The 243,069-nt window shown below is 42.7% G+C and overlaps 2 protein-coding genes across 2 annotated transcripts; one reads left to right on the forward strand and one right to left on the reverse strand.

Annotated features, from left to right (window-relative positions):
- Positions 1 to 7,102: 7,102 nt before the first annotated feature.
- LOC115473428 (cytochrome c oxidase assembly protein COX11, mitochondrial) lies at positions 7,103 to 15,639 on the reverse strand. The gene is made up of 4 exons (XM_030208370.1): positions 15,143 to 15,639; positions 13,210 to 13,365; positions 10,936 to 11,061; positions 7,103 to 8,019 (listed from the first exon to the last, which is right to left on the reverse strand). Exons 1-4 carry the CDS (start codon positions 15,365 to 15,367, stop codon positions 7,735 to 7,737), a joined length of 792 nt encoding a protein of 263 aa, XP_030064230.1. The 5' UTR covers positions 15,368 to 15,639; the 3' UTR covers positions 7,103 to 7,734.
- Positions 15,640 to 27,042: 11,403 nt separating this feature from the next.
- On the forward strand, positions 27,043 to 219,133 carry STXBP4 (syntaxin binding protein 4). The gene is given in 18 exon segments (XM_030206863.1): positions 27,043 to 27,155; positions 31,258 to 31,390; positions 45,606 to 45,664; positions 45,666 to 45,710; positions 46,800 to 46,900; positions 46,903 to 47,015; positions 49,130 to 49,208; positions 62,638 to 62,732; positions 68,277 to 68,373; positions 69,466 to 69,587; positions 75,754 to 75,837; positions 80,519 to 80,584; positions 109,612 to 109,788; positions 113,522 to 113,638; positions 132,805 to 132,854; positions 150,325 to 150,458; positions 188,967 to 189,024; positions 218,724 to 219,133. Coding segments are annotated over 18 exon segments (1,749 nt in total). The 3' UTR covers positions 218,830 to 219,133.
- The last annotated feature ends 23,936 nt before the right edge of the window (positions 219,134 to 243,069 follow it).

A 243,069-nucleotide genomic window follows, 5' to 3' on the forward strand; every position in this document is an offset into this window, starting at 1 on the left:
GGGAACTGAGTTCGATTCCCACTGCAGCTCCTTGTGACTCTGGGCAAGTCACTTAACCCTCCATCAGCCCTGGTACAAAATAAGTACCTGAATATATGTAAACCGCTTTGAATGTAGTTGCAAAAACCTCAGAAAGGCAGTATATCAAAGTCCCATTTTCCTTTAACGCATGCTACACAGAAATTCAAAGCATGCAAATACCTCATTATTATACAAATCAAATAACACAGCTTATGCTGAACTTTACAAACTAGGTTCTTCTTGGAAAAATAGCAGCAGAAATGATTAGTAGTAGTAGCTTTGGAGTTATGGCTTCTCCCACAGAGCACAGGATCTGCTAACACATGACCCGATACTCCCAGGGGCCATCTGAAAGATATTGGAGGTAAATTTAAGTGCCATGCTGATAACCCCACCACCACATGTCCAGAACAGCCCCCCGATCTACTTGGGGGGGGGGGAGGGCTCTAAATCACCTAAGCAGTCCCAAGTCGCCTCTACCTCCAAGGCTGGCAGGTTCCCCCCAATTGTACCTACCATACATGTACCTCATTCTACCACAATATCACTTTGTATTCATTCATACTATGTATTTGTTCAGACCAGCTAACACCGCTAACGGTTATACGTAAGCCACATTGAGGTGGGAAAATGTGGGATACAAATGTAACAAACGGTCACAGGGAATCCTCCGCTGAATTATGAATAACAACAACTCACAGCCAGCGGGTATAATAAGTCAAATGTGGAACATTAAATGAGAACCAAGGAGGAGGGGACCTCAGACCAGTACCACCTTTTTAATCAATAAAATGATCATTGTGTGGTGACAATTGCATAATCATTGATCCCCTGCCATCCTCCTCCCTTAACAGTGGGTCTTTACTCTATAACGGTGCTATACCATCAGTAAATATCTCACACCACAACTACTTAGCTTATTGCTGCTCCGATCATTTAATGTTCCACATTTGACTTATTATACCCGCTGGCTGTGAGTTGCTAGGATACAAATGTAACAAATAATAAAAGGTTGAAAGTGGACCGGTAGTAAATTTGTGGATACTGGGGTCAGGGAAAGAGCTGGTAGGTCCAGGGGATGCTGCCACCGTTTGAAAACCTCCAGTCTCTTTTAAGATGGCCCCTGTGAACATCAGGCCATGCAGGAACAATATTTTACCACAATTTAGTAACTAACTCCCTCAAACAGAACAAGTCAGTATTGGACGACAGCATCGTAAGCCTGTGTTCAACTACTTGGGGATTTTTCTCCTATTTTATAATCATCCGTCAAGCTCACTTAGACCCGTTATTGTAACAGCACTCCTTGGTCAACTGTCTAGAGTCATTAGTTCATTGCTATGAAAAGGATGTATAAGATCTGCACACACAAGATGGCATTTGTAACCTTTTTTTTTTTTTTTTTTTTTAAAGAGAAATTTAATTATGTTGGTTTTTAAAATATAATAAAAATCTGAATAATAAAACCTGACTGAAGATAATTTATTCACCCTGCTTTTAACCCGTATTTATTTATTTTTGTTACATTTGTACCCTGCACTTTCCCACTCATGGCAGGCTCAATGCGGCTTACATGGGGCAATGGAGGGTTAAGTGACTTGCCCAGAGTCACAAGGAGCTGCCTGTGCCTGAAGTGGGAATCCAACTTAGTTCCTCAGGACCAAAGTCCACCACCCTAACCACTAGGCCACTCCTCCACTGTTGCTACTATTTGAGATTCTACATGGAATGTTGCTATTCCACTAGCAACATTCCATGTAGAAGTCGGCCCTTGCAGATCACCAATGTGGCCGCGCAGGCTTCTGCTCCTGTGAGTCTGACGTCCTGTACGTACGTGCAGGACGTCAGACTCACAGAAACAGAAGCCTGCGCAGCCTTCTACATGGAATGTTGCTAGTGGAATAGCAACATTCCATGTAGAATCTCCAATAGTATCTATTTTATTTTTGTTACATTTGTACCCTGCGCTTTCCCACTCATGGCAGGCTCAATGCGGCAGGCAATGGAGGGTTAAGTGACTTGCCTAGAGTCACAAGAAGCTGCCTGTGCCGGGAATCGAACTCAGTTCCTCAGGACCAAAGTCCACCACCCTAACCACTAGGCCACTCCTCCACTGTTGCTACTATTTGAGATTCTACATGGAATGTTGCTATTCCACTAGCAACATTCCATGTAGAAGTCGGCGCTTGCAGATCACCAATGTGGCCGCGCAGGCTTCTGCTTCTGTGAGTCTGATGTCCTGCACGTACGTGCAGGACGTCAGACTCACAGAAACAGAAGCCTGCGCAGCCTTCTACATGGAATGTTGCTAGTGGAATAGCAACATTCCATGTAGAATCTCCAATAGTATCTATTTTATTTTTGTTACATTTGTACCCTGCGCTTTCCCACTCATGGCAGGCTCAATGCGGCTTACATGGGGCAATGGAGGGTTAAGTGACTTGCCCAGAGTCACACAAATGTGGCCGCATAGGCTTCTGCTTCTGTGAGTCTGACGTGCAGGACGTCAGACTCGCAGAAACAGAAGCCTGCGCAGCCTTCTACATGGAATGTTGCTAGTGGAATAGCAACATTCCATGTAGAATCTCCAATAGTATCTATTTTATTTTTGTTACATTTGTACCCTGCGCTTTCCCACTCATGGCAGGCTCAATGCGGCTTACATGGGGCAATGGAGGGTTAAGTGACTTGCCCAGAGTCACACCAATGTGGCCGCATAGGCTTCTGCTTCTGTGAGTCTGACGTCCTGCACGTACGTGCAGGACGTCAGACTCGCAGAAACAGAAGCCTGCGCAGCCTTCTACATGGAATGTTGCTAGTGGAATAGCAACATTCCATGTAGAATCTCCAATAGTTATCTTTTATTTTTGTTACATTTGTACCCCGCGCTTTCCCACTCATGGCAGGCTCAATGCAGCTTACATGGGGCAATGGAGGGTTATGTGACTTGCCCAGAGTCACAAGGAGCTGCCTGTGCCTGAACTCAGTTTCTCAGGACCAAAGTCCACCACCCTAACCACTCCTCCACAGATTTATATCTGCCCTCTGCCATATGAAGAAAGAAAAGGGCAGGATGCCCTGTTTACTACACTGAAAATAAAAGTTCCCAAAAGAAGCATTTCCTATAGAAGGAAGAGGTCAAAGGCATGGGGTCAGCCTGCAAGAGTAAAAGAAGAAAGGCTCAAAAGGATTGCAACAACAACATTTGGAACACTTTTCCAGCACCTGTTACAAGCAAGTCCTGAAAAGACAAAAGGGACTAACATGGAAGAGGGAGGGAGACCTTTGACAGCACCATAGGCAGGTACAAATGGGCAGACTGGGGGACATGGACCAAGTTGCCCTTTTCTGCTGATCTCTCTTGTTTCTAACAAAGGACTATTAGCGATACAATATTCAACTTCTTTTAAAAATGGAAGGATGTGGAAAAAAGGCAAAGAAAATAACAGTTTTAATAAGCAGCGTTAAAAAAAATTTATATAGTTTTCTTTACAATATGTACATTTACTGTATTTATACACCAATATCCCCCTTACACGCATACAAATCAGCCTGACAAGGTGCATCGGTGGATTGTATTCACATTCTGACTTCAGTAGTGCAGAGCCAGGTTTTCTGCTTGCAGATGATCTGAGTACTGGCTAAGGGCCTCTTTTAATCAAGCCGTGCTAGAGGTCCCTGGTGCGGCAATGCCGACAATGCTTGATAAAAGAGGCCCTAAATTTGTTCACAATAGTAATAAAATAAACCAAAGCAATTCTCTCTGTACAATCTTGATAATCTAAGTTTTCATTTGTAAAAATGATTTGTAGCAACTGAATGCATGAATATGGTAGCCATACATTCCAACAAATGATATATTAAAGATACCTTAATAAATTAAAAGATGAATGAAATTTCTGCGATTAGCAACGAAAACTGCAGAAGTACAATCTATAGGATTCATGACTCTAAAATTTAATGATTTTCTCTGTTTGTATTTTCTGAGATCACAAAAGCCTCATCTCTCCAACAAGTCCTACCCACTATCTGGATCTTATGACTTTTGTAATAAGGATCCAGTTTTACACAATGCTATTTTTTTTTTTTTTTAAAGTAAGGACTAGCCAAATCAATCTATTTCAGTTCATGCACAGTTCCAAGCCTATGGTCCTTTGCTCATCCTGATCTTTTTATGTAAGCAAGGGCTTCCCAAACCTATCTCTGTTTTCAGGATTTCCACAAATTTATTGATAAACTTTGATAATTCAACACTTACAATAGAATAAAAACATCATTCAGAATACAAAAATAAATACACATAAGATAAAGTTGCATAGATAGGATCACAATCAACCTGAAAACCCAGCTAGCTGTAGGGTTACCAGATCAGGGTTTGGGAAAGCTCGATCTACAGGTTGAAAGGTTCATATTCACTCACGTATGCATCCACAGAGTAAAGATGAAATGTATGTCTTCCAGCTCCCTTTGGTGCACCTTATGCCATTTCAATGGTATTTCAATGGGTAAAAACAAACCTTTAATTATTTGCCCTGGCAGGAAAAAAGGGGTGGCACATCAAGCTTTTTAAGAATTGGCTTGCAGGTCCATAGGAACAAACCTGACATGGAGTTTGAAAACTGGCCTCTATGGGGTAAATTTTCAGTAGACTAGCTGCCTAACTTCAAGAGTTAGGCGGCTGAATTGGCTCCTTTGAAGTGTACCCAGGCGAAGTGACTAAATTGCCAGGGGCATTTTTGGGGTCAGGGTAGAGAGGCAGGTGAAGCACCTAGCACCGATTTTCAACACTGTAGTTAGATTTAGTGCCTGTTCTGCAATGCTTTAGAAAAAAAAAATACAGGCGTAATTCTAGGTGGTCAAATTCTAGTTGCTTAGAAATAGAATCATCTTTAGTTACAACTCTGAAATGGTGCTCACAGACTCACTCAGAAATCAGCCTCGATGAGACACCAAAGAGCAGCAAATGTACATTTGCCTTTGACATTATGGGCTAATCTAATATAATAAAACGCACCGTGAACGTTCTGAAGACAACGTTCTGAAGTCACTCAAACAATTCCTGAAGGGTTCGTGGATTCGTGGTCTCTGCCCCGCCCTCGCGTCAAACGTCATGACGTCGAGGGCGGGGAAAAAAACGGATCGCAAGGGCAGAAAAAAAACCAAACAAACTGATCGCACCCATGCACGGTGCGTTTTAGTATATTAGATTTACCTCCGTGGTGGCGGTTCCGTCAGCGCAGCGTCAGGGAATGAGGCGGCGCTCCCGACGTCTCTAGCCTTCCCTTCGCTGTGTTCCGCCTTCTTCTGACGTCAATGATGACGTCAGAAGAAGGCGGAACAAAGCGAAGGGAAGGCTAGACGTCGGGAACGCCGCCTCCTTCCCTGACGCTGCGCTGCCGGAACCGCCACCACGAAGGTAAATTTAAAAAGAAAAACAAAATAAAAGGGATGTGGGGGGGGAGAGAAGAGGGTGGGCAGTAAAGTTAAACAATGGGAGCAGAAGGGCAGGGGAAAAACGACAGCATTGATGCAAAGGGGGGGGGGGGGAAGAAGAGGGCGGGCCAGGCTGGGACATGGGAGAGAGAGGAGCATGGATGCGAGGGGGGGGTCATGGAAGGAAGAGAGGGGAATTGCTGGAAAGGGAAGAATGGAGGGGGCAGGGGACAGAGGGGCATGGATGGGCATGGATTGGGAGGGCAGGGCTCAGGGAGAGAGGGGAATTGCTGGAAAGGGATGAATGGAGGGGGCAGGGGACAGAGGAGCATGGATGGACATGGATTGGGAGGGCAGGGCTCAGGGAGAGAGGGGAATTGCTGGATAGGGATGAATGGAGGGGACAGATGGGCATGGATGGATATGGATTGCAAGGCAGGCCTCAGGGAGAGAGGGGAATTGCTGAATAGGGATGAATGGAGGGGGCAGGTGACAGAGGAGCATGGATGGGCATGGATTGGGAGGGCAGGGCTCAGGGAGAGAGGGGAATTGCTGGATAGGGATGAATGGAGGGGACAGATGGGCATGGATGGATATGGATTGCAGGGCTCAGGGAGAGAGGGGAATTGCTGGATAGGGATGAATGGAGGGGACAGGTGACACAGGAGCATGGATGGGCATGGATTGAGAGGGCAGGGCTCAGGGAGAGAGGGGAATTGCTGGAAAAGGATGAATGGAGGGGGCAGGGGACAGATGGCCATGGATTGGGAGGGCAGGACTCACACTCTCTCTCTCATATACAATGTCTTTCTGACTCTCACTCTCACACACTGTATCACATTCACTCTCTATGTGCCACACAGTCACTCACACACTCGCTTGGTCTCATACACTCACTCTCACAGAGAATCTGTGTCTCACACACACTCTCTCTCTCGCACACACACACACTCTCTCTCTCACACTGTGTCTCACATACACACTTGCACACACTCATTCTCACACACACACTCTCACAAACACACTCACACCCAGACTCACTCTCTCTCACACACACACACTCACACTTTCACTCTGTCTCTCACACAGTCACTCTCACATACACTCTCCCAAACATACACACTCCGAGGAAAACCTTGCTAGCGCCCGTTTCATTTGTGTCAGAAACGGGCCTTTTTTACTAGTTCTATATATAGCGCCTGAAAATTCCATGTGGAAAAAAAGTACACCGAAATTTTATAGAATAGGCTTAAATTTCCGTGTGGTATACAGAATAACAACGAGCACCTCGTCATGCGACCAAATGTAGTGGCGGCCATTTACATGTTTTACTTGGCGCAAATCCCGACACCTTAATTAGGCACAGAGTGGGTATATTCTACAAACAATGCACACAGGGGGTCTTTTACTAAAGCTTAGCTTGAGTTATCTGTGGCAGGGCCCATAAGAATAAAATGGGCCTTGCTGCAGATAACGCAAGCTAAGCTTTTGTAAAAGACCCCCATAGACTTTAGAAAGCCCATGACCACGCCCCCCTTTTCAAATATGCAACTTAGAATTTAGACGCACCACATTACAGAATACGCTTAGCAAGCTGTGCACGTAAATCTTAATGCCTATTAGTGCTAATTGCTTGTTAACATCCAATTAACAGCACTGATTAGGTATTTAACCAATTAAGTTATGCACATTGTTACAGAATACGCTTCGATTTCCAATCGGAAATTAAGACGCTATGTATAGAATCCCGGGGTATAAGTGCAATACACACTTATATAAATCTAATAGCACTGTTTTCCCATCTAAAAACAAAACTCTGATGTGACATTCTTAAACACAAACAGTGACAGCAGAGAAAACCTGAACTCAACAATAGGAAAGGCTGAGTCAAGTACTAGAGTAACAAAGTACTAGCACTTTGCTGAAAACAGAAATAACAATCGAAGTTTAACAGTGCATCTTTAAATGCAACCAGATAGGTTACTACAAAGAGTGTAAAAGGAGGCTCCTGAATTTGTCCTAACTGTGGCATGTTAACTTAATTTCATGGTAAAATAACAGAATTCATGTTCCGTACCTTCAGCCTGGAATTGGAAACAGTTTGTAATGCAAAATTCACAGACCAGTGCTGAAAATTATGAACAAATACAAAAAATATCTCAAGAGAGGCAGAAGGGAATTTGAGTCCAAAAGCATTAAGGTGAGAGTCAGAATCCTAGATAACATCAGTTGTGTCTTCAACAGATTTTAAGCTGAATACTTGTTTTTATTGTATAATATTTATTGTGCTGTCTCTTCATTATAGCTAGGGGGCAGCTGGGTCACTGGGCTTTTGGACTTGTACAGTGCATATTTCAGAGCTATAATGTCTGATCTCCATTTTAATTGTAGCCTGGAAGTGGTAATTTGTGTCCCTTCCTTGGCCTCAAAGAACGTGTAGGAAAGTGTGATTAGGTCAACTTTTGCCATTGCTGGATCATCTGCAAACTCCGGGTCTATGAAGAAAAATACTGGCATATCTACTTCCTCATGGGGGTTGAGCCTCTGTTCTTCGAAACAGAAACACTAAAAGGGTTGTAAAAAGGAAAACAAAATATGATAAAACCAAAAAACACTTACATCTGCTTACAAAAACAATTCTACAAAAGCAAAACACTCCCAAAATGTTTAGAAGTCTAATGTTATATAGTGCATTCTTTCCCAGTACACTACAATATTGATTTAATACATAGAAATTGCCCATTCTTTTTTTAAGACAATGACTCTCGCCTCTGAATAGCTGGCATTAGTCTGATCCTTGCAATAAGTTTTCACATGGAATATCCGAATGATGAAAGCCTACCTAACAACTAAGCTGAAGGATGCCTTTGAGATTCTGGGTCCACTTGGTTGGGCTTTTTTCAATCTCATCACAAAGCACTCTGATACAAAGTACTGGTTTATAAATACATAAAATGCTTTCAGAAAGCACACACTATCCAAGTGACATGGTTATCTGGCAGGTAAGAAAAAGCAAGAATGGGTATCAGACTTGATATGCATCCAGACTGCCCTGAAACTCTTGTGTATGAAAGAAAAAATTCACAAAATAATTTTAGCCAGTCTAGGAATAATATCATACTTGTTTTTTTATGGTTAATCGTTATTCTTATTCTGATACTGGCAGGAGTTAGTGTACTTTGTTCAATACAAAATGTGGACTAGTTAAAAAAACGCGCTGAAAACTCATTTATTTCTTCAGGCTTTTGGTTCCTCTGATGTATAAATTATTTAAATACCATGTAGATTTTAATCAGCTGTATGTTTAAATTGTAGAGTTTTTTTTGTATAGTTTGTTGTGAAAAGAAATAATTTTTATTGCTGTGGTTTTTTTTAATGTTTTGTATGTGATTTGTTCCCCGCTTAGACTTTTAAAGATATAGCGGGTTATAAAGTTTTATCATTATTATTACTACTGTTATCTACGGAGTCCAGAAGTTTGGTAGTAATTCTGGACTCCAGACTAAATATGAAAGCACAAGTAACAAGATTAATAAAAGGGGTTTTTTTTCTCTGATCTAAACTTGGTTCACCCTATTAAGGGGCCCTTTTACTAAAGCTTAGTGTGTGTTAAATGCTAAGAAACCCATTTTATACCTATGGGCTTTTAGCAATTAGCACGAGCTACGCTTTAGTGAAAGGGCCCTAAATCATATTTGGACCCTGGACAACTGCAGTTAGCAGTCCAAGCGACTATACTAAGGGGCTCATTTTCAAAGCACTTAGCCTTACAAAGTTCCATAGTAACCTATGGAACTTTGTAAGGCTAAGTGCTTTGAAAATACGCCTCTGTCAATTAAATTACTGTAATATGCTACTGAGTTTTTCTGAAAAACAGAGATTTTAAGTTCTTCAAAATGTGTCATTTAAGTTGATTCTGAGAGGGAAATGAACAGATAGGTCTACACCATATTTGATTAGATTACACTGGATCAGAAGGCACAAATTATTTTAAAGATTTTATTTGGTTTATATCCAGAATAGTTTGATTAGATTACACTGGATCATAGGGCACAAATTATTTTTAAGATTTTATTTGGTTTATATCCAGAATAGTTGAGTAAATATGTTACATTACGGGGCCCATTTTCAAAATAGAAAAACATTCAAAAATCGGCAGATGGACTTTTATTTTTGCCAAAACGACCAAATCGATATTTTCAAAACCCATTTTTAACACAGTTTTCTCTGCAGTACGTCCAAATCACAAGGGGGTGCGCTGGGGGTAGGATTTGGGTGTTCCCAGAACTTGGATGCTTTTCTGCCAAAATGGAACAAGATAGAAAAGTCACTTTGGATATTAGAGGTGCCTTTTCTTACAAAGCTGTACAAACATGGAACTAACAACTATACAATCCTGTTACATATTTAGACAAAGTTTGAAAACTCATCTATTCAAAAAATTCCACATGTACTTCACTGCTTTTTTAAATTCTATAATCTGCTTTGAACCTTTTTAGGGAGTTTGAGCTTCTCTCTTATTAATTGCTTCTCAGTATGATGTGCTATGACATATATATATACTACTTGACATTTCTAAAGCGCTACTAGGGTTACGCAGCGCTGTACAATTTAACATAGAAGGACAGTCCCTGCTCAAAGGAGCTTACAATCTAAAGGAATACAAATAATATTTATTAATATTAATACATATATATATTAATTGCTTCTCAGTATGATGTGCTATGACACACACACACACACACACATATATATATATATATGTGTGTGTATGTGTCATAGCACATCATACTGAGAAGCAATTAATATATATAATAATATTAATATTAATATTATTTGTATTCCTCCGAGAAGCCAGATGCTTGATAAAGGTTCTTTAGAACTGAAACATTATCTTTCAATAGTTTAGTGGTTAGCGCAGTGGACTTTGATCCTGGGGAAGTGAGTTCAAATTCCCAGTGCAACTCCTTGTGATTCTAGGCAAGTCACTTAACCCTCCATTGCCCCAGGTATAAATAAGGACCTGTATATACTAAGAAAACCACTTTGAATGTAGTTGCAAAAACCACATTTCCTATTTCAGAACATTAACTGATTTCTCGCAGCATACTATGGTTTTTTTTAAACACAATAATTTTTAGATTATATGCAACACAGAAAAACCTCATACACAGTTTAGGGTTTTAATAAGATAGAAATGCTCTCTCTATACACAATTAATGGTTGCATTTTATCTATATTTTTCTTTTCTTAATTCACTACTGAAATATTGATATTTCTCTGCTAATTAAATGAATACATTGTGCTATAATCATCACCACCTGCACAGGAATGGTTGGGGACACAGAGCTTATCTTTTAAAGTGACTGATTTATCTCACAGATGCAGCACCTAGAAACCAGCTGTGACTGGCTGAGCTGCCTTTAACTTCTGTAAAGGAGAACTTTCAGGAGCTATGCTGAATGTACTTTGTTAAAATACCTGGATTTTATTAAAGTACTGTCCTGCTTCAAAAGGCACCACGTTGTAGGTTGAGATTCCAATTACTGGCTTGTCAGTAGAGTTTCTTGCTTTGTAGAAAGCTAATGCTGTTTCTCCAGGCACTACCTAAAAAAAAATTAGGTTTAATTCATCAACTTCTATTTCAAAAAAATCTCATAGGCACTGAAAGCTTTACAATTGGAAGAAAGCAATAGCGTTGAGTACGTTGTTTTTCTGGCTGAAGAGTTTTTCCTTTAAGAGGGAATGTCATATTTCTGTCCTGCTCTCCACACCTACAGGCATTTAAAAGCTTTTTATCAGCCATTATGCTCTGTAATTAGAAGCTGCAACAAGCTAAGTAAGGCCACTTTAAATAAAACTAGAACTTAATGCCCAGAGATTCCAGGTTGATAAGCCGGCAATGCAGAATGCTTCCATTCTGTCCACAGTTGTGACTGATAATGGGCTGAATTCAACTATGTAGCTCTCACATGCCTGCTTTTTAAAAAGGGGATGGTCATAAGAAACTGAGATTTGGGGAACTGCATTAATGTTAACAATGATCAATCTTTTACCACATCATTTTGACAGTACTGATAAACACTACCTGACTGCAACTCATAAGCTTAAAGTAATGGTCATACAGCAACATTCCATTAGACATATGAAAACAAGGACAAATCTTTAAAACAAATGCTGCCTCCAACATTAATCTTAGCAGTGGCGTAGCTACAGGTGGGCCTGGGTGGGCTATGGTCCACCCAATTTGGACTCAGGCCCACCCAAAATTGTGGCAGTCTTGCTGTGGAAATCCCCAAACCCCACCAGCTAAAGGTTTCCTCCTCCTCAGGCAACCAATGCTCTTCCAAATGGCAGCTGGCACCGCACACCGGCCCCTCCCCACATTTCACCCGTGCGGAAGCACTGAGCATATACAGACTCCTGGCAGCGGCGTCAGCTCGAGTCAAGTGCCTGCCAGCTGCTGTTTGGAAGAGCACTGGCTGCCCGAGGAGGAAAAAATCTTCAGCTGTGCAGTCTGGGGATCCCCACCAGCTAAGGTATTTAATATTTTGTGTTTGACGGTAGGGGGAGAGGCATAATGCAGAGAACAGAGCGGAAAGGGGCCAGGAGGGGCTGAATTCTGTGCCCATCCATTTTGGGCTCAGGCCCACCCAAAACTGACTGTCTGGCTACGCCCCTGAATCATAGTAAATGACTGGGGTGTTCTTCGTACTAATTCTTTAAGTGTACAAATCCCTTACAACGTGACTTATTATTCTGCATTACTTTACTGCTGGGGGAATTCTGCACAAAAAGTTTGAAAATTCTGCAAAGCTTATTTGTAGTGTTTTGCATAGAATTCCCCCATCAAAAGGCCTGAAATCCCTTCCTGCCTTTTCTCAGTTCCCTCTCTCACTCCAACTGCAGTTCTCTTTCCCTCTAAATCCCAACAAGACCCCTAATCCTGTCTGCCTTCAAATTCTTCACCCACATGAAACACCCCAACCACTCAATCTTTCTCCTCTCCTCCCCAGCTATCACTGTACCTCTCCACCCACCCTCCTCCATGGCACACCCTCAGGTTTGATCGTACACACAGCACTTACACACATTCAGTTTGCTACTCCCATCCCCACTGCACATTCACCCCTGTACTCTACTTCCAATCCCTTCATGGCACACTGACCTGTCCTCTGGTCCCTTCTCATTTTCAACCAAGGGCAGCAGCAGCAGCTCTGCTCACTCTCTCTTCCCCTCCCCTGCTAAGCTCTGGCAAGAGAAGCTGCACATCGAGTCACTTCCTCCTCCTAAGCCAGCTTAGACCCGACCGCTTATGTGACTGTGACTGCAGTTCACAAAAACAGTCAGGTCTAAGCCGGTTCAGGAGGAAGAAGTGACTCGATGTGCAGTTCTTCTTGCTACGGGAGCTCAGTGGAGCACAGGAAAAAGACAGAGTGAGCAGAGCCGCTGCTGCTCATACCTGCACTGAATTCCGCACAGCAAGTGCAGAATTCTGTGCATCCTGCGGGGGTGAGGAATTCTGCACAAATTCTGCATTGTGCAGAATTCCCCTATGAGTCTTCAAATTACAGACTAAAAGTAGCACTTCAGGATATATTCTAAATTAGGAGTGAAACGGAAGAGAGTATTAGTTTGCTGCCACGTGAATGTATACATTTTCATAGATTTGTTTTATGCATGATTTGAGTTTTATAAACTGCTCTGAGTGTATATGGGAAAGCAATTAGTGTATAAAATCAGTAAATAACTCACATATATTTCTGTTTGCTGAGGTCTAAAATTCCAGTGCAGGCTTGCATGCACATCTGCATTAAAGGTAACCTTAATTATTCGGTCTTTAACCGGCTGCATTGACTCGATGTTGTCCGAACTATGCCCAGCTACAGCTGCTCCACCTAATCCTGTAGCCTAGAATAAAGCACAGCAACCAGAAACAAGTAATTTAAACATTCCATGTCTGCAGATAACTACAGCTGTAACTGAAGTTACAATTTAATCTGCATTAATTGTATTGGGGAATACAGATGTACATGATTACATCTGGAGAAAGGGATAGAGGATCAGTATGTATATTTTAGAAGTAAAAAATAAATTCCAAACCATGTAAATCTAGAAGCTTGTTTACTAAAGTGCTGTTAGCGCACAAGCACCATGCTGTTACCACCCTGGCAAAGAACACAAAAAGGAAAATAAACCCTCCACAAACAGTCACCAGTCAAACCAAAAGAGCAGAAGGCACCAAGACAAAGGGCCAGAATGGCCAAAAACTTGATTTATTCATTGAATCTGAAAGGTATGTGCAAAGTAGTCTTCAAGTGTAATATACAGGATGTGCTTTACATCAAAGCCCAACACAGGCCGTGTTTCGGCAAAGTGTGCCTTCATCAGGGGTCCTGTGATTAGCACAATTTGATCTCCTATAATCCGGAGTCTCCTGAGAGCTAAACTCTTGGGCTTCAAATGCGCCACCCGAAAGCTTGTAAAAGGTAAAAGTGCCAGCAACAGTGAAACGGCATTCTCTATAATAAAAGGCACCTAACCTGTTATAGAATAATAGGGTCATTCCATGCCAAGTGGTCTAAACCTTCCCACCATCATGTATCCAATCTTGTTCAAATTTTATCTCTTGCGTGAGTCAGGTGTTAAACGAAGTTTCCCAAAATTTGAGGTCTCTAACTGCAATAGTTACAGATCTAGACCCCCTTTTCTGAAAGGTTGTCAGTCCATGAGCGTGCGACATTTACCAATATACCATTTTTGGGGTCTAATAAAATCCAAACACATTTATAAGAATGGCTAAAAATTTCAAATCTTGTACAGTTTTTGATGCTAATTCCGATGACATACATTTTAACATTATGGATGCAAAATCCAGTCAAACAAGTTGACTCAAAGTGTGCATCAAAATTGGTCGCGACTCAGGCGGTTACAGATGCTGGTTAGTTGCAAATCTGGCAGTATTATGTCCAGCACAAGCATAATGCTTGTTCAAAATTTCCAGTCCATATCTTTGTTTGCATGGAAGTTGTTGCGGTCTGAATATTGGTCCAAATATGTTCCGATGAGTCGCGACCAATTTTGATGCACACTTTGAGTCAACTTGTTTGACTGGATTTTGCATCCATAATGTTAAAATGTATGTCATCGGAATTAGCATTAAAAACTGTACATGATTTGACATTTTTAGCCATTCTTATAAAAGTGTTTGGCTTTTATTAGACCCCCAAAAATGGCATTTGGGTAAATGTCGCGCGCTCATGGACTGACAACCTCTCAGAAAAGGGGGTCTAGATCTGCAACTATTGCAGTTAAGAGACCTCAAATTTTGGGAAACTTCGTTTAACACCTGACTCGCGCAACAGATAAAATTTGAACAAAATTGGAGAACATGATGGTGGGAACTTTTTTTTTTAATTTTAGACCACTTGGCATGGAATGAACCAATAGTTCAAATCCAATTTGGTATGCTGAAGTTTAGGTATAACCACTTACATGAAGTCAATGGCTGGCTTAAGATGGTGTACCTATGTGTACATTGCAATGATAGTGGCACATCCATGACATGTTAATACTCCATCCACAAGGCTCACTTGTGATTGCACGCTGCGCACATAGGTGACAATGTATGGCCTCAATTTACACATGCAAATACAAGTACAAGTTTTGCATGAGCGTCCTCACTTGCCTGACAGTAGAGTCTGTAGAGGGGCACGGCCGCATAGGACAGGCCCACCATGCCCACGGCCGCCGCCGCCACGTAAGTCAGCACCGTCTTATTCCGCCGCCTCCATTCCTGCTCCTGGCTGCGACCGCTCCGGAAGCCCCGACAGGCTGCCAGCTGCCAAATGAAGCCCCCCGAACCCGGCCTCAGCAGCTTCCAAGCCTTGCAGCAGCCCGACCACCGCGCCATCCCTCCAATGAGGAGGAAGCTACCTAGCGTCCCTCCTCTAGCACCTCTCACCTTGGCAACACCCGGAAGAGGGCAGAGGGGAAAGGTCAAGTGACGACCACTACGATAGGCTGCCTTGTTGTGTTCTCAATCTGCCCTCCTTGCAGGCACCACCGCCGGCCTTTCAGTCAGCTCGCGCGAGAGAGGCGCGTGAAAGTTGCGCGTCGAGACAGGGGCTGTGGAACGTTCATAATTACCGCGAGATTCGGGGCTCGCTCCGCGCGCCACGCCGGCTGAGGTAAGTAAACACAGACAGGGCGGGGGAGGGGGACGGATTTGAACTCTGGCCTAGCTCTTTCTTTGACAGAACTGGAAAGAGGGCGGCAAATATCCGTCGTGCTACGTTAGCACCAGTAGTTCAGGGAAAGGGGGTGGAAGCGGAGAGAATTAGAGCAGCCGAATCCCGGGAGTTCGGTGTTTTCGCATTCGCTGCTGGTTCGGTTACCGTGTTATTGCCTCATTTTATAGGAAGTACCCAGAGACAGACTGGGAGAGAGGAAAAAAAAAATTAGCAAGGTGAGTCAGTCCTGCTTTTGCCCCGGTGCATGCAGGGACTCGTAGTTTAGGAAAGCGGCGTACGTTTCCGTGCATGAACTGGGGGGGGGGGGGGAGAACCGGCGCTGAACCAGCCTGTTCTAGAGTTAGGCTCTGCGGTAGGAGTTTGCTTAATTTTGCATTTGTGTTTGTATGTGATCCATTCTCACAATACGGATCTGCTAAGCAAAAACCTTCTCTCTCTCTCCCCCCCCCCCCCCCGAAGAGGATGTTAGCACAATAATAGCTTTTGCAGCACTTCTAAAATCACATAAATGTATGAATACTGCATGCATATTTTCTTTTGTGAGTATTCACGAATTTTCAAAACAAATATATCTGCCAGTTACTGGTATTACTCTCTAACAGGTGTGTGCATTTGGCACCTAACATTAATCACCAAATTTTAGCATTGCCCTTTTAGTATTTATGTGAATGCTTAATAAAATAGGCATGCATGTAAACCTGGATATGTTACATATTATGAACTCCAGAAAGAAGCTCTGTTTGGCACAATGCAATACTATGGGGAGTGTTAGTACATTTGAGAAACAGATCATACTCCATATACTCTGGAGTAGGTGTGAGGTTCATTCCTGTCATGGTATATCCCTAAAACTAATCCATTTGGACCCCTCCCCCCCCCCCCCCCCCCCCAGAGATTAATAGGGGTGGGGTTAAAGAGCCCTAACATGTATGAGAACAGCTCTAATATGTACGAGAAGAGACTGGAGTACTTGAATATGTATATGTTTACAGAAACCTCTTTCACAGATGTAGGAGCTGTAGAACTAGAGGACATGAATGGAGGTTGCAAAGATGTAGACTTAGGAGTACCGTCAGGAAATACTTTTTCACAGAGAGAGTAGGGTATGTCTGGACTCTGGAGCGCCCTTCCAGGAAAGGTGATAGTCAAAATGGTGAGTAAATTAAAAAATGTGTGAGGTAGACACAGGAGATGCCTAAATAGAAAGAGCATGGAAACACAACATGACTGTTTGAGGTGTTATCTTGAGCAAGAGTAGTGGGAACTGAGGCCAATGCCAGACCGACTTTTACAGTCTGTATCCCACAAATGACAAAAGGCAGGTGAAGTTCGGCAACTCCAGTGTTGTAGATCACTTTATTGTCATGTGCTGTGAGTGAGGGTGCTGTACAGCTCAGGGGGGAGGGGAAGTCGACTGATAAGCTGAATACTATCAGCAATACTTGATGATATGTGTGTTTATAACCAAGACTCCGTCATGTTTGGCTGCCTATATAGTTTTCATGGTGGAGACTTGACTGCCAGTGTTTAAGCGTGGGTGACTGGGGCCTGCGTAGAGTGGTGGACGCAGCACTGACCACCATGTTGGGTAGACTGGATGGACCATGTGGGTGTCTATCTGCTGTCATTTACTGTGTGCTTAGCATGTAACTGCGGGGGAGGGGGCATAAACATGGGCAGGCAATGGGCGAGCTTCTAAGTGGGTAACTTATAGAATATTGTTAGTTATGTTCTTTATACATGACACACTTAGGCATGCCATTGACCTATTGTAAGTAGTGCACCTAAATTTCGATGCAGCTGCATAGTGTTGCGCTAGTATTCCATAATGGTTAAGGTGTGCCCTGAAATGATAGAATTGGAGCTAAGCATGCCCTGTTGTGGCACCTACATCTTGACGCCAAGTTACAGAATTGCCCTGTAATATCTTTTCAACTGTGCCGGCAGTGTATCCACTGGGGGTACACTTATGAGAGAGCAGTTTTATGAATGTTTTTTGTTCTGTTGAAATGTGAAATTAAGATGGTGCTTCTTCAGCATGTACTGGTGACCCTGCAACCAGTTAGGCTGCTGGGATATTCACAATGGAACATGCATGCGATAAATTTGCAAATTCTAGTTGTTACAGATCTCCTGTAAACCAGATTGAACCAGAATAGATTTTGGGAAACCCTGTAGCCTTCAGTTTCTTTCTCAAATATATATCTGCAGTCGTCTAAAGCTATCTGCTGTGTTGAAGATAATGAACTATCAATTTTTCTGCTCTGTATTGTATTGCATCTGGAGCGTTTTGTGAGAGTAAATATTTATACTATCGGATTTATGACAATAATGAAAGGATTAATGGTGGAACAGGGGAAGGAATTTGAGTGGCTCAGGAATGTAAGTGATCATCAAGAATTTTTTGTGGGTAATAAATGAACGTGCTTGCAATGAAATATTAAGGTATCCGCTTTGCAGTTCTTTGCTTAACTTAATTGCCACTTAACATTCTTTTATACAAACGGTGTTTGGTTTCTCAAAACCTAAAACTAGACTAGTTTAACTAGTGGTTTAACTTTGCAAGTTTGTAATTGAGAGAAGAATTTTATAAAATTGGCAGTAGGCAAGTGTTAAAAACTATAGCCAGCAAAATTTGCACTTTAGCAGTCTGGTTAAAGGATTGCTGTAAGCATAGGAATGAGGTGGGGGTGATCGAGCATGTAACAAAAAAGGTGTTTATTTTTCTTCCTTTCTTTTAATCAGAGATTGTTAAGGGGGCATTATTGAAACTGCCTTCATAGATGCAAACTGCATTGGAACTTTTATCTGTAGGGGTTGCACCATTACCATATGGCCATCTAAACTTCAGGAAATCACTAAAAACCAACCTATTCAAAAAGGCATACCCCTACTGACACAACCTAAATGCCAGAACCCTGCTACACAATTAACTAAAGCTAGTAACGGACATAAGCAACTCTTCCTCTCTACGATTCCCAAATGTGTCTGTAACACATGAACCTTATTCTACCATAATACCACTTTTGTATTTGTTCTTTACCGCTTGGTGAACGCCTATGGTACTAAGCCACATTGAGCCTGCAAATAGGTGGGAAAATGTGGGATATCTCTCTATATAAAACGCACCTCCAACATTCTATGAAGCCTCCACAACTCCCAACGTTCTAAATGCATGGTGGTGAAACCCACATCTCCTGAATTGACATCACGTACTTCCGGGTTCGTCACAAGCAGAAGTGACCAACCACACGAGGTTTCTCGGCTTCAGAATGTTGGAGGTGCATTCTATTAAATAGGATTGGTCAGTTCCTTGAAGCACAGCCAGAGCTCAGCATCCTGCACAGTAACGCTCAGACACCAGAGAGAGAGAAGGGGGGCCTGAAACAAGAGAGAGGGAGGGAGGGAGGGGGGGGGCTGACACCAGAGAGGTGGGGAGAGTTATCTCTGTCACACACACACTCTCTCTCTCACAGTCAATGTCTTTCTCTCACTCTCACACACTCTGTCTCACACTGTATCACATTCACTCTCTATGTGTCACACAGTCACTCACACACTCTCTTGGTCTCATACACTGTCTCACAGAGTCTGTGTCTCACACACACTCTCTCTCTCTCTCGCACACACTGTATCTGTGTGAAACACACTCTTTCTCACACTGTGTCTCACATACGCACTTGCACACACTCTCATTCTCACACACACACTGTCTCTCTCACGGACACACTCGCATATTCACTCTCTCTCACACACAGTCACTCTCACATACACTCTCTCAAACATACACAATCCGAGAAAAACCTTGCTAGCGCCCGTTTCATTTGTGTCAGAAATGGGCCTTTTTTACTAGTAAATAAATAAAATAATCAAAGTGAAACTCCAGCTACTTTTACTTTGATTATTGCCCTTGAAAATATACCCAACAGAGATTTGTACCTCCTTTTGCTCCAGTTATTTTTTTCCAAACAGAACAATAGGCAGAGTTTGGAAAGTTTCAAAGTATACAGGTCAAACTGCATAACCTGTTGAATGACGTGCATACTTTTACCTGCACAGAAGGTGGGTATTTTTCAAATAGCCAATTTTCATGGCTACCTTGGAGGGACCGCACAGGGGGAGCAGCTCTTGATTGAGAACGTTGAACAGATAAGTGAACCAGTTACTTATAGTTGTTTTTCTGTGTTCCTATTGCAACGTTCAATGCACTGAAAATTTATCTATTAATGAAAAAACTCAAAAAATTTAAAGTGTTTTGGCTACTGCAAAAAAATTTTTACGCTGCTGTAGCCTCAGGGTTTTTTTGCCTATGATGAAGAGAGGACTTTCTGTCCGTTTAGCTTGTTGAGACTCATTGTTTAGTCCCCAAGCTCTTTGAGGCTTTTTCCCTGATTGTTATTTCATACTACGTGGATTTGTTTGCCTTTTTTGAATTTTGATTTGTATCCATACCACATATTAATTTTTAGTGAAACCACTGAAATGGCCATAAAAATTTCCCTGTAACCATTTTACAAAATTAAATGGTAAGTAAAGCCTGTACTGTGCCAGGAGGGGGGATAGAATGGAAGCAGTACATGTAAATCAATCTTGAAAACCTAACTGGGTTGTTGTCCTCCCCTGGTTTAAGCATTTTGGTGTTTGATATCTGCAAGTGGGAAGCAGGAGTTGAATTCCAGATTCTGTTTTCTGGGTGCTGCACAGATCGCCTTTGGGATAAGTTCAGTTGCTGTTGCCGACACATTGCAGATCGGGGGGGGTTCTTCCCCCTGTACCTGGAGACATCTCTTCAGGGGTATATATTCTTTAAAAGGTTAGCTATTTGAATTTCAGAATTTAATGGGTGAACATTTTTGCATCCTTAGGTTACATAACAGTGTAGCATTAAATCATAAAATTGAATTCCTTACTTGATTTTAGTCAATGAAATTCAGTTTTGTAAATATCTTGGACCTACTACTGGATTTCATCTTAAAGTATCATATGTTACACTATATAACTTGGAGCCAGATGTGTTTTAAAAGAGGTTTTTTTCTCATGTGTCTGTGGGGACAAGGAGGTCGAAGAAAACAGGAGTTGAAGTGAACCTATCTAGCCCCATTATATGAGGTAAGCTAGTAGGTGGAACTTGCCACAGTTTTAGTAAACCCAAAACAATAGCAAATGCTATTGAAAACAATAGCAAAAGATTATTAGAAATAAGGGACTGCCTATGCATGGTCCATCTAAAAAGTCAAAAACTGTTCCACTTAGATAGGCACCTATGGAACTTTGGAAGGCTAAGTGCTTTGAAAATATGCCTCAATGCTTTAAAAGGTGGAGGACAAAAGATTTGGGTTTTTTTTTTCTAACTTATTTGACAGCTTTTGAATTTATTTGAAAGCTTTCCATATCTAGATATAAATATCATGAAATAAACGTTGAATATTATCTCTAAAATAGCTCATAAATTATTGTAACTGGTTGCAAAAGCAGTTTTAAACTCAGTATTTTGTGGTCATTTTTCTACACTGTTCTATAATACAGGTGGCCAGACTGACTCTGGACTTCTGCATGAAGGTAACTCTGCCCTCATTATTCAATATTAGTCTTTTATATAGTAGTAATAAAAAATATCAAGTGCATTTTTATAATATACCACTGCAATCCACAAAAAAAGGAGCAAGTTCCCACATGCCATCTATTTTCTTTTGAACTAAGCACAGGAAAATAAAAGATTTTAAATGCTCCCAGGTTTCAACGTAATTCATGTTTAATGTGGAGGAGTGGCCTAGTGGTTAGGGTGGTGGACTCTGGTCCTGGGGAACTGAGTTCGATTCCCACTTCAGGCACAGGCAGCTCCTTGTGATTCTGGGCAAGTCACTTAACCCTCCATTGCCCCAGGTACAAATAAGTACCTGTATACAATATGTAAGCCGCATTGAGCCAGCCATGAGTGGGAAAGCGTGGGGTACAAATGTAACAAAACAAAAAAAAAAGAAACTCCAGACCGCTCAGAATACAGCAGCCAGACTAATATTTGGCAAATCGCAATTGGACAGTGCCAGGCCCCTCCGAGAAAAACTGCATTGGCTGCCAATCAAAGAACATATTACTTTCAAAATCTGCACCCTAGTCCACAAAATTATCTATGGCCAAGTCCCAGGATATATGACAGAACTTATAGACCTACCACTCAGAAACACAACCAGATCATCTCGAACATACCTAAATCTCCACTACCCAAACTGCAAAGGACTTAAATACAAAGTAACCTATGCATCCAGCTTCTCGTATATAAGCACACAATTATGGAACGCACTGCCAAAAGTTGTGAAGACAACCTGCGACCACCTAAGCTTCAGGAAATCATTAAAAACCTACCTGTTCAAAAAGGCATACCCCGCCGACCCAACATAAATGCCTGCACTCTGCAACACAACATAACCAAAGCTCGTAATGGACACTACCTAATCTTTCCTCTCCTACTCTGACTACTGCAATCTGCTTCTTGCTGGCCTCCCACTTAGTCACCTCTCCCCTCTCCAGTCGGTTCAAAACTCTGCTGCCCGTCTCATCTTCCGCCAGAGTCGCTTTACTCATACTACCCCTCTCCTCAAGACCCTTCACTGGCTCCCTATCCGTTTTCGCATCCTGTTCAAACTTCTTCTACTAACCTATAAATGTACTCACTCTGCTGCTCCCCAGTATCTCTCCACACTCGTCCTTCCCTACACCCCTTCCCGTGCACTCCGCTCCATGGATAAATCCTTCTTATCTGTTCCCTTCTCCACTCCTGCCAACTCCAGACTTCGCGCCTTCTGTCTCACTGCACCCTACGCCTGGAATAAACTTCCTGAGCTCCTACGTCTTGCCCCATCCTTGGCCACCTTTAAATCTAGACTGAAAGCCCACCTCTTTAACATTGCTTTTGACTTGTAACCACTTGTAACCACTCGCCTCCACCTACCCTCCTCTCTTCCTTCCTGTTCACATTAATTGATTTGATTTGCTTACTTTATTTCTTTTTTGTCTATTAGATTGTAAGCTCTTTGAGCAGGGACTGTCTTCTATGTTTGTGCAGCGCTGCGTACGCCTTGTAGCGCTATATAAATGCTAAATAGTAGTAGTAGTAGTAGTCCTTGATCCCCAATGTAACTGAAACACATGTTCCTTATTCAACCACAATACTACCTGTATTTGTTTCATTACCTGACTTGGCTAACGCCTCTTTGGTACTATGTAAGCCACATTGAGCCTGCAAATAGGTGGGAAAATGTGGGATACAAATGTAACAAATAAATAAATAAACTATGAATGTTGAGCACCTGATTCTCATAACATGTCTGTTTTTAGTGTCTCTCTTCACCAGGAGAAAAAAAAATCTCTACACAAATATAACACATTCTAGGGTGTCCCTGTAACCAGCCCCTCCAAATGACACACCAATTACGATTTATAAAATAAATTACTCTTCTACCTATGAAAACGTATTCCGTTATTATACTTCCTCTGTCTACATTTGTATGTTGCAGAAGCTGGCATGCTTGAAAATATAAGTAGGATCAAATAAAAATGCTGCCATCAATAAACAATTTGTTTGCTTTGTTTTGAGTGTACTTGAATGACGGCTGGGCAGAGGATTTGCTTTCCACTCCTGGCTATTTGTGCTGTAATGAATTTTTTCAAGATTGATACTGTAGCATTCTAAAAAGTCATCTCGAACATTCCTGAATCTGCATTTCCCCAGTTGTAAAGGCCTAAAATACAAACTAACGCATGCGTCTAACTTCTCCTACCTGAGTATACAGTTGTGGAGCGCATTGCCGCGCAGCTTAAAAACAACATATGAACTAACCAACTTTCGCAAATCCCTGAAGACCCACCTATTCAACAAGGCATACCAAATAAGAGCAGCAATTATAAAGTAACACATCATAACCTTACCTGTTATCTACAATGCTCTTGCTTATATCTACTAGTTTGAATTTCGATCACGTTATTTTCTATGATATCTCCATCTTACCTGTTATCATTAATGTTGTCTACTTATAGTTACTTATCTGAATTTCGATCGTACTACTCCTATGTAACACTAACTGTTATCTCCTAATCTACTAACAACGACACACTGTAAGCCACATTGAGCCTGCAAATAGGTGGGAAAATGTGGGATACAAATGCAATAAATAAATAAATAAATGTTTCCTTTAACAATATTTTCATCTTGCAACTCTTATTTCTTCTAGAAAAGCCCTATGAACTTCATTTCTTCTGGATCCTTGTCAAGGTCACCAACTTTCTAGCTGTTCAAGGTACATTGTCGAAAACTCCAATGGAAGTCATCTTGCCATGGCCACAACAACTCAAGTTGTGAAGTAACTTTTTTAAATCCTTTATTGCTAGATTTGTGGTAGATGGTGGTTTTATGTCTGCTGGTAGCTTTTAGAAGTTCACATTTGTCCTCCTAGAGAATTTACAAGACTCTTTATGCGTGTGAATAGACTGGCTGAAAATCCCCTCCCCTTTTGGCAAACAGTAACACCCTCACTCTATAATCTTTATTTATTTATTTATTTATTTATTTTTAACATTTGTATCCCACATTTTCCCACCTATTTGCAGGCTCAATGTGGCTTACATAGATCTGTAAATGATGAATACCAGTTCCGGAGAAGACAAATACATAGTTAAGGTAGAGGATACAGAGTGAATTTGGTTACAGGAAGGAAAGATTTTAAATTATAATAAGAATTGAAAGGTATTAGGTTAATTTCGTTCGTAAAAGATTAACTTGAACAATTAGGAACATTAAAACTACAAATCAAGATACTTTAGCAAAAAACAAGGCTTAATGAATACATTTGCATAGATACAATTGTTAATTGGCATTTAGGATGGATTATTATTGTATGCTTAAATAGGTTTTCAATAATTTACGCCTTGGGCACACATTTGCATGCGCAGGGTGTAGAATAGTAGCAGCTATGCATGTAAATGGTTGATTCAGTGTCACTTGGCACTGACACCCAACCAATAATTGGAGTTAATTGATACTAATTGACAGTAGTTTACAGTTACATGTATAACATCATTTAGGTGCTATTCTGTAATATTAGCGTCTAAATTCTACAGCACATAACTGCGAGAAGGGTGTGGGAGGTAAAGGGTCATGACAAACAGTTGTGTGCTAAACTTTCAGAATACTGTCTGTTACGTGCATAACTTTCCGCATTTAGGTGCGAGCATTACGCCTGCCATAGAGCTACTGCTTGCACCTAATGTTAAATGTATAAATGCGGCAGTTGTGCATGTAACTGAATTGCATGTGTAATTGCTGTTATAGAATTCTCACTTAGCATGTACAGAATTACCCCTTGAGAGTTGTCATTGCACAGTTCACATACTTTTCCATGTTTTTAAACCATATTTTTAAAACTTCACGTATTATTTTCCAGAAACTTTTTCCCTGTATGGAAAGACAGTGGGTACCCTGTCTGTGGCAGTTTTAAAAGTACACATGCCCTTTCCCTGTAGAAACTGAATATAAGATTTATACCTGAGAAAGGCAGGGACAAATCAAACTCTGCTATACATATAAAGTATTACATACCATGTAAAATGAGTATGTCTTGTTGGGCAGACTGGATGGACCATTCAGGTCTTTATCTGCCGTCATTTACTATGTTACTTGCAGGCTTTACAACTAGCTGGCAGATTTGTGAAGACAGGACAGCACTACACACCTCAGCTTATGAATAAAGAAGGCTTTTTTAAAATTCTTAAATTAACCTGGAGTGTAGGGATGGTCAATCAGTAGTGCAGCTGGGTCAAATGATCCCTGTCAAATATTTAAGGGGGAATTCTGTATAGGACACCCAAAGTTAGGTGCCGGGCTGATGCACATTAAGCTTGAATTCTGTACGAGTTTGGCACAGAACTCTCTTTATAGAATAGTAGCTTGAATCATTTTCGCGCTTAACTGTAGGCGTGAGCATTTAGGCCTGTCAGGTATGGAAAGGGAAGTACTCTATAATTTCGCTCCTAAATCCCAGAAAGGTCCATGCCCTTCCTCTGGCCACATCCCCTGTGGAGTTGAGTGAGAGATGAATTAGGTGTGCAGGTTATAGTGCACGTAACCACTAATTAGTGCCAATTATTGCTTGTTAAGGCTAATTATTATCACCAATTTGGAACAAATTATTTTCATGCATATCTGCAATCTGTTTCCAAAATTGCATGTCTAAATTTAGACAGCCTATACAGATTTTGGGGGTTACTGTGTTATAATGTGTGAGGGAAACCTGTGACATCTTGGTTGAAATGGTAACATAACTTTATTCTTATATTTCGCAAACACCTTGCAGTTTGTTGCAGATCACAATAAAAAAAAACAAAACTGGTCATAAACAGGAAATAGTCAATATAGATCATAAACCTCCCCAACCCACCCATCACCCTCCAGTGACACATTTCTGAAATGAATACGTTTTTAAAGGCCTCCTAAAATTCAAATACCCCCTGGCAGTCAACAACAACCTTAGGCCCCTGTTTACTAAGCTGCGTTATAGGTGCGTTAACGCTTTTAACGTGTGTTAACCATGTACGCACGTTAACCATGTGTACGCCTACAATATCCCTATAGGTGCCTACACAGTGCATGCATGCTAATTGTAGGTGCGTTAAAAATGCTAACACGCCTTAGTAAACAGGGCCCTTAGCTAGTTTTCTGCTGATTGCAATTAAATGGGTTTATTAATGAAACGTGTGGGTTAAAAACTCAGTGTATAATTAATAGTGCATCTCACTGCAAGTATTTATTTGCTTTTGTTTATTCATTTATTTATGTCTAGGGTATACGGAACATCTGTTTTCATTCCTAGTTCAGAGTAATTTTATAACAGGTCACCTAGGTTGGCTAATCAGGCACACATTAATTTATTTTAGCATTTATAATCCGCACAATCGTATATTCTTGGCCGATAATAACAGTACATACATAATTTAAACCAATAAGACAAACAATACATTAGAACAACACTTCAATGCAAATTATCCTACACACAGTTATTGCACCAAGATAATGTAGTTCAACATTGTATATGAAACTTCATCATAAATGTGATATCCACATATCTAAGCTCGTAATTAATCTCCTTGGTTGCTCCTCCTAAAATTTTAATTCTCGCCATAAGCCTGCTGGAATAACATTGTTTTCAGTCCTTTTTTTTAATCGGCTCCGTATTCTGCAACATTCTTAGTGTGATGGCAAGGTATTCTGTAATTTAGGACCAACTGTATAGAAAAGTGAGGATTGATATACCTCTAACTATATGAAAGGAGGACACGTCCAGCAATGCCATATTGGCAGATCTCAAAGCCCTTGGCAGATGATAAAAGAACATCCTTCGAAGAATGGAAAAAGGATATGAATGAAGAAAATAAGACACAACACATGCTAGATGCAAAGTATTGATAAAGAAGACCAAAAGAGAATATGAAAAAAACTTCACACAGAGACAAAAAAACTCAGAAGCATATTTTCAAAGCACTTAGACTTACAAAGTTACACTGTATCCTATAGAACTTTGTAAGTTTAAGTGTTTTGAAAATGAGCCCCATAGTAACACCTTTTTCAGGTACATCAAAGTAGAAAGCCTTTGAAGGAATCTGGGACCGTTAGATTGTGAAGTAACAAAAGGGGCACTAGGAGAGGACAAGGCCATAGCGGAGAGATTGAATGAATTCTTTGCTTCAGTCTTTACGGAAGAAGATGTAAGAGATCTACCTGTAATGGAAATGGTTTTCAAGGGTGATGATGTGGAGGAACTGAAAGAAATCTCGGTGAATCTGAAAGACCTACTGAGTCAGACAAGTTAAAGAGTGATAAATTACCTGGACCAGATGGTATACACCCCAGAGTACTGAAAGAACTCAAACATTGCTGATCTGCTGTTGGTGACCTGTAACCAGCCATTAAAGTCGTTCATAGTGTCTGAAGATTAGAGGGTGGCCAATGTTAACGCTGACTTTTAAAAAGGCTTCCGTGGTGATCCAAGAAATTACAGACTAGTAAGCCTGACATCAGTGCCGGGCAAGATAGTGGAAATGATTATAAAAAATAACATTACGGAACACATAATAAACAAACATGATTTTAACGAGAGGACATGAAATGAGATTGAAGGGGGGCAGACTCAAAAAAGATGTCAGGAAGTATTTTTTCACGGAGAGGGTGGTGGATGCTTGGAATGCCCTCCCGCGGGAGGTGGTGGAGATGAAAACGGTAACGGAATTCAAACATGCATGGGATATGCATAAAGGAATCCTGTGCAGCAGGAATGGATCCTCAGAAGCTTAGCTGAAATTGGGTGGCGGAGCAGGTGGGGGGAAGAGGGGTTGGTGGTTGGGAGGCCAGGATAGGGGAGGGCAGACTTATACGGTCTGTACCAGAGCCGGTGATGGGAGACGGGACTGGTAGTTGGGAGGCGGGAAATACTGCTGGGCAGACTTATACGGTCTGTGCCCTGAAAAAGACAGGTACAAATTCAAGATATGAGTTTATCTTGGGCAGACTAGATGGACCATGCAGGTCTTTTTCTGCCGTCATCTACTATGTTACTATGTTAATGGGACAGAGTTAGCATGGGTTCAGTCAAAGGAAGTCTTGCCTCATCAATTTGCTTCATTTCTTTGAAGGCGTGAATAAACATGTGGATAATGGTGAGCCGGTTGGTGTAGTATATCTAGATTTTGTCTTGTTGGGCAGACTGGATGGACCGTGCAGGTCTTTTTCTGCCGTCATCTACTACTACTATTTTCAGAAAGCTTTTGGCAAAGTTCCTCATGAGAGACTCCTGAGAAAATTAAAAATTCATGGGAGAGGAGGCAATGTCCTTCTCTGGGTTAGGAATTGATTATATGACAGAAAACAGAGGATAGGATTAAGGCCATTTTGCTCAGTGAAGGAGGATGAGCAGTGGAGTCCGCGGGGATCTGTACTGGGACCGGTACTATTCAACATATTTATAAATGATCTAGAAATCAGAATGATGAGTGAGGTGATTAAATTTGCAAATGACACAAAACTATTCAAAGTTGTCAAAAACACATGCGGATTGTGAAATATTTCGGGAAGACCTTAGGAAACTGGAAGACTGGTCATCCAAATTACAGAAATGTAATGTGGACAAGTGCAAAGTGATGTACATTGAGAAGAATAAACCGAATCATAGTTACCTGATGCTAGGGTCCATCTTAGGAGTCAGCACCCAAGAAATAGATCTAGGTGTCATTGTAGATGGTATGCTGACATTTTCTGCCCGGTGTGCAGCAGCGGCCAAAAAAGCAAACAATGCTAGAAATTATTAGGAAAGGGATGCAAAACCAAGAATATTATAATGCCTCTGTATTGCTCCATGGTACGACCTCACTTTGAGTATTGTGTTCAGTTCTGGTTGTCGTATCTAAGAAAAGATATAGTGGAATTAGAAAAGATTCAGTGACCAAAATGATAAGAGGGATGGAACTCCTCCCATTTGAGGAAAGGCTAAAGAGATTAGGACTCTTTAGATTGGAAAAGAGACGGCTGGGGGGGGAGGATATGATTGAGGTCTATATAAACCTGAGTACTGTAGAATGGGTAAAAATGAATCAGTTTTTCACTCTTTCAAAATTACAAAGCTCAGGGGACACTCAACGACATTACATTAAAATATATTTTTTAAAACAAATAGGAGGAAATATTTTTTTCACTCACAGGATAGTTAATCTGTGAAACTCGTTGCCAAAGAATGGGGTAACAGTGGTTAGCGTATCTGGGTTTAAAAAAGGTTTGGGCAAATTCCTGGAGGAAACGTCCATAGTCTTCCATTGTGATAGACATGGGGGAAGCCACTGCTTGCCCTGGGACTTGTAGTATGGAGTGTTGCCATGATTTGGGTTTCTGCCAGGTACTTGTGACTTGGCTTGTTCACTGTTTGGAAACAGGATACTGGACTAGATGGACCATTGGTCTGACCCAGTATGGCTATTCCTATATTCAGAATTTGTTTGACAGGTGACCAGTGTAATTTAAAGCCTGTTTTATAAAGATGCATAGGCCCATGAGTGCTGCATAATTTGCAGCAATAATTAACCTGCGTACATTAACACCAGCTTGGGAGCAGGTGTAAAGCGTGACTTTGCCTAAATCAAGCCTCCATCATGCCTACGCCCAAGGGGCCAGATTCTATATCGGGCATGGCGAGTAGTGCACATTAAATTGGGTACGTGGCCAATTTACGCATGCCAGTCAATTGAGTAATGAGCCAATTAGTCATGATAATTAGCAATAATTGGAATTCATGCATGTTTATATTTAGATGTATTCTAAAAAGAAGCGTGCATAAATTCCACCGTTCGTAGCTGAAAAGGAGGCATAGCCATGGGAGGAGTGTAGGCATGTTGGGGTTGTCAATTACATTTACGGGCGTTATAGAATTTGGGGGAACACGAATACATTTAGGGCTGGCATTTATACCAGGTTTTCGGTGGCGTAAATGGCTGCACCTAAATGTATGTGTTTTCTCCTGGCCTATGTGCTATTCTGTACTGTAGACGCTTTTAACAGACTAGCGCTGTGTGCGTTATTTTGACATGCCTACATTTACGATGCCTTACATAGAATCCAAATTTAAGGATTTCGGCGTCCCTGACCATATTATCGAAACAAAAGATGGATGTCCATCTTGTTTCGAAAATACAGGTTTCCCCACCCCTGGATGGGAACATTTTGCAAGGACGTCCGCATCAAAATTTGGACATCCCTTTCGAAAATGCCCCTTTGAGGCATGTTCTTGATTTCATGCATACCTTTACATGGGGTTATTTTTATAAGCGGTGTTTTACACAGTTACCTGTGAAAATGTTAGCGTATTCTTTAGAATATTTCACTCATGCACGTAAATTGGGTCTAAATTTGCTCTTAAGTGCCACTAATTATCAATATTTGGTGCCAGTTAGAACTAATTGGCACTAATTAGCAGTTACATGAGTTAGTGAGGTATGCCCCTATAGTTGGCCTAAATCCTATAGTGCGCAAGGTGGGACGGGGTGTGCCGACTACTTGAGTGCACACTTTATAGAATACTGACAGTTATATGCATTTCTGCCACATTTAGGTGTGAGCAGTTATGCCTGCCATAGAGCAGGCACGAAAGATAGGTGCATCTTTGCTGTTTTAAGATACCATTCTGTAATGGCTTTGGTGCGCAATTTGGTCGTTAGTGAATACTGGCTTAGCGCTCGCTTTTTGGGCACCAGAATTGTGACACTCCTTATAGAATTGCCCCAATACTGTAGATATAACTAAAAGCCTTTATAAAATGACCGCCTCATGACTGATAAGTAGCTCTTGGTACTCTTAGGATTACATAACCGTTGAAAAGAATTTTCTGTGCCCATTAAAGAACTCTTAATTAAGCCTCGCATCCCATTCTGCTACTCCAACAGTCTTATTTTTGTTGTTGTTGTTGCTGGCTGTACTACAGGCTGTTCCTTGACCTTTACTGTTGATTTTGTTTTATCTTAGTGACAGCACCTTTCAGATAATCGCTGTCACCAAGGAAACAGGCCTAGGCTTGAACATTGTGGGTGGAATTAACAGAACTGAAGGACCCTTGGTGTATATTCTGAAAGTCATCCCTGGAGGAGACTGCCACAGGGTAATAATTACGGGATACTGTTTCCCTTCTTCCTTTATTCCTGTAGAAAACAAAGCAAATTCACCCATTTGTCCAGATCTGAATCCCATAGTTTGGTAAATCCATGCAGGTTAGTGGGGTAAAAACAGAACTGGATCAGTCTGAGAAAACCTGGAGTGATTTGGAAGCCCTGTTTGAGGTCTGATCACGTGTGTCCTGGTTCCCCTTCATTCCAGGCAGGAGGAACAGGGTGCAAGCTCTGTTGCATATTGAGTGGGTGGGAGCAGAACACAGAACTTTAAAAGAATTTAATTCTTCTTGAATACCTTGAAAATCAGACTAAAAGATTTAACCTTAGGTTTCTTAATTTTCCCAAATCGTCGTTAATTTCTCCTTTGGAGATGGTTAAAAAATATTTGGTGGACATCCTGGGAATGGACAAGGACTCACTCCCTCCCATTACACGGGCTTATTACATCGGGAGTACTGGAGTGGTGGTAGGAAACCCCCCGTAATAGGGGAGGGAATGAATCTTACCTCATTCCTAGAAAGCTCATTAGAAATAGTTACTCAGAGGTTAACTCTGCTTGCCACTTTTGCGTTGGAGCCTGATAGGAATGCCGTACTACGGCTTTCATTGAGACACTTAGAAAATCTGTTTTTGGGCTCAAAGGTCCGTATCTTTCCAGATCTCTCACGGCCTACACAGATGAGATGAAGGGCCTTTTTGGAACTTCGCCCCAGGGTGGTGGCATTGGGAGCAAATTTTGTTTTGCGATTTCCTTGTTTTTGTAATGTGATGCTTGAGGGTAAACATTTTCAGTTTGTAGAACCAAAACAGTTGAAGGAGTTTATTGATGCAAGAGTTGATGTGAATATAGTAAACCTTCCCTGATTTAGCAGGCTGGGGTCTGAACCAGAGGAAGCATCTATTGATTATTAATTTTTGTATTTTTTTTCTTTTTTAGTTTCCTTAATCTTGGAATCAAATTTCTTTAACTTGTGGACAAATGGGCTGTAAAGATATATACTTATCATTTTTGTTTCCTAATGTTAAATAATGCCGATTGCATATTCACTTTATGTGGTGATATATTGGAAAATTTAAATAAATAAATAAAATTAAAAAAAAAAAAAAAGAATTTAATTCTTCTAACACACCTTGAGTCTCTTTCTTTAAAGATGAAGAGAATCCAAAAACAAGACTAACATGCTATAAATTTTGGGTCTGATATCCAAACTTGCTTATGTGACCAGTGGCAGCACTGAGTGCATAAATGGCTTTCTTTTAAAATAGAGAGCTGGGGATCACGTGACGTTATGCTCGGGGGAATACGCTACTTTCAGTCTCTCCGGGCCCACAAGCAACTCCCGCGACCTTTGCAGCGCACTAAATCTTTTCAAACCCTGGTGAGAACCGGACCAGTTTTACAGCAGTTGATTTGGTTTGGCGACGAGACTATGGCGGCGAGAGCAGCGCACAAGGGAAAAGCCCGAGAAAAAACGGTGGAGGACAAAATGGTGGCGCCTTCGAGCTCAGCTGCCCCTACAATTTCCTCAACGTGGATTGCGGAGATTACCTCAGAAATGACTGTAGTCCTGGAAGATCTGCTTGAGAGGCGATTAGCTCCTATAGATACTAAATTGGAGCGATTGCACGCCCAAATGGAAGAACTTTCAAAAGACTGTGTGGCCTTCCAGACTCGAACAGCAGCGGTGGAAGATAGGGTCACGGTAGTAGAGGAAGAACAGAGCGCACTACAGAAGAGAGTAGCGGATCTATAGGCCAAAGTGGAGGATCTAGAAAACGGGTCCCGCAGGAACAACTTGAGGCTGGTAGGTCTGCCAGAAGCGGTACCGGATAAAAACTTGCCTGGTTTTCTGGAACAGTGGATTTCTAAGGAGCTCCAACTTCCAGAAGGTAATGGCACCTTGCGTATTGAAAGAGCTCACAGACTGGGACCGAGGGCACAGGCACACCATAGACCTAGGGTGCTTATTTTAAGGCTTTTGAACTTTGATCAGAAACGAGATATTACAAGCACTCCGAGCGGGGAAAACATTGAAATATGACAACCAGAAAAGTTTGCGCTTCCAAGATTACCTCGCAGGGGTAGCGGCGCAGAGCTTTCCCCCCCATTTGCTTGAAGTTGTTTGCCCTCAACTTTAAATTTGTATTGATATACCCAGCTACCCTCAAACTTACACATGGGGGTTCGACTCAATCATATACCTTTCTTGCATGAGTGGAAGGCACAGACGGGGAATGATCGAGGACGGCCTGAGGGAATACCTAGAGGATCTGGCAAGGGAGTGACTCTCACTGGGAAGAAAGATTTCATGGGGACATTCAATATAATACTATTACGAAGGGAGAATATGGATTGAGGGAAGTACTGAAGTAAAGACTTTGGGCTTTTTTCTTTTTAAGGCCCCGATGACGCTGTGGTCGGCGTTCAAAGGCCTCTAATTTCTTGGTCATTGACTCACAGAGGACACAGGATTAAGCGTGCTTGGAGGGAGCTTGGGAAAGCCCCGGTTGTTGGATGTGAGGGGGTGCGTATGGATGGATATATGGGTGGGGGCTTTTTGTTGACTGTTGTTTGCTTCTGCTTTTGCAAGTTGCGATTAGTTTTGTTTTATAAAGTATGTAACGGGGGTTGGTGGGGAGGTGTTTGAAGTGATTGTTCCTATGGGGGGGAACACTGTTGGGGGATGGGGATTGGGGGAGGGGAGGAAGGGGGGAGGAGGGCAGAGGGGTTGGGAAATGGGGCTTAGGCTTCAGGAGATATTTGGGATTTGGAGGTTAAGGGTGAAGTACTGGCAAGATGAGGAGAGATGGATTAGATTGGCAAAGATGTTGGCTGGGGGATGGAGGCTGGGACATCTCTCACCACTGAATACTATAACAGTAGTTACGTTGAAAGCGATCCTTACCAGTATGACATGGTAAAATTGATAACTTGGAATGTGTGTGTGGGGGGGAGATACATTCGCCAATTAAAAGATCTAAAATATTACAACATATGCACAGGCATAAAGTGGACGTGGCCCTGTTATAGGAGACTCATCTCAATTCGATGGAGCATGCTAAGTTAAAAACATGGTGGGTGGGAGACTGTGTGGCAGCGGCAGCCCAGGGGAAGAAAGGGGGGGGGGGCATTTTGTTTAAAAAGGGGGTGGCTGAAGAGGGCCAGACCATAGAAGCAGATCCTGTAGGATGTTTTATTTTCTTTAAGGCGGTCATCAACAAGCATACAGTTTACATATGTAACATTTATGCCCCAAACCAATGTGATAAGAAATTCTACAAACATGTGACTAAAGCACTGACTTCTCATGTGTGCGCTCCCTTGGTGGTGGGGGGAGACTTTAATGCCATGTGGGACCCTGGTATGGATAAGTCAACATCAGGACCTATGTCTGGTTATTACGCTAACAAAGGTTTAAGTCAGTTGTTGGACCTTGTTGATATTTGGAGGGAGCTGCACCCATCAGATAGGGATTATACTCATTTATCTCGAGCGCATTCTACCCAGGCATGAATCGACTATTTGCTGGTAACCAGGGGGGAGTTTAGCAGAGTGCAGAAATTGGATATAGGATCCTATGCTTTATCAGATCATGCCTTGGTGTGGATGGATTGGGATTTAGGGCACATTGGGCTACGAGGCGGGCATTGGCGGTTCCCCATTGAGTTATATAAGGACCCTATGTTTCGGGAGAGGATGTTGAAGTGTTGGGAATCCTATAAGACTCTGAATGTAGAACATGAGGCTCATCCTGTATTGTATTGGGATGCAGCAAAAGCGGTTCTAAGGGGAGAAATAATAAGTTATTCCCATTATAAACGTAAGGCCCGTGACAGAGAAGGCTGTGTTATGGGATCTCGCCGTCGGGATCATTGGAGGACTCTGTTGGAATACCAAACGGAGTTGAACACGCTTCTTCTTCAGACGGCCAACAGACAGGACTTAACAAAGATCTGGGTTTTCTAGCCCATTATAAACCATAAAGTTGTATTTCTCTGTTTATCTCCCTCTTCCCTCACTTACCCACACCCATCCTGTTAGACTATCAATGAAATGCTTTGATGTTCCCATGCATACCTCCTACCCACCCCACCCTGTTAGACTGTCAATGAAATGCTTGGATGTTTCTCTTATATATTCTGTCATCTTCCACATTTGCTTATTTCCAATCTGATGAAGAAGGGCAACCTTCGAAAGCTAATCAAGAAATGTATTATGTTATGTACAATGAAAAAGGTATCATCTTTATTTTCTTTTCCATGTTTTATTTTGTTTGATTTCTATTGATTACCTCTAAAAGTGGACTAACACGGCTACCACACCTCTCTACTTAAGATGGAAGATAACCGCATACAGCCGCATGAAAAAGCAAATGAACAAACTTTTGGAAAAAGAAACAAAAGTGAACAGTCATCTTTACTTTCTGACAATCTGCAAGAAGAATGACATCATTCCCAAAGGACTGAGGATCAAAATTCCTTTGGCTACTACTTAAGCTGTTATCCAGAAAGTGGTGAAATTGACCTGTTCTCCAGATAACTTATTTAGTACAGTATTCAGTGGCACCACTTAAAACAAGTAGTACTACCGATTATACAAATAAAATACAGCACCACTGCTGAAAATCAGACCCATTATTTTCTCCAGATTAAAAAAAAAAAAAAGAATTTGGTCTCTTTCCACAAGAGGGCAGCATTCATTCTGTGATAAGGCATGCTTAACAATCTTGCCCAGCAAAGGAAAATGAGAATAATTTGGAGCAAGTACAATATCTTAACATTTCAAGAAGCATTTTCCTTTGTAAAAGAAAATAATATAACTGGAGTTCTGAGGTGAATTAGTTTTGATATATTATTTACACTGGGGTAGACTGAGGAGTAATCAAAAAGGAATTTTTATTTAACAAGGTGGTGGATACATGGAAGGGTTTCCCAGTGCTGGCAGTGGAGTATCTGAATTTAAGAAAGCATGGGACAAGCACAGATCTCTGAGGGAGAGGAAGGGATTGGAAGGGCAGATTTAATAGGCCATTGTGTCTTTTATCTGCCGAAAACGAGAGAGTGGGAAGCGGAAGAAGACTCAGCACACAACAGGATTGACAATAAAACAATGCTTTATTATGAACACAAAGTTCTACAGCTGTGTAAAACACTTCTTTCATCAAAGACTTGGCACGGCATTGTGTTTCGGCCAGAGCCTTCCTCAAGAGTCTTACAATAAGTGATTCAAGCATGATTATTTAATAGCTACCAAAAAGGTAATGAAGAGGTCTTTAAAAAGACTGTAAATGAAATGTATTTTATAAAAGCAAGTTAAAAACAACACAAAAAGTGATGTAACACTCACAGCGATGCACTTCTTATTAGTCCATGGCGGACTGCTGAGTCTTCTTCATCTTCCCACTCTCTCATCGTCTCCTGGGTTCTTCATGGAATCCTTGTGTTCAGCCCTCACTTGGTTGTTTTTTATATGCCTTCATTTTCTATATTTCCTAAGAGTTTGGCTTTAGATCTGTTCTTTTATAGAGCCTTTAAGTCCTAGGCTGATACAGCAGTTGTTATAGCAGTACAAGGTTTTGCATGATCTGGAGTTCTGTGTTCAAACACTGCTTCTGATTACAGGGCTGCATCATCAGAGTCTAATATGTTTTTATGTATCTGTGTGCAGCTCTGTTCAGTGCAGTATTGCCAAAGTTTAAAGGTATGAATCATACTGTATTGAATAGATATGTGAAGGGAGATTTTAGATAGACTGTAGAAATCGGAATTGAGACCTCCAGGTCAGGGCATATCAAATTCTGTCAATGTAGAGCCTTTTATAAAATATATGCAGTAATAGACATGTGTGCTCATGCATTTGGTGGTGGCAGCAGCCCCAGGTTTGTAAATGTCAAAATCTACAATACCAACGGATGCAAGTGTGTGTTGGTATTTCAAAAACAAAAAAAGCAACAGTGGGCCTTCAGGGTTGGGATAAACAAAAAGATAGACCCGACACGGGCTGCATGTTTCGGCGCACTAGCGCCTGCCTCAGGGGTCTAATATTGTAAGCAGGCACCTCTAAGTGCAGCCAAGGATAGAACAATCTCCTCCAGCCACAGGCTTCTGGTACAGTCAAGAAATAAATGTCCACCAGCAACTTCAATCTTAAGGACTTTATTCCATGCAGGTTTCTAGTAGACCTAATACACAGTTCCAACAGCAGCATTCACCATCAATCTTAAGCACATATAAGCCACCTGAAAGTGTGTGGCAAATAGTCCCCTTTAAGCAGTAGGCTATCAGCACATATCAGGATTCAATACAGGCTCACAGTCAGCTCCAGTCTGGGCTCTTTATCCAGTGCACAATAAACAGTAGTTCAATTCCAAACAGAAACAGTTCTTTCAATTCATCATCACAGTTAAATCACAAAGCAGCAGTTTCTACCTTCTACTCTCTTCTGGGACTCCTTATCAGTCCCTGGCTTCTGCTCTCACAACCAATCATTCTCCTTCCATTAGCTTCCCCCACACCCATACTAACTAAGTTAAGCATTAGACTAATGATGAGCACCTGCACACAGGGTTTCCTGTCTCTCTTTCCCCCTAGTGGCAGCCAGTCTGCACATCCTGCCAGCTTACACCCATGTCTTCCCCTAGTACAGCTAGGAGTCCAGTCCCGGTTCTTCATCTCACCCCCTGGCTCCTTGCCTGCAATGCCTTCTGGGACTTATATTTCAGACTGAAACTGCCTTAACCCAACTATCCTGGATGTAATTTTATCACAACATAAAATAACATAAAAATATATCAGTTATACATAATCATAAATAAGAACATGCACATATACCAAACACAAATCTATAAAAACATTACACTCCAACAATAAGTAAGAGATACACAAAGAAATAGTAGACAAAATGTACATATATACTTATCAAAACATATAAAAAAAACATGAATGTACAGAAATTTTTTCTTTTTTTATAAAATCTATTAATTTTCCAAAATAAGAGATTTATTTGTGTATATACTTATCAAAACATATAAAAATGTGAATGTGCTGAACATTTTTTTCTTTTATAAAATCTATTAATTTTCAAAATAAAAGGTTTGTGTGTATATTTATTTTTTATATATTCTTATTATATAAAGACCGGTTGTTATTCATAAATGCTTAAAAAAGCTAACAAAAAATGTGGTGGTATCATCCTATATGCTATTTGGTATTATGAAGGTAGTATTGCGCAATAAACGGGTAAATCGTTCGATATTAGTAAATTCTTAAAAAATCACCCAGCACTTGTAACACTACAAACATGGTATTATTATCCTATATGCTATATGGTAGAGGTAGTGTTGCGCGAGAAACTGATAAATCGTCTGATAGTAGTAATTTCTTAAGACATCACCCAGCACTTGCAACGCTGTAAAGAACATATTATTATTATCCTGTATGTTATGTGATGATGACAGCAATGTTGTGTGAGAAACGGATCAATTGTCCAGTTTCATTAAATTATTTCACACTAACATGACTTAAAATCGCCCTTCAAATCAACATTGAAAAAAATCTTTAAATCAATATGCCAATGTTGTAATCATTCTAAGAAAAAAATATAAAAATATTCTAAGAAAAAATGTATATACGGATAAACATACACAAAAGACCACATTCTGAAAATGCATAAAATCAAATTTAAAAAAAATTGTCAACAGTCGAAATTCACATGTACAATTTTACCAGAGAGTCCTGAATATGTCTTTCATAAAGATGTATGTGTCATAAAAAAAACGATCGAAATACAATGCCTGATGAAAGACATATTGAAGACCCTGAAGGCCCAGTGTTGCTTATTTTGTTTCTGTATTGGTTTGTATAGTGCTTTACCCTCTCTCTTGTGATTTTGTTGGTATTTCAGAACATACATGTGTAATTGCTGATACATAGCTATGTATGCATGTCATTTTACAGACCTACACATCTGTGTCCCCAATTAGTTACAGGGCCCACAATCATTTGGCACTATTAGAATTGAGAGGGGGGGAAGAAACACTAAAGCATTAAGGGAGTGACCTCATCTAATGTCTCCTTAGAGTTTTGCCCAAAACTAGGATGTATATAAAACCTAGATGTCCTGGGGAGCAGTGTAAATCCCGACATTGATCTTGAGGGTCATAAAGGGGATATGCGTTCCCTTTCTGGAATGGGTAATACACGTGCATTTTTTTGGGGGGGGGGGGGCTGCTCTAATCCTGCCCAGAACACACCCAGACCATGTCCCCGTACCATATGCACTTATTTTGGATTTACATACTCCCTACAATTGGCCTTTCTATGTTAATTCACTGTAGATGTATATATACCAGCATTTGCACATTTAAATCACAAATAGAACTTCTAAAATAACTACATTAATGTTGAAATTGTTGTTTTTAGAAATTTCCCGACGCTGCTGGAACAGCCTTGTTTGAACAAGTTGCGCAATGACTTTGCATATCACACCCACTGGCCATGAAATAAATAAAACACATATAACATGAGCCAGTAAAAATAATATTCCATGTGATGTAATGGTGAGCTCGGTGGCACCAACATCCACTCCATGGAGTGAGCATTTTTGTGTGCTGCAAATACAATCTAAAATAAAATGGCTGTTATGTCCTAGCTCAGGATTAACTTACTTTAGGTTATTTGGTATCATTAGCTGCCTCTATAATGGTGGTTATAATGGTGCTTTTAATGATACGCGTGCAACCATTTCTGTAGTAGAGAATTATTGCTTTATTTTCATTCCCATTGTTCTGCATTACCGAGAGGCACCATTTACTAAGTACGGTCTACATGAAAGAAGATCCTTGCTGAATTAGACTGAAATATATCTTTGCATGAAAAAGCCATCTTTTCCTGTATTATTGAGTGAGGCAGGAAAAGAAAGATGATTACAGCAGAAGTAATTATACCCTGAATAACCACCAATTATTAAAAAAAAAAATACAAATTGCTTGTGGCTGCAAAGTTGTGGAGTCATACTGTAATACCATGTTTTTTCATGAATAGACTTTGTAGTTCTGATATGAGATATTATATACTTCACATTTGCAGTAATACATGTTGCACACACAATTCTCCCACCAGGTTACTTTATTTTAGCATAGATTCAATGCTGTCGTTAGTAGTAGTTATTGTATACAGTGGTGGAAATAAGTATTTGATCCCTTGCTGATTTTGTAAGTTTGCCCACTGACAAAGACATGAGCAGCCCATAATTGAAGGGTAGGTTATTGGTAACAGTGAGAGATAGCACATCACAAATTAAATCCGGAAAATCACATTGTGGAAAGTATATGAATTTATTTGCATTCTGCAGAGGGAAATAAGTATTTGATCCCCCACCAACCAGTAAGAGATCTGGCCCCTACAGACCAGGTAGATGCTCCAAATCAACTCGTTACCTGCATGACAGACAGTTGTCGGCAATGGTCACCTGTATGAAAGACACCTGTCCACAGACTCAGTGAATCAGTCAGACTCTAACCTCTACAAAATGGCCAAGAGCAAGGAGCTGTCTAAGGATGTCAGGGACAAGATCATACACCTGCACAAGGCTGGAATGGGCTACAAAACCATCAGTAAGACGCTGGGCGAGAAGGAGACAACTGTTGGTGCCATAGTAAGAAAATGGAAGAAGTACAAAATGACTGTCAATCGACAAAGATCTGGGGCTCCACGCAAAATCTCACCTCGTGGGGTATCCTTGATCATGAGGAAGGTTAGAAATCAGCCTACACTACAAGGGGGGAACTTGTCAATGATCTCAAGGCAGCTGGGACCACTGTCACCACGAAAACCATTGGTAACACATTACGACATAACGGATTGCAATCCTGCAGTGCCCGCAAGGTCCCCCTGCTCCGGAAGGCACATGTGACGGCCCGTCTGAAGTTTGCCAGTGAACACCTGGATGATGCCGAGAGTGATTGGGAGAAGGTGCTGTGGTCAGATGAGACAAAAATTGAGCTCTTTGGCATGAACTCAACTCGCCGTGTTTGGAGGAAGAGAAATGCTGCCTATGACCCAAAGAACACCGTCCCCACTGTCAAGCATGGAGGTGGAAATGTTATGTTTTGGGGGTGTTTCTCTGCTAAGGGCACAGGACTACTTCACCGCATCAATGGGAGAATGGATGGGGCCATGTACCGTACAATTCTGAGTGACAACCTCCTTCCCTCCGCCAGGGCCTTAAAAATGGGTCGTGGCTGGGTCTTCCAGCACGACAATGACCCAAAACATACAGCCAAGGCAACAAAGGAGTGGCTCAGGAAGAAGCACATTAGGGTCATGGAGTGGCCTAGCCAGTCACCAGACCTTAATCCCATTGAAAACTTATGGAGGGAGCTGAAGCTGCGAGTTGCCAAGCGACAGCCCAGAACTCTTAATGATTTAGAGATGATCTGCAAAGAGGAGTGGACCAAAATTCCTCCTGACATGTGTGCAAACCTCATCATCAACTACAGAAGACGTCTGACCGCTGTGCTTGCCAACAAGGGTTTTGCCACCAAGTATTAGGTCTTGTTTGCCAGAGGGATTAAATACTTATTTCCCTCTGCAGAATGCAAATAAATTCATATACTTTCCACAATGTGATTTTCCGGATTTAATTTGTGATGTGCTATCTCTCACTGTTACCAATAACCTACCCTTCAATTATGGGCTGCTCATGTCTTTGTCAGTGGGCAAACTTACAAAATCAGCAAGGGATCAAATACTTATTTCCACCACTGTAGTCTTTACTTTTTCCAAATCAGAAAATCATGGTTATGAGAAAGAGAGTAAAAATGGGGTGTGTTTTCCCTTTGTTGTCAGCACCATTTAAACAAGCTGCTGGATCGCTCCTTCACTAATTTGTGACCTGCATTTGTTGTGTTGCCTTGACCTAGATCAGGGGTTCTCAATCCAGTCCTCTGGACACACCTAGCCAGTCAGGTTTTTAGGATACCCACAATTATTATGCAAGAGATAAATTTGCATGTTATACCTCCATTCCATGCAAATCTATCTCATGTATAGGAGACTTACGAGGCCACCGCTTGAAGCCTCGGTGGCCATTTTAAACAAGCAGTGGCAGCAAGACGAGGATCAGCGATAGTGGGCAAGAAAGAGTGGGGATCTTTCCTGCCCTGAAGAAGCCACTAGACCACCAGGTTGCCTTGAGGTGCGTGCGTGAAGGGCACCCAGTGCTGGAGGGGAAGTGGACGGATGCAGTCGTTCGTTCGTCTGTACATGGATGGGAGGGGAGGGGGTTGTAAAAAGGGTGGGAGTGTGGGTGCAGGGAAGAGGGGAAAAAAGATTGATAAGGAGCAAGGAGGCTAGATTGAGAACAGGAGATGGTACGTCATTGCTTAAAAGGTGGAGGACAAAAGATTTTTTTTTTCACTTTTTTTTTTCAGAGGAATGTAATCTTCCAGAAGCTTAGCGGAGATTGGGTGGCAGAGCCGGTGGGGGGAGGCGGGGCTAGTGCTGGGCAGACTTCTACGGTGTGTGCCCTGAAAATGGCTGATGCAAATCAAAGTCAGGTATACACATAAAGTAGCACATATGAGTTTATCTTGTTGGGCAGACTGGATGGACTGTACAGGTCTTTCTCTGCCGTCATCTACTATGTTACTAGCCTTCTTATTTTCAAAAGAGAAGGCCGGCCATCTTCCGAGACAAATCAGGAGATGGCCGTCCATCTCCTGAACCCGGCCAAATCGGTATAATCAAAAGCCGATTTTGGCCGGCTTCAGCTGCTTTCCGTCGCAGAGCCGGCCAAAGTTAAAGGTGGCATTTTGGCAGGGTATGGAAGGCGGGACAGGGGCGTGGTTACAAGATGGCCGGCTTCGGCTGATAATGGAAAAAAGAAGGCCAGCTCTGACGAGCACTTGGCCGGCTTCACTTGGTCCATTTATTTTTAGGACCAAGCCTCCAAAAAGTGCCCCAAATGACCAGAGGGCCACCGGAGGGAATTGGGGATCACCTCCCCTTACTCCCCCAGTGGTCACCAACCCCCTCCCACCAAAAAAATGAATTAAAAATTATTTTTTACAGCCTCTATGCCAGCCTGAAATGTCATACCCAACTCCATGACAGCAGTATGCAGGTCCCTGGAGCAGTTTTTAGTGGGTGCAGTGCACTTCAGGCAGGCGGACCCAGGCCCATCCCCCCCCCCCCCCCCCACCACCTGTTACACTTGTGGTGGAAATGGGAGCCCTGCAAAACCCACCACAAACCCACTGTACCCACATGTAGGTGCCCCCCTTCACCCCTTAGGGCTATGGTAATGGTGTACAGTTGTGGGGAGTGGGTTTTGGGGGAGATTTGGGGGGCTCAGCACACAAGGTAAGGGAGCTATGCACCTGGGAGCAATCTTTGAAGTCCACTGCAGTGCCCCCTAGGGCCCATTTGGTGTCCTGGCATGTGAGGTTGAACAGTGCACTACAAATGCTGGCTCCTCCCACAACCAAATGCCTTGGATTTGGCCAGGTTTGAGATGGCCGGCATCGGTTTCCATTATCGGCGAAAACCGATGCCGGCCATCTCTGACATTTGGCCGACCCCAACCGTATTAGCGAAACGAAAGATGGCCGGGTCATCTTGTTTTGATAATATGGTTCGGGACACCTCTTTACGGCGCCAGCCTTAGAGATGGCCGCCCATATAGATGGCCGGCGCCGTTCGATTATGCTCCTCTATGTTACTTATTTGACAGCCTTTTAATTTATTTGAAAGCTTCCCTTATGTAGATATGAATATCACTAAAACAGCTTCAGAAATTGTTGTAGTTGTTAGAACTTCACTAATAAAGACTATATTTTGTGCTCATTTTTCTGCACTGCTCTATACAATACAGTTATACATGGCCAAATTTCAGTGAGGAAATCCTGTTTACTGATGGGTTCATCTTAACTGTTGTAATCTTCCTTGGGAAGCCTGGTTTGGAAGTAAACTTAAATTCTTCTTTCATTGGGGCACATGGAATCACATCTTCACGTCATCTCTTTTGTACAAATAGATTCTGTTTTGAGCATGTTTGAGGAACAAATGGTTTTCGTAAGTCAACATATTTTCTTTCATGCAGATCTCTCTCTTGGGGGAGGGCAAAGTGACTCCGGTGCGGCAGGGGCTGGGATGGAGGAGATTATTTGCGGCGGGGACGCGTTAGATTCCCCACGGGGGTAGACAGGGATGGATTAGATTCCCCATTGGGCAGGTGGGAACGGGTTAGATTTCTGTCCCAGTGCAATTCTCTAATTTACACTCACCCCTTTACAAAATGCGCTTAGAAAGTTGCATGCGTAAATTCTAATTAGTGCTGATAATTGCTTGTTAGTGGCCAGTTATTAGCACTGACTGGCTTGTTAACCCATGAAGTTGCTCACGCAGTTTGACCGCACTGTCAAATTTCTGTGCACAACTTTAGGCGTCTTATATAGAATCTGGGGCATTATGCAGGTAGATGTTTAGAATACTAGCATACTTTGGGGGATTATTTATTTATTTGCAATTATTTGATGTTCCACTGTTGATAAATTGAGCACATCTTTTGTGCACAGTGGATGATGCTCATACCTGATGCTTCTGCTTCCCTTGAAAGCCTAACATGCTCTAGCTGGAGTAGTCAAAGCAGTGCGTATATGGAATGCTCGTTCACAGCTCTAAATGTATGCACTGTGGGTTGGATTCAGTAAACGTTGCTCAAAGATAGGCACGGAAGAGATCCGCGCTAATACTAGCAGCGTGGATCTCGCGACTGACGTTGGGCGCTGGGTTTATGCTAGCTGAAACCTGGTATAAAGCCTGCGCCCAATTTAGGCGAAGATAGAGATTATTGTTATAACATCCATGCTTAACTTCTGGAAACGCCCCCGATCTGCCCATATTCCTCCATACCTACACCCGTTTTGAGTTGCATGCTATGAGATTTAGGCGCGGATGTTATAGAATAAGGTGTGAGGCAGAGGCATGTGTAACTCCTAATTACTGCCAATTATGTGCTGATCAATTCCAATTAACTTCAGTAATTGGTTGTTAGCTTCTAATTGTCTAATTTGTTTACATGCGCATGTGAGATTTGCACCCAAATTTGGGCAACCTATGTAGAATCTGGTGATGTATGTTAAGTCTTCAACTTAGTATTGCTAGGATAATACATCCAACCTTTTTTTGTTATTTTTTAATTAGGATGGACGACTGAGACCTGGAGACCAGTTTGTATCCCTAAATAAGGAGTCATTAATTGGTGTCCCATGAGGAAGCAAAAAGCATTTTAGTCGGGTCAAAACTGAGGTTAATACTATATAAGCACATATAGGTAGAGAAATTGCTATGCATTATGTACAATCATAAGAGCTTTGGTTATCTGCATTTTTTTGGATACTGAGATCCTTTTTCACATAATTAATAGTTCATTTATACAGTACAGTCTCAATTATCCGATGTAAACAGGGCCAAGCCATTGTCGGATAAGTGAAAAGTCAGATAATGCAGAAAACAATGGTAACCCCTTAAAAAATGCACGGAAAACATTCTTTATGGATAAAGAACAGGCATAGGGTATTTAAAATACAATATTGTTTGTTAACATTGCCAGCAGTGTGTGAATCCAGAAAACTGCAAGAGTACCTGCACGGATCTTAACAGCAGCGCGATGATGTCACCTGGGGTCTGTCGGATATGCCAGATGGTCGCAATAGCGAAAGTCGGCTAATCGAGACTACTGTATTATCCTGTTTGTACAATTCAGATATAGTATGTCATTTAGATGATGTTTGTGGCTCCTTAAATTTGATGACTGTGGATGATCTCATATGTTTTAAGTTCATCTTTACTTTTTTTGAGGGGTTTTAAAATGCCACAGCATGATGGCTGAAACGTTGGTTCCATTTATTTATTTATTGCATTTGTATCCCACATTTTCCCAACTTTTTACAGGCTCAATGTGGCTTACATTATTCTGTAATGGCAAACACCATTTCTGGAGGAGAAGTACAAAGTAGTATTACATTTAAAATTCATAAATGTTGAAATAAATTATAAAGTAAGTTAGGTAAACAGTTCATTTCAGGCGTGAGAGATAAGGGGGTAATGCATTAAAGTTCATTAGTGACAAATTGATTGAAGCAAACAGGTATAAAAAGTTCGATTTTTGTCTGGTTCTGTTAGACGTGGCAAGACCTGGACAGCAGCAACAATCATGACACCAGCCACAGAAACCTAAGAGGAAAAAATTCATTGAGGGCCCCATAATGTTTGTTTTTACCTAGTGCCCACCAAAGTGTTATCCTGCCCTGTGAAGGATAATTAGAAAGCAGAGGAGGTGATGATAAAATTTAAATTTGTTGACATGTTAATAATTTGATACCTTTTGTTTTATAGGCCAGAACCTACGTGGGAGATTGCTTTCATTAGACAGAAAGGATCACCGAGTGATTGTAGAAGCCGTCAGCGATCCGCCAACCTCGATCCCCTTTTAGCAGGAAGCAGCTAGCAGGAGCTTTGGGTGGTCTGCCCCTATGTGAAAAACTGATTCCTAAGATGTCCTCAACTCCCAGCTCTTTGAACACCATCGTTCCTTCTGTTAAACCATATCTAGTAAGACCTCATCTTGTTAATAAGTCTCTTGGTGTTAATCTACTACTACTACTACTACTATAAATCACTTCTATAGCGCTACCAGTCGTACGCAGCGCTTTACAATTGAACATGAAGAAGAAAGACAGTCCCTGCTCAAAAGAGCTTACAATCTAAATCAGGATAAATAGACAGAATCAATAAGGATAAGGGAAGGACAGACAGAAGGACACATAAGGATAAGATAAAAGTTACAAGTCAGGAGTCGAAAGCAACATCAAACAGGTAGGCCTTTAGCCTGGATTTGAAGGCAGCCAGGGATGGAGCTAGACGTAATGGCTCAGGAAGCCTATTCCAGGCATAAGGTGCGGCGAGACACAAGACAAATGAACTGTATCAACTTTTCTGTACAGGAACCTGGTACCTATGAATCAGCTTGTGCAGTACTGTCCTGTCCCCACCAGCAGTAGCATAAACACATACATACAACATTGTATTGGCGAGACAAATATCTTGACGATGACCACAACATTTCATAAATAAAATCCTGTTATATTTATTGCTAACAGGTGGTTTTGTGTGGTGTTTCTGGTGGCAGATTAACTGGGAAAGAGGCCTTTATAAAGGATACATAGTACAGTGCTGTTGAGTTGGTGTATCTTTCCAAAAAACCAACACCAGCATATTAAATCTTGCTTTCTTTGAGTATTTCATTAGAAGGTGCAGATGAATGGCTCTAGAGCTTCTTATAATTTTAGAGTGCTTCTGTAAGAAAAGTACATAAACCCATTCTTAGCATGGTAGATGGGAAAGACTCTGCCTATCCTCGGGGACAGCAGCATGGTATCTGTCTACTTTTTGGGATCCTGCCAGGGATTTATGACTGTTGGAAACAGGATACTGGGCTCAATGGACTTTTAGTCCGACCCAGTATGCCAGTTCTTATGTTCTTATTATTTAGATTTATCTATTTGGGTTTAGCTCGCACCTTTTCCAGTTATAGCTAAAGGTGATCTACGTTCAGATATATCAGGTATTTCCATGTCCCTGGAGTGCTTATATAGTAACATAGTAAATCTAAGTTTGTTCTTGAGGTAATGGAGGGTTAAGTGACTTGCTCTAGATCACAAGGAGCAGCAGCAGGATTTGAACTGGGCTTCCCCGGTTGTTAGTCTGGTGCTGTAACCACTAGATCAGTGTTTCCCCAAGTCCAGTCCTGGAGTACCCCTTGCCAGTCATGTTTTTAGGATATCCACAATGAATATGCGTGAACTTGATTTGCATACACTGACTCCATTTTATGCAAATCTCTTTCATGCATATTCATTGTGGATATCCTGAAAACCTGGCTGGCAAGGGGTGCTAAAGGGTTGTACTTGGGAAACACTGCACTGATTTACTTCTCCACTCCTATGATACTTGCAAATAATATTACAGTACAGTACATTTGGTCTAAAAGAAAAGACCATTAATTTGCATCCTTTTGGTTATCTTGAAAACTAGATGTGTTTTGAAGGCTGTGAATGGCTAGCATTAGGAACCGCTGAACAGGAGAACTGGGACAAGTAAGCAGCTGTACATAAAAAGAGAAGTGGGCCCAGGATCAATCCTTAGGGAATGTCAGCTGGGAGTGGGTGACTTTCAGAAAATCCAACTACATCAAGATTATAGCAAAGATGTGCATGAACAGAATGGATCATATTTATCAGTTACAGTCATACTTTTCTGCTAGTTTCCAGGTTGAATGAACATATATAAACGCTGTTGCTCATTTCCCCCCATTATCACCTCATATCCATGGGTGACACACTAAACTTAACCAGTAATGCAACTGAGTGGAACCCAGTTTCCGGTGATATTCAGGGCCTAAAAGCCTACTGAAGTTTTTAAGATAAGCAAATTAGTTTGAAACGAACAAATATTGTGATCCTGAAACCATTAGTATACTGATTTCAATGGTGTAATTAGAATGAAATATGCATTTTGAAATGCCTTTGGCCATATATATTTTGGATGCTTCTGCTGTATTGTATGTCTAACCCATTTTCAAGTTGCCAGTTGGGTCTTTAACCTCTCTCTTTTTTTTTTTTTTTTTTTGTAATTTGCTTTTTATGAATTGTGATGTTCTTTCATAGATCAAAGCTGGATGTGTGAAAAGAGAACAGGCTCCAATTATTTCTGCCGAGAGCAGCCCTCCAGACCTACGCACTGATGGTAATGCACGTTTCACACCTTTTCCATACTTTTTTAAACAATTACTCATTTGCGAGCTGTGCTACATAATGCTTCTTAATAGACTTTGAAGAAAAATATATGGCCTTTTCCACAAATGACAAAAGGCTGAGATGAATGCAGCGTCCAATATTTCCTATTAAGTATAACTTATTCTGGGACGTTTTCCTGGGCAAACAGCTGGAACTAACCAGAGGATGTATTGTCATAACATTCTCTGTGATCAGTAGAGCCTATTGAAGCTAGATAATGAAGACTGTTTTCTAATTCAAAAGGTTTGGTACCCATAGAAATGGTTCACTTTTCACTTAATGTGATGTTGAAGGAGGTTGCTTTTACTTTTGCCTTTTTTTTTTCCTTATGGGGAATTTCCCTTCGAAAATCTGCTTGCAGGCCTACTTACAGGCCTGCAATCATTTGGTGGAGGGGGGGGGGGGGGAGTGTGGGAGGCATGGAAACTGCTTTCAGGATGTAGGAAGAGACAGATTATAATGGAACCTGGATTAATGTGCTGTCCTTGATTGTTTGGTGGCAAACTATGGCACTGCCATGGCAGACTGAAGAAAGCCCTCCAGCAACTTAATTAAAAATGGTAGAACTGCAGCTGAAAACTGTGGTCATCTGCAGAAGAGGTTGTTATTATAATGTCCATCTCCAAATTTCTTCCAGATGTGCTAGCAGCCCATTGTTCTGAATTTTCATGCATCACATCATAGACATTCCCCATGGTGAGGAGATTATCTAGGTTACTCCCAATTGAACATTTTCAAAACTTCATTTATTACTGTTCAAATACACGAGTATAGGGTTGATCCGGGTAAAATTTCTGCTCTAACTTTATTCAGATAATTATCTGGACAATAGACTCAATATCGTCACTTTCCAGATAGCACCTGCACTGACTGCACTGCACGAGTATTCGGTGCTGGCTGAAATCTAGATACTGGCGCTGAATAGCTGTGGTTTGCTTAAAAAACACTGACCACAGTGGTTGAATATTTACCTACAAGCTGTTGAGCCCATTAAAACGGGCAAAAGAAGCACCGTCAAGAAAGCGGTCTGAGCCCCGCCGGGTCCAGCTAAGCCCCCGCCCAGGAAAGTCGCAGAGGGAAGCGCCGGCTCCCAGGGTGGTCTGCGGTCACAGAAGCGGCGGCGGCAGCAGAAGCTGATCGGACCTGTCGGTCTGTGCCTCGGAGCCGCTGTCGGACGATCCCCGCTCAGTGCTCGCCGGTCACCCGCAGCTATGTTCCTGCCTGTAAGTTTAGCTACGTTGGGGAGATATGTGTGACGTCGGTCACTCTTCATTTATATAGTAGATGTGTGCTTATGCTGATCATTGCTGAAATGGGAGATATTTAGAAGTGATTTAAGGTTGAAATATAGAAAGAGAAAAATTCACAAAAGAGAAGCAAGACCAATCATCGTACTACACATTAAGATCAATTATAGACCAGAATTAGATTTATGGTTATTAAATATTTATTTTGGTTCAGAATTTAAATATTGTAGGAGAGAGCATGCATACACAAAGACTGAGCGGCCCTAATGAGAAGCACTATGAACTTAAGACCTTAAAATAAATACCATATTATTTTGAGCCACGTAATGGGCATCAGCTTCCATCACCCAGCCTCAGGACATTATAAATATAGATGGAAAAATGAACTCTTATTGCAAATTGGTTATCTTCCAGCAAACAAAAACTAAACCGTGAGAAGACCAGAGCTCTCATCTTCAGTCAAACAGATCCTGTACTGTTGCCATACCAGCTTTCTATGGAAAGAATGGATATTAAAATGGTTAACTCCTTGCATGTTCGTAGGTATCATTATAAATGATAAATTAAATTTTCACTCACATATACTTACATTAATGCAGAAATGCTTTTTCAGGTTTAAAAGAAAATATGCTTAGTCCATTCATTTTTCAACCAAAAATCATTTCATATACTATTTCATTTCTTAATACTTAGTCCTCTAGGATCCTTTTACAGAGACGCTAAAAAGTGGCCTGCGCTGCTTTTAGCGGGTGATTTTCCAGCACATTCAGCCCACCTCTTAGCGTGTCTTCCAAATAACCAAATGTCTGTTTATGACAGTAATGGCCAGGCGCTAAGTCCAAAATTAGGGCCTGGCCATTTACCGCGTGAGCCCTTACCGCCTCCTATTTACTTGGTGGAAAGGGCTCTTGCGCTAACCCTACATCCTCAGAAGCTTAGCCGAAATTGGGTGGCAGAGCAGGTGGGGGAAGAGGGGTTGGCGGTTGGGAGGCGAGGATAGTGGAGGGCAGACTTATATGGTCTGTGCCAGAGCCGGTGATGGGAGGCGGGACTGGTGATTGGGAGGCGGGAAATACTACTGGGCAGACTTGTACGGTCTGTGCCCTGAAAAAGGCAGGTACAAATCAAGGTAAGGTATACACATACGAGTTTATCTTGTTGGGCAGACTGGATGGACCATGCAGGTCATTTTCTGCCGTAATCTACTATGTTACAGGAATTGGGCAGCGCATGTCAATGTGGCAGCTCTGCCGATTACCGCCAGGAATTCCCCCCTTTCCCCCATGGTAGAAAATTTGAAAATTATTTTCTACTGCGGGAAACTGTGTGCTTCAGCTTCGGAACTATCGCTGGGTTCCTGCGTTACCCCAATGGCAGGGCAGATTTGGCAGGCACTACCTGCGCATTAGCCCTACCATGCCTTTGTAAAAAGGCCCCTTAGACTATTGTAATGCTCCTTTTCAGAGCATACTTTTGAGCAAATTGAAACTGTTACAGCAAGTAATCTTCTCACAGGAGCAAAATGGGATCACGTGACACCTTTTCTCAAAAGTGAACACTGGCTGCCCATTTTTTTTTCTGCATCCCTTACAAGATAGTTATTATATGGGCTTCCCCCTCTTTTTATTTCTTATATATTACCTTCATGGGTCTTGAAGGACTCCTGATTGTTCCCTCATTTAAACAAATAAGATTTCATAAGATTTGTTCTATTTTTAGCATTACTGCTCCAACTCTGTTGAAACACTTAAGTACTTCTTTACGGTTGCAACATTATTTTAGAAATTTAAGAACATTTTGAAAACCTATTGACTAAGCATATACTTCCTGAAACTTTGAAATGTGCAGAGGATGGAGGTGGGTATAGAGTTCTGGCATGGAATCGTAGTCTGTAATCTGCAGTATCTTTTAAACTGCTTTTATTTTGTCTTATTAAGATAAGATTTGAAATGTCACTTTCTTTTTTTATTTTCTACTTTTTTCTTTAGACAATTTTTAGTATTGTTAACTGCCAAGATGGATCTTATAATATGATAGAATAAAAAATAAATGAAACTTAATAAAATCCCTTGACAGAGGGCTCCTTTTAATAAGCTCCAGTAAGCACTAGCGCATGCTTACCACAGCTTAAAAGGGCTTACCGTGGGATGCGCTGAGGCGTTCTGTGGTAAAAGCCCAATGTACATTCACAAATAATTTAAAAATGTTTCTTTATTTTTCTTGGAGGGGGCACGCCTGGGGGGGGTGGAGAGTGAGAATGACAGTGTGAATCAGCGCAGCCACTAACTGTTTGGCCCAGGATTAGAACATAAGCCATTATAGCCTACAAAATAGGTGGCAGTAAGGGCTCACATGCTAATTTTTGGTAATGGCTGTCCATGCACTAATGTTGCCATTAATGCGTGGCCATTCATTTGGAAAATGGAACATTTGGCCATTTTCTGGCATTGGTAAGGGTTCACTAAGCCACTTCCTACTACAGCTTCGTAAAAGGGCCACAAAAGATGGTATATGTGCTTTGGTGTTTAAAAGTTAGACGGTAATCTCTCGGTCCACAGACTGTAAGCATGGTAATGAAACCAAGTTCTTATATGTTACTTTGATATACAGTCCACCTCCACACAAATGACTGTGGATGACTGATTGATACATAACTTATTTATTTATTTTATTTGTTGCATTTGTATCCCACATTTTCCCACCAATTTGCAGGCTCAATGTGGCTTGCATTATGCCGTAATGGCGATCGCCATTTCCGGATAGAGAATTACAAGTGGTATTGCATTAAGGCGCATAAATGGTAAAGTAGAATAAAAAGTGGTATTGCATTGAAGTTCCTGAATTTATTTATTTATTTATTTATTTATTTGTAGCATTTGTATCCCACATTTTCCCACCAATTTGCAGGCTCAATGATAGAGTGAATTATAAAATAAGTTAGATAATCAACTATAGAAAGTTCATTTCTGGTATGAGAAATAAAGTAGTAGTGTGTATTGCGTAACTTTCATTAGTAGCAACGAAGATTGTCATTCTAGTGTAAAGAGTTCGGTTTTGTCTAGTTCATGTAAAGTCTAGTTGTCTTGTATTTAGGATGGATCATTATGGCATGCCTTCTTGAACAACTTACTGTTGTTGATATCATTTTGAAGTTATAGGCAGTTTTTCTATTTTATGTGACTGTATATCACCTAGATTGTGCTCATGGTGCCTGTGTTTAAGAATACCCTCAGTTAATAATCATGAATAAAAACACATATGAAGGTTAATTTTATAACAAGACACCTATATGAGAAGGCCAAAAATGTGCCTGTTTCCAGAGATGAGGTCGTTACTTTTTTAAAATATTTACGTGAAAAGTAAAAGTACTGTGGCTTAAAAAGTAGTGAAGTACAAGTAGAGAGTCTTATCCATAAAAGTAATGAAATAGTCTCTTAAACTACTTTTTTATTACTAAGTAAAAAGTATTCTTAAGTTGGACCACGGAATCTAGTATGTTAATCTAGTATTTTGAATATGTACATATCAACTTGTAATCTGTCTTTTTAACAAGCTGGCCAAAAATCTATCATTCCTCCCCCCTTCTCAGCCCCCACAAAGTGTGATGTCTGTTGAGGTTATTAAACAAGTTGGACTTGTAATAATTTTAGTCTTCCTTATTTGATTTTTTATCAAATGCTGAGTTAAGGCCCAACAGTAGCTGGTGTTCAAAATGTTCAGTCATTTTACTTCTTTTTGGACTAAACAACTGTCCAGCAACTTTAAACAAGCATTCACTACTACTACTACTATTTAGCATTTCTATAGCGCTACAAGGCATACGCAGCGCTGCACAAACATAGAAGAAAAACAGTCCCTGCTCAAAGAGCTTACAATCTAATAGACAAAAAATAAATAAAGTAAGCAAATCAAATCAATTAATGTGAACGGGAAGGAAGAGAGGCTGGTAAAGCAGTGTTTACTTCAGAAAAGATGTCTTTTGAGAACAGGATATCCAACAAGTTCTGACACAGAATTTACACTGTTCATGTAGGCAGACAGAATAACTTTGCCACTTATGGTGTTGGTGTCTGCTGTGTTGAAAGTGAAGAAATCATCATCCATGTCCAACTGTGTCTGAGTTGCTGTAGCATTAACTGTGACTAGACTCTTGGCTTTTTTTGTTTTTTTTTCAACAGCAAATCCATTCCTTGCAATTTCTGCGTAGGGTCTTTGATCCATAAAGTCTTGAATTTGGGATGTAATATTGTAGCTGGTATAAGTTCCTCTTCAAAGCACTTCTGTATGCCACTTAGAAATCCTCTTACTAATGTCTGACAAGTCTGAAGTGTGTTGTTTTTCTCAAATATTTGTAGTTTCTCTTTCAGCAATACCAGAATGGGCACAAGGTAGGCCATGAATGCTTTAGTTTCACATTGAAGAATGTCTAAAGCTTGCATCAAGGGTTTCATTACAGAGACCTAGTCTGCAATAAACATGATTTCCGAACAACGAAATTCTGCAACATCTTGTTTGTAGACGGAATTCGTGACGTTGATGCCTCTTTCTGTGATTAGACGATTAAACCATTCGATTGAATTGTAGATGGAGTTCCAGTGAATCTGAATAGGAGTAACAAAAATGGAGGCCAAATGCTTGTTCAATAATCTCAGTAGACATCACATTTCATGCCATTTGTTCCATAATACTTGGAATTTGGCAAAAGTATAACGATGCAGCTTTTTGTAAGCCAAATCAGATTCTGCTTCTGTAGCTTCACGTGTGGCAACCAGATTTAAGCAGTGAAATGCGCAACGCTGATGTGGCAGCAAATGAAAACGCAAGTTGATAAGATACCGTGCAAGTTTTGAAATTCCATCTCATCTTCATAATCATCATTGACATAATTTGATCAACATGTTGTTGATATTTGGAAAATTGTTGACCCATTGTCAGTAGTTGTTTTGGTAATTCTATCCTGGAGGTGGAATTCAGAATTGATTGATTCTAATGCAGCTAACACATGTGTAGGATCCTTTTACGCAACGAGATGCCAAAGCCGCAGATCTTCTTTGCTTCACCATCTGATCTATCCAGTGGACTGTCACCCCAAGGAAGGATCTGTGATGAATAGACCAACAATCCGTTGTAGTAGCAACAAAGTGTTAATTTTCCAGTTCTCAAATGAAGTTCATCTTCATTTCTTCAAAACTCATCAATCTATTGTACAACAGTTTTTCTACTCCTAACTGATTTGGAGGAATGCCTGTAATCAAATCTCGTAATGTTGGTGATTTTGCAGTACTGAAAGTTTGCATATCATGAATAATGAAGTCAAGGATAAGGTCGTCCAGAGCAGCTTGCGTTATAGCTCGAGTGCCTGAACTTGAAAATGACTGACTGTGCAGCATACGTTTCACTTTATTTGTTACTGGAGAATCTTCAAATTCAGTCTTTCTCTTGCGTGATGCAATCAGTTTCTCATACAGTTTCATCTGAGTCAGGCAAATTCGTTCAATATGCTTCCTCGGACTAGATGGCGAATTCATTTAGGCCAACACTTCTATTGGTTTTGGTGCACACATTAAGCAAAGAAACTTATACTTGTTAACATTAAAGCTAACACATTTAAACATTGTATCTAAACAAGGCCACAGAGAAATAGGTGCCACATCAGACTTTGCATAAATAGCATGTGACGTTGCCTGCATCAGGAGTCCATAAACTCTAAAATTTAAAATACAAGACATTTACAAAAAGTCCTCAAGAATGTGCAGTCCTGTGAGAGACAAGAAGGAAGGAGCCAATAGCTAAGTAACTGCTCAGGCTAAAGAGAGAACATGAGCTGCACCAGGAACTTACGTAAAAAGTCTGTAATCAAGTTATAAAATTACATTATATCAATTTACAGATTTACAATGGTTTATTTTCTTTCAACAGAACATTTACCCTTCCAACTTTGCTTACAATTCTAACAGGTAGCAGAGCATTAATTCCACTCTCGCCTTGTTCCTCATCCAATGCCCAGCACCCCCTTTGTCTTCTTACTCCCCCCATGTCAAGCATCTCCCCTCTATATTCCTATTTTCCTCTCCCACCCTATCTTCCCACCCCACTCCACCTTGTTCCAGTTAGTTCCTCCCCCATCCTGATCCATTACGTCCCTTCTGTCACACTATTTCCTTATCAGGCTTGTTTTCAAAAGAGAAGGGTGCCCATCTTTCGACACAAATCGGGAGATGGGCGTCCTTCTACCAGGGTCACCCAAATCGGCATAATCGAAAGCCGATTTTGGGCATCCTCAACTGCTTTCTGTCGTGGGGCGACCAAAGTTCACGGGGCGTGTCGGAAGCATAGCGAAGGCGGGACTGGGGCGTGCTTAACACATGGGCATCCTCGGCCGATAATGGAAAAAAGAAGGGCATCCCTGACGAACACTTGGTCGACTTTACTTGGTCCTTTTTTTTTTTTTTTATGACCAAGCCACAAAAATGTGCCCTAAATGACCAGATGACCATTGGAGGGAATTGGTAATGACCTTCCCTTACTTCCCCAGTGGTCACTAACCCCCTCCCACCCTTAAAAAAAAAAAAAAATTTCCAGCTTCTATGCCAGCCTCAAATATCATACCCGTCTCCATGACAGCAGTATGCAGGTCCATGGAGCAGTTTGTGGGTACTGCAGTGTACTTCAGGCAGGCGGACCCAGGCCCCTCCCCCCCACCTGTTACACTTGTGGTAGTAAATGTGAGCCCTCCAAAACCCACCACAAACCCACTGTACCCACATCTAGGTGCCCTGCCCATCTTGTTTCGATAATACCGGTTTCCCCACCACTTCGCCGGGACATCAAGCGAGGACGCCCTCAGGAAAACTTGGGTGCCCCGTTTGATTATGCCCCTCCATGTCAACTATCGCACTCTGCCACCCCAAAGAAACATATCACATTTCTTCCCTCCTCTTCCTCCAATCCAGCAATCATATTTTCCTCTCCTGGCTGGCTGGCCCTGATTCAGCATCACACTTCTCACCCCCACTCTGTTTCTGTCTACAGTAGCCCTCAGCTCTACTCTCACATCACCAGTTGCCGCTATTGCTCTGTTGGACGTAAGACAGGAGAGAGAAGCTGCAGGGTGTTCCATCTTGTATATGCTTCTAAAGTTTCTGCCAGTCCTGCTCCTATCCTCAAAAATAGGAAGCGACTTCGGGGGGGGGGGGGGGGGGGGAGGGGGGGCAAGGCTTGAAACCATTAGATCAACCCAAACTTCCAGCACTACCTGACTCATGCTTACAGAGATCTGAGTTGTGGTAGGGAATCAGAATCCTGCTGTAAGCACCTCAAGAATTGCTAAACTTAGGGCCAGAAAAAAAAAGCACTTGGTGTGCCAGGTTCTGGCCCATAGGCCGAAGATTGGACAAGCATAGTCTATATGCTGTTATAAAATGGTTTTCCAGGTCCAGCAGTAGTACCTACATTTGTACCCACGTATTTTATAAAAGAAATGCATACATTGCAACTCGGCGTCTATTCCTCCCAGACTACACTCCTGGGAATGTCTATGCACAAATCATCTAAAACTAAGCACACTGTTTCCTTGTGCATATTTTTATGGGCGTATGTAGCCACATAGTTTTGTAAAAGCCTTTGGGGCTCGTTTTCAAAGCTCTTAGACTTATGAAGTTCCATAGGTTACTACGGGCTCATTTTTGAAGCATTTAGACTTATAGTTCCATAGGTTACCATGGAACTTTGAAGTCCAGGTGCTTTGAAAATATGCCTCCAAATGTGTAAAACAAGCTTTACACGCAGAAAACCCCCAAAATGTGTAGCTTACATAGTAACATAGTAGATGACGGCAGAAAAAGACCTGCACGGTCCATCCAGTCTGCCCAACAAGATAACTCATATTTGCTGCTTTTTGTGTATACCCTACTTTGATTTGTACCTGTGCTCTTCAGGGCACAGACCGTATAAGTCTGCCCAGCACTATCCCCGCCTCCCAACCACCAGCCCCTCCTCCCAACCACTGGCTCTGGCACAAACCGTATAAGTCTGCCCAGCAATATCCTCACCTCCCAACCACCAGTCCTGCCTCCCAACCACCGGCTCTGGCACAGACCGTATAAGTCTGCCCAGCACTATCCCCGCCTCCCAACCACCAGCCCCGCCTCCCGATCTTGACTAAGCTCCTGAGGATCCATTCCTTCTGAACAGGATTCTTTTATGCTTATCCCACGCATGTTTGAATTCCGTTACCTTTTTCATTTCCACCACCTCCCGCGGGAGGGCATTCCAAGCATCCACTACTCTCTCCGTGAAAAAATACTTCCTGACATTTTTCTTGAGTCTGCCCCCCTTCAATCTCATTTCATGTCCTCTCGTTCTACCATCTTCCCATCTCCGGAAAAGGTTCGCTTGCGGATTAATACCTTTCAAATATTTGAATGTCTGTATCATATCACCCCTGTTTCTCCTTTCCTCCAGAGTATACATGTGCAGCTTAAGTAATGAATGCTCAAACTTTAGATCGACAAAGTGGTAAGGCCAGAGCTATAACTTCCTAAATCTTATAACAGTCAAATGGAGAACTGAAAAGATGTGTTTGGACGCTGCTTTAATCCGCTTCCATCGCAGCCTCTGTAATCTTTTTGTTCCAGAATCATTAAGGATTTTTCTGGGTTTATGCCTACACGATAGAAAAGAAAGACCAAATGCTGTGTTTTCAATGAGAGATGAATATAAATAAAGCATGGATGACAAAAAAGAAAAGTCTGATTAGAAAGAGTGGATGTACAATGCATCTTATGTTCCCATGTGCAGCAGATCAGACCACTGGATTATTTTGTTTTGAGAGTTGCAAAGAAAAGGAACAGAAGGAGCCAAAACACCACAAGTCAGGATGTCATAGACTTTATTAACAAATCATCTTCAAGGAACAAAATCCAGTTCAAGCACAAAATCTGTAGAAACAAGGAAGGTAGTATTATAATTGGTACTCCAAATATAATGGCCTTAACACTGCAGTGTTTCGGCAACAACCTTTGCCTTCCTCAGGGTCCAATTATGAAGTGCACATGACATGTATTCTGTCGGACAAACTCCAATAATGTCGCCGAAAATTCTGAAGAGCTGCAAAATTACGGACAGCGTCTCTTCCTAGTTCCTACGGATTTTGTACTTGAATTGGATTTTGTTCCTTGAAAATGAATTGCTAATAAATTGAGCCTGTTTATGACATCCTGACTTGTGGTATTTTGGCTCTAACCGTTCTTTTCTTTGCTTGACTTTTTTATGGGAGGATTTTTCTTTTTTTGTTTGAGAGTTGCAAGCATACATGTGATTTTGCATGGATTAGTGTTTCTATCTGGCTTTCTTCCTTGATGAACAAGACCTTGAGCCCTGTTTACTAAGACGCGCTAGCGTTTTTAGCGCGCATTAAATGCTAGAGACACCCATATATTCCTGTGGGTGTGTTTAGCGTTTAGCGCTTGCTAATAACTCTAGCGCGTTCCTTGCGCAGGTTAGTAAACAGGGCCCCTTGTGTTTTCTTGGCAGCCAGTAAATTCTTCTGACTGTGCTGTACATTGTCGTAGATAATGACATACAGCATTTAACCATCACACTATATTCGGCTTGAGTTTTCCACTCAGCTTTTCTTCTGTGTTTTTATAATCATTTTAGTAAGGCTTGAACACACACTGCATCTAGTAACTTCAGTTTTACATGCTCACTCCATGATTTCTAGTGTGATTGGACCTTTACATTGCTATTATATTCTGTCCCTGCTTTTTCTTGACATACAGAGTGGTTAGATTTCTGTGTGTTCTTCTCTTGCAATGTCACTTTGGGCTCTTTTCACCGTTAGGTTAACATGTGGTTTAGCGCACGGTAACATCAAGCAAGCAAATGTGGTAACTTCTTTTGTGGTATTTTAAAGGTTACTGCTCACTAAGGGCCAGATGCACTAAACCTCACGAGCCCACAACTTGTGTTTTAAACTGGTTCCTGCCAGTTTAAAACGCAAGTAGTTTACCGGGGGCATGCACTAAGGGCATTTTCCCTGTCACGGTAGCAGGCAACGAAAACGGAATGCAAATTATTCAAAAGCTATTATAATGCGCTGCACTACCGTTGCAGCCCATTATAATGAGATGCACTACCGTTTTTCTGATTTCCTTACCATGGGAACCCTAAGGGGAGGTCTGCACCTCTCGTTAGGGCTCCTGTGAGGGAATCGGAATGGAAAAGGGCCCCCCAAAAAAGGTAAAAAAAAAAAAAAAAAGCAACGAGTGCATGTGAGGGGCGCCCTTTATGGACGTACTCTCCCTGCGCTTGTGAGGGACATCTTTTTTTTTTCGCCGTTTTTCGCTCTGCCAGCGCTCGTGACTGAGGCGGGTTTTTTCCCCCTTCTATTTTGTCTTCGCCACGCCACTTACCCCTCCACAGCAAAATTTTTCTATTTTCCTTGGTTGCAGGAGAATCAGGACGTCCCTTTCTATTATGCACCTCTTCCTGGTCTCTTCAGCCAATCAGAGCGCGTTTAGCTGACACCAGCCAGCTAAACGCGCTTTGATTGGCTGAAGAGACCAGGAAGAGGTGCATAATCGAAAGGGACGTCCCGATTCTCCGACTGGCAACCGAGGAAAATAGCGAATGCAAGTGAGCTACAACGAGTAGCTCATTTGCATTCCCTATCGTTGATGCATTCCCGTTCCCTACCGATTCGCTATGGAATCGGTAGGGAACGGGAATTACCGACAACTTTAGTGCATCTGGCTCTAAGTCACATGCTAGGGATTTTTGTGTCAGGGGATGGAATTAGGCAGGGCACGGGCAGAGAATGAATGTGGAGAATATGAACATCAGTGTGCTGCATATACTGTGTGTTGTTTATTTATTGTCTGTATTTGTATCCCACATTTTCCCACCTCTTTCAAGGCTCAATGTGGCTTACATTATACCGTAGTGGCTATTGCCATTTCCGGAATAAGAAGTACAGAATATTATTACAATTAAAGTACAGACAATATAAAGTAATTTAGAAGGAAATAGAAATACAATTCATTTCAGGTGTTTGAGATCAAGGGTAATGTATATAACATTCAATAATGACAATGTAATTAGAGTAACCAAATAAAAACAGTTCAATGTTAACTTATTCTGATACAGTTTTGATGTTAGGTCTTTATGGAGGATCCTTTTGATAAGTCTCTTTGAACAGGTTAGTCTTTAGTAATTTTCGGAAGGCTGCCAGATTGTGCGTTGTTTTTATGGCATTCGGTAGTGCGTTCCAAAGTTGCGTGCAGATGTAGGAGAAGCTAGATGCATATATTGATTTATATTTAAGTCATTTACAATTGGGGTAATGGAGGTTCAAGAATGTGCGTGATGAACTTTTTGTGTTCCTTGCTGGTAGATCTATGAGGTCTGACATATATATCGGGGTCTCGCCATGAATAATTTTATGAACCAGAGTACAGAGTATGAATGTAATTCGATCTTTCAGTGGGAGCCAGCGTAACCTTTCTCTGAGGAGTTTGGTGCTTTCTTATTTCGCTTTTCCAAATATGAGTCTGGCTGCAATGTTTTGGGCTGCCTGAAGTTTCTTAATAATGTGTGCTTTACATCCAGCATAGATGAAATTGCAATAGTCCAAATGGCTTAACACCATTGATCGCACCAGATTGCGGAATACCTCCCTTGGGAAGAAAGGTTAGCCAACTAATGCACAGTTAGTGTGGGACCACTTACCCCCTCCTAAATGCTTCTGTGCTAACTGTAGCCTGAGTACCAACCGCTAATGTAACTATTAATGTATGACCTACAATGAAAATGCTGGGCATTGCAGTGTTAAATTTGCAGCTACTGTGCATTAATTTTCTGGTTAAGCCACGTTAATAGCAAAATCTAACACACTTTAGTAAAATGGCCTCATTATGATGGTTAATTTTGAACTGCAGATATAGTTCTGTCAGTATTTTAGTCATATTTAATTCTCAATGGGGTATAAAGATGTTCCACCATGAAAGTAAGAATTTGGTCAATCAGACAATGACAGTAATTGTAATTATTTTAAACTGCAGGAGTTCATAAATGCATCTTTCAGAAAAAAAACAGACTTGCAATTAACATATGCTCCCTGTTGTCTCTTAGCTGTTGCCCCCAGCTGGACTGAAGATTATGGATTGCAAGGAAGGAAGATTTCTCTAAATCCCACTGTTCGACTGAAAGTAAAGAAGCTAGAAATGGTACATTTTGTTAACAGCTTTTCTACTCTTTCTTTTTTTTCTTTTTGATACGGAGTTGAAGAAAAATAGAGCAGGAGAAAAAGGCAAGCAGAGAAGCCATTCTTCTTCTCATCTGAAATAACTTACTTGAATGTATGTTTTAAAGAGTTAGAGGAAATATGTATATCGTAGAGAAATATGTATATCGTAGAGATTATCTTCAAGGCCAGAATAGCGCCGGGAAGGGGCTTGGGTGTCTCCATTTTGACAAGTGCATGCCACTCCTGCCTCAGACAAAAGTATGTGGAGGAGTCTGGGGAGAGGGATTTCACTACACCACCAGGGCCAGTTTCCACTAGGAGGTTGGGTCCGGTCCAACTCAGGGCCTGCTGGATCACCAGGATACCTTTTGGTGGGGGTAGGTTGAGTCAGTGGGCCTTCTGGACCACCATGGTAGTTTTTTGGGGGTTTTTTGGCGGGGGTGGGGGGGCCGGGTAAGGTCTGTGGACCCGCTGGACTACCAGGGTATTTTTTTGGGGTGGGGGCGGGAGGTCTGGTCAGTGTACCTGTTGGACCACCAGGCTATTTTTTATGGGGGTGTCAGGAGGGGTCCACCTGATTACTGGGGATTTTTTTGGTGGGAGGGTTTTGGAGGGGTTCTACCGAATAACGAGATTCTTGTTGGTTGGGGGGAAGCTCGGGGAAGAGTTTTGGGATAAGGGGCTGCAGCATGACTTTTCTGTCAGTGCCTGAGCCAATCAGCGCTCAAGCACAGACAGAAGAGTTAGCACTGGTCACTATCGACAGCCACTGTTGTGGAGAGGAACTACGTCTGTCTGTCTCCAGTATTCTGGGACTATTTCTTATTCTAAAGGTCAGACAGTAACGCTGCCAGAACTTACCTGAGTTCCTTCATTACCCTGACATGTATACCATCTAGCCCCATCGCTTTGTCTTCTTTTAGTTTAGGCAGCTCATGAACATAGTCTTCTAAAAATCATTCAAGGTCTACCTTGCTTCCCTTTCTGTTTGTGTTTATCTGCAATCTTACTCCTGGCTTTTCATTTCTGAACACAGAACAGAAACATTTGTTAAACAGTTCATCATTACTCTCCTCAGCCTCTACAATTCCTCCCATTTACCCTTGACTCTAACAATGCCCCCTTTGCACCTGGGTAGAAGGTTTTTACACATTAGCTTAGGTTCAGAAGAGTTGCCAAAGAATGCCTTAATATAACTTAACATAGAAACAAGATGGAAGATAAAGGCCAAATGGCCCATCCAGTCTGCCCATTGATAGGATCCCTATCTTCTCCTCTCCCTAAGAGATCCCACATACTTGTGAAAGTAAGGAGGAGGTAGGGAATTACAGACCTGTCAGTCTGACTTCGGTGGTGAGTAAGCTAATGGAAACGCTTCTAAAAAGGAGGATTGTGACATTTCTTGAACTACATGGAATGCGGGACCCGAGGCAGCATGGCTTCACTAGTGGCAGGTCGTGTCAGACGAATCTGTCTGTCTTCTTCGACTGGGTGACCAAACAGTTGAATGTGGGAGGGGCGCTTGATGTGGTATACTTTGATTTCAGCAAAGCCTTTGACATGGTTCCGCACAGGCGTCTGATAAATAAATTGAGTGCCCTCAGTGTGGGACCTAGAGTAACTGAGTGGGTGAAAAGTTGGTTGAATGGTAGGAGACAGAGGGTGGTGGTAAATGGAGCTTGCTCTGAAGAAAAGGAAGTCGTCAGTGGAGTACTGCAGGGATCGGTCATAGGGCCGGCTGTTTTTAACGTCTTTGTGAGTGATATTGCAGAAGGGCTGTCTGTTAAGGTTTGTCTCTTTGCGGATGATACTAAACTCTGCAACAGGGTGGACACCCTGGAGGGTGTGAATGACATGAGGAAGGACCTAGCGAAGCTAGAGGAATGAACCGATATTTGGCAACTAAGGTTTAATCCCAAAAAATGCAGGGTCATGCACTTGGGTCGCAAAAATCCAAGGGAACGGTACAGTATAGGGGGTGTAGTGCTTCAGTGTGTGAAGGAAGAGCGGGACTTGGGGGTGATTGTTTCTGACAACCTTAAAGCTTTCAAACAGGTAGAAAAGGCGACGGCCAAAGCCAGAAGGATGCTTGGGTGCATAAAGAGAGGCATGACCAGCAGGAAAAAGGAGGTGATAGTGCCGTTGTATAAGACTCTGGTGAGGCCTCATTTGGAGTACTGCGTGCAGTTCTGGAGACCGCACCTAAGGAAAGATATAAACAGGATGGAGTCGGTCCAGAGGGCGGCTACGAAATTAGCGGTCTTGAATGCAAAAATTATAGGGACAGGCTTATGAACCTCAACATGTATATGCTGGAAGAGAGGAGGGAGAGAGGAAACATGGTAGAAACGTTTAAATATCTCAAGGGCATTTATGTACAGGAAGAGAGCCTTTTTCAAATGAAGGAGAGCTCTGGAATGAGGGGGCATACGACAAAGTTGAGAGGAATAGGCTTAGGAGCAAACTGAGGAAATATTATTTCACTGAAAGGGTGGTGGAGGTGTGGAATGGCCTCCCGGTGGAGGTGGTGGAGTTGAGGACTGTTCCAGAGTTTAAAAAGGCATGGGATAAGCATGTGGGATCGCTTAGGAACAGGAAGAATTAGGGGTTACAGAGGATGGACAGACTGGATGGGTCATTTAGAGGCGTATTTTCAAAGCACTTAGACTTACAAAGTTACATTGTAATCTAAGGAACTTTGTAAGGCTGAGTGCTTTGAAAATGAGCCCCATGGCCTTTATCTGCCGTCATGTTTCTATGTTTCTGTGCTTTCTTGAATTCAGACACCGTCTTTGTCTCCACCACCTGTTCCACACATCTACTACCCTTTCTGTAAAAAAAAAAATATATATATATATATAAACTTAGATTATTCCTGAGCCTACAACCTTTTAACTTCATCCCATTCCCTCTTATTCTTGAGTTTTGCAGTTGTGTATTTCTGATTGTTATGATTGCGTTTGAAGTGCAAGCCATTCCTCTCCCTAAGCATCAAAGCATCTTTCAAGCTTTTGCTTTTCTACCAAATTGGCCACCTTACAATCATCAGATGTGATCAGCCTCTGTGCCTTCTTTTCTTTCATGCACAGAAGTATTGCATCCTCTATACCGTACCGCACATTACTGGTAAATAGGTACTTGTACATAATGCACATCAGCTCATGTAAAGCAATAGTGCCTTATGGTAAATCTAGCCCATTGCATGATATGCAGTGGATACAGCTTTCTTATAGAGCTTACAGGATCAATTTCCTGACTCTCAGCACATTAATACATGTTATCTACTGAAGCTCCCATTATTGGCAATCTGGCCTATTCACTATTAGAGCTGAACTAAATAGCATATTTTACTATTCAGCTGAATATGAATAACAAAAAATATGCTTACTTTAATGCCTGACCTGCAATACAAAATTGAGGGAACACCGCCAAAAGGTGCCATGCTAAATATGGGCTTAGTGCGTGGTGAAATCCTGAATAAAAACACGTTAAGCCCAGATTCTAGCACACTTTAGATCCTAACATTGCAAACTTAGAGGGTGATAACAGAAGTTTTTCAGTAACTAAAATTACCCCAGTCAATATTTAAAGTGATTTAAATGGCTCCTGGCTGGTTAAATTTCTTGTTCAGAGCTAACCAGTCATTTTCAGCAGCACTTAACCAATTAGTGCTGTTGAAATTGTCTGGTTAGCACCTGTCCCAAAGCCAGCTATTTGTGGGATTTTCTGGTGTGGAGTCAGCACTTGGCCGATTAAGTGATTTAACCAGCCAAGATAACCATATAAATAGAGCTGCATAACAGTCAGTCCTATCTTTATGCAGTGCTGAATATTGCATTTAACCGGCAGTGCTTTAGCTGGCTCTGCAAACCTGGAAATTCAGTGCCAAAGTCAGACATGGCCTCTCATTGAATTTCCGGGCATAACGCCAGCGGCAGTCAGCAAAACGCTGAGCGCTGCCAGCTGAATCTCGACCCCCAACATTTTTATGTAGACTAGCAGTTTTATTAAAATTGTATTAAATGGTCCCAAAAAACAACAAGGCAGATGATCCACAAAATCCAACGTGGAGACAAAAGCAGATCAGTCAGTAATACAAATCAATCTTTATTATAGGGTAAACACCCCAATAGAAAATGCCCGACACAGGCTGTGTTTCGGCCAAAGGGGCTGCTTCAAGGGCTCTAAAATAAGGTCTTTATCAACAGCAGTTATTAAATAGTGCATGCCCTAATCGCCACCATATGTAGTAAATGGCCAAAAAACTGATGCACAATAGCAGGCAAAAAAAAAAACCAGCACAAAAGCTTCGTCAGAGGTAGAATCACACTCCAGAGAATGACAATATGTAACCACACTCCTCAATTTCACTGGAAAAAACACTGTTGATGAAGACCTTACTTTAGAGCCCCTGATGCAGCCCCCTTGGGCGAAACGCAGCCTGTGCCGGGCATTTTCTGTTGGGGTGTTTACCTTATAATAAAGATTGATTTGTATTACTGACCTGTTTTTTTTTTTGTCTCCACATTAAAATTGTGTTATGCTGAGAACTGTTTGTTTTTTTTTTTTTTAATTTCTGTATAGCTTAATGTGTCTGGTCCTCTTTGTATTTCATTTTGTTTCGTCCTAAGTGAAAGGATAGACTCTACAAATGCATGGTTTTTTTTTTAGCAGAGAAAATGGATATTTAATAGGCATTTTCAGCAAGAACTGTTATGCAATTTCTTCCTGTGAAATGGGTGGTTTTTTGTGCTATTTCAGAGTAAAATAGACTTAATATTCTGCCAGCATCAATATTTTCTTTGGTTTCATTTTCTGTTAAGTGCGAAGAAACAGAAAGGAGCAGACACCTGCATGGCTCTTTTCCTTTCACTTCAGCTGGATTTGGTGGCTTTTGCTGAATGTATTTGCTTAACTAAAGAAAGTGCAAGACACATTAGGCTTATTGTATTTCTGTGCACTTATATTCCCGGTTCTAGAACTGCCTTTATAGAGTGTAATTTTGTAATGTTTGATTTCGCAAACACCGGATGGGCAGAGCTTGTTAGGGACTCGCACTCGTAATATAGAAATACTGTATCTCCAGCATTTAAGTAGTAATATTTACACCAGCTCGTATGGCATTTAAACACATATATACCTGGTTAGGCTCGTATTGTATGAAGCAGGGTTTCCCAAGTCCAGTCCTGGAGTACCCCTTGCCTGTCAGTTTTTCAAGATAGCCACAATGAATATGCATGAAAGAGATTTGCATATAATGGAGGCAGTGTATGTAAAGAAAGTTCATTCATATGTGTTGTGGATATCCTGAAAACCTGACTGGTAAGGGGTACTCCAGGACTAGACTTGGGAAACACTGGTATAAAGGAAAACAGGTATTTACATTACTTTGTAGATTAGGTTTCTACCAGGTGCCCAGTTATACATTTGCTCTCTTATTCTTTAGCTCTACTGTCGGAAATCAAGGAAAAGGGACCAAACGTCCCGGTAACCTTTTAAATTGATGTTTCATCTATTCTTATAGGCTTTAAGTTATCTTGGAATCAAGCCTACAGAAGAGCAGCAGCTGTGCCTGAAGCAAGAATTAGAGATAGATAACAAGGGAACAGTTTCTTTTGGAGGTAATCATTTGTTCGTTGTATTATAGCAGAGTAATGATCATGGAGGTTTTTTATTACTGTATATTTTTCATGCACTCAACTTCCTATTTCTGTCTGCCGATGCTGTGTAGGTAATAGTTTCTGAAAACATGTACATGCATGGGAATGGGAAGAAGGTGCATTAGACTGAATTTTCTTTTCAGTTCTTAATCTATTGTATCTACTTTTTCATCTGAGTTGATGTAGATGACTTACTGAAATAATATCAGGGAATCTCATTTTAAAAACAGATTTATTATTTTGTCATGTCTTACATGCATGCATAATTGGAATCATATGATGTCATTATCTACAACATACAGAAGCCATGAAACCAAAGAGTATCAATTATTATTTCCAAAGGGATGCAATGCTGGATAGAATAAATAAATCTGCTGACAGTGTTTCAAACATAGGGGTCTATATTCAAATCGATTTACTCAGCCTGAAATTGATCCTGGCCGGTTAAATCACCTATTCAGTGGCACCTAACCGGTTAGCGCTTGAAGCAGTTGCTCCCAAACCTGGTCCTGCTTGAAGCAGTTGCTCCCAAACCTGGTCCTGGAGGCACCCCAGCCAGTCAGGTTTTCAGTGATTATTTATGAGAGAGATTTACATGCAGTGGAGGCAGTGCATGCAGATCTCTCATGAATATTCATTGTGGGTATCCTGAAAACCTGACTGGCCGGGGTGCTTCCTGGACCAGGTTTGGGAACCACAGGCTTAAAGCCAAACCGGATATTTTGGCAGCGTTCTGAGCGTGGAGTCGGCTCTTGGCTGGCTAAGTGCCAATATTGACACTTAACTGGCCAAGGTCACCACATAATAGGGCTGACTTATGTGGTCCTATCTTTATGCAGTGTCCCATAGCCAGTTAAGCACTAGATATCGCACTTAACCGACTATGGTGTAACTGGTTCTGGTAGTGATGTGGTCCGGCATTGAATTTCTGGGAATAACGCTGGCGGCAGTCAGCAAAACGTAGAGCACCACCAGCTGAATATTGACCCCATAGTTTACTGCTCATGCAGTGTTTTCTTGCTGATTCGCTAAACCTGTGGTTGTCTATTTTAGATTTTGTGCAGGTGGCTAGAAAAGTGTTCCGTCTTCAGCTGGATGAAGTAGGCATTGGCCAGGGACCTATGGTTTTTGGTGCCAATGAAATAGCCAACTTGTTAGACTCGCACTCCTCTCAGGTGAGTGGTTTCCTCTAATACCTGATGGAGCTTGCAGTGGAATAAATATTCTTTCCTGACCAGGATCAGTAGCTTTTTTTTTTTTTTCATTGTTTGGTCACCATTATTGAGAGAAAAATGATAAGCTTTGGAGAGCTGTTGGGTTAATGGTCTCATTTTGGTTGTCAGAGAGCCATTGTCTGCATCAGTTTAGTCATCATCATAGGTGACACAAATTCACTTCCTAGTTGTCAGTCTCCACAAAGAATCAGATTGGCTTGAAACATGACCTACTGTTCATTCCTGAATGACAGCCTTGCGTAAACAGGTCTAGGAACGTTACTGGAGTAATATAAGGCACTGCTCTGCCTGTCAATACTCTCTTCTTTTCTGAGAAAAATGGGAGCTCTTCATTCCCCAGTACTGTCTAGCTGCACCTTTTATGAGCGCTACATTCACTAAGAAAAAAGTATATATAAAATAGAGCCTTTTCTTGAGCATATCTTATATCGATGCAACCATTTTGCAGCAATTGAAATTCGAAATAAACATGGTCCTTTTGAGGTTGTTTTCAATTTTCAAAGGTCTGAGACTTAAAAAATAATTGAAATTTTTTGACGTGGTCGTCCCCCCCCCCTCCCCCAATCAGAAACAATGTACAGTATACTAGCACTGTGAAAATTGATTTTAGTGGGGAAGACTGCACAGTTATTTAACCTGCTGTTTTCTGTGTTGAAAAGTATGGATAGCTGCCTATGGAGAGTGAAACAAACTAGTGTGGTGTGATAATTTGGACTTCACGTATAATAGGATAAAAATAATGATTTTTAGAGGTCATCATCTAAAAACAAGGGACGAAGATAAAGAGGCAATTGAAAGAAGTAGATTGCTCTGAGTAAAGTTAAAGATGTTTGTCAGTGTTTGTATTTTGACGGTGAAGTGAATTCTCCTTGGAAACACTAATACTCACTTCAGGTTATTTCGCATTTAGGATAAATATTTTTGCATTTAGTTAAAATATTTGATAGACTTTTGAGAATAATTGGGCAAGTCACCTAGATTGAGGCCAAGAGAATACCTCCTGTATTTGAATGTTACTTGTGTTAAACCTCTGAGAATGGTGTGGTTGACCGATAATTGCCGTCAAGTCAAAGCCGACTCTTGGCAATCATATAGATTGACTTTCTCCAGAACGTACTGTCTTCTGTATGTGTGTGGAGGCTTTTTAATGAAGCATTTATTGTTGTTGTGATTGCATCAGTCCATCTTATTGCTGGTCTTCCACGTCTCCTTCAATTTTTTCTGGCATAATTGCTTTTTCTAGGGACTCTGGGCATCGCATAATATAGCTGAAATATGATAACTTAAACAGCCTTGTGGCTGATTTTTTTTACACCAAGATTGCGAAAATTAGATCTGACCTCTTATTGAATGACGGGACTATATTTGATATAAATATGAGGCAGTCTACACCTTTTACTCAAATTTCAGCAGATAGATTATGACATAAGTTTGAACCTGTTGGAATGTTATATCCTCAATCTCAGTTTGCTAAATTAATTTAATTCTTCATCTCCACTTGATAGCTGCCCGGCTACTTTTTTGAAGGATGCCCCAGCCCCGATTATTTACTGGATTACCCTTTTTATTAATTCCATTCTTAGTTCAGGGAGTTATCCAGAAAGTATGGGCCATATTTTATAGACTCCCATTCGTAAGTCAGATGGATTAGATCTGGCACTACTTTTTAACTTCAGATCTATAGCTAGTATTCCTTTGTTGTCTAAGTTAATGGAATCCCTGGTGGGACTGCAGTTGCCCCAGTTCATCCCCTTGAAGCTATTGCTGAGGGATACAATAGGGCAGGAAGAACTGACAGAGATGTTCTACTTCAACCTAGAGTGAGGGAACCTACCAATAAAGTCGTATGTGCACTGTCATTTACACATCTATTCAGAGACATTATCAAGATACTATGAAAATACTGGCTTATCATCCAGGGTATTGAGCATTTTCATACAAAGGATATTATGATTGCTCACAAGAGATGGAAAAATTTAAGATATATTAATTCATTCTGCTCTTCCAGGATTGAACTTAAGAGACCCACAGGACACCATAAGTGTGGTGCAAGCTCATTGTGCAAGGTGAACATCAACATTAAAACATTCATTCACCCGACTACAGGGGAAAAGTTTGAACGCAGAAGTTTTACCTATTGCAAGGGCTGTGATGTTATATACATTGCTATGTGACCATGTAGACTGCTATACATAGGGAAGACCATACGACCTTTTAATACGCCAATTTTAGAGCACAAGAGTGCGCTCAAGAGATCTGTGGTGGAAAAGCCGCTTGTTCAGCATTCAGTTGAGAAGAATCATGTTTTTGAGGACTACAGTTTCTTTATGCTCAGTATGCCATGTCCCTCATTGAGTGGGGGGGGGGGGGGGGGGAAGGGAGACCTGCACAATTTACTTCTACAGAGTGAAGAGAGGTTTTATCTATAAGTTCAATACAATGATACCACATGGATTAAATCAAGATGTAGATGTGGGGTTTTTTTTTTTTAATTTCAGCTCCAGTAATCTGGTTTTTGTAGCAGTTTCATTTTATTTATTATTATTATTTTTAGCACAGCTTCTTTTTAGGTTCATTTTAATGCACCGTACCTGTGGAACATTTATTATGATGTTTTTAAAGGATATGTATGGTTCCCTTGCAGTTTTTAACTGGATTTTTTTTATTGTTTGCATTTGCCTTGATTTTCACAGAGAGATAGTTGAAACACATGTTCCTTTAAGAGCTGGCTTACCTAGCTTTTCACATCAAGATTTTCATTACCTCATTCTGTCTTCTTATGATCATGGAGATGTTTGATGGTTTTAGTAAGTCTTTGGATGTTCCAGTGTTCCAAGGTATTTTAAGACATTTTTAACATGTTCCTCAAAGGTTTTAAAGGGTTTTTGAGTCTTTGAGATTTCTTTTATGGTTGGAGCACATTGTTGACATCATTGGAACGCATTCCACCTTACTTTTAACTTTTTTAACATGTTTTGAAAACTTGAGAGGTGTTTTTTAAATGTATATTTTAATAGGTATAGAATGGCAAACATCTCAAGATGTTTTTTAAGCACTTCGTTTTTTAATTTTAAGATCGTTGTTTCTTGTTGTCAGCATTGCACCGTAGACTTTTCTTATTGTATATAACACTTTTTAAATAATTTTTGTACAGTGTTATATGTTTGTTTACTTGTGAATACCATTTGGTTTTAGTTCTATTTATAGAAAACAAGTTTTTAATTTGTTTTTAGGCTCCTTACATAATGCATGACATGCTATATATGTATAGACTAGATTGTCACAGCAAGTTTCTTTTCTCAATTACACAAACGCTTCCAGAGGAAGAAACATGTAAGTAGTTTGACTTAGGATTCAAACTTTTAAAAGTGCTTCAGTTATTTTCAGTTTAGAATGGCTTAGTAAACGGGGGTTTGTGAGGTGAACTTTCTTTTTTTACACTTCAGTGCTTTTAACCTTGTTATCTGTTGGACCCGAAGTGGTGAAGTTTGTAATTTTCCACCAGCTGGGTAAGCCTTTGTCCCCTTTGCATTTTAAGCTGTTTTTTGACTGTTACTTTTGTTTATGTATAGTTTTTAGTAATCCTATTTTTCCTCAGCAGCCCTCCAGACCAGTCAAAATGCTTGAGTTATGCACACCTACCAGCAGAAGGAGACTGAGATCACTTGACTTTGGACACTGAATATCTATCATGAATATCTATCAGAACTCCAGTATTTCTCAGTCTCCAGCAGAGGGCAGTCTGTGCAGCCTGACCGGACTGATAGGCCCTCCCATGAGGTGCTTTGTGTGTTCTGTTTTGTTTCTTGGGCTTTTTTTTAAATATCCTTTGGAAGCTTAATACCCAAAAAAAAAAGTAACCCTGTACCGCTGGTGCCTTATCATGCTTATGAGGGTTTAGGGCACCAATTTCCCCCAGGTGGCCAGGTCCATCCCCCTCCCCTGCCCTCTTGCTGGAGTGGACAACTGTGTGCCTCGACTGCCTTGAACAGCCTGCAGCAAGTGAGCTAAAAAAAAAGAAAAAAAAAGACCTAGCAGTGAAGGAAGACCGGGCTGTGGGCCAGTACTATGAGTGCTGTCCAGAGGGGGGCAGAAAGGTGCTGTGTTGTGCTGGGAGTGGTCCTTGTTTAGGGATTCCCTTCTCGTCCTGCTCTCACTACCGTTCGGATATCGCAGTAATGTGTGTGGCCAACCTGCTATAATGCTACGTGCACGTGCCAGGGCATAGAGGCACCTGGGGCACAGTGCAGGCTGTGTGGGGAGCCAGAATCATCTTTGGAGGTGGCATCGGAGTCATCAGGAGAGCTGGGCATGTCTGGAGCAGAGCAGGTCTTGCCGGCAGGCTCTGCAGCAGTGAACCCAATTTCAGGGGGAACCACCGCCATTTTGGATTCTTCCTGCGCTTCTGGTCCACCGCAGCTTATTCTGGAGGCTCCCCTTCTAGGTCACGCTGAGTTCTGAGGGGGAATAGGTTTCCCTCCTTAGTTTGTGTGGACGTTGTTTCAGGTCTGGAATGTGGGGGGACCAACTTGGGGAGAAGTTTCAGGTTTGGTATCCGCTTCTTTGGTGGCAAAGCAGCCTCGCATGGACTGGGGTGATGAGGTGAATGACTGCTTGCTTCCCTTGTCGGATGAGGCGTTCAGTGACATTGAGGTAGAGTTAGTCGATTGCTTGTTAATTGGCAATTATCAGCACTGATTGGCTTATTAAGATAATTAAGTTGGGAATGCAATACAGAATACGACTTGAATTGCAAGTGCAACTCAAGTCACACTATATAGAATGTGGGGATATTCGCCATATTGATTCTGATGAATACAACAGTACTAATGGGTTCTGGGTTCTGATAACCTTTTATTATTAAAAAAAATGCTATGTTATGATAAACTTATGAGTCCACATAAACTCCTTGTCGAGATGAGACTGCCATTAATTGTGTTGTTTTATTGCACCTTTGTAGACCATTGTTCACAATATGTGCCAAAATAAAAATGTGGTGGGTGATATTAGTAACATTAACATCTGAAATCATTATGCCTGCAAAATCCATACTAGTGGAACTGACAGCATTAACTTTCAGTGCTGATTTTGGAAAAACGATTTTCTTTGCACACTAAAGACTTATGTCCCATATGAATAAATTAGACATTTTCAGCTCCCCCTGCACATGTTGTAAAGTATCCCAAAGCCTGCAAGTTCATTTTCAAAGGGAAGCTAGCTACCTGCAGAGTTTTCCTTTGAAAATGTCTTGCCCAGCTGGAACTCCCTGTGGAGTTTGTAGGTGTAGACTCCCTGCGAGTAATTATGCACAGGGAGTTAAAAATAAATGCCATGTGAATACTCCCCCTCTCCCCCCTCTTTTTCCTTATACTTGTTGGGGAGAGGACTGAATGCAGCTTTGAAAGGGGCTTTTGCCTCAGATAGTCACCCACATACCAACAGAAAATCATTTTGAAAATTGCTCCCATAAGGTTTTCCTGTGCTTCTTATCCTTTAAGGCTTTTCATTTTAGAATCCCCTCTTACTTGGCAGCAATTGTGATTCCTTACACGCCCCCCCCCCCTCCCCCAAAAGCAAGGCTACTTCGATCGCTGAACGACTATCAGATGTGCATCCCATCCCCTAGGGATGTATTGCTCGATTCTACAAGACATACTGCATTTTCCCATTTAGCTCCACCCCTGTGGAATGCTTTATCACCACAAGTTTGCTTGGAGTCGTCCTACCATAGATTCTGTTCTGCCCTGAAAACTCACTTCTTCCAAAATGCCTTTGGTGGTGCAGCGGCAGTTTGATGGTTAGGGTCTACTGACCTCTCCCATGTAGACTCAGTCCTTTTTTTTCTCTCTCTCTCTCTTTCTGTAAGTGTATGTATGGCTGTTCCTTTCGTATTGCTTTTATCGTTCCTTTTCCTTGATTTATTGATTTTATTTATTATTTGTAAACTGCCCTGTGATGCCCACAGGAAGGGCACTATATTAAGTCGAAATAAACCATAAACTGTGAATTTTGCATGCACTTTAAGAGGTTGAGGGCTTTTTTTTTTAATGTGTATGCAGTGTAACTTTTATTGCTCATTTTCTAATATTTTTTTGTACAATTTCAGCCCTGTGATATTTTGGAATCAAAAGACCTGGAAAGACTTGTCAGTGAAAGGAATGAAGCTTTCAAAGAAATAAATGAACTGAAGGTAAGATTTCATTTTAAAAATGCATCTAAGCTTGTTGTTGCCCTTGATTTTTAGATGATCTTCTCCAAACTATAGTGAGAACACGGAGGACAGTTCTGTAACTGGGCAGCTGGCAGGAATCTATTCTATAAAGGAACTTTACATTCCTGCTTTCCTCTATAGAATACTAACATAACTGCTTCAATATACAGTAGATCTAGAGGTTAGAAATCAACCTAGGAATACCAGAGGCAGGAACCAGGCAGAAGAGATCTGGAAGTGAAGAAGGTCAGGAAATCCAGAGGCAGGAACTGTAAGAAGAGTTTTGGAAGTCCAGGAACCTGACTGAAGAGATCTGGAAGTCAGGAAGCAAGTCAGGGAGTCCAGGGGGGCAAGAACTGGGCAGAAGAGATCTGGAAGTCAGGAACCAGGTTGGGAAATCCAAAGGCAGGAGCCAGGAAGAAGAGATCTGGAAGTCAGGAAGCAGAAATCAGTCCCAGAGTTTTGCTGCTCCGGCAAGGGCCTCTCTGTTCCTTCTGGCTTAAGTGCTGTAGCCTCTCTTGCTCCATTCAGTCTCTGTTCCTTGATGGCATAGCTAAGAGCCTCCTTTGAATGTGAAATGTACATTGAAAGCCTTGCTTCCTCTGCGATCCTATTCTTCTGCTCCTTACACTCTTAACCTTTGATGTTCAAATCCTGGTGTCCTAGCAAGCACCTTTTGCTAATATTCTTTACATGGCATATTCCTTATTCTTGTCTTCTGTTTTGGCTGTAGAAATTGAACAATCCAAGGCAAACATTAATATGTGCAGCCTATGTAATATTAGCAAAATCATTAGCAAAATCCGCCCTTTCCTCTCTGAGCACACCACCCGAACTCTCATCCACTCTCTCGTTACCTCTCGCCTTGACTGCTGCAACTTACTCCTCACTGGTCTCCCACTTAGCCACCTATCCCCCCTTCAGTCCGTTCAGAACTCTGCTGCACGTCTTATCTTCCGCCTGAACCGATACACTCACATCACCCCTCTCCTGAAGTCACTTCATTGGCTTCCGATCAGGTACCGCATTCAATTCAAGCTTCTGCTACTAACCTACAAATGTACTCGATCTGCAGCCCCTCCTTACCTCTCAACCCTCATCTCCCCTTACGTTCCTACCCGTAACCTCCGCGCTCAAGACAAATCCCTCCTTTCAGTACCCTTCTCCACCACCGCCTACTCCAGGCTCCGCCCTTTCTGCCTCGCCTCACCCCATGCGTGGAACAAACTCCCCGAGCCCATACGTCAGGCCCCCTCCCTCCCCATCTTCAAATCTCTGCTTAAAGCCCACCTCTTCAATGTCACCTTCGGCACCTAACCTCTACACCTCTACCCAGGAAATCTAGATGGCCCATCTTGACATTTCGTTCTTTAGATTGTAAGCTCATTTGAGCAGGGACCGTCCTTCTTTGTTTATTTTGTACAGCGCTGCGTAACCCTAGTAGCGCTCTAGAAATGTTAAGTAGTAGTAGTAACATCTCCAGGTGTAAATAGTATTAAATATACTAGTTGACTGCTGGCTCCTCAACATTTCTTTTATTAAATATTCACTGAATTTCCTCGAAATACTTAATAAAACCTCTGTAGATCACATGTGCTTGTAAATAGTGTTCTCCGAGGACAAGCAGGCTGCTTGTTCTCACATGTGGGTCGACGTCCGCGTTGGCCCAGGAATCGGACGGCATTTTGCAAGCAAAATATTTAAAAAATTTTTGCCAGAGTCTTCTGGCGCGTGCGCAGACTGATTTCCCACCCATCGCGTGAACACGTTCCCTGTTTTTTTCTCCGCATTGAGATGCGGTGGTGGTTTTCGCTGTTCCTCACAGGCCCAGAAGAGAGTCTTCGGTTTTTGTTTTGATTTTTTTTTCTTGTATTATTGTTTCTAAAAATAATAATAAAAACAAAGTAGAGTTCCTTTACTTTTCTTCGTTTTTCTCCCTTTTGAAGTTTCCTTTCTTTTTCGGTCGGGTTTTTTTCCCCTTATTTTTGTGCCTTTTTCTTTTAACAGGCACAATCACGTCGTTTGATTTCGCCAAAGCCGTTTTTCCTTCCAGGTCATCGAAGACTCCCAGCGGCTTCAAACATTGTACTCGGTGCAACTGGACCATCTCAGGTACCGATACCCACGCCTGGTGTATCCAGTGCCTTGGTCCCGACCATAGCCCAGCCACTTGTAGTCTGTGTCTTCGTATGAAGAAACGGACCCAACCGTCTCGAGAAGCCCAACGAGAAAAGCTTTTTGGGGCTCGGTCTGGTCCTTCAACATCAACATTGGTACCGAGGTCAGCGGCGTCCACATCAACATCGAGAGCAGAGGTAATGGCTGCTGAAAGACCAATTTGCGCTGGGAGCAGTGAGGCATTGAGTGGGTCTCCACCTGCCTCGAGGCCTCCTGCTGTGCAGGCCCCCCGGGACTGACCTTCGTCGGACCCGGCCGCTAGGAGGCGTCAGGATTCCACGTCCATGGTACCGAGGAGTCTCGATGACGGATGTCGAGCGAAGGCAAAGAAGCACTGTCATCATTCTCCTTCAACACACGGTGCCGGGAGCTCCGGGGCGTCGAGGGAATCGGCACCTTAGAAGCATCGGCGCTGACAGAATCGCTCCCCCTCTATTCAGGAGGTGCTGATGCGTCGGTCTTCTGGCAGCCCCTTTACCTGCTCCCGAGCCTCGACAGATTCTGCCACCGGCTCCTTTACCGTCCCCGCAGCCTTGTCCGACGGCGGCTCTCAACGAGCGCATCAGGGCCCTGCTTCCAGAGCTTCTGGCAGGATTGCTGCGCCACTGCTTCGGTGTTATAGAATATCCTTAACAATTATGAATATAAATTCTAATTAATGCCAGTTAGTGTCAATTGCTTGTTAATTGGCAACGATCAGCGCCGATTGGCTTAACTAATTAAGTTGCTTGTGCAAATCTAGAATAGAACCAGATTTGCGCACGCAGCGTAAGTCGCGCTATATAGATTCTGGGGTAACCGGCTAAGGCAGCCTCATAGTAGGACCACACAAAACGCAGTCCTATCTTTATTTGGTTCATAGCCAGTTGTGCTGAATATCGCGCTTAGGGGTCCTTTTACTAAGGCGTGCCCAAAAGTGTCCTGCGCTAGTGTAGTCACGTGTTTTGGTGTTTTGGACGCACATTGGTCCATGTCCTGAGCGTGCCTGGAAAAAGGGGGATTTTTTTTTTTAATGTGCCGGAAAATGGACATGCAGCAAAATGAAACCCAGCGCATGTCTATTTTCGGCCTGAAACCTTAGTGCCACCCATTGACTTACCAGTAAGGTCTCACGTGCTAACCACGCGGTAAGCATGCAGCGTGCTTCGACTGCCGATTACTGCTGGGTAAGCGCCCTGCAGTAGAAAATAGAAAATATTTTCTACCACGTGTTTTGGGCGTGTGCCAAAAATGGAATTACCGCCCTGGGCACGTGGTAGCCGGGCGGTAGTGCCAATTTGACATGCGTTGGATGCGTTTAGGCACCTACACAGTTTTGTAAAAAGGCTCCTTAACTGGCTATGTGTTAGCCAGCTGCATAAGTAGGATATTTAGTACCATTGCTGGACATGGATCAGCATCCAATATCTACTATAATAAAACGCAGCCTCAACGTTCTGAGGACACTAACGTCACTGAAGTCACTCACACACCGATTCGTGGTTTCATGGTGGTGAAGCCACACAACATCTTCATGCCCCGCCCTCACGTCACACGTGATGACGTCGAGGGCGCAACACGAAAACAAGGCTACTCCTCCCCTTCCAAAAAATCCCAGCCGCCCAGGACGTCCACATCAACCCGGCCCCTTTCCCCACATTGCCCCGCCCCTTAGAAGTTACCGCCCCGCCCACGGTACCACACTCACCCTCAGCAACGTCCCTCCCCCCCGTCACCTCCCCTCCCCTTCCCTTACGCCTGTCTCCCTGGTGGTCTAGAGGTACCTGTTCGGTGGGGGCAGGAAAGAAAGAGCCCCCTCTTTCCTGCCCGTAGCGGTGGTGGTAGCATCCTTGCTACATCGTGTGGGAGTCCGGCTTTCAGCGTTTCAAAATGGCCGCCGAGAGTTCAAGCTGCATCGCGAGACTTCAACTCTCGGTGGCCATTTTGAAACGCCGAGAGCCGGACTCCCACACGATGTAGCAAGGATGCTACCACCACCGCTACGGGCAGGAAAGAGGGGGTTCTTTCTTTCCTGCCCCCACCGAACAGGTACCTCTAGACCACCAGGGAGACACGCGTAAGGGGAGGGGAAGGGAGTCCCCTGCCCACTAGAGCCCGTTTCATCGCTGCCAGAAACGGGCCATTTTTACTAGTCTGGGTATAAAGCTGTTTGCAGTCAGCAAAACGCAAACTGCTACCAGCTTAATAATCGACCCTTCTGTTATTTGTTTATACTGTTTTAATTAATTTTATTTTTTGTTTTACAGTTTGTTGATTTTATTGTGTTATTATATGTGTAACTCTCTTAGAATTTTAGATAGACTAAGATATAAATCTGTAAAATAATAATCTCTGAGAACTTTGCTTAATTTAATTAGACTTGTACCGAGTTGAGTCTTTGACACTTGGATTTTCTGGTTCCACTTGTTTGTTTTACATTGGGTGAACAAAATTCAAGTGCATTTGTCTAATTTTCAGTGTATTCTTGCATTTCCTTTTTCAGAAACAGCTGTGTGAATCTGAAGGGCTTAGGAAACAGTTATCTGTGGAGCTTCAAAATGTGAAACAAGTAAGCTTTATTTTTCTCTGTTCCCCTGTACAATGGTGATTATGTTTACAAAGATTACTTTCTATGATTAAAATAAGCTTGAATTCCTTCAGTGCTCATTATTTTCCATAACTTCAGCTGGTTTCTTCTGGTTCTTAAATCTAAGAATCTTTGATTTCTTGCCGGCATTCTTTGTTGTGCTGAGGAATTTCTACACCACTATTAAATCCCCACTTAACCCACATTTTTTATTTTTTAATATGGGAAAAATATATTCTCAACTGTCTGCACGCTTATGCTTACGTCTTATTGTAAACTAGTAAAAAAAGGCCCGTTTCTGAGAGCAATGAAACGGGCGCTAGCAAGGTTTTCATCGTAGTGTGTATGTTTGAGAGTGAGTGTGTGTGAGAGAGAGAAAAAGTGAATGTGCGAGTGTGTGTGTGAGAGAGTGAGTGTGTGTTTGAGAATGAGAGTGTGCTGCAGGGGCCCCCCCCTCCGTCTGTTGGCGTCCTTCCCGCTCCCCCCTGTGTTTCGTTTTCCCGTTTCCTTCTCCTCCCCCTCCCATGTGTCCTCCCCACAGCGCCTCAGGGTTGTGGGCCCCCCCCCCCCCCCGGCTGTCTGGCTTTCAGGATGGTGGCCCTTCCGTGTGGGGCCTTTTTTCTGCACTGTAGTGTGTATGTTTGAGAGTAAGTGTGTGAGAGAGACAGAGTGAATGCGCGAGTGTGTGTGCGAGAAAGAGAGTGTGTGTGTGAGAGAGAATCCCAGCTTCAGGGAGTTCCCCCCCTCCCCGGCCTTTCAGGATGGTGGTCCCCCCTGTCTTCCCTCCCCCCCTTCCCCCCTTGCAGCTCCAGGGTTGCCCCCCCCCCCCGGGCCTTTGAGGATGGTGGTCCCTCTTTCTTCCGCCCTTTGTCCCTCTCCCCCCTGTCTTCCCTCCTCCCCTTCCTGGCCTCCCCGTTTCCCCCTCGCAGCTTCAGGGTCGAGTGCCCCCCCTCGCTCCGCCTTTCAGGGTGAAACTGTGACGGTGAAGCTGGTTCCCTTCTTCGCAGGTTCAGGGAAGCAGGCTGTCTCCGTCTGCTGAAGGTGGTTCCCTTCCTCGCACGTTCAGGGAGGCAGGCAGGCTGGCTGGCTCCGTCTGTGAGTCCGAGGTTGTGTGGGGCGATGGGAGTCCTGCGGATGCGGAAATTGGCCGCCGAGGGGCAGGGGGAGATGGCGTGTCGGCGCTGGCCGCGTCCCCGCCTCCCTCCCTCCGCCGTTGTTCGGGCAATGTAGTCCTCCGGAGGTGGGAAATGGTCACCGAGGGGCAGGGCCAGGGGGAGATGGCGTTTCAGTGAGTGTGAATGCTCCGCCCTCGAGAGGGCGGGCCAGACACTCATTGCCAAACCGGATATCTCTGGCGCCTCAAGTTTCCGGCTTGAGGCTTCAGAACGTTGAAGGTGCCTTTTATTATAATAGATTAGCTTATTAATTATCTTTTTAGTTCTGCACTGTTTTGCTGTGGGTCTTGTGTTCAGAAATAATTTGAGTGTAAGATTTCTTATATCTGCTTATGGACCTCTTTTACTAAACCGTGCCAGTGATTCCCATTGCGGCAAATGTGGCACAGCTCATTCATTTCTAATGGGCTGCACTGCATTTGCTGTGCAGGAATCGCTAGCTCGGTTTAGTAAAAGAGGCCCTATGAGTTTTAATTCTGCTTACTCAGTCCGCAACAATACTACCCTAGATTGTGATTCTATAAGGTCTCATCAGCAAAGTAGAATTAAGCCTGCTCAGTACTTGCATGGAAAATCCCCAAGAAAGGCTTGATTCTGCAGGAAGTTAATCTTAGTTGTATTAGGATGGTGTCAGGGGTACTCCTCTGCCTGATCCATTACTGAACCAATACACCAGAATGGTTTTATGGGCATTGTGTAAAACGAGCAATTACGTCTTACTTGCTAATGTTCTTTCCTTGAGTCCTTCCAGACCAGTGTTTACCAAACTTTTTGTGGCCATGACCCCATTATTATGGGCAAATAAAACTGTGTGACCCCCCCTGGAGGTGCAGAATAATGATGCACCGTGGAGAGAGTCTTCCATCTGGGGTCCTGACCTACAGTTTGGGTAGCACTGCTCCAGACCATTCCAGTCATGTGGGTTTATGCTATCCTGCCAGCACATGGAGACTGAGAACCACTGGTTTGATGACATCACAGCCAGTCAATATTTCTATAACTAAGCAGCATATGCAAACCAGTGAGGACAACATTTCCCTTTGTTTATTTCTTTTTGTATTTTTAACTACTGAGCCACTCTTTTATTATATCCTCCTATTCTACACAGCAAGTAAATCTAGATCATCTAGATCAACTGATCTAGAGAGAATCTAAGGGACTCTCCTTCCTCTTCATCCCTTCAGACTAGTCCAGACATATAGGAGGTACCAAAGCGTGGTTGCAGCAAATTTGCCCTGAATACTGCATCCTGCCGAGCCTGAATGTCAAGCATATAATATCCTGCAAAGGAAAGCAGGGATGCCCAGGTGGCCACTTTATAGATCTCCTGCAGTAGTACTAAACTATACTTGACATCTGTACACTAGTCGAATGGGCGCCCAAACTGTGAGGCATTTTGTTGTCCTTGCACAAGATACGCTAGTGTGGTTGCAGTCTGTTGTCGCCTTAAACACCACCTCCCCCTTCCTGGACCCACTGAACAGTGTGAAAGGGTGTTCTGACTTTCAAAATTCTCTTCAAGTAAGCCTGCAAGGCCCAGCATATATCCAACTGATGCAGGCTCACCAAACCCCCATGGTCTTCTGTCCTGTGAAACACCAGCAGGGAGACAGACTGATTCACATTAAATGGGGAAAATATGTTGGATAAATAGGAGAAGCCCTCTGGACCACCACTTTTCCCTTGGACATCAACAGAAAACACTCTTGACAAGATCCTTTTAGAAGAACAGATCACCATGGGGAAAGCTGCTTTGATCACCACATCTTTCAGGGATGCCTCCTGTATCGAGCTGAAAGGGCATTTTAACCAGGCCAAGAGAGAGAAATTTGAGATCCTAGAGCAACACTGAGGTAGTCAGAAATGCTATACGCTCTCAGACAAAGTATGACCCTGAACTGGGCCTTCATATTAGGTAATAGCCAACACCTGGACCTACAAGGAATTCAAGGCTAACTCCTTTTTCAGGCCATCCTGGAGAAAGGCTAAAATGTCTAGAAGAATAAACCAAAAAGGCCTGATGTTCTGGCCATGACACCAAGCTTCAAAGACCCTCCACATACACATGCATACCAAGGAGGTCGACCTCATCCCATCTGCAACAGAGTTGCCATCTGAGCAGAGTATCTCCTTTTCCTTATCCATTCCCTCTCAAAGAACCATGTCCTAAGACAAAATGGAGGCATGTCTGGCATCAGAATTGGTCTTTGACACCAGAGACTTACCATCTCTAGGAATGGCTACGGTTCTCTCCACTTAAGTCTTCTTGGCCAATCCAGAGCCACCTGCCACCTCTGGGCCTAGGTGAGCCTCAAATTTTTGAATCACCCTATGAGGAAAGGCTAAAACAGCTAGGGCTCTTAAGCTTGTAGAAAAGATGGCTGAGGGGAGATATGATAGAGGTCTATGAAATAATGAGTGGAGTGAAACTGGTAGATGTGAATCGTTTGTTTACTCTTTCCAAAAATACTAGGACTAGGAGGCATGCGATGAAGCTACAAAGTAGTAAATTTAAAACGAATCGGAGAAAATTTTTCTTCTCTCGTGTAATTGAACTCTGGAACTCGTTGACATAGAATGTGGTAAAGGCGGTTAGCTTAGTGGGGTTTAAAAAAGGTTTGGATGCCTTCCTAAAGGAAAAGTCTATAGACCATTATTAAAATGACTTGGGGAAAATCCACTGCTTATTTCTGGGATAAGCAGCATAAAACATATTGAACATTTTGGGATGTTGCCAGGTATTTGTGACCTGGATTGGCCACTGTTGGAAACAGGATGCTAGGCTTGATGGACCTCTGGTCTGCCCCAGTGTGGCAATACTTATGTACTTATGGACAAGAGAAGGAAAGAGGAGACTGAGAGGCAGGAAAAGAGAAACCAGATAGAAGCTTTTAGCCATGACAACACCAACTTACCCTCCTGTTTACTAAGCCGAGCGGCAACAGGCTGTGAATGGGCTGTGTCGGCATTAGCGAGGCTTAGTAAACGGGGCGGTTGGTTTGTAAAGGGACAAAATGGACTATATGTCCTCTAAGCACTCCTGCGTGGAATTGACTTAAAGGCCTGCTGTATGTTTGGCCTGTGCTTTGCTAGCGAGAAAATGTTCAAACACAGGCATTTAGGGTAGGTATATATGACCATCTCTGGGAAAAGATTACTACAGTCACCAGAAACAAAAGATGAAATTTTAAATGAATTCTGTTAGAGCAAACAATTTGTAATACAACAGTCCAAACTCCATCCTTTTATATGAAAAAATAAGTTGCAGAAGTTCAAACGTAACTTTTTTGTAGATTGCTTATGGACCCAGGGTATGAAAATTCGACCACTCTCAACATTTTGGATCCGTTACTTTAGTTACCTTTTCCCAAAGATGGTCACATACTGTGGTCTCTTTTGTGTTACCTTGAAAAAAATACACACGATTTATCTATTTGCAGTACCTTATTGCACCACTTGAGGCCCCCATGTATTTCTGGGTCAGTAAAAATCAAATTAATTCTGAAGGTCAGCTCTGCATTGAAGACTTCAATGCTAGACCGCCAAAGACTGAAGATTAGGATTTTCCCAGAAGTATTTAAGAATTGACTGCCGAGAACCAGCAAAGGGATTTTATTCTGTAGCTTGTGTTGCAGACATTTTCCAAATTCTCTCAGTGCTTAATGTTGTTGTTTTTTTTTTTTTGGGGGGGGGGGGGGGGGAGAAGTGATTTATTTTTACATTATATTGTTCTTGAAACTATTATCATAGTACATCATTATTCCTTTCTCTTTTCCTAAAAATGCAAGAAAAATTTTAATTATCTTAATAGATCAGCTTTATAAAATAATTTGTGCAACGTTTCGCTGTACCTCTGCCATTTGCATTCTGTGTACCGCTTCCAATTGGTGACTTGCAGAGATGGGTTTGTTACTTATGTTTAAATCATTTTTATTAGTAAAGATTGACAATTGAACAAATACTTGCCAAAGAAATTACATACCAAAGGTTGTCATCTAACACCTTATGCTCAATACAAGAAATTACAATACATCTTTTATATTTTCTCCCCCTCCCTCCCTCCCTACCAGAGCCTATCCTCCTATCCCCCCCTTCCCACCCTCTACCCAGTCCCCCCCTGGTCCCTGCAACTTCAGCATGATGTATTGTTCAGGTCTCTCACCAGTAACAAATGCGGTGGTCCTGTCACAGCGTCCCATATACCTAAAGGACAGTCAAAGTGGCATAGTTTAAACCAGAGGTCCTATTTATCGGAGAGAAATACACAATAACATCCCTATCAACAAGTTCCCCGCCTAATGACAGATCAAAAGAGCATCAAGGAAGGGTCAGAAATTCAGCAGTAAACTACGCGCTTTAGGTGTGAGTGTGACCCAAAGTGGCTCCCACTGCGCCCTAAACCTGAGGCCCACTGGGCTTTCCAAATCAGGTACCCCACACCTATCTATTCTCATTTGCTTCACTAATTGTGAGCGCCATATCTGCAGTGGGGGTGCTTCCTGCGCTCTCCAGAATTGCAATATGGTAGTTATTCCAAAATAGATTGCTACCTTTGCAAATGCCTTGAAACCTTCTGGGGGGTCTGCAGTGTACTTAAAGATATTAAATAAAATTAAAGGTTCCCACACAAGGGTACAATACCATAGTTGGTCTATCCCCTTTATAACTTGCTTCCAGAACCGATCCACATAAGAACAACTCCAGAACATGTGGCCTAGAGATGCCGCATTCTGGTTACATTTTGGGCATGTATCTGCTGCAGTAAACCCCGCCTTCTGTGCTCTCTGCGGAGATATATGCGTTCTAAGCAGCCACCTATATAGCCGCTCCCTCTGCGGAATGGAAAGCCGCTGTTTGTAAATAGATTTCAGATATGACCTGCATTCCTCCTCAGTGAGTGTACAGCCTAGATCCCTTGACCACTCTCGTGCTAGCCGCCGGAAATCTAACTCTGCTGTGGTGTCTTTGAGTTGTTGGTGATGAAATTTCAACGGCACCGAGAGCTGTGCTCCCAGGGTAAACTCTTCTGAGAGAACCTCCACCACATCCTCTGTAAGATCTGTCCACTCTAGTGAGGCTACATAATGGCTCAACTGACAATATGCAAAGCGATGTGTCGGGGGAATCCCATACCTGGATTGGAGCTCTGAATACTCATGAATTCGTCCCTCTTCTGTAACTATATGTGCCAAATATATGATCCCCTTTTTTGCCCAACTACTAAATGTACTGACCCCCTGACCTGGAGGAAATGCTGGGTTATCACATATTGACAGCCAAGGGGATATGCGGGGGGAGAAATGATAACGCCTACACACCCACCTCCAAGTGTCCCTGAGAGATTTTAATAGTGGGTGCCTCTGAAATGCTGAAGCGGGCAGCGGGGCACCGGAGTGGAGCAAATGACTGAAATGTATATCTGGAAACACCGAGGTCTCCACCGACGTGACGGAGAAATCGGATGTCCCCCGATACCAATCATTTATATGTCGCATGGAACTCGCAATCGCCAAAAATTTGATACTTAAAAGCCCCATACCACCCCCTTCCCTTGGTGCCGTTATCTGGTTATACGGTATTCTGGGTTTCTTCCCCTGCCACAGGTATGTTTGTATTAAACGCTGTAACTGCTTATCATCTTTGTGTTTCAAAAAGAGTGGTAATTGTTGAAAAACATATAGCCACCTGGGAGCAACCACCATATTGAATAGTGCTATTCTACCCCAAATATATCTCCGAGGAGGAAACCGCCCGCCTTCTTTCCTCCTCAAAATGCACCACTTGTTCCTCTGATCCCATCCCCACCAACTTACTTAACACCATCTCTCCTACTATCACCCCCTCCATCTGTCATATCCTCAACCTCTCTCTCTCCACTGCAACTGTCCCCGACACCTTCAAGCATGCTGTAGTCACGCCACTCCTCAAAAAACCATCACTAGACCCTACCTGTCCCTCCAACTACCGCCCCATCTCCCTCCTACCCTTCCTCTCCAAGACACTTGAGCGCGCAGTCCACAGCCGCTGCCTTGATTTTCTCTCCTCTCATGCCATCCTTGATCCGCTTCAATCCGGTTTTCGCCCTCTTCACTCGACAGAAACAGCACTTTCTAAAGTCTGTAATGACCTGTTCCTTGCCAAATCCAGAGGCCACTACTCCATCCTCATCCTCCTGGATCTATCCGCCGCTTTTGACACTGTCAATCATGACTTACTTCTTGCCACACTGTCCTCATTTGGGTTCCAGGGCTCTGTCCTCTCCTGGTTCTCCTCCTATCTCTCCCACCGCACCTTCAAAGTTCACTCTCATGGATCTTCCTCCACCCCCATCCCCTTATCTGTTGGTGTTCCCCAGGGATCGGTCCTTGGACCCCTTCTCTTCTCAATCTACACCTCTTCCCTGGGCTCCCTGATTTCATCTCATGGTTTCCAGTATCATCTCTATGCTGATGACACCCAACTGTATCTCTCCACACCAGACATCACCGCGGAGACCCAGGCAAAGGTATCGGCCTGCTTATCCAACATTGCTGCCTGGATGTCCAACCGCCACCTGAAACTGAACATGTCCAAGACCGAGCTTATCGTCTTTCCACCAAAACCCACTTCTCCTCTTCCTCCACTTTCTATCTCAGTTGATAACACCCTCATCCTCCCCGTCTCATCTGCCCGCAACCTCGGAGTCATCTTTGACTCCTCTCTCTCCTTCTCTGCGCATATCCAGCAGATAGCCAAGACCTGTCGCTTCTTCCTCTTTAACATCAGCAAAATTCGCCCTTTCCTCTCTGAACACACCACCCGAACTCTCGTCCACGCTCTCATTACCTCTCGCCTGGACTACTGCAACTTACTCCTCACCGGCCTCCCACTTAGCCATCTATCCCCCCTTCAGTCTGTTCAGAACTCTGCTGCACGTCTCATATTCCGCCAGAACCGATATACTCATATCACCCCTCTCCTCAGGTCACTTCACTGGCTTCCGATCAGATACCGCATTCAATTCAAGCTTCTCCTTCTTACCTACAAATGCACTCAGTCTGCTGCCCCTCACTACCTCTCTACCCTCATCTCCCCTTACGTTCCCGCCCGTAACCTCCGTTCACAGGATAAATCCCTCCTCTCAGTACCCTTCTCCACCACCGCCAACTCCAGGCTCCGCTCATTCTGCCTCACCTCACCCTATGCTTGGAACAACCTTCCTGAACCCTTACGCCAAGCCCCCTCCCTGCCCGTCTTCAAGTCTTTGCTTAAAGCCCACCTCTTCAATGCTGCGTTCGGCACCTAACCCTTACCGTTCAGTGAATCCAGACTGCCCCAATTTGACTGCCCCTATCGGACCGACCGTTCACTTGTCTATTAGATTGTAAGCTCTTTGAGCAGGGACTGTCTCTCTTTGTTAAATTGTACAGCGCTGCGTAACCCTAGTAGCGCTCTAGAAATGTTAAGTAGTAGTAGTAGTAGTAAATAGTAAGTGGCAGCTCCCTCCACATCATCAGTTTGCTTTTAGTCATCGCTATCAATGGGGCTATATTATCTCTATACATGGTGGACCTATCACTAGGAATGTACACCCCCAGGTATCTCATTTTTGTTGTCTCCCACCTAAGAGGGGCCTCCCCTTGCCAATATGGTTCGGTACCCGTATTCATGGGCATCGCACAGGATTTAGAGAGGTTGAGGTCAAATCCCGACAGCAGCCCATACTCCTGTATCAGTGACAAGGCTGCCTCAAATGACTCCCGTGGGTTGGTCAGCACCAGGAGGACGTCGTCGGCATAAGCCAAAGCACGGACCTCCTGCTCCCCCAGTTGCACTCCACTGATTCTGGGGTCAGAATTTAGAAGGCGTAGTAGTGGTTCTAACGTTAAGTCAAACAGGAGTGGGGACAAGGGGCAACCCTGCCGCGTTCCCCTACCTATCCGAAACCCTGTCGAGAGCCCCCCATTAGCTGTTATATGTGCTTCCATGCCGGTATATAAAGCCTCAATTGCTTGTCTTATTCCAGGAGGGAGTCCTATCCAATCCAACATATAAAACAAAAAGTCCCACCCTACCCTGTCAAAAGCTTTAGTGGCATCGAGGCTCACCAACATCCCAGGCGTCTCATTGAACCGACACTGTGCCATTGCAAGTAATATTCTCCGAATATGCACGACAGAATGCCTTTTGGGGATAAATCCCACTTGTGCCGGTTCAATCACACTGGGTAGACACTTGCTGAGCCGTGTAGCCAGAATCTTTGCTAAGAGCTTGATATCAACATTAATTAACGAAATAGGCCTGTAGGATTCTGGTTCTTCGACAACTTTCCCAGGTTTCAACAATAATGATATGCATGCAGTGTTTTCGTGTAATGGAAATTTCCCTTCTTGTATCACCGCTTGGTGATACTCAAAAAGTGGCCGTATCAATTGGGATTGTAGCATTTTATAAAATTCTCCTGAATACCCATCCACCCCTGGTGCCGAGAATGACTTCAACCCTTTTATGGCCTCCATTAACTCTTTGGGCTGAATGGGGGCTTCTAGACATGCTATGTCTAACTCTCCAAGCTTTGGCATTCGAGCCCTTCTGAGAAAATCACTCATTTGTGCCTCCCCGACCGAATGTTCAGCTGTGTATAGTTGTGCAAAATGTTCCTGGAGTGTTTGGAGAATCTTATCTGGGCTATTAGTAAGACCTCCCGCCTTTTCTTTTAGAGCCGATATGGTTCTGCCCCCTTCCCGCTTCCTAACTATCTGAGCTAACATACCCCCGGCTCTGTTCCCAAATCTGTGGAACCTATACTTCTGAAAAATCCTATTTTTTAGTACTCTTTCATGCAACAGTGAATTCACAGCTGCCTGAACAGATAAGTAGGCTTCCCTATTAGCTGTAGTTTGCCGTTCCATATAACGGCGTCTAGCCTTCTGTAGTTGTCTATTCAGATGCAAGAGGCTAGCTGTGCTCTTTTTCCGCTTATTTGCAACGAAGGCAATTAGGTCCCCTCTGAGAACCGCCTTACCAGTACACCAAAACAACTGGGGGTTAGACTTGTGTTTTCTGTTAAACGATTCATATTCTTCCCATTTTTTGACCAGGAATTTTTGAAAAGACTTATCTTTTACTAGATAATTAGGGAACCTCCACCGTCTGGTCGGCTGAAAGTTTCCTGGCGCCTCCAGCTCCAACCAGACAGGGCTATGGTCAGATATCAATATCTCTTCAATTTTAGTGTCTCGGACACATGTGAATAATGCTGGGGAGGTAAACATATAATCTATTCTACCCCAGGTCCCGTGTGCTCTGGACCGATGTGTGTATTCCCTTGAGTCCGGGTGCAAATTCCACCATGCATCTATTATAGAGAGTGAGTTGCTAAATTCTTTTAACATTCTAAACCCCTTCCGGTTCTCTTTCCCCCCGTGTCCCTCCCCAGAATAGTCAATCTTTGGGTCCATCAGTGCATTCATATCCCCAGCAATCACCAAATGTTTACTTTCATAAGGGAGCAACTGCCGTGACAATCTGGGAAAGAAGGAGTCATCCGGGGGAGTGGGGGCATACACGTTTAGCAGGTATAGTTCCCTCCCCTGCAGCCACATTTTAATCAATACGAATCGCCCATTGGGATCTTGTAGAACTGTCTCCACCGTGCAAGCCAGTTGCCGGTGGATACAAATTGCTACTCCTCCCCTCCGCCCATCTGAGGATGCGTGAATCACTTGTCCCACCCAGCCCTGTTTTAGCTTTTCATGCTCTGTAGCCGTCAATTTTGTTTCCTGTAGACATGCAATATCTGCTTTGAGATGCTTTAAATGTGCTAGGATCTTTTTCCTTTTAATGGGAGACGAAATGCCTCCCACATTCCAGGTGACTATTTTACAATGTGTTATCGCTTGAGCTTACTAGTTCCATAATAGTGCACCTGAAAAATTCAGCCACCGGGTCCCAGCCCCTCCCCAGCAGCTGTAATTGTTGCACCTTGGTACTCACTCCGTCTTTCAGACCCAGGCAGCACCCACATGTTTCGTTCTTTTGTTTGACCTGAGTTAGAGACCCATACCATTTTGCCGGGAACCCTCCCACCCTTGATACTAAATCCCCTCTAGACCCTCCCACCCCCCACCCACTACCCCTCTCTTGATGTGAACCCCTTCCCTCTATCCTTTACCCTTAACTTCTCTCCTTCCTGTTGATGTAATACCGCTATGCGACTCCCCCCCCCCCCCCAGTACCCCCACACTCCCCCCAACCCGAAAAGGAGTTCCCCCCCCCCCCCCCCCCCCCCCCCCCCCTTCTACCAGGTCATCTGTGTGATCCACCTTAATAAACCATCAGGGAAACCCTCTGATCAGCAGTTAATACACTTGGAACATTCAACATAACAATTCTTAATCCACACTGTTAACAAAAATAACATAACTTGCATGCCTGCATCATCACCGCCCTCTTTGGAGGCTGTAAGTAAAGCAAAGTCTTTTACTCCAACATGAGTTTTTGGGGATGCGATCACGGAGGTGCTTCAACTGGTGCCAACAGCTCAGAGTCTATAAACTGTTGAGCCTCTGGGACTGAGTGGAAAGAACGCCATCGGTTTTCATGTTGGATCTTCAAAACAGCCGGATAAATCAGCATAAACCGTGTTTTCCTATTTACCAGCGTTGTACAAAGTGGATGGAACCGGCGTCTTTGCTCTTGTACTCCGGCCGAGTAATCCTGAAAGATTTTAATCAGGGTCCCATCATATTTTAAGGTGTCCCTTTTCAGTCTGAAGCCCCTCATAATTTCCTCTTTGTGTAGGTAATTGTGAACTTTAATAATCACCAGCCTGGGTCGTTGTTTCCCTTGTTGCCAACGGCCAAGTCTATGGGCCCTTTCTATACACAGTTCTCCATAGCTGTCTGACAGGGCCAATTCTTTTTTAAGCCACTGTTCCAACAGGTGCCCCAGTGATTTCTCAGGGATTGCTTCTGGCAAGCCAACAATTCTTAAATTGCATCTCCGTGCTCTGTTCTCCATATTCTCAATCTTATCTTGCTGTGCTTTAAGTTGTTCCATCAGACGGGTGACGTCTTGGGCACTCTGTGCCCTCGTGTCTTCCACAGCTGAGATTCTGCTTTCCGCCTCTCCCACCCGTCTCACCGTGTCTGCCATGGTAGCTTCTAAACTGCTCATTTGACGTTCAAGTAGGTCAAACCTTGGGTTAAGTGCGGCACTAACCGCCATGGTTATCTGTGCTAGCTGTTTTTCGGAGAAATCCCCAAGCTTTTCAAGCTTCCCTTCTGCCATCTTGGCCCCTGTGGATGATGGGGAACTTTTCCCTTTATCGTATTTGGTCCCGCTTCGGGTTGTTCCTGTTGGCTTAGGCCTCAGAAATTGCTCCATACAGAGGGTATTATATCTTTTGCAGAATCTGCGCGTCTGATCTTGTGATGTAGGCACTTTTTCTATGTATATTGCAGTAGTGCACTGGGGCCGGTTCTCACAGGCCCACGTCCGACAATTTTCCACGAGTTCTGGGAGCCAATTCTCCCCCGCTACCAGGCTGTGGGCCCGAGCCCCTCCCAAACTTTCTTTCAGCCCGTCAGTGGGAGAGACCCGCTGTTAATTAGTTATCTGCGCACCCCTGCAGTAGTGTGTAAATGAATTGCTCAAATTCTACAAATTGAGTGCCAGAGTCTTATTTGTGCTTAAAAGCTTTAAATCTCTCTTGTAGCATTAAAAAAGGCTCTTCTCTTCTCCACTGACAGTTGCGGTCTCCGTTGAAAAAAAAAAAAATTTTAAATTGCGCTGCCAAGGCACCCACTCCTGAAGTATGTGTGCTGATGCAGACAGTGCCTGATTTTTACTTTAATGCATGTCTGAATGTTCCTGGCCCCTGATATTGCGAGTTGAGCAATGGGCCGCTCGATGCTTCGGTGCCCCGATCACTGCTCGCTCGTCGGGGGGGGGGGGGGTGCGGGTAAGCGGGTAAGGCAGATGAAAGTTTAGTTAGTCGTGCTCCCCCGTATCCGCTATGCTATTTCTCCTTCGGACTCCCTTAGATCAAGCCCCAAAGTTCTTACTCCGCGCGCTGGTCATCTGCTCTGTTGACTCTCCGCCTTCCTACACGCTGAGCCTCCGGCCGCCATTTTGGGTCTGGTCGCATGTATCGCTGCCTTCGACTGCGCTGCACTCCCGGGCGCACCAAGAGACCTCCGTAGGTGCCCGCTTATGTTGGGGAGCTTTGGGCAACGCCAGCTTGCCGCGGAGGGGGTCCGGAGGGCGGAGGGGTAGAGGACCCGTCAGCGGTGTAGCAGAGCTCTCTCAGACCGCGGCCATCTTGCCACTCGGCTCCACCGGAAGTCTCGGGTTTGTTATTAAAAATACTTAAGTAAAAAGTAAAAGTACTGACTTCAAAAGTAGTGAAGTTAAAGTAGAATGTTTTATCCAAAAAGAAAACTCAAGTAAAAGTAATAAAATACAGCTCTTAAAACTTCCTTTTTCCTACAAAGTAGAAAGTATTCTTAACAAGTTGGATTACAGATTCTAGTATGTTTACAAGCAAACAGGGGGTCACACAAGGTCCTTCCCAGAAAAAAAAAAAACACCGTGAACATTGCAGTGGGCAGAACAACATTAATACACCTATTGGAAAACAAAACAAGCTGGTTTAGTACAGATCAGTCCTACAAAGACACTTGATGCTAACAGAATACCCGGCCTTTTTCACACACGATCACAGGTAGACCCTCATGAAGCATAAAATAAGTAGGCACAATCTAAAATGGAAATATGTAGACAAAAATTAAATTGAACCCCCGAGAAGCCATACTCCATACCCATCCAGTCTTGCCTAATTTCTCTCTCTCTCCCCTTCCATCCACTGTGGCTCCCTCCCGTGCAATTCCGCCAGGCCCGCGCTAATAAACTACCATGGGAGACACGCGGGATCTGGCTCTCTGCAGCATCGCTGGTACTTCCTGTGTAGGGTTACCATATGGCTCCAGAAAAAGGAGGACGGATTGAGCCAGCCGGGTTTTACTTCCATTGCTTTCCATTGAAAACAATGGAAGTAAAACCCAGCTGGCTCAATTACTTCCATTGAAAGCAATGGAAGTAAATCCCGGCTGGCTCAATCCGTCCTCCTTTTTCTGGAGCCATATGGTAACCCTATTCCTGCGCCAGTCCCACTTTACATCGGATAAGACGGACCTGGCTCAGGAAGCACTAGCAGCGCAGCAGAGAGCCAGGTCCCACGGTTCTCCCATGGTACTTTATTAGCGCACGCCCAGTAGAGGCGCAACAGGAGGGAGGGAGCAAGACTGTTGCTGCAGGGCCATGGTGGATGGGAGGGGAGAGGGAGCGGGCCCTGCACGCAGTGAAGATGCGGTTCAGACTGGGGATACAGTTGAGACTGACAACAGCAAAGTAATAGCTAATCAACAGCTGTTCTGGGCAGATGTAGAGGGCAGGGACTAGGGTTTCCAGGTCATGTCATGGGCCCTGTTTTGCAAACTTTTGGTCTCAGCTCAGCTGTTTTTGGGATCATAAGTTCGGACCCAATCAGCTGCAAGCCATGTCTGACGCTGCTTGGATAGCCTGTAGAGGGGGAGAAGCTACTTTCCAAATGTGTACTTTGTTACTGAGTACAAAACAATACAGCTTAAATGTAGCTCGTTACAAGTAAAAGTACTACCAATTGTACTTAAGTACTGTAACAAAGTACTTTACTACCTATCTCTGGTGACTTGCTTACTGCCAAGTTGGGTCGGGGCTGAGAAGGAGGTGCTGCGTTCCCCTGTTGGCTCTAATTGTAAAAGTATGAGGTGGATAAGTTAAAGTGATTGAAAGTTAGAATATTATTAGTGCTGTTTGTATTGCTTGAATGCAGCATGAGGAATTCATGCTTGGATGTGTAATATATTAGGAGTCATCCAATATGGAGCATTTGGCCCACACATTTTTCCCAGTTGCTCTCATCTACACTCTGCTAGCTCAGAAGCACCCAGAGATCTATGGAAGACATGCTGAGATTACCGTATTTTCACACATATAATGTGATTTTGCAAACCAACAGACCCCCCCCCCCCCCCCATGCGATATAAGCATGAGTGTGCTATACCAAACTTTTTTTACACAGCTGGCCAAATCTGGCATCGGGTATCTTTTGCTTCCTCACCTCCCCCTCCTCCCAGCAGTTCTGTGCGAATCTGGTATTTATTTATTTATTTATCTCATTTGTACCCCACAGTTTCTCCGAGGACAAGCAGGCTGCTTGTTCTCACGACTGGGCAGCCCCCACCAACCGGAAAAAGCGCGGGCGGTCCGCACGCAGGGCACGCCCACCGCGCATGCGTGGCCATCCTCCCGCCCGTGCGCGACCGTTCCCGCCAGTCTTTTCTTTTCCGCGCCTGGAGAGAGTCGTGCGTCTGCCGCTCTCTCTTGGTCAGCCCCGGAAAACCGTCGCGTTGTTCGCGAATTCGTTTATTTTTTGTTTCTGTTGCCGTGCGCTCCAGTTTTTTCCTTTTCTGTTAAAAAAAAAAAAAAGAGAGCATTCGCTTTATTTTTCCCTCGTTTTCTAGCGGGGGCGTCGCGTTGCGGCCTTGTGGCCGCGCGGTCGATTATTTTTCAAGGTGTGATTTATCGCCACCATCGACGACTTTAACTTCGCCGACGCGATTTTTCCGTCAATGTCCTCGAAGGTCCCGAGTGGATTTAAGAAGTGTGGTCGGTGCGGCCGGCCTATCTCGCAGACCGACACCCACGCTTGGTGCCTCCAGTGCCTCGGGCCGGAGCACAATATCAAGTCGTGTTCTTTGTGTCTTGGTCTCCGGAAACGGACTCAGGTTGCGAGGCAAGTTCTTCGGGACCGTCTTTTTGGAACTTGCGCCGGCCCCTCGACGTCGACCTCGACGGCATCGGTATCGACGGCCGGTTCTTCGGTACCGGTATCGGTGTCCGCGAAATCGACACCGATGGCATCGACCCCAGGAGTACAGGTCCCGTCGGCCTGCCGGTCCTCCGGTGACGGTAGGGGTGAGAGGCCGCGTGGGCAATCGGCCCCAGTCACTCCCTCTGCTCATGGCCCTCGGGACCGAACCCTGTCTGACCCGGCCCCTCGAGACCGAGGGGGATCGACATCCTCCTCCTCTGTTCCACCGGGCGCCGATGACGGGCACCGCAAAAAACAGAAAAAGCACCGTCATCGGTCCCCATCGGTGTGCCCGGCCCTCGGTGCCGGAGAGGAGTCGACGCCGAAGCGTCCACGTCGAGAGGAGAGGTCCCCCTCGGTAGTAGAGGTACCGACGCGTCAGGGTCCCAGCACTTCGGTGCAGTCTCCTGGACCCGAGCAGCTTCCGGCACCGACGCCTCTACCGGCCCCCCCGTCTTTCCCGACAGCGGGCCTGGACGAGTGCATCCGAGCCATCCTTCCGGGGATCCTGGAAGGGCTGATGTGCCAGGCTGTGCCCCAGCGCCGTTGACTGTGGCGCTGGTGAGCTCTAGCCCGGTGCTGAGGCCTTCGACACCGCCGCCGCTTGCGGCGCCGGTCTCGACCGCCACGCAGGTGGAGTCGACGTCGATGGAGGGAGCTTAGTCCCCGCCGGTGCGGGAGTCCACCACTCGACGACACCGAGGCCTCGGTGCCTCGACGTCGAGCCGGGCCCGGTTAAGGACTCAGCTACATGAGCTTATGTCCGATACCGAGGAAGAGGCCTCGTGGGGGGAAGAGGAGGACCCCAGATATTTCTCCTCAGAAGAGTCTGCGGGCCTTCCCTCTGACCCCACGCCTTCACCAGAGAGGAAGCTCTCGCCTCCTGAGAGCCTCTCCTTTGCCTCCTTTGTAAGGGACATGTCCATTTGCATTCCCTTCCTCGTGGTCTCTGTGGATGAGCCGAGGGCTGAGATGCTCGAGGTCCTCGACTATCCATCACCACCTAGAGAGTCCTCCACGGTGCCGTTGCACAATGTCCTCAAAGAGACACTGCTTTGGAACTGGATGAGACCATTATCTAATCCCACCATTCCCAAGAAAGCAGAGTCCCAGTACAGAATCCACTCGGACCCAGATTAATGCGGCCCCAATTGCCCCATGACTTGGCGGTCGTGGATTCTGCTCTCAAGAGGGCACGGAGTTCGAGGGATACCGCCTCGGCGCCCCCGGGGCGGGAGTCTCGCACTCTGGACTCGTTTGGGAGGAAGGCCTACCAATCTTCCATGCTCGTGACTCGCATCCAATCTTACCAGCTCTACACGAGCATCCACATGCGGAACACTGTGAAGCAGCTGGCGGACCTGGTTGATAAGCTCCCGCCGGAGCAGTCCAGGCCTTATCAGGAGGTGGTCAGGCAGCTGAAGGCATGCAGAAAGTTCCTGTCCAGGGGTATCTATGACACCTGTGACGTGGCATCTCATGCTGCGACCCAAGGTATAGTGATGCGCAGGCTCTCGTGGCTGCGTGCCTCTGACCTGGACAACCGCACCCAGCAGAGACTGGCTGACGTCCCTTGCCGGGGGGATAATATTTTTGGTGAGAAGGTCGAGCAGCTGGTGGACCAACTGCATCAGCGGGAAACCGCTCTCGACAAGCTCTCCCACCGGGCGCCTTCAGCATCCACCTCAGCAGGTGGCCGTTTTTCCCGGGCCCGGCAGGCTGCGCCCTATGCTTTTACCAAGCGTAGGTTCACCCTGCCGGCCCGAAGGCCTCGTCAGGCACAGGGACAGCCCCAGCGCGCTCGTTCTCGTCAACAGCGTGCGCCTAAGCAGCCCCCTGCGCCTCCACAGCAAAAGCCGGGGACGGGCTTTTGACTGGATCCACGGGAACATAGCCGCCCTCAAAGTGTCCGTACCGGACGATCTGCCGGTCGGAGGGAGGTTAAAATTTTTTCACCAAAGGTGGCCTCTCATAACCTCCGACCAGTGGGTTCTCCAAATAGTGCGGTGCGGACACGCCCTGAATTTGGCCTCCCTGCCACCAAATTGTCCTCCGGGAGCTCAATCCTTCAGCTCCCATCACAAGCAGGTACTTGCAGAGGAACTCTCCGCCCTTCTCAGCGCCAATGCGGTCGAGCTCGTACCACCCGGGCAGGAAGGGCAGGGATTCTATTCCAGGTACTTCCTTGTGGAAAAGAAAACAGGGGGGATGCGTCCCATCCTAGACCTGAGAGGCCTGAACAAATTCCTGGTCAAAGAAAAGTTCAGGATGCTTTCCTTGGGCACCCTTCTGCCAATGATTCAGAAAAACGATTGGCTATGTTCCCTGGATTTAAAGGACGCTTACACTCACATTCCGATACTGCCAGCTCACAGACAGTATCTCAGATTCCGCCTGGGCGCACGGCATTTTCAGTATTGTGTGCTGCCCTTTGGGCTCGCCTCTGCCCCACGAGTGTTTACAAAGTGCCTCGTGGTGGTAGCGGCGTATCTATGCAAGCTGGGAGTGCACGTGTTCCCATATCTCGACGATTGGCTGGTCAAGAACACCTCGGAGGCAGGAGCCCTCCGGTCCATGCAGTGCACTATTCAACTCCTGGAGCTGCTGGGGTTTGTGATAAATTACCCAAAGTCCCATCTCCAGCCAGCCCAGTCTCTGGAATTCATAGGAGCTCTGCTGAATACCCAGACGGCTCAGGCCTTCCTTCCCGAAGCGAGGGCCAACAACCTACTGTCCCTGGCTTCATAGGACAGAGCGTCTCAGCAGATCACAGCTCGGCAGATGTTGAGACTTCTGGGTCATATGGCCTCCACAGTTCATGTGACTCCCATGGCTCGTCTTCACATGAGATCTGCTCAATGGACCCTAGCTTCCCAGTGGTTTCAAGCCACCGGGAATCTAGAAGATGTCATCCACCTCTCCACCAGCTGCCGCAATTCACTGCACTGGTGGACCATTCGGACCAATTTGACCCTGGGACGTCCATTCCAAATCCCTCAGCCCACGAAAGTGCTGACGACGGATGCATCTCGCCTGGGGTGGGGAGCTCATGTCGATGGGCTTCACACCCAGGGTCTGTGGTCCCTCCAGGAACAGGATCTGCAGAGCAACCTCCTGGAGCTCCGAGCGATCTGGAACGCACTGAAGGCTTTCAGAGATCGGCTGTCCTGCCAAATTATCCAAATTCGGACAGACAATCAGGTTGCAATGTATTACACCAACAAGCAGGGGGGCACCGGATCTCGCCCCCTGTGTCAGGAAGCCGTCGGGATGTGGCGTTGGGCTTGCCAGTTCGGCATGCTCCTCCAAGCCACATACCTAGCAGGTGTAAACAACAGTCTGGCCGACAGACTGAGCAGAGTCATGCAACCGCACGAGTGGTCGCTCCATTCCAGAGTGGTACGCAAGATCTTCCGAGAGTGGGGCACCCCCTCGGTGGACCTTTTCGCCTCTCAGACCAACCACAAGCTGCCTCTGTTCTGTTCCAGACTTCAGGCACACGGCAGGCTAGCGTCTGATGCCTTTCTCCTTCATTGGGGGACCGGCCTCCTGTATGCTTATCCTCCCATACCTTTGGTAGGGAAGACCTTACTGAAGCTCAAGCAAGACCGCGGCACCATGATTCTGATAGCGCCCTTTTGGCCTCGTCAGATCTGGTTCCCTCTTCTTCTGGAGTTGTCCTCCGAAGAACCGTGGAGATTGGAGTGTTTTCCGACTCTCATTTCGCAGAACGACGGAGCGCTTCTGCACCCCAACCTTCAGTCTCTGGCTCTCACGGCCTGGATGTTGAGGGCGTAGACTTCGCTTCGTTGGGTCTGTCTGAGGGTGTCTCCCGTGTCTTGCTTGCCTCTAGGAAGGATTCCACTAAAAAGAGTTACTTTTTCAAGTGGAGGAGGTTTGTCGTTTGGTGTGAGAGCAAGGCCCTAGAACCTCGTTCTTGCCCTGCACAGAACCTGCTTGAATACCTTCTGCACTTATCAGAGTCTGGCCTCAAGACCAACTCAGTAAGGAATCACCTTAGTGCGATTAGTGCTTACCATTATCGTGTGGAAGGTAAAGCCATCTCTGGAGAGCCTTTAGTCGTTCGATTCATGAGAGGCTTGGTTTTGTCAAAGCCCCCTATCAAGCCCCTTGCGGTGTCATGGGATCTCAATGTCGTCCTCACCCAGCTGATGAAACCTCCTTTTGAGCCACTGAATACCTGCCATCTGAAGTACTTGACCTGGAAGGTCATTTTCTTGGTGGCAGTTACTTCAGCTCGTAGAGTCAGTGAGCTTCAGGCCCTGGTAGCCCAGGCCCCTTACACCAAATTTCATCATAACAGAGTAGTCCTCCGCACTCACCCTAAGTTCTTGCCAAAGGTTGTGTCGGAGTTCCATCTGAACCAGTCAATTGTCTTGCCAACATTCTTTCCCAGGCCGCATACCCGCCCTGCTGAACGTCAGTTGCACACATTGGACTGCAACAGAGCATTGGCCTTCTACTTGGAGCGGACACAGCCCCACAGGCAGTCCGCCCAATTGTTTGTTTCTTTCGACCCTAACAGGCTAGGGGTCGCTGTCGGGAAACGCACCATCTCCAATTGGCTAGCAGATTGCATTTCCTTCACTTACGCCCAGGCTGGGCTGGCTCTTGAGGGTCATGTCACGGCTCATAGTGTTAGAGCCATGGCAGCGTCAGTGGCCCACTTGAAGTCAGCCACTATTGAAGAGATTTGCAAGGCTGCGACGTGGTCATCTGTCCACACATTCACATCACATTACTGCCTCCAGCAGGATACCCGACGCGACAGTCGGTTCGGGCAGTCGGTGCTGCAGAATCTGTTTGGGGTGTAAATCCAACTCCACCCTCCAGGACCCGAATTTATTCTGTTCAGGCTGCACTCTCAGTTACTTGTTCTTCGTAGGTCAATTTCTGTTATACCCTCGCCGTTGCGAGGTTCCATTGACCTGGGTTCTTGTTTTGAGTGAGCCTGAGAGCTAGGGATACCCCAGTTGTGAGAACAAGCAGCTTGCTTGTCCTCGGAGAAAGTGAATGATACATACCTGTAGCAGGTGTTCTCCGAGGACAGCAGGCTGATTGTTCTCACCTACCCTCCCTCCTCCCCTTTGGAGTTGCGTTTTCATCATTTTTGCTTGTCATTCAACTGGCGGGAACGGTCGCGCACGGGCGGGAGGATGGCCGCGCATGCGCGGTGGGCGTGCCCTGCGTGCGGACCGCCCGCGAAGCTTTTTCCGGTTGGTGGGGGCTGCCGCGGACGTCACCCAGTCGTGAGAACAATCAGCCTGCTGTCCTCGGAGAACACCTGCTACAGGTATGTATCATTCACTTTCCCAACAGTGTCAGGCTCAATGTGGCTTACAGCGCACCACAGAGGCAAACGCCAGTGCAGTAAAATGAAGCTAATACAGCAGGAAAAACTACAAGAGATAATGGGGAAGAGTAGGAATTGATGGAAGGAGTAGGGAAACCAAGAGGGATGAGGGAAGGGGAATGTGTCCAAAATGTCTCTAGATCGATGCGCATCCAACAGTGGAGACGCATGCAGAGGCTGTGGGATAAGCATTTCCAAATAACTTGGTCTTTAGTGATTTCCTGAAAGTTAGGATCCCGCCCTTTCCCTTCTTCTCCTACTTGTTCCTCGCTGTCTTCTGGCGGAATCTGGTATCTCTCCCTTTCCCTACCTCTCCTACCCACCCCTCCTCCCCACAGACCTCCTCTCTTTGTTTCTGATCACTCAGGTGGCATCAGGGGCCTTTCTTCTGGTGTGTCACAGGAGGTGGGATATGCCATAGGCGAGGCCCCCAATGCCACTCAAGGCTGCCTGTGTAATCAGAAACAAGGTAAGGAGAATTGTGGGGGAGGTAGGGCAGGTAAGAAGAGAGAGAGAACCTGATTCAGCCTAGGACTGTGGTGAGGTGGAGGGGGGTAAGAGAGGAAAGGAAGAGATGTCAGATTTGACTGGAGAATTGCAGGGAAGGGGAAAGATACTAGATATCGGGAGGACTGTGGAGCATGCCCAATGCTGCCAGAAGCCATATTTTCACAGAAATAACACACATACGTTATATGCATGGGCACATTATAAGGTTTTGTTTTTTTAACATGGCCACACAATTTGTGTGCATTATACAAGTAAAATGATGGTATGCGGATATGGAACTAAACTTTCCTTCCCCCGCCTAGAATCTGGGGCATGATGAAAGTGTAGTGGTAGAGCCAGTCCTGCGGTACTTTCTAGTGCTACTGTAGTATGTGCTGCAAGCCAATTGGATTTCATTTTCCAGTGTCAGTCTGGCACCTCTCAGGAACAAAACCTTCACCATAAAACTTAAAGGAAAATATTGCAGAATTGAATTTTCTGTGGGAAATCATGTCAACACTTCTTTTGTTGACAAGTGTAAAATGGATCTGCAGGAAGCTGACTGTTGGACCCTAAAATAATTGGTGCATTACTTACAGTGCTCTTGCAACTAAGAAAACTGGGTTGATCTAGATTTTTTTTTCTGGTATTACTGTGAAAGAAGACTGGAAAGCTTGCTGGTAATTACTTGTCAATTTCGTTATCGTGCAGCTGCCAGAAACTAGAGTTTTCAAAATAGCAAACATGACTGGCGTCTATAATTTAATTATTTTTTGCTAATGGATACTATCAAAATTGAAATTTGTGACTTTGGCTGAGTAAGTTGTACTTTTTAGCTGGAAGGATTCAAGATGTTGAGGACACAAGGACACTTCACCTCATCTGTTCGTTTGCACTGCTTCTCCCTTGTCCCCTTCCATCTCTCATCCCGTCACCAAGGTACCTTTGAGGACACTTGCATAACAGTGCGCCCCAGTGCTGCACGGGGAGCGCCTCTTCTATAACAGCATCTGGGTGCTCCAATTCCATCATAAAATACTAGTGTAAACCCATATTTTTACGCCTAAATGTAGATGTGCCTGGTTACGCCAGGTCAATGACACGTAAAAATGGGCATGCTTAAGTGCAGCAGGTATTGCGCATTGCTTACAGTATTCTGTCAGTTGCATGCGTAGGTGGTAGGCTTGCCCATGCTCTGCACATGTGTATGCTCCCTTACAGTTACACACTATAGGATAGCACAGGGGAGGGCAACCTTTATGCACAGACCCCCGGATTCTATATAGCAGGGCAGAAGTTGTGCATTCAAATCTTCTGAATTTATGCACGCAACATAATAACAAGCTAATCAGCACTGATAATTGCCACTTAAGCAATTATTGACTAATTGGCATTAATTAGAATTTATGCACAGAACTGTCGAGTGTATTCTATAACGTGATGCACGTAAATTCTAAGTCACATAGTTGAAAAGGGGGCCTGGAATGGGCGAGTTGTGGGTGTTTGTAAAATCTGTTCTGCATGTTGCATCAAGATCGGTTGTCCTTTTTGCAGCTCATTTCAGTTTGGTCCATTGTCTTTCCGCATCCTTTTTCTCCTCCCTACCCACTCCTATGTCAGGTTTTGCCCCATTTTACTCAAGTCAAGGTGTTTTGAAGGCAAAAAGAGAATTATTCCTGTGCCAAGCTCGAATTTAACCCTTTAGTGTCCAATGTTCCCGTAATAAGCCATATGGGAACAGATTGATGGGAACATTGGACACTAAAGGGTTAAGGCAAATGTGAAGATGCAAAACCTTGTAAAATATCTTGTATTGGATTGGTTCTTCATGAACCTAAAGTAACCAATTTATAATTCTGCTATTGCTTCGTTAGACAGTGAACTGATGTCACTAGGCAGTGATTCTTCTACTGCTTTTGTTTTCTAATAATGTCAGCTATTTTACTAATGATATTGGCTATAAAAAATACATGAGTATTTTTATTCCACACTATCTAGTGTAATTAATGATATTGTTCAGAAATGCACAAGACTAAGCAGATAGGAACTAGTGTGTCTCCTGGTGAAAAGGGCAGCACATATTATAGCTTTTGGCTCTCTGATGGTCAATTATGTTTTAACAAGCAGACCACCTGCATTATAAATCTGAATTGTTAGGTAGCCAAGGAGCTGAAAAAGCAGTTTCACAGTTTTTCAGAATGTTACAGTGGCACGTTCTATTCCTGCACCATCGTTCCAGAACTGAGGAGGCCAGAAGGCTCCAGGCAGTCTCTGGATACTCAAGGGTAAATAAACTCTCTTTAAGAAAAGGCAAAATCAGCAATTTATAGCTGGCAACATAAAATAGTTTTGTTCTTCAAACTTACTGGATCCATATGAGTTAAGCTATGAAACTCGTTGCTGGAGGATGTGGTAATGGCAGTTAGCATATCTGGGTTTAAAAAAAGGTTTGGACAAGTTCTTGGAGGAAAAGTCCATAGTCTGCTATTGGACATGGGGGAAGCCACTACTTGCCCTGGGGTTGGCAGCATGGAATGTTGCTATTATTTGGGTTTCTGCCAGGTTCTTGTGACCTGGATTGGCCACTGTTGGAAGCAGGATACTGGGCTAGATGAATCATTGCTCTGACCCAGTATGGCTGTTCTTATGAGAGGTGATTTCACAGACATTTACACAAGTAAATAGTGATTTACCAGGAAACAACTGACTGTATGAAAACTGGCCTCCCTCAAGCCAACTAAGAAGCCTGCATGGGGATCTACAGCCCACAGTCTAGGGAAGACATTCTCAGGGGTGTGATTAAGGTGTGATCTGAAAATAGGAAGTTAGCTCTTGTCTTTTTCAGTAGTAGCTCAAGGCGAATTATATTCAGGTAGAGAAAGTATTTTCCTCTCCCTAGGGGGCTTACAGTCTGAGGGGCCAGTGCAGAAGGGCCACATATGTCTGAGCATGTTGGTAAGTGCTCCCATGGTAATTTTTTAAAATGGCAGCATGTTAATGGCAACATTAGTACATGGCCATTCATACAAAAATCTAGGTTTTTATGGCCACGGTAAAAATAGGCTTTAATGTTCGGGAAAGACCAGTGTAGGGGCATGCTAAGGCCGGTTATATCACCCAATATAACTAGCTATCTACCGATTTTTAAAGCCAGTTTAGCAGCCATATTTGGCCGCATGAAAACATGGGATATATTTGATCAATTTATTTAATTTATTTATAAACTTTTTAGTCCACATCATCTACAATTCTGAGTGGGTCACAAAAAACAGTCATAATTGTAAACATAAAACAAACATACAACAAATACATCATCAAAATCAATCTTAGCAGCAATCCTATTTCAAAATTTCTAACTTAGGGAATAGAAAATGCCCTCTGAAATAAAATAGTTTTCAAGGCTTTCTTAAAATTAAACAGACTTTTCAGAGACCTTACCTCTAAAGGCAAAGTGTTCCAGAGTTTCAGCCCAGCTATACTCATCAGGTTCCTATACTCATCCAAATAAATCAATTGAAATGAGGGAACATCTAAAACATTACTAGATGCTGATCTCTAAGACCTTACAGGTTGGTGTAGATGAATACTAGAAGCAATAACAGAAGTCTTAATAGTCAAAACTTTGAAGACTAACAACAAAACCTTATTCTGGATCCTAAAATCCACGGTAAGCAATGTAATGAGATCAAAGCTGGTGTAATGTGCTCTAATCAACTTAACCCAAGCAACATAACATGCACCAGCATTTTGTGCAATCTGTAAACCTACAAGCAAAGCATTAAAGTAGTCAAAGTGAGGCATCGCAATACTTTGAACTACTAGCCGAAAATTCTCTTCAGGAAGATAATCTCTTAACTATCTAATCAGTTTTAACTTGAAGAAAATTTCCAATTACCCTATCAAGATGAGGTTTCATACTCAAGGCAGGATCCAGAAGTACACTAAAAGATATGATTGTTTTATTAAACACTAGTTCAATCCCATCTATTGAGACTTAGGAGCATCATCCTGAGGAATACTAGACATCAAATGGCCTGAGTTTGGGACATATTTAAACTAAGGAAGTTAGCCTTCATCCATTGTGTAATCAAGACTAGCAGCTGAATCAGCTTAGCCAGTTATCTTTAAACCGACCAAAAATAAACCAGATATTCAAGGATGGTCATTGGAAACGGCCTGCCATTAAACATCTGGGTTTAGCACCAACCACAGGAGTTAGCTGGTCTAACTCCCATGGACTGAATATCAGCCCCACGGTTTTTAATTTTCAGTTTTTATTAGCTGAAGTCTGTGTATGTGGAGGCTTTTTGCTTGGTGGTAAAATACAGTCTTTCATGAATTAAATTATTATAGTCTGACTTGAGATACTGTGGGTTTTAGCGGAGGGATGCAGAGTGCAAGCTCTGACAAAATTCAGCGGCCCTTGCTGGTTCACATTTAGAGAACCAAAGTTGAAGTTTTATTTTCAGCTTTGGCCGAAACCAGGTGACGAGTCATTGTTGATTCACCCTGATGCGCAAAGAAAAGCACCCTGAAGAAGGATACTCTTACTGCTGGGAACCTTACGCCAGCTTGGAGCTGGAGTTAGGTAAGCAGCCCAACAAGCATGAGATATAAATCCATCCATGATTAAAACAAAGTGCACACTTCAGTCCTGCAGGTTTTATGGCTTTTGTCTTTTGCTTCTGAGCCTCACTGTAGTTTCCTCCCTCCCTGTTCTTGACTTGGTCCAGCAAAGTTTGACTTTCCTTCCTCACTCTTCTCTGCTCCGGACCACAGAAATCTAAGGCAAAAGAAATCCCTAGAAGGAAGGGATTGAGCCAGCTTCGTGGGCAGGGTGGCAAACCTCCAGCCGCAGCTCTTCCTCCTCCCCCCTCCAAGGTTTCTACTCCCAAACTGGGCATGAGCACCTTTACTTACCGTGCAGCTCTTGTTCGCATACCCCGGGGAAACAACATCCCAATACTTAACGCTAAGAGCACGCCTATATTTTCATCTCATTAGCGTTGAGCATTAGGGAGCTGTGTTGCCACGCAGTTGTGGTATTTCTCCAGCGCCGGAGTTTTGAGCATCACGGCCTAATTTTGTTAAAAGGATTGCTGGTTCCTTATCGGTGACTTGCTCTAAATGTACCAAAGAAAGTAGCATTTTACATGCTAATAGGAAGACAATTAGCAAGCGGGAATTAGCTCTCTTCAATCAATACCTCTTTCAAGCTGATAATTTAAAGGGTTTGCTTCAGTGCTCTAGAAAACTTGTGAATAAAACATTCTCATCTAGATACCACATTTTGTTGAGTTAATTAAAAATCTGTTTCTGACAAAGCTTCACACAGCAATCAGGCAGCAATTCAGGAGAATGATTAGAAATTCATTTCTCTTGAAGCAGAAAGAACATCAGTATAGCCAGAGCAAGGAGTGGGGCCTTTGAGCAGCTCAGTAACATTTTGTGCCTGTGGCACTTTTTCCAAAGGATTAAAATTCAAGCAGACTTCATATACCAAATAGCAGGATACAAGATTCAACATTGTTCAGATCTCTTTCCAGCTGTTGGTTTTGGCAAAGCCATACATGTCACCTTACGAGCAACACTTAGCTGTCCTCCACAGAGAATGTTTTAGTCAGTCTGGGAACAGGATGTAAAATCAAACCCAGGATTCTGGTGTGTCAGTCCAGAGAGCCTAACTTACAGCTTCCTGTACATGTCCTAAGGACCTCACAGCTAGAAAAAATTCAGGATTAGAGGCTGACCGAAACCAAATCTATGTCTGAAATTTGCTGCTCGGTTCTGGCTGAAACCAAAGCTGAATTTGAAACTGGTCCAGCCTCCAAATGGGAATAGCCCCCACTCCCTCCCCCCTAAACAGATGACCCCTCCCCCTCGGTTCTACCTTATCAGTGGTGTAGTGGCTAGCCAGGGCAGGAGTGATCCTGTCACTCCTGCCCATACTTGGCTCCTCAGTCAAAATGACTTCAGGAACCTCCAGGGGAGGGCGAGGTGCTCCTGTTTAGGAGGGAGAGGATGGAGGGAGTGAAGGTTGCACAGTTTCGGTTTCGAAACCAAAACGAGGCAAAATGCCTATTTTAGGCCATTTTCAAAACTGAAATTTGGTGTTCCTCTGTACAGGATATGCCTGGTGAAAATCTGCTTATGTTGGAAATTGTACATCATGCATATTCATTGGAGATTTTCTAAAAACCTGACTGGGAGGATGTACGGGATAGGTTTGCTAAACTCTGGCCTAAACACTTGGTCATTGAGCTCAACTTGCCATCAAAAATACTGGAGACTGATGTTCAAAAAAAAATTGAGCTCCTAAATTGAAGTTCCAAATTTGTCCCTTATTTTCAGCTAAACCTAGGAGCCTCCATTTTTCAGTTTAGAATCCACCTAAATTCAAGAATTTAAAAGTTATGCTCTTCAATTTAGAGCTGTCATTCATTTGCCTAGATTTAGAAGACTAATTTAGATATCTCTTGCTGAAGATCAGTGCTAAGCTCCTAACTTTTTTTTCCCCCACCTTAAATTTGCCCTTGTTGCCACCCAATTTTTTAGGCTCCAAATGTAGGTGTTGAGTGAAACTTTAGAGCATAAATTTAGATTTATTTATTTATTTATTGCATTTGTATCCCACATTTTCCCACCTATTTGCGGGTTCAGTGTGGCTTACAATACATTGTGAATGGTGGAAATACAATACAATACATAAATTTAGATAGCCGTAGTAAATTTTCAAAGAGACTGGTTTAGGAGTCTAACTCAACGTTAGGAGCCTAAACCCTTTGAAAATTGAACCCCCCCCCCTTTTTTTTTTTGTTTAGGGGGGTTAACAGGGTTCCCATGTTAATAGGGCAGAGATGTGTGTATTCTATAAAGACACAGATGTTTTTATAAACTTATAAGATCCAATAATATTTTGGTGTACTTGTACAGATCATAGTTAAAAAAAAAAAAAAGCAATAAATCGGTAGTGAATGTAGATTTCTGCAAATGAAGAAAGTATTCTAAAAAAAAAAAAAAGACAATAAATTTATTTGAAAATTCTTCCTTTAAAAAAATGCTTTGTAACACACAGGAGGCCAAAGCTGCAGTGGAAGAAACAAAAGCTTTGCGAAGCAGGATTCATCTTGCAGAAGCCGCACAGAGGCAAGCTCAGGGAATGGAGCGGGACTATGAAGAAGTTATCCACCTGTTAGAGGCTGAAATTACAGAGCTAAAGGTTCAGCCAGCTGATCGCTCTGGCCACGCTAAAGTAAGCAAATCAACTATCTCCGCTAGTTACCATGGTACCCTTGCTGTTGTCAGGTGTCCGGTCTTTTCATCTGCTCCTCTAAAGTAGGTCACTGCTTGTCTGGTGTTCTTCAGCGTCTGGAATGAGGCGCGCTGCTTGCATGGACCCTTTCCTATGTCTAAGTGGCAGGAAGGAAGGAGTTTGTGGTCAACTGGTTAGCCAGTGACTGCAAGCATTGTATGAATATATTGATAATCATGAACATTTTATAGACAGGGGTAACAGAGATTTGGTAGGATTTGAAGTTTTTCAAAGATGTGAGTGAGGGCTTTGGTTATGTCATGGCACCTATTTACAAACTCATATTTTTCAGATAACTAGCTCCAGTTGGGATAATGTAAAACCTGCAATAATTAAATCAGTTTCTTTTTTTCTATAATAAAGTCATGACAAATTCTTATAAGGAAAAGAAATGATATGTCACTAGCAGGTGACCTTTATACAAAATATGAATACTTTTCATGTCGTACCATAGGAGTAATGTAGTATTGCAGATTAGTGACTTCTACAGTAAAGAATAACACAGGTGCAATCAACATCATAAGCTCCGTTTTGCTCCCTGGGAGCATTGGGCTGCTTACACATGGCACAGTGCTTCAAGGAAACCTCTCTTAAAGGGGCTGGCATAGTACAAAAAGATATGTAGTCTGGGAGTCCCCTTTACCCCCAGCAAAGACTTCCCAAAGAGACATTAGATGTGAAGGGCTGAAAATTTGTGCATGCGAAGAGAAAAGTGTAAGTGTTCAATGTTATGATGACTCCGTGAGATGAAAGACTGAAGGCAGCGCGGGATTCTGCACTTCCATTTATGCAGACTGTGTCACAATCTATATCCTTTTCAAAAGTGGTCTTCCAGAGATTGTCCATAAGATTAGGCTTGGTCTTGATTTGTTGGAATCCTGGGCTTCCGAATTTAAATTAAATAGAAATGAGACTAAGTTTCTTGTGGTAACCAACCCTTCAACCGTACTGTATATAATAATTTTACCATTGATGATGCGTCCTACCCTCTAGATACTGCTCATGGGACTGTCTCTGTATGTCAGGTGTTCAGCGCTGCGTGCGTCTGGTAGCACTATACAAATGCTAATAATAATAATAATACTCATAGGATACTGGATGTATTAATTGACAGTCACCATGTTTGAACCTCAGGTTTCCTCAGTAGTGAAAAAATCCTTCAGGTCTTTTTGGAAGCTGAGGAGAATGAGGTCATATTTCTCACCTGACATCTTTAGACTGCTAGTTCAGTCCTTGGTTTTAACTCAACTCAGTTCAATTACTGGAATTCCATCTATTGTGGATGTAAGCAGGGTGTCCTAAAACGGCTGCAAATGGCCCAAAATACAGCATCTAGGTTTGTCCTCAAAGTATTGCGTTTTGATAGAGCCAGTCCATTATTATGCAAGCTGGACCAGCTGGCCATTTAAAGTCAGGATTTTTTTTTAAATTATGTGTTTTTCTCTTTCAAAGATTATATGGCATGACACCGGATTACATGCAGTCCCTAATAACCGTTCCCCTACACAATATAATCTCTGGTTCTAGGGACTACCTTAGGCTTCATCTTACAGATTGCAAGAGAGTGTGCTATAAACTTTAAATGCCAAGGTACTAAGTGGTAGAACTCACTGCCAATGGCAATCAAGGGTCAGCCTGATTAATTGGTATTTTGTAAAAGACTGAAAACTTTCCTCTTTGAGAGGTTTCTATCCATTGATGGAGCGTGTTAGATTGTAACTGGCCATCAATAGTTTATTATTTAGCTCTTATTTGTATTTTATTTGTGACTCCTAAGGTTCCACGTTAGGAGTCACGGACCAAGAAAGGGATCTAGGTGTTGTCGTTGATGATACATTGAAACCTTCTGCTCAGTGTGCTGCTGCAGCTAAGAAAGCAAATAGAATGTTAGGTATTATTAGGAAAGGAATGGAAAACAAAAATGAGGATGTTATAATGCCTTTGTATCGCTCCATGGTGCGACCGCACCTCGAATATTGTGTTCAATTCTGGTCTCCGCATCTCAAAAAAGATATAGTGGAATTAGAAAAGGTGCAGAGAAGGGCGACGAAAATGATAAAGGGGATAGGATGACTTTCCTATGAGGAAAGGCTAAAGCGGCTAGGGCTCTTCAGCTTGGAGAAAAGGCGGCTGAGGGAAGATATGATAAAGGTCTATAAAATAATGAGTGGAGTTGAACGGGTAGAACGAGAGGACATGAAATGAGATTGAAGGGGGGCAGACACAGGAAAGATGTCAGGAAGTATTTCTTCACGGAGAGGGTGGTGAACGCTTGGAATGCCCTCCCGCGGGAGGTGGTGGAGATGAAAACGGTAACGGAATTCAAGCATGCGTGGGACAGGCATAAAGGAATCCTGTGCAGAAGGAATGGATCCACAGAAGCTTAGCTGAAATTGGGTGGCGGGGGGAAGAGGGGTTGGTGGTTGAGAGGCTAGGATGGGGGAGGGCAGACTTATACGGGGTCTGTGCCGGAGCCGGTGATGGGAGGCGGGACTGGTGGTTGGGAGGCGGGAAATACTGCTGCACAGACTTATACGGTCTGTGCCCTGAAAAAGACAGGTACAAATCAAGGTAAGGTATACACATGAGTTTATCGTGGGCAGACTAGATGGACCGTGCAGGTCTTTTTCTGCCGTCATCTACTATGTTACTATGTTACTATGTATGTGAAGCGTCTGTTTTACGCTTTCCAAAAATACTAGGACTAGGAGGCATGCGATGAAGCTACAATGTAGTAAATTTAAAACGAATCAGAAACTTTTTCTTTACTCAACGTGTAATTAAATTCTGGAATTCGTTGCCAGAGAATGTGGTAAAGGCGGTTAGCTTAGCTGAGTTTAAAAAAGGTTTGGACGGCTTCCTAAAGGAAAAGTCCATAGACCATTATTAAATGGACTTGGGGAAAATCCACTATTTCTGGGGTAAGCAGTATAAAATGTTTTGTACTTTTTTGGGATCTTGCCAGGTATTTGTGACCTGGATTGGCCACTGTTGGAAACCGGATGCTGGGCTTGATGGACCTTTGGTCTCTCCCAGTATGGCAATACTTATGTACTCTGCTCTTACTTGATATTTTGTTTATGATATTGTAAACCTTGTCTGTTTTATTTATTGTAAAGCCCATATTGAACTCGAGCATGTTCAGGGTAATGTGGGGTTCAAATGTCAAAATAAATAAATAAAATAAATAAATGTTCATACCTTCTCTGGAGTAATTTTCAAAGTGGAAATGCATGCATATTTTTTCCATTCAAAAGCTAGCCAAAGTCCACAGAGAAAACCTATCTGCATACTTGTTATGCATGGGTGCAGTTATATAACTGTCTCCTTTATGTTTTTGGTCATCCTCATTCAAAACAATGTCAATAGCCAAGGAACCAACTCCATCTCTGTGCTATAAAATGGCGTTGAATAATGAGTAGACAGCTAACAAAATAAAAGGCCACTAGCACCTTCTATAGAACTACACATAGGAAAAAAGAATCTGTGAATCTTAAAATGCACCTTAAGTAGCCAATATTGCTTTACAGAACGTATGTTAGAGGGAGAGGGGTTTGCAAGCATGAGAACCTTCAGCATTTTCATCCTTTCAGACATGGATATTTAGCCTGGGGCAAGCAAATTGAAGAGTTTGTTTGCAAATGGAGTAATTTTGTTTGAAATTTTTTCCTAGGATAGTATCCAAGATTTAAGGAAAAGAGTAACTGTGCTAGACTGCCAGCTGCGGAAGTCAGAAATGATCAGGAAAACCTTGGAGGTGTCCACAGAAAAACTTCTTCAGTTTGTGGAGGTAATACTTGTTTTACCATTCTTTTTCTTTTGTTAAATAAAATGAAAGGCCTTCAAACATATGGACAAAATTTAAACAAGTTCCAGGGAAGTTTATAAGAAGGGTACTTATAGTAATAAGCATTCAACTTGATATAGTTTATGAATACCTAAACCAAATTCTTACTAAAGAATAATCTTGGATTTCACAGTTGTGAAGTTTTTATATGTGTAATTCTAAATGTGTCATCATGACAATTGTGTTGTCAGTGTAATGGTTTAGTGAAGACAGAACTGCGTCTTCTCAGTGTACTTTGAAAGAAGTGCGTGGAGTATAAAAAGCAATAGCCAGAGAGAGCTCTGTAAAGTAAGAATTATTTCTTAGAGGCCCACTCATTTCTACAGACCTGATAATAAATAGCAGTAGGCTTGTAGTTTATACGGCAAATGTAAGCCACATTGAGCCTGCAAATTGTTGGGAAAATGTGGGATACAAATGCTACAAATAAATAAAGTCACTCAAACCCTGCCGCACCATTACTTTTGCAGATTTGCTGTTTTTGGGAGCCCCTACTACCTGTCAGGCACGAGCCTGTCTTGAACCAATGCCCCTAGGCTTCTGAAGCACCAGTGCCCCAGGAAAAGCTATCTTACCTTCTGGGGATTGCATTACAGCCAGTTCTCTGCCAGCTGTCATGAGCCAAATGTTTGTATGCTCTGGTGTTCTGATTGGCTCAGCAGGGACAAGCTCTTATTTCTTCCCTGCCTTTGGCCCTCATCCCTGCTGAATCATTCTTTGCTTGTTTGCTTATTGTTTAGTTTTATACTACTGCATTGCCTGCCTGATTACTGTGTTCCTGGAGCCCTTGTTTGCTTGGACTCTGTGATACCCCTTTCTTTGTTTTTCTTCTTGGTACACCACTGTGGGGCTAATTTAATAACAGGCACTTATTTTATTCCTATTTTATAAAGGTCACATAGATATCTGTGCCTTTTACAGTGACCCCCAATAGTTCACATGTTCACACCTGCTCTGAAAAAGGTGTAAATGAGTGATGTGTGCATATACACCCATATTTTACACGGTTCTATTCCCCCCGAGCCAATTCCTACTCATAAAAAAAAAAATACAAAACACATTAGGACAATCTTCTTCTTCTTCCAGAGCATTTGGGGGGAAAAGTCCCCCGAAACATCATCTTTTACACATCCCTTTCCCCTTCCAGACATGCAGATCATGTGGGGGAGCGATGGCCCCACCCCACACCCCCCTCTAACTGCACCTTCCTACATCTAAACTAAAAAAAAAAAAAAGATTTTAAATGCTCCTAAATAAATAAATAAATAGATAGAAACTCTGACTGTTGCCCACAACACGTACTAGGTGTCCCTATAATAATCAGCCCCTGAAAATGACACACCGTTATTATACTTTCTCTGTGTACATCTGTATGCTGGCACTGCACAAACGATCCTCACAGCACTACAACCCCAGGGCCTTCCCGATACTTCCTCTGTGTACATCCATATGCTGGCAATTTCCTCTGTGTATATCCGTGTGCTGGCAATTTCCTCTGTGTACATCTGTGTGCTGGCGCTGCACAAACGATCCTCACAGTGCCACAACCCTAGTGCCTTCCCGCTTTCTCAACCTCTTGTAACCATTCAAAAAAAGCAGTGCGTCACACACAGCACTAACACTCTCACAGCACGACGTGATGCACCGCCATAGCTCATAGGGAAAAAAGTCACCGATAGCAGAATGAAAAGAAGATAAGATTGAAAAAAATATATCACGGATGGAAAATGACTGGGTAGGAAAAGTCTTGGGTAGGACTTACTGATTTACTGTTAGGGTATGCAAAAAAAAGACAGGAAGCACTACAAAGTAGCGTCGCACGCCCTTGGTAAACACACTCAGAATTTCCTCTAGACTTATGGGTGTAAAATGCTACTTTGTAGTGCTCCCTGCCTTGTTTTTTTTTTTTTTTTTTTGCGTACCCTAACAGTAAATCAGTTTAAAAGACTTCACTACAAAACAATGATTGGACCAAACTACAAAGAAACACAAACTTCTACCTTGTAAATAAATTGCTAGACACCACACCAGTTACAAATAACAGCAAAGATACACCAGGGGTCGACGACCTCGCAAAATACTTCAAGGAGAAAATTATACAATTATGACTTAAAATACCCGCCAGCCCTATTGAATACGCCACACTCCTAAACTGTCTAGACCCAGAAGACGGAATATATCCAGCAGACAGGATCTGGACCGAATTCGAATTACTGTCAGAGGACCTCATCTCTAAAACGCTCAAAAGATTCGCCAAATCTCAATGCAAACTAGATATCTGCCCAAACAACCTCATGAAATCAGCTCCTCAACAATTCATAAGACCTAACGAACTACGTGAACTTCATGCTACAAAACGTACTTTTCCCAAAGGAACAAGGAAAAATTTTACTCACCCCTATACCCAAAGACACAAAGAAAAACGCAAGCGAAATAACTAACTACAGACCAGTAGCATCTATACCACTAATAACCAAAATAACCGAAGGGATGGTAACCAAACAACTCACAAACTATCTCAACAAGTTCTCAATACTGCATGATGCCCAATCAGGATTCAGGTCAAATCACAGCACAGAAACAGTATTAATTACCCTAATGACCAAATTTAAACAAATGATTGCAACCGGCACCAATATACTCCTCTTACAATTTGACATGTCAAGTGCCTTTGATATGGTTGACCACGGAATCCTATTACACATACTTGAATATTTTGGCATCGGAGGCAATGTCCTAAACTGGTTCAAGGGGTTCTTAACCTTACGCTCATATCAGGTCACATCAAATTCAACTACGTCTGCTGCATGGACACCTGAGTGTGGAGTACCGCAGGGATCCTCCCTCTCGCCAACTATTTTCAACCTAATGATGATCCCCTTGGCAAAACTTCTATCAAACCTTAACCCTTACATATATGCCGATGATGTAACGATATATATTCCTTTCAAACAAGACATTAATGAAATCTCCAATGAAATCAACCAAAGTCTACACATCATGAACACCTGGGCAGATGCATTCCGATTGAAACTGAACGCAGAAAAAACTCAATGCCTCATACTTACCTCCCAATACAACACGAATAAATTTACCGCTATTAACACTAAACGCTAAACTAAATCTGCCAGTCTCAGAAACTTTAAAAATCCTCAGAGTCACTATTGACCGCCACCTAACACTTGAGACTCACGCGAACAACACAACCAAAAAGATGTTCTACTCCATGTGGAAACTGAAAAGAATAAGACCATTCTTTCCAAGATCTGTCTTCCGCAGCCTAGTGCAATCACTCGTACTCAGTCATCTGGACTACTGCAACTCACTATACGCAGGCTGCAAACAGCAAATACTGAGGAAACTTCAGACAGCCCAGAATACAGCAGCCAGACTCATCTTCGGAAAACCAAAATACGAAAGTGCAAAACCCTTACGTGAGAAACTACACTGGCTCCTATTCAAGGAACGTATCACCTTTAAAGTATGCACCTTAGTTCACAAAATCATTCACGGTGAAGCCCCTGCATACATGTCTGATTTAATAGACCTGCCACCTAGAAACGCTAAAAGATCATCCCGAACTTTCCTCAATCTCCACTTCCCTAAGTGCAAAGGCATAAAATACAAAGTACTGCATACTTCAACCTTCTCTTATATGAGCACGCAATTCTGGAATACATTACCACGCAACCTGAGAACGATCTACGAACTAACCGACTTCCGCAAACTATTGAAAACTCATCTCTTTGAGAAAATTCAAGGATTAAAACACATGAAGTCCATACACACTAATAGAAATGCATCAATACACTCTCTCTTTCACCACACTTAAAACTCTACCCACAGATAAAATTGTTATACCCTAATGATCTCTTGTTATTGTTTATCGCCCTATCATTTCTCCATTGTTAAATTCAATTGTTCTATTCCCCAAATGATGGTTTGACTTTGTCTTCCCATAACTCTTCACAATGTAACCCATAATCGTACTGTAACAAATTGTATTTCCATCATTCACAATGTATTGTAAGCCACACTGAGCCCGCAAATAGGTGGGAAAATGTGGGATACAAATGCAATAAATAAATAAATAAATATCAGTCTGTATCTATCTTGGATACACCACTGGTTTTGGTAATCTATTTTTTTTTCATGGTTTCCTTGATACCTAAGGAGAAGCAGATTTTAAAGATGAGAACACCCTATAGAAATACTGGAAAGCAAAAATAAGTAGTGGGCACCAACTTTTTTTTTTTAATTACATAGCGTAAAAAATAAATGTCTAAATTCTGGCAGTTTGACAGTGTGCAGTGTCAAGTATTATAGTTTACAGAAACATGGCAGGCAATCACATATATGTTCCTTTGTGATGCCTTGGTCTTTCCCATTTACAGTACTTCTCTTTTAGTAATGTGTTCAGAAGTCTGCAGAATAAATTTGCTGTGGTAGATTACTCTTCAGTCATCTAACTGTGATCCTAATAGCCAGTAGGTGATTCTTCTTTGTGAAAAATATTCCATAAGAAAATTATTCATTAATTTTTGTTAGGCATTCTAAATTATTTAGCCTCAGGGGCGTAGTGAGGTATGTGTGACTGCACAGGGTGCAAGGGAGGTGGGGGGGAGGGCACCAAAACTGTGCCTGCCCCATGCACGGTCTGACTATATGTGCAACCTTGCAGTGCCTGAGGGCCAAGTGCCTCTCTCTCCCCTGCACACTACAGCCCCTCCCCCCCTTTCTGTGCCTCGGGCTCTCCCCGGGCCTACTTTGAAGGGTTGTGGTGGTCTAGTGGCCTTTGGGGGGCAGGAAAGAACCCCACACTCCTGCCCAATGCACTGCTCTGTCTGGCATCGCCATGTCTTCAAAATGGCTGCCGAGACTTCCTGTGGCAGAAATGGTGATCATGGAGGAGAGACAGTGCCCATGGAGGCGAAGGGAAGGGGAGAAGAGAAACGGTGCCCATGGAGGCGAAGGAAAGGGGAGAGAAGAGAGACAGGAGGAGAAGGGGAGGGGAGAGCAGAGAAGAGAGGAGGAGAAGGGGAGGGGAGAGAACAGAGATGGGAGGGGAAGAGATAAGAGAGACAGGAGGAGATGGTGCCCAGGGAAGGGAAGAGAAGAGAGAACAGAGGAGATAGTACCCATGAATGGAGGGAAGGCAAGAGATGGAAACTAGACAGATTTGAAAAGGAAATTTGAACATGAAAGATGGCTATGGGGCAGGATAAGAATGGAGAAAAAGAAATAGTGAACAGACAGGAAGCCCTTGAAGGAGAGTTCAGAGCACAGTGAACCAGAGACAGGGAACGAGATGATTGGAAAGATAAAATCACCAGACAACAAGTGTAAGATAAATGATTTTAGTTTAGTAATTGAAATATGTCTGTTTTGAAAATTTACACCTGGCGCTTTATGTGATTAATCATGTGATTAAAATTTTTAATCGATGTACAGCCCTACTTATTAAGTCTTTCTATACATTTTAAAGTGATTATTTTGAAGGATCACGTGACGCCATGAACAGGAGCGGTTGCTGAAACTCCCGCTCCTGCCGGATTACCCGCTAAACCCTCAAAAACTGGGGAATTAGCTTGCAAAGAACCACCAAACCTACACCTACAGCACAGGAACTTACGGTGAAGAATTTAAGTTGCCCAAAACGCGGCGAATTCTTATGGCGGCGAAGAGTCTTCGAAGAGACAAAGAAAAGACGCGAGGCGGCGAGGAGAAAATGGCGGCTCCGCCGAGCCCGCCCGCGCACACTGTGAGTTCGGTGTGGGTGGCGGAGGTGGTAGCGGAGGTGACGAACGCCATGGAACCGCTGCTGGATAAGCGCCTGGGACCCATTGACAACAAATTATCTCTGGTCCAGGAAAATTTGGGACAGTTAAACAAGGAACTGGCAGAATTTCAGCAGAGACATGGGGCCCTGGAGGATAAGGTGCAAAAAATAGAGGAAGACAACAAGAAACTCAGAGCCCAAGTGGAGGCATACGAAGAGAAGCTGGAGGACCTTGAGAACAGGTCTCGCAGAAACAATCTAAGATTCGTGGGGTTGCCAGAGTCTATAGAAACTACTAACCTAAGAGTTTTCATAGAAACCTGGCTATCGGAACAGCTGCAACTCCCGGAGGATCTCGGAGCCATTCAGGTGGAAAGGGCGCACCGGATGGGACCTAAGCACTCAGACAATGCGAGGCCGAGAGTGGTGATTTGCCGTTTGCTGAATTTCGTACATAAAGAGGCCATAGTGCAGGCCTTAAGGAAGGACCGGGAGCTACGCTATGGAAACAAAAAAGTGTTATGCTTTCAGGATTATTCGGCAGCAGTGGCGATTCAACGAAGGAAGTTTTCCCCGATTTGCACGAAGCTGTTTGAAAAGAAGATCAGATTTGCCTTACAGTATCCGGCGAAACTGCGTGTAACTTATCAGGCGGAGGTAAAGACTTTCACTGCCGTGGAACAAGCGCAGGCCTTTTTGAGCTCTCTAGAGGAGCGCTGATCGTGAAGATATAAATGACTTAAAAAAGAGCGAGGAAGGCCCAATAGCCTTCCAGGGCAAGGATTACAAATGGTTTCTGTTAAAAGTTGGATTACTATTGACTGTTTTAGAAGCAGAATAATGCATGTTAACTGTTGGTTCTAATATGCAGATTTAGCAGTTACTTATACATTAAGAGAGAGAGAGAGCAGTGCACCGTTGAGTACAGAGGACCCACCATAAGATCGTCTCCGGGAGGAGTTAATATGGAAAATGAGAGTCATGAGGTGCCCATGACTGGGCCTCGCCATAGAGAGAGGACTACCAGTTCTGTGGAGGGCAGATGAGACGACTATTGCTCAAGAATATGGGATCAGACGGACTGAGACTGCTAGTGGGGACGCAGGATTTTCAAGATACCCGAAGGAAGTGATTGCTGCACTACAGAACAGCGGAGATCTGCTGAGGACTCAGATGCAGAGGTTTTGTGGTTTACAAGTTGTTAATATATAAGTGATATGAGCACCTTTTTATCTTTATATGTCACTGTTATAACAGTAAAGGAATGCTAAAGTTGGGTGGTGGAGGTGGTAATGGCTTACAGGAGGGGGAGGGGGTAAGGGGCGTTATATGTGATGGTCCCGTTTTGGGGCTGGGGAAGTTTAAAAGGGGGGTTGGGGTTAATGGGGGGGGAGGGGGGTTGGGGGGAGGTAGGGACCTGGAGGTTTCGTATATTAAGGTTTTGGAAAAGAAGAAGATGGAGCATGCTGGAGCGGAGAGGGGGGTGGTGGCTGGGACACCCCTCTTCAAGACAAGAGAGGTATAGAGCTCACGGACTGGTATCTCATGTGAATTGGGCACCCTGAAGGTTGTGACGTGGAATGTAGGAGGGATCTCGTCTCCCGTTAAACGTACTAAAATACTACAACACTTGCAGAGACACAAAGTAGATATAGCTCTGCTGCAGGAAACCCATTTATCAGCTGTAGAGCATGCCAAATTGCGTACCTGGTGGGTGGGGGAGTGTGTCTCAGCAGAGGCTCAAGGGAAAAAAGGAGGGGTTGCCATCTTGTTCAGAAAGGGAATAATAGACAAATTGGAAGTACGATTCAAGGACCCGGGAGGGAGATTTTTGCTCTGTGAGGCTACTATAAACCGACAAACGGTGCTGATTGGGAATGTATATGCCCCAAACCAATATGACAGGAAGTTTTACAGGATGCTAGCCTTACGATTGCTACGGCATAATTCATTGCCCATGATATTGGGTGGAGACTTTAACACAGTGATGGATCCTTTGATGGACAGTACAGGGGCCCGGAGACAGAATCTTGGCCAGGAAAATAGGGGGCTGCCTAATCTTTGTCGACAGATGGGGCTAGTGGATGTTTGGCGGACACTTGATCCACGGGGGAGAGACTATATGCATCTAACCCGAGAACATGGAACACAAGCACGAATTGATTATTTGCTGGTCTCGGAGCAGCTCTTTGGCTCTGTGGTGAGCTCGGTTATAGGCGCCACTGTGATCTCGGATCACGCCTGGGTGGAAATGTGCTGGGTACCCCGGGGGGAGCAGAGAGGATATGGTAGATGGGCGTTCCCAGTGGAGCTCTATCGGGATCCAGCTTTTAGGGCGTCCATACTTCAAAGTTGGAGGGATTATAAATTACATAATGAAATACACGCTGATGATCCATTTCTCTACTGGGAGTCAGCCAAGGCAGTACTCCGTGGAGAAATTATCAGCTACATGGCACATAAACGTAAAGCCCGACTTAAGGAAATATTACGACTCAGTCAGCTAGTGTGCAAGGCTCGGAGATGTTACGGTCGCCAGCCCTCCCTAGAGAATAAACAACATTTACTGTCCCTGCAAACGGCATTAAACGAAGCCCTTCATCAAAAAGCTGTGAAATCACAGAATTATTACAAGTATCAGCTTTATAAGCATGGCAACAAAGGGGGGCGGCTATTAGCACGGTTGATAGCGACTAAGCAAGGGACAACTAGGGTTCTCACTATGAAGGGAGGGCAGGATATAAGAGTCTCCACGGATCAAGGAATTAGTGAGATCTTTTATAATTATTATAAAGAGCTATATGGAATCCCACCGGATGAGGGATTGTCGGGAGACATGTACTTAGAGCAGTTACAGCTGCCAAGTCTATCTCCACAAGAGGAGCAGAAGCTTAACAATCCAATCACATCGGAGGAGGTGCTGCTGGCTATTAATCAGAGCCAGTTGTTTAAAGCACCGGGGGTGGACGGTTTCAGGGCGGAATTTTTCAAAATAATGGGGGAAGAAATAATAGACCCTTTAACTGCAATGTTCAACACTTTAATAGATCAAGAACAGGTGCCTCCAGATCTAAACACTGCCTGCATTATCGTAATCCCCAAGAAAGGAAGAGACCCAGAATTAGCAGCATCATATAGGCCTATTTCACTCCTGAATTTTGAGATCAAACTAATGGCTAAGATCATGGCGAACAGATTAGCGAGAATCCTGCCGGACTTAGTACACGATACCCAAGTAGGATTTGTAAAGGGACGGACAACCGCAAAAAATGTCCGCAGAGTTTTGACCTCCTTGGAAGCTAGCAGTAGAGGAAACAAACATTCATTATTAATAAGCTTTGACGCAGAAAAAGCGTTCGATCGGGTCCATTGGGACTTCTTATACGCGGTCCTTCAAAAGTACGGGTTCTCAGGGAGATTCATGTCCGGGATTAAAGCATTATACTCGACACCAAGGGCCCGCATCTCGGTCAATGGGTTTGAAACATCAGATTTTGCAATAGGCAGGGGAACGCGACAGGGATGCCCTCTGTCGCCCTTATTGTTTGTGCTAACGTTAGACCCCTTATTAAGAGACATAATGAGGCAGCCTGCAGTAACAGGAATGAAGATAGGAAAAGAGGAATTTAAGGTGGCGTCTTTTGCCGATGATATTCTGGTACATTTGACGAACCCGCAAGAATCTTTGAGTGCATTACTGGAGATCATTTCCGAATATGGAGACTATGCGGGGCTCCGACTAAATCTTGATAAGTCAGAGGCTCTGGCCTCGTCAGAGGAGGTTTGGAGATGTTGGAGAGGTGAATTTCCGCTCAGAAGGGCGCAAACCGCTTTTAAATATTTAGGAATTTTGTTGCCTATGGATACTTCTCGTTTACATGAGATAAATACTAAGTAGTTGCTGGAGGAGACCAGGAAGGTGCTACAGGGTTGGCTGGATCTGCCACTATCACTGCTGGGTAGAATAAATCTTATAAAGATGGTACTATTTCCAAAGTGGCTCTATGTCTTGCAGACAATACCAATTTGGTTATACCGGAGGGATCTTCAGAGGTTTTATGCACTAGCATCGAGCTTCTGTTGGAAAGGTAGGAAACCACGGATACGATTCTCCCACCTTATTGGCAGGTGGAGCAGCGGTGGGATGGGAATGCCTGATTTAGCGCTATATAATCAGGCCTGTCAATTACGCCATCTAGGAGATTGGTTCCTAGGTACACAACGTTATACCCCTATTGCGCTGGAGAAGGCATATTTTGAACCTTACTGGCTTTTTTCATTGCTACATCATAAAGCTGGTAATATACCAGAAGGATTACGTAAAAGTGTGATGTTGAGACCAATTCGAGAGGTGTGGAGAAGGCTAGTGCGAAGTCTTGGAGGAGATCCAACAGTGACAGACCAGCTGACTATATGTGGGAATAGTGAATTTTTACCTGGGATGTCGAGCCGTCATTTTGCTGATTGGGTGAGTCGGGGGGTTACATGTCTGGCACACCTGATGGGCGAAGATGGGCAGCCCCTCTCAACCACAGACTTGTTAAGTAAGGTGGGGGATTCCTGGGGCAATAGATTTGCCATAAGACAAGTACAACATTATATGACATCATTGTCGGGGGCTTCCTTATCTGGTCAATTGGGGGGCAAGATTCAAGAGTTTTTCAATTCAATAGGCGAGGGAGAGGTCACTGTCTCCTTACTCTGTAAGGCACTAACAAGATGGCAACCCCCCAGAGACTATAGACTAGTGAGGCGGGCGTGGGAGAGGGAGCTGGGCATGACACTGGAGTCTTGGAATATATCCAGGGCAGTGGCGCGCATACCCCTGTTGGTAACAGATGCCCGACTGAGAGAATGCGCATACCGATGTATCCATAGGGGGTATGTGTCAGCGACTCAATTAGCACACATGGGTGCGGACCGTAGTTCAAATTGTGTTAAGTGTGGAATGGGTCCAGGTACGCTGCTGCATATGTTCTGGAGTTGTCCTGCATTGCAAAGATTTTGGACTCAGGTTCGAGGCTTCTGGGAAGGGCGACTGGGGATTAAGATTTCGGGAAATTTAAACAATTAATCTTAGATCTTCCAGGGTCCTTTAGAGGTCAGAGTCGCTTTACAGTACTGATGCTTCGTAAGATGTGCTTATTAGCTAGGAAGTGCATTTTACAATATTGGACGGTTAAAGACCCTCCCGCATATTGGCACTGGAGAAATCAGTTGCATCAGCTGGTCTCTTGGGAGGCTAGCGAGATTAGATTCTCGCAGAGAAAGAGAGTGGCGTTTCTGGCCCTCTGGGATCCCTATCTACGTATCCTTAGCCTTAGAGGTCGGAGCCTACTCCTTAATGCAGGGTGAGGTTCTAAATGTTGATCAGGTTAAGATCCTTCAGGTCTCGGGAGGGGGGGGGGGAGAGATCAGGATGGGGGGAGGGAGAGGTGGGGGGGGGTTGGGTAAAGGGGGGGGCTTAGAAGGGAGGAAGAGTCTTTGTTATGTGGTAGGTTCATTTTGTATTCACTAGCAATTTGAATTTTCATTTTGGTACAATTGATAACTAGTGAAACTCTGGTTATATCCTTCATAAACTGTTAGGAATTATAATTTGATGACGTCATGTACTTACAAGAACACGATAGATGTACTTAGTAGATGCACTTTTGTTATTACCAAAAGGTTGTATAATGTGAATGTAATGTTTGTCATCAATAAAAACCGTTGAAATATATAAAGTGATTATTTTGGATATTGTTGGTCTGCTTTATCTTACGGATATAAGATTTGAGGACCTAATTAACAGTGCTGCCTTAGCTGTTAATGTGGTAACTAAAGCATGCTAATGCATTGTAATTTCTGCATTAACAACTAGCGCGGAACAGAATGGGGGAGGGGGATTACACCTTACAATTAACCACGAGGTTGTTAACCATGTGTTATCTGTTAATACAGTAAATAATGTTGTTTAGTTAATGCAACCTCAATTTTATAGCTAACTGCAGTGCAATTAATGCATGGTAATAGCATTTTCTCCCTCTGTGTTAACTAAATGGAAACTGCTTGAAAACCCATTCAACAGTTATCACGGAGGATTTGCAATTATGGCACATTAATTGTGGCAATTAAAGTGCAGTAACTGCATTTTAGTAAATAGGGTCCATTGTAACTAATTGACTGCTCCCAGTTATAATCATTTCATCTATAATGACTGGAAAATCTTATAAATCGGTATTTTCACCTTTTTTGCTTTAATAGCAGTCTTTATGGTTTTAGCTCAATTTCTTTTCAATAAGTGCAGTGTCTGTTCTGAAATAGCCTTTCTGTTCTGATTGTGATGGTAAAATATATGACTAGGAAGATATGCACGAGTTCTGTTTGCATAAAGTAGGCAGTGTATTATTATTATTATTTATTACATTTGTACCCCGCACTTTCCCACACATTGCAGGTTCAATGCGGCTTACATAGTAAATACAATTACAATCACAAAGTCTTTAAAGGAGAATATTGTAAGTTGTAGTAAACGTAATGAAAGTAGGGGTAGTGAGGAAAGTGAGTTGAACAAGTCAGGGAAAAACAAGGTAGGATAGCAAAAGGAAAAGAGATTGGGAAGGGTAAGGAAAGGGAGGATAAAGAGGAAAGATAAAGGGCATTGGATGGATAGGAAAAGGTAAGGGCATAAGGAGATTGGGAAATATCATTTGAGGTATAGTAGTCAGCTTAACAGAGTTTAAAAAAGGTTTGGCCAGCTTCCTAAAAGAAAAGTCCATAAGCCATTATTAAGATGGAAATAGATCTCATGTATATTCATCTTGGAAATCCTGGAAACCCGACTCGGTTCTGGCCCTTAAGGACCAAGGGGTCCTTTTACTAAGGTTATCTGAAAAAATGGCCTGTGGTAGTGTGGGCACAGAATCATTTTTCAGCTCACCTGTAAAAAAGGGCCTTTTTTAAAACTTTTGCCAAAAATGGACGTGCGGCAAAATCAAAATTGCTGTGCATCCATTTTGGGTCTGACACTTTACTACCAGCCATTGACCTAGCGATAAAGTCTCACATGGTAACTAGGTGGTAATGACCTACACTCGCCAAATGCCACTTGGCGCGTGTCTAATACACGTGATAGAAAATAAAAATGAAATTACCTCAAGAGCCACTCGGTAGCCATGAGGTAGCTCCATTTTGGCGCGTGTTGGGCACGCGTAGACGCTTCCATGGCTTAGTATAAGGGCCCCCAAGGTTGGACAACTTTGCTATAGAGTAATGAGTTTAAAACCAGTAAAACATCTTAGTGGGATTGTTTACTAAAGCTTAGCTCGAGTTATCTGCAGCAGGGCCCATTTTATTCCTATGGGCCCTGCTGCAGATAGCTCGAGCTAAGCTTTAGTAAACAACCCCCTAGGTCTTATATCTGTAGCAGTGTGATATAATTTTCTGAGGTGCAGTGAAATAATAATAACCAGTTTTTGTAGACCATCAACACCAGAAGCTCAAGGCAGTTTACAATGAATAACATTATATATATTAAATGCTAAAAAATAAATTAACAGAAATACTTAGAAAATGATTTTTAATTTTTCCTAAAATTCCAGTACTTATTCTCCAATCTTAATTCAAGAGAAGGGAATTCATCATTCAGAGACAAATGCTACCAAAGTATGTTTCCTAATTGAAAGTTTCCTAAAAGCTGAGGCAGGGAGGAATTGGATTTTATTGATATAAATAGATCGACATGAACGGGATCTTGGCTGAAGTTGTAAACAAGAAGATAAGTAATTAGGACTAAGCCCATAATAAATTTTAAACAAAAAAAACAGAGCATCATTAAACACCATTCTTACTGGGACTGGAAGCCAATGAAGCAATTTTAACAAAGTGGCAACATTTTCATATTTATTTTTATACAAGACTGTTTGAGCTGCAGTATTTTGAAGTAGTTGAAGCCTAGTTACAGTCTTTTTCGGAAGATCGAGATAAATATTGCAGTAGTCCAGTTGGAACGATATAATAGCTTGGACTGTTCTCTGAAGATAATTTAAAGAAAAATCATTTCAAGTCTCTTTGCTCGACAGACCAGTGTCTTCAAATTGAAATGCAGTCATAGTAACTTAATTGTCTCTCTCTGCTTCTAACTGATCAGCATTTGCTCCAGCTTTGCACAGTGCCAGTGGGAAGGCTGGGGTTACCTTGGTGCTCTTGATTTTAAGCCATGTCTGCTTTGAGATTTTTCAAGTGAATGAATAGTTCAAGTTTTTAGGACTCGAGACTATTCAGAAACAACAGTCACAGTCCCAAATGGGCCAAGCTTAGGAGTGCTACTTGGCATTACACTTCTTGCATCTCAGTGAATAGCACTCCAGGGGAACCATTCAGTCCAACTTCTTGTAAGCTACGTTAGAAAACATTTCCTACCCTTCTTACCGTATGAGAAAAATCATTTCAGAAAAGTACCCTGAAAGTATGCTTTGTTGAGTGATGGGAAGCTGCTTTGATGGTAGCAATAGGAAGGAAAGTGGAGTTTAGAAAACAACATACTCTTTCTTTTTTGCATTTGTGTGTTTTTTTTTTTTACTTTTTTTTATTGATGTTCTGAAGACAATTGGAGATAAGAGTTTGTAAAACATGGCTGAGACGGGAGACTTAGTGTTGAATGTTTTTTGAGAGCCTATATGCTCATCCATCCAGAATGGTAGAGAAACCAGTAAGGAAGAAATACTAAAACCAACTTGGATAACCCATAGTTTTCCTGATTATTATAAAGGCCACTTGATTCTATCATTGTTCTCATTCTTTCACATTGTTCTCTGAAACTTGAGCTGGCTTATCTCAAGCTGAACACAAGAAGTAGACATGAAATTTAAAACAAAATAGAGGACTAAAACTGAACCAGTTTTGGTGATAAATGACACCTGGATAAAATCAAAAGGAGACGTCAGCAGTGGGATGTGAAAAAGAACGTTACATGAGATTAATCAAAGCTGTAAACACAAAATGGTGAGAGAACTTTTGTAACAGATATTTCATTGCACAAGCCAAAGGGAAATCAGTGAACTAACCGTATACATTATGGGGCATGTTTACTAAATAATTTAAAGCTTTTACAGATAACATATATTAACAGCAGAAGTAAACCCATGATAGTTGATAGGCCTCTATGATAAGTGTTGGGATGTTCCTAGTACTTTGTAGAAAGAAGCTGTGCTGTTGACATGGACCAGTGGTTGCTACTCTGTATAGAGAGAGGTGTGACCAGCAGAAGAAAAGAGGTTTTAATGCCCCTGTATAAGTCATTGGTGAGGCCCCACCTGGAGTATTCAGTTTTGTAGGCCGTATCTTGCTAAGGATGTAAAAAGAATTGAAGCAGTGCAAAGAAAAGCTACAAGAATGGTATGGGATTTGCATTACAAGAGTGTATGAGGAGAGACTTGCTGACCTGAACATGTATACCCTGGAGGAAAGGAGAAACAGGGGTGATACAATACAGGCGTTCAAATATTTGAAAGGTATTAATCCGCAAATGAACCTTTTCCGTAGATGGGAAGGCGGTAGAACTAGAGGACATGAAATGAGATTGAAGGGGGGCAGACTCAAGAAAAATGTCAGAAAGTATTTTTTCACGGAGAGAGTGGTGGATACTTGGAATGCCCTCCCGCGGGAGGTGGTGGAGATGAAAACGGTAACGGAATTCAAACATGCATGGGATAAACATAAAGGAATCTTGTTGAGAAGGAATGGATCCTCAGAAGCTTAGCCGAGATTGGGCCATTTTTCTTCACTCAACGTGTAATTAAACTCTGGAATTCGTTGCCAGAGAATGTGGTAAAGGCAGTTAGCTTAGCGGAGTTTTAAAAAGGTTTGGACGGCTTCCTAAAGGAAAAGTCCATAGACCGTTATTAAATGGACTTGGGGAAAATCCACTATTTCTGGGATAAGCAGTATAAAATGTTTTGTACATTTTTGGGATCTTGCCAGATATTTGTGACCTGGATTGGCCACTGTTGGAAACAGGATGCTGGGCTCGATGGACCTTTGGCCTTTCCCAGTATGGCAATATTTATGTACTTATGGGGTGGCAGAGCCGGTGGTGGAGGCAGGGCTGGTGGTTGGGAGGCGGGGCTAGTGCTGGGCAGACTTCTATGGTCTGTGCCCTGAAAATGGCAGATACAAATCAAGGTAAGGTATACATAAAAAGTAGCACATATGAGTTTATCTTGTTGGGCAGACTGGTCTTTTTCTGCCGTCATCTACTATGTTATATGTGTTAGCAGCACAGCCGCTAGTTAACTATCTCATGTTGTCTGCCATGGTAGCAGTCAACATGCATTAAAAAAAGATGCATTCCCCAACTCTTCCCTGCCTGCTAATATGATTTTCCACATAAAGGGGGCAATTCTACAACTGGGTTCCTCTATTTAGGCACCCCGAGGATGTGTGATGTTATTTAACCTATCCTGTAACGGCACCTGGTTACCCAGGATCTGTTATAGAATAGGGGATCTGGGTGATGGATTTGATATACCACCTTTCTGTGGTACAACCAAAGCAGTTTACATATTATATGCAGGTACTTTCTCTGTCCCTAGTGGGCACAAGGTTGAGGAACTTGGCCAGGGTCTCAAGGAACTGCAGTAGGAATCGAACCTGATTCTCAGCCCACTGCACTAACCATTAGGCTACCCTCCAGTAACTTAACATTAATATGCCCACAGTTCTGCCAGTCAAAAACTTTGCATAACTCTGGGCACCAAAATGCAGCGGGGACAGATGTGTGACGTACAGTAATCTGTAAGTTACGTGCGTAACTGGGAGCCCTGCCCGTGTATATGTCTCCTTGCATTTACATGCAATATATGTAACCCAGCTCATTACAGAGTGGTGCTTAGGCACCCTGCTGGCAGATTCACGGGTGCGGGTACACTTGCATACATGAATGCTAATATGTCTACATTGACACGTGCCAGGGCAGACAAATACAGGCATCTGTAGAATTTCCCTGTAAGTGTTTAATGTGTACTGTTAATTTAGTGTGTGTGTTTTGTTTTGTTTGTTATTTTGAGCTCCACATTGACGTATCTTAAAACTCATGTTACACATCTAACAGTTTAGTAAATTTATCCATGAAACCCTTTTAACATACTTTCATACTGGGTTTTTGTCCCTTAGTGGCATAACATAAAGATGTATGTTCACAAAATACAGTTCCATTTTAATGTAAAAAAAAAAAATTTATTGGGGCATGGGGGCTATGGTAAGTAATACACATTTTTGCACATTAATGCATAATAGATCTTTCTGAATAGGGTCATAAATGAATCGTTCTGGCTTATACAGTCATCCTAAGCGAGCCAGTAAAGGAAACAAGAAAATCAACAAAACAAAACCCAATCTTTGCAGGGCTATCCTGAGACGAAATTCCACCCTATATGACGCCTCCTAACATCCCCATCCCACCCACTGCACCTCAACCAATAATTGAAGTCCGTGGAAGGGAAGCAGTTTTGATGCCCCGACCTCACTTGCATCCTGTGCAGCAGCACCGCCACCTGCATAGTCCTCATTATGGCCTGTTATGTTATACCTAGTAAATAATCCTGAAAAATGGCAGCTAAAGGTTAGTGTTCAAGGTGGATCTGCAATGGTTGCTGTGCTCTCTGCATTAGTTTTCAGAACTGGAAGAGCATTTTTACGTACACAGTCAAGCCTCTGTTTTAAACTATTCAGGACAGCATCAACTAGAATTATATTTGGCCAGTGTGTAGTTTGTCACATGATTTGCCATTGAGCGGTGTAGCGGGGGCGTATCCAGAACTTAATTATAGAGGGGGCTCAAGCCCCACCAGCTGAAGAGATTCGCCGCTGAGCCCCTGCTTTTGCTGCCCTGGCCTCCAACATCGATACTTCTGTGCATACTTAGTTTAATGCATGAACTGAGCATGCGTGGAAGTTCCGGCATTGGTGACTGGAGCCCCCCACCAACGATGGGCTCTCAGCAGCAAATCTCCTTCAGGTGGTGGGGTTTGAGCATCCTGACCAGCCATAAATCTGGTGCTGCAAGTTTGAAGGGGGCCTGAGCCCAAAGTGGAGCTCCCCCCCCCCCTCCCCATGGCTACACCATTGCTGTGTAGTTATCAAACATATAAATGGCGAGTGACCGTACTCACTCGCAAATGCGCAGTAGAGACCTTCTCTGCCCCGCCCCCACGTCAATACGTGATGACGGGGGGGGGGGGCGGAACACAGAGGGTCTGTACTGCGCATTGCTGAGGGAGGGACACCGCCGTCTAACGCTCCCCCCACCCGAGTCGCCGCCGCCACCCACCTTCTACCCGGTCGGGCCCTCGCTCCACTATTGAAACAGCGAGGGTCCGGGAACGCAGCACTGAGCTCTGCTGAGCTGCCGACATCGCCCTTCCTTCTTCTTTTCTGCCTCTGTCCCGCCCTCGACGACGTTACGTCACACGAGGGCGGGACAGGCAGAGAAGAAGAACGAAGGCCGACGTCGGCAGCTCAGCAGAGCTCAGTGCTGCGTTCCCGGACCCTCGCTGTTTCAATAGCGGAGTGAGGGCCCGGCCGGGTGGAAGGTGGGTGGTGACGGCTCGGTGGGGGGGCGCGAACTCGGAGGGGGAGGGGCAGCGGCAAACTCGGCGGTGGGGGCGGGCCTTTCAACCCCCACTTCCTATAATAGCCCGTTTTTACAGGCTCAAAGTCTAGTATAAACAGAAATAGATATATGCTACATGCACAGTCTTAATAGCCTTACCTAATTCTATTCATACTATATGAAGCTGTCATATGAGGTCCTTTCTTTGCATTCTACAAAACTAGTCAAAATAGCCCCTACCTCACTTTCACCTATTTCCTGGCTTGTAGTGTATTATACACACAAAAAGGGGCAGGATCAGAACAAGTTCAAAATTTGTGAGCAGTAGTACTGATCATATGAGCTTCAGCACTGTTGGAATTATTGTGTTATAAGTGATTCTGGGGATCTTTTACTAAAGTGTATTAGAAACGGGCAAAGTTTGTGAATGATCAAGGATAAGTCAAAGGTCCCCAAAGTTTCCAAATCAATTGTGGCAGCACAATGTGCAGTAACATTTAAGATATAACTTGCAAATGAGCTCTGTTTTATAATGACTTTATGGAAAGAAAAATAAAATATATTTGGTTCGTCTTTCTTAAAACAGTACTGGATGCTTTGAAAAGACCAAACCAAAACAGTAGCATTGTTTTCACGTGAAATAGGAAGGAAAAACATACCAGGGTATAAGTAAGACAAGAGAAAATCCTCTACAGATCTATTTAAGCTATGTTTTACCCCTTTGTATGTTTGAAATAGGTTGTCCATGAAATGCTGACAGATAACTCTGCTTCTGTATCAAATATAAGGTAAGGAAACATAAATGTACTGTTATCAGTCATCCGTTGTACTAGTACTTATGAAATGTAATTTGTTGACATACTGAACGCTGTTCTTCCAAAGTACTAAGGGCCCTATTTACTGAGCCGCATTAGCGTTTTTAACGCGCCTACAATTAGCAAGTGTGCTAACCGTGTAGGCGCCTATAGGGATATTGTAGGCGTGTACACGGTTAACGCGTGTTAAAAATGTTAACGCGCTTCTAACACGGCTTAGTAAACGGCCCTAAAAGACAAAACCCTTTTTCAGATGAAAAGCAAGTTTAGGGCAAAGCATTTGAATGAACAGTACACTTGAACTGTTTCTTTTTCTGGCTTCACTGTTTAAATATGAAAAAAAGAAGATAATTTTGCAGTTACTTCATGACGGTGAGATAGAAGTGATATAAATGCATGTGCCTTGCAACAGGTATATAGTTTCTGGGGTGGGGGGGGGGGGGGTTCCTGAACTTTTTTTGATTTTTGTTTTTAATAAATATTTCCATATTATCCTGTCAGACCAGTCCAGACCAATGGGTTGTGTTCCTCTACCGACGGATGGAGACAGATGAAGACAATAGTTCTTGTGACTCGCCCCTTAAGAGTATAATCAGCGTAGAAAGAGATTTCCTCTGTTTCCCAAGTGGATGGATGATGGACTAACAACCCTGCTCCTGACCAGGTTTATAACTAGACTCAGTTGAGCATTAACTACCCTTTTGGGTTTTTCTGCTCCTGAGCCAGTTTTATACTGAGACTTGGTTGAGTTTGGAGGTGTATATTTGGCTTGTTCTCCTGAACCAGCTGCTCAGTTTGCCTTTTTGTGGATGACATGACGATAGCCAATAGAGTGGATACCCCTAAGGGAGTAGAAACCACGAAAAGAGCTCTCCAAAAATTAGAAGAATGGTTAAAAGGTATGACAGTTAAAATTTAATGCAAGAAGTGCAGAGTGATGCATTTGGGGTGCAGAAATACAAAGGAGATGTACCAGATAGGAGGAGAGATTGATATGCACAGCTCAGGAGAGGGACCTTGATGGTGTCTGAGGATCTCATTGAGCCTGCCATGAGTGGGAAAGCGCGGGGTACAAATGTATCAAAAAAAAAAAAAAAAGTTGACAAAACAATGCGACAAGGTGGTGGCCACAGCCAGAAGGAGGCTAGGCTGCATAAAGAGGGGTATAACCAATAGAAGAAAGGACGTGTAGAAGTCATTGGTGAGGTCTCATTTGGAGTATTGTGTTCAGTTTTGGAGGCTGTATTTTACTAAGGAATATAAAAGATTTGAAGCGGTTCAGAGAAAAGCAATGAAAATGGTAGGGGGTTTGCATCACAAGACATATGAGGAGACACTTGAGAACCCTGATCATGTATGTCCTGGAGGAAAGGAGAGACGGGGGTGATATGGTATAGAGGAAGACAACCCATTGTTCTGGACTGGTCTGATAGGACTAAAGAAAAGAAAGTTATATCAGATAAGACATGACTTTTCCGTCTGATATTTCTGCCAACAGACGTTGATCTGCTGTTCCTAGCAGGGTCATTTATCTTTTGATGTTGATGCTCCAGTTGTTCTGGAAAGTTTTGCAAGTGATGTCTGGTTACAACCTTCTGATTAATTAGGGCTCAGAGCAGGGCCTGAGGCAGGATGGCCAAGGAGTGTGGGGGGGAGGGGGAGGCAAGATTTCCCCTGGGCCTAGCTTCCAAGGGGGGCCTGCCACCATCGGTGGCAGACAGGCAGAAGGTTGGATTGCAGTTGACTGTCACTTTGTGCGTTTGCTCTTTCCCTTGGTCTGTCTCTCTCGGGCTCCTGTGTGCTGGGACCCGGGTTATCTCATTAATGCCGACAATAAGGAGGACCTTTGGAGGCAGAGCTGCATTAATACGATAACCCGGGTCCTGGCACACAGGAGCAGGAGACAGACTGAGCGAGAGAGCAGATGCAGTAAGTGACGGTCATATTGGAATTCTGACTTTTATTTGTCAATTGTAGACTTGGGGGACGGCCCGAAAGGGGCCCAGTTTTGTGTTTTTGCGGCCCTGCCTGAGGCTGAGTCTAAGGCACAGGTGCCTAGGCCAGGCATGTTATATCTGCTGCACATGCTGGAGAATAGCTAGAGGTCAGGAGTAGATACAGGCTTAGATCTGAAACTTGCAGGTAGCAAGAACCTGAGTGAGAACCAGACTCGAAACATGCAGTGAAGCAGTTCTCTTGGCTGAAGCAAGAAGTAACTCATGTCAAATGAATCTGGTCAATTTCTTTGGCAGAGTGACCAGAGAGTTGGGTTAGAAGAGAAAGCTAGGTGTGATGTATTAGGATTTCAGCAAGGCTTTTTGCATAGTTCCACACAAGTGACTTATTAATAAATTTTGCACTATTGATGTGGACCCTAAAGTGATTGACTACTGTAGGATTGAAACTTGCTGAATGGGAAACGAGAGGGTAATGATAAATGGAGTTCACTCTAAGTAAAAGGGCATTCATGTTGTGCCTTGAGGATTTAACATGGCTTAGTACTTTTCAGCATTTTCTTAAGCAATATTACAGACAAGCTGTCGGAAAATGTTTGCCTTTTTGCAGATACCAAGATCTGCAGCAGGGTAGACACCCAAAAAGGCATGGAAACAATGAGGAGGGATTTAGCCTGAACAATAGTCTACAGTTTGGTGGGTAAAATTTGGGTGGGAAATCATCAAGGTGCAATAAAGTCAGCCTTTTACTATATCTTGATTTACTGTGGAAGTCATCAACCAGCAGTAGCCCAGTATCGTAGGTTACTGATTCCTGTGGTAAATGTATAACGGTGCTTGTGAGCAAACTTGCAAGCAGCATTATTCTACTGACCCAGAAACATTGGGCTGCATTCTAACTGCTCTTATACGGCAACCTGAACCTTAGTGGTAGTACCATGAGACAACCCCTAGGGCTTGCTGGTACTATTTTGATCCTGGCAGTGGCAAGGACAAGTTACTGGGGATCACTCCTGCCTGGAACCTATTAGACACCATGGAAAGGTCCAGGTAGGCTGGGTGGGGACGACGACACTGGGTCCAGGTGGGGGGATCACATCTGGATGGCAGAGGGGGGTCTGGCATTGGGGAAGCTTTGATGTGAGGAGCCACTTTGTGAGGGGGACTGAGAGAAAGAAAGGCCTTTGGAAGGGGGGTGCTCAAGGGGCAGACAGATGGGCGGGCTTTTAGAAAGTGGATTTGTGGCAGGCGAGGTGTCCAGGGGCATATTACTTTCACTATGGCAGCCCTTTTAAGATGCAGCCTGGGAGCACCGGGCTGTGGTTTTGCCACCTGATACTCCTGGGATGATAAAATAACCCCAGCTTTTTCTTTTCCTGCTATAACACAGCTTGCAGTGTTTATCACAAGCTGTACATAGAATGTACATAGTAATGAACTATTTTACATGCATTTTGCATAGTTTGCATCTCATTGCTATGCAATCCGCAGTGACTTAAATTTCACTGTGTTATGGCACCACAACCTGTGCTAGTGCCCTTTAAGTCACATTAAGAGGCAAATAGCATAGGTTATCACAGTAACACAGCTACCCCTCTTTGTTTAAAAACATGCAGCATTATGCATTTGGGCTACAAAAATCCAAGGAAGTAGTACACTATAGAGGCTTGAGTTCTTGTATAGACTACACAAGAGTGAGAGTGAGTGGGGAGGTGATCGTATCTGATAATCTGAAGGTGGCTAGACTGCTAGGTAGGTGATGACCAACACCAGAAAGGTGCTTGGGTGTATAAGGAGAGGAATGGCCAGCAGAAAGAAGGAGGTAATACTGCCTCTATATAAGTATCTGGTGAAACCTTATTTGGAGTACTGATTGCAGGTCTGGACAGCGCGCCTTCAAAAGGGTTTAAACTGGATGGAGTCTGCCCAGAGGGCGGATAATAAAATAGTTGGTGGTCATAGGCATAAAGCATATTGGGACAGACTTGAAGATCTAAGTATGTATACCCAGGAGGAAAGATGAGATGACGGAACTAGGATAGTACAAAAGAGAGGGAACAAAGTACAAACTAAAGTCCAAACAAAAAAAAACAGCACCACGGGCCTTTAAAAATGGAACACAGTTCTTTAATGAATGAGCCTTGACAAAAAGACCCGACACGGGCCGTGTTTCGGTGACTAGCACCTGCGTCAGGGGTCACAGTGATGACGTGGAAAACTTGGGGAATAACTCGAATATATTCCTCTACAATATATTATTCCTTACCCCACGTCTCATGTAGTAAAAGCTACAAAGCACCAAGGCACTTTCACTTTCTGTTTGGAACTAGGATAGTGACATTTAATACCTCCAATGTATAAATGCACATGAAATAGATCTCTTTCTCTGAAAAAAAGGTTCTGAAACTTGGGGTCATAGGATAAGGGTGAAACAGGGTAGACTCAAGAAGTAATATAAGTAAATGTTTCTTTTCAGAAAGAGTGGTGGATGCATGAAATAGTCTCCCAGTGCAGGTGGTGGAGTCAACAAGGCCAGTATCTGAATTTGAGAAATAATGGGACGAGCACAGAGAGTTTTTGAGGGAGAGATAGGAATTGTAGATCTGAGCAGCTGATTTGAATGGACAGTCTGCATAGGCCATGTGGTCTTTTCTGCTATTACGTTTTGTGGAAATTAACAAGGGCTGCACACCTAAACTCAGAATCAACAAGCAAGTCACAAGGTTGGAGCAGTGGCCGAAAGTACACCAGTACTGCGTGTCTAGAACTGGGATCGGTAAGTAGGGTAGTGGATCAGTATGAAGCAGAGAAACCTGGCAACATGTACTCCTAGTTAGTATTCAGGCTACTGCAAACAACCTCCTCCTTTCCAGCAACCTCTTTTAACTGAGCCTGAGCTAATCCCTGAAGGCAGTCTGACACAGCCTTTCCCTCTGCTGCTTTTAATGGTATAGGTCACTAGCCACCCTAATGGTTAAGACTCCCATTCTGAAATCGGAAGTTGACCCTGCTTCAAGCCCCAATCGGGATCTTGCCCAGATATGTGCAAAGAAACACCATGCTAATTTACAAAAAAATCCATATTCCATTATGTAGCTTCCTACCATTCCAGAACCTGTGGGGATAGTTGTGTCCATCAACCAGCAGGTGGAGATAAAGAACTGAAAACTGAGCTGAGACATATCACTCTTGGCAGGCAGTCTAGCTAGCTGCTCAGCATTTTCTATTTCCAGCAGGTGGATGGACACCCTTTTCAGTCTCTGTTTTGGAGTGATTTTCTCCTGGTCCAGCAAAAAAGATAATGTTCCATTGGACCTCCAGACCCCCCCCCCCCGCAATAACCGTAGGCCACTGGACAGATGGAGGAGGAGCTACTAGGGTCACACTGAACCACCAGGGATTTGATCTTTATTGCAGGGGAGGGTCTTAAGGTCCTCTGGACCTCCAGCCCTGTGTCGAAGGGGGTTGTGGTGTGGGGGGGTTCTTTGTGGGGTGGTCTGGAGGTCCACTAGACCGCCACCCCCATGTCTGGGGGTGGGTAGGGGGGTCTGTTGGCTTGTTTGAAAGGTCCGGGCTTTTTTTCTGACAGCCCGGACCTGTCAAACAACTCTTCTTTGGGAGGATTGTGCCTTGGGCACATTCCCAGGCACAGTCCTCCCGCAGCAGTCTCCCCAAGATCAAAACTAATAGCGTGCATAAATTTGCATGCATGCTGTTGGTTTTGATCATCGGGGCTTTAATTCTCCACGCTGTTCCAGCGCTACTTTTTCAGCACTGTTCGGAACAGCACAGAGATTTTGATCATCAGCCCCTAGGTGAGTAATTTTGATTAGTCTGTGAGCCTGTTTGATTTTAGAATTTACATAGATGATTGAGGTAAACGTGTAGCTTGGTTAGCTGACCTAGGGGCCCCTTTATCACCCGGTGGTAGGGCTACTGCTGGATTTGCATGCAGCAAATTGGCCTTACCGCCAGGCTTTCCCAGAAGCCTGGCTGTAGTTCTGGGTGCCATTTCCGGCGCTAAAATTTATTTTTTCTATTTTCTAGCACCAGCGAGCGGGGAGTGGACATGTCCAGCAGTAATTGCCACCGGGTTACTATAGGAGCCCTCACTGTCTCCTAAAGGGCCCCAGCAGTAAATGGTCGCACGGAAATTTTTAAATTAGTGCACAGCCATTTACTGCCTCTTTTTATTTAAAAAAAAATAAATAATTAAAACAAACAAACGCTTTTATCTGCAGCGGTAAAAGGCGCCCTCAGTGCATGGCGATTTCATGCACTGATGCCACCACGGGCCACCTTTTACCATCGTTTGATAAAAGGGTCCTCAAGTGTTTGGCTTTGCTTACTTTATAGAATGGGACAAAAAAAGATTTTCATTTGTAAGAGAAATACTGTTTATTGTATAATCTAGTTCAAACTTTGTACCATGAATTAAAAACTGGCATATTATTTATTTTGCCGCTGATAAATGTATATATGTAGTAGTTCAGATTTAATCTTTTTTTATTATTATTATTATTGCCAAAAAAACATCCCTGGAAGGTGAACCAAACTAGTCCGTCAAATGTCTCGCATTTCATTGTAGATTTCCCTAAATAAAATTCTTGAGACATAGATGGAAACAGCTTCATCCTTTTGCATTTTTCCTGCTGACCCCTGAAACTGACTTACTCCCCATTCATTCTTTTCTCCTACAGGGTCCTTGCCAAGACTTGCAGAAATAGCATTAATTGTAAAAATACACCCTGCTGATATCTCAACCTGTTTCATAGCGTAATTAAACATATTTAACAGTGGGATGCATATTAACATGCAAACTTGTTTTACAGCTCAGTGGATATGCCAATAGGAATAGAGTCTCAAGTTTCTAATACACCTCCACTTAGTAAACAGATTTTCTTCCTGTGTTCTAGCCCTAGTCTCTTTCCTTGTCTAATTTGTACATTGTTTGAAGATGCTCATTCTGTTTAGAATCTAGGAAGGGAGTTTTAATACATTTCTTGAACAACTTTCAGGAGTTAAGTTTGCTGGGCCCAATATTCAAAGGGTTTAAACAAGCAGGAGAAGCTCCTGTCCAGTTAAACCATACTGAAACAACTGACGGGAGATATTCAGCATCACTGTGTCCAGCTGTGTAGGTGTGGAATTGGAGCGGAGCTGGGATTTAACCAGTTAATGACAGTATTCAGTCTGCTAATGAGGTTACTGGGCTTGATGGACCTTCGATCTGTCCCAGTATGGCAGCGCTTATATTAAGTAAGCAGTTAAAGCTAGTACAGCAAAAAGGCTATACTAATTTTACCTGCTGAGTTACCTAAGACACCTGTCTGAATATTGACCGGTGCTAGGGTGTCTTCTGGGTAGCCGCATTGATTCATATATTTAATGCCGAGCCCAAACGTTACCTGGTATTGAATATCTGGGCTTAATTCAGCATATGACTGTCAGCGGCTTAAAGATCGCTGTGGGCTAAATATTGACCCCCATCTAGCACAAAGTTATCACCTTATATTTGTTTGCTGGCCTTAAAGATGTGAATCCAAGACTCGCTTAAAATTTTAAAATATTAATTTGACTTTACGTACTGTACTGCTCATAATCCAGACTTAGAATCCTTTAAAGAGGGAACTGTCTGCATTGCAAGAATGACTGTGGGTACTTTCTACCCATGGATTGTGCACAGTTTTCAAGGCGAAAGTATGGTGAATTTTCACTTTAAAAACTGCATATGGAAAACGTAACCACAGAGACTCTTATCTCTTTTTTTTTTCTATGGGTATTTTTCTCAGTAAAACGGCGCATTATTTTTGAAAATACAAAATTGTTTGTTTTGTAGCCTTATCCCTGCCCCTGAGAATGCCTGTCTTTTGCATAGCAAAAACAATTTATCCATGCAAATAGCTTCCAAAAACAAAGCATCAGTAATAACTGAGCCCTCTGCAGCACATTTTTATGGTTTTAATTGTTGATTACCACAACATCAATATAATGACCTGCTAATTTCCAGAAATACAATTGCAATGGATATTCATTTAAAGGACGGAAAAACCTAAAAGAGATTCAGATCAACTGATCTATAGAGCTTGAAACAATCAAAAAGATCAGCTCTTCATCATCGGCTTAAAAACCTTCCTGGTCCATTTTTCCACATATTAGAATTTTATAGAACTTTTTAATATATCTTTTGTCTGCTGCTACATAACTGCTGGATCACACCGTCTATGTGCAACACATTGTATACTTGTTAGTATTCCCAGCATAAAACAGCATCCAGTGCTCAAAAGTTAGAAACAGTACTTAACTCAATCCACTTCAACAGACACCACTCTTGTAATTTCTTAATTCCCCAGACCAACAATAGCCAGCGTTTCATGTAGCTCCCTCGTGCTATACTGCTTCGAAGTCTCAGCAAGCAGGGTTCATGCCGACAGCATCTCTGCTTTCAACTGCTGTTCAGCATGAACACCGCTTGCTGAGACCCTGAAGCAGCTTAACGTGACGGAGCTAAGCGAAACGCTGGCCGTCGTTGGTCTGGGGAATTGAGGCATTACAAGAGTGGTGGCTCATGAAGTGGATTCTAACTTTTGAGCACTGGATGCCCATAGACTGTGTGATCCATCAGTTATATAACAGCAGACAGAAGATATATTTTAAAAATTCTAATATGTGGAAAAATGGACCAGGAAGGTTTTTAAGCCGATGATGAAGAGCAGATCTTTTTGATTGTTTCAAGCTCTATAGATCGGTTGATCTGGAGCTCTTTGAGGCTTTTCCATCCTTTGAATGAATATCCATCGCAAGTGTATTTCTGGAAGTTAGTAGATCATTATACTGATGTTTTGGTTATAATTTTTAATGATTTAGATGATCCCACATCCGTTTGTATATGTTTAATTGTTGATATACTCAGTGTCCTGCAACGTAAGCTGAATTCTCTTATTGGTAATGTTTCTTTGTCGTACGTTATGTAGTAAATGTTTTTCATGACTATTATTGTTATAACAGGTCATGGGCGAAATCAGGGAGAGCTTTATCAGGTGAATATTTAAACAAATATATTTCACATATTGTCAGTACCATTTTATGTTGGATTTCTTTTTATATACCTTCCACTGAAAAATGCAGTTCATATTCCTTTTTCTTTCTCATTTACGTGAAATCCTGCCACAGCTCCATCATCATTTTTTGTTGAGTTCAGCATGACATGCAAACCATTCCAAATCTGCATTTCTACTAGATTTAAAAATATATTGTTAGAGAAAAAATTATTTTCATTTTTGTATTTCATGAGCTTGATTTTTTTTTTAAGAGTGTGCTGTTGCACACTAGTGCACAGCAAGAAGAGGTGTATCACTTAAATTAAGAAAAATCAAACCACGAAACTTGCTGCTATAACCCCACACACACACACACCCTGGGTGTACTTTTTCACCGTCTCCATACTTTGCTCAGTTCAAGAGCTTCCTTTGTGCCTTTTGACGTGATTTTCTTCTCCTTTTCAGTGATGCTTCTGTTCGCAGAACTTTGTTTTCCCTTTCCTTTATTAGGTTTTTTTTGTCAAATTTTAAGCTTTCTTATTTTTCATCATCACAAAGCTGCTTTCAGGCCTTGGCCTCGGCCAGGTTCACTCCCTATTTTTTTTCGGGTGCCTCGCCCCTTCTTTAGGCACCATCGCTCCCTTTAATTTAGCCAACAAAGTTTTCCCGTCCATGTCCACTAAAGTTCCCAGTTACTTCAAGTTCTGTACCCAGTGCAATTCAACAGTCTCTGGAACAGACACCCGTTCTCGGTGTCTCAGTTTAGGGCCTGACCATAGCTATACAAACTGCATCCTTTGTCTTCGTATGAAGAAAAGGACCTGACTTTCCAGAAAGGCTCAACGCGAGAAACATTTTGGAGCCAAGTCCATTTCCTCGACATTGAGGTCGGAGGCGTTGACGTCGAGCATCACACTGATGTCAGGAGCATTGATAAGCATGGCTGCTGCTAGACCTGCAGACAACTGGGAGCAGTAGTGCATCGAGTTGGTCTCCACCTGTCTCAAGGCCTACTGCTGTGCAGAGCCCCTGGGACCGTCCATTGTCGGACCGGACCCTGGGGCGATGTAAGGATTCAACATTGTCCTCATCTGTAAGCTTTGGGCTAAGCTCAAGAAGCATCGTCATCAATCCTCCTCAACGCATGGTGCCAGGAGTTCTGGGCGTTGAGGGATTCGGCACCCGAGAAGCATTTGTGCTGGGAAAACTGCTCTCCCTCCATACTGGATGTACCGATGCGCTCTTCTACCAGCAGCCACCAGCTAGCTCCAGTATCGACCCCGACAGTCCTGCAACCTATCTCTCAACCGGAGCCCCAGCTTTTCCCAGTGTTGGCCCTCGATGACCGCATCTGGGCCTTGCTTCCTGAGCTGCTTGATGAAACTGTGTGCATCGACACCGGGTGTGCTGCGCCTACCCTGCCTCCCGTTGCGGCCTCACCTGGCCCTCGGCATGTGGTGTGGTCTCCAACAACAGTACTATGTGTGGCCACAGTGTTGACTGCCACCCAAGCCGGGACCCCCCTCAATGTCGTTGGAGGAAGCTTCGCCGGAGTCGAGACAGGAACAGACTCCTCAACGCCATTCTCAAGGACATAGCTCCTCTCCATCGAGGCAGGCTCAGTTTTGACCCTCCCATAGGTTTTGTCTGACACCGGATGAGGAGCGCTCATGGGAGTCAGAGGAAGATCCCAGGTACTTCTCCTCAGATGAGTCCTATGGGATACCCTCTGAACCCTCCCCTCCACCTGAACAGAGAAAGTCTCCCCCGCAGAGCCTTTCATTTCCACCTTTAGTAAAGGAAATGGCTGACGCCATTCCATCCATCCATTTCCTTTAGAAGTGGAGGACGAGCCCAGGGCCAAGGTGCTCGAGGTCCTGGACTATATGTCTCTTCCTGGGGAGTCTGTGACATGGTCTTCAGTCCAAACATTCACATCACACTACTGCCTTGAGCAGCATGTCTGACACGACAGCCAGTTCGAGCAGACAGTGTTGCAGAATTTGTTTGGGGTCTAGAATCCAACTCCATCCTCCTAGGCCCATTTTATTCTGTTCCAGGCTGCGCTGTCTTTCAGATTGTATATAGTTTCAGGTTAATCTGCGTTATGACTTCACTTTGCGAGGCTCAGTTAACCAATGTTTGTTGTGGTGCTAGGGATTCCCCTGCATGTCCTCGGAGAAAGCAAAGATACTTACCTGTAGCAGGTACTGCGATATAATTTTAAAAACAATAGTCAGGAGTATGAAATCAATCCTTGCTTTTTTAGAGAACCAGTGCAGTTTTAGATAAAAGAAAATGGGGTGGCATGATCTGTGGATTTGCCTCCTAAAATCAATTTAGGTGCAGAGTTTTATACAGTCTGAAGTCAGGCAAACCTAGCAGTACAATATTGCAGTAATCTAACTGGGTTAGAATTGTAGCCTGTAGAACTGATTGCAGATGTCTAGTGTTGATTGCATATGTGAACTAGCTGCACTGTTGAGACAGTTTGTCACAAAGCAATTGATAGGATCAGATGCCAAGTGACCTGTCAGAGGGCTAAGTCCAAGGCTTCCCACTATGCTAGACTCATGCTAAGCCATGGTAAGAAAAATAGTAACTGGAGAAACTATGTAGTCTGTGGAGCCCTGCTAAGAAGAGTGGTTACCATTTGGATATCCTGTTTCTTCCATAGGCCACCATTTAAAATATGTTACAAATCAATAGTGGCCAAAAGCTCTTCCCATCTTATAGCTATTCAGTGGTTTATGTAAAATGAGTTTATAGTTCCCGCTAGCGTTCCCTGTAGGTAGGAGTTGATATTACAAAGCAGCAGTATAGCTGTGGAAGATGCTGAGATTACATGGATATGGAATCTAAGCTGCCCTCACACTTCCTAGAGTTTGGGTCAAGATTGCTAGGGCACTTTGAGGTTAGTTCCTGATGCTGTTGCTCCATGGTGTTATAGTCTTAATAGAATTTTCACTTTCCAGACTTGTCTCCTTTCAGAAGCACCAAATTATTAGTAAAACTAAAGGGAAAGAATGCAGCATTGAATTCTCTGTAGGGAACCTTGTCAGCTCTATGCTTTCATTGACAAGTGTAAAATGGATCTGCAGGGTCCCAAAATAAGTGAAACATTATTTATAGTGCTCTCACAGCCAAGAAATATGGGTTTATGTGGATATTTTTGTGTGTGTGTGTGCTATGAAAGGAGCCTGGGAAGCTTACTTGTAATTACTCTTCTCATTTTCTTTACTGTGCAGTTGCCAGAAACTACAGTTTTCAAACAAATTTAACTTATCTTATATACTCTCTCACTGGTACATTATATTTTAAAAGTGTACTGTATCAACATTTCAGTATTTAGCCCCTCTCCCGCCTGATCAAGAGACCCACCTTGATGATCATACCTTATTCTCTGATGATAAAGTGGTCTGTGAGCAGGATTGATCCTCAGTCATTCCTGCCCTTCCGGTGGCATCTCCCAAAATGGCACCCCTAGTGGTAGTCTTGTGCTACTGTTACTAGGTTTCAGGTTTCCTTATACCTTGTAGGGAGCGGATCAGGATTGTGCGGGGAGAGTTGAGATTGGAGAGTTACCCCTGGAAGTCATTGCCAGGAGCATCGGGCCACAGTTGCCCGATGGTCGGGCCTGAACGCTGCTTTGCGGGGTGGCTCGCAAGCAGCGTTATTCATTTACACATGGCAGTCAGCACACTGTTGTACCACACATTGGAGGCTCCCGTGGTAAATCAAGATGCAGTAAAAGCTTGCCTATTACTGCATCTTGATTAGTTTCTCCCTAATTCCAGATTCTACAAAGCCAAGATGTACACTTCGGTTATTGGAAAAGTGATGGAAGCAATGCTGAAGGAAAGGATAGTGAATTTCCTAGAAGCCAATAAGTTGTAAGATCCAAGACAACATGGTTTTACCAAAGGGAAATCGTGCCAAATGAATCTCATTGAGTTCTTTGATTGGATGACAGGAGAATTGAATCAGGGACAAGCTATAGACGTAATCTCCTTAGATTTCAGCAAAGCTTTTGACACGGTTCCCCACAGGAGGCTCTTAAATAAACTGGATGGGCTGAAGATAGGACCCAAAGTGGTGAACTGGATTAGGAACTGGTTGACGGACAGACGCCAGAGGGTGGTGGTGAATGGAATTCGCTCGGAGGAGAGAAAGGTGAGTAGTGGAGTGCCTCAAGGATCGGTGCTGGGGCCAATTCTGTTCAATATATTTGTGAGTGACATTGCCGAAGTGTTAGAAGGTAAAGTTTGCCTATTTGCGGATGATACTAAGACCTGTAACAGAGTGGACATCCCGGAGGGAGTGGAAAACACGAAAAAGGAACTACGGAAGCTAGAAGAATGGTCTAAGGTTTGGCGATTAAAATTCAATGCGAAGAAATGCAAAGTGATGCATTTAGGGAGTAGAAACCCACGAGAGACTTATGTGTTAGGCAGGGAGAGTCTGATAGGTACGGACGGGGAGAGGGATCTTGGGGTGATAGTATCTGAGGATTTGAAGGCGACGAAACAGTGTGACAAGGTGGTGGCCGTAGCTAGAAGGTTGTTAGGCTGTATAGAGAGAGGTGTGACCAGCAGAAGAAAGGGGGTGTTGATGCCCCTGTATAAATCGTTGGTGAGGCCCCACCTAGAGTATTGTGTTCAGTTTTGGAGGCCGTATCTTGCTAAGAATGTAAAAAGAATTGAAGCAGTGCAAAGAAAAGCTACGAGAATGGTATGGGATTTGCGTTACAAGACGTATGAGGAGAGACTTGCTGACCTGAACATGTATACCCTGGAGGAAAGGAGAAACAGGGGTGATATGATACAGACGTTCAAATATTGAAAAGTATTAATCCACAAACGAACCTTTTCCGGAGATGCGAAGGCGGTAGAACAAGAGGACATGAAATGAGATTGAAGGGGTGCAGACTCAAGAAAAATGTCAGGAAGTATTTTTTCACGGAGAGAGTAGTGGATGCTTGGAATGCCCTCCCGCGGGAGGTGGTGGAAATAAAAACGGTAAAGGAATTCAAACATGCGTGGGATAAACATAAAGGAATCCTGTTCAGAAGGAATGGATCCTAAGGAGCTTAGCCGAGATTGGGTGGCAGAGCCGGTGGCGGGAGGCGGGGATGGTGCTAGGCATACGGTCTGTGCCAGAGCCGATGGTGGGAGGCGGGACTGGTGGTTAGGAGGCGGGGATAGTGCTGGGCAGACTTATACGGTCTGTTCCCTGAAAAGGACAGGTACAAATCTCAAGGTAAGGTATACACAAAAAGTAGCACATATGAGTTTATCTTGTTGGGCAGACTGGATGGACCGTGCAGGTCTTTTTCTGCCGTCATCTACTATGTTACTATGTTTTAAAAGTGAAAAAGTTGCATCTGGCAAGTGAGCATATTCTGGGTGTGTTTGGATGGGCCTAGAGTGGGCCTAAATATAACTGTGTATTCCCCATTTTGGAAGGGGAATGCACATTTCTAAAAGATCAACACTGACATTTACGCTTGCTACCCTGGATGTCTAGACTTCAATAAAGTGCTCCTGTAGAGCAGCGTTGTTGGGTTTGAGGGAGTTTGCCCCCTTAATCCTACAGCAGTTGATGACTCCCTGATAGTGAAACTGTCAAGGAATACACAACTCCGTGACAGCTTTAGGAAAAATAAGTGTTTGTTTATAAAGTGGCTATAATAAACGTTTATGTTCTGCAACATAAACAGTTTAGGTTGGTATTTCATACCTTAAACCGGTTTGACCCACTGATATTTTAAACATGTTTATTTCTAAAGTGGATGCTCCTGCTTCAAGTAACCAGTGCAATAAATGTCCATTTCTTCATGTGTTTTAGAACAGCCCCTAAAATGCTAGGGAAACTTGAGAGTATTTCAGCGCTGTATTGTCAGTTCTTAGTACCATCTCACCTTATTTTCCAGCTATGAATTCTCTATAAAGAAGTTTACAGCACTAGAGCTGCTTTCAAATAGGTGTTCCTTGTCTGCAGAAGTAAGTTGAGACTCATGTCAAGGATAGTGATTCAGTAAATCATAGGCAAGTCATAAAAACTGGAAAATGAGTCTTGAATTTGAGGATAGCTGTGGCATACAGCTTACCTGTGCCAGTTTTTTTTTTTTTTTTTTTTACTTCTTGAGGGACGCTTTAAAATGAATTCTGTTCATCATTTTCAAGTACATTAGTATGCCAGTTGATTTATATTTTATTAAGTTTTCTATTTTTATCGTTTGTATTCCCGCTTCCTCCCAATTTTTAATTTTGATGTAATTTTCATTCAGATGCCAAACAAGCAAAACATTCAAAATAAATTATATGGTTTCCATAACAACCATCTACATGCTGTCTGTTCATCTCTTTTTCTCTCCATCTGACTACATTTTAATTCAGCTCCGCAGAAGGTCATGTTGCAAACCTAAAGTACCTACTTTGAAGTTGTTTCATTGAATTAAAGTAGAGAACCTGGTCATTATCACTCCGTATTATTTTGTGTGTGATTATAATGGGTTGGATTAGAACTCAACACCAGCACAAGAAACTTGTAATCAGATGGATGAAACGTTACACAGAAGAGTGCTGAAGTTGAGTGTGTTTATAAAAAGGGCACATAAAAAATATTTTCTTTTCTTTTCCTTTTTTTTTTTTCGCATAACTCCTTGGACAGACCATGGTTGGCTTGGGAAGGTGGTTTGTAAATTTCATAAATAGATAAACTGGTTGAATGGTAAGCTACAGAGAGCAGTGATAAACACTGTGCAGGAAGGAGAGTAATCAGCAAGATACCACAAAGTTTAGCCGAAGGACATTAAAGAGACTAGGTCCTTCGGCTAAACTTTGTGGTGTCAGAAAGTGATATTACAAGTTGGCTAGAAGGGAAAGTATATGTTTTGCCTTTGAAAATCTGTAGCAGTTAACATACCAGAGGAAATGGCAAAAGTGAGGAATCTAACCTGGTGAGTGGTCAAGGGTTTGAAAGCTAAAAGCTAATAGTAACATAGTAGATGACAGCAGATAAGACCTGTATGGTCCATCCAATCTGCCCAAAAAGATAAACTCATTATAAAAGATATGATGTGATACTTCATTTGTATACCTGATCTTGATATGTCCTTGCCATTTTCAGGGCACAGACTATAGAAGTCTGCCCGTGTTCTAAAGTTGTCATCGAAGCCCCTGAAAAGCTCCACACCAGCCCATCCAAATCTATTCAGCCACAATCAAGGCCCAGACCGTAAAAGTCTGCCCAGTACTGGCTTTGCTTCCCAATTACTGATGTTGCCACCTAATCTCCGCTAAGCTTCTTTCGATCCATTCCTTCTAAACAGGATTCCTTTGTGTTTATCCCACACATTTTTAAATTTTTGTTATTTTCATCACCACCACCTCCCATAGGAGGCATTCCAGGTATATACCACCCTCTCAGTGAAAAAATACTTCCTGACATTATACCTGAGTCAGCACCCCTTCACCCTCAATTCATGTCCTCTAGATGTACCACCTTCCTGTCTCTGTAAAAAGCTTGTTTGTGGATTAATACTTTTCAAATACTTGAACATCTGTATCATATTACCCCTGGTTTGCCTTTCTTCCAGGATTTGCATGTTCAGGTCATCAACCCATACCATTTTTGTCACTTTTCTTTGAATTGCTTTAAGTCTTTTTACATCTTTAGTAAGATACGGCCTCCAAAACTGAATGTAATACTCCAAGTGGGGCCTCACCAACAACTTGTACAGAGGCATCAACACCTCCTTTCTTCTGCTGGTTATGCCCCTTTCTATTCAATGCCAGTCACAGGAAGTGGCCTGGCATTGAATATCCAGTATCAGTGCCGACCTCGGTACTTATGCAGGCTGCTTTCCACCAGCTGAATATCGGCTCCAATATATCTAGTAGACTTCGCAAAGTAGTAACTGCTTAGGACAAACAACAGCAAACCATAGTGATTCTAATGAAGACTGTGCATTTTTATTTGACAGTGAGATAACCACTGCAAAGTATCTTAGTTGTTTGTACATTTTTATGGAAATCCTAAGAACCCTGTTTATTAAGGTGCGCTAGCGTTTTTAGCACATGCTAAACGCTAGAGACACCTATATATTCCTATTGGTGTCTCTAGCATTTAGTGTATGCTAATCATTAGCGCATGCTAAAAACACTAGTGCACCTTTAGTGCAGCTTATTAAACAGGGCCCTAAATGTTTTCTTAAAGTCAGATTGAAGTGTACTTGATTGAAAGGTTCTACCAGATTTTGTTTTTTTGCAAAGTTCCATGAATTAGACAAGTCTCCAAAATTGTTCAAAAATGCAACTGTAAAATCTAAAGACTTCTTTTACCATGAATCACAAATGTCATTTTTACATTTTCCATTCAGAACGTTGTATATTTATTAATATTGAACTGAAGAAAAGGAGACAGCTTCTTTTACTTTTCTTTCAGTGACAGAAGGTCCATGTTTTCTTCTCAATCTCTCCTCACTGGACTGGGAAGGAATGATCGGAACATAACAGCAGCTCTTTCAGCAGAAGCAAAAGACCTTGCAAAATCAGTCCGGTCCATTTTGGAAGTAGATTGTAAGTTCTCATCCAGATTTTTTTCTTTTCTTTTTTTTTAATTAACTTGCGCATACGTGAAGTGGAAGTCTGAAGTGTGGTCATGGATATGGGAGTTTGTAGGATAATTCTAAATATCTTTAAGTAGGCTGATGAATGTTTCTTCACACTTACTCCTTTTGCTTGTAACTCATTGAGAAAAAGGGGTCTTCATCTAGCCAGGTTTATAGTTGGAATCGTTTATATACAGAAATCAAAAATATGTTACATCAAGGCAAACATTGTTTTCTCAAGCAGATAAAAGTAGAGTTAACCCGAAATGGGTATCTAATAGATGGTGATCTTGGTCGATGCTGAAAATGTGTTTGACTGAGTAGAGTGGGACAATTATGTTGCATGTTCTGAAGGTAGAGAGAATAGGAGAAGAATGCACAGCTTGGGTGAAGACTCTACATCTGGGGCCACAAGCATAATAACAGTAAATGGAGTCTATTCAGATGTTTTCAGACTGGAGTATGAGAGTTGACAAGGATGCCCAATGTCATAAATCTATTATATCCCCTACATTTTCCCTATAATAACTACATGTTATTATAATAACTATATGTCAATTTGTTATCCTGTTTTATGTAAGCCATCTTGAACCATTCTATATCATTTTGTTAACCCGTTTTACTATGTAAGCCGCATTGAGCCTGCTATTGAGTGGGATAGTGCGGGGTACAAATGTTACAAATAAAAAATAATTATTATTCGTCTTGATGATTGAACCATTGGCAACGTATGTGAGGCACGATTCCTGCATTAAAGCTTTTCAAGTGGGACAAGTGTTATTTGCAGATCATCTCTCCAAGAAATTCACAATTACAGTAGAGATTCAGGTTAAAAATTAATTTGGGGAAGTTGGAAGCATCAAGTGAAATAAGTGAATGGGGTGGGCAACCTGGAAAATACAATCAGGGGATCATTCCCCTTTGTGTGGGGTCTGCATAATGGCAGATTGTTGGGGGGTGGGATTTGATATACCGCTTACAATCAAAGCGGTTTACATATTTTATACAGGTACTTATTTTGTACCCTGGGGCAATGGAGGGTTTCAACTCCTTAAATTAAATTATGGGCCATTGACTAAGGCGATCAACAATAACTCTGATAAATGGAAACGTTTAAACATATCATGCTTGGGACAGATAGCATCAGTGAAAATGAATGTTTTACCTGGACTTCTATATTTCTTTATAACTCTACTGATAGAACTACCAAACAATGCAGTCAAAGGGACTGCAAAGGAAAGTATTTATTTGGAGGAAAAAGGTAGCAAGAAAGACATTATATTCAGCGAAGGAAGCGGATGGTTTGGGAAGTCCATGTCTAAAATCATATTTGGTAGCTGCTCAGTTGTGAGTTATGTTTGACTGGAGGACAAAAGATGAGGTGAAACAGTGGATGATGACAAAGCAGGCTGGATTAAGAGGTATGAGATTAACTGGTTTACCTTGGGTGGTATGCCTAATGAGTCAAACTCAGATTGACAACCCATTTTTTTAATTGTATGGTTAAAATCTGAATGAGAGCTATGGCAAGGCTGGTAGGAGGGAAGCAGTGAAAAAGATTTCTACCAATTAGATTTAATTCAAAACTTTTACCTGGATCAGTGTATGGCATTTATAGGCACTGGCAGGAGAAGGAGATCAAATTTTAGAGGAAAAGAGACGAATAATGCTATTTGAGACCTTGTAAGAATGCTTTGATTTGAAGAGGAAGGGCTATTCTACATACGGTTAGGTAATTCTATAACAGTGCTTCCATTTAGGTGCCCCATGGTCACATGGTAGGTGCCTGTTATAATGGAACCTAGATGCCTATGTTCCGTGTTAGAATGCAAAATCCATTATCGTGCCTAATATTTACGTGCCTACAGTTACACTAGAGAGCTAGTATAATTATTGGTACATAAATACAACAGGAACGTATGTAGCTTATAGTATTCAGTCAGTTACATGAGTTAGTAAGAGCCCCACATGTCCTGACCATGCTCGGCAACTGTATACACCCCCTTGCAAATACCCTCTCTGTAATTTAAGCATGTGTTTGCAAAATAATGCTTTGTCGCCTTCCTAATACTTAGGATATGTGCAAACATATAGAAACATAAAGATGAAGGCAGATAAAGACCACATTGCCTATCCAAACTATCTACTGTCCTTCCTCTCCACTAGAGATCCTGTGTACCTGTACCAAAGTTTCTTGAATTCAGTTACAGTTTTCGTCTTCACCACCTCCACCAGGAGGCCATTCCACGAATTTACCACCCTTCCGTGAAGAAGTATTTCCTCAGGTTACTTCTGAGTCTGTCCCCTTTCACCTTCATCCTATTCCGTCTCATTCCACAGCTTCTTTTCAATTGAAAGGCATGTCTCAATTCTAACTTCTACATCCTATCTAAAATGGGGCTGCAGATAAAACAAATTGTCCAAAGGCCTCATTTCTCAAATATGCCAGCAATTATTGGGGACTAAAGGTTCTACATCGGGCATACATTGAGGCATGGGAGGAGAAGGAAGTGAATCAGTGGAGAGAGATTTCTAAAACAGTGACAAAGGTCTCTGTTTTCAGCATCAGTAGTAGAAAATGGGTTAGTGATACCTCTGTGATTGAGCAAGATAAGAAATCAAGTTTCCACACACTATTGACATGGCTGTGGTGAGATTGGGAGCTCTTTTCATATGTAGTGAAATTTACAAACAGTGCCAGGAGTATTGGAGAAGGATAGTAGAGTTATTAAGAGAGAACCTCAAAATCTTTCTTCTTAATGTACAGTCATTGGAAATTGATGATTATAAAGGTAAATTAAACAGAAGCTTAGCCGAAAAAGGGTGGCGGGAAGAGGGGTTGGTGGTTGGGAGGCGAGGATAGTGGAGGGCAGACTTATACGGTCTGTGCTAGAGCCGGTGATGGGAGGCGGGACTGGTGGTTGGGAGGCAGGGAATCCTGCTGGGCAGACTTATATGGTCTGTACCCTGAAAAGACAGGTACAAATCAAGGTAAGGTATGCACATATGAATTTATCTTGTTGGGCAGACTGGATGGACCATGCAGGTCTTCTTCTGCCGTCATCTACTATGTTACTATGTTACAGTGGCTAGAATGGAAGTAATACTGCAGAGGAAGGATCCATACCCACTGAATATGCAAGCTGTAGCATGGAGAATAAAATAACGTCATATAATCACCGGTGGATACATGTATTTCGCAAAATTTGACACTTGGATGAAGGGAAATGAAGAAGGGTGGTGATGAATGAACCTACTAAGGGATAGTGAAAATAAAAAAGCTGTTTCAATCATCTTCATGATACAATAGATGTAGAAGCAATGTCATTTGTTTAGTTTTTTTTGTGGAAAGTTGTAACATGGGAAGTTGTGAAACATACATTGGATTTAAAAGTTTAATAAATAACCTTTTTTTTTTTTTTTTTTTTTTTTACTTAACCCTAGAACGCATATTGGGGGCCTTTTAGGCCCCCATGCTTACATTTTTGCTATTATCTGCAAAATTACTTTAGTTAGAATTTTGAAACTCAAGGTATTACTCAAGTATGTCATTGTTGATAATATCCAGTTGTTCATATAATTTTTTTTCATAGGCATTATGGTGTAACAATGCTTGTTTGGTGAAAACTACATCTGTACGAATTGGGGGCCTTTTAGGCCCCCGCTGTTTTTATCATGTTCTCAGAAGTGTTTGTGTCTCAAGTTACTTTATTTGTACTCAGTAATGCTGGTGGAGGGGCCAGGGTGTGGATAATAACATGTGAGGATGTCATGTGATTTTTGGAGGGAGTGATAAGGCCATGACATCACCTCAGGTCCTCTGAACACTGAGGACAGTATACACTGTGAGCTAATTGCTGAAGGACCTGTGATAAGATAAGCTGTTGAGAGGAAATCTGTTTCATTTTCTAACATCTAGTCAGCAATGGCACAGTCTTCCTCCAAGTGTCTGACTGACCAAGAGATTGAAGCGATTATGTTTCAAAGCGATGATGAAAGTGAACTATCTTTGTCTGATGAAGAATATCTGCCACCAGCTAATCAAACATCCTCATCCAGTGATTCTTCTGATGATGAAGAAGTGAATCTAGTGGATCCTCAAGAAGTGATAAGTAGAACATCCAAAACGAATGTTTTTTGGGACAGTAATCCTACATTAGTCGGACGTACTCCAATACACAATATTGTGAGACAGGCTCAAGCAGCTGTGGGAAGTCCCAGTTACTTTACCCCTAAAGATGTATTCTGTACTTATTTTTCTGACAATATTGCAGAAGAGGTCCTATTATGTTCAAACCTAGAAGGAAGACGTATCGCTTCAGCAAAAAATAAGTCCTGGAAAAATATCTCAAAAGAGGAACTTTATGCATATATTGGACTTTTCCTGCTGGCAGGGAGTCAAAAATCGTATGATGTCCCAATACGAGAATTATTTCTGGACCCACTTTCTGATCCACACTATAAGGCGACAATGTCAATGGGCAGATATGAGAAAATTAGAAGGATCATTCGCTTTGATGATAAGCGAACTCGTGCAGCGAGGTTTGAAACAGACAAATTAGCCCCTATCAGTTATATCTGGAACATATTTATCAAAAATTGCACAAAACTTTACAATCCTAGTACTAATGTTACTGTAGATGAGCAACTTGTACTGTTCAGAGGACGCTGCAAATTCATACAATACATGCCCAGCAAGCCAGCCAAGTACGGTATAAAAATCTTCTGGATGTGTGATTCTGCAAATTATTATGGCATAAATGGCGTAATCTACTGTGGCAAAGAGGTTGGTGCACCAGTACAGAAGGATATGGGGTCTGAAATAGTCAAAACTCTTGCTGTTCCAATATTCAATTCAGGTAGAAACATCACCATGGACAATTATTTCACCAATGTTGAACTAGGCAATTTTCTGCTTGCAAAAGCTATTACACTTGTTGGTACTATAAAGCAAAACAGACGAGAAATTCCAGCAGCACTCAAACACAATCGTCAGCGAGCACTTTATGAGAGTGTCTTTGGATTCAATAACAAAGCGACTTTGGTATCTTACAAGGCAAAGAAGGAGAAATCTGTAATTTTACTCAGTACCATGCATCACGATTGCAGTGTTGACAGCAATAACCAAAAATTGAAACCAGAAATCATCCTGCATTACAATGCAACAAAAGGAGGTGTAGATAAAATGGATGAGATGGTGGGAGAATATTCGTGTAAGAGGCAAACAAAACGATGGCCTGTAGTACTATTTTCAAATATGCTTGATGTAGCAGCCCTAAATTCATTCATTATTTATACAGAAACTCATCCTGAATTTCATGCACAGAGGAAGGACAGGAGACGCTTATTCTTGAAGGACCTTTGTCATGAACTTGTAATACCTCACATGATAGAGCGAAGCGACTTGAAATGCTTGCCAAAGAAAACTAAAGAAGCAATGAAACGGTGTGGCGTACAGTTTCAGATTACTCCAGAGCCAGGAGAAAGAAAACGAAAGCATTGTTTCATGTGTCCAAGAAACATAGAGAGGAAAACTGAGCGATATTGTTCCACTTGTAAGGAAACTGTTTGCAAAGAACACTCTTCTGAAAAAATAACATGTCAGAATTGTTTGGAAGACTAATATAATAGAAAAGAAAGTTAGAATAAAAATGTAGCTGCAGCTAGTTTGCTATAGATTTCTATGCATTTTTGTGTGTTTTCATGTCTTTGCGTGAAATTTGGGAAAAAAAAGATTTTTTGGTGTTTTCTGTGAAAAATTATAATTAAAATGTTGTCCACTATTCATATTTTATTGAGCAATTTTGAAATAAACTTGTGAAAGTTATTTAAGTGTGTTTTTCTACATTATGTGCATGGGGGCCTAAAAGGCCCCCATGACGTTAATATGTATATTTTTAACGTCATGCGTTCTAGGGTTAACCCACAAGTCATTGTATGCCAGTAATCAGATTTCCAGCTGAAACTATGCAAACAGTCTCAATCTGGACATGTTTGGTTCACATGTGGAGTACAGTGATAAGAACGGACTGAGGAGTCAAATCATGGCAACAGACCATGAGGTAGCTAGGTTGGTACCAGTGGGGCACAAATCACCAGAAACCAATTGACTTGGTGCTAGTAAATTCATGGTAGCTAGGTATCAACCAGGAGGACCAACAACACCTATGCAACAGGGCAATCGAGCAATGACTGCACTTACTCTGCTTGGATTGCTACAGGGTTTTGTAGTGAGATATGGGAAAGGAGCTTTGATGGTGTTGGTTTATATGTGGCAACTTGGCATGCTCCCTTGCCAGGGGTGGTGGAAAACCAAAGAGGAAGACAAAACTGACATGAATAAGGAATAATACTCTACAAACCTCTGGGATAGAATAACTATGCAGATTGGATAGGCTTGGCCAGGGGTGTGCTGGTAAATTGTTAACAGGGGGCTCTCTCTCGCTAGCAAAGTAAAAGAGAATTCAGGAGGGGCCCAAGCCCACATTTTGGGATCCATTTGTTAAAGTAGCCATGGAGAACCGGCTCCCAAAATTCTTAAAAACTTAACAAACGGCTCTCGAGAGCCTGTGAGAGCCTGCTCCAGCACACCACTGGGCTTGGCCATATTTTTCTGCTATCAACTGCAGTGTTATTGTAGATCACAATTGTAGATCATTAGCCAACTTTCAAGTTCAGTTTACAAGAGTAGCGTATGTTTGAAAGTTACCCTGTTCCAGGCAACCTTTTAAGAGCAGTGTACCTCTGCTGATATGCTCCTTACTGAAAATGTACCCCTCCATGTATAGCATGCACATTTATGTGCCAGCCAGCCAAATTCATTCCGCAAGATTATGAGAGCGCTTGTTTACATTCAGTTTAATCTCTACAAGTCATGTTTTACCTTGCGAAAAGTAAATGAAAAATATTTTGTAATCTGCCCTACATTTCAAAGTCTCAGCAATGTGTGTTTTTGGCAGAAGAATAGCTTGGCCTTTAAGCACTGTGTCTCAAATGACCGAGGCAGGCACAGTTACACTCAAGAAATTAATTAATGGATATCTGATTTCACTGCTGTTGATTTCTAGTTCATCATTTTATGTATATGGATCAAAGAAAGCAACTGGTTGTGGAGATTCTTTTAAGTTGTGGTTGCATGAATATAGGAAAGTCTTTATAATTATTTCTAGATTAGCTGCAGCCCATAATTTCTCTATTTCATAACTACTGTACTTTGGACACTTAAAAAGGGAGTAACTCTAAGGCCTACGAACTGAGTTTACTGTTTTGAGCACATTGGTTAATTGGATTTAATAATGTGAACTCAAAGTAGCCCTATATATTAAGGAGCTTACCAATTGTAACTCCCACTGATAAAACGGTGCTAAAGTTACCAATACATTAAATTTACCATCGTCCCATAAGCTAAAGAGATAAATGCCATGGTAGTGAGCTGTCTGAGTCCTATATAGCTCCTGGTAACATGGGGGGGGGGGGGGGGGAACAGTAGAGGGCTAAGATCTGCAAAAGCCAAGGCAGTAGAAGCAAGAGCAGATCAAAAGCAAATGATGGCAGAAAAAGACCAGACTGACCCACTCAGTCTATCCAGTTGAGGTTCTTCCACTCTTGTTAGTTAAGCATACTACAATCATATGTAGCTGAACACTAATTCTATAATCTCCTTTCAAATGTGTTTTATCTGATCCTTCTGTCTACTGCTCTCTGTATCGGACCTGGACATGCCTAAAATTTGTTATACTGACCCCCAGTCCACCATCTCCACTAGTAGACCATTTCAGGATTTGATTCCCTCTTTGATTCTTAAAAGAATGACAGTAAATCCAACAGTCTGGTCCCTCTCCATGTGTTAGCACCAGGCTTTCCAAGAATTCACACAGTCAGCAAAACCAGCAAAGTTATAGTCCAAAACATCCCACTCCCCCCCGCCCCCCCTTATTAAAGTATGGCTTGAAAACTTTTTTGGCATCATTTTATAGCACTAATACATACTTCCTGTTAGAATAACAATCTCTTATTATCAACTTCATGGAACATCAAGTTCTATGCAAATGAGAGCAGCTCATCACACTGTTATTTTGCTGCAAAATGCGAGAGGTGATAATTGACCTCATTCATGTTCACCTGAAATGTTCTCCGGTGACTTGTTCAACTGTAGACATGTAATAAATCATAGCTAGATTTTTACACTTTCTGTAATTCAGCAAAAAGCAAAGTAACTGAAATATAATCTTTTGAGAGCAACTGTTTTGCGTAAAAACTAGGTCACAAAACGATGCAGTAGCATTCCCTTGAGAAAATATATTACATTTTTGCTCAACTTACAGCAGGTAAATAATGTTGCTGTGGTATGCTGATTGCTCTTGAAAGATGCAGACATGCTAACTTAAAAAAACCTTGCAGCAGCATTTCTTACAAACAAGAACAGTCTAATCCAAAGAGGATTGTACTTCATTAGACATAAACATCTTTATTTTGTGTACTGTATATAAAGATGCATCAATAAAAATAGCACTGCTATTAAAAGCTGACAAAGATGGATAGGTCTTCATTCTTAATACCTAGATGAAGAGTTATGTTTGACAGGGTAAATACAGAGAGGCGCTGAGCGCTGGTGGGGGTTAGTTGACTTCTTCAGCATCATTGAGTAAAAGCTGTAGCAATGGGATTCAGATTTATAAATTTGAGGACATGAGAATAAATGTAGATTGAAACTAGAGGACTATATACTTGTATCAGACCTATGCGGGATTTTACTTGTACTTATAAATGAAGTCATATAGTCGCTGTGTTGGTCTACTGCAATGTGTATAAATTAAGGGTAATAAATAGGCTATAGATGAAATTGTTTTCTGGACTAGCATGCATCTGTGACAATCTTTTGATGCTTCTGTATGCTCTTCTGCATCAGCCTGGTAAAAAAGTTAAAGCCCTGAACAGAGCTATCCTTGGGCAGAGGCCTTCTTAAATCTCCTAAACCCCTACTCTGCTCTTCAGCCTCTGGTAGAATGGAAGTGTGGTAGACCATGATCAGTTTTCAGAGGACTTTATTTTTGAGGAGCTAGCCAAACTCAATGTGGACAAAGCGATAGGGCCAGATGGTACAAATCCAAGGATACTGAAGGAAAGTTCTGACAGCTCACTGGCTGACCACTTCTTCTCCAAAGTCAGGAGTGGTTCTGTAATCGTAGAGAACTGTGGATGTGGTCCCTCTCCACAAAAGTTGACATAAGGAGGAGACTGGGAACTACAAGCTGGTTAGTCCGACCTCTGTGGCAGGTAAATTGATGAGAACACTTCTAAAACAGAGAATAGTGAGGTTTCTGGAATCCAGTGGATTGGAAGACCCAAAGCAGCATGGTTTTACTAAAAGCAGGTCTTGTCATACAAATCTGATTAATTTTTTTTGACTGGGTGACCAGAGAGTTGAATCAAGGGAGAGTGCTGGTTGTGGTGTACTTAGTTTTTAGCAAGGCCTTTCCTTGTCATCTGTACCAGACCAGTCCAGACTAATGGGTTGTGTCCATCTACCAGCGGAAGGAGACAGAGAAAATAGTTCCAAGTAAACTGTCCCTTAAGGGTATCATGCAGCCTGGAATATTCAGTATTTGTCTCCTAGCGGATGGTGGACGGATCGTGCAGCTGCTCTAAATTGCTGGCTGGTAGCTCCTGTCCCAGATTTTTCTGGTGACAGTGGAGCCGGGAGTGTGCTGGTAGCTGTGTTGGGGCTAGTTTTAGATGATACTCATTGGTCCTGAGTTCCTCATCTGCCAGCTAGGATGATATCCAGTGACCCTGGTTCCCTCCCCTCCCCTGGCTGTCTTTCTAGCAGGTTGATTGTGGCATGGAGTAACTTGTCTCCTCTGTGGGGTTCTTCTCTTCTGTGGTGGTAGGTATATCTGAATTTTTGCCTCTGAGGTAAGCCTTTATTCCTGTCAATAGTGAAGGTTGTTGTTTTTTGTTTTTTTGTTTTTTTTAAGGGAACTTTGTTTTTCCCTCCTTTTCTGCCAGATTCAGCCCTAGCCACCTTGTTGGACAGACTGGATGGACCGCGTATCTGCCAACATTTACTGTGTTACTAGAATTGCCCTCTTAATGTAGAATTTGATACATGTTACCTGTTAATGCTCAACTAAAACAAAAAACAAAGCTGTTAATGTCCTTTATTAACAGCACACATTAAATGTTGTGTTAACTATCTAGGGCCCTGTTTACTAAAGTGCAGTAAGATTTTGCGGTTTCCATGGGTTAATGATTAAAATGAATGTACAGTAACCGCAGAGCCTTCATGTTAACTGCTGGGAACATTCTATGCCATGCCTTACCTGGATGGCACATAACACACCATGCAATTACCTATACCTGCTGGTTTTGTGCTAATTGTGCTGTGTTATCTGCCGTGTTAACAGCATGGGGAAACTACTTCCATGTTAACTCTGTGTATTTATTTATTTGGATTTTGCTCACACTTTTTCAGTAGTAGGTCAAGGTGAGTTACATTCAAGTACACTGGATATTTCTCTGTTCATTGAAGGCTTACAATCTAAGTTTGTTCCTGAGGGAATGGAGGGTTAAGTGTCTTGCCCAACATCAGAAGCAGCAGCAGTGGGATTTGAACTGGCCACCTCTGAATGTCAAGACAGTGCTCTAGCCACTAAGCCACTCCTCTACTTGCTTGCCCCCCCCCCCCCCCCCCATTCCGTGTTAGGTAGTTAATTTGGAAATTAGCACATGCTAACTGTGAAAGTATCATTTTAACTGTTGGCACAGTACTTGCATCAACTGTTGTGTTAACAGTTAACATGGCTTACTAAATAAGTTTCCTACTGTGGAAATTCATATTAGGTCGCAGGAGTATTAACATAACATAGTAGATGACAGCAGAGAAAGATGTATGGTCTATCCAGTCTGCCCAACAAGATAAACTCGTATGTGCTGCTTTATATTTATACCTGACCTTGATTTGTATCTGTAATTTTCAGGGCACAGACTGTAGAAGTCTACCCAGCGCTAGCCCCACCTCCCAACCACTAGCCCCGCCTCCCAACCTTGCAATTAACTCAGGTGTCACTAATGTGCATCAACTGCTAATGTAATAGGGGATAATTCTATGAGCATATATATATAGGCGCCTAGAGAGCACTTATTTGGCACATGTTCTGTAGAGGAAAGTATGTGCTTTCTTTCCTTAACTGAATACCAGCATAGCCACAGTGGGATTTGAACCGGGATCCCCAGATTCTCATCCTACTCTCTGACCATTAGGTTATTCGTCCACTTACACGTGTACGCCTGCCATTTTACAAACTTCCATGTATGCATGCTGCTAATTAAGAACAGAGGCCTCAGTCCTTATTTATTTTCACATTGGAGGGGAAAATAGGTACCAGGAAATGAAAGGAAGAACTCATTTAATCCCTCCTGTTAAAGGTTGGCAAGGGAGTACATCCTGATATTGTTGTATTGAGATATACGTGTGCATTCCCTTTCTGAAAAAGGCATGTAGATTTTAGTTCAGCTCAAGTCCCGCCCAGCACCCTCCCCTCCCTCTTCCCCCTTGCAGTCTACATTTAGTATAGGTATACAAGTATATATGGCTTTCTAAAATCGGATTTTGTGAGTGTGTGCAATATGCAAGAATGGTCTCAAATCTCTCTCTTTTTTTTTATTTATTTATTTTTTTAATCAACATTTGAACGATAGCCCTTGGTAGGATAATTTTGGGATCTACAGTTTCTGGAGCTCTGCCACTGGTTTAACTCTTTCTTCCCCATTTTCTTTTTTAATTTTATATAAACCACCTTGATTGCCTTACAGAAAGGTGGTATGCCAAGGTTTTAATAAACATAAATTAGTGTGTAAATGCAGGTATTCACACATGTAAATCACAAATAATATTTATTAAATTATTTATTTGAAACATTTGTGATTACACTCTATCTACAGCTCTGGGCAGTGTACAACAGCGTCAGCGCATACATAATTATAAGTAAGGGCCTTAGGCCCCCTTTTGCTAAGGCGCGCTCAAGTTTTTAGTGCGCCCTAAAAACGTGAGCGCACCTTAGTAAAAGGGAGCCTTAATGTTTGCATGAAACAAATGCATTAATTTGTGGTTTTTAACACCTTTTGATAAAGAGGCCTCTGGGTTACTCGTTAGACTGGTATATGCAGAAATCTGTATGGATGTTTCTACCCTTCAGGAAAATGCCGAAGACCCATCTCTTCAAGACAGTTTACCCGCCTGACCCTACTTAACTTTAAATTCTTCCTCCTAATTTCAGTCCTGATGATCATTATACCTTAGACTATATTTCCCAATCTCCTATCCCCTTATCTTTTCCCATCCATTCTTTTGCCCTTTTCCTCGCCATCCTCCATCTCTTCACCCCTCCCAATCCCTTTTCCTTTTGCTTATCCTACCTCTGTTTGTCCCGACATGCTCAATTCACTTATTTCTCAAAACCCCACTCTTACTACATTTACAGTATTCTCTTTAAAGACTTTGTGATTGTAATTATAATTATTTACTATGTAAGTGGAGGAGTGGCCTAGTGGTTAGGGTGGTGGACTCTGGTCCTGGGGAACTGAGGATCTGAGTTCAATTCCCACTTCAGGCACAGGCAGCTCCTTGTGACTCTGGGCAAGTCACTTAACCCTCCATTGCCCCAGGTACAAATAAGTACCTGTATATAATATGTAAGCCGCATTGAGCCTGCAATGTGTGGGAAAGTGCGGGGTACAAATGTAATAAATAAATATGCAAACAAATCCAAATCGTCTGCAGTTACTAAAATTGTTTTTTTAACATTACAAAATAGGTTTGAAATGGTGTTCCTCAACTGTTTAAACTTTTTTTGCTGGTAATAAATGTAATAATGCACAGAATTGCTCAAATGTTGGTTATCATTTTTTATTTATCTATGAATTGCATACATTTTTTAAATAATACTAGCTACAGTTCCAATTTATAGGTTCTTATTAGAAAATTTGAGAGTGGAAGGAAGACAGTCCTCACTTCAAAAATAGGTTTTCTTGAGCTGTGATAAATAAGTCATACAGTATTCTTCAGGCCACTCATTAGCTCAGTGCTGTTAACATAGTTCCATCTCGCTGTTAAGCACAACCACCCTGGGAGTCCATGAACACTTAAAGCCTGTGGAAAGACTCTAAATTATTCATGACTGCTGCAAAACCATAGACGTCTATGGTGGGCACTTATTCAAAAGTACACAACACACATTCTTGGTAATATCACTCATTACGCATTAACCAGTGTACTTACAAGTTTCCTTTTAAAAAAATCTTTCAACGGTTCCCATATTTTTCACACATCTGCAAGAATGTTGCAGAATGGTATACAAAATGGCTTTATATCTAAATCAAAAGAGCAATATCTCAGCCAAGCAGAGGAGTAACCTAATGGTTAGAGTAACAGACTGAGAACCAGGGGGAGCCTGGTTTAAATCCCACTGCAGCTCCTTGTGATCTTGGGCAAGTCATTTACGCTTCCTTTGCCTCAGGTACAAATTTAGGGGGGTCTTTTACTAAAGCTTAGCTTGAGTTATCTGCAGCAGGGCCCATAAGAATAAAATGGGGCCCTGCTGCAGATAACTTGTGCTAAGCTTTAGTAAAAGACGCCCTTAGAGATCCTTGAAATGGGTTTAGTGCGTTTTAACATGGGACTTTCCTGCACGCTAAGCCCATTTTTTTTAAAATTTTTATTTTAACAAGATTTTTTACAAACTTTTTCAAGGTGATACACTTGATTCGGAAAGTGTTATTTACAAATTAAATTATCTAAGCAAGCAATTTAATATAGGTACATTATAACACTCAAGTCCACTATTATATGGATCCAAGATACAAAAATCAGGAGAATTACAAGGAAAATTAGAACAAAAAAGTTAGTCAGCACCTATATAAGAGAAATAATATAATTAAATTTAAACTCCTTCAGTTCTCTTAGAAGATATGAAAGTTGTTAATTTGGGAGGATCCCAGAAAACATATTTACTTGAATTCAAGTGAATAATGCATTTACAAGGAAACCTTAAATAAAAAAACACCTCCCATTTGGCGAACAGCAGGTTTCAGTAACAGAAATTGTTTGCGCCTTTTCCAAGTCTCTTTTGAAATCTCAGGAAACATATTAATTTTTAGTCCCAGGAATAATTTATCCCTGTTCTTAAAAAATAAATGAAAAGGCCATTGCTTATCGAGAATTAAAACAACAGTTGCTATCAAAGTAGCTTCTTGTACTTGCTCTGTTTCAGAAGTTTCCAGAAATGCACGCTAAGCCCATTTTTAATGTGGTTCAAAAATAGTTTTTTTGGTTGGTTTGTTTTTTGTTGTTTTTTGGATTTTTTTTTTCATTTTATAGGTCCCACACTAGCTAGATAATGCTTCCATGTACATTCCCATCCATGATGTGCCCCCTCCAAAACAAATAAGATAAAAAATAAATAGCATGTGATTAGTGTGCGCTGATAGGGAAATTACCACAAAATACTCAATATGTTTTGCAGTAAGCCTTTTTTTCTCTTGCTAAGCACACATTAATGCTTAACGTGGTTTAGTGAAAGGGCCCCTTAGATTGTAAGCTCTTCAGGGACAGAAAAATACCTACTGTACCTGAATGTACTCCACTTTGATAGCTTTTGAGCTTGCAGGTAGTAGATGAGAAAATAATTAAAAAAAAAATAAGTAAAAGTAATAAAATGCAAATATTATTTAATGGTCAACGTGTATGTACACATCATTCATTTAAAATACATCTTGATGCCAGAATCCCCTGCTTTCAGGATTCTTTCACCCTATTGTGTTAGAGCCTGGCTACTAATGAATTTGGCATTTTGTTAACAGTTATTTTATAGAAATAAGCTACTTTTTCAAATGAATAAAACTATACATGTCTCCTTAAGAGACCTTTTAAAAGAAAATACAAAGAAATTGGACCAAGTGATGAGAGTAAATATATCTGACAAGGAGTTGCTAAAATTATCCCATAGCTACAGAAGTGGTTTCGAAGTAGATTTTCTCCACTCTGCAGTGAATCTGAATGCTTTCTTTAATTGATACCAAATTGCCCTGCCTCTGACCTCTCAAGTTCTGTACACAATATAGAATTCTCTGGTTTTTCAAAGTATGTCGTGTAATCTGCTACTTCTGAGAACCAACTCTATGCATTGTTTTTACCAGGTTCTGTGAACATTATGAGGCTCCACAGAGCTTTGTTTCTCAGTTCCCATGGCAAAACTGGCTGACTTGAGGTTAGGAAAGCACTTTAAAGTAGGAATAGAGACAAGAAGTTCAGCGAAACAGAGGGGGAAAAAACCCCGCTCATTTTCCCCTGACCCCCCCCCCCCCCCCCCCCAAAAAAAAAATAAAAAAAAATAAAAATGGCTTCCCATTACAATTTAAAATGCTATTCATTATAGTACATGATAATAAATTGAGTGCAATAAATTTTGACTTTGTGTTTAATTATTTTGGATATTCTAGCAAACCACACTGTGTGGATTTTTTAGTGCAACTACATAATGAGAAAAAACACTGGCAAAAATAAGCCTTTCCAGTGTTTCAGATATTTAAGATTGTAATTACAGTCCAGTGTCAGTGCTATGCATTGATGTGGAATCTCTCTGACTTTGGAGTCTAGGGAAGGAAATCATGATCAGCACTCAAGGGTGACACCTAAGGGGCAAGTTTATAACTGAGTTCTACAAGTTAGGCACCAAGATGCAGTGCAGTGAGTGTTAATTCTATAAATGCATCTGGGTGCCCAGATTCCATTATAGAATACTAGCATGAGTTGGCTTAGCACTCCCACTTATGCTATGTCAATAGGCATAAATGTATGTGCCTAAATGTGACACTTTGGCACATAATTTACAGTATTCTGTGAGTTACATGTGCTGGAGACCTGCCCGTGTCCTGCCCACATGAACTCCCCATGCACTTACATGCTAAGCAACTTGTTGCATAATGGGGGTTCATTCTCTACAGGTCACCTAAATTTAGGCACCAGGATGATGTACACTAAGCACAAATTTAATATGAAAGTTGTCTTTCCTGATAATTTTCTTTCCTTAAGTCTTATCAGACCAGTCTAGACCATGAAAATAGTTCTCAAGTGATTCACCCCGTAAGGAATTGTGCTGCATACAAAGTTCAGTATTTCGAATAGCCAAACAACGGTTCTCAAAATTCTCCTGGTGGCCAGTATTGAAACTTTGAGACCAAATGTCTCAATCCGTTCAAACCTTACCATTGCAGCATGTACTGACATGCACATATTTCACTGTGTCAGGAGACATGTGATACACAATAGGTTAGGAAACTTAAAAGTAGAGTCAATGATATCTGAAAAATGTAGCTTGTAATTAAAAGAAAATTAATCAGCCAGGGAGGGATTCTGGACTGATCTGATAGGACTAAAGGAAAGAAAGATATCAGGTAAGACATAACTTTTCCTTAGCATCCTATCAGACCAGTCCAGACCAATGTTTATTTAAATCATGATATCCCGCCAAATTCCAAGACTGGGTCAAGGCGGCTTACAAATTAATACAAAGCATAAACAGTTTTTGGAAAAGAACACCATTTAAAAAAAAAGACACATCATATACAACACATCTAAATTAGTTTGCAAAAGGTAGCAAAGCAGTCTCCCCAGTATAGGGCAGGACTAAAAGATTGAAGCACTCAAAAGAGAGGTAAACTGGAATAGCCTTAGTGATTCTTCCCAGCAAAATCCAGTAGAAAGAACCAAGACCAATCAGAAGGACTCTGGAAAGACAAAGGGTATAGAAGAGGAGAAGGAAGTGAGTCACATGATAAGTAGAACAGAAAATGGCATTGATAGACAACGGAAGAGATGCTTAAAGCAAGAAGCAAACCCAACCGGTGATTTTTCTTGAATGGGTCTTTGAAGGCAACAGCCTAAGACCAAAGCACATCTATGAAGGAAATATTGTAACTACAATAGACGTTCTAAGAGAAGGGAGTATAAGAAGAAAGCTATCAGGAGGTGGAAAACCACGGTGCTTTTTTACATCTGACACAACCAGGAAGATCCAGAAGCAAATTGAAGAATCACCTTTCACTGAGAATAAAGAAGGGAGACCAACAGGGTCTAAACAGAATGGCTATTGACTAACCTGGTGCCAAAGAATGGCTTATTCAGACAACTTCTGGAACTGTGCTATACTGGCAGCCATTGCACATATAGGGTGACAGAGTAGCCGTGCTACACAGCTGGCTACTAGAACAGCTCTATACAGCTGACTTGGAATGCTACGACATGTAAGCAATTGCTGAAGGTAAAGAAGAAATTTGGCTATTTTAGCTGCACCATGCAGCAGATTGTGCAACTGCATAAGACAGACCGTTGTCGCATGTATGAAATACTGGTACTGTACAACCAAGCTGGTTGTTATAGGAAAGTTGCTTAAGCTGAGTAGTACTGGCAGTTGTTGCAACTATGGAAATGGCCTAGTTGTTGCAGCTATGCAAAATAGGTGACTGTTGCAACTATACAACAGAGGTAGCTACCTAGGTAGATGTTACAGGAGAGCTAGACTTGCAAGTGCATAGGATAGCGATACAGGTGGTTGCTGCTACCGGGAAGAAACAAAAAGGAGTTGTGTAATTGTGCAATATAGGTTGTTGCTGCTACCAGGAAGAAACCAAAAGGAGTTGTGTAATTGTGCAATATAGGTGGCCTGTGCCATCATACAAACAAACAAGTGGCCTGTACCACTGTGCAACCTAGATTGTTGCTGCAACAGTGCCATTGTGCAACCAACCTGGTTTAGGAGAGCAAGCCAAATAGGCACTCCCACTTAACTGAAACACAGCTGAGAAGCTGGATTAGGAGACAAGCCAAACAGACACCCCCAAGCTAACGGAGACTCAGCATAAAACATGAGTATAGAACCACAAAAGGGTAATTAAAACTCAACTGAAACTAGTTAGAAACTAGGTTAGTAGCAGGGCTGTTAGCCCATCATCTATCCACTTGGAAGACAGAGAAATACTGAACATATTGTGCAGCATGATACTTTTAAGGGGCGAATCACTTGCAAATTATTTTCATTCTCTGTCTCCATCTTCTGGTAGAAGGACACAACCCATTGGTCTGGACTGACCTGATAGGATGCTATGGAATGGCATTTATGCATATAAATGCTCACGCCTAACTGCTCCCAGTTACACACAACTGATAGTATTCTGTAACGTGCATGTATAAGTTGCATGCAATGGATTTTGCACACTCAATTTGTAGAATACTTAGGGCATTTATGTGTGTAACTGCAAATTAGTGCTACTTAGTGTCAATTAACACCAATTATAGCAGCACCAATTAGCACCTAATTTAACAATTAAGTTACGTGCACAACTCACGCTGTTCTATAACTTGCAGGGCATATATGGGCAAGTGCTAGTATTCTATAACTTACACATGACTTTTGGCACCAGTTTATAGGAAGAGGAGGCTAAGTGACTGCATTAGAGTCAACAGTAGAGTCAAGGATATAAATATATGGGAGAAATTTTTCGATAGTTGTAAATGAAACTTAGGTACCAAGATTCCTGGTTCCTATTGAGATAAAAAATAAAAAGAGCAAGAGGAAATTGTCAGCTCAAAAAAATATTGGGACTGGAGCAGTAGCTCACAGAAGAAATAAAATGAAAAATAGCATCAAGGATATTAACCAGATAAATTTTACTGGTTAGTAGTGAGACATTTCTAAACATTCAGAGAAAAGCATATTATCTACCTTGATAAAATTCTAATTCTTTACTCTCATAAGTATTTTTCTCTTCTATACTTACGAAAAATAGTTCGTGTTGTGAGCAATTAATCTGTGATTTTCACCCACCTATAATTACTTGATTTTAAGTGCTTCTTTGTTCTGCCATTTTGTGTCTTGATTGAATTATCCTGTGCTTTGTTGGTTTACTTTGCTTTTACACTTTGTATGTAATTTAATGAGTGTTCCCATTCAGCTGCTGTTTGTCTTTGCCATTCTTTTTCTTATTGATTAAGAGCCTGCTCTAATGTTAAGATTTAGTGATTATTAAATTGTGATAGGTGGAGGGGCATTTTCAATATGATGTCCAAGTCCAACATTGGATGTTTTTCTCAAAACGTCCAGAATCTGAATAGCAAATATAGCGATTTTCAAAACAGCAAAATGTCTTTTTTTTTTTTTTCCCAAAAATGGCCACTTGCTAGATGATTTTGTGCTTTGTGCATTTATCATTTTGGTCCATTTTTGAAAAAAAATTGTTCAAGTGAAAAATGCAGAAAATAAAGTAATTGGGATGTAGGAGGATCAAGCATTCCTAGTAGACTGGCCACACAGACATCCCAGCAGAGCAGTTGGGCACCCTAGGGGGCGCTGCAGTGGACGTCACATAAAAGCTCCTAGATACACATCTCACTGTTGCTCCCTTAAAATGTATAGTGAGTCCTCCAAAACTCAGCAAAAACGTACTGTACCCAACTGTACACTACTACGATAGCCCTTATGACTGCAGGTGTCCCCTGTATGTGGGTACAGTGGGTTTAGGGGGCTCACACTTTCCACCACAAGTGTAACAGAGTGTATTATGGGCCTGGGTACCCTTCTCCACAGTGCACCGCACCGACCACTAGGCTACTTCAGGGACCTTCTTGCTGCTCTAATAGGACTGGCTAACATCTGAGGATGTGGTAGAGGCTGATGTATACTGTTTCTTTCACATCTTTAGGGGGTGGAAGGGGGTCAGTGACCGCTGGGGGAGTAAGGGGGGATCGTTCCTTTATTCCTCCATTGGTCATCTAGTCATTTAGGGCACTTTTTGTGGCTTATTTGTTATTAAAGCAGGTCTAGCTCAAGACATCTTAGTTTTTGTCCTGGATGTTTTCATTTTGTTCTATTATGGCTGAAGAATGTCCAGGTCTTAGGAACGCTCATATCTATCCCACCCTTAACACGCCCCCTTGAGATATGGACACCCTGCAGACAAACTCCAAAGAAAAAGGTCTGGAAACGGGTTTTGAAAATACCAATTTGGACGTTTTAGTGAGCAAAACATCCAAATGCTGCTTTAGGCCACTTTTTAGACATTTTTCTCTTTCGAAAGTGAGCCTAATATTCTATGGTGGTGATAAATCCACATTATGTTTAGATCTACATTGGTGGCAATTTTATAACTGGGCACCTCCATTTATGCACCCCAGAGTTGCGCGGTAGGGTCCTATTCCAACGTAGGCAGAACAGCACGGTTAACACAGAGGCAAATTTTCAAAGCACTTAGCCTTCCAAAGTTCCATAGAAATCTATGGAACTTTGGAAGGTTAAGTGCTTTGAAAATATGCCTCACAGTCTACACACCTGATATTCACTGTACAGTGCAGAAAACAGTTGAGCATGGTGGTTAACTTGTTAGATAAACATGGTTGCATACCACATTAAAATTCGTAGTAATGTGGTCATTATCTATTACCCCACAATGCAGAAAAAAATGACTTTTCATTCATGTATGTACAATGCGGGAAATTTTTTTGCCAGGTCCAGTGCAGCATAGAAGGGTTGATTTGAGAGGAGTGGTAGTCTAATAGTCCCCTCTCTACCCTCCCCAACCTTGACTGTAACAAACAATTTCCTGGGTGTCTAATGGCACCCCCCCCCCCCCCCCCCCCCCCGAGTGAACCTTAAAGGAGGCGCGAATGGGGTCAGTCTGCCAAATAAGGGAAGTTTTCCTTTATTTGGTAGTGTGGGCAGAGACTACCAAATAAGGGGAAAATTCCCTTAGTTGGCAGACTGACCCCACTCGGTGCATCCCAGAATGCAGGGTCAGGCGTCGCCATTTTCCAAGATGGTGGCACTGAAGGCAGAAATGAGTTGGTATTACTCCTGCCTCCTTTATGATAAGCCCTGGGAGGCAGGAGCCCAAGACACCCAGAAAATTTATTTTTAGTTAGGATCAGGGAAGGGGGCCAAAAGACTAATGTTGGGGGTAGGGGGGGTCAGATCAGGGGAGGAGGGAGGGGGCCACCAGACTTACAGAGATTTTTTTCTAAATGTTAGGGAGAGGGTGAGAGGGAGGAGAGGTCAATGAACTGAGGGTTCCACTAGACACCAGGCTTTTTTTTTGGGGGGGGGGGGAGGGTGGTGTTTTGCATGTTGGATAGCAGAGGGTTTGATTCGAGGAGGGAGAGAGCCACTAAACATGGGTTGATGCAGCTGCCAGCAGCTTTTTTTTTTTTTTAAATGTTTCCCTTCTTTCAGCGCATAAGCCAGTCACCACTCACGCACTGACAGGAAGAGAGACATTTCACAATGAACTGTGGATTACTTTGTGTAATTTGTATGCTCATTGAATAGTGCATCTTGGGGGCAATTTTTTCAGAAAGCTTGCAGTTGAAGCCAAATGGTCAACAGCTCTAACAAGTGGCTTTCTGCATTGACTCCATAGCTCATAGAATTATTTTTATTCCTACAGATTCTGTATAGTGCAACTACAGTTGCGCACATAAATCTGGACGTTTTCTGATTTGCACGAGCAACTCAATTGGTTAAGCCAGTCAGCACTATAATTTGATGTTAACAAGCAATTCTCACCACTAATTAGAATGTACGTGCACTACTCGCTAAGCATATTCTATAATATAGTCTGTGTAAATTCTACAATGCGGATCTCAAAAGTGGGAGGCGCATGGATGAGTTGTGGATGTTCCTGAAATTTATAGAATAACCCGTTCTGCGCCTAAAGTTAGGTGTGCGCATTTACACCAGCTTTTCATTGGTGTAAATGGCTGAACCGAAATTTTAGTTGCATGGATGGCACTACATGTATTCTTTAAACCACACCTAACTTTAGGCACGGGTTTTAGAATGCGTGTTTTCGTTCCGCGCCAATTTTTTCGACTCCAAATGTGGAAACCATACAATGGAAATTGTGCAGTAATTAAATATTAATATTGTATAGTTTTTATCACGTCTTTGTGCAGGGCTTTGTGTACATTTGCCTTCCTGTTTTCAACTCGTACATCTTAGCATTATTCTAAGTACAGCTCCATTGTCTTTTGTGTTTATAAGGTTAATGATGTAAAACTCACTCTGAATTCTGGAGCTGGCATGCATTGGTGTTTTATTATATTTATATGGAGGCTGGAGCTGTGAGTTCATTATATTACTAGTTTATACTAGACCTGGCTTTGAGGAGGGGCAGAGTTTATATAAAGTTCCATGTCGGTAGGCAATTAATTGTCTTAGCGGTTGAACAATCAAACAAGACTCGTTCTTCAATGAGTTTTTTTTTAATGGCATGTTTTATTAGTACCAACAAGAGATGCTTTGAAACCTGTTTATTATGGCCTACAGAGTCTCCATCTGAGTCGAGTAGCCAACATGTAGCAGTATTTTTGTATCTACCCTTTTACTTATTCCTTCTCTACCTTTATTTCTTCTTTTCTCGTGTTCTATTTTTTATGGCATAACCTTCACTTATTTTATTGTAAACCCACCTAGTTTATTGGCAAAGAAAGGCAGTTGTTACGTCTGTGTTCATCTCGCCCTCTGGTGGCCAGAACCGGTGGCTGCTGTGGACCGTCACCCGTTCCAGATTTCAGCCCGGTCCAGATCTTCCAGGCTGCCGGGTTTGCTTGTGCTGTTTGAGCCTGCACAGCACCCGTAACTGCCTGGTGATTGCAGCAGCTGAGTTCCAACTGCTTTCGGGCTTATCAGCCATCTTGGAACATTTCTACATGCCTTTGCATTGCGTCTAAGGCCCTGATATGTTGGGGTGCTGGTGCACTTCTGCTGTTTCCAGTTCTAGTTTTTGCCTGCCTTGATTCTTGTCTATTCTTGCTAGTCTGTGGATAGTTAGATTAGATTGTTGTTTGTTTGCTTGTCTCTGAGTGGTAGTTTGGTGTTTAGTCCTTGTCTGTTTGTATCCTGCTGGCTGCTCTGCAGCTTTTAGTTCTGTGTCTTGTTAGTCAGTGTTTTGTTCCCTGTTTCAGTGGCTGCTTGCAGCTTCCAGTTTCTGTCCCCTAGCTTGTCCTGTCCCTGCCTTGTGTTGTATTGTCTAGCCCAGTTTTCTGCCTTGCTGCCCATGTTCCTTCCTTTCCCCTCTGACACTCGGTCCCTGTGCTGCCTAGCTGTTATCCAGCTCCTGCCCTGCCCTGCAAAGTCCTGTGGGCCACCTGAAGCTGGGAGCTTAACTCCTGGTGGAAAGTGACCAGGTACAGGTGAAGCCTAACTGTTGTCAGAGTTCTGCCTTGCCCCTGGTGTGGGGTGGTTTTGCCTGCCACTGCCGCTCCTCGGCAGTGGCCCAAGGGCTCACAACCCAGTTCCAGATTTGAAAACGTGACAGCAGTGTATAAAATTTTAATAAACTATCTCGCTTCTGGTAACTATATTCACTGAACTTATTTACTCTGACAGATCTGACCTTTTTTTTTTTAGTCAGAGAAATAAATATCGGTTTGCTTCACAATATATAAAAAAATATTGCTCCTTCTATTAGTTGCCCACTTACCATTAACCAAGGATTCATGGGTTGAAGGCGATAGCATATTTACAGTAGATTTTTCCACACTGACTCATCTGAAGCAATAATATAGTATAATATTTATTATTGATTGTGTTGTCAGAATGTACATTGCTGTAGCTGCATGACAGCATAGTCCTTTCTCCAAAGACTTCACAGTCTGTATACTCAGTCTGACAGTTATCAACGGTAATTAGATAATAATAATCAGGTACTTGCCCATGATAATCAGTGTCAAAGAGGGGTTAACTGCTGTCATTACATAAATACCATGAGTGTCATTCAGATTTTAAGACAACCTTTTGACGTTTGAGTGTGCTTTCAACCTTTCATTGAGCAGAACTCTCTCTGGATAGCCTTTCAAGGTTAGTAGTTCAGGTCTCTTTGTTTAAACAAGTCATTAAATAAATGTATTCTCGTAATTAGAACCACAAAGCGTAGGACACTATAGAATATCAGTATGCATTTTGATCCTACCCTTGAATCAGTGAACTACAGTGATTTTCAATACATGTGAAGTTACCTGAAGCATCTATGAGAACTTGTTCCTGCCCATGTTGGCTCCAGTCCCAAAATTGCTGCTGGAGGTTGTGACACCTATCTCACTAGACTACCACTGGAACTGGTGGCAGCCATTTTTGCTACATAGTAACATAGTAGATGACGGCAGAAAAAGATCTGCACGGTCCATCCAGTCTGCCCAACAAGACAACTCATGTGTGCTACTTTTTGTGTATACCCTACTTTGATTTGTACCTATGCTCTTTAGGGCACAGACCGTATAAGTCTGCCCAGCACTATCCCCGCCTCCCAACCACCAGCCCCGCCTCCCAACCACCAGCCCCGCCTCCCAACCACCGGCTCTGGCACAGACCGTATAAGTCTGCCCAGCACTATCCCTGCCTCCCAACCTCCAGTCCCGCCTCCCACCACTGGCTCTGGCACAGACAGTATAAGTCTGCCCCGCACTATCCCCGCCTCCCAACCTCCAGCCCCACCTCCCACTACCGGCTCTGCTATCCAATCTCGGTTAAGCTCCTGAGGATTCATTCCTTCTGAACAGGATTCCTTTATGTTTATCCCAAGCATGTTTGAATTCCGTTACCGTTTTCATCTCCACCACCTCCCGCGGGAGGGCATTCCAAGAGACTGCATGGGCAGGAGCATTTGGGGATCACTTCTGCCCCAGCTCACCACTGGATCACCAGGGCTCTACCATAAGCGGAGGGGGGGGTGGTCTTCATCTGTTTCGAAGGAGGGAGGGGGGAGCGAGAGCTGTTCTGTTTTGGGGGGAGGGGGCAGTGAACAAAGAGAGAAGAGACATCATAGGGATGGGAGGGAAGGAAGGAAGGAAGTTTCAAGTTAACATTTTCTCCCCTTTTTTAGAGGAAACATGTTATCTCAGTTCATTTTCTCTTCTAAGTTTGATACTTATTTCCCCACTGGATATAATCTCTTCCTTCAATTATCTTTGCTCAAAACTTATCACTTGTGTCCCAATCATATATCCCTCTCTTCAAATTCATTATGTTGACTTCTCATCTGCTTTTCCATGTAATTCAAGTGTCTCTTAATCACCCCAAAGTTCTTTCATGCTGAGTTTCTCTCATCCATCTTTTCCCCTGAATCCCTTCCTTGTGATCTCTTTTGATCATGTAAGCTATTTTTATTTATGAGCTGCTCCTCCCCGGTCAACTGTACACTTCTTTTGCACTGTATGCTGGGAACAGCTCTTCTGAGTTGTTCATGCCCCTCTCTTTGTCCATATTCTGTTCCCACCAAAAAATCCACATTTTTTAGGTCTCCTTTGAAATTCTAAACTTTGGCTCTTCCTGATCAAAGCCTTGTCAGTTTTAACCATGTTTGTTGCGGTAAATGTTTAGAAATCTCTTTGTCTGGCCTGTGTGTCTTGACTAGATTGTAAAGGTGATGCAGCCAGGGCTGTTTCCTATTTCTTTGTACTGCATCATTGTCATAGGATGTACCTGTTCAATAGGGCATATCCTACTGACCCAACATAGATGTCTACACTCTGCATCACAGCAAACCCAACGATCGTACTGGACTTTATTTAACCTTCCCTCCCTATTATGTCTGAATCAAATGCACTTTTACTCGACCACAATATCACCTTGTATTTTTTTTTCTCTACCGTTCTTGGCAAACGCCTTACGGTACTATGTAAGCCACATTGAGCCTGCAAACAGGTGGGAAAATGTGGGATACAAATGTAATAATAATAATTGCACCTCTAGTGCCTCCATAACATAGTAAGTAGTAGTAATTGTCCTAGGATGCTTGGAATCGGGATGCAACAGAATTAAGAGAGTAGCTTAGTAACTGACACCAGATAAAGACTAGCATTGTCCATCCAGTCTGATCAGCAACGTGGTTGGAGTTCACATATGAACATAAGGGTTGCCATGCTAGGATAGACCAAGGGTCCATCTAGGCCAGTATCCTGTTTCCAGCAGTGGCCAAGCCAGATCACAAGTACCTGGCAAGATTCCCAAACAGTAAAATAGACTTTATATGCACGCAAGGTCAGTTAGAATGCCCTTGATGTGCCCTTTCTCCTCCCATGTTAACGCCCCTTCTGTAGTTGCATGCGATGAGCCTGCAAATAGGTGGGAAAATGTGAGATACAAATGTAATAATAATAATAATAATAATTGCACCTCTAGTGCCTCCATAACATAGTAAGTAGTAGTAATTGTCCTAGGATGCTTGGAATCGGGATGCAACAGAATTAAGAGAGTAGCTTAGTAACTGACACCAGATAAAGACTAGCATTGTCCATGCAGTCTGATCAGCAACGTGGTTGGAGTTCACATATGAACATAAGGGTTGCCATGCTAGGATAGACCAAGGGTCCATCTAGGCCAGTATCCTGTTTCCAGCAGTGGCCAAGCCAGATCACAAGTACCTGGCAAGATTCCCAAACAGTAAAATAGACTTTATATGCACGCAAGGTCAGTTAGAATGCCCTTGATATGCCCTTTCTCCTCCCATGTTAACGCCCCTTCTGTAGTTGCATGCGAGAGAAGTTAGGCGCTCAGTTTACAGAATAGGGGCATAAGTCAGTTACGTGTGCAGGTGCTAATTAGTGACAATTAGTGCTGATTAATGCCAGTTTTGGTACATATCTACAATTAAGTGCAAGTAACTGACTTATTCTATAACTGGGCTCGCAATTGTGCGCCTAATTTTATGTGCCATTTTTAGAACATGGGAGTATATATGATCCAAAACAAAAGCAGCCCAAATGTCCAAAATGTTTGTTCCCAATAAATAATTAAAAACAAATACAGCAGACCAGTGTCCAGTGTCTCTCCTGTAGCACTATTCACTGAGCCTTGCATGTTTTGGCATCTTGCCTGCATCATGGGCTAACTTCATAAACATTGTACAATACCACCGGTAGTCTGGTCTTGTTCAAAACATTAAATCTGAAAAGTATAAATAACTACATAAAGGGATCACAAGCACCTCCTTTTCCAAATAAATCCACTCCAGCAGCTTAAAATGTTCACTGTTGGCCTCTAAAGCAAAATCCAGATGCTGAGAGAACATGTTATGCTGCTGGAGTGGATTTATTTGAAAAGGGAGGTACTTGTAAGTTAGCCCCTGATGCAGGCAAGATGCCGAAACATGTCAGGCGGAGTGAATACTTCTATAGGAAAAGAGACACTATTTGTTTTTAATTATTTATTGGTAATAACATTTTAGACATTTGGGTTGCTTTTGTTTTGGATCATCCTTATTATACAGTACATCATCTTTTGATTATTCTTGTACTGTTCTAATAAAAGATGTCACAATACACCTAGAATCCTTGATTTCTATTGAGAGACTTTATATTTCATTTTTAAATGTAGCAAAGGTCTTTTTTCCATTCTGGACTAGATTCTGTAAATTCTGCTGAAATATTTAAGCACTGAGCGCTATTCTATAAAGGATGCACATCCTTTATAGAATAGCACTAAACACATAAACAGCGCCTAAGTTTAGGCACCGGCAATTACGCCTGCTGAAAGCAGGTATAAATGCTGGCGCCTAAGCTAGGCGCCAATCGGAGTCTATTCTGTAACAGTACACGTAAATTGTAGGAAGGTCCACACCCCCTTGAAATTACACACTATAGGAGTTCTGCACACATTGTTGTAGAATACGATGCGCATAACTCCCAATTAAGGCCAGTTAATGCCAGTAATTGGTTGTTAGCAGCCAGTTATTAGTGCTGATTGGCTGATCAATTAAGTTGCATGCAGAAATCGGCAATGAGCTGATTTGCGCGCACCACTTTAGTTGCCGAATATAGAATCCAGCGGTCTGTGTCTATAGGGAGAGGGCAAATGAAAGCTTAGTTAAAGCTTCGTCTCCTTTGCAAAAAATAAAGTTTTTTTTTTCTCTTTTGTCCCTTTGAATAAAGGAACGTGTATTAAAAATAAGGGATTGTAAAGCTCCATGTCAAAAAGAGGTCTGGCTGAACCCATCCTGGTTTGGTCCCATAGCACAGAAATGTAATTCTGATTTTCCATTTGATTTCCCTGAGAAAAGCAGGACTTCATGCATGTAATGGGATAAATACAGAACTGGCTCAATGTGTCGTACACGGTCACCCTGCTGATAGATGAATTTTAAGTGGCTGAGAAAGCAACAAGGCAGTTGATTGACAAACACCAAGATGGAGAATAAAGTAGCAGACAAAATAGGTGGTCTGTTAATAATTTATTCAAATGGTACAACGCATAGGTGACAGAGAGAGAGAGAGAGAGAGAGAGAGAGAGAGAGAGAAGCTGTTTGTACCTTTGTGATGAATCTCCATTCACACACCATTTTGTTTTTATTGTCCCGGATGCAGCTCTAGGGGAAGATGAAATGTGGCCGTGTAAAGCACTGGTTTATAATTAACCTACGTGTTGTAGTCCTATATAATAATTCTCACCTCCAACATTCTGACTTGCCTGGGACCGTGGCTCATTCCGAGTTGGTCTGCTAGTCTCCGTAGATCAGGCTGACATCACCGTAGCCATTATGATGTCAACTTCAGAACCCGGGGGGGGGGGGGGGGGGGGGGGGGAAACATGGCTCACAGCTGATCCATGTCCAGAGGAGGGTCGCTGGACATGGGTGGCTGGAGGAGGGGGGCAGGGAAGAGAGGAGGATCGCTGGACATGGGTGGATTTAGCACACACTGACAATTAGCGTGTGCTGACAAACAAGCCCATAGCTATAAAATGGGCTTCTTAGCATTTAGCACATGCTAAATTCATTGGCACACCTTTGTAAAAGAACCTCTAAATATTTTATGGTATCTACATAATAGTTCTTTAAAAATTGTTCACTGCATTGTTCACTGCATTGTGTTTGTTTATTTTAGGAAGATATGTACATGTCTGTGTGCATTGTTGCAATTTGGGGGTTGGGGGGGGAAGTAACATTCAATTAAGCTGATCTCTCAGTCCTTTCTGGTGATGTGACAAGTAGGGTGAGATTTTTAGTTCTTCAAAGATTAATGTCACTCTGTAATGTTAGGAGGGTTGTCCAGGTGCATGCCGCAGCCACATCCAGCCGTTTAGAACATTTCCATGTGTGGAAACTATCCATGTTATTTTCTTGGCAAGAACAAAAAAGGTTTTTTCACTGATTTATCAGTCAACAGTTGCTTATCTACCAAACATAGAATATGATGCAAATAGAGACCCAGAGGTCTGTCCAGTTTGCCCAGTTTCATTCCTTCAGTTGATTTTTGGCTTTTCCTTCACACTATCATCTATCTCATGCTTAGTCCATGCTTTTTTAAATTTATGTCGCTGTTTCTATATGTGAAATACTTAAACCAGAAAAGTTATTAATCATACCTTAATTTTTAATTTTCTCATCACAGTTTATTCTGGTACAGTATTTAAATATGAACAAGAAACAAGAGAAAGAAATATGTTACCACTGTAACTGCTACTGGAGGAACTCTGTCATTTCTAAAGTGGGGACAGTAACATGCACCCATACACAGTGTAAGTGCTGTAGGTGGCTGGGTGCTTTATGCTCCAAGAACTGAAGTTCTAAAGTTGCTAAAATTTTAGTGACTTCGTTATCACTGGCAGCTGCTAATAGGAAAGTGTTACAATTAAAAAATAAATAAATAAAACGAAACAGTTTTATGCATAGGACTAAGACTTTGAAGGTTGTACTTCACACCTTCAGAGGTGCTAGTGCTTTTGATATTCTTGAATTTTAAAAAAGGGTGCATTTTTTTGAAGCACAGACGCAGGGTGAGCATATTTAAAAAAAAAAAAATAAAAATCAGGCAGTTGGCATTAGTCTTTTTCAAAAGAAGATAATGGTTGCCCTACCCTCATTCTGTTGGGAAAAGGAGCAAAGCTGAGGGGGGAGTCAAAATGAGATATGCATGCATGGTGATTTCATTTTGAAATACTTTGTGCCTATGTTGCCTGCAAGATTTTCAAACAGAAACCCTTTAAAAATTGTCTTGCAGGCTTACTGGTACAAAATACTTTGCAGCCCTGTAAGCTGCACGGGAGGGAGAATTTGAAGGGCTAGAAGTAGCAGTGTTGACAATAAAGTTGTAGCCAATTCACTTTAATTGAACCAAGAGGATGCCAAAAGAATTTAGTCAATTGCTTATTTCACAAAGCAGTAGAAGATTCAGAATGGGATGTAAACTCTCCAAGTAATTGTTCAATCACTAGAACCTCATTATAAGTGTAGGGACAGAATATTTATACATATTAACTTATTTTAAAGTTAAAGCACTATATATGGCCTTTTTGTCAGTATATGAGACAAGTAGAAGAGACAAAAAAAAGTTGTAATCATACAGGAAAAACATGAATCTCTTTGCAGGCATAGTGGTGTTCTGTACTGTAGCACTAGTCAACGCCTTAGTTTAAACTGCAGCAACTACTACACTGTTCTATGCACCTCCCCCAAATTTATATGTGGCACCCAAAGTTAGGCACTCGGTTGGGTGCACAGTTATAGAATAGGTGCCAGCAAAAAGCAGACCGGACAAAGAATGTCTGTAAGCAAATTTACTTCCCACCCCTAGCATGCCATCATTTCCGGGTGCCCTTGGCCTGGATTGGCCGCTGTCGTGGACAGGATGCTGGGCTCGATGGACCTTTGGTCTTTTCCCAGTGTGGCATTACTTATGTACTTATGTAACTTGTAATTTTAAAAAAATCTCTATTTTGGAGAGAGCTGCTTTCACCAAGTAGATGATTCTGCTGGAACGCACCTCTTGGTTCTTTTGTGCCCCTGATGCAGCCCTTGTTTGGACGAAACATGGCTGTGTCAGGCATTTAGGGCTCCTTTTAATAAGCAGCGGTAAGCCCAATGTGGGCTAACCGCTCGCTGTACAGGAACTACTGCCAGGCTACCACAGCAGCCCGGCGGTACTTCCTACCCCTAGCGTGCCATCATTTCCAGTGCTACAACAATTTATTTTTCTAATGCCGGAGTGTACCTGGCGATAATCGGGCAGTGCCGCACCCTGCCTGGTGGCGGTAAGGCTGCCCCCTGAAATAGCTGTGCAGTAAGTTCTTTACTTGCCGCACAGCCATTTCCTGCAGGAAACAAGCTGCAGGAAAAGGGGGCCTCAGCGCACGTGTAAAAAAACACGCCATCACCAACCCCCCCCCCCCTCCTTTTTGCCGTAGCTTGGTAAAAGGGGCCCTCAGTTTTTTAATTACATATTATTGAGAGTAAATTTGATTACGGATGCTGTTTCTCTGGTCTGCTCTTTGTTTGCAGTGTATTAGATCGTGCAAATCACCTGCTTGTTTCTTCATTTAGAAAATAGAGCCACCCAGCCACAGACATGGCATAAGTAGTTGTGCCTAAAGCTTGGTGGGTCACTGCGTACTTGGGCTACTATTCTATAACCGATTTGGCGCCTAACCTTTAGTGACCTATATTGAATTTACCCTTGTGTCGCTGAGAAGTCTATTTCCTTTACAATCAGCTTAATCACTGGTATAAGCACCACACTTGATACTTTGCTTCTGAAATTATAAGCTCTTAAATATATTGCAGTTATTATTGAATCAATACTTCAAAAATCCTCGGTTGATTTTTTTTTTTTTCAATCTCGGCCACAGTGTTTAACTAAAGTCTAGATATTTAGTGTCACTATCCGGATAGTGAGTGGAGCTGAATAGCTGGAGAATAGTGGCTAGCACTGGTGCTTTCCAAATAGAGATGATATTCAAACCACTATTCAGATAACCCCCCTTGTTTACTAAGCCATGCTAATGCCAACACAGCCCATTCACTTTGAATGTGTTGTGTCAGCATTGCCGCGTGGCTTAGTAAACATGGGGGAAAGTTAGGAGAGCAATTTTGCCTACTGAATACCTTTACCTCCGCCCACTCTCCAGCCCTGCAGTGCCCCAGTGCTATCCTGATAAGTGTGTTTGGAATATCAAGCCCTATGCTTTTTCCATAGTAATTGTAGTTGTATTTCCTTCTAGCAGTCTGTGTTAATCTGCCTTTAAAAATATCTATATCTAGGATGCTATTTTATCTGTTTATAATCCCAGACAGGTAGACTTGGCACATAATGAATTTCTTTTCCTGCAGAAGATCCTGTGAAGACCCTGATCTTTGTATATGCATAAAAAAGAGAGAGACAGAGGTGACTACTTGTTAAATAAAATAATTTCTCTTGTAAAGAAACAAAGCAGCACAATTTAAAGCAATTAAAAATAATTGCAATACAAAGTTGGCACCCCTGCTGGTCAAAGCCTCAGTTGTCAGCAGTGAAAACCGGATGCAGCCTTTATGGATAATGAAACAATTGTATTCCGTTATTTAAAAAGTGTAGATGTTGCTCAGCCCTTCTTCTTAATAAACAGAAAATATGAGCTATAGTCATTAACCTTACACATACAAATAAACACCCTTGCTAGAGCAAGGTGTAAGTTATGACAGTATTTATATAATAATTTCTGGGAGGCATTTTGTTCTTCATATGAATATTTGTCAAATTCTGCAGTCTTACCTTTTGTAAAGTAGTTTCTGCGTAACAGATTTTAAGTTGGTCATTTTAGAAGTTTTGCATGGCAATTTTGCTTGTGAATAGCAGCATTTTCACTTGTAATTGCTGAGGTTAGAAGGCAGCTATTTTAAAAAACAGAATTGCCACAGGGTGCATAGATTCAAAGGAGGGCATGTATTGAACAGTCCAAAGCAATATAGTTTTAAAAATCTCCCTATCAGCATTTACACCTGCTTGAAGGCAGGTGTGTCAGTTGCCTGTTTGCTTGGACTGGGGTCTCCACCTGTGACTGAGGAGTCAGTTATGCTTACCTTTGTATGGCTAGCACTACTTCCAAAAAAAAAAGGTTATTTATTAATTTATTAGCAGCTGTTTTCCTTCTTTCTGAAGAAATTCACCAAGGTGGTGTACAGCAAGAATAAGCTGGACATAGGCAATAGACAGTTACAGCATGTTTATTTAAATCTTGATATATCACCGTTTCTAGATCACAGGTCACAGCGTTTATGTCCAAATAACTAAAATATTATATGAATTAAAATTGAAAAGAACACCAATAAAAATAAGAAAGACAACAATCATGCAAAGAATAGTAAATTTTAAACAAAGAGGCACATACAAACCACAGACACATTGCATCAGTAAACAGGCTAATCTGTCCTCAATCAGCAGCCATCAAGGAGACCAAGAGTGAATCTTAAAAAAAAAAAAAGGGGGGGGGGGTTCAAATTGGATTTTCTTTTTTTTACATTTATATCCCACATTATCCCAAGCAAGCTCAGGTGCAATGTAGCTTACATTTGAAAATACAGTGAGACAATAATAGAATTCAGTAACATCATGGGAGCAAGTAATTTCACAAATGATAATTCTGTGGGCAGAGGTAAGTCATTCCATAGTTTTGGAGTGAAAAAAAAAAAGAAAGCTGAATGCCTAGTAGATTCGTAGTGAACATTTTTTGGTGGGGGAAATACTAACTAGATGATGTGCATCAAGGGAAAAAAGAGAAGAGATTATTACAGAAGATATTTAAATAAGAAGGTGTTCCCAAATGAAGTGTTTTATAAGTGATACAAAGAATCTTGAATCAAATGCAAAAACTAATGGGGAGCCAGTGTAGTTTGATCATCGGTGGAGAAACTGAATTGTATCTCTCTGCTTTGCTCAGAAAACAAGCAGCAGCATTTTGTAGAGTTTGTAAACGACATATTTGATATGCAGCAATACCAGAATATACAATGAATGTTATAATAATCCAAGCGAGAAATTACAAACGTGGACCAGTATATGAAGCCGGGAAAAATTCAAGAATTGATCTGAGACACCAGAGTGAGCAAAAGCCTAATTTAAGTACCTGCGAAACCTGTTTGTCAAATGAGAGTCTTGAGTCAAACATTACTCTGTGTAACAAAAAGAATCTACCATAGGGGTAGGTAAATAAAAGAGCAGAGGAGTAAAAGTCGGCTTAGGATAATGGCCTGTGATCCAGCAGGCGATTGTCTTTAAGAGGTTAAGGACCAGTTTATGATTGATTAACCACTGTGATAAGACAAAAAGGCAAGACTGAACTGGGCCAGTTGAGGATGTGGTGAAAATAAGTAGTATAATGTCTACATAGAAAACAACTTTATTAAAGTCTTGAATTAAAGTAGATAGGGGGCTCAGGAAAATATTAAAGAGAAGAGGAGACACAACAGAACTTTGCAGTACCCCACAGTAAAAAGGCATTTCTTCTGATGTAGAAGTGGAGTAGGCAACTGATAAAGAATGATCACTTAGATAAGAATAGAACCAGGAAAGGATTGCATCCAAAATACTCATAGCCTGTAGGCAGGAGAGCAAAAGAGAATGATCAACTAAGTCAAAGAGTGACAACGTCAAAAGAAGCTGCAAGAATAATATCGTTATTATCCAGGGTCAAGTGAAGTTCACTGACAAAAGCTGTAAGTGTAGTTTCGTAAGTACATAAATGTTGCCATACGGGGCAGACCGAAGGTCCATCAAGCCCAGCATCCTGTTTCCAACCGTGGGCAATCCAGGTTACAAGTACCTGGCAAGATCCCAAAACAGTACATTTTATGCTGCTTATAGGCAGTGGATTTTGTCCAAGTCCATCTTAATAATGGCTTATGGACTTTTCTTTTTAGAAGCTATCCAAACCTTTTTTAAACTCTTCTAAACTAACTGCTTTTACCACATTCTCTGGCAATGAATTCTAGAGTTTAATTACATGTTGAGTGAAGAAATATTTTCTCCGATTTCTTTTAAACTTACTACTTTGGAGCTTCATTGCATTACTTCTACTAGTACTACTTATCATTTCTATAGTGCTACTAGACGTACATAGCTGTATACACTGGACATGAAGAGACAGTCCCTGCTCAACAGAGCTTACAATCGAATTAGTGCAGAAAAACAGGACAAATAAGGGATAAGGGAATTACTAAGGTGGGAATGATAAAACATGGGTACTGAACAAGTGAGTAAAGGTTAGGAGTTAAATGCAACATCCAAAAGGTGGGCTTTTAGCCTAGATTTGAAGATGGTCAGAGATGGAGCTTGATGTACCAGCTCAGGAAGTCTATTCCAGGCATATGGTGCAGCAAGATAAAAAGAACGGATTCTGAAGTTAGCAGTGGAGGAGAAGGGTTCAGATAAGAGAGATTTACCCAGTGAATGGACTTGCCGGGGATTAGTGTAGGGAGAGAGAAGAGTGGAGAGGTACTGCAGAGCTGCAGAGTGAATGCACTTGTAAGTCAATAAGAGGAGTTTGAACTGTATGTGGAAACGGATAGGGAGCCATTGAAGTGATTTGATGAGAGGGCTAATGTGAGCATGCCTCCTAGTCCTAATATTTTTGGAAAGAAGAAACGAGTGATTCACGTCTACCCATTCCACTTCACTCATAGTTTTATAGCCCGCTGTCTTTTCTCCAAGCTGAAGAGCCCTAGCCGCTTTAGCCTTTCCTCATAGGGAAGTCATCCCATCCCCTTTATCATTTTTGTTGCCTTCCTCTATACCTTTTCTAATTCCACTATATCTTTTTGAGATGCGGTGACAGAATTGCACAAAGTATTTGAGGTGTAGTCACACCATGGAGAGAGAGAGAGAGGCTTTATAATGTCCTCATTTTTTGTTTTCCATTCCTTTTCTAATAATACCTATTTGCTTTCTTAACCGCTGCGACACACTGATCAGAGGGTTTCAGCGTAGCATCAACAATGATGCCTAGATCCCTTTCGTGGTCAGTGACTCTTAATGTGGAACCTTGCATCACATAACTATAGTTCAGGTTCCTCTTTCCCACATGCATCACTTTGCACTTGCTCACATCCAGTCTGCCCAACAAGGTAAACTCATTTTACATGGCATGCGATACTTTATATGTATACCCGAGTTTGATTTCTCCTTGCCATTCTCAGGGCACAGACCATAAAAGTCTGCCCAGCACTGTTCTTGTACTAAATGTTCTGAGGCTAACATCAAAGCCCCTTAAAATTTACACTCCAGCCCATCCATATCTATTCAGTTAGGATGAAGGCGTAGACTGTAGAAGTCTGCCCAGCACTGGTTTTGCTTCCCAATTACCAGTGTTGCCACCCAAGCTCTGCTAAGATTCCATGGATTCATTCCTTCTAAACAGGATTCCTTTGTGTTTATCCCACCCATGTTTGAATTCCATTACTGTTTTCATCTCCACTACCTCCCGCAGGAAGGCATTCTAAGTATCCACCACTCTTTCTGTGAAAAAATACTTCCTGACATTACTCCTGAGTCTGACCCCCTTCAACCTCAACTCATGTTCTCTAGTTCTACCGCCTTCCCGTCTCTGGAAAAGGTTTGTTTGCGGATTAATACCTTTCAAATATTTGAACATCTGTATCATGTCACCCATGTTTCTCGTTTCCTTCATGGTATACATGCTTCCAGGATGGTATTTTTGAACAGCATCCATGTGTGATGTAAATTTTTGACCTTCGCAGCTGTTCTGTGTTTTTTTTTTTCACCGTTCTCATTTTATCTTAGTCTCCTTTTTGAAAGTTAAATGTTAACGTATTGGATTTCGTGTGTGTACTTACTCCAGAGCCGATATCAAATCTGATCATATTATGATCACTGTTATCAAACAGCCCCAACACCATTACCTCCTGCACCAGATCATGTGCTCCTGTAAGGACTAGGTCTAGAATTGTTCGTCCTCTTGTTAGCTATGTTGAGTGTAGGAAGTTGGTTAGCACGAGTGGAGTTGATCAAAGACTATTCTTTCTACAATTTTTGATATAACACATAAATTTAAGACCAGACGATAGCTCTCCAGTAGAGAGGGGTCCAGTGACAGTTTTTTTAAGGAAGGCTTAACCAATTTTTTTTCCATGGCTGAGGAACATGCCTAGTGATAAAGACTGATATATCATATGCAGAATTAAAAGAACAAGTCCCATATCTGGGCATTTAAAGCCAGCTTAAAGTTAGCAAATCAAATAGACATGTAGTGGCTCATAGCGCTCAGTGTTTTAGACAATTGTGTCCAAGATGGTAGAGAAAATCTATTCCAAGTAGAAGATGGGGCATGGTCATTGATGTTCAGCATCAGTAATCTGATCTTGATGTTATCAAGGTGTGAACCACTGGGATGGTGCCAGGATCAAAGATGGCACCTCTGTCTTCTAGCACTGCTAGCAGGCAGAGCATTAGGATCCAGGATGGGAATAGGACCTTTTCCTCCCTGCTCCTCCTTTTAGCCTTTTGAGTAGAAGACTAGGGTTATGATGAGCCTCACCACCATGTACACTACATTTATTCTTCTGTGGGAGGAAGACAAAAACTCCTCCTTAGCCTCTTGTCCATTATACTCCTCTCCATTTCTTGAGGATCTACTGCTATTAGCTACTTCCTCCAAATAAACCGCCCCTTCATTGGCACTAATCTAGAGCAAAAACCCAGAATGTTCATCAAACCACTACATAGGAACGCACAATATGATTTCCTGTTACTTCAGTATGTTAGAAAGATAATGTGCGTAGATGTATCTTGCATGTTCATTGTGAATATTTGAACAATGCAAGCAGTTGGGTTCCTGAGGTCAGACATGGGAGCCACTGACAAGTTTTACATAACAGGGGTGGGGGCGGGAGGAAAAGGGAACAGATACAAACATTTTTCTCAGATGTCTTTCTGGCTTTCTGCTAGCAAAATTGGATATTCTTTCCCTCTCTTCATATTAGACTGAGAAGGACCTTCTAGATCCATACCATGCACCTGTGACCTTATCTCCCGTGCAGCATGCTTTGTGTTGTGTTCTTTAATGACCCCATGTAATTTGTGTAAAGATTTATGAGCAGGAGAAAAAGATGTGGTCTCAGTGAAGGGATGTGAAACCATTTTGCATATTACCTAGAAAAATTTATAAAAGAACCAATTGCATTTCTTTCCTATATGAAAGAACCTGTGCTTATTTACCCATCTGTACCTCATCCCTTTAGCACAGTTCTCTCAATATTTGGGAGCAAGTGTTGTAGGAGAAATTAGTTGTATCTTGGACCAGAGATGGCAGTTTCTACAATACATTCAGTTTGTAATACCCAAAGGATAAAGAGTTCCAATATAGTTTTAACATTTTCACTCGTATTTCCTTCTGTGCCTGCTGCTTGGTAATTTTGGGTATAGTTCATTTCAGTTTTCATATGAAGGACATGTCTTTCCATGTGTGATTTTTTTTTTTTTAATTGAATCTTGCAAATATGTTAAAAGACTAATTTCATCTTGAACTTTTGTTGAATCTAATAACAAAATTTCAACTTGTTGGGTTCAAAGTTTTAACGGTGTTGTACAAATGATCATCACCATTAAATGGTATGCTGCCTTCAAACCTTCCTACCAGCATGTTTAAATATTTTTTTTTTTTTTGTATAGGCTTACCTTACGGATGGGAGGAAGCTTACACAGCAGATGGAATCAAGTACTTCATCAAGTAAGCGCTGGCCTCAAAGCTGCCTAAGCAATTTCTCTCACATCTGGAAGGGAATAGGGCAGAGATGTGAATAATCAGCAAACAGCATTTTCAGAACCTCTCAATAGGAACATAAAAATTAATTGGGGGAAATGAACGACCGTGAATGCAGCTTATGATCTGTGATGTCATTTAAATAGACTTGTTTACAGAGCACCTGTAGCTTATAGGTAATAATGTAGGGACCTGTTCTTTAATGTGATGCCTAGAGATAGGCACCCCCTACGTGCGTCAAAGGCGCCATTAAATTGGCAGACACCAATGTGCACTAGGTACTATTCTGTGACATAGCTCCTAAGTGCCATAGCGCCTGACTGCAAGAGGGGTGGGCATGTGAGTGTGGCATGGGTGTGTCTCCCCGTTACATACTATAAACCACATATGTCGCTTAGGGGTCCTTTTAACAAGCCGCGGGGAAAAAAGGCCTTGAGGTAGCGCAGGGGCCATTTTTCCCACACGCCAGGGCCCTTCTTACTGCAGCGGATAAAAGCCCCTTTAAAATATGGCCATGCGGTAAGATTACTCTTATCGCATGGCCGTGCGGGGGGGGAGCACTTACCGCCACCCATTGAGGTGGTGGTAAGAGCTTCCACGGTAACCGCTGGATTAGCACCACGCTATAAAATAAAACAAATATTCCGGTGCACCGAAAATGGCACACACTCAAGGCAGAACTACCACCAGCAGCCGCGTTGGTTCAGCGGTAGTAAGCCGCGTTGAGCTTACCGCCGCTTTGTAAAAGGGCCTCTTAGGGCACCTAGGCACGCCAACTTACATCTGCCATTGACATGGTGTAAGAGAGCATGGTTACAAATAGGGAAGGGGGGGAAGGGAAATGGGACTTGATATACCACCTTTTTGAGGTTTTTGCAACTACATTCAAAGCGGTTTACATATATTCAGGTACTTATTTTGTACCAGGGGGAGTGGAGGGTTAAGTGACTTGCCCAGAGTCACAAGGAGCTGCAGTGGGAATCGAACTCAGTTCCCCAGGATCAAAGTCCACTGCACTAACCACTAGGCTACTCCTCCACTAGCAACATTCCATGTAGAATCTCAAATAATAGGGGAAAGGGAAATGGGACTTGATATATCGCCTTTCTGAGGTTTTTGCAACTACATTCAAAGCGGTTTACATATATTCAGGTACTTATTTTGTACCAGGGGCAGTGGAGGGTTAAGTGACTTGCCCAGAGTCACAAGGAGCTGCAGTGGGAATCAAACTCAGTTCCCCAGGATCAAAGTCCACTGCACTAACCACTAGACTACTCCTTACACATGGGCACTCCAGTGCTGACTTTATGTTAGTATTCTGTAATGGAATATTGATAGCAAGATGCCATTATAGAATTGGCACTAAGTGCCTGGCATTTGGGTGGCTAGACTGAGGTGCCAGTTCATAGAATTACCTTTTTAGTAATTTGACACATAAGGAGAGCCATTTTGGAAGCAGTAGGCAGCTGGTTTACATATGGGCAAATACTTGCAAAATGTATTTTTAGAAAGGCTTTCAAGACTGGTGGACATGATTAAGAATTCCCCCTCAAGCAGGGGTTAACAACTATGCGTGGCCACCCTTTGGGTTTTACGATGGAAGTCATCGCTCTCCTGGATTGGACTATAACAGGCGGTCTTTGCTCCAGTGGTAGAAGCTAAGTGACAGTTTTTCATATATGTATGTGGTGCACCCGGACTTTAATTATTGTTATATTCTTCCAGTTTTTTTTTTTTTTAATATATTATTATGGATAGGGGACTTTTCTATTCAATTTAATGGCGCCTTTGACGCACGTAGGGGGTGCCTATCTCTAGGCATCACATTAAAGAACAGGTCCCTACATTTTTTTTGCCACAGTGTTTTTTTCTCCATTAGTGAGCTTTTTACACTGTGGTTGGTTTCAGAGGTTGGTAAGAAACCTGTGATGATGAGTCTGTTAAAGGGTAGACCATTTCTGTAGGCACCCTGGATTCTTGAGGTTTCATTTATTTAAATTGAATTTAACATTTGGAAAGTCCTTAATCCATTATGATATATTGAGAGCATTCTTAATTGTGTAGTTTCTATATTTTTTTTTAATGGCATCTTAAGCACCCAGATTCCATTATAGAAGAGTGCCTAACACCCAGCATGTCACGCACAGTTTGGCGGACTGTACTGAATTGGCTCATGCTTCCTATCCCATGACATTTTAATTCCCTGAGGAGTCGTTTATGAAAGACTTTATCAAATGCTTTCTGAACACCGGCCACAGCATTTAAATATAATACAGATATTCAGTGCCTCATTGAATATCCAGATACAGCAGTCACCACCAGCGTTATTTGGGTAACAGCAATATTCGTTCCCACTCTCCGGAAAACTATCTGGATAACTTCTACCAATTTTTGTATCCATATAAGGGAACTGAATGCCACTGCCCAGATAATTCTGGGACCTGCCCATGCTCCTTCCATGTACCACCCATGTACTCTCCATATATTGCAGGGGCAGTCCTTAATGATTTTCAGTGCCACAGAACATCAGCGAATAGACCTGGTCAGCAGACGTTATCTGCATAGTAGTACTTGAATATTAGATGTCTGTTTCTAAATTATGCAAGCAAACTGAATTTTTGTGCTACTTTGCCCTACTTTTACCCAAAAGGAATACTGGTCTTGCTGTGCTTTTAATTGCGAAGACACCTGCCGCCGCTTCATTACTATCACTGTGCAAATACCATGGCGCGACTGTCAGAAACCACACTGTTTCACATTCAGTAATGCAGTGCTGAGCTTGCTGAACCTGTGTATTAATCATTATCCAGTCACCTTTGAATATCAGGTCGTTTGACATGCCACATGCAGGATTAACACCAGTAAAAGTAGATTGTCACTATTTCTCTTCTAATGGAAAGTTTGTTGAATGAGCTCGTGAGTAACTTTGCCAGTTGTAGAAGAAACTGACTGAATTATGAAGGTTTATGAAAAGCGCATGGATGGTATGTGGCTAAAGAAGTTGGTGCTCCAGCTTCCAAATGTAAAGCTTTTGCTACTTTAGCCATTCTTCTGAGAGTGATGGGGAAAAAAGGCTCTCTGTCCACTCAAATTTCACCCTCTTTCTAACCCCTTTCCTTTTTACTTTTCAGATACCTTTCAGATTTCCATTTCCTTTCACCCCCTAGCTCTCCTTCCTCAGCCTTCCATTCCCTTTCATCTTCAGTCTATTCCCCATTATCATATTTCTACCCCCTGTAATCACTATGCTCTTCTTGTTCATTTCCTTGGCCTGCCCCCCCTTGGCCTCTCCTACATGGTTCCACCATTCCCTGTGTGTGTCTGTCTCCCTCCACCCTACTAGCCCAGCATCTGCTCCCTATTTCTCCTCTATTCTCCATCCTCTCCCAGCATCTTCCTGTCCCTTCTCTTCCCCCTCCCCCAGGGGCCAGCATTTCTCACTCTCATCCCACCCACCCATAGTCCAGCATCTCTCCCTCACTCCCTTCTGCCCTTGGATCCAACATCTCCATCCTTTCCCCCTCCTGTGCAGCATCTCTTCTTCCCTCCTTCATCCTCATGTCCAGCATCATTCCCTCTTTTTCCTCTTCCCTCTCTCCCGTTGTCCACCATCTCTCTCTCTTTCTCCCTTGCATCCCAAGTCTTAACATCTCTCTCCCCCTGCAGCATCTCTCCATCTCTTCCTCTCCTTCATCACCATGTCCAACATTTCTCCCTCATCCCTCTCTCCCCTGTGCAGCAACTCTCCCTCTCTCCTAGGTCCAGCATTTCTTCCTCTCTTGTGCTTCACCCTCCTGTGCAGCATCTCTCCCTCCCAGGTCCAATATTTCTTCCTTTCTTGGCCTTCACCCCTCCTGTGTAGCATCTCTCCTTCCCTCCCCACCCTACTCTACACCCAACAATTATTCCTCTCTCCTTCCCAGCATCTTTCCATCTCTCCCCCTTAATGTCCAACAATTATTCCTCCACTCCCATGTCCTGCAATTTTCCCTCTCTCCTACCCCTCCCATGCAGCATCTCGCCTTCTCTCCCTCTCCTCCATCCCCATGCCCAACAATTTTTCTCTCTTCTGTCCTTCCCCCCCCCCGTACAGCATCTCTCCTTCTCTCCCTACCCTCCACCCCCATGCCCAACAATTTTCCCTATCTCTAGTCCTACTCCTCCATGCATCTTTTTTTGAAGGGTCACTGGCAGCATGTAAGAATCGCTGATGCTACTGCTGGCTGACCCAGAAGCCTTCCCTCTGCTGCTTTCCTCCCAGGAATTTGCATCAGAGTTGGGGGGGGGGGGGATGTGGCAGAGGGGGGAAGGCTTTCAGGTCATCCGGCGGCATCAATTCTTACTACCGGCGAGCCTTTGAACAGGCACCAAGGGAGATTAAAAAAACAGCGGTGGGAGCCTAGCTTGCTCCCTAATGCCACGTGCATGGGTGCACCGCTGCTGGGTGGGCCGAAGCCCAAATTGTGTGGCTACATCCCTGCCATAACTGTCCCATTTTGCAAACCCAAATGGGGTAAGTGCTGCAGTTCTAATTTGGCTTCATTTTGGAGGTGGAAATAACCTATACATGCATCTCAGCTGATGTAAAACTCAGTGGTGAAATTTTTTTCTCATACATGTGTAGACTTTTATCCCACACAAACCACACCCCCTTGAAATCTCTGTATCATATAAATAATGGCTACACATATAAAATCATGGTTTTCTGAAATAATTATTCGCAATCTACATGTGTAAAAGCAACTATTTCCATAGACATTCTGATAAAATGAGGGTCTTACTGTCCACAAAGGCTTGTGCCTCAGTAAATCTAAGGTGCCACCAGCTAGCACAAACTAAAGTTTGTCAGCTGAAAGACGTGTCATAGGGGCCTGATGATAATGAGAATATATATGAAAATAATGGTTATTCCTCCTCTTCCCCCCCCCCCCCTCATCCATCCACAAGGAAATTATTAGAAGGTAAATGTTATTATGGAAAATAAGATGAAAATGAATAAATGCTTGTCTGTCCCATCTGTTGAAATGCTGAAAATTGTCACTAGACATAGACATGTCTGAAAGAAAACAGGGAACTGAAAGTGATGCATGCTCTTAGCCTGCATGTCTGAGCACCAGGTGCAGTATAAAATAATGTGTGCTAGTTACAAAGGAGTTCTTCTTTCTTACTATAGTTAGATTTTTTACCAGAATGGTTCACAGCTATTGAACTTTGTCCTGAACCCCCTTTAACTTGCTGATGGTTAAGCAGAATATAACGTAGCCAATGATTTTTCAGAGTTTGTGTCCCATGATTTGTGATGTAAACCTATTGTCTGGTTAATCCATGATTTAATGCTTTCTTAATAAAAGAACAGAAGACCTGAGGGATTTGAGACAGTTTGTGTGAGCTCACTGTTATTCAGCGTGACCCAAGACTTTCTCCTGGAAGCTTCTGTATATACTAACTACAACCTTTTATCTTTGTGAGTTTTCTTTTCCCTTGACCTCTCCCAGGAGGGAGAAAAGGATTGGGGGTTGTTGCTTGACAAGCAAACAGGCCAATGTCCTCTGCACCTCTGTCAGGAAATGGGACAAGTTTGTAGTGACTGTGTATCACTAGTGAAACTGGTTGATTTTGACCCTTGTTGAATGGACCCTTTAAGGAAAATAAAATCAGATGCTAAATTATCAAGTTAACAAATTGAGGACCGATTATTGTATTTTGTGACCCCTTCTCAGTGTAGATTGTAACACATTGTTCTCCGAGGACAAGCAGGCTGCTTGTTCTCACATGTGGGTCGACGTCCGCGTCGGCCCAGGAAATGGAACAAATTTTGAATAAAAATTAAAAGTTTTTTGCCTAGAGTCTTCTGGCGCGTGAATCACGCACACCGTGCATGCGCAGACAGCTTCCCACCCATCGCGCAAGTGTGCCCTTTAGTTTTCTTTTCTCCGCGTTGAGGTGCGGTAGTTTTTTTCTGCGCTCCTCTCAGGCCCGGGAAAGAGTCTTCAAGATTTTCGCTTTTTCTTCTAATTTTTCTTGTTATATTATTTTTGTCGTTTAAAAAAAAAAAAAAAGTTCCCGTACTGTACTTTTAGTTTTTCTCCCCTTTCAAGTTTCCTTTATTTTTTGTCGTGGCCGGTTTTTAGGCCGCACGGTCAGGTTATTCCCTTATTTTTGTGCCCTTTTTTCTTTTATCAGGCACAGTCGCGTCTTTTGATTTCGCCGAAGCCGTTTTCCCTTCCATGTCATTGAAGACACCCAGCGGCTTCAAACATTGTACTCGGTGCAACCAGACCATCTCAGGTACCGATACCCAAGCTTGGTGTATCCAGTGCCTTGGGCCCGACCATAGCCCAGCCGCTTGTAGTCTGTGTCTTCATATGAAGAAACGGACCCAAGCATCTTGAGAAGCCCAGCGAGAGAAGCTTTTTGGGGCTTGGTCCTTCGACATCTGTACTGAGGTTGGCGGCGGCATCAACATCAAAAGGAGCATTGACGTTGGGAAGAGAGGTAACGGCTGCTGAGAGACCAACTCATGCTGGGAGCAGTGAGGCGTCGAGTGGGTCTCCACCTGCCTCGAGGCCTCCTGTTATGCAGGCCCCCCGGGACCGACCTTCGTCGGACCCAGCCCCAAGGAGATGTGAGGATTCCACGTCCTCCTCATCGGTACCGAGGAGTCTCGACGGGCGTCGAGCAAAGGCAATATCGTTCTCCTTTGACACATGGTACCAGGAGCTCCAGGGCGTCAAGAGAGTTGGCACCTGAGAAGCGTCGGCGCCGAGAGGATTGCTCCCCCTCGATACAGGAGGTGCCGTTGCGTCGGTCTCCTAGCAGCCCAGTACCTGCTCCTGAGCCTTCACGGATTCTGGCACCACCTGTTCAACTGACACCGCAGCCTTCAACAATGGCGGCTCTCAACGAGCGCATCCGGACCTTGTTTCCAGAACTTCTGGAGGGACTGCTACGACAGTCAGCTTTGGTGTCGGGGGTGCTTGCGCCTTCTGTACCGTCTGCTGCAGTGGTGTCTGGCCCTTCTTCTACAGTGAGGTCCCCGACCGCGGTGCCACCAGAGAGGAGACTATCTCCACCGGAGAGTCTTTCCTTTTCCTCTTTTGTCCGGGAAATGGCTACGGCTATTCCCTTCCCTGTGGAGGTTGAGGATGAGCCCAGGACTGAGATGCTCGAAGTCCTGGATAATTCTCCACTTAAAGAGGCTGTGACAGTCCCTCTGCTTAAGGTACTGAAGGAAGACCTTATGCGAAACTGGTCAGCCCTTCTGTCTGGCCCCATGGTCTCGTAGAAAGCTGAATCCCAGTATCGGATCCATGGTGAACCTGGATTGATGAGGTCTCAGTTACCCTACATTTCTATGGTGGTGGATTCCGCCCTCAAAAGAGCCAGGAGTACTAGAGACTATGCTTCAGCGCCCCCAGGCAGAGAAGCTAGGACTCTTGATTCTTTTGGGAGGAAGATGTATCAGGTCGCTATGCCAATATCCAATCATACCAGCTCTTCACGAGCGTTCACTTGCGGGACTCGATAAGGCAACTGTCTAGCTTGGTTGATGCGCTCCCTCCGGAGCAAGCTGAGCCTTTTCTCCAGGTGGTCAGGCAGCAGAAGGTGTGTCAAATTCCTGGCCAGGGGTATGTTCGACACTTTTTATGTACTAAGCATGATGTACTTAGGAACAACAAACATAGTTTGAAATGTCTATACGCGAATGCCAGGAGCCTAAGAAATAAGATGGGGGAGTTAGAATACATTGCACTAAATGAAAAATTAGATATAATAGGCATCTCTGAGACCTGGTGGAAGGAGGATAACCAGTGGGACACTGTCATACCGGGGTACAAATTATATCGTAGTGATAGGGTGAATCGGATTGGTGGAGGGGTAGCATTGTATATTAACGAGAGCCTTGAATCAAATAGATTGAAAATTCTGCAGGAAACAAAACACTCCTTGGAATCACTGTGGATTGAAATTCCATGTGCAAAGGGGAAAAGGATAGTGATAGGAGTGTACTACCGTCCGCCTGGCCAGGACGAACAGACGGATGCGGAAATGTTAAAGGAAATCAGGGACGCAAACAAACTGGGCAACACAATAATAATGGGGGATTTCAATTACCCGCATATAGACTGGGTTAATGTAACATCTGTACACGCAAGGGACATAAGATTTCTTGATGAAATCAAGGACAGCTTCATGGAACAGCTAGTTCAGGAGCCGACAAGAGAAGGAAAAATACTAGACTTAGTCCTTAGTGGTGCTCATGATCTAGTGCGGGGGGGTAACGATACGAGGGCCGCTTGATAACAGTGATCATAATATGATCGGTTTTGATATTGGCATTGAAGGAAGTGAAACTAGGAAATCAAGTACGCTAGCGTTTAACTATAGAAAAGGTGATTACGACAAAATGAGAAAAATGGTGAAAAAAAGATTGAAAGGAGCAGCTCGCAGAGTAAAAAACTTGCATCAGGCGTGGATGCTGTTTAAAAACACCATCCTGGAGGTTCAGGACAAATATATTCCACGTATTAGAAAAAAGGGAAAAAAGACTAAACGTCAGCCGGCGTGGCTAAACAGTAAGATAAAGGAAATCATTAGAGCCAAAAAACAATCCTTCAGAAAGTGGAGAAGAGAACCAACTGAAAGTAACAGGATAGATCATAAGGAATGCCAAGCCAAATGCAAAGCGGAGATAAGGAGGGCAAAAAAGGACTTTGAGAAGAAATTAGCGTTGGAAGCAAAAATACATAGTAAAAATTTTTTTAGATACATTAAAAGCAGGAAACCGGCCAAAGAGTCGGTTGGGCCGCTGGACGAAAATGGTGTTAAAGGGGCGATCAAGGAGGACAAAGCCGTAGCGGAGAAATTAAATGAATTCTTTGCTTCGGTCTTCACCGAGGAGGATTTGGGGGGGGACACCGGTGCCGGAAAGAATATTTGAAGCGGGGGAGTCAGAGAAACTAAACAAATTCTCTGTAACCTTGGAGGATGTAATGGGTCAGTTCAGCAAGCTGAAGAGTAGTAAATCACCGGGACCTGATGGTATTCATCCCAGAGTATTAATAGAACTAAAAAATGAACTTGCGGAGCTACTGTTAGAAATATGCAATCTGTCCCTAAAATCGAGTGTAATACCGGAAGACTGGAGGGTAGCCAATGTTACTCCGATTTTTAAGAAGGGTTCCAGAGGAGATCCGGGAAATTATAGACCGGTGAGTCTGACGTCGGTGCCGGGCAAGATGGTGGAGGCTATTATTAAGAATAAAATTGCAGAGCATATACAAAAACATGGACTGATGAGACAAAGTCAGCACGGATTTAGTGAAGGGAAGTCTTGCCTCACCAATCTAATGCATTTTTTTGAGGGGGTAAGCAAACATGTGGACAATGGGGAGCCAGTTGATATTGTATATCTGGATTTTCAGAAGGCGTTTGACAAAGTGCCGCACGAAAGACTCCTGAAGAAATTGCAGAGTCATGGAATCGGAGGTAGGGTACTATTATGGATTAAGAACTGGTTGAAAGATAGGAAGCAGAGAGTAGGATTGCGTGGCCAGTATTCTCAGTGGAGGAGGGTAGTTAGTGGGGTCCCGCAGGGGTCTGTGCTGGGTCCGTTGCTTTTTAATGTATTTATAAATGACCTAGAGATGGGAATAACTAGTGAGGTAATTAAATTCGCCGATGACACAAAATTATTCAGGGTCGTCAAGTCGCAGGAGGAATGTGAACGATTACAGGAGGACCTTGCGAGACTGGGAGAATGGGCGTGCAAGTGGCAGATGAAGTTCAATGTTGACAAGTGCAAAGTGATGCATGTGGGTAAGAGGAACCCGAATTATAGCTACGTCTTGCAAGGTTCCACGTTAGGAGTTACGGATCAAGAAAGGGATCTGGGTGTCGTCGTCGATGATACGCTGAAACCTTCTGATCAGTGTGCTGCTGCGGCTAGGAAAGCGAATAGAATGTTGGGTGTTATTAGGAAGGGTATGGAGTCCAGGTGTGCGGATGTTATAATGCCGTTGTATCGCTCCATGGTGCGACCGCACCTGGAGTATTGTGTTCAATACTGGTCTCCGTATCTCAAAAAAGATATAGTAGAATTGGAAAAGGTACAGCGAAGGGCGACGAAAATGATAGTGGGGATGGGACGACTTTCCTATGAAGAGAGGCTGAGAAGGCTAGGGCTTTTCAGCTTGGAGAAGAGACGGCTGAGGGGAGATATGATAGAAGTGTATAAAATAATGAGTGGAATGGATCGGGTGGATGTGAAGCGACTGTTCACGCTATCCAAAAATACTAGGACTAGAGGGCATGAGTTGAAGCTACAGTGTGGTAAATTTAAAACGAATCGGAGAAAATTTTTCTTCACCCAACGTGTAATTAGACTCTGGAATTCGTTGCCGGAGAACGTGGTACGGGCGGTTAGCTTGACGGAGTTTAAAAAGGGGTTAGATAGATTCCTAAAGGACAAGTCCATAGACCGCTATTAAATGGACTTAGAAAAATTCCGCATTTTTAGGTATAACTTGTCTGGAATGTTTTTACGTTTAGGGAGCGTGCCAGGTGCCCTTGACCTGGATTGGCCACTGTCGGTGACAGGATGCTGGGCTAGATGGACCTTTGGTCTTTCCCAGTATGGCACTACTTATGTACTTATGTACTTATATGTAGCATCCAGGATCGCTGCTCAAGGTATAGTGATGCGTAGACTCTCATGGCTGCGTGTCTCTGACCTGGATCATTCGGTCCAGCAGCGAATGGCGGATGTTCCTTGCCGGGGGGGGGGGGGGGGGGGGGACAACCTTTTTGGTGAGAAAGTAGAGGATCTTGTTGATCAGATCAAGAAGCATAATGATGCTATGGATTCTCTCTCCCACTGGGCATCCTCTGCTACTACCTCCTCATCTAGGAGGTATTTTGGGGGGGAAGAGGAGTGCTCCCTATTCCTATCCTAGGCTTAGGTACACTCCTGCTTCTCGACAGACTTCCCAGGCTCAGCCCCAGCGCGCTCATTCTCGTCAACAACGTGCATCTAAGGCCCGTGCTGCTCCCCAGCAAAAGCAAGGAACGGGCTTTTGACTGACTTCAGTTAAGCTTAGCCTCTGTAAAACGTGTCTGTGCAGGACGACTTGCCGGTTGGAGGGAGGTTGATATTTTTTCACCAAAGGTGGCCTCTCATAACCTCCAACCGGTGGGTCCTTCAAATAGTCTGGTCAGGATACACCCTCAATCTGGAATCCAAACCTCCAAATTGCCCACCTGGAGCTCATTCTTACAGTTCCCAGCAAAAACAGGTACTTGCAGAGGAAGTCTCCGCCCTTCTGAAGGCCCAAGCGGTCAAACCCGTTCCACCAGGGGAAGAAGGGCTGGGATTCTATTCCAGGTACTTCCTTGTGCAAAAGAAAACGGGGGGGGGGGGGGGGGGGAATATGTCCCATCCTAGACCTAAGGGCCCTGAACAAGTTTCTACTCCGAGAAAAGTTCAGGATGGTTTCCTTGGGCACCCTTCTTCCCATGATTCAAGAGAACGATTGGCTATGCTCTCTGGACTTAAAGGATGCTTACACACACATTTCGATACTCCCAGTTCACAGGAAGTATCTTCGATTTTGGCTAGGAACTCAGCACTTTTAGTACTGTGTACTACCCATTGGTCTGGCGTCTGCGCCCAGAGTGTTCACAAAGTGTCTAGCGGTAGTTGTAGCGTCGCTATGCAGACTGGGAGTGCATGTGTTCCCTTATCTCGACGATTGGCTGGTGAAGAGCACCTCGAAGGCAGGCGCTCTGCAGTTCATGCGAATGACTATTCAGGTGCTAGAACTACTAGGGTTCATGATCAATTACTCCCAAGTCCCATCTCACCCCAGTTCAAAAGTTGGAATTCATTGGAGCTCTGTTGCACACGAAGACAACTTGAGCTTATCTTCCCAAGGCAAGGGCAGACAACCTCCTGTCCCTGGTGTCTATAGTTTGAACGTCTCAACAGATCACGCCTCGGCAGATGTTGAGACTTCTGAGGCACATGGCCTCCATAGTTCATGTGACTCCCATGGCACGCCTACACATGAGATCGGCTGAATGGACCCTAGCTTCGCAGTGGTATCAAGCTGTGGGGAGTCTAGAGGATGTAATCCAACTGTCCAACGACTTCTGGAATTCTCTGCAGTGGTGGACGATTCAATCCATTTTGACCTTGGGACGTCCATTCCAAATTCCTCAGCCACAAAAAGTGCTGACAACGGATGCATTCCTCTAGGGGTGGGGAGCTCATGTAGATGGGCTTCATACTCAAGGAGCCTGGTCCTTTCAGGAAAAAGGTCTTCAGATCAATCTCCTGGAATTGTGAGCGATGTGCTTCATACTCAAGGAGCCTGGTCCTTTCAGGAAAAAGGTCTTCAGATCAATCTGGAATTGTGAGTGATGTGGAACGCTCTAAAGGCTTTCAGAGACCGGCTGTCCAACCAAATCATGTTGATTCAGACAATCAGGTTGCCATGCATTACACCAACAAGCAGGGGGGCACCGGAAGGGGGGCACCGGATCTTGCCCTCTGTGTCAGGAAGCCGTCCAGATGTGGCTTTGGGCTCGCCGTCACAGCATGTTTCTCCAAGCCACTTATCTGGCAGGCGTAAACAACAGTCTGGCCGACAGGCAGAGCATGATAATGCAACCTCACGAGTCGTCACTGGACATGAGTGTCACCCGCAAGATCTTCCGAGTGTGGGGCACCCCTTCGGTGGTTCTTTTTGCCACTCAGATCATTCACAAGGTCCTTCAGTTCTGTTCCAGGTTTCAGGCCCACGACAGACTAGCTTCAGATGCCTTTCTCCTGCATTGGGGAACAGGCATCCTGTATGCGTATCCTTCCATACCTCTAGTAGGGAAGACTTTGCTGAAACTCAAGCAAGACTGTGGAACCATGATTCTGATTGCTCCCTTCTGGCTGCGTCATATTTGGTTCCCTCTTCTTCTGGAGTTGTACTCCAAGGAACCGTGGAGATTGGAGTGTTTTCCAATCCTCATCACCCAGAACGAGGGGTCGCTTCTGCATCCCAGCCTCCAGTCTCTGGCTTTCACGGCCTGGATGTTGAGAGCTTAGAATTCGCCTCCTTGGGTCTTTCAGAGGGTGTCTCCCGAGTCTTGCTTGCTTCCAGGAAAGATTCCACCAAAAGGTGTTACTCTTTCAAATGGAGGAGGTTTGCCATCTGGTGTGACAGCAAGGCCCTAGATCCTCTTTCTTGTCCTACACAGACCCTGCTTGAATACCTTCTATACTTGTCAGAGTCTGGTCTCAAGACCAAGTCCGTAAGAGTTCACCTTAGTGCGATTAGTGCTTATCATCAACATGTAGAGGGTAAGTCTATCTTTGGACAGCCTTTAATTGCTCGCTTCATGAGAGGTTTGCTTTGTCAAAGCCCTCTTTCAAACCTCCACCAGTGTCATGGGGTCTTAACGTCATTCTCACTCAGCTGATGAAAGCTCCTTTTGAGCCACTGAATTCCTGCCATCTGAAGTACTTGACCTGGAAGGTCATTTTCTTGGTGGCTGTTACTTCAGCTCGTAGGGTCAGTGAGCTTCAGGCCTTGGTAGTGCATGCACCTTATATCAAGTTTCATCACAACAGAGTAGTCCTCCACACGCACCCTAAGTTCCTGCCGAAGGTGGTGTCGGAGTTCCATCTGAACCAGTCAATTGTCTTGCCAACATTCTTTCCTCATCCTCATACCTGCCCTAGCAAAAGCAGTTTTCATACCTTGGACCAAGACAGCATTGGCCTTTTACGTGGAGTGGACAAAGCCCTTCAGAAAGTCCGCCAAGTTGTTTGTTTCTTTCTATCCCAACAGGAGGGGAGTCACCATCGGAAAACGCACAATCTCCATTTGGCTAGCAGATTGCATTTCCTTCACTTATGCCCTAGCTGGGCTGACTCTACAGGGTCATGTCACGGCTCATAATGTTAGAACCATGGCTGCGTCAGTGGCTCACTTAAAGTCAGCTTCTATTGAAGAGATTTGCAAGGCTGCAACGTGGTCATCAGTCCACACATTGACATCTCACTACTGCCTTCAGCAGGATACTCGACGCGACAGTCGGTTTGGGCAGTCAGTGCTGCAGAATCTGTTTGGGATTTAGAATCCAACTCCACCCCCTAGACTCATTTTTGTTCTGTTCCAGGCTGCACTCTCAGTTAGTTCTTTTATGGTTTCAGGTCAATCTATGTTGTGTCCTCGCTGTTGAGAGGCCCAGTTGACCAATGCTCATTGTTTTGAGTGAGCCTGGTTGCTAGGGATACCCCACATGTGAGAACAAGCAGCCTGCTTGTCCTCGGAGAAAGCGAAGATACCTGTAGCAGGTATTCTCCAAGGACAGCAGGCTGATTGTTCTCACAAACCCGCCCTCCTCCCCTTTGGAGGAGTTACTAGTTTGTTCTATGCTTTTTGATTTAACTAAGAGGCAGGTGGGAAGTCGTCCACACATGCGCGGTGCACGTGATTCACATGTCAGAAGACTCTAGGCAAAAAAAAATTTTATTTTTGCTTCAAAATGTGTTCCGTTTCCTGGGCCGACGCGGACGTCGACCCACATGTGAGAACAATCAGCTTGCTGTCTTCGGAGAATACCTGCTACAGGTAAGTATCTTCGCTTTTAATGTACATCAGTGGTTCCCAAACATGTTCTAGGGGAACCCTAGCCGGTCAGGTTTTCTGGATATCCACACTGAATATGCATAAGAGAAATCTGCATTCAGTGGAAGCAAAACTGAATGCAATCTCATAAATATTATTTGCAGATATCCTGAAAACCTGACTGGCTGGGGTTCCCCCAGAGTAGATTTGGGAACCACTGATGTGCATTGAGTTTTGCATGTAGAAGGCCTGAAACTGGGGCTCAAAATGACTCAGTTCTGACCACTACTGAATTTAACAGAGAGAGCAAATCTGTGAAGACCTGCATGTGTTTGAAGAAAACAGTTAAATGCATTTTCTGTGGACGTTTTTAATCCCATTCTCCTGTACAAGTTCTCTATTGAAACAAAAAGCAAAGAGTCTAGTGTTTCAGCAATTAGAATCAACATATGTGAGGTTGAGCATTTCTTCCTTGGGGGAAATTTATAGTGAAGCAGTTAATCTGCTGATCTGATCCATTAGAACTTTAATTGAATTGTTGTTTGCTTAAATAGGGATTAACCATGTAGTTGGCCTTTATTGCCCCAGCACATTTAATACTTATAACCCTTTTATATCAAATTGTTCATCTTTATCCTCTTTTTAACTGTTTGAGGAATGCTAGAGACTGGCTGGCTTTGTCTAGGTTATGAAAATTTACCATTGCCATTTGTCCTTTGTGAATGTGATTAATTATACACACACAAAAATAAAAATGTTATTTCAGCTGAACCAGCTCTCTTCTCAGTTTTATTTTGTGATAGTGCATTGAAACCATACTTAATACCGTGCCAGTTTTCATCTGTTCCCATCTACCTTTACTGAAGAGAGAGCATTTTGCCCATGGATACGGATTGCATATTTGCCCTTATTTTAGAAGCTCTATATCTTGAAAACATTTAGACATCCATATTGCATGGACGACCAAATCCTGATTTTATAAAGTCAGGATATGGACATCTATCCTGAGAGAAAACTAACAACTTATAGCAGCAGCTTCAGAGAGCATTTTCCATCTCACAGAATACCTTCTCCATTGGTATGTAGGAGGAGCCAGCATTTTTAGCAGACTGGTCCCCCAGACATCCTTGGAGAGCAATGGGGTACCCTAAGGGGCATAGCTGTGCTCAATATAAATGCTCCCAGGTGCACATCTCACCATTGCTCCCTTATCTTGTCTGCTGAGCCCTCCAAAACCCACTACCCCCAGTTGTACACCACCACAATAGCCCTTATGGGTGAAGGCACCTATATCTGGATTTTGGGGGGCTCACTGTTTCCACTACAGTTGTAACAGGTAGGGTGAGGTATGGGCCTGGGTCCACCTGTCTACAGTGCACTGCACCCATCACTATACTATTCCGGGAACCTGCATGCTACTCTAATGAATCTGGCTATAACACCTGAGGCTGTCATAGAGGCTAGTGAGTACTATTTTTATTCACATTTTGGGGGGGTAGTAGGGTGTCAGTGACCACTAGGGGAGTATAGAGGGTCATCCCTGATTCCCTCTAGTGGTCATCTGGTCATTTAGGGCACCTTTTTGTGGCTTATTTATTAGAAAAGCAGGTCTAGGCCAAAACGTTGAAGTTTTCACCCTAGACATTTTGGTTTGTTCCATTATAGCTGTAAAACATCCAAGTGTTAGGCATGCCCTAAGCCTACCCTAATCCCGCCTTTGAAACACCCCCGACACACACTGTGCCCCCCTTGTGATTTAGATGCACTGTAGATGAAATGCATAGGTGTCTGCAAAACAGGTTTTGAAAATACCGATTTGGACGTTTTGAGAAGAAATTTGTCCAGATGGTGCTTTATGACACTCTTTGGATGTTTTTCTCTTTTGAAAATGAACCCCCCATAGTAATGTAGTAGATCACGGCAGATAAAGTTATTTAAGTGGGTGAGTGCAACACCCCCTGAGTACTGGCACTGGTGTAACCGGTTAATGTTGATGGAACATAATGGGGCACATACATGTCCCATGCGTAAAAAGTGTTTCTTTCAGTCTGGGAGCCCTGTATTCAGGCCCTATCTCCATGTGCTCGTATTCTGGTGGATAGGTGTATTTTCTGGGATGGTGCTTTTTTGTTTTTTGGGGGAGGGAAGGGCTCCTTTCTTGGGTAGGATGGATGGCTTACTCATTGGTCTCATGCTGTGATGCATTTTCTTTTCATTCTGTTTCTTTGTATCTAAATCGTATTACTTCTTGGAGGCAGAAGACTATAAGAACCCAAGCCTTTTGCCTGATATTGTTTTCTGATTATTAGAAGATTTTGCGTAATGTTTACGATCCTCTAATTGATATAACATATTCTTCTTTTGTTGACATGCTTGTTTGTTTTGCTGATGGTTTGTTCGGTTTGTTGTTCTGTTTCCAATAAAAAGATTCAGATATAAATTGTAACTGTTAAAAATTTAATGCGACCTGTGCTTGACAGCCAAAAAAGATGGTGTGTATAAACATTACTTATCAATCTCAGTGCCAGAATTACTTAATCTATTTCTTAAAATTAACTAATAAATGGTGATCTTGGTCGATGCTGAAAATGCATTTGACTGAGTAGAGTGAGACATTATGTTGCATGTTCTGAAAGTAGTGAGAATAAGAGAAGAATGCACAGCTTGGGTGAAGACTGTACATCTGGAGCCACAAGCATAATAACGGTAAATGGAGTCTATTTAGATGTTTTCAGACTGGAGTATGAGAGTAGACAAGGATGCCCAATGTCACAATTATTATTCGTCTTGGTGATTGAACCATTGGCAACGTATGTGAGGCACGATTGCTGCATTAAAGCTTTTCAAGTGGGACAAGTGTTGTTTGCAGATCATCTCTGCAAGAAATTCACAATTACAGTAGAGTTTCAGGTTAAAAAATAATTTGGGGAAGTTGGAAGCATCAAGTGAAATAAGTGAATGGGGTGGGCAACCTGGAAAATACAATCAGGGGATCATTCCCCTTTGTTGGGGTCTGCATAATTGCAGATTGTTGGGGGGTGGGATTTGATATACCGCTTACAATCAAAGCGGTTTACATATTTTATACAGGTACTTATTTTGTACCAGGGCAATGGAGGGTTTCAACTCTTTAAATTAAATTATGGGCCATTGACTAAGGCGATCAACAATAACTGATAAATGGAAACGTTTAAACGTATCGTGCTTGGGACAGATAGCATCAGTGAAAATGAATGTTTTACCTGGACTTCTATATTTCTTTATAACTCTACTGATAGAACTACCAAACAATGCAATCAAAGGACTGCAAAGGAAAGTATTTATTTGGAGGAAAAGGGTAGCAGAAAGACATATTCAGCGAAGGAAGCGGATGGTTTGGGAGGTCCATGTCTAAAATCATATTTGGTAGCTGCTCAGTTGTGAGTTATGTGTGACTGGAGGACAAAAGGTGAGGTGAAACAGCGGATGATGACAAAGCAGACTAGATTAAGAGGTAACAATATTCTGAAATTCTTATTCCATCTATATGATTTTCGTTGTAATATAATGTAAGCCACATTGAGCCTGCAAATAGGTGGGAAAATGTGGGATACAAATGCAGCAAATAAATAAAATAAATAAGTCCATTGTTTATTGATTTGGTGTCAAAATTAAAATTCATCATTATTTCTGTCTTAGAATTTGCTATTCAGATATTTGTGTTATTTGTGCTGTTCTTAATTTATTATCTAACTCACTGGGGAAAGCTCTGCTACAGTGTTTGTGGTCCATTAGGAATTATCCAGATAAGCACCAAAATGACCCATTCCAGTCTGGCCCACAGGGTGTTCAGCGTTGTAACGTCTACTGTTGCAGATTTATATATTTATTGATGACATTTATATCCCACATTGTCCCAGCAACCTGAGTTTAATGTGGCTAACAATACAGTGAAATCATATCATAGAAAACACAAAGTGAACATACTACTAGATATAATACATAGTACATTGCAATAGAAAGAGAAAGTAAAAAAAAAAAAAACAACAACATAGAACAATGAAAAGAAAGATTCAGTAACCAAAAATTGACTAGGCAAGGAGATCAATATCCACACCTAAAAATTTCCCAGAGAGGAAAGTTTTTAACATTTTACAGAATATCATGTAATCACACTGACCCCCATCTGACTTCAGCAATGAGTTCCAACATTTCATGCCCTAATAAGCAAATCCCGCTGCAAGAACTGATTTGTAAACAATTTTTTTTACAACTTGGATAGTGAAGCACTAGATAATCTCTAGGCCCAAGAACAGCATTACATGGTGGAAGATCAACAAGCGATAACATATAGCCAGGGGCCATACCATACAATATTTGGTAGATGTGCACAAAGTTTAAAAGTAACCTTTACTTTCATTGGAACGGGAAAGGGACTGGGACCTGATATATACCACCTTTCTGTGGGTTTTGCAATTATATTCAAAGTAGTTTATATAGTATGTATAGGTACTTATTTGCACCTGGGGCAATGGAGGGTTAATTGACTTCCCCAAAGTCACAAGGAGCTGCAGAGGGAATTGAATCCAACTCCCCAGGATCATAGTTCACTTCACTAACCACTAGGCTACTCCTCCACTAGCAACATTCCATGTGGAAACTCACCTCTCCGTGCTTTTTGCAACAACATTCAAAACAGTTTACATAGTGTATACAGGTTCTTACTTGTACCTGGGGCAATGGAGGATTAAGTGACTCATCCAGAGTCACAAGGAGCTGCAGTGGGATCAAACCCAGATCCCAAGGATCAGTATCCACTGCACTAACCACTAGGCCACTCCTCCAGCCAATGAAGCTTAGATAGCAGCGGAGATTTATTTTTAATTTTATTTATTTGTTTATTGGAACTTATTAATCGCCTTTATGAAGAGATTCACCCGGTGTACAGCAGGTACAGTTTAATAGCAATAACAATAGTAAAAATGTCTGTCAGTTGGGGAGAGTGGTTTGGGAAAGGCAGGGCCTAACATGGCCGTTTTCATAAGACTTTTACCATATACAAAGAATAATAAAGAAATATTTTGAAAGTAAGGAGCCAGCATTCTTTATTCTTAAAATAATGGGGGGGGGGGGGGGGGGGGGAATGCTATGGGCAACTGCCAGTAAGTATATAGCATTTTCATCCCACTTTTCTAAACCATTCCTGTTTGTTTTCTGTTCATTGGCCATCGTTTAACAGTCAGAATTCAGGTTCTGGTTGCATTTGTCACTTTTCAGAACAGTGGCTTTTGATGATAGGTTTTAAATTAGTACTAGCAAATGAGCACTTTCCAGGGAAATAACCACATTTTCTGTATTGTCAGTAAAATAGTGATGCCCTTTTAGAGTTCTCCATATGTATTTTGCAGATACATAAATCTAATTTAGCTCTCCATCTGGCTAAGCTTCAGTTCAATAAAAAAAAATGGAAGCAATAAAACAGTGATTATGAGATCAAGGGTCAAAAAAGTCTCAGCACTAAATGATGGCAGAGGGGAAAGATAATCGTTTTGGGAGTACACAAGTCAATAAAATTGCAGCAAACTTAATTAAGGGACTTTGCCAGAGTTCAGCAGAGGTAGACATCTCGCCTCAGCATTTGCTTGTAGCATAGATTGGAGACATGCTGAAAACTAATGAGTTCTCAGCGTGCTATTTACGCCAGCCTCAGGAAAACTTGTTAGCGGGATCCTCAGTCTGCCTCGTTCTGGTCAAGGCCCGTATGGAAGATGCTGTCAGAATGCAAACATCTTCCTTTCTTCCTAAGAAGGATGTATTGCATTTAACAAGAGCGAGCCTCTTAAGTGAATTTTTTTTTTCTAAATCAGAATAGAACCGTTTTGTCCTCTCTTAACAGAATACATAATGGTATTTGTTTAAATCTGCTTTTTAAAAAAAGCAAACGATAAGTCAAGCTGAAGTCAGAGCGAAGCAAGCCATTATGCAGTCGATGGCACTTCGATTTAATTTTTTGCATTGATATTCATACATTTAAAATCTAATGGTGTCTGTTGGCAGTTATCGTTGTGACTCTGATTTGCAGAATTTAAAAAGTTGAAGAATGGGATTATTGTTTTCCTTCAGAGCAATGACTAGCTATTTTTTTTTTTTTTTCAAAACACTAGCTAACTTATTTCTTAGCTGCACAGCGCATGTTCTTATGTCCAGATTGCCGCCGCCTTAATTTTAATTAGCGGGGATGGGATGACTTCCCTATGAAGAAAGACTAAGGAGGCTAGGGCTTTTCAGCTTGGAGAAGAGACGGCTGAGGGGAGACATGATAGAGGTATATAAAATAATGAGTGGAGTGGAACAGGTGGATGTGAAGCGTCTGTTCACGCTTTCCAAAAATACTAGGACTAGGGGGCATGCGATTAAACTACAGTGTAGTAAATTTAAAACAAATCGGAGAAAATGTTTCTTCACCCAACATGTAATTAAACTCTGGAATTCATTGCCGGAAAATGTGGTGAAGGCGGTTAGCTTAGCAGAGTTTAAAAAGGGATTGGACGGTTTCCTAAAGGACAAGTCCATAAACTGCTACTAAACGGACTTGGAAAAATCCAAAATCCCAGGAATAACATGTATAGAATGTACGTTTGGGAAGCTTGCCAGGTGCCCTTGGCCTGGATTGGCCGCTGTCGTGGACAAGATGCTGGGCTCGATGGACCCTTGGTCTTTTCCCAGTATGGCATTACTTATGTACTTATATGTACTCAGAGCCACTCGTGGTGCCAGCCCCTTTCAGAGCTGCTACCTCTGACTCCCCTTCAGAGTAGAGAGTTGCACGGGGACGGGACGGAAATGTTAACCATCCCCGCTGAATTCTTACTATCCCCACCCATCCCCACTGGGATCTTACCCATCCCTGCAAGAATTTAACCCATCCCCACACGTCCCCGCAAGAATTGAACCTGTTCCCACTCAGTCCCGCAAGAATGTAATGGTACATTTAAAAAAATGCTGGTCGTCTCTCTGTCTCTAGGTTCAAGCCGCAGCACTGCAGGCAAGGAAGGAAGAAAAGTTGGAACACTCTGGTGCACACATGTAAGACTTGTCTCTGATTCACTGGCACTTTGAGCTAAGAGGTCGCCACATGTACGTGCCAATAGGTCAGGCGACATCTGATGCTCGTGCCTGTGTCAGAGCTGAGGTCTGTTCATCAGCCCGGGAGCAGAGAGGATTAATAGTAACATAGTAAATGATAGCAGATAGAAACCTGAACGGTCAATCCAGTCTGCCCAATAGTCCCCCTGTAACCCATCCAGTTTAGTTCTTTCCAGTCATGGCCTCGCAGCTTTAATACTAAGCTGCTTACTTGGCTTTTGTCTGAATGTCTTATCTGTCTATGCTGATTTGATTGTAAGCTTCAGGGAGCTGTAAGGGGTGTCTAATGGGTTTTCTCAATAATACTGAAGAATTAAAAAAAAAAAAAAAGAGATTTGAATGCCTGGTCTGAGCGATGGATGCACCTACTGAGCAGGGGACAGTGGAGACCGAAAGTTTGTGCTGTGATTGTGTCCGAACTCTTTAACAACTGTGCTTGCATTGAACTAAAAGTAGAGAGGTAGTGTGGGTATAAATATTTATTTATTTATTTACCACCTTTTTGAAGGAATTCACTCAAGGCAGTGTAGAATACGAATAAATCAAACATGAACAACAGACAATTACAGCAGTAAAAACATTCAAATAACAATACAAAGTATGACGTAGTATACTACTTACAATGCCAACACAATACGTAATAGAACATTAAAATAGACAGTGTAGGGTGTAATCAAAGATGGAACATATAGGGCCCCGTTTACTAAGCCTTATTATAGGCACGTTAGTATTTTTAATGGGTGTTAACTATGTACACGCCTTAACCGTGTATGCGCCTACAATATCCTTATAGGCGCCTACACAGTGTGCGCGCTAATTGTAGGCGCGTTAAAAATGCTGACGCCTTAGTAAACAGGGCCCATGAATAGGTAAGAGAGTAAGAGGAGTTAGAAAATAAGGTGACTAAAGAAAGTTGCACATGAGGTTATAGAGATGGTTAAATATTATCTCAGCTAGGGTAAGCATGAATAAACAGGTATGTTTTCTACCTAAATCGTGTGTATAATTATACATTGAAAAGAAATAGAAAATTATAAAAACTGAGAATCAAATGATATTTAAAAAAAAAACAGACCAAGAGACCAATATTTTAAAACAAAGTACTGTTGCTTAAATCTTTAATGCATTTGATTTATTATTGGAAACTTGGTCCTAAATTAGGGCTGCAAAAGAGATGTGGAATAAGTCACACAGAGTTGGAATAAATTAGATGATAATTGTTCTAGCCGCATAGCATGGTATCAAACTTGATTGTTGTGGTGACATTGCTATTAGAGGAAAAACAGTGTTACCGTTGCTGCCGTGTAGAAACCATTATAAAATAATTCTTCATGCTCCATATCATTAAGAGTCTAGTCTGCCTTGTGGTCTGAATGCTGGCAGTGTATTCACATGGAAAAGTCTCGATCAGCACACTGCCTATTTCAGCAATTTTCGTCAAATATAGCCCCAGTATGCAACCATGTGGAAAGTTTCAGTCAGTCCTCCAAAGTATGCGTATTTTTAAAGGTTTTCAGTTTAATTCCGTTTGTACAGGTATTTAGGGTCCAATTCAAATCCAGATTTCACACCCCTCAAGATGCTTTAGCTCCTAATTAACTGATCTGGTTGGCTAGGTTATGATTTTGCTGCAGATGCCAACGCTTTTTATATTTGAACATTTATGTTTGTACAAACCCTTGTTGCTTGATTTACCCATCAGAAAAATATTTAACAGTTTTTCCATATTAAAAGGAATCCACAGCCTAGACTGACTGAAAAAGAAATACAGCACAGAGACTGTGTAGATCTCAAAGAAATGTCTGTCCGCCTTACTCAGGCTTTTAGACCAGTCTCTACTACAAATAAGCTAACCCATTCTTAACTTTGCCTCCCCCAGACCCCACAAGCCTCAATCATGAATATACAAACCCGGAGACTTGGGGATGACCTAATAAATGAATGGAAGGCAACCGAATTTCTAAAGTCATCTTTTATTCAATTAAAAGGTAATCTATCTCCACCCTTTAAGAATCAGAGAACTCGACATGGGCCATGGTTTGACGCTATTGTCTGCAGCCAGGATATGGAAGCATTAAGAGGCTGTTGGTTCTCAAGGACACAAAAGTTTGCATCTGCCTCTCCGGTTCTCAAGGACACAAAAGTTTGCATCTGCCTCTCCGGAATAAGCCGAAGGTAAAAGTGTTTTGTAAATAACCTGAAAAGACACCAAGGAGACTAAAGCTGTTGCTCTGCTCATCTCTTTTGCAGGTTGTTTACAAAACACTTTTACATTTGGCTTATTCCAGAGAGAGAAATGCAAACTTTTGTGCCCTTGAGAACCAGCAGCCTCCTAATGTTTGCATATTGCTGGTTATTCTCAGATTTTATGAACTCCTGATTTAGGCAATAGAACCAAAATATGGCCCATGTCACATCTTCTGATTCTTAAGGAGTGGAGATTGATCATCCTTTTAGTTGAATAAAGGACAACTTCAGAAATCTGGATGTCTTCCATTCCTTCATTTGTTTGGTCATCCACACTTCTGGTTCTCTGCTACATAACATTGGGGGGAGGTGGGGTCTTCTTTTTGTTTTCAGTCATGGATGTAACATGGTTACGCATTAAGGACCCTGCATGCTAAAATTAACACGCGCTAAAGGCTAGAGACACCTACTGTATATAGTTTGGCTTAGTAAACAGGGCCCTATGCCAGCTTGGTAACAGTTTTGGTGAATGCAAGGCTTGATTACATTTGAGCATATATGTGATGGAGTTGGCAACTTCTTCAGTAAAAACATTTGGTAACACCTTTTGTCCATATTTCTTTTTTCAAAACAGTCACGAAGTAAGACACCTGGATTTTCACCCAAAAGAACAAGTTCCTAAACAGTTTGGTTTTTTTTAATGTTCTTTTTTTGTGACAGTAATGACGGTGTTTGATGTTTTGAAAATTCTGCTTAGGGACTGTGTTATATATTTCTACAGTCATTAGTGGAATTTTTTTCCATCCTTTTACACCGAGTACAAGCTTCTTTTTTTTTTTTTTTTTTTTTCCTATTATTATTTATTTATTTGACTTGCTGTGTAAGTAGTATGAAACCTGCTTGAGCTGCCACAAATATGTTGTACTTGCTACTGGTGGTTGACTGCTAAGAAGCATCTCATGTTTCCCATCCCCCTCTCCTCAAGTAAATAAATAGCCTTCATTTTGGGGGGAGTTTCTGGTATTCTCTGCCAGTAGTTCCTCTTTTTTTGCCAGCTTAATCCCAAAATCATACTGCTTTACACCTGTAGAGGTAGACGGCATGGAAAATACTTTTTTGCATTAACAGATGAAGAAGAAAATAAATGTCCATTTAACATGAAAGCACCTATTTTAGCTATGACATGAAATCACTGACATTTGGCTATTTAGTTCACTTTTAAGAGTGAATAAAAAAAGTGCCCAGTTGTCCATTTTAATCCGCATGATAATTGAATGCTGCTTTTTTTTTTAGTTAAATACAGCGCTGCGTATGCCTTGTAGCGCTATAGAAATGCTAAATAGTAGTAGTAGTAGTAGTCTTACCTATAAAGCTTAATAAAGGGGGGGGGGGGCAATATTCAGATCAATTTAATGCCCTTTAACTAAAGTGAGCTAGAATCTGGGCTTAACGCATTGTAACTCAGTATTTTACCACAAGAGCTAATCTCGGATTTAATGCTGCACCTTTTGGGGGGCGTTCCCTCTATTGTTTATTGCAGGTCATGTTTTAATGTTACCATCAGCGTGCAGTAGAGAATGACATGGGGATGTGGACCCAAAGTAGGCACAGAGATGGAGACAAAGCCTGCGAGGACGGGTACAAAAGTTGTCCCCGTGTCATTCTCTACTTTGAGGGCTGTTAATGAATTGGACAGTTACTTATGTTCGAGTGATGCTGACGGCAATGTTAAATGTTTTGGGAAAAACAAGCAAAAGTTCTGGCCACAACTGGCAGAATTTGCACAGGGGATCCTGTGCATTCCTGCTACCAACATATCTTCTGAGAAGACATTTTCTATTGCAGGAAGGGACTGTAGAAGAGAAGATGGGAGAGCTAGATTGAATCCTGTGATTGTTGATGACTTATTCACCCACAGATTTAAAAAATCATAACAGACCTTCGTAGGGCATATTTCTCCTCCGCTAGGGCATACAGTACGGGTTGTTGTACCCTGGACATTTTAATAGGGTGGATTAGGGTTTCTTGGGGTAGTAGAAATCAGCTGATGTTGGGAATGGAAGGGCAGAGGATGATGGTGGGGGTTATTATAATTGCTCATTGTTATTATTTTTTGTTTGTGATTTATTAAAAAAAAACTTGCACAGAATATTCTTTTTTTTATACTTTAATAAAAAGATTTAAATATAAAGTCATAAGTATTTCTGGCTTCTGCAGATGAGGAAAAGAGCCTGCGGGGACTGGGCAGGTTTGGGGACAGGGTCAAACTTTGTCCCTGTGTCATTCTCTAGCACGCAGTACCTGCAGAGAGTTAACATGAGAGCATTTGCCACCTGTTCTCACATTAACTGTGTGTTAGCCAGTTATCCTCAGATTCTGTACATGGCATTCAAAGTTGTGTGCACATGTTTGAGTGCATGCCCAATTTGTCCATGCAATTTGAGTAATGAGCCTATTAGCACCAATAATTGGATGCTAACAATTGGCATTAATTGGGAACAATTTGGATTTGTACACACATCTTGCTGTTATTTTATAAAGATGTGTGTGCAAATCGTTTAGTGCATAATTGATAAGGGGACATGAGAGGAGAATGGACAGGTCAGGGGCATTCACTAAAGTTGCACACAATATTGTAGAATTCGAGGGATCTGCATCTAATTTATGTGTGAGGATTTACACCAAGTTTCAGTAAATTTAAGTCCTCATGCCTAAAACTGGGCGAGGATCCCAACGCCACATGGTATTCTATAAACCAGCATGTCTCAAACTATGTGCTGTGATACCCTTGTGCACCGCAGCGAACTCTCAGGGGTGCCATGATGCATCTTGACCTCCCTCCTGCCACCCACAATCCAGCATCGCTCCCTCCTTTCCCCTCCCACAGGTCCGGAATTGCCGCTTCCTGCTTCTTCCCCTGACGCTGCTGCAGTGCTTGCAACGTACATTTTCGAGCCATCTGCAATTCACACAGGCACTGCAGGGACTTCCCTCTGCCACATCCGGCCCTCACAACAGGAAGTTGCATCAGAGAGGGCCAGACACAGGAGCCTGGGGGAGGCCCCAGAGTGCCTGCCTGTGTGAATCGCGGATGACCCAAAAATTTAAGTTGCAGGAAGGAAGTTAGCTAGAATGCTGGATTTGGGGCAGAGGTGTACTGGAATTATGGGAGGAGAGGGGCTGCAGAGAAAGGGAGACCCATGTGGCTGAGGGGAGGGTGCAGAAACCCAAGTGGCCAGGGAGGAGTCCTGCGAAAAATTGCTCGGACATTAAGGGTGCCATGAGCTGAAAATGTTTGGGAACCCTTGCTATAAACAGTTGGCTACGTTCTCCATGGGATTTCTTTCGGTTCTTCCTTTTTATTTCTATAAACAGTGCCTAACTTGTAATACCATGTGCAGAACAGCGCTCAAAGCGCATTTTTTAGCACCCACATTTGGACGCCATTTGCTAAACCTAGTCCTTAGTGTGTGCCATGAGTATAATACACTATCTGGTGTTACATTCCTCACCTGATTCCAGGCCTCCGCGTCTGATTCACCGGCGAGGTGCGGTCCGGCAGAGCTAGCCGGCTTTTTGATGTTTCTCCAGGATGGGTCGGTTTCAGTTTCCCAAGTCTGGCAGCCGTCATCCGGCTTAGAGCACGGGCAGCAGCCATCTTGGCTAGCTCAGGAGAGGGCGGCCATCTTGTATAAACGAGATCAGGAAGGAACTCCATATTTGATCTTGGGAGGATCTCCTATGGGGGCAGCCATGTTGGCTTCACCTGAGTTTGGTTTGCTCAGATTTCTTCACTATTTAAAGCACTGCCTCCAGGCCTTCATTGCTTCGGCCTCATTTGTTCTGAGGAGTTGCTGTCGGAGTGCTGTTCACCGACTTCCTTCTGTTCCTGTTTTTCCTGTGTACCAGACCTTGGCTAGTTATCTCGGATTTCGCTTGTTTGCTGCCTGCCTTGACTCTGGACTGATTTGACTATTTCTTTGCCTGTTGGAGTACTGGTTCTGGACTGTGTCTGTTTCCTGCTATTCTGGTCAGCGGCTGTGCAACCCCGCCAGTTCCTGAAGTCCTGGTGGCCGCCTGCAGCTTGGGGGCTCAACTCCCAGTGAACGGTGGTCGCTTCCCAGGTGAAGCTAGGGGTTGTTTGGCTGCCTGACCGAGTGCGGTGTCACTCCATCTCTGCCGTGCTCAGTCGGGGCACAGGGGCTCACCACTACCGGGTCATAACATCTGGCTAATGCCTTCCACACCCATGTCACACCCCCTAACAGAAAATTGCTGAAAAATTCAGCAGCGTGGGGTTTAATGCTTGGAAACAGGAAAACTACTGCAAAACCCCTTCACGCAGTTGCATGGTAGCCTCCTTCCTGACATTAAAGGCTATCCCCTGGATTCTTTCTAGTGCAACCGAAAGTTATATGCACAAATCCAGTTGTATTCTGGATTTGCATGCACAATTGAATTACTTAACCAGCCAATCAGTGGCGAAAATTACCACTTAAGCAATTATTGATACTAATTGGCATTAATTAGAATTTCCACGCAGAGCTTGCTAGGCGTATTCTGTAAAGCGTTGTACATAAAGTGTTGCCATAAAGGGTGTGTGGAATGGACAGACCGTGGGCGTTCCAAAAATCTATAGAATACACCTGCTCTATGCGTAACTTAGGCGCCAGTATTTACACCAAGTTTTACTTGACATAAATGGATGCGCCTAGAGTTAGGTGCAGGCATGGCCTTCTAGGTGTTTTCCATAAACTGGCTAGGTATAGTCTATAAACTTTGCCTAAATGTACGTGAGGTTTACAGAATGCACCTAGGCGGAAATATTTTCAGTACCGATTTTTCAGGCACCATATATAGAATCTAGTCCTTAATGTCCTTTAGTAAAAGGGCCTTAAATCATTCTGGCTGGCTCAAACACTAATATTTAGTGGCACTTACTAGAGTGTGCCACTGAATATATCCTCTGGCTACCACAGCACTCTCCAGTTGAGTCGGGGCAAACACAGATGTTATCCCAGCACTACTGATGTTTGATACCAGTGCTTAAATGACTAACTGGGCAAGTAGGACTGCATAAAAACTTAGTTATCCGGGTTCTGGCCCTGAAGATCGGCTGGACCCAGCTAGCTTCCAGTGGTTGGAAACTTCCAGATATTCAGTACCAGTAGCAATGAATTTCTAGATTCAACAATGGTGGTCTGTGTTAAAAAAAAAATATTGTCCTCCCCCCCCATGATTTTTGGCAACCAGGTCATAAATATGTGCAAAGATTCTTGTTTTGATATTTTTATGAGAGGGGGAGGAAAATATTGGAGTGCATGCATTGCTTCTAACTCAGTTGGAACCATCACTGGGATCTGGTGCCATGAGCCTTCATTTGCAGCTACCTCAGGGATTTCCCCTGTTTTAGGTTCCTCCTTCAGTTTACTTTAGTCCAGCCATTGCAGCGAGAATCCTTGGCCAGACCACATACCCCTGGGCTCCTTCCAGACACCTGCAGTCTGAACCCCAAATCCAACCATTTAGATATCACCATTCTGCAATGGTTGGGGACTGCGAACATCGCTCTGATACATGAATTATACTTGGAATGATTTTAAGGGTTAAATATGTATTTTTCTCTTTTCTATCATTAACATGAATATTTATCAACATGTAATATTGTTTTACAAACTGCTGTACTTGTTATGGTGAATTACTAATATATTTTTATTTTTTTCTCAGCCATGTGACACAAACAACATCTTGGATCCATCCTGTAACTAGGGCATTGAGCATGTCCTCTTCTGAGGAGAACGGAGAGGACCCAGAAGAGCCTCCTGAGCCCTAGAACCAAGGTGGTCTTGGAGAACATTTAGAGAACATTCCATTTCTATTCTTTATTATACTCTAATCAACTCTAGACAGAGAGGGTATTTCACTATACAGTGCTATTCTGCAGTGTCTGGATGCACACCTTCATAATGCTCTGCATCCCTCCCGAAGTAATTAAAACATTTTCTGATTTAACCCCTTTTCCCATTTCACACAGCTAGCTGCATTGCCAGCATGCTGATTAACTCCCTTTTTTAACATAAGAATAGCCATATTGGGTCAGACCAATGGTCCATCTAGCCCAATATCCTGCTTTCAACAGTGGCCAATCCAGGTGACAAGTACCTGGCAGAATCCCAAAGAGTAGCAACATTCAATGCTACTAATCCCAGGGCAAGCAGTGGCTTCCCCTATGTCTGTATTAATAAAGGTTTGCAAATGCCCTGAAAAAGACAGGTACAAATCAAGGTAAGGTATACACAAAAAGTGGCACATATGAGTTATCTTGTTGGGCAGACTGGATGGACCGTGCAGGTCTTTTTCTGCCGTCATCTACTATATGTAAATGTTGAAATTTGCTTAATTTTTATTAGTTTTATAAATATATCGCCCTACAAGATGCTCAAGGAGACATTAGGGGCTTCATTTCATTAATATGTTTCCCCATAAACACAAAGAAGGAAAAAAGTGTTTGTGAGTTAGATCCTGAGACTGCTGGTGAGTGCCAGTGGAATATAAGCAGTCTCTCAGCACTTCCAGCTCTAAGAATCTGTAAATCAAGAGCTTTAGTGTTTGGGGTGGGTGGAGCGGGGGGTGTTTATACATGTTAAGATTTATTTAAGACACTTCCAGGAATGTTTTCTGAGAAATTATTTTCTATACAAATGTTCAGAAGCTGTAACACGTATTTTCACAAGTGGAGATCTCTAATATTAAACTAAAAGAAAACCGGTCAGTGCATGTGGTCATGCACACATGACGGTTAAATTCTATAACAGTAAAAAAAAAAAAAATTCTATAACAGTGTACCTATATAGAGGCACCTGATTGGAGTCTGTTGTATAAAAGAAAGTAGGAGCTTGCCTTTCTTTTATGGAACACTAGTAAAAAAGCCCCGTTTCTGATGCAAATGAAACGGGGGCTAGCAATGTTTTCTTCTGTGTGCATGTGGGAGTGTGTGTGTCCCTGCCCTCTGGCCTCTCTCCCCTCCCCCCTCTGAGTCCTTCACTGTTACAGAGCCAGCGATTTGATTTCGTGCTCTGCTGTTTTCCTTCACTGACTGTGTTACAGAGAGGGCGGGGCAGACACTCATAGGGAAACCGGATATCTCGCCCCCTTCACACTTCCGGCTGGAGGCTTCATAGAACGTTGGTGTTGCCTTTTATATAGAGAGATTAGTGTAACCAGATATTTATGTGCGTTGTTTGGTTTTGCATGAGCCCTTACAGCAGCTGACATGAGTGTTGTGTGCCTAAATGCCAAAAGATACACATGGGCAGCCCCATTTTAGATAGGTTATAGAATTAGGAATTGAGACGCACAGATCAGTGCGTCTCAAGTTTCAATGGTATTTTAGAACAGAATCTGCTGACTTAGAGCCTGTTATAAAATACGGGAGAAATGGGTGTTTATGCTCCAGGTGCTGCAGTATAAACATCCATTTTAGAAAAATTAAACGGGTTCATAGCCGGCATATAACCAGTTATCTTTATAACCTTAGAAACATAACCAGGCATTATCCCGATGCTGTCATAGTGACCAGTTTGGCATTTAGAGGGGGCAACATGCCTAACCCTGCCAGTGAAGTGCTGCTCCTAAAATCCTAAACATGCTGGGTAGCAGATGTGTGTGTCCTGATGTTGATCTTTTAGGACATACATGTTTGACTCCTTTCTGAAATGGGGGATAAATGACTATGAATTTGCAACCACACTGTCCAACCCAAAACATGCCTAGACTACACCCCCTTGCCATTTGCACGCTTTTGGGTTTGATATGCGCATATGAAGTCAAATGTTTATTCAGGTTAATCGTTCCAAGTACCGCATTATGCATGTATCGGAGGTGGTGGAAATGAAAACGGTAACAGAATTCAAACATGCGTGGGATAAGCATAAAGGAATCCTGTGCCGAAGGAATGGATCCTCAGGAGCTTAGTCAAGATCGGGAGGTGGGGCTGGTGGTTGGGAGGCGGGGATAGGGCTGGGCAGACTTATACGGTCTGTGCCAGAGCCGGTGGTGGGAAGCGGGACTGGTGGTTGGGAGGCGGGGTTAGTGCTGGACAGACTTGTACGGTCTGTGCCAGAGCCGGGGTTGGGAGGCAGGGCTGGGGAGGTGAGGATAGGGCTGGGCAGACTTATACGGTCTGTGCCAGAGCCGGTGGTTGGGAGGTGGGGCTGGTGGTTGGGAGGCGGGGATAGTGCGGGGCAGACTTATACGGTCTGTGCCCTGAAGTGCATAGGTACAAATCAAAGTAGGGTATACACAAAAAGCAGCAAATATGAGTTATCTTGTTGGGCAGACTGGATGGACCGTGCAGGTCTTTTTCTGCCGTCATCTACTATGTTGCTATGTAAATAGGGCTTGTAAAATGAGTTACGTGCGTAACAGGCTCCCCCCATGTGTATTCCCACCTGTCAAGATATGTGCTTATTTGCAGATTACTGCTTATATGCATTTTTGCACATATTCGCCCACACACAAGCATATATGTTGGTATTCTAATTACTGAGGGGCATATGTATCAATGCGGGCTACTGTTAAGTCATGTTATTTTACCACTAACTCGTGCTATTTTTGCACAGGTCCCATTTTATGCAATGAGACCTAATTACCAATAACCCGGGTTAACAGTAAAATAGCACATCTTAACAGACCATGTTGATAATTCTCCCCTTCTTAATTAAAGAAAGAAATATCTCTTCAAATCGAAATCACTGCTATATGAAATAAAAGTGAACCCAGAATAGCACATTCAAGCCATTGTGACATCACTGATGAGGTTGACTCTTAGGCATTGGTAGAATGAGGTATTATGATATCACAATATCAGCTCTGGTTACCAGAGACTGAAACTTCCACTAAGGAGTGGGGGGTAGTTTGCAATGTGTGTTACTGTTAAGAAGTGTTATTTCACCACTAACTTGTGCTGTTTTAGCACAGGTCCCATTTTATGCAATGAGAACTAGTTACTAATGACGGGGGTTAACAGTAAAATAACATGTCTTAACGGTAGCCCATGTGATAACTCCCCCCTTTACACACGTTTGGTGTATAAATGCTACACTCTTATTTATATAATTACCCCACCCCCACCAATGCATACCCAAAACAGGTCAACTGTTTCAATAGTAAGAAGAATGTTGCATGCTATTAAAAGTAATTATACAAAAATAAAACAAAATATTTTGTAAATTTATTCTAAAACTTTTTTTCAACTATCTGTTGAGTAGCCTACAGTAAGCCACTTTCCTTTTTTTTATTTTAACTTTAAATTTTATTGAAAAAGTTTGAATAGTATAACACTCAACTAATGCTCAATGTAAGACAGAGGTCACCCTCCAAATCTAATACAGAATCTCGCTATCTGAATCCCCTCCCTCCATCCCAATTCGTCCCTATAATAGTTTCCCCTCCCCCATTTGTACTTCTCCCCCCCCCAACCCCAATTCCACCTACTCGAATATCACCCCCCCCCCCACTCTTTTTACCCTACTAAATATAACATTCCAACTGCATCTAGTATCCGATCCAGATGTGGCCATTCTGCCGCTTCCGAGTCAAATCGCCCTAGTCGGCGGTCTGTCAGTTTCTCTGTCACCAATTTGACTTTTGTTAACCAATTATGTTTGGTGGGTCCAGCCCTCGACTTCCAGTGAGAGGTTATGATTGTCTTTGCTGCCGCCAGACAAAGGCGCTTTATGCGTCGCTGCCATTTTAGTCCTCTCCTGTTCCCCCATCCTAGAAGGCACCACTTAGGTTCACAGGGAAACTCAAGAGTCAAGGATTGTAGTGAGACTATGAGCTACTTCCAACCAAAAGTTTTTCAAGGATGCACATAACCACCACACATGAAAGAAGGTGCCAATGGCCCTTCCAGATCTCCAGCACTGATCACTGGAATCAGGATACATAATCTTCACCCGATCAGGTGTATAGTACCATCTGTTTAAGACCTTGTATGCATTTTCTTTTATCAGAACACATAGAGATGTTTTTTTTTCACCTCCAGACATACTGCTTTCCACTCTGCCATACTTAACTCGCATTCCAAGTCTTGTTCCCATGCAAGCATATTGGGTAATTTGACAAAATCATCTCCCCTTATGTAACGATACAAAAGGGATATAGCCCTTCCCATATTGCCTATAGAGACCCACAGACTCTCTAGATGTTCAGTGTCGTCCGGATCAGTCTTTAGCCATCCTTTCTTAAGGATGAAATGATTAATCTATAAATAAGCATAGAAATCTGATGCAGGCAAGGTATGGGACTCCTGTCATTCCCCAAAAGTCCTTATTTCACCCATATCCATTAAGTCCCGAAATCTAACAAGACCTTGACGGGCCCAGGCTGCAAAGAGCACTCCCTGCCGACCAGCTGGAAAACCAGGTTCTTGTGTAATCGGCGCATAGGTCGACAGATTTCGGGTTCTGCGCAATTTATATTTTAAGGTACTCCACAATGTCAATAAGTGAAATAAATGGGTTGGACGTCAATTGTTTATAAGTTTTGGCTGGAACTGAGGCCCAGAGGACTGCATCTAGAGAATATCCCAGGACAAAATACTGTTCCAAAATCGTTAGCAGTGACTGTTCCCCCCTGCTCCATTCTGCTATCAGTTTTAGTTGGGCAGCCCAGTAAGTACCACAGCAGATTAGGCATGCCTCTGCCCCCTTGCTCTGCCGCCCCCCCCCCCCCCCCACATCACCTTCCTTGATAGTCTAGCTGAGCCCCTCCCCATACAAATCTGGAAATTTCCGACTGAAAACGCATGAGTTCCCCCTTTGGAACCATTAGGGGCAGAGACTAGAATAGAAATAACCTCCAAGTTGTGTGAATCGACAGTAGAGCGGTGATCTTGTAGTTGTTGGACAGGTACGAGTCAGTTGGCTCACTGTGTTGGCATGTGATGTAACATTTCCTTCAATAAAAATATTTTTAAAAAAAAGAAATAACCTGGGTTGAAGGTTCATTTTAATTTGCTGATATTCATCCCCACCATCATAGCCACCCATTTTTCCATCAGATCTCTGCGGAGTTCCCTAAACAGAGGAATGTAATTTAAGGGATATAATTGAGGCAAGTGTCGGGGGATCTGAGTTCCTAAGTACCAGAAGCATGTCCCTGCTTTTTTGAATGCAAAAGATTGTAACATTCTATCAGTTTCCTTCTCCGAGATAGTTACCCCCATTAATTCAGATTTATCATAATTGACTTAAAAACCTGAAAGCCCCCCCAAATTTGTTAAGCTCCCTAATAATGATAGGCAGTGTCAGCAAAGGGGCGCCCACGTAAAATAAGCTATTGTCTGCAAATAATGCTATTTTGTGTTCTCTCCCCCCACGTTGTACCCCTCTAATGTCAGGTAGAGAGTGAACCCTTTGTGCCAGGGGCTCAATAGAAAGAGCAAATAGCAGGGAAGAGAGAGGGCATCCTTGATGGGTGCCCCTTTGGATATTGAACTGGGCAGAATAGCCTCCATTTACTTCTAGCTACCGGGGATTTATACAAACATTGAAGCCATCCCACAAATTTGGTCCCAAAACCCATTGACTGCAGGACTTCCCACAGGTAGGACCATTCTACCCTGTCGAAGGCCTTTTCGGCATCTGTGGCTGTGGCAGCACTCTACCTAGGCAATCCGCCATTATCTTAGCTAAAATTTTTACATCTATATTTAGTAGGGATATCAGCCTGTAAGAACCGCAAAACGTTGGGTCTCGTCCTGGCTTTAAAAGAACCGATATCCCCGCCTTGTGCATGCTAGGAGGGAGAGTGTCCCGAAAAGCAATCGTTTCCCTCCCTCCTTGAGAGGGGCTAACTCTGAAACATATATTTTATAAAATTTGGCAGTATACCCATCCATCCCAGGGGCCTTCCCCCCTCCCCGAGACCTTTTATCACTCAACACTTCATCCAAGGTTATGGGGGATTCTAACTCTTCATTTTGCTTATCAGAAAGTCTCTTTAGTCCCAGCTCAGTCAAATACTTTTGTATCTCCGGTTTCGAGGCTCCTTCACCCCTGGAGTATAAAGTGGTATAGAATTGCACAAATTGTTTTCTGATTTCCCTGTCTTGATGGAGGAGGACATCCCCAGCCACTTTTATTTTAGTTATAGTACATTTAGCCTGACGCTGGCGAAGAAAGCGCACCAACATGCTTCCTGCCTTGTTGCTAAACTCAAAAACTTTTTGTTGCACCAAGCGTCTACAGAATTCCATCTTTCCTACTTGGATAGGAAGCCACTTTCTACAAATGAGACCAGGCAGTCGAGTAAATATGACTCATCACTATCTTCTGTTTCATACTTGCTTCACTTTTTAGGTAGAGCGCTTGTGTTGGGTTCTGTTATTGCAGAAATGTCATCATCACGATGATGGAATCACAACTTTATAAATGAGTCATTTTATGAGCTTATAGCTATATGGCTTCTCCAGGAACAGTGTATAAGGCCATAGAGGTTTCAAACTTTGTCCACATATTGGCCATTATTTACTAATACTTAGCACACGATAATGGATTATTTTATTCAATGCTTAGATTCAGTCACCATGGGGGTTTCAGTAACAAACAAAACAGTCAGTGGGCTCTGAGGTAGGTAAAGCTGTTCATGCACTGAGCACTTACGCTGAGCCATTATGCTGAGTCAATTAATATTGTATTACCAAGAGAGGCTCCTGCCCATTTAAATCACAGTGAGCTGCCCATCCCCAGATTTTCAGTGGCTTTTAACCTCAGAGTGCTACTGAAAAATCTAGTGTGGCTGCTGGACCAGATGGAATTCTGTAGACGCTTGGTGCAACAACCAGAACACACCAGGATTTACCTGGCCAGCAGAAATATTTTAGTACGTTAATCAGACAGGTGCCCAGATAAAGTTAGGTCAGCAGCAAGGCTGTCCAGCATAGTCTGGGCACTTACCTGGTACCAGTCTGAATATCGCTGGGACCCAGATAAGTTCTGGTGGCTACCTATGAATACCCGAGTCATATTCAGCCAGCAGCATTCGGCGCCTTTGAAAACTCAGCTGAATATTGGGAGTTTGTTCTTATTTGTATGTAAGATGGTAAGTACCAGTAGAACTGTGTGACTTCCAAAACTGAAATGGCATCATGTTATGTAGCAGAAGAATAATTCTCTGTGCTCCTTCCACCTTACACACAGCTGAGCAAAGGAAAGTAAAGCTCCATGTGAGCCTTATTTTCAGAAATGCTTTCTGCATTCTGGCCCTGTTTAAGCTCTGTTAAAAATAGAGCCTAGACTGCTGTCTTTGGACAAAATCAGAAGGCAACAGTTTGACATGCTCCAGATAGCTTCATTGTGCTCGTTGTGTGATTACCACCTGTCTAAAAAAAAGGATTTTGAGCTTTGAATCCTAAAAATTGAAAATTCTGAAAATGTACGTACAAATGAATTGGACCAAGTTAGAAACAAGTCAGTGAAATACAGGCACGCTGGGTGCTAAAAATGTGCCGAGAGTTCAGCCATTGTGCAAATATTTCTGGCCAGTGTTATCATACATTTGCTCACTACTTTGTAATGTTTCTGTATTATTTTAAAGTAAATTTCTTGTTTGTGAAAAGAAACTTTTTGGGGGGTATATTATATTTCATATTTTTCCTTAAGATTAGCGCTTCCTGAACCTGTTCAGGTGACCCCAGAGCCATTCAGACTGCCAAGATATCCATAATGAAGGTGCATGAGGTAAATTTGCCTATACTGATTGCCAGTGTAAGCACATCTATCTCATGCATTCTCATTGTTGGATATCCTGAAAAATCTGAATGGCCTTGCGGACAGCAGCAGATTTGGGAAGTCTTGTGAAGATGTTCCATCCAGGACCAAAAAGCAAAATAACTACTCTTTCAACCATGCTAAGACTGAGTGGGCAAAATAGCCTTTTCTCTATATTAGAAGTCAATAATAAAACAAAAACACCGTTGAATAAGAACACATTGTATTTCTGAATGAGAGCCCTAAATGTTTTGGATGATGGCTGAAATTTTGCGGGTGGGATTGAAAGCCATTTCAAAAATGTCCTGTGGTGGTGGAAGAAAGTAAAATGAAAAAGGAGTAGAAGGACCTCACTTTCACTGTGCCCGATCTACTTATTAGTCATCAAGAGGCAGAGATGTGCGCAGTCAAATGCATCCCTACTCGGCCCAAATCAATAGCTTCTGTAATGATTTTGTAATCCCAAGTGCTCTTAAAACCCTGTCAATGGCATGCATTTCAAGAGCGCACCTGCTGGAGTTTACTCGTGGCTTTTCCACAAGTATCACTGTAGTTGCTGGAGCAGATTGGTTGTTCTGTTTATTATTGAAAGCTGAAAGCCCCGTGGTGACTGAACCCAAGTACTGAAGTGCGAGCTGTGATTATAATTGCAGTTGGAGAGGGGAACAACATTTTGCTGGAAATTTGAAAAACTAATATAGATGGAGTTATTATCTTAACCAGCCATGAATATATATATTTTTTTATAAAAGTTTGTCACCTGTAGTTTATCACCAGTAATTATTGGTCTTCAGAAATCTAAAGTTCCTGTTGGGAACATTCACTTCTAAATTCTAAAGGCAATGGCCATTTTTCTGAATTGTATCTTATTATTTTTAAAGAGAACACATTTTACCTTTATAGACTAGAAAGGTTTGAGAGCGGCAAAGTGAATTAAACACTGGCTGATGTTTCTTAGCTTTTTTGTGGAACCGTTTTTACCGCATATAGCACGAAGGGAGATGATCTGTTCCACCCCAAGCAAAGGCAGACAAAAGAGGGAAGCAACGCTGCACCCCTAACTAAAGAGGAGAGGTGTAATAATTACAAGATTGAATAAAATTGTCAAACAACAAAACCCCAAATTACAAAATATCCCAAAGCAAAACCCAAACATCAAACAGGTTAGAAAGCAAGGCTCTCTAAATCCAAAAACCACCACTGCACAGTTCTTAAAATTTGTGTAAAAGATAGGTCCTTAGAACTTTTTGTTAACCCTTATGCAGTCTTTTAAAAGTTTTATTGGTTTGAGGGAGGCTATAGGACGCTGCCCCTTTCCCTTAATGAGCCCCCCTCACAGTGTCGGAGCTACCTTAAAACCCATAGTCCAGCCCAAGGGGGAAATGACATGAGAGGGGTGGAACCAGGAAGGACACAGTCTAGGAACTATAAAAGCCTGGGGCACAGCTAGGTTAAGAAGGCCCAGAGGGAAGCAGTGACCCCATCTGCATTTGTCTCCACCTAAGTGTGAACTGCAGCTGTTCGGTAGGGCAAGTTCAGCTTAGAACCTTGCAAGTTTGGATTTTGAGAACCAAGCCACAGACAAGTAAAGTGTACTGCCATGCTAGGGACAGTAATATGCACAGTGACCCTGCAGAAACAGGCCACTGGAGAACCATGTTACATCTAAAGAACATTTTTGTGTTTATTTTGTCTCCCCTATCTGTGAATGAAACAGAACATCTACCTGATAATTTTAATTTTTTTTACCTGCACCCGTTCTGTGACTCCAGTTTGTCCTGGCCCCAGGCCCATTCTCGCTCACGTTACCGCAGTGTTTCAACTTTAAATCTGCATCAGGGATATTGATAACAGGTAAAACAGCACGATAACTTAATGCAGGCTTATCCTGAAACATGGCCTTGTCGGGTTTTAATCTATGACATTTTTATTCACATGTATTTTATTTAAATTTCTTGTATTTATTATAGTGTATTTAATGTATCTCTTGCTATCTTGTAACTACCAGACCTTTTCTATTTTCCCACTCAAAAATAAAGAAAACTTTTCAGCAGGACTTATAAAACTACTACGAATGATTAAGGGGGGGGGGATGGAGCTCTTCACATATGAGGAAAGGCTTAAGGAATTAGGACTCTTCAGCTTGGAGAAGATATGGCTGAGGAGGGATATATGAGGCCTACAAAGTTATTCAAAGTCGTTAAATCGCGGGAGGATTGTGAAAAATTACATGAGGACCTTACGAGACTGGGAGACTGGGCGTCTAAATGGCAGATGACGTTTAATGTGAGCAAGTGCAAAGTGATGCATGTGGGAAAGAGGAACACAAATTATAGCTACGTCATTCAAGGTTCCACGTTAGGAGTCATAGACCAAAAAAGGGATCTAGGTGTCGTCGTTGATGATACAGCGAAACCTTCCGCTCATTGTGCTGCTGCGGCTAAGAAAGCAAATAGGTATTATTAGGAAAGGAATAGAAAACAAAAAAAGAGGACATTATAATGCCTTTGTATCGCTCCATGATGCAACCACACCTCGAATATTGTGTTCAATTCTGGTCGCCACATCTCAAAAAAGATATAGTGGAATTAGAAAAGGTACAGAGAAGAGCGACGAAAATGATAAAGGGGATGGGACAACTTCCCTATGAGGAAAGGCTAAAGCAGCTATGGTTCTTCAGCTTGGAGAAAAGGAGGCTGAGGGGAGATATGATAGAGGTCTATAAAATAATGAATGGAGTTGAATGGATAGATGTGAAGTGTCTGTTTACGCTTTCCAAAAATACTAGGACTAGGGGGCATGCGATGAAGCTACAATGTAGTAAATTTAAAACGAATCTGAGCAAATCTTTCTTCACTCAACGTGTAATTAAACTCTGGAATTCATTGCCAGAGAATGCGGTAAAGGCGGTTAGCTTAGCGGATTTTTAAAAAGATTTGGACAGCTTCTAAAGGAAAAGTCCATAGACCGTTATTAAATGGACTTGGGGAAAATCCACTATTTCTGGGATAAGCAGTATAAAATGTTTTGTACTTTTTTGGGACCTTGCCAGGTATTTGTGACCTGGATTGGCCACTGTTGGAAACAGGATGCTGGGCTTGATGGACCTTTGGTCTGTCCCAGTATGGCAGTACTTATGTAAAATCCTGAGTGGAGTAGAATGGGTAAATGAGAATTGATTGTTTAGTGTTTCAAAAAATGCAAAGACTAGGTGACACTTAATGTAGTTACATGGTAATACTTTTATAAAACAAATAAAAGGAAATATTTTCCTTCAACAAATAGATAGGCTCTTCCTATCTGGGTTTCAAAAAGGTTTGGACAGATTCCTGGAGAAAAAGTCCATAATCTGCTGTTAAGATAAACAGTGGCTTTCCCCATGTCTATCCCTAGAATCAGTAGCATGGAATTTTCCTACTATTTGGGATTCTTCCAGTTACTTGTGACCTGGATTGGCCACTGTTGGAAGCAGGATGCTGGGCTAGATGGACCATTGGTCTCACCCAGTATGGCTATTCTTATGAACATTTGACAGTGCCTTATCTTAACATGGTGTGTCACACCCTTGCTGCCTTTTACTGTGTAAAAGTGGAGCTGCTCTCCATTTGGCATGCAGAACTAGAAATGTGTTATCTTGTACAAAGAACATGGAGATCCCATTTTTCATTTTACTGCCACCTTACATTACAGCTCTCCCACTTACCAGTTAGCATCCTGGGAACTAACAGCTGCAATTCTTAATGCACACTGACAGGTGCGTGTGTAAAGTATAGAATACAGTCATCTCTATGTGCATTCTTGCATGTCCATTGGCATCAGCTATAGGGCTGGTGTATGTGACTTTACCTAGATATAGGCATGTAAATAAAAGTAAGCACTTATTGATTGTATAAAATAGGCTTCAACTAGGAGCTTTCCTAATGCCTAAATCTAGGTGCTTCTTTGTAGAATTAGCCTCTCTGGGGGCAATTCTATAACTAGGCACCACAATTTAGGCATTTGCAGTACACAGGCTGTGATTCTGTTCTCTAATGGCAACTGCTCGTGTCATTTGCAGTGTAGTATGCTAGCTTAAGTCAGCAGTAATACGCCTACAGTTAGGCCATGTTACTGGCAGGCGTACTACCTGTATTCTGTAAATTACACATACAAGTGGGAGACATACCTGCGGCTCACCCGTGCTGCTCCCCCTGCATTTGCAGACTAAAGTTACAGAATACTGCTGATCGTGTGCCTTGCACTTAGGTGCATAACTTACTGTACACCGCCTTAAGTGAATTCCTTCAAAAAGGTGGTAAATAAATCCTAGTAAATAAATAACTGTTTCAGTTACACATATGCTAGTATTCTATAACTTCTGCATGCAATTCATACCTAAGTTTAGGGATCCTGTTATAGAATTAGGGGGCTTAGATGTAAGTCTACGTGTACGTGTGTTTGTACTGTGCGTATTGAGGAGTAAACGGCAGTGAAATACACACATAGAGGGGGCAGCAAGCGGGACATGAATATAGGTCAAAAATCACCTTTATTTATTAGCAGAAAATGTCAAGAAAACAATGTCAGTATTATGCAGGATTTTAAATCTGTTTTATGGTGATTTATTTTGCGTGCGACATAAGTAACTTAGGGGACCTTTTATTAAAGCTTAGACTGCACTAAATGCTTTGCATCCTAGTCTACCGCTGTGGGCACGTGGCACTTAGAGCATGCTAATGGCCGTTGGCATGCGCTATTCTTTAGTACAAGGACATCTTAATTCTGATCTTGATACAACTTAAAGTATTGTGTATGGCAACCACTTTTATTTCTATATCTATAATTTGCACCTCCAACATTCTCCAACATGGCTGGCTGGGTTCGTAACATCCTGATGTCAGCAAGCCTCCAGCGTTTCCTTCCCTCTCACTGATCCGCCCTCGCGTAAAGATGTAATGATGTCAGAGGGCGGAACAGTGAGAGGGAAGGGAACGCTGGAGGCTTCCCAATGTCTCTGCTGCTGGTATGTGGACTGAGGAAGGGCTCTTCAGATGTTCTCCCCTGCCGCCTCTTCCTCCTGCCTTATTCCCGAGGTGCCCGGAGCCCAGCCCCTACACTGGATCTCTGCAGCTGGGGGTTGGGGGACCGGAGGAAAGCAACAAAGGCTGCGGGGGAAAGCGTCACTTTGGCCAGCTGCAGGGGCGGCGCCGCTGGCCTGAGCCACCTGCATTGGGCAGTGGCTGCAAAGAGAGTGGCACTACCGGAGGAGACGAGCTGGCGCTGCGGTGCCAGGGTTTCCTGGCACCGTCAGTAAGCCCGCTGGTAGAGTTGCAGCAGGAGCTGAGCCGCGGCAACATGAGAACCCGCATGGAGCTGCTCATCCTGGACACCTAGGCGCGAGTCTGTCGAGCACTGGCAGCAGCCTATGGTGGTGCCCCCTTCACCATGGACCAATGAGAGAGGAGCGAAGGTGAGGGGTTACATTGAGATTAAAATGCATGAACAAAGCCTTGGAGCCCCTGCACCTATCGGTGTATTAATTTAATTGCACTCCCACTCTACAGAGCTGACCTAGAAATTAAAAGTTGTTTCCGTACAGTGCAGGATTAGTTGCAGGCAGAGCCGTTGCTAAGGTACTGCGGGACACACTAGGCCAGATCTTCCCAAACTGGGGGTCGGCACCCCAAATAGCTGCATCATTCTGCACCTCCAAGTGGTCACACAGTTTTATTGACTGTAATCATGGGGTCATGTAGCCACAAAAAGATTGGGAAGCACTGCAAGGCAAGCTTTCACCCTTACGACTCCCATTTTAATTAACTCCCCCTCACCCCGTCCATATCATCATGCTTTTAAATATTTCACTTTATGGTGTGTGTGGGGTTCTAAATTTCTTTGTAGTCTTTACCTTTTATCAAATTCTAAAAACACAAAACACACAAAAAAAAAAGCACTTCAAACACCATCGAGAAAGCAATCTACATCCCCTACCCACACAGCCTATTCCTCATTCTACGCCCTTCCCAATTATTCCTTATCATCATATCACATTTGTCCTAATGTTTCTCTTAAAAACATAATTGCTATTACATGACAACCTTGCTAGCGCCTGTTTCTTTTTTTTTTTTGAGAAACGGGCGTTTTTTTACTAGTCTAGTAATAACATTGAATTTTTTTAAATCCAGTGCTATTTTATATTAAAACAAAAACAGCTTTTTTTTTTTTTAAATTTTCCTCATCTTTCTAAAGTGTCTCCACTGGAGCAGGGACACACTTGCTTTGAATTTGTATCAGCGGTGGCAAAATAGATGGAGAAAGAAGACATCCTCACGTTAAAACAAACGGAGGATCGGTGTGGTAGTAGGCAGTAACGCTGCGGCTGAGAATGCATCAGGCTAGACATGTGCAAAAAGTTTCACACCAAAACAAACAATGGAGAATTCACTAACCTCAAAAAAAAATGTCTTTTCTTTGCCTTCATTTTTTTGTAATGCAAAATGTATGACTTCATTTTAATTCTCAAGTTCATGATTGCTGACAATTTTACTGGTGCATTACCCTTTTGTAACAAAGGTGACCATAATTTATGTATTCACATTTTTTAAATGACTTGGCCGTATACCCCCAGACAGGGTGTCCAATTGTGGGTGTGGATCCTAGATCTGCACACACACCGTTAGCTAATTTGGGTTAACAGCCTTCCCGCAAAAGCCTAATATAGAGGTTTTGCAGTCACTGTGTTTTAATTTAGGAAATTAACACTTAGCAGCTGTAAAGTATTAGCACCCAGTAGTAAATAAGGGCCTTTACTTTTGATTTTATTCCATTTTATATTTTTTTTTTATTTTGGCTCATATCTTCTTCTGTTGTAGCTCAAGGAGAGTTACATTCAGGTACAATAGGTATTTCCCTGTCCCTGGAGACCTCCCAGTCTTAGGAATCCTTTTACTAAAGGTGCACTAACAGATTCAGCATGAGCTAATGATTAGCACATGCAAAATAAGACACCCATAGGAATATAATGGGCAACATCATTTAGCATGCACTAAATCCATTAGTGCATCTTAGTAAAAGGACCCCTACTTTTGGTCTGCCATTAGTAAATAGATTACATCAAAGCACATCACAATACATTGTAAAACATACAATGAAATGCAAAATAGAAATTCTTCATAAATTTAAGTTGTTTTTTTTTAGTTTCAACTGTTTTTATTGATGTCAACATCCCAAACATTCCAACTGTTTCAATATTGCTAAATAAATATCAGAGCATGTTACATTTGAACATAATACTGATAATCATTATCAACCGTTTTTCTCCCCCTCCCTCTTCTTTCCCTCCCCCCCTATTCCCTTGCTAATGAGTCACCTCTTAATACATAGATATAAACTTAAAACGATAACATGGTCCCCCACCAATGCTGCCTACCATTCAGAAGTTCTGTTATGGCTACGAGACCTTAGTGAGTTTGATTCCACCTTGACCTTATCATTGACAAATGTTCATGTGTTCATTCCTACGATAGCCATTTACAACTGTCATTCACCATGTCGCTAGTGGGTTGCATATCCAGCCACCCATTCTATCAGTTCATAAATTTAAGTTAAAAAAAAAAAAAACACCAATCCACAGAGTCAACCAGCTTCCCTTCTCACACTCCTGTTTTTTTTTTTTCATATCATCAACTGTAGAAAACAAGCCCTTTGGTGCAGGATGCATGCTTTGCAAAAGAGATCAATTTATATTATAAACAACAAAGCTTAGTTGAATTTGCAGCTCAGCATTCACAACTGCTAGGCTTATCATCCTCCCTAATTTTTCTCCACAGTGAACACCCTTACTTTGTAAAAGCTGTTAAGCAATTCCAGTGAGTACAGTTACTGCAGAGAAAATTGCCGTTCCGTTAGAATATATGAAGTTGTAAACTGCTCCCATGCACTAGATAAATTCTGAGGCAACAGTCAAAGCATTGATGTTGCAGTTAGCACTGAGGCTTGTTGTAGTGAAGCAGAAAGCCCTGTTCTGCCACAAAAGGAGCATGGGTTTTTCTTGTTGAACTAGATACAGTGGTGATGAAGCCAATGCCACAATATGGAACAGCAGATGATCAGTGGCTGATGGGGGATGGGAAGACTTCCCTATGTGGAACGGCTGAAGCGGCTAGGGCTCTTCAGCTTGGAGAACAGACGGCTGAGGGGGAGATATGATAGAGGTCTATAAAATAACGAGTGGCGTGGAACAGGTAGGCGTGAATCGCTTGTTTACGCTTTCCAAAAATACTAGGACTAGGGGGCACGCGATGAAGCTACAAAGTATTAAATTTAAAATAGATCAGAGAAACTTTTCTTCACTCAACGTGTAATTAAACTCTGAAATTTGTTGGCAGAGAATGTAGTAAAAGCAGTTAGCTTAGTAGGGTTTTAAAAAGGTTTGGATGGCTTCCTGAAGAAAAAGTCCATAGATCATTATTAAAATGGACTTGGGGGAAATCCACTGCTTATTTCTAGGATAAGCAGCATAAAATGTATTGTACTTTTTTGGAAGCTTGCCAGGTACTTGTGACCTGGATTGGCCACTGTTAGAAACAGGATGCTGGGCTTGATGGACCTGCAGTCTGTCCCAGTATGGCAATACTTATGAAATTCTGTTATCCCAGGGACTGCAAATGAAATGCAATCTCCATACATGAAATGAATATTTTTCTCTTTTGAGCCAATTTGGCACTTGCACCCTGGAGAAGGTCATGGGAAGTTGCTTAGCGTTAGATGGTTGTGCCCTCAAAAAACTACAGAAAAAAAGTCAAGAAAGATATAAACACAGCCCTGGGTCCACTAAAGGACTTGCTGCTGAACTGCCTGGGATGCTGGTTTCCATGTGCAATCTAAGGCTGAAAAGAGTGCATTTAATCCACAACATCACTTTGTATCTGTTCATACCGGAATTGGCGATCGCCTATGTAAGCCACATTGAACCTGCAAATAGGTGGGAAAATGTGGGATACAAATGTAACAAATAAATAAACCACCCATTACACTTCGCATTAGATTGGGCTGGGACATTGCACATCAGAATTTCAGCTTTATGTGTGTGGCTTAACTCTGCACAGTAAATATGTTCTGTGGTGTTCAGAAGCACAAGTATATTACTGTGCATTCAGCCTTTGGTGGAGTTCCCTGCTACCATCTTCAGTGAGTGTACAATACCAGAGACTTTAACACAGCTTAAACTGGGATGCACTCAAGCATCTCGCAGTAACTGCCTGTCACGTTTTCACAACAGGAAACTAGGTTGTGAGCCCTTGGGCCACTGCCGAGGAGCGGCAGGCAAAACCACTCCACACCAGTGACAAGGCAGAGCTTTAATGAACAGTTAGGCTTCACCTGCACCTGGCCACTTTTCACCAAAGGTTGAGCCCTTGGCTTCAGGTGGCCGGCAGGACTTGTAGGACAGGGCAGGAACAGGATCCCAACTAGACTGAACAGGGACTGAGGGTCAGAGGGGAAAAGGGCATACAGGGACAGCAGGGCAAGGAAAGGGTAAAATAAAGGACAGACTGAAAGCTGTAAACAGCCACTAAAACAGGGAGCAAAATACTGACTAACAAGACACAAAACTAAAAGCTGCAGAGCAGCCACTAAGATACAAACAGACAAGGACTACACACAAAACTATAACCCAGAGACAAGACTAACAAACAACAAGCTAATCTAACCATCCACAGACTAACTAGAACAGACAAGAATCAAGGCAGGAAACCAAACTAGAAACTGGACTCAGCAGAAGTGCACCAGCACCCCAACATACCAGGGCCTTAGACGCGATGCAAAGGCAAAGCCAGAGAGTTTCAAAATGGCTAATAAGCCCAGACAGGAAAGACTCAGCTGCAGCAATCACCAGGAAGCTATGGTGGCTGTGCAGGCTCAATCCAAGCAAGCAAACCTGGCAGCCTGGAAGATCCGGACCGGACTCAGCTAAAATCTGGAACGGGTGATGGTCCATAGCAGCCACCTGTACTGGCCACCAGAGGGCGAGGAAAGCACAGACGTAACACTGCCAAATATGTGTTGCTAACCACATGCTACATTATTTTTTTGAGGGGTTGTGTCAGGGGATGGAGAGTTACCGTGTTGCTAACTGGTTAGCGCAGGAATACTGAGTGAGCCCTTGCTACCTACAAAATGAGTGGCAGTGAGTGCTCATGGTAATTTTTTTTTTTTAATGGTGGCCACGTGCTAATGGCAACGTTAAGGCATGGCCATTAATGGGAGGGGGACAGAAAATTGTCCATTTAGTGGCTGCAGTAAAAATGGTCTTAACACACAGAAAAGTCCCACATAAGGCACGCTAAGGTTAGTTTTGGCCACAGTTTAGTAAAAGGACCCCATAGTAAATGACGACAGATAATGGCCTGTATGGTCCATCCTGTCGTAGCCAACAAGGTGGCCAGAGTTGTACCTGCCAAAACAATCAGGTTGCATTCCTCTAAGCTCTGATTAAAATGAGGAGGTCATTTTAAGGTACCCTTTGAATTTCTTCACTGTTTTAGTCCTCAACACCTCCGGGTATTCTTTGTGAAAAAGTATTTCCTGATGTTACTTCTACCACCCTACAAAGTCAATTCACATCTTCTAGTTATACCACTTCCCATCTCTGGGAAAGAATTGGTTGTATCTTTCAAGTATTTAAATGTCTGCCCCTCCTTTCCTCTATGGTATACATAGTCAGGTCTTCTGGTGCAAGCTCCATGCCATTTTTGTCATCTGAATATTAAATAAGTTGTGATTAGAATTGGAAAGGGATAGCTCCGTCCTGAGATCAAGAAATAGGCTTTTCCAAAGAACAGGGACAGAAACCCTAAAGCAAGAGAGACATTATATAGCCTCCCAAATAGAAGAGGACCAGAAGATAGTGTTACCTGGATGATCAATGAGCTCTATGAGGAGTAGAGGGAGATTTTTCCCTAGAAGTAGATTTAAAAAAATAAATATATACAGCCCAATACTACTTATCCCTCCCCATATTTTACCTGACCTCTTAACCTTTTCCCTGTTATGTGTAGGTTCTCTTATGGGCTGTGTTTTATTTATTTATTTATTTATTTATTTATATTTGTTATTAATATTTTCTTTGTGAGCTTCCTTGAACAATTATGTTTGCTAGGCTCATTGTATATATTGAACAAACAAATATATAGTTGTCCATGCTAAAATCATTGCCCAGCCTCATACGTACTTTCCCTCACTTTGGTCCCTGGTGGAAGCAGCACAACAACTGTATACACTTACTCCTACTGGGAATAGCTGTGAAAATTATATACTGCCCTCCCAGTAAAAAGCTCTGTAAGCTAATTGCCAAGTGTTCGAAATTACTTCATACAGAATTCTACTAGGCCTGTTCATGAGGCAGGTTTAGCAGACAGGCGCTTGGATAATTAGCTGCTTCTGTTATGCCACAAGAAACACTGCTCCACATTTGGCATCTGTGAGGGGCCCAGAGTTTGATTCCTTTCTGAACCTGGCCTGGAAACCTGCTGACACTTTTTGTCACTTACTATGCACCACAATGCAACACGTTCCAGGGGCTAATTAAAACACTGAAGCAGCAACAGGATCAAATTAGAGCAGTGTAATTAATAAGTACTGTATCACTAATATATCATTACTGCTTGGAGTGTGTCTCTCAAAAGTGTCATTGTGTGTTATCAGCAGCTAAATAAAAGAAACGATTATTGTAATTTTCTCCATTTGCTTTTGGTAAGTTTATTTGAAACACAGTTTGACTTGACACCTTTGCTAACAGCAGAAAGTAGAGCATTCTAGATAGTTTGGGGGAGGGGCATTGTTGGTCAGTGGTCTAATCTTGAACTTGTATCGGTTCCCTTTAAAAATTACAATCTTTATTTTGTGTGGGTTTTTTTTTTTTTATCAGAGATGAATGGGGTAGTGGGTTGCTCTATTACTAAGTATATTGTGCCCCTCCCCCCAAACTATCTAGAATGCTTCAGAATTAGATCCAGTTAGGTATTATGGACATCAATGTTCCTATCAGTGGAGAAAAGGAGGTGATGATGGCCCTGTATAAGACTTTGGTGAGACCTCATTTGGAATATTGTATACAGTTCTGGAGCCCACATCTTCAAAAAGATATAAACACAATGAAGTCAGTCCAGAGGATGGATACTGAAATGGTCAGTGGTCTTCATTATAAAGCATATGAGGACAGACTTAAAGGTCTCGATATGTGGGAGAGGGAAGATATGATAGAGAGATTTAAATACCTATTCATCATTGCATAGGAGGTTGAGTCTTGATTGAACAGAAGCTCTGGAATGAGGGGGCATAGGATGAAGGTGAAAGGGGACAGACTCAGAAGTAACCTGAGGAAATATTTCTTCACAGAAAGGATGGTGAATTTGTGGAACAGCCTCCCAGTGGAAATGGTGGAGATGAAAACTGTATCTGAATTCAAGAGAACTTGGATACACTCCTCTCCAGGAACGCCGCTCACTGAGCAAATCTCTCCTCCACCGCTAACTCCAGACTCTGTTCCTTCTATCGTGCTGCACCGTATGCCTGGAATAAACTTCCTGAGCCGATACGCCAAGCCTCATCTCTGGCCATCTTCAAATCTAAGCTAAAAACCCACCTCTTCGATGCTGCTTTTAACTCCTAAACCTAACCCTTCAACTGTCCCCTATCCCTGATATGTCCTGTCTGTCCTAACCCTTATCCCTTACTTGTCCTGTCTGTCATAATTAGATTGTAAGCTCTATCGAGCAGGGACTGTCCATTTTCAAGTGTGAAGCGCTGCGTGCGTCCGGTAGCGCTATAGAAATAAGCAGTAGTAGTATATTCTTTAATTCAGGGCCTTATACACTAAGGGGCCCTTTTAAGCACGGGAAACCCATCATGGGCTTGCTGTACAGCAACCCGGAAATACCGCTGGCCCAACACATCTGTCTGCGGTAGTTCCTCCCCCAGCGTGTGACATTTCCAGCCCTGCTGGAATTTTTGTAAAATGAATACCCCACGGGGTTACTGCCAGGTTAACGCAGGAGCCCTTACCACTACCTGAACGTGTGGTGGTAAGTGCTCCCCCCAAAATGGCCATATGGCAGATGCGAACTTACCGCACGGCCATTTATTTTTTGGGACTTTTTACCTCCTGCGGTAAAAGGAGCACCAGCGCACAGCAAAAATGGCTGCCGCTTCTAGCGCAGGGCCCCTTTTACCACAGCTTAACAAAAAGACCCCTAAAGCATGAAATGATCTTGCAAGAAATGCACTTTGCCCAAAAATTAGTGCAAAACATATGAAAACACACAAGAATGCCAAAGTTCAGGCATTTTATACTGGTTTTCATTCAAAGTGCACTTTTGTGAAGTCAGTTCAGAAAAGGACACTTTGCAGCGATCAGCTTTCACATAAACTTTGCTGTGTGTGAAGATTTATTTAATTTTGTCTTTAATGAGTTTCTGCAATGGCAGATTTCATGCAAAAGCAGCTCATTAACGACCAAATTTGCAAAAACAAGTGTGCGAAGAGAAACTCAGTGGGTATATTTTCACACGAAAAATAACTAGACCTCTGAAGGTGTTGGTATTCTTTTTATCCAGGACAAACAGAAGTCTTCCTTCAAGCAGCAGCACCACCACCACCATTTAAAAGGCCCTCATGGCCTGCTGTGGAGGACCTCCCCCTGCCAGGACCCCCTCCTTGAGATGCCTCTAATAATAGTCTAGCAGCCACCAAACCTGCCCCCACCCAGCCCCAACATTAAGCATAAACAATAAAAGAAGGGTCCTTATGTGCTTATATAATTACCATTATAGAATGCTAGTGTAAATCCACATTTACACACCGAATTTTAGGCATACCATATATGCTAGGGGTACTCAAACCTGTCCTAGTGGTCCACAGGCCAGTTGGGTTTTCAAGATATCTACTACTACTACTACTACTATTTAGCATTTCTATAGCGCTACAAGGCATACGCAGCGCTGCACAAACATAGAAGAAAGACAGTCCCTGCTCAAAGAGCTATGTAATAAAAGTGAGCCAAGTATAGGACAATCAAGCCATTGTGACATCACTGATGAGGTTGGCTCTTATTGGTGGCCTGAGGCATTATGACATCACAATATTAGCTCTGGTTACAAGAGACTACTACTACTACTATTTAGCATTTCTATAGCGCTACAAGGCGTACGCAGCGCTGCACAAACACAGAAGAAAGGCAGTCCCTGCTCAAAGAGCTTACAATCTAATAGACAAAAATAATAAAGTAAGCAAATCAATTAATGTGTAGAGGAAAGAGGAGAGGAGGGTAAGTAGAAGCGAGAGGTACAAGTGGTTACAAGTCAAAAGCAATGTTAAAGAGGTGGGCTTTCAATCTAGATTTAAAAATGGTCAAGGATGGGGCAAGACATAGGGGCTCAGGAAGTTTATTCCAGGCGTAGGGTGCAGCGAGACAGAAGGCGCGAAGTCTGGAGTTGGCAGTAGCGGAGAAGGGAACAAATAAGAAGGATTTATCCATGGATCGGAGCGCACAAGAAGGGGAGTATTTTATTTTGTTACATTTGTACCCCGCGCTTTCCCACTCATGGCAGGCTCAATGCGGCTTACGTGGGGCAATGGAGGGTTAAGTGACTTGCCCAGAGTCACAAGGAGCTGCCTGTGCCTGAAGTGGGAATTGAACTCAGTTCCCCAGGACCAAAGTCCACCACCCTAACCACTAGGCCACTCCTCCACTGTTGCTACTATGTAAGATTCTACATGGAATGTTGCTATTCCACTAGCAACATTCCATTTAGAAGTTGGCCCTTGCAGATCACCAATGTGGCCGCGCAGGCTTCTGCTTCTGTGAGTCTGACGTGCAGGACGTCAGACTCACAGAAACAGAAGCCTGCACAGCCTTCTACATGGAATGTTGCCAGTGGAATAGCAACATTCCATGTAGAATCTCCAATAGTAGCAACATTCCATGTAGAATGTCCAATAGTATCTATTTTATTTTTGTTACATTTGTACCCTGCGCTTTCCCACTCATGGCAGGCTCAATGCGGCTTACGTGGGGCAATGGAGGGTTAAGTGACTTGCCCAGAGTCACAAGGAGCTGCCTGTGCCTGAAGTGGGAATCCAACTCAGTTCCTCAGTTCCCCAGGACCAAAGTCCACCACCCTAACCACTAGGCCACTCCTCCACTGTTGCTACTAATTGAGATTCTACATGGAATGTTGCTATTCCACTAGCAACATTCCATGTAGAAGTCGGCCCTTGCAGATCACCAATGTGGCCGCGCAGGCTTCTACATGGAATGTTGCTAGTGGAATAGCAACATTCCATGTAGAATCTCCAATAGTAGCAACATTCCATGCAGAATCTCCAATAGTATCTATTTTATTTTTGTTACATTTGTACCCTGCGCTTTCCCACTCATGGCAGGCTCAATGCGGCTTACATAGGGCAATGGAGGGTTAAGTGACTTGCCCAGAGTCACAAGGAGCTGCCTGTGCCTGAATATGCATGAGAGAGATTCACATGCTTGTCATCTCCATTATATGCAAATCTCTCATGCATATTCATTAGGGAAATCCTGAAAACCCAACTGACCTGTGCACCTCCTTGAGTACCCCTGACATATGCTATATCAAAGGCTGTTGTAAATGCTGGCACCTAACTACTGTCAATTATCCATGTAACAACTGTATTCTATAAACTTAGCATGTAAGTGCTGGGCACGCCCCTGACCTGTCCATGCCCCTCCTGCATCCAAACCCCCGCAGCAGTTATGCACTACAGAATTTGTGCCCTAAGGTGTTAGAATACCGACTAAGTGCAGTTATGCATGTAACTGCAAGTTAGCACCAATTACGACAAGTGCCCATTCAACTACATTTAGTCACAGGCTGTTATGCCAATTAAAAACTGGTGTAAATTCCCAACATCTAAATTAGGCACAGACCGGGTGCATTCTATAATAGCGCACGTAAATTTTAGAAACACTCATGACCTGCCCGTTCCACACCTGTGGCCACGCCTTTTCAGCTATACAACTTAGGATTTACGTGCATCACATTATAGAATACACCTAGACAGTTCTACGTGTAAATTCTGATTAATACCAATTAGTGTCAAATGCTTGTTAAGTGACAATTAGCGCTGATTGGCTTGTTAACCAATTAAGTTATGTGCATTGTTATGGAATATGCCTCGATTTCTGCGCAGAAATCTCAGCACGATATATAGAATCTGGGGGTATATGTAAGATTGGGCATACAAGATTATAGAATGAGGGGGTATGAATTAGTGCCTAAGTA

This window comes from Microcaecilia unicolor, chromosome 6, assembly GCF_901765095.1.
Source record: "Microcaecilia unicolor chromosome 6, aMicUni1.1, whole genome shotgun sequence".
NCBI classification, from domain to species: domain Eukaryota; kingdom Metazoa; phylum Chordata; class Amphibia; order Gymnophiona; family Siphonopidae; genus Microcaecilia; species Microcaecilia unicolor.

What these genes read in the sequence shown, in the direction of transcription:
- LOC115473428 (XM_030208370.1), bottom strand. Translation starts at nt 15,367, where the DNA reads ATGGCGCGGTGGTCGGGCTGCTGCAAGGCTTGGAAGCTGCTGAGGCCG. An exon ending in TCTACAGACTCTACTGTCAG is followed by an intron (nt 13,366 to 15,142) that starts GCAAGTGAGGAC and finishes GCTTTATTCTAG; the next exon opens with GCTACAGGATTAGGTGGAGC. An exon ending in AGTACTTTAATAAAATCCAG is followed by an intron (nt 8,020 to 10,935) that starts GTATTTTAACAA and finishes CAACCCTTTTAG; the next exon opens with TGTTTCTGTTTCGAAGAACA.